Source organism: Dermochelys coriacea, chromosome 13, assembly GCF_009764565.3.
Source record: "Dermochelys coriacea isolate rDerCor1 chromosome 13, rDerCor1.pri.v4, whole genome shotgun sequence".
Taxonomy (NCBI): Eukaryota; Metazoa; Chordata; order Testudines; family Dermochelyidae; genus Dermochelys; species Dermochelys coriacea.
In genome coordinates, this window is record NC_050080.1 from 28,792,864 (window position 1) to 29,004,181 (window position 211,318).

At 46.7% G+C, this 211,318-nt stretch overlaps 2 protein-coding genes and 1 long non-coding RNA gene across 7 annotated transcripts; 2 read left to right on the forward strand and 1 right to left on the reverse strand.

Moving 5' to 3' along the window:
* Nucleotides 1–22,678: 22,678 nt before the first annotated feature.
* LOC119842426 (interleukin-17D-like) lies at nucleotides 22,679–32,803 on the forward strand. Its single transcript, XM_038370545.2, has 3 exons — nucleotides 22,679–22,880; nucleotides 27,670–27,917; nucleotides 28,642–32,803. Exons 1-3 carry the CDS (start codon nucleotides 22,869–22,871, stop codon nucleotides 28,862–28,864), a joined length of 483 nt encoding a protein of 160 aa, XP_038226473.1. The 5' UTR covers nucleotides 22,679–22,868; the 3' UTR covers nucleotides 28,865–32,803.
* A 10,646-nt stretch (nucleotides 32,804–43,449) lies between these two features.
* On the reverse strand, nucleotides 43,450–147,327 carry CBFA2T2 (CBFA2/RUNX1 partner transcriptional co-repressor 2). 5 transcript variants are annotated; one of them, XM_043495685.1, is made up of 12 exons: nucleotides 147,139–147,263; nucleotides 129,282–129,401; nucleotides 70,062–70,205; nucleotides 64,380–64,621; nucleotides 61,565–61,654; nucleotides 60,374–60,555; nucleotides 59,272–59,525; nucleotides 58,469–58,554; nucleotides 55,881–56,076; nucleotides 53,594–53,662; nucleotides 52,483–52,670; nucleotides 43,450–46,784 (listed from the first exon to the last, which is right to left on the reverse strand). In XM_043495685.1, exons 2-12 carry the CDS (start codon nucleotides 129,349–129,351, stop codon nucleotides 46,491–46,493), a joined length of 1,815 nt encoding a protein of 604 aa, XP_043351620.1. In that variant the 5' UTR covers nucleotides 129,352–129,401; nucleotides 147,139–147,263; the 3' UTR covers nucleotides 43,450–46,490. The 5 variants fall into 5 exon arrangements, with proteins under 5 accessions (XP_043351620.1, XP_043351619.1, XP_043351621.1 ...); XM_043495684.1 differs by having other exon boundaries at nucleotides 52,483–52,673; nucleotides 147,139–147,262; XM_043495686.1 differs by lacking the exon at nucleotides 129,282–129,401 and having other exon boundaries at nucleotides 147,139–147,327.
* Nucleotides 147,328–147,345: 18 nt separating this feature from the next.
* On the forward strand, nucleotides 147,346–175,134 carry LOC119842242. Its single transcript, XR_005288690.1, has 4 exons — nucleotides 147,346–147,376; nucleotides 163,151–163,302; nucleotides 167,103–167,232; nucleotides 174,868–175,134. It is a non-coding gene; the product is annotated as an uncharacterized LOC119842242 (long non-coding RNA).
* The last annotated feature ends 36,184 nt before the right edge of the window (nucleotides 175,135–211,318 follow it).

The window sequence follows — 211,318 nt, forward strand, 5'->3', positions numbered from 1 at the left end:
TTCTGTAGCTGCTGCCAGCACTCGGAGTGTTAAACACTAAGTGCTGATGTAGTGTCTAGAGGACATGGGTGCTTTAGGGCAGGCTGGTTGTTGCAGTGCTGGTTCCAGGTGTCCTGGCTCCAGGCATCCTGGCTCCCGCTGCAAAGGACTGACTTGCCACACTGGCCACCCAGTGCTGCTGGAGGCAAACCCAGCCATGCTGAGCCAGGCTGCTGGGGTTAGGCCTCCCTCCTTTACCGAAGGGCACTTGGGAATTGGAGGGGCCATGGTTTAACAGCTCCTCTCTAAGCTGGCACCCCCTAAGGTGCAGGACCCTCCTTCCCGCTGCGCTGTGCTGCCAGCAGGGATTGAGCCCTGCAGTATTGCCTACCTCAAATGTTCAAAAATTATGAGTTGAGGCACCCAAAACTCATGAGATTGGGTTTCAAATCACGAGATCATGTAAACTGAATATGTTCTCTCTATTTGCCTTCTGCTTTGGGAGCCTTTAGGGTCACATTTGAAAGTTTTCTCCACAGCCCCTACAAGGGCTAGAAACTTACTTTTTCTTTAAGAATGAAGGCTGAAATCATAACAGTTCCACTTGACTCCAGGAGCTGGGGCTTTAAGGAAAACAATAATTATCACAAGACTCACGAGCATTGGCAACACTGGCCCAGCAGCAGCCCCTAAGCCTTCAGCCTCCTGGCCCAAAGGCAAACTGAGACGGCAAATCATCAAACAAGGCACTGTTTCCCTAGGGACATGGGTTTAAATCCCATTGACCCTAGGAATGGCCCTAGGTGACACATTGTCTCCTCCCGGGGAACAGCCTGTGGGACCAGTAGCCAATATTTCAGCCGTGTCCTACATCCAGTTCTCCAAGAGCTGCTCTGTCTAACTAGGCCAGTGTCTTCTAGCGCTGCCCCGCTGCCACCCATTCACACAGCCGTTCTGCAGCCAGGCTGGATAACACAAAGCAGGGCAACAGAACGAAGAGCTCTTGAAAAATCCCCACTTGCAGCAAGCAGGGGATCAGTGGCATTGAATTCTCCTGTGTTGCCTCGGCAGCACAAAGCCCAAGGTCGCTGCTGAAATCCAGGCCATGATTCTGAGAACATCCTCAGAATTTAGGGTGACCATATGTCCATTTCGGCCCGAACAATCCCTTTTTTAAAGCCTGTCCCGGCCGTCCCGGTTTTTTCGGCAGAAGTGGTCATTTGTCCCGTTTGCTCTTGCCAACTAGATCAGTGCCGGTAGTTCTGATTCTAGCTTTGGGGGTGTTCAGAATTCCAGACAAACCCGCCGATAGACTGTAACCCTTGGCAGGGACAGACATGCAGTTGCTAAAGAGAATTATTCTCCCACTGACTCACAAGCAATCTCTTTCCCTGACGTCTTCAGCTTCGGTTTATTGATTGTTTTGCAGCTTGTTAACTCCTTTGTTTACAATGAACCCAGTTCCCAATTAGTTCTCGGAACACAATAATGGCTATTGAATCCCAGTTATCTGGCAGACAGAAAAATCAATGGCTCTGTTAAACCAGTTGCCTGCCTTGTTTGATCATACTGTTAGAACGCTCTAACATCTGCAAATCATAGCGTTTTGATATAGAAGCTGTGCAAATCCTACAGCTTATTACTACCGAGCCAATGCAACATTGTGGACCTGGTGGGCAGGAGGATGTATCTTTCCAGAGGGCCAGAACCTGACTGCTTGTGATAACTAAAGCTCGGATAGCACTTTGCATGAGAGCTGAGATCTCAGCCTTGGAGTGCTGGTCACTAGTTAAATTTGGATAATTATATTCTGCTTCCGTAAAATCTCCCTATGGTTTCAAATAGACACTGTGGCCTCGTCTAATCGTACTGTGTGCTGCTGCGTTCCACCCAGAGATAGCTACAGGAGAAGACAGCATGTGTTTCTTTTTGCAGAGCGATTCAAAAGCCACGTTTCTATGTGTGAAATCTCCACAGTAAACCCATCTGCTTTACAAAGTGCCCGTGACCTGGAGGCAGGGAGCAGCTGTAATTTCTGAATTTGCAACATTTCTGCTAATGGGAAAATCTGAGCGCTCCGTTTTCAGCGCGTTCCTTCAAACCCTATTGCCAGGAGTCAGCCAGGCACAGGGCCTGAGTCGCTGGTGCCTTACTGAAGAACCATGCCTTGTTCTCATTTGCACTATGGTCCCTCTACACGGCTCTCGGTGCCGTGCTCTCCCAATTTAAGCCCAGCACCTGAGCTGTGTATGTGAGAGTCAGGCCTGTGTGACACCACTGAAGGGAATGGGCCCAATCTGCAGCTAGGGTAAGTTGAGGCTGCTCCAGTTGACGCTGATGGTGCTACAGCATGGGCCTCGCCTAGCTAAGCTCCTTAGAATGTCCCATTCTTGCTGCCGCTGCTGAGGCCATGTCAGTGAGAGCCAAAATGGAAGTGGCTAGTGGAAACAGGCCACTGCTGGCCGCGCTGTGCTGTCTAGACCTGAGCAGGGTTAGCTGACGCTGTGGTTCCAACGCCAGCTGCAGATCTACACCAGTGCTCCTGCCAAGGTCAGCTGCAGGGGTGGGAAATGTTCCCTGCAGCGTGTAGTGCAGACTGAGCCTTGCAGAATGAAATCCTGCCCCGCTGAGGTCAGTGGCACAGCTCCCGTTGGCACAACTTCTTTCTAGGCAGACATGGCCGGCTGGCTCGGTCAGCAGCGCTCAGTCCCCTTAGAACGAGGCTGAAACGAGGCGCTCGGAGCACATGGAGGGTGCCCTGGCTGGCTGGGTCTGTGTGTGACTCCCAGCTGCTGGCAGTGGGGCTGTCCTCTGGGTTTCCGAACCCCTGACACATTTTAATGACATGCCCTGTGTTTGGGCCCAATCCTGAGACGTGCTGAGCTTCTGTAGACTTGAGTGGAAGTCGACTTCAGTGAGAGAGCCTGCTGCCGCTGATGCCAATGGCCCCTCGATTTCAGTGGGAGCAGGCTCGTGCTAGAACCCCGACGGCACCGTAATTCCCCTTTGCTGGTAGTGGCGAGTGCGTATCAGGATGGAGAAATCACTTACATACCTCCCAGCTTGTGGTGTGGCCATCCCCACAACCAGCCATAGCAGGGCCTCCCCGCTCTCTGGCCCACCCTTGCCCCACACAAGGGTGCCCGTGAGCTCAGCCAGGGGTCTATCAATAGCATGTCCTTGTGACTGACCACACAGCTACTCCTGGCCCCAGCGAGTGGAGAGGGCACAGCAAGGGAACACAGTCCTGCCGAGTCCTCCCCCCCTGTCACTGCTGTGGGCGTGTCACAGCTTGCAGCCAGGGTGTCAGAGTCAGGGAAGTCACATGAGCCAGGGCTGCAGGGCATCTTTGGCACAAGCGGGTGCTGCTGCACTGTCAGAGCCCTGCTGCTGTGCCCCCGAACAACAGAGAAAGATCCGGGAGTGACAGCCAGCCTGAGCACCACGAGGGCAATGTGCCAGCACAGAAGCTGTGTGCAAGGCACTTGGCATGTGTAATCAGAAAGGAAATTCCCTGGGGCTGGTGGCTCCGGGGACTTGCAGTGGGATAGTCAGTGCTTCACATCTAACTGGGCTGGTGGGAGCAGATTGCTGCTCGGGGGCCTCTGTGAATGGAGGCCGGGGTTCAGCTGCTAGTGAACTGGTGCGTGCATCCAAACCCTGCTCCTGCGAGGCACCCTTGGTGACTATCTCAGCTGAGGGCAAGGACTGATGAGCAGAGGAGCCCTTTGCCTTGGTGATGTGGAGCTGCAGATCACACTAGCTCCTCCTGAGTTTAAGCAGGCTCCAGCCGTGACGATGTACGAACGCAGGTGGGCCTGGACCCAAGCCACAGCCTAGCACCCCCAAACTGAAGGGCTGGTCTCTGTCCCAAGCTGGGTCTGGATCTGGACCCTATCTCTGGGCTAGCTCAAACCCCCTGATCCAGACCCGCCCTGAACACAGTGGGTTTGCAATCCACACCTGTTTTCTGCCTTGAACCTACCTCTGTCTGGGAACAGGGGCTGCAACCCTGTCTCTCGGGACAGTGCAACACGCTGCTCTCAGGAGTGGATTTCACATGCTTCTGGATCTTTCCCCTGATGGGGCCAGTGGTCCGGAGGGAAGGGACCTATGGTGGGGAGGCTCTTCACAAATAAGGTGGCATCCCTCTGAGGCAACTGGAGGGCCTTCTCCCCTTTCGAGGTGCTCCTCACCCATCCTGTGATCTCACCACTGACAGTGCACGCAAGGGCAATTTATGAAAGAAAGTACCAAGAAAGGTAGTACCCAGAATGCAGTGCTCTGAAGGCCAACCTCTTCTGAGGGTGAAAAGCTGCACCAGTGGATTGATGGGCTTGGCCCAGCCTGTCAGGAGTCTGATGGCTCAGAGCTCACCTGCCTTGGAGCTCACCCTCTCTGTGGGGCTGGTGGATGGGGCATGACTGCAGGCTTTGTCAGTCACATGGAATTCACCAAGCTACCCTAGCGAAAAGCACAACAGATCACACCTGGGCAGGTTCATCACCCTCGTGACCCAATGGGGCCCTGAAATGGAGGCAGCCATATTCAGAGATTGCTCTGGAGAATGGTGACCCAGGAGTGGAGCTGGGCTCTTGTACTGTGGCCCCAAGGTGGTGCCATGTATGGGATGCTGGGCATGAGGCACGCCACGGTCAGCAATAGCAGGAGCAGGCAAAGCTCAGAGCTCGGCTCGCGAAGGTGCGCTGCAGCCACCAGCCCTCAGCCCTCCAATGGCAGCAGGGCTCTTTGGCAGACGCAGGGCCATCTACTCACCAGGTCTCCCCTGCCTCCCCCAGCTGTCTCAGGGAAGGGCAAGGGGTGCCCCTAGTTTTGCCTGGCTGGTGCACAGGTAGGGAGGGAGCAGGCCGGCCGGCATGCCAGGGCCAAAGGCTGTACTGGCGAAGGGCAGTGCTGACTTTGATCCACAGACGGCAGCACTGAGCAGCCCTAGACCAGACAGACACAATCAGCATCCTGCAGCCCTCACTCCCACGAGTGACCCTCAGTTGCTTGGGGGTATCACAGGCCCGGTACTCGTCCCCGTAACAAGGGGGCTGGGAGAGAGAGAGCTGGCCCCAGACCAGTCCCCACGGTCCAACATCCCCATGCTTTGGAGTAGCCAAACGCTTGGACTCAGCTGCCTACGTTAGCCCTGGCACAGTGCCTTGCTGAGTTCATTTGCTTCAAGAGTAGATCGCTCCCATAGGTGCTGGAACTAGGGGCTCAGGGGGTGTTGCCGCATCCCCTGGCTTGAAGTGATTTCCATCGTATCCACGGTTTACAGTTTGGTTCAATGGCTCTCAGCACACATTGTTCCAGCCCCCCCGACTGGCACTAGCTACCCCCCCTTGTTGGCAGGCTCAGCAGAGCACAGGCCGTGGAGTGTCCCCTCCCGGGGAGGGATAAGGCACACCAGCGGGGCAGTGTGATGGACGCTGGCATGGCCATTGCCCATGCTGGGGACAAAGAGTAGCCCAGGAAGACGGGATGGCTTTGTAGTTAAGGCTGGTGCTTCTAGAGTGCCAGCTTCAAGCCCTGCTTTGCCACAGCCACGCTCCATAGACAAACCATTTAATCCACCTTGTGCCTTAGCTGTGAAATGGGGACAGCACTTCCCGACCTCCATGGGGCACTGTGAGGAGACATATCTCAGAGCTGTGGCAATGAGCTAGCCAAGAACCCGATGCAGAGGGAGGGGGGTCTTCAGGCCCCAGGCCTCTCAACACTTTATAAACCATTAACTTTGGTTTTCTCTGCTCCTGAAACCTTAGATCCTGCTCCCAGTTCAGCTGGTGTCGCTGGGTTCGTGCTGGACTCCCCACTTCCACCTACCACAGCCTCCAGTCCTGCCACAATGCCATGCATTCCCCCTGCATCCGTCTGTTCCTGGCCGGCAGGAGTCCAGTTAGGAGAATATCCTGGACCCAGCTGCTGAGGGGCTGGGCCTAGACCAGAGGGGGGGCGTAATTCAGCGAGTGTCTCCATCACCAGAAAGAAGCCTGGGCCAAAGCCCCAGGATCCAAACATCCCTGGCTTTTGTGAAATTCAGATCCACAGGCTCAGCCCCTGTCTCTGGAAACAAGTTACAGATCCGGGGCATTGAACGTAGCTGGGACTTCAGCGCCTCCTGGTGGGTCTCAGCTGAGTGGGGTTAATGCCAGTGTGGTCAATAGAGATCAAAAGCTCTGCTCTTTAGAGGAGGTGCTGGGTGGCTTGGGTATTAGCCCAGGACTCCTGGGTTCTAAACCCCTTTGTGCCACTGTTGTGTTCTGCCACCTTGGCTGAGTCACTCCTCTGCTCTGCGCCAGTTTCCTTCCCCATGCTTTGTGTGTCTCCGTGGGGCTTGTGCGCGCTCTGGGGCACAGGCTGTCTCGCCCGCTGTGTTTGTGCAGCACCCAGCATGAGGGAGGCCTGATCTCAGATAGGGGGCGCTAGCCCTTATTCAATACAGCTAACGAATCGCAACGCTTCCTCTGCGGAAGAGGAATTTTGGAATGACAATGCACTTCGGGAGAGAAATGCCCAGGAGCTGCATCCCCACTCGGAAAGCCAGGGCTCAGGTTTAGTGCCAAGAACCATGGGCCGGAGGAGTTCCCTCCAGTGCAGCACAGCCAGTGTGGATTCTGGAACGTACATCGATGGAGTCAATAGGGGATGAAGCCTGGACTATATCGCATCTGCAGAAAAAGAACCCAGCCACATCAGATAAACAGGTGTATGCTGCCAGTGCCCCCGGGGCTGTCAGCCCAGAGATAGCTGCCGAGGGGAATAGCTCCTTCCCCTGGCCTCTCACCTTCCCCTCGCTCTATGCTAGACCTCATGTCCATATGTTTCCTTCTCTCAGGATCAGGGCATCAGCATCCTTGGAACTTGAAATCAACCAAGTCCTCAAACTATGCTGTTAAAACTGTCTGTCCCTACTGTGGACTGGATCTTGTGACAGGGAGGGGCGAATAAAGGCACGTTCTAGCATTAGCCCTCACAGCATCTGCATGGTCACACAAGAAACGCAACAGAGATGTCATGACAGGTTCTGAGGCGCCTGGTGGGTATAGGATGCTGTGTGTGCTTGTGGAGAGGGATGTGTGTCGAAGGTACAAGCATGTGCTATGGCAGTGGGGTTTCAGGGTGTGTGTGGGAAGGTTTGTGGGGGGGGGTACATGCATGTTGGGTATATTTGTGTCCAGGTATGTGTGTGGCGTGTGTTTCGGGGGGGAGCTCTCTCCCCCTCCCCTCCTGTACAGGCATACGGGTTGCGTTTGTGTCTCAGACACATGTGCACGTGTTCATGGGGGCACTGGAATTGGGTGGCTATGTGCAGGTATCCAAGGAGAGGGGGAGTGAGGAGGGATCATCTGCATGAAGGGGATTATTGGGAGGTTTATGGGCTGTGCCTCTACATGAGGGCTGGGATTGGGTGAGAAATGCATTTGTCTGTCTTTGGCACTGTCACTGGGTTCAGGTTCTGCTGTCCCTTCGACTCCCAGTTCAGCTAGGCATTTACCTGGGCTTCTTGTCATCAGTGCATGGTGCTGCTGAATTTGTGTAAGCCCTGGGCTGGGGTTTTCTGCTTCAAAGGGGGCAGAATTAGGCCAGCTCTGAAAGCTTCTGAAAATCTCTTCCAGCTACCCTGCCAATGACATTGTCACATGGCTCAGCAGTGCTGGTGTCTCCAGGCCAAAGCTGGTTTGAATCCTGGCTCTCATTTTACATTTCTTCTGGTGTTTCTGACAGGATCCATTTGGAGGCTGTTATTGTTTTTACTTTATATTATATATCAGTTCTGACTTTCAAATCAATCATGGGGGTTCAGCCTGAGCAGAAATTCCTGGTGGGGTGGGGGTTGATTTACAGGAGCATAATCCCCCTCGGTTATGTATCAGAAGGGCCACTAAGAAGATTTTTTAAAATCAAGTGTCCAAACTGATCACTCGGAAGCTTGAGGCAGCATGGCCATAGCTCCCAGCTTGGGAGCTCCCGTAACTCAGGTGCTGACCACTGTGCCAGAAGCCGTGCAGGGGACAGCGGCTAGATCTGGCTCCAGCAGAGAGTCCAATGTTCGAACGGGCAGCTCACGGCAAGTTTGCCCCATGCAAGGCGTGGAGCCTGGAGGCTATGCTGCACTTCCCCAGGTGTTGCCATGCCTGCCTCCCTGTGCCACCTTGGGCTCTCAGCCGGTCAGTGACCTGCCCTCCGGTACTACAGCGGGGCTGGAACAATTTGTATGGTGGGGGTGCTGAGAGCCATTGAACCAAAATGTAAACCCTGGGTAGGATGGAAACCATTTCAAGTCAGGGGATGCGGCAGCAGCCCCAGCACCCCTAGTTCCAGCACCTCTGAGGTACAGAATATGTTGCAGGACTGCAGTTACTGGCTGGCCTGAGTAGGGATATCTTGGCCTATGGCTCTTATTTCTCTTGCGGCAGGCTCCAGACGAAGCCATTCCTTCTGCTCTATGTCTGCTGCTGCTGTCACGGGATGGGACAAAGGAGAAGGGTAAAGTCACTAGACACATGTAGAAGATTTGGGCCTTGCTTGAACCTGACACTCGCCATCTGGAGGCAGCAGTTCAATGATTTGGGATTGACACTCCTGGGGCTCTAGGGGGAACCACTTCAGGGTCCCAAGGCTGCTGAACCAGGTGGATGTGCCCTGGGACACATTTAGCTGATGACAGCGCAACCCCCAGAAAAGTATAGAGAGAGACAGTGACAACCCCTGGAGGGGAAATCACTGAGTATTTAGATTTAGGCAGCAAATAGTTTGGGCTGGGAAAGAATTCCCCAACGTCCCTCCTAAAAAGCACCCGGAGAGCACTCCAGCACACCCCCCTCGCGCACACTGCACCAAGCAGGAATCTCGACACTGCATGTCAGCACGTACCACCTCTACGTGCGGGACAGGTGGGCTCCGCACTAAGGCCTCAACGGAGAGAGTTTGCTGCACTTTAGGTGGCTGTGGAGTGTGGACCAGCACCAGTGCATGTGGAGTGTGGACCAGTTCAGAAAGCTGCGAGGAGAGGCACCAACAGGCTAGGGATTTGTTACCATGGATTTCATACTGCAGCACTGAGACTGGCAGGGCTGCTGTCCATCCTAGGTACCCCCTTGAGAGGGCGGAGGCAGGGCCTTCTCTTCCTACAGCTCTGGAATGCCCTCCCCTTTAAGGCCAGATAGCCAGGAGCGTTCAGCATGCTAAGAGCTGAGCTCTTCTGAAAATCGGGCCCCGATCATGGGTGCCGACCCCCATATTAGCCAGGCCATGGCAGTAGCATCACAGTGCTGGGATGGTTATTGGGTGCTCAGGGTCGGGTGCGGGAGGGTGGGGTGCCCAAGAGGTGGTGCTTGTGTGCATCTTGTCTTAGCTCCCCCTGCGTATTCTGTACTCCCCTTATGATAAACTGTCTCCTAAGCTAACCTTTGTTAAGGTTGTTTCAGATGTTCAGAGCGGTTATTGCTGAGTGGCAAAGGCGTTAGCAATTTGAGTCTTGGCTTTCAAAAAATATTCCTCACAATTGTAGGTGCTGCAGATATTTGTACCTGGCCTGACCTTTTCTGAAGGCCTGTCCTTTTGACTTAGCTACAATACAGGCTGAATCCCTGGTTTCAGTGAGGTTAGGCAGGTTTGAATACGTGAGGATCTAAAGTTGGTTTGGGAGCAAGTCCCCTGTGATCTGGGGCAGGCTGATCTGTGCGCAGTACTCAGAACCTGTTTTTTCCTAAGGTTCTGAGCATGGCAGGTAGCTTATTTTTGCCCTTTGCTTCTTCCAGTCAGTCAAAAAGGTAGGAAATATTTTGCAAATTGTTTTGCAAAAAATGTGTTCCTTTTATTTGTTAAAATGTTGAATTTAGACATTTTCAGACCAGCTCTATAGCTGCTTGAAAAATTATTTATGTTGTGCACACACAAAAAAAGCAAAAAATTTATCCTGTTTTTTATATCCAAAAAAAAATAAATTCAGAAAATTCTGACCTGCTCAACTGCTTTTCAATCCATACCCCTCTGTGTTCAGGGGCTCCAGCTGGGAGAAGAGCTGGGCTTTGTTAAATACTGTCTGAAACGCTGTTCCCAGGAGACTGTGAGCTCAGTTTTGCAGACTCAAGAAAGTGCTGAAGAATATTTAGACTTAGGATGCTTATCCCAGCAGAACCTGAACGGTTAGGGCCAGACTTTCAGATGTGCACAGATGTACATACAAAAATCCCAATTAATTTCTGCACCTTGTTTGCATGTGCAACTAGTGTGACTGTGAGTGCAGTCCCAGTAATGGGGCCTGAGCATCAGGCGTGCATGCTAGACTGAACCAGATGCTAAGTGACTTAGCATGGTCCCGTCACAGAGAGACACAAACAGTTCAAAATGTAAATGTTCCCAAAGTGAAAATGGAAAAATAAAATTCACTCACTTAGGGACCAGTCCTGCCAAATTCATTGTCGTTGGCTGGTTCTGCTGACACAGGAAAGACAGGATCAGTCTGCTGGAAACATCTACCTTTCCCTTGTAGTTTGGAGGCCCAAATGGAAAACCTGCATGAATTTGAAATTTGTAGCATCCCTCCCTCATGGAAAAGGTTTAACACGTTTTTATGAAGGGATTAATCTACTGAAGTGATTTTCAGGGGGACATGGCATTGAGCAGTGGGAACTTTGAGAACTGTGGATGCTTTCATAAATCATGTCAAATGACCATCACAAATGTCTTGAAAAAGTCACAGTAATGACTCTTCTTTAACGTGTGTACAATTATACATTAATTTCATTATCGCATATTTACTTTATATGTTCTCTGCTTGTTGCTTTGTCTATATGTGCAATTTATGATCCTCTCACACAATGTAATTTCTAAAAAAAAATAGCTTATTTCAACATCATCGTTTCCAGGTCTGAAACATGGACAAAAGTGGTTTCATTTTAGCTATAATTTTACAAGATGAATAATGTACTAATGAAAATGAGAACCTATTGAAGAAGGCAGTCGTTTTGTAATAGCCAGTTACAAGCCCCTCTACAGACAGATATTATTAACTGATCAGGATTTAATTCATATAGTATCCAGAAGTGCAAAGAGTACACTTAAACATTGTGCTTGCAATGTCTGTATGCCACATGACAGGTTCTACACAGGTAGTAGCAATGCTGCATATGCTAGCACACTGTATCAGTTATGAAGTCCTAGAGAGAACGGACACAGGTATTATATTGGCTCTGCATTAAAAAGCTGCTAGAGACAATATCAGACAATAATGATACAAATGAGGAAGCGTTAGATGAAAAGCACACAACCCGTACCACGACAACAGTGGTCTATTAATGCAAGGCTCCCTCAATTCCAGAAGGCAGCTTTTGCACAGTGGCAGCTCAGATTCAAACAAAGAAAACGGCACTGCAAAGACAATCACTTGAAACTCCTGCAATGTGCCAAGACATGCTGGAGTAACAATCCTCATGGTAGACTCCCTGCACCTAATCCTGCTGTGGAAAAAGTAAAATGCAACTGGTATCTGATGTTAAGGGTGGCCAACAAGCCACCAACCTGGATCTGTAATGGTGCCCAACCAAGCTATTGAGGTTGAGTTTAAAAAGGTGAATGTTCAGCATGTACCAGGAGGGATGGTTTTTAATGTGATGATTTCATCTGCCATACCAACAGTAACACCTATTGGTTACTGTCCAGTGCTGCCTGCATCACTGACTGAACGGAGTGCAGTTTTCACTAGATGTCTAAGACACTTGACCAAGGTTACAGTGTCCGGACATTTGATGGGACTGTATATTGCAAGGCTAATGAGATTCAGTAGAGGGGCCCAGAGGAATTTCTGAAAACTGTCTTGAGACTGGACGGTGTCCACATAGCAGAGACATTTCTGTCTGAAAGTGGAAAAAAGTATGAATAGAGTGGTCTGGAAGAGAGCCTCATGGAATCTCAGGTAAATGGTAACAACACAGCAAGCAAGCAACTTAAAGGCAAATCATACAATCATGGAGTGAAGGCCCACAAGCTTGTAATGGAGGCTCTGTCCAAACTGTGGTGGCAGGCATTTTGTAAATGGGTACAAGACAAAGAGATTGACTGATGTAGGCCTCACCCAAGGCAAGCTCCAGGAATGTTTAAATTTGGTTAACAAACAATGGTACCACAAGTCTAACAGTAACACTTTCCTAGCTCAGTGATGCCTTCAAGAATGTATAGGCTATATTGCACCTCCCCATCCCATCCCACAGTAGGGCTTGGGCATTCTTCCTCCATCAGCCCCGTTTTGTCACAGTTATTTTAATAAAAGTCAGGGACATGTCAAGGGCTTCTGTGAATTTTTGTTTATTGCCTGTGACCTGTCCCTGACTTTTACTAAAAATAACCGTGACAAAATCTTAACCTTATTCATGAGCAGTTTATGCAAGGAAATCACCCTGTGGTTCGGTCTAGAACTAATCAGCCAAGTCTGGACAGATGTGGCACCTGATCAAACAGTGAACAGTTATAGTAAAGGAAAAGGGGGTATAGTGGGTTTCACTTTGAAACCAGGAACCTTGGCTCAATGGTTGTTCACTGCTCAGAAGCACTCAGCTATCACAACTTCCATGAAGGGCATGTGTGATCTGGTAAACTCACCCGGCAAACATATGGAGGCTGCACCAGGTCGCATGCAGCATGATGTAGGTGATGTAAGTAAGGTTGCTCTCACTGTCATTGACTCCTTTGATTTGAATGCTGACTTGGTAACAGTCTACAATATTGAACCGGTGTTGTTGCACCCGCAGAGATTGCCACTAAGCCTGTTACTGCAAATGACGCAGGAATCAAAGCAATGAAACAGTCTGTGGAAGACAGATTAAATTCAAACACCGCTGGAGTCTTTGATCCCAAGTGCAACATCAAGAGATTTGCATCTCTAAGCAAGATCAAATCAAAAGTTAGTAGTGATATGACAGTGACTGTCCCTGCAGACAGGGAGTCGTTCAGCCATCTTGAAGTGGCTGCATAAACAAGAGAGATTGATCTGAAGGAAGTTTTCACAGATGAGCGTCCCATAGTTCCATATGCTCTAGCATGTTCAGATGGTACCCTGAATAAAACTGCAAAGAGTGAGATATTGCCTTAATTAAAAAAAGAAACAGAGTCAATGCATTAGCTGCCAGCATCCAACATGCCAACAGCTTGGATAGTGGAACGCATGGCTGTTACACAAATAGTCGGGCAAGGAGGTGCAACTAGCTTTGCAGAAATTGCTGAACTGGGCTTCAGAATAGTATGTCAGTCTCTACAGAGTTATGAGAGCTGCGGAAGAATGGATATCTGATTGATATGTCAGAGATGCAAATAAAAGCTTTTGAACATGCATAAAGGCAATCTTCACAAAGCAATTAAGGCAAAATCCATGATCCCAAAGCATCTGTCTCAACACAGAGGAGTACGTTCATTGGAAACTCCAAGAATAAAGCACATCTGGTAACATTTTGTGTCAGATTCATGGTGCAGTATGGCAGATAATTTACTTGGCTCAAATCAGAAACAGATTCGAGGATGGCCTCAGTTGCTCACATGGTCACTTCAGATGGAGTTGTAGATCAAGATCTATTCTCATCACACAAAGAAGCAGATACTTGACTTCTACTTCATGTGGCACATGCTTCACAAGAATACCCTTGGTAGCAGTGTGGGCTCTGGACACTCCCGTAGCAGTCCTCTGTGCACACTTTATTCACAAGTTGGAAACAACTTTGGTTTGAAACTTTGGGTTTCATACTGGTGTGAAAGATAAAGCCAGGTTTATACCAGGCCACACCATAGCAGCTGAACTTGGCCAACAACGATGCAGAATGCTGCCAGCAGCACACACACTGCCTGGGTGTGATTCAGCCAGCAGTCTGGCAAGGGGTGGCAAACCTAAAGCTCTGGAAGCTTATCAGGAAGCATCCGAACACATTTAACAGCCTTGCTAATTTTGGTATTATGATGGATGTGGTGGCTCCTGAACAGCTGAAATCAGTAGAACTTCTGATAACCCTTCTCTATGACCCAACCGCTGACTCAGTGGATGTAAATGGTGTGCGATAGCAGCTTTTCTACCAACAGCCCCGGAGCGAGGCCCTTCCTGCCAGCTTATGATAGTCTTCTGCAACATACCAACACATAAATTACTAGCCCTTTACCTGGGACTAGGCCACGGAGATGGAGCCTCACAGCCCTTCCCCATTTGGAAATGGCTGGTGCCACGACAAGGATGGACACAAATTTCCAGCACTAATGACACAGACACCTGCCCCACAGCACTCCTGGAACCCATTACATGTGGGCGTGCAAAAGCCAAGTGTGAGCGCAGCAGCTGTTGTCCATGACAGAGCATGGCGTGCACACAGACTTGCTCGTGTACTGTGAGTGAGGACTGTTACACTCCTCATACAGTTGCCAGTGTGGATCCAGATGAGTCTGAGACTACAGATGGTTCAGACTTAGACCTGTAGTACATGGCAAATATATTGAAAAAGGCTAGACACATATACTGTCGTATTGCCCATTGCTGAGAGGGAGCCCATTGGCTATTCGTGGTTTGCTAGCACCAGGGATACCTGGCTTCTAGTATAATGAATACATTATTTAAAAGGTATGTCAATGAATAATCTGTGCGTTTATCAATATAAAATGCAAGGTTAGCATTCTTTAAGTAATGAGCTTTAATCATTTGTGTCAAATAAACCATTTGTATGAGAAGAATTTGTTTTTGGTGTTTAAAATAAATTAGTGGTAATTTGTGTCAAAGAAACGTTCTGCACAGCTACAATTTGTGTGTCTTTTTAGACTAAATTGTTTATGGGTCATTTTTTTCTTTTACACTTGTCTTGACAACTTACGTACATGTTTGTGGTCTTTTCGCTTGCACCAAAGGTTGTTCGGACATGGGTCCAAGAACCTATCATAGGCATACCTTGCTACCACATGACACCACTGCGTGCAGCCTGGATAAGTATGTAAGGGACATGTCTATCACGATAATATAGCTGTTGTTTCTGTATGGGGGCGGGTGTGTTACATCACCAAACACTTCCATCCAGGGCCCCCAAACCATTCATTTTTGGAATGTTTACAAAAACTTTGCCCCTGCAGGTAATATTCCCTCCTGCACCCTGCCATCTAACTGTCATGGGTGATTCCTGATTGACAGGGACATGCTGGGACAGCTATGCTACCCATCCACAGCAAGGAGGAAATAGCTGCACCCTACACAGGCCCTCGACTGATCAACCCTCCCCGCCCGTAACTCTGAAGGGTTTGCAGCCTCTCTTCCTCGAGCAGACTGGCCTCTGCTCCAGCCTTCCTTCTCCCCAGCAGGCTTTCCTTAGTGGCCACATTAAACCACAGCCTTACAGCTGGCTAGTAGCTCAGCCAGGAAGGCTCAGATTATAGCCAGGCAGAAAAGCTCTCACTCAAGTCATGCGTCAGTCCAGGGAATCCAAAATGACTGCCTTGGAATAGCCGTGCAGCTGGGCTCTGCAGGGGGAACTGATTCCATAGTCAGCCCTGCTCTCTGACCGTACAGCCACAGGCAAAGGCAACACACAGTCCAGTCCCAGCTCTCTGGGAGCAGGACGGGATGTCAAGACTACTCCCTGCTCCCTCTGCTAATGCTTGGGGCCCAGGGCCCTGCAAGACCCGATAGTAACTCGTTCTCGGGCAGGTCATCGCAGGTGTATCACGTGCACACAGAGGTGCCTGCGTCTGCCACTCACTGTGCGGTATGGCAGACCAGTGCCATATGGGGCATTACAGCCACCTGACCCCTCCTTGATCTGGGACACTGAGGCTGAGCCAACCAGCCAGGGCAGCTGTCCCATTGCAAATGAAGACCTTGCTCAGGGCCCACTGGAAGCTGGCACTGGGCTGTGGGTGATGCTGATGGGCACAGAGCTGGTAGGAGCTCCAGGCAGGGGTGCATTGAATGCAGCCTATTGGGTAGGTGAGGGTAAAGGAAGGAAATGCCGTGTAACCTGGGGAGAAGTGAGTTAACCTGGAGGTTCATTTGTCTGAACATTGACAATGCAGGAGCACTGCCCCTTCTCATGGCCCAGGCTCACCCCCCTGGAGTGCTGCCCCCTGACCAAGTACTATCCCCGTCCTCGTGCACAGCACCCACCCATGGAGCACTGTCCCCTTGGCCCCACTCCACCCCAGAGTGCTGCCCGCTTTCCCATGCATAGCCCCTCCCTAATGTGTGGCTTCTCTCTCCCCCTTTCCTGACACATGGCTTCACCTCCAATTGCCATCCCCTTGCCCCAGGCATGGCACTCCCTTCCCCCTGGAACCCTGTCCTTCCCCCCCACCACATGGCATTCCCCCCACCCCACAGAACATCTGTCCTCTCCACCATGTACAGTTCCCACCCCACCCCTTCCTGGGCATGGCGTTCGCCCCTCCGCCCCTGGCACTGCCCAGGGTCCAAAGGCTGCTTGTGAGATCTCACAGGCGTACAAATCTCTGGGTCAAAAAAGCCACCGTTCCCTGGAAGGCCAGTGGGGAAAGTAGCACAAGGCACATGTTCCCTGGAGCTCTGCTCCTGCTGGACTGTGAGAGACAGGTGGACTAGCCAAAGCCTATTGAATGAGCTTTGAGAGAGTTATCTGTATCTCCGAGGGCTAGGGATTGTGTTCTGGAGGGGAAACAGGTGGTGAAATCACTCGCGGGGTGAGAGGGTAATTGATGCAAATCCATGGGCAGGATAAGTCTGGAGAAGTCTGGCCCCCAGGGGAAATCTCACAGACTGGTTTGACCTGGTGACAGAGGCTTGGCAAACAAAGATGTGAGAACAGTATAATGCAGTGATGGGTAACCTGTGGCCCGCGCCGCTTCCCGCAGCTCCCATTGCCCGGGAACAGCGAACCGCGGCCACTGGGAGCTGCGGGCAGCCGTGCAAATGTAAACAAACTGTCTGGCAGCCCGCCAGCGGATTACCGTGATGGGCAGCGTGTGGCCCATGGGACACAGGTTGCCCACCACTGGTATAAAGTGACCAGCCTGGTGGGGAAGGGAGGAGGTCATGCCCACAAAAACCGACTGACATGTGACTGTGACCTGAGGAACAGGCCCTGAAGTGCTTGGAAACCTGCCAGGCTCTCAAGGTGGAGGATGGGTGACGATGGGGAAGCTGGGCATGCATATGAACTGTGCAGTGTTTTCAGGATCTGTTTTCTCTTTAGTGCCTTTGTTCTGAGTAACCAGGGCTCTGCTGTCCGAAGGTGGCTGGGCCCTGGTGAACCCTGTCACTGCCCTGAGAGACCAGGATGGCAGGTGCCGAACGAAAGTCTGACCTGCAGAGAGAATCAGAGTGAACTGCGGCCTAAATCCACAGTCTAAAGCACGAGTCATGAGACCCCACCCCAAGGAAGTTGACAGCCAGAGGCCTGAGACCCAAAGGGGTGCCCTCCAGGAGGCCAAGAGGTCAGAGGTGCAGTAACCTCTGGATCTGATGGGCATGTCACCCTCACTACAGCCCTAAGCTTGTCTGGGAGCGCTCTGCAAAATCAGCTGCTGTAGTTGCATTTCGAACCCGCCAGGGTGAATTCGCAAAGGAGAGAATACGCTCCCGTCCCCTCCACATGAACTCAGCTCTGCGTGGCGAGACAGGACGGCCCAGGGCGCCGTTGGCAGAGGTGGCTGAGCAGTAAAAGATTCTTGATTTGCAAGCTAAGCAGCTGATTCAAATACAGCACGTTTTTGCTTGCATCTCAAAATGGACACTTAGCCTCAGCCTCCCCAGCTGGGACCACGGAACAGAAACATTCCCAGTCTTCATTTCCTCGCTAACGTATCAGTTCTGACCCTGCATTCAGTGTCATGGAATCTGAGCACTCGGTTTGGGTGGGTGAGTTCTTACCAGTCCAAGGAGTTTTATAATGACACAATGTAAGTCACTTGTGACTTCACAGTGTAAGAGAACCCAGTGAGCTGGTTTTTACATCAGTAGCCTCTTCCCTGGGGGTTTATTTATGCAGATGTATTTAAAATGCACCTGTCCATAGCTGTGTAATTAGTCCACTTAGGCACTGGGCAATCACCACATACATAACACAAACCTGATACGAACAGAGTCATTGGTTCAGAGGGACTTAGCACACACTGCAGCGAGCTCCCTTTGGCTAGCACTTAGACTCCCCCCGCTGGAAAAGCCCTGGCCCTATTGTTGGAGCTAAATGGGGGCCCCCAAGCACACTAGCTGCCCTAGAGCAGTGGTTCTCAACCAGGGGGACATGTACCCCTGGGGATATGCAGAGATGTTCCAGGGGGGTACATCAACTCATCTAGATATTTGCCTAGTTTAACAGGCTACATAAAAAGCACTAGTGAAATCAGTACTAACTAAAATTTCATACAATGACTTGTTTATACTGTTCTATGATCTCTACACTGAAATGTAAGTATAGTGCAATATTTATATTCCAATTGATTTATTCTATAATTACATGGTAAAAATGAAAAAGTAAGCAATTTTTCAGTATCAATGTGTGTATTTTTATGTCTGATTTTGTAAGCAAGTCGTTTTTAAGTAAGGTGAAACTTGGGGGTACGCAAGACAAATCAGACTCCTGAAAGGAGTACAATAGTCTGGAAAGGTTGAGAACCACTGTTGTACAGAGCTTGCAGATCTGGGCAGTTCTGAATCTGTCCACTAGAGGGCAGAGCAGTGCTTTTTATACACAATGTACACACACATGCACCTCTACTTATCACTGCTCTACCTCTAAGCCCTGGTCTACACTAGGAGTTGAGGTCGAATTTAGCTAAATCGTTAAATCGATTTAACCCTGCACCCGTCCACACGATAAAGCCCTTTTTTCGACTTAAAGGGCTCTTAAAATTGATTTCCTTACTCCAACCCGACAAGGGGATTAGCGCTGAAATCAGCCTTGCAGGGTCGAATTGGGGTACTGTGGACACAATTAGACGGTATTGGCCTCCAGGAGCTATCCCAGAGTGCTCCATTGTGACTGTTCTGGACAGCACTCTCAACTCAGATGCACTGGCCAGGTAGACAGGAAAAGGCCCGCGAACTTTTGAATTTCAATTTCCTGTTTGGCCAGAGTGGCAAGCTGCAGGTGACCATGCAGAGCTCATCAGCAGAGGTGACAGAATCGCAAAAGAGCTCCAGCATGGACTGAACGGGAGGTACGGGATCTGATCACTGTATGGGGAGAGGAATCCGTGCTATCAGAACTACGTTCCAGTTTTCGAAATGCCAAAACATTTGTCAAAATCTCCCAGGGCATGAAGGACAGAGGCCATAACAGGGACCCGAAGCAGTGACGCGTGAAACTTACAGAGCTGAGGCAAGCCTACCAGAAAACCAGAGAGGCGAACAGCCGCTCCGGGTCAGAACCCAAAACATGCCGCTTCTATGATGAGCTGCATGCCATTTTAGGGGGTTCAGCCACCACTACCCCAGCCGTGTTGTTTGACTCCTTCAAGGGAGATGGAGGCAACACGGAAGCAGGTTTTGGGGACGGGGAAGATGAGGATGATCAGGGTGTGCTAACTACGGACAGCGCTGCTGCTCCACGGAAGGAAGCATGGAGGGAATACAAGTTAGTCTGACAGCTGCTCCAGTGCCCTGTACAATGCAACTGAAACAAAATGACAAGGATTGATACTCCTTCTGCACAGGTGTAAATGACTCCACAAAGTGTGAGGCAAAGAAGAAACTGGCCCAGTGACTCCCAAGGAATCAACACACTGGCCCAATCTTACCAAGGAATAATCACACTGACACTTTGGTTTGACAGGTGCTCAAAGGAAGCATCTCTCTCATGACAGGTTTGGAGCTCTTTTCCTTCTGCATTGCCTTTCGTTTCTAATCTGCATCGAGCCAAGTCCCTGGGTGTTCCCAGGAGGAAAACCCATCTGCTTGACTGATTTTCATTTAATGGATCCCGAACAAACCATTTCTGACCCAGCATGGGGCGTGTGCTGAGAGGACACATTCACACTATGTGAAAACCTCCAGACTGAAAAAGCTGAGCAGGGCTGGCTAAGTGGACCCCTCGTTTCTGGAAGCAGAAGAACGCCGAGTGGGGTAAAGGGTTAATAGTATTACTTATCTGAGTTACAGAAGCACCTAGGGCAGTGGTTCTCAACCTATTTACCACTGTGGGCCACATATGCAGCTCTCTGGGTATTATGTGGGCCACATCCACACAATATATATACCACTAGTATGGCCCTGAGGATGTCACATGAGCCACAGCTGTGTGCTGATTGGGTCGCAAGCAGCCCATGGGCTGAGAACCACTGAGCTAGAGCCTCCAGTGAGATCAGGGCCCCATAATGTGAAACAGACTCTGCCCCAAAGTTCTCTATAGACAAAGACTAGGCACAAGGAAGCTTTATTCTCCCCACAGTGCAGCAAGGCCAGTGACTTGTCCACGGTGACACAGGATGTTTTGATTAGAACTGGGACTTGAATGAAGATCTCCCGATTCCTAGCCGAGAGCCTGAATGACAAAACTATGTTTCCTCCCTCTTCAGTCCTTCCTTCGAGGCTATGGATTCCCGAGCTATAGCAGTGGTGGCCAAGCACGGCTTTCAGTGTGTGTCCCGCAGCTGGCCTTGCCTTCATTATGCCAGGTGTGTATAGATCGCAGGGCCCAGCCTGACCTGACCAGTGCGGCTGAGCAGGAGCATTGGAGGCTGGAATCTGCCCTTTCCGCAGTCCACGTCTCGGTGCCGAAGACCAGTGAAGTTACAATCTGCTCCATGTAATGCAAACAAGCAAGCTGCAGCCCTCAGGTTCTGGGCAAGGTGCCAGCGCAACCCTCAGTAAAGCATACTTGCCCCTGACCTATCTGCATTTTACAAATGAAGGCCTTGACTACACACCAGAGTGAAGAGTGTCTCGTTGTACAGGTCCAGCACCACCAGTGAGTTGCAGGATAAGTCTACAAAAAGAAAAGGAGTACTTGTGGCACCTTAGAGATAAGTCTACATTGCAAAACACACCCCACAGCAGTGAGTCTCAGAACCAGGGTCCACTGACTCAGGCTCATGCTTCGGGGCTAAAAATAGCTGTGTCGACGCTCCTGCTCGGGCTGGAGCCCAGGCTCTGAGACCTAGCAAGGGTGGGTAAGGGATGGAAATGAGGGAAAACCAAATGAAAAATAAGGGACAACACTTAGCTTTAAGGGAAACACTTCCCTGAGCATAGCATGTATTTTTCTCTCAAGTGCACATTTCTTCAGCTTCAATGTAATGTTTCAAAGGGCCAAGGGACGTCCCTTGAAATAAGGGACAGGTGGCCACCCTAGGGCCTCAGAGCCGGCACGCCAGGCTGAGCAGGAACATCTACACTGCTATTTTAGTGTGAGCCCCACTAGTAGAGTTGCCAGCTTTCTAATCACACAAAACAGAACACCCTTGCCCTGCCCCTGTCCCCAGGCCTACCCTTGCCCCACCCCTTCTCCAGCTGGGGGTGTGGGCTCTGGGGTGGGGCCAGAAATGAGGAGTTCAGGGTGCAGGAGGGGGGCTCTGGGCTAGGGCAGGAGGTTGGGGTGCAGGCTCTGGGGTGGGGCCAGGGATGAGGGGTTCAGAGTGTGGGAGGGGGCTCCAAGCTGAGGCAGGGGGTTGGGGGTCTGGAGGTATGCAGGGTGCAGGCTCTGGGAGGGAGTTTGGGTGCAGGAGGGAGCTGAGGGCTGCGGCAGGGGATTGGGGTGTGGGAGGGGTTGCGGGGAGCGGGAGCGGGTGGCGCTTATCTCGGTGGGCTCCGGAAGTTGTGACATGTCCCTCAGCTCCTATGTATAGGGAAAGCCAGGCACTGCCCCTGAAGCTCCTGGCCAATGGGAGCTGTGGAGCCGACGCTTGGGGTGGGAGCAGCGCACGGAGGTAGGGTAGGGAGCCAGCCCTGCTGTGGGCAGCCAACCAGACTTTTAACGGCCCAGTCAGCAGGGCTGACCGGAGCCGCCAGGGTCCTTTTTCGACCAGGCTTTCTGGTCAAAAACTGGACACCTAGCAACCCTACCCACGAGCCTGAGTCAGCTGACCCAGGCTCTGAGACGTGCTGCTGTGGATTTTATTTGCAAAGTAGACGTACCCTCAGTTCTCCTAGGTACATCCCGAATGGGACGGGGAATTGCTAGGGAGGCCACTTGTCTGATTTTATACCGGACGTTCCCCGTTTTGGCTGGTTTGTTCCCAGACCAGTAATGGGACAAAATCAGCTGTGGTTTTGTCCGGTATCAGACAGGGGGCGCCCTTTGCAAGAGTGCACCGCTCTGCCCCACCAGCGTGACCTCACACTGCATGCGTGTGAAATCATGCTGTCGGGGGCTGAGTCACGCGGGCGGAGGCAGGCCCACGCTGTTCCCAGAAGTGCTGCAATGTCTGAGATTCCAGGAACTCATGAGTGGCCACCTTAGGAATAATTGTACCAGGACAAGCCACCCGTACCAGTATAACCGCATCCCCACTGGGGGCTGTAGCGGTATAATTGCTTTGGTAAAAAAATAAACAAACAAACAACTGAAAGATGCCGCTAACCTACATGGTTATACCAGGACAACAACTGCTTAGACCAGGCCTCACCCTTTGCCCCATGGCATCCGCACACATTCCCCGGCAGTGAGTCACTGAGGAATGGCTGGTTCCAGGTTGCAGTGCCAGGTATCTGCGGAGAGGGAGGCGTGTCGGATGCTTCCCTGTGCAGTGAGAACCTGTTTGAGGGCAGGGTTCCTGAGGGGAAGGACACGGAGAGATTTTCTTCCCAGTCTCCCATTCCAGGCCGGTCCGGCAGCGTCACCTTCAAACAGGCTTGGTGCTCCGGGTCTATTGTTTACCAGCCTCTTTTCTCTCAGAGGGATAGAAGAAACCTTCCCCACTCCCGTGTGAAATCAACTAAGGTGGAAACAAACATGCATCTAAAGGTGAGTAGCTTCAGAGACCTTTGCAAATTATACGGCCATTCCCACGCCCCCTAAAATTCAGCTCCAAAGGGGACGGGGTAAGTGTTTATCAATAAGAGTGTCTCCCCTTCCCACATTTCCACCTTTTCTCCCTCCCCTCTGCTCAGGCTGTGCGTGGCCCCCTTCCCCCAGTCCAGAATTCCCTATTTCTCCCTTCCCCGCAATATCAGGGGCTCTGTCTTTGCCCCCATTCCCCCCTTTCCTCTCACCCCCCCCCTTTCCTCTTTCATCCATTCCAGAGTCCCCAGTTCTCTCCCCTATGGAAGGGGCTCTGTGTGTGTCCCCCTATCTCTCGTATTCTCCTCCGCTCAGTCCTGGGCCCTCCATTCTCTCCCCCATGCCAGAGGCTCTATTAATCATCCAGCCTTAAAAGTGTGCACTGGAGAGTGAAGCTGCCCCTAGGGAAGATCGGAAAGAGGGAAACTCCCCTGACTTTGCAGGCCAGAGCTTTCTCTTTGGGGAATCACTATCGGCAGAGGTCAGGGCCCATGAAGTGAGCATCTGTGTCAGGTAGCAGGTGTAAGCAGGGGAAGGCCCATCAGGCAGTTACTAAAAGTCAGGGTCTGACCCCCTCAGTCATGAGGAGCAGCACTTAGCCCCAGAGCGGCCCACTTACTGTCCTGAGATAGGGTACTACTCAGTGTATGGGAGGGGATCAGAGGCTGGCACTAGGTGGAGACTTACGCCCTTTTATGGTGTTTAGTGCCGACTGTCCCTGCAAAGGGGATAGTTACGTTCTGACCTAAAAATTAAAGGAGTACTTGTGGCACCTAAGAGACTAACAAATTTATTAGAGCATAAGCTTTCGTGAGCTACAGCCCACTTCATCGGATGCAATTGCATCCGATGAAGTGGGCTGTAGCTCACGAAAGCTTATGCTCTAATAAATTTGTTAGTCTCTAAGATGCCACAAATACTCCTTTTCTTTTTGCGAATACAGACTAACACGGCTGCTACTCTGAGTTCTGACCTAAGACAGCCTTGGCCTTTCCCCTGGGATTTTTCGTTCTTCTGCACTTTCTTTCCTCAACTATGGTATCATTTGGCCATTGCTATAGTGCCCTGATCCACCTGTCCAAGAAATGAACGGCAACGAGCAATTCTGCTGCATTTCACCCCAAAGGCGAGGTGGCAGAGGGAGCCCTGTACAGATTTGTGATGCCTTTTGTGATCTGTCAGCATGGAAGATCTCACATTCATTCCGGATATTATCTTTGTGTGCTGAACATCTGTCATGTGTCAGTTTCATCCCAGTTCTGTGACCAGCCCCTGTCCCCCTGGGCTAAGGGAGAGCAGATTGCTGGGTTCCCAGGGGTGGCTGGGTTGCGAACTATTGCTCTGTAATTCTAATGCTAGCAGAGCTCAAACACGACAGGAATGAGACCTGCAGATGTGTGGTTTCGTTTGCAGCTTTTACACCAGCACACACCACTCTCTGTTGCTCACCTGCCTACCTCCGAGTGGAAATAGGCAGTTCACAGGATCAGTATGTATGTGAAAAAGTGCATAGGGTGTGAAACAGAGCACAGAGTAAATGGTGTGGGTGTGAATTAGCACACTGGGTGAAATGTGTGGAGGCGAGTGTACATAGAACAACACAGCAAATGCAAACAATCATTCTTTAAGTTGGGGTTTTCAGAGAGCCCGTATAGAACTCAGTCACCCAACTCCCACTGACATTCAACAGGATTTGGGTGCCTGACTCCCTTAGGCTGCTTTGAAACTTCAGCGTAAACCATTGGCTCCTAGGAACTCTGTCTCCAGAGGGATCCCCTCGCACACAGCTGCTGGATCCTGGCTGTCTCAGCTGGAAAATAAGATCATTAGCGATCAGCTGGTGAAACAATGCAGCCTAGTGACTTAGGAAGTCACCCCCTCCAAAGCAGCAATCACTGCATGGAGCTCGGGCAGCACTATCTTGCTGGTTGCTTGTGTAGTTATGGATGGGGGCTTATGAAAAAACAGTTAAAGTAGCTACCAAACACAAGGGCTGTCTCTCTGGCTCGATGGAGCTGTGCACTGGTGGCAGCTTTGTTTCCTGTGTCCTGCAGTTTTAAATGAGTAGAATAAGCTAACTACTCTGCTGGAGCCAGCTGCCCTTTGCGGGGAGTCATCAGTATGCTGTACTCTGATCTGAAAGGCAGAACTGCTAGCAGTGCATCCCTTCCCCCAGCGTGGCCCAGGGCTCGGTGCAGGTGTGGTGATGGTTACAAGCCAAAATCCTGGCCTGAGCTGTGAGCCCACCACTCCCTAGGCCCCAGAGTGAGGCAGCCAGATATAGTAATGCCCCAGACAGAGGACTCAGCAAATGCTGCACAAACGTGATTCATAAATGAAACGGGTGATCCAGCCCATTACACACCTTCTTAAGCAATGAAATGAGGCCCGAGTGGGCAAAGCCCAGGGGAATTCAGCAGCAGGCGTGTGCAGCCCAGCTGATGAAGTGTGCAAGATCGGAACTCAAGCAGCTCAGTGAATTCAGCCTACGTGACCCCCTGGGCACAGGGAGTGGGGTGGGAAACCTCCCCTGCTAAAGGATGCCAGCTGCTCAGGGCTGGGCTTCTGCAGGCAGGCAGATCTAAGGAAGACCTAGCGCGCTTCTTTCTCAGTGCAGTGGTCACAGAAAGCACTGGCGGGCCCAGCTCAGCTCTGCAGCCATGGATCTCACTGCAAATGCCAGCTGAGAAAACAGCCACATCTTTCTGCGGCAGGGACAAGTGCCAGCTTCAGCATCTGATGACTTGCCCTCAAGGACCAGCCCAGCCAGAGAAGGCTGGGAATTACCAACAGGGCTCTTGTCCTCTCCACAAGCATGTGACTCCTGCTAGTGTCAATGGGCAGCTTGTCCAGAAGAGAACAGAGCCCTGTGGAGATCCTGCACCGAGAGGAAGGACGATGGCATGCAGCTCCTCCCGCAGCTTCCTGAGCAGTGCAGGGACTGGGCCTAATACTCTCTTCATAATACCTTGCTATGCAGAGCCCTGGCACCCGGAGCTCTCAAAGGAGGGCAAGATCAACAGCCCCTGGAAACATGTGGCATGGAAGGCACTTGCCCAAGGTTCCCCAGCAGGCCACTGGCAAAGCCAGGACTAGAATCCACATCTCCTGAGACCTAGTCCTCTCGCTACTAGATCACACTGCTTCTTATTGGAGGGGCAACTTGCAACTAGCCCAGGTAGGGGAGGATGCACGGACCCTCCCTCCCTTTCATCCCCCTACTGCAGCCCTTGAACCACTACAAGTTACATTCTTAATATCCCTTGGGCACTAGCCAAACCAAGCGTTCATTTGCCTACCCCCCCGCCTGTAAAACCTGAAGTGCCCAATCCTGCTCCAATAGATGTCAATGCAAAACTCACATTGGCTTAAACAGAGGGCAGGACTGTACCCAGAGGGCAGGGTTAGAGAAATTGATGCAACTGCCCAGCCAGCTGTAACCTGTTCCCACTCCAGGAAATACACTTTGGACATGCAAATTCCATTCAGAGCCGGAGCAGCCCACTGCACTGCAATAAGGAAATGCCCTGCAGCGACTCTCCCCTGACTGCTATCTGATCTGCTCTCTGGGCCTGTATTAAAGGAGGAAACCCCCTTCTGTGCTCAGGCAAAGGGTCCTCTCTGGAAACTCAGCCCATCCCCCACCCTGCCTTAAAGATTCACTGCTGCTACTCTGAAACAAAAGGCTGAGACACTCATATTTAGCTAAGGAAAATCCCGCTCCTGAGCACAGTTCATCTGCCCCCCTTTATTGCTACTTGTGACATTCGCACTGGAAAGGGCACATTGATCCAGGTGGTGGTGTCGCACGAGCACTCGTACGGCTGATAGTCACCACACACAGTGCCTGGTCCACGTGGGGATCTTTGCCTAACCGCCCCCCTGACACTTGTTTAAGGTTTAAGTAAAACGGGTTCACCCCCCCCCCACTCCCCCAATTACGTTTTATTTTGGTCAGCAGCTTGACGTGGTCCCTGGGGGACCAGAAGCACCTGTCCCCCTTCCTGCGAGGGTTCTCTCCTAGCCAACACTGCCTGGGCCTGTAACTTGCCAAGTCGGGTCAGATCGGCCAGAGCCGTGCAGAGCTTCCGGAGACAAACCTAACACCAGGTGAAACCTGCCTGATTTCATTAGGCAAATGAAATGCCATGAGGCCCATTGGAAAGGTCAGGGAAACTGAAAAAAATCATGGCAGCCAGCCAGCCACCATGAGTTAGCTACTGTGTGTAAAGCCACCCCCATGTCTGCAATGGGGACCGAGCCCAGCGCAGGACTACCCGGCCAGCTGTCAGCGTGGCCCAAGGTTCGGAGCGGGCGCCTCTAGATTCTGCACGGGGCCCGGGCTATTAAATGTGTTTAACAATGATCTGAGAAGGACTACAGGCCACATTAGCGGATGGCAGCGTGAGGGCAAAGAACACCCACTTCTCTCTCTGCCCGGTCAGAAAAGCATGCCCCATCTTAGCAGAGACCTGGCCAAGGCAACCCACTCCTTCCTGCCCCTCCAGGCCTCTTCACTGCAGCTCAGTAGGGGTAACACTTTCAAAAGTGCCTAAGTGGCTTAGGAGCAATACCCCCATTACTTAGGTACTGAACTCACTCAGCACTATGGCCTAGCTCCTCCAAAGCTCCTAAACAGTGAGGAATGGAAAGCTCCTTCAGGCAGTATAATAGACACCTCCTATCTGCTCAGCACCCCAGATCCCTGGGAGCTTCTCCAAGTGAAGTCACTTTCCCCGTGTTTGTTCCACAGGTGGAAGTGGCTGCCCAAATTCTGCTGGGCTTCGCCTTTTGTCAGACGTTCGGTGCCCACATTCCCTGCCGGGAGCCCTCCGATGCAGAGCTGGAATCCATGCTCAGCCGCCTTCTTGCTCCTGGAGTTAGCTTATTGGCTCCAATGGAGGATGTTTTACCTGACCAGGACCAGAAGTCGTGCCCTGTGAATGTCAGCCAGACCTCATCCCGCCTTCAAGACAGGAGCGCCTCCCCGTGGTCATACAGGTAAGTCGCAGACAGAGGAGTGAAGGGCATCTCAGCAAAGGTCACCTCTGGGTTCAGGCACTGCCACAGGGATCCAGAGCTTGGAACCCCCCCCCTTCTCCCTCTCCTCCCCACCCAATCCCCCCATCTCTCTCAGGTGTGGAGCTGCATTTCCTGAGTCAAACTGCATCCTCCTCATCCCCTGGAGATAGCGGATGGCTGGTTCTGCAGGGTTAATTATTACTCTCCTGGGCACTTCTAGAACGTGTCCCTCTTTCGACACATGCCAGGGGCACTCTCCACTCTGCAGTCAGCCACCCCATGGAGAAGGAAACAAACCAACACCTCTAAGCCCCGCCAGCAGCCACGTCCCCCTTGCTGGAGGCTCCACCCAGCAGCAGCTCAGGCTCACAGGGGCATTTTCTTATCTCAGGTAGTTCTGAAAATGGCAGCGGGGATAGAACTGCCATGCACCGCAGGCTCTAAGCTAGTTATGGCTGGTTAGTGACACTGTGGCATTTTGCCCCCTCTCTGTGCCTCAGTTTCCCCTCCTGTGAGCTCAATGTAATGCCGCCCAGCCACCAACAATCAGCTCCTGAATGTTGGTGCAGCACCTCACATGGCAGGTGTGGGAGGAGTAGCATTATTAACCCTTTCCGAACAGCTCAGCGAACCCCTAGCTGGAGTGCATTGGCCAGTGCTCAATTTTATTAGGTGACCTCATTAATCTGCTTTCTTCCAACAGGGTCAACGAAGACCCCCACCGGTACCCCCGGAGGGTGCTGGAAGCCTACTGCCTGTGTGAGGGCTGCCTGGTAGACAGGCAGGAGGACAGGTCTGTGCAGAGTGAGCCCTTTTACCAGGAGGTGCCCGTTCTGCAGAAATCCAGCCAGTGTGAGGCAGGCCAGTACGTTTACCAGCCCAGCCGCCTGCAAGTCGCTCAGTTTTGCATTTGCACGTTCCCTTGAGACAGGCAAAATGCTTTCACCTGTGGCCACCACCCTGCAGCCTGCGTCAGTGCCCCTGCCAACACAACACTGCCACTGTCATTCGGCGGGGGAGCGGAAGGAATGCTGGAGCCTTGTGAACCAGGGCTGGCTAGGGTACTATCCCTGGAGAAAGACAACAGTGATCTCACGGAGACCCACGTAACGGCCAGCACACTCACCATGCCCTCTGCTACTGTCATTCACCAGTGACACACTCTACAGAGGACTTTCCAATGGCCAGTCCCATTGCTAACCTGGTTTCCTCCTTGGGGAGATCTAGGCCACAGCCAGGTGGGACTGGCTGTTTTTCAGCTTTGCCGAGTGCTGCTAAGGCAGAGGGGACCTGCAGCCCATGGAGTTCCCAGGGCAGCTTGCAGCTAACCCCATTTATAATGCAGGCTGAGAGAGGTCCAGCCCACAAGGTGACAGGTCCACGTCAGGATGCTCCATCTTGATCCAGGGAGCGGATGCTCGATCAAGAAGGGGCTTCACATGCTGTGACCTGTCGTCTCTGTGAGCTGCACCTCCACGTTAAACAGAGGAGAACTGCAATCTGCTTTCCTGGAAGGGTGCAGCCCTCGAGCTCTGGGCAGGCTGCCCATGTGGTCCTTGGCCAGGCAATGGTTGAGTGCCCCGTTCATGGTCATACACAGCTTCAGAGAATACAAAGAGCAACCTGCCCCTCATTCGCTTCTCAAGGGTCCTGCAGAGAGGGGAGTTGCTTTGCTGGGATGGACGCGACCAGTGGATTCCACTCAGGATGATACTACGGGATGTGCTTGGTCTGCGGCACTGCTGTCGTCAGAAATGTGTTTGCAGCCTGAGGAGCCAGAGCAGAAGTGGAGCCAATGGGCTAACGCGCGTTAGAAGGTTAGCAACTGCCCAGCCCTTGGGAATGCTCAATTCATAGTCAGGTGCAATCAGACTATGCAGTCCTGCTGCTCTGTCTTTGGAGGCCTCCAGAAGGCAGGAGGGGGAGGCGGCTTCCTCCTACAGCGGGGGTCCATTGAACTGGGCTGCGAGGCAACATTGCACAGGGAGACCGTGTGGCTAATCCTCTCCACTAATAAATGTTACTCACCTTGCCACAGTACCTAGCTGTTGGTGGACACAACAGCTTCCGACTGAGTTTGTACCAGGCTGGCTGTACCCATGCTGTGTGTCTGCACCCACCTGCTCAGTGTTTAGCTAATGCTTCCGCAGCTCACCCTTGCCCAAGGCTGAGGCTGGCAGCAGGCTGGAGTCTGTGTACAGGCTACACCACTCTTCCTTTGCCGTGTGCCCAGGACCTGGCATGGCTAGTGCCACTCACTCCCTGCTTCCTGTCCTGCAGGACATCCCAGAATGCACTGCCCCACATGCTGCTGGCACCGCTCTCTGTGCTTGTCTCCTGCTGCGGCACTATGGGGTAGCTGCCCAGACTCTTGCCAGAATCCGTTTGCACCAGGGTATCGTGGGATCGGGCTGGGTGGGAACTCAGAAAAACAGCTTGGGACTGAAGTGGCTGCGTGTGCACAACTCAGCCATGTTTGTTGTGCCCAAGACGGACAAGAACTGGTTAAAAACCACAGTGGTATTTATGGGACGGACGGGACCTTAACTGCTGGTAACAGGCAGGTTCTCCCAGCAGAGACTCAGTTGGTAATGTGTTGGGAGAGGGGAGCCATTTAGGAGCAATGTGGAGCCCTTCCTGGTTCCCCAGCCAAGCCCTCGTGGAGGTTCATAAACCACCTGGCCAAAGTTTCCTCATTTTTCATGTTCCCAGTGTCCCGGCACTTCTAGGCTCCCGCCCGGGCAGGAGCAGCAGAAGAGGGGAATTACCAGGAGAATCCCAGCCTGGTCCTATTGCAGACCCAAGAAAATGTGTGGGCTCTAATTGCACCAGCAGCTACAAAGCTCGAGACACTGAATCCCCTAGTATGAAGCCTGACCTGCTTTTCATGAGCTTGCTTTCAACTCATCAGTCCTTATTGCCTCACCTCAGATGCAATTTAATGCCATTGTCCTTTTCACCAGGAGGCTGTGGATGGGGATAACCTGGAGATGGGAGACCCTCCATCACCGGAATGTGATTCCTCTAGGTTTGGATGGAAAGAGCCATTCGGGGGAGGTAGTAGTATTGTACCAAACTACTGCAGCGCTTTCATGTGCCATGGGAAGGCATTTTGTGCATGCTGTTAAAGGCTGATCAGCACTGTTGCGGAAGCTCACCGGCCCCTAAAGGCTGCCCTCTACAGAGAGAAGGCTGCTGTCATGCGATACACTCACCGCCTCCTTCTGGTTGCTCGGGGGATTAGCACTTTCCAGGTCCGATGCCCGCTTCTGCCACTGGTTGCATTCCCTGCTGCCTCCCTCTCACTCTCTGAGACTCTGGGTGCTCTCCCTTCGTGGCTTGGCCCTCCAGCCAAGTCACTAGGTGTTTTCCCCCTTCCAGGGTACCGGTCTTTCCGTACAACCTGTCTTCAGCAATCTTCCCATTTACTGCCCAGATGGTGCCACGTCTCCGGGGACGAGAAGGGGAATCCAGGCCCTCCCTCTACTCCAGGTTCCAGTTCTGGGACCCTCTACTCTGCAGCCAAGGTCTGCACCATCTTCCTGAGGCTTTTCCTACACCCTCTGCCCTAGGATTCCTTCCCTCTCGGATATCCAGAGAGCAGCAATAGGTGCTTCACTGCAGCCCCCTTCTGCTACCAGCTTCCTGGCTTTATCCTGCCCCATCTGTTCTTTCTCAGCTGGGCACTGTCATCATTCAGGGGATTAAGTGGGCCACCCAGTTCCCCTCAGCTGGGGCCTTGCTGGTGAATTGGCCCCTTCTCAGCTTCATTAACCCCTTCCAGGCTGGTGTCGGGTGCACACCCCACTCGCTTCCCCAGGGACGATAAAGCAGCAGGTAGCTGGCATGGTAGCAGAACAGTCCCTTGACAAATGCACAGCTTGGTTCACAGATACGGCCACCTCTTTGTACCAAGAGCTTCGTCTCCAAATTGAAAAGACAGTGAGATTCCCCCACCCTTTATAACATGAAGTATGCCGGTCTCTGAGGACCCCAGAAGACCTTTCCTAAGGGGGCGTGCACATTGGTTCAAGCCCAGCAGAGCATTCTGCTTTCTGTCCTGTGTAGCTTGGATGAGGGGAACCAGTTTGGCAGCTTCCGCACACCTTCCTTCCACCTGTTTCACTGCTGCTCCTCACACCCTGCCGTGGTGCCAGCAGCTACGTAGCCATCGGTTAGTGGGAGACTCCCACCTCAGCTCCATTTTGTTGTGCCAACTGGCCACCATGGGTTTGAATATGAGCCCCTAAGCCTCAGGGTGTTTTGTACTGATGCCCAGAAGAAACCCTTCCACCAGCTTCATCAGGATGGGAATCACAGGCTGTGGTGCTGACCACACCCTAGGTGCAGCCCAGTTCCCTCTGGCAACGTGAGTTCCCTGTGCCCGCTGTGTATTGGGGCACAGAAGTTAGGGAAGTGCAAATGCACAGGGCTAACACTGAAGAATCCAGCCCCACATGCCGTTCCCCAGGCCAGAGCCAGCATTAGAACCCAGAACTTCCTGCTGGCTGTCCCAGGGCACTAGGCCACATCTGCCTCCAAGGGGCGACCTCTCCCAGTGTTATACGACACAACACAGGATTGCAAAGGCATGCAGTGCCGTGACTCACTGGGGTTCTTCTGTGAGTCAACGCAGCTGAGAGGCCAGCGTCCTGAGTTACTGTACATCACAACGGAGCAGGTGTGTGGGTGAGTGAATCCAGACAATTCAGCTCACTCCACAGGTGCTGTTAGGTCACAGTCATTCCTCCCCTTGGGGTCAGGTGCAGGCCAGTTCCCTATGGATATTCTCCAGTGCTTTCTCCCTTTGGAGAGCATTCCACAGTCTGACGGATCTCACCACAGCTAATAAAGCCATTCAGCCCTAATTGTTGTTTCCCTTATGGTGAATGATCATTTTCCACAGGGTAAAAATCTCTTCTGTTCCCTGAGCCAACCCCCAGGGGAGGGCAGAGAGCAGCTCCAGGCCCTGGCCTAAATAAACACTATTAACCATCTCACATGGATCCAGTTACCTGCAGGAAGCCCACGGAGCAGAGGAGAGTTTCCTGCTGTCCAGGTCGCCCATGTGGCAGGATGTATTTGATAAAGAGTCACATTATCACCTGTCAGGGTGGTTTTTTCTAGGGCGGCAGGAGGCATTTCCAAAGGGATCCCCTCATCCCTGTAGCTCGCAGTCCCATCCAGGCCAGCCACCTTCTGGGTAAGCCCCCGATCACCCCAGCTCCAAGACTGGCCAGTGGGTTGCAGTGGTGGCACTGGTTTATGGGACTATTGATCTGGGAAGTCCTGTCCCCAGGCCACATTTACCACCCTCCTTGAAATAGAACGGCATCTGACCGGACTCGGCTCCGGGAGTGCTCCAGGGGCCACTCGCACAGCCTGCTCAGAGAGCTCCCAGCTAGCCAGGCAGAATCTGCAAGCAGCAGCCACAAACTGGGGCCAGGGAGCAGAGCGGAGAGGGCCCCCAGTGAGCACCCCCTGCCCACAACCCTCCAGGGTGTAACGTGGGGGCTGGTAGTGAGAGCTTCCTGGACTGCTCCCAGCTCTCAGTATATGATGGGAACCCAGGCAGGGTTCTAGAAAACCAAGAAAAATACCTTGCATTGCTCATAGGAGCACATGGGAAGCCAGGCTCCAGAGCACAGTGCCAGAACCCACCTAAGCAAGGGAGCAGCTGTACTGTGGCCTGCCTGGAGTTCCCAGGTGGGAGCTGTTTAGGGCTGCCCTATCTCCTGCAGACTCAGGGGGTGACAGACCTGCCCCAGGGCCCTGGTCTACTTCTGATCACAATGCCCCCAGGTGGCAGCCATCGCCCTCCATGGATGAGTTATTTGTATTCATTCCCATCAACACCCGCCTCCTGTCCTGTGAAGGACTGAGAGAGGGCAGTCAATTAGCCCTGCTTCCAGCTGCAGTGATGTCAGAGATCATTATCTGAGGTCAGGCCCCGGCATGACAGGGCCAGGCTCAGATGGAATCACTGTATAAATTACAATATTAGCTGCCAATGGTGTGTGACGCTCCCTGGGTGGCTGCTGGGCAGGGTCGACTTTGAAGCTGCTGAGCTGGGGAGCTGGCGAACCCTGAAAGCCAAGCTCAGCTGTCTCAGCAGCTGGGAGCTCCTTCTCTGGTGGACCTCAGCGCTGGTGAAGATGCGATTGATCCACAGAGCAGTAGCTATGGCAGGGGCAGGGGTATGGTGGGCTCACACATCTCACCCTCAGCCTAGCCTGGAAAAGACCAGCTCTCGCTAGCTTTGGCCTACTTGACAGGTGCCCTTAGTGAGCCCTTGGTCAGTGAGACAGGCAGGTACCAGGGGTACTGAAAGAAGTGGGATGCTCTTGGTCAGACCCCGCCAGAGTCTCCAAGAACAGGCAGGGCTCCCAGGTCACCCCCTGACATGCAAGCCTCTTGGATCCAGGACTAGCAGCAGGAGGCATCCTGCCATACCCTCCAGCTCTTTCCCCCAGCGTCGCACCTATCTTGCTCATCTACAATCCCAGGCTCAGTCAGGCTGGGAGATGGCAGACACCATCCTGTTGCCCATCAGGGGGAAGTCTGCGTGGTACTGCCTGAAGAGCTGAACTACTGCCCAGCACCCCAGATACGGCAGGACAGGACACCTCTCACTGCTGGTGTTTATCAGGGTTCATACCAGGCAGCTCAGAGAGGGGCAGTGCCAGCCTCAGGAGAGACTGGCCTGCCAGTCGCTGCTGTGCCAGTCTCAGTGAACCACAGCTGGCTTGCCAGTCACTGCTGTGCCAATCTCAGTGAACCACAGCTGGCCTGCCAGTCGCTGCTGTGAGTGAAGAGGCAGCATGGGAAGTGGTGCAGGCTGGGTGTGCCCTGGGTGATTCCCTAGAGCTAGTTGCATCACCTGTACAGCCACCTTCCTAGCACCCCTCCCATCCCACCAGGGCTGCAGCATGGGGCAGAAGCAATGGAAATGAACGGCTGGGCCGGGGAAAGGAATTCATTAGCACAAAGCCAGGGGCTGCAGCCCTGCCATAAGGCTTCCCAAGGGGAGGGAGGCTTATTACAAGCCCAGGCATTTCCGTGGCTCCAGCTGACCTTGAGATAAACCCACAGGAATCCGTGTGGGAGGCCAGCGGAGCAGGAAGAGGGTTGCAAAAGGCTCCCAGAACATGCTGGCAAGTGAATGGTGCAATGTCTGAGGTCAGAGAGGCCCTGCTGACCCTATGGCCTTCAGCAACGCACAGTGCCGGAGTGGGGCTGCGTTCTCCTAGTTCAGCGGTTCACAAACTGGGGGGCAGGACTACAAAGCGGGTCATGACCCTATTTTAATGAGGTCGCAGAGCTGGCGTTAGACTTGCTGGGGTCCGGGATGCAGCAGTAGTCTGAGCCCCACCACCCAGGGCTGAAGCTGAAGCCCGAGTGTTGTCAGAAGGAGGTCACAGTGCAATGAATTTTGAGAAGCCCTGACCTAGTTAATGGACCCTGCGGCAGAGCCTAGCTGCCTGTCACGTAGGCAGGGGCCATAAACCTGGCCATCTGATACCAGAGTCTGGGAACCTCCAGACTTGCCCCCTGGAGACACAATGAACAAAGGAGTCCCTCGGTGCAACATGCCTAGAGCCTGGTATTAACTGTCAGGCCCTGCCCTCTCGAGAGCAAATTGCGCCCCCGGGAGTTTGTGAGTGTCTGGCCATTCCCAGTGGAGCTGGGCCAGGGGCGGTCTCCATAGATCGTCAAGTTTCATTTCCAGTCTGGTCTGCAGGCTTGTGTTATTCCTGGGCCCGTGCCAGAGGCTCTAGGCCTGGCGAAGGCAGGTGCAGGAGGGGGTGGTGCTGGTGAAGCACTAGGGGGCGCTGTCTTGCACTGAGAGAACAGTGGCATTTCAGTGCAGGGGCCAAACTGAAAAATTCCTTGTAGTTCAAATCAAAACAGATTTGTTTTGGTTCACTTAGAAATGAAATGCAGATTTTGGTGGTTGTTTTTCCGTTCAGTTTGAGTAATTTTCTAGGTGTTTTTCACTCTTTTTGTTTTTAAAAATTAGCCTCATTTCTAACCAGAGACAAAGAGTCCAAATGTTTCCTTTTGAAATATTTCCAAATTGGTTTTTTTCAGGTTTTTTAAGCCAAAGCCACTTGCTGAATCTGAACCGAGCCAGTGACTAGTGTTGCCACCTCCAAAATGCATTTTCCAGCAACTTTATTATATGCTGAAGAGATTGCCCCCACCTGTCTGTCATCCCTTTGAGTCAGTAATAAACCACGGCTCCAGCACTGTGTTCCTGGAGGGCCTCTTGCTCAGCTGAGCCCTAACACTGAGGCCCTGACCCACTGATAGTTATCAGTGAGATCAGGGTACTTTAAGAAAGAATATACGAGTTAACCTCACATTCTAGCCAGGTTCCTTTGGGGATAATTGCACACCCCCAACCTAAAGTGCCCTTGTGTTTTTCATTGCATACCACTATTTTCTTTTCCTGTCCTAAGCCATTGTTGCTGTGACACTGTGTTTCACACGAGAGGCGACTGCATTACAACAGGGGATAACGTGGAAGCTCATTTATACTTTGCAAAGCATCCTTTAGGTTGAGTGCGCCATGGAAATGGAAAACGTTACTTCTATGGTTGTCGGAGATAAGGAAGGGAACAGGCAGACTCGCTAGAGCCATGGCATCGGACAAACAAGGGAAGAAGCGCCGTTCTTCTATTTAACCAGGCTCCTGATCCAGGGATTTGCAGTGATCGGGGAGTGCGGTGCTGCTAAATGGAGGAAAGAAGGAGACACATTTGCTGTCAGGCTTGCCCCATGGGCCTTCACCTCAGCACTGCTGGGCAATAATGCAAATGGGGAAACCCGGGTGCACTTTATGAGCCTATTCTGAGCCCAGCTGGGAGAGGAGGACAGCCTCCAGTGTCAGAGTTATGCATTTAAACATTAACTCCATCCCTGCTGAAGTACCGTGAGGACAGACAAGGGTGAACTGTGAACATTGCCCTGCCTGGCTAAGAATTGCTCACGCCCTAGTTTATTGCCCCATGAGCCCTGCTGTGTTCCCTGTCTGTCTCATCCAGTTCTTAGGTCTTGTCCTCTACACTGTAAGCTCCTTGGGACAGGGGACTGTCCTCTTCTATATTTATGCAGTGCCTGGGACAGCGGGGGACAGCCTGGCTGATCTCTAGTCATACGTACACTATAAACATTAATTAGAAACAACAAAACCCTGATGATGTGAAACTGCAGCTCCATTGAGGGTTAAAGTTTTACCCCAATTCTACATTTGTCTAATCTAGATTGATATTTGTTAGAGTTCAAGAAGCAATACACAACTAATCATTTGTCCCAGGAACTTCCCCTACTTTGCTGTTGGACAATTGCTCATAAACAAATTGCCAAAGTCCTAGAAATAGCCATTATCCAAAAACTATCTGCACATTTCTTCAACCAGTGATTCTTCCTCTGCAGGCCATCTGTGAACAGTTCCATGTGGACATCCAGAATTCCTGTCATGTGGCACTGGTTCTGTTCCCTGAGTGGCTAACATATGTAACAAACCCATATTGTGCCCACATGAAAATTTTACATCCCAATCTCTGCACAGTTTAGAGTTGGTTTGGGTGGATTCTCAAGCAGTGGCACTTTAAGGGGGCGGGGTGTTTGAGCTGGCAAAGCGAAATTCATTCTGTATTCAAACAGTTCTCCACAGCTAATGTCCCCCGCGGTCTCCTGACAGCACGCGGGTTGACGGTGACGCTGTGTGCAGGCAAGTAAAAAGCTCACGCTGACACTAGTCTGACTCGTGAGGAAGTGACAGACTCACACACCTCTCCAATCATCTCTCTCCTTCACTGCTTCAGCAACCCAGGCACCATTGTCACGATTTGTCTAGCAGCCGGTCTCCCCGAGGGGCAGATCACTGGAAGGGCCAAAGGACAAACCGTATACAGCCAACAGACAGCGGAGCCTTCCGGGTTTGGCTGAATAAGCCCCGAGAAACAACTGGGCACTAGCGGCTTCTGAGCCGAGAGGAGGGAAGGAAAGGGCTGAAAATTCGAGGCGGTCACTGTTGATGTTCTTGTCTGCAATCACCTGCACCGTATCAAATGGAAGGAGCACAATTAGAAGGGTGCTCCAAGAGGCCAGAGCAGTGACTTGGCTGCGTTGATTACAGGTACTTTCCAAAATTAAAACTTTCCCTCTGCATAAGCTGCTGTATTGGAGAACTTCAACTCTGCAGGCTTTTACTCTGGAAAGCGGGCAGCCTCATTAAAGCAGAGAGCAGAACGGCTGCTTTGGTGAATGGTGTACGCAACATATACCATTAACAAAGATCTGGGATTACTCAAGAGATGGGCTTGGTAATGAACATGCAGAACTTGTTTGAACCAACTGCCACCCTGGCTCTCGCAACACGTATTACATACATTATTTCTAATGATATATTTGCCTCAGAAACAGCTGGTGGGGCCATCACTGAGCCATAGTCCTAACTGCTTATTATGAACTATTTCTATTTTCTATCTAAGGTGCTGACACGGCGCACCTCGCACATGAGTTATCTCAGGGATGGTCTCTGGCCTGTTATACAAGAGGTCAGGCTAGGGGCCACAGTGGGTGTTTCTGTCCTCATAATCTATGAATCTTTAATGGTTTTATCCCCACAACACCCGCTTGAGGTAGGGAAGTGCAATGACCCTCATTGTACAGATGGAGAACTGAGGCCCAGAAGTCATACACAAAGTCTGTGACAGATCTGAACGCAGGTCTCCCATGTCCACTGCCACCCTAACCGCTGGACTTCCTTACTGCACTGCCTTGATGCCGAGTGGTGCTGTACACACACAACACACCACACACACACACACACACACACACAATCAAAGGCAGTTTCTGCCATAGAGAGCTTACAATCTAAATAGGCAAGAAAGATCAAAGAAGCAATATTCTTCCCATTCTGTCTGTTGGGAAACTAAGGCACAGAGCAGTTAAGTGACTTGCCCTAGGTCACCAGGAAGTTGGCACCTGGGTCAGGAACAGAACCCAGAACTCCTGTACCTCAATCCAGTGCTGAAACCACACGCCCACCCTTTCCCTGCTGGTGGGGCTAAGGCCAACAACAACCTGCAATGGGATTTCTATGGGCCCAGTCAAAAGGAGGTAGGATACAAGCAAGATGAAAGGCAGTTAGAGTCTGAGTACAGCTGCTGCTAGGAAATCTTTACAATAATGGCTAGATCCAGGGATTAAGAAGGTGAGATGGGTGCTGGTCCAATCAGGCCCAGCTCAGGAGCAATTTAGGGCCATATATTCAGAGCTGTGCACAATTGCAGGGCTAGCTAACATGCTTATGCTAATTAGGGACACAAGGTGGGCAAGGTAATGTCTTTTATTGGACCAATGCCTGATGGTGAAAGAGACCAGCTTTCAAGCCACACAAAGCTCTTCTGCAGGTCTGGGTAAGCGAGTGCGCACTTCTGGTCCCAAACGATGTCACACTGGTGGCAGTCTGTGAACTGAACCTAGCAGGCATCACACCAAACCATTACAGCACCTGTCATCCTTGGGGTGTGTCTGGAGAGGCCAAGGACCAACCATGCAAAGGAGACTGAACTGGTGTTTAAGCCCTAGAGGTGGCAGGACTTAGGTATGTTAGGTGGAATAGAGGAAGCCCGTAGGCAGATGAGAATTAAGGTAGGATCCCATGCGAGAACTGGCCAGGTTTGCACCTCTGTAGTTTGACAGGTAGGAAGTCCAGTGTAACTTTCACACTTGTAAGGGCAAATAGAGGAGTGAATTATATTTGCAGTGGGTCAAGAAGTTGCCTGTGGAAATGGATCCAACTCAACCTTTTATTATGCGTTATTCTGCACTGGAGTCTCCAAAGATGTGGATGCTCAGATAGGAGCAGCTGCTGCCGTGTTTCCAGTCCTTCAGCAGGCTCTGTGAAGACGCTGTGACATCAGGCTTGCTACAAAGCTGCACATCTACGGAATCACAGTTATGCCAACTGTCTTTATTGCATGGCAATGAAACATGGGCACTGAGAAAGGCTGAAGAGTGGCTAATTGACATTTTCAATTCTCATAGTCTTTGTCAGCTGCTCTGTATGAAGTGGAAGGACACACTCGGCACTGAGGATATTTGTAGCAGAACCCTGTAACTACCTCCATCAGCACTGGTTTAGTTTTGGCAGTTTTCTTCATATGGACATATTAGGATGGAAGACCAACAAATTACAAGGGTGTTTACCAAGGAATGCTGCTACACGGCCAGTGATCATGTGGTTGCCAAAAGCTTTGGTGTCGTAATAAGTTTGCCAGCAATGAACAAACGGAATATCCAGCCAGACCACTTTCAGGACTTAACTAGGGATCATTCCGGGTGGCAGCATTGGCCAGCAGCCTGCCAGAGGTCCAGCACTGAAGCTCAGTGGAACATAGGCTGGGTACTGATGGTGGGCTTTTTGCAGCTCATAAGATCCCCCTTTGGATGCCAAAGAGTATTCTCTCAGCAACCACGGTGGAGCGGTACCTGCTTCCACCTCCATATGGTGCCGGAGTTCTGGGAACCAGTCGTGTGCCGGAGATCGAGATGCTGGGATCAGGTGGGGCCTGCCCCTAGATGGTGCCAGGTGCCCAACGTACCTTGTTCCCTCCTGCTTCCGGAGCTCGTAGATGCCCCATTGGGCAGGACCAGGAGAGAAAGTCCCTAGCTACCTGAAAAGCCTCTGGGGTCGAAGGTAATATGTCTGCTGGCACCACAATGCAGGCTTCCTGGTGTCGGCAGAGGGTCTCTCACTGGGCTCAATGCCCTACTGTAAAGTCGATGTTGCTGACGCAGGTCTGGGAGTAGAAGAGCGGCCCAGCATGGGTCTCACTAAACTGCATTCTCCCTGCTTGACTCTCTTCCACACTGATGAGCGTTCTCTCCCCATGTGCTGCTTCTAATGCTTCTTCCTCGGAGAGGGAGAACGGTGCCAGGGAAACGCTTTGCACTAATGCTCAAGTACTCGGGGCTGAATCAGAGTGGTTTGGCTCTGAGACAGGTCTGAGCGGCTTGCATGCGGACAGCAGTCAGTCTGATGTTTGGTGCACAGTCTGAAGTCCCGACAGATCTGGCACTTGTGCTTCGTGCGCATTTCGCCCAGGCACTTGAAGCAGCCCAAGTGCGGGTCACCCAGCACAGGCTTGCCACAGGAGGCATAAGGCTTGAAGCCCAGAGCATGCCCGGCCCCTGGGGCAAGGCCCCTTTACGATAGGAACTATTTACACTAACTATACACTACATTATGATAACTGCAAATGTAGAAAAAGTCCAAAAGCCACTAGGAAGAAGCCCTGCCAAACAAGAAGGGGTGATCCAGCAACCTTCATAGGCAGTAAGCAGTAATTGAGATGGTGCGGGGCCGGCAGTGCACCTTATACCAGCGTGTTAAGTGCACAGCTCCAGAGGGTGCTAGAGCCTGCCCAATGGATACTACTAAGGGAAAAATCTCCGGCAACGGTGCATGTGGTACACATACGCCTAGCATGGAATGGTCACGGGCAAGACTCGCCGAAGAACCATTCACAGCAGTAGCCAGTGCCTTTCTGCTGAATGCGTAGAAGAAATGTGGATCACAGACCACATGCCATGGTGAGAGAAGGTATAGCAGGCTGGCCAGAAGTTTCTTGTTGACGAGCAGGCTTATTTGCTCTTTGGACAATTTGGGTTGCCTCACAATTAAAGAGCTAGCAAGAGAATGAGCCTACAGCAGGAACGAGCACTGCACTCATTCTAGAAAACGCAACAGCTTAACATTCAGACTTAATCCAAGAATAGATGCAAATTCACACTTAGAATCTGTGATTAGAGCAAATTATGGTCTAAGGTTTTACCGTTGTGAATAATGCATTAAAATGCATTCCGCCCAGCAGGGTAAAACACTGGCTGCCAAATACAAATGCATGTTTTTCTCCACGTTTAGAATTTAATTTAAACAAATTAGTTGTTGGTAAAAATTGCCCAACAGAGCCCTGGAGGCTGAAATCCTGGGATTATGCAGCATGTAAGAACAGCAGAGACAGCTATCCAAATCTCCAGACTGAACCTCAGCCATGGCTGGAATATGTGCCAAGATGGAGAGCATGCAAAGGTGATGATTGTGGCCTCCCAAATCCTCTCCTGTAATATCAGATAGAGAAGTTATTGTTCACTTCCTGTCCTAAACAGCAGCACACCATCATTAGGTGCGCACTGTTAGATGTGTTCCACTCCAGACACAATCACATTTCAGGAGCGATGTACTCCATATGCAATACAGTCCATGGGGATCAGGTCTTCTGACTGCAAAAAACTGTAATGTAAGGAATTATTTATCTGAAATGTCCCATCACCTTGCAACCACATCCCATTCTGGAATGCAGGTACTTATTGTAATTATTTACAGTAGCTTCTAGACATCCCAACCAACATAAGTGCTCCAGCATGAAAAGCACTGTATGTACACAGGAAGAGACGTTCATTGCCCTCAAGAGTTTATATTCTAAATAGACAAGGCAGTCAACCATGGGAGAAAAGAAGATCTACATAAAAAGCAAAAAAGAGAGTCACAGATTCCAAGGCCAGAAGGGACCATTGTGATCATCTACTGACCTCCTGTATAGCACAGGCCAGAGAACTTCCCCCAAATAATTTCTAGAGCAGATCTTTTAGAAAAACATCCAATCTTGATTTAAAAAGTTATGGAGAATCCACCACACACCGTGGTAAATTGTTCCAATGGTTAACTGGGCTCATCTGGGATTTGAACCCAGGATCCCTTGCACTCAAAGCAAGAATCATATAATATCATAGCAAGAAGCACCTCTTTGCAAAGCTCTCTGCAGCACCTCACTGCAGTCAAAGGTGAGGAACTGAGGATCAGCAAGATGAAGTGACTTGCCAGTCCCTTCTTTTGGGTAACAATGGACCTCCATCCCAGCAGGAATCTGGCATCCTCGCTTTCTGCTAATTACTTAAGAAAATATCAGATTGTGAAACTAAAGCGACTGAAAATGTTATTTGTCCCAGAGAAACCAATTTGTGCCAAGCTGTAAGCAGCAATTTTTCTTCTAAATGTTAGTTGCTCCTCCTCAACACTGAGACTTCAGCAGGTTGAATATGACAGTAAATCTGGGGAGACGGGGGGAAGGAATTTTATATTAGATCACTGGAATTTGGGGCTAGAGAATATCCTTTGCAATAAACATCTTGGCTTGAGTACCAAAATTAAACCACTTAAAAAACCCCCTCTGTGCATGACTCAGGTTGGAATTCTGCATTCGTATTGACTTTGGGGATTCATTTTGGGCTCCATGCATGTGCCAGAAGATTGTCATGGCTGCCTGGTTTCTCAGCTTTGAAGTGGACATATTGCTTTCATTTCTCACAACCCTTATTAGCCATGACTTTTATCATGACTATGAGGCACTGTTCCTACAGAAACCTCAAAGAATCTAAGCCTGTTGCACGTATCATGATAAAATTCTATTCCCTTTGAGAGATGAAGGAGGAATGGTAAGATGAATATAGTCTTTTTATTGACTACTTTGAGTAGAACAAACTAAATACATCTGTAACAGTTTGGGTTCCTTTATACAGTACATTAAATAAGTTATGCATGGGAATTAAGTAACAAATTCCTATTACAGAATTAAATGACAAAAAATATAGAAAACTCATTCAACAAGTCTTCCCATACCAGAATTTCACATTTATCATTCCATGTTTAAAAAAAAATCATTCTAATCATGACTGTTAGTATTTCATTTATTTACATTGGGGTTAATTTTATTTTAATACATAGAGAGCCATTGAAGTTGAATGAAAACTATGGAAGACTGTCTATTTACAAATAATTCCTTAGAGCACTGTATTGCTCTCATCCTTTTTAGGGTCTGATCTTAGTGATTGCCCTTAGGCAAATAACTTCAGTATTGGTAGCTAAATACAGAGGATACTACAAACATTGAGGCAATGTTATTTAGTTAGTGGAGGCAAAGGTTTTCACAGGTTACCACTATACCAAGAGGGTCCTTAATCAAACCTCCCATTGGGTGCATTGACTGAGTAAGGACTGCAGAATCCAGTCCTCTGTTATGAAGGATATTTTCATGAAAATCACGTACTCTGTGGCTTCTCTCTGTTCCTTATCAACCCAGTACAATGCTGATGGGTATGGATCATCACTGGAAAGGTCTGATAGTTTAAGAGAACAGGAGGACTTTGGAGGGATTTCACCCCTGAGATGCTGTTTCTGCAGAAATATCCTGATAGCAGTAGCGAATGAAGGGAACAGAGATGAGAACCTTACACAGAATAGGAATTGTTTGCAAATAGGTTTCCATTATCCAGGAGGCATCAGCTGTTCTCTGAGATTAATACAGATGGTTATGGAACAGCCTCAACCCCAGAGATGGCCCCAGCTCTTGTACTTGAGGCAGGTATACACAGCCATGGAGAAGGACTTCAGACAAGTAAGGAATACTGCCAACAACTATCTCTGCACCTTGCAATCCTGATCTGTTCTTCCTTTAAGAAGCAGAAGAGTCTGTACCAGAGAAGCAGCTCTTTCATCTATCTGCAATCTGTATCTACAGGCCATGACTGAGTCCGGGCTCCAAAGCGTGGTAGTAACCATCTCTCACAGGGCAAAAACTAGAGATTCTTAATATGGAATTTTGGCAATGAGAAGATTTTTGCCTGTGAGCTAAAACTTTTAAGACATGTGAGTTAACCACTTCATTACTGGAGACTGCAGTTTCCAAATTATGCTGCCTAAGGACCACAGCCAGATCAATGAGCTAACCTGCTCTTGTTACCGTGGCATATCAACAACATCCAGTCGACAGCAAGCCCGTTCCCATCGCTAGCCCAAGGAATAGTAAATTACATCTTCATTATCAGCTGCCATTTTAAAAAGTGACCAAATAATTTAGAAATTTTTGCCTTGTTTGGCTCTAATCCAAAGATCACAGAAGAATCAGAGTCTCAAAAACAAAACCTCAGTGAAGGGCCAATACTCTAGCCCTTATTCATGTGCAGCATGAGAAGTCAGTGGGACTCCCAAAGCGAGCATGCTCCGATTCCTGTTGCATTAGCTGCACATATAACAAGCTCTTAAGGGACTCATAAAATAAGTTCTTCTAGGCAAACTCTGTTTCTCTGCATGCACCAAACCAATCCTCCCCTCTGGACCAGATTAGAACATTACCTTCAGGCCCAACCAGCCTACTAATAGCCAGTTCAGCATGCCACAACCCAACTAGATTGCATCCTTCTGAGCAGTTATCTATAGACCGGCTTTAAATGATGGACAAGATGATATACATTGGTTTATAAATGCACTGCTAGTGAATTCTGTCATCTAGAGCAGTGCAACCAGGTGCTTTGATAGGGTTGCCCTTCTCTGCATGGAATATAGGTCTGGAACCAAGAGTTCAGCACACAACAGAGCTCTGGTAATCTCATTTAGGCTTGGATGTTTAAAAAATTGACATTAGTTGCAAAATTCTGAAACTTTTTTTAAAATCGTTGCGCCAACATGCTTGGAAAGAACAGGCTGTAAATGATTCATTGCAATCGTGTGGAGGAGATTCACAGGGTGAAAACAAAGTCAACAAATCTAAAACTAAGAGTTTCCATGCAGTGGAAAAATCTTTCCTGCACAGTGAAGTAACCCAATCCAGCCTGTGGGGCAACAGGCCACAATGAAAGGTCGAGATTTGGTCTGAAATATTCAGCACACAAGGAGAGCGGAGGCTCCTAACCAAGCTGATTGATAAACAATGGACTGTCCAGTTAGAGAACAGGGTTTAAAATGGGCCATATAAAAAAGATCAACTGTTCCCGCTCCGCACGGAGATTTGTTTAGCTTCGCTCCTCAACAGAACACAATTCTCCGCTCCTCCAGGGAATGCCCAACCCCTGCAATCCCCGTGAGTCACTTTGCAGCTCAGACGTGAGGAAAAGCAGACATCTGTAACCAAGAAACTGTTTATTTCTCATTATGCTGGAGAATGAGAAGTTCTCCCGAGGAAAATCAGTTCGGGTGAACAGTTCATTGCAGAGAGTTAGGAAGTACAGAGCCAACTGGGAAGAAGAAAAATATGTATCTGATGAAAGAGGAGGAGCAGCGAGTTGTATGGGGAGGCTGCTTGGGCATCCAGCGGAAAGAACACCACACTTCATCCTTGGATACTGCGTGCTGCTCTCCTGGAGTCTCGTGCATGTCAGCGCAGGACATGGGAACTCCTTCCCAAAGAAGTTCAATTAAAACAAAGAGGAAGAGGCCATAGTCCTGAAGGTCCAAGTGACGTGCTCTCTGGCGCCAAGACTTAAAAGCGAGCAGTGTTGAGGTCCCCTTGGCAAGGCTGGCATGTGGTTCTTAACAACTGCTGATGGATTATAATGAAATGGAAAAAACCTCACAAAGATTAGCTGGAGCATCAGGGCTCTAGAGTAGCCGGTGGACTTTTTACACCTTCTGTGGAACGTAAGTGTATTTTAGGTTTAAAAACAGGAAAAATGTATAAAACCTACTGAACTGAATGGAAAGATTTAGAGTCCATTAGTGTCTATTGTTGTCACGGAAGCTGGGGTAGAGGATCGGGAGGTCGTTGCAGAGGTCTTCTCTAGGGCAGGACTTGGAACCCCATCAGCTGGTTTGGTGGCGGCTGCTGCTGCCAATCGCCCTGATGGCAGGGAAAGCGGCTTGGCCTGGCTGTGTAACCCTTGTCCGCAGATCCGATGATGTCTCTCCCAGTCTTTGTGCTGGCAGAAAGAACCACAGTACCGGGCAATGTTGCATCCGCTGCACGTCTCACTGGCTTTGCGACCGCAGTTCCAACAGCTCTGCAAAACAGAAAACACTTGACTTTAAAATATATTTCCCGAGGACGTTAATATAGTTTGGAGGGCAGCAAGACAGGGCTTACTAGGCATTTGCAGGATTTGCAGGCACTGCTTTGTCCCAGAAAAAATAAATGTAAAAAAAAATCCATCACTTCTAGCCCTTTCACACACATTCTAGCCAGGGAACAGACCATGCCTCTGTGCTAGAATGACAACAACCAGCCAGACTGTACCCAACTGACATTCCACCCCAAGAGCAGGCAACGTCACCTAAGGAAATCAGAGCACAGACGCTGCTACACATTCTTTTCACTTCCTGTTTTAAGCAGCTCTCTTTTACTATCCAAGGGCTCTTCACAGAGATTACAACAACACTCCTATAGACTCAACATTTGCCTGTGACCCTGCTTATCCACACAAGAGATTTCAATGGGCTAATGTGGAAAAGAAAAAGCTAATTTGAAAGCTTATCCACCAGGTGAAACTGTTCCCAGGAGATGAGATTCAATCTGGAAGCTGAGCAAAGCCTCTCTGGACTCTGCAAGATATGTCAGTTGGCGGGTTTACAATCTGTGACTGGTTTGTAAGGAGCACAAGGGCAAAAGCCAAAACTGGGAGCTGTGACTGCAGTTGGTCATAGAAGCAGAACTGGAGGATTAGCTTTCTGCAGCTGGACTTGTGCATTAGCAAAACCATACTGGAAGAGCAACGTCTGCTGTGAAAAACCAGCTTTGCCCAGATTCCACGTGTCCCCCCTTACTCCCACCCTGCAAGACGTATTTCATGAACCACCGCGCTTCTGCAATGCCAACAAAAAGCTGCTAAGAGAGCAGGAAAGGGAAGTAGCCTTGAGAGTTTCTCTGGTGGCATATTGCACGTGAAGCTCGGCAGGATGCATGTTAGCAGCTCTCACAGCTCAGCAGTTCTTCACCAAAAACCATTTGCTCCTGGCAATAATTTACTGGCTTGTAGCAAAGAGCCTAACTCAGTTGATTGGTAGCAGAACTGCTCTAGAGTCAACACACACAGGAGAGAGTCGATCTTCCAGAAGAAGAATGTGGAAAAATACTCCACTGGCATGTAGAAGCCTGAGAAATTGAGTTACAGCTTGAAAGCCACTGACACTCCTGCCTAAAATAGCTTGCTTCCAACCATATTTAATGGATTACAGGAATAATGACACAGCTTTTTAATGTGGTGGCCTAAGAATAATGCACTCCACAGAAGAATCACAGAGGTTAGTGACAAAAAGATCTGCTAGCTGGACAGTCCAGGGTTTTCCTACGGCTCTATGCTCCAATGCGGTTTCAAGAATACAGTTTTAACTGTATCACATGGTGGTGCTTCCACCACTTCCCTTGGGCATCACTCAAACAGATCTCGCTAGCAAAAAGTTTGCCTTGCTATTTAGCCTAAAAATCATTTTTTTTACTTACTTTACTTAATTTTATCTTATAACTTCTGTATCATGTTAACCAATTCCTCCCGCTCCTTGATACCTGCATCCTTCAATGCTTAGTGACTGCTACACCCTGCCCTTAGATGTTTAGCCAAGAAATATATATCTATATTAAATTTTTTTGTCTTCTTTCATAATAATATGTAATAATATATAGCTCCTTTCATCCTGAAGCATGCCTGTGTACCGGGTGGAGCCAGCTGTGTCAGAACCGGACATGCAATACCATCCAATCATGGCTCAGTGATTGGTAGAATTGTGTGACCCTCCATGAAGTAGTGATGGCTTTATTCACTGCAAATTGGACATTACCGAGACATTCCTGGAGGAGGAATCTGAGTTACCTTGTCCAGTTTGGGCTACATCAATATTTTTCAGTGGGACCATGAGGATTTTCTGCATGATCCTAGAATGAGGTGACTGGTGCCATCAGTGAGGCTTGCCTACCTATGGAGAGTTGCCCAAACAGGCCTCTTCCAGGCTGCTAACTCAGTATCCTCACAAACCACATAACCACCACATGCGGAGCCATATTCCATCTACACCAATGAAAGACACCATAATCACAAGAGAGACCAGTGTTTCTATGCTTTGGAATGGGAACTCTTGTTTCTTGATGCCCGAGACCTGATGGGGAGAGCAATGCTATTTTCTCCAAGAAGCTGGTCCAATAAAAGCTATTCATAGAATATCAGGGTTGGAAGGGACCTCAGGAGGTCATCTAGTCCAACCTCCTGCTCAATCCCCAATTTTTGTCCCAGATCCCTAAATGGCCCCCTCATGGATTGAACTCAAAACCTGGGTTTAGCAGGCCAATGCTCAAACCACTGAGCTATCCCTCCCCCCTTACCTTGTCTCTCTCATTCCCTCACAAACTCAGACAGTCATGGTACCACACAAACCCCTCAAAAATGAGAGCAAGGGGGCTATTGCTGATCTCCACAATTCACAGCAAAACAAACTCCATGTGCTCACCATACCCTCTCCCAGAAACTACAGAGCCAAGACAACCAGAAATACCACCACAGCGATGCTCCAGAAATGCAACTGTTCTTGGGCAAACAAGGGTAGGAAAAAACAAAGACAGATCAGTGGACACACATGTTCATTCCAGAGTTTGCAAAGTGCTTTGGGATCCTTTGGAATAACAACAAGAGCTATAGGAACCTTACTTTTATTCATTTGAGCAGTAATATTTCATAACCTTAACAAGTGAGTAAGACAGGAGCACAGCTCCTTTCCTTCTTACTCTCCCAGTACAATGAAGCAGTTTATACTTGCCGCTAGTCTTTCAGACATGACTTTGCAAATGACTGTGTATTCATTAAAAAAAACCTAACAATCAATCCTCTTCATATCACAAACCCACTTCAGTTCTTAAGATGTACAGTTAAGTGCTGGCTTCTAAATTAGCTGTTGCCACTCAAGGAAGATCTAGGAGTCATTGTGAAATAGTTCTCTGAACACTTCAGCTCAAAGAGCAGTAGCAGCCAAAACAGCTTAACAAAATGTTAGGAACTATTAGAAAAGAGATGGAAAATAAGACAGAAAATATAATGCTACTGTATAAAATCCATGGTGTGCTCACACTTTGAATAGTGTGTCTAATTCCAGTCACCCCATCTCAAAAAGAATACAGGGGAACTGGAAAAGGTTCAGAGAAAGGGAACAAAGATGATGAAGGGTATGGAACGGCTTTGACACAAGGAGACAAAAAGATTATAGCTGTTCAGTTTAGAGTTAGGAAAGTGACAAGGAGGAGATGACAAAGGTCTATAAAATCACAAACGGTGTGGAAAAAGTGAATAGAGAAGAGTTATTTACCCTTTCACACAATACAAAAACCAGGAGTCACCTGATGAAATTAACAGCAAATTTAATACTAACAAGAGGAGGAACTTTTTCACACAACACAACACAACACACAATTAATCTGTGGAACTCATTGTCAGGGGATGTTGTGAAGACCAAAAATATAACTGAGTTCAAACAAGAACTAGATAAGCTCATGGAAGGTAGGTATATCAACACCTATTCGCCAAGATGGTCTGAGATGCAACCCCATGCTCAAGGTAACCCTAAACCTCTACCAGAACCCAGGAGGGGAAAACAGGAGAGGATCTCTCTAAAATTGCCACATTCTGTACACTCCCACAGGAGACTGGGCTACATGGACCATTGGTCTGACCCAATACGGCCATTCTGATATTCTTAGGTTAGTGCTGAGAATCTTAAGATTCCTCTTTAAAAAAAAAAAAAAAAAAAAAAAAAGGAAAAGAGAGAGAGAGAGAGAGTGTGTGTGTGTGAGTGAGTGTATCTTTGGGATTTCCCCTTTCCAGTCTTTTTCCTCCATGCGTCACATGCATCTCCTGTTGTTCAGTGTTAAACTAGTTTCCCTGCTCCATTAGCTCCATACAGATGCATACAGAACCCCATGACCTTACTCACCATGCACAACACACTTCAAGGGGCCCACTAAGGAGGGGAAGGACAGGGTTAAGTAAATCAGCATCAGGAGGAAAATGGTGGAATGTCATTTGGCAAGAGCCTGGATGAGACAAGGACAGAAAGAGAAGAGTCCAAGATAACCCCAAAGCTGAGCCACTGAATGATGGGGAGGACAGCAGAGTTGTTGCCAGTGATGGACAGAGACCAGGGAAAATAGTGTTAGCACTATAGTTAAATATTCCCCTACAAGAGATCCAATCTTAATATTGAAGCATTGTGAGAAAAAGAATGGACCAAGCTATTTTCTTTACTTAAGATGAGGGGAATTGAAAAGGCAAATAAACTACATTTCCTCTGTAATAATGTGAAGCTTTATTAATGAAGAAGGTGATAATTCATTTTCATAAAGTCTATCCTTACCTGTCAGTGCCCACTATCTCTGAAGGAATCAAATGTCACTGTCTAGAAAACATCCAAGTACCCTGTTGGGTATATTTTGTGGGTTTTTTGAGTCCTGGAAGGATCAAATTAAAATTTTGCACTGACCTGCTCAAGATTGCTCATGCTCCACTCGGCTTTACGAGTTTTCACAAATGAGAAAAATACTGGGGCTATACATGGAGTGCAGTTCAGTGTTTATCTCAGAAGGAGTCTGTTATGCAGCGTGTGTTTTGTAAGACAACACAAACCCCAATATCCAAGAGGATATTCACCATGCTGGTCTGCACAGACAGATGGACACATGGACACACACTTACAGACTGCTGCATCCGATGATGAAGTGAGTTGTAGCTCATGAAAGCTTATGCTCAAATAAATTTGTTAGTCTCTAAGGTGCCACAAGTCCTCCTTTTCTTTTTGTGAATACAGATTAACACGGCTGTTGCTCTGAAACCAGTCATAATGAGCCATGCAAGTCTCTGAATGCCCATCTGGAATTAAGTGAGGCATCAAGCTAGGATGTTGCCTGTCTTTTGGGTAGCAGTGTGGCCTAGTGGGTAGGGTACTTGGGCTGGGACTCAGGAGATATAGGTTCTAATCATGGCTTTGCCACTAGTCTGCTGAGTGACGATGGACAAGTCACTTCCCCTCTCAGTGCCTTCATTTCTCCATCTGTAAAATGGGGGTAGTGATTAGGGTGACCAGATAGTATGAAAAATCAGGGACTCTTTCTTTCTTTTTTTTTGGGGTGGGGGGAGGGAGGGGGAAATAGTTGCCTATGTAAGACAAAGCCCCTAGTATCAGGGCAGTCCTGATAATATTGGAGCATCTGGTCACCCTAGTAACGATCCTGATCTTTTGTAAAGTGCTTTGAGAACTACAGATGAAAGGCACTAAATAAGAGCTAGGTATTAATTATTATTTTAAAGTCATTAAGAAAAACAAAAGCAAGTTTTTTAAAAAAAAAAAAATCTCTCCAGGGACTGAAACAAAGCCAGTTGCTAAGAGTGGCTGTACTCAGAGGAAAGTGGAACAGAACTGTATTCAACAGCTCTGATTTTCCTCTTGTATTGGGATAAATCTGGTGTAGCTACTGTGGCGATGCTCCGAGTCAGGATCCCCAAATACACTGGCCCCTCAACACTATTTTCACATACACGAGGTAGCCTCTTACACAGGTTTCACAGCATGCCCAATGGAATCATTTCTAAATTGATCCCACTGCCAAAGAAACAAAACAGGAGTTCAGAGCCCAACGCCCACTGCGAACTGGGCACTATATCTCACCCTACAACACTGCCCATTCGTTCTCCCAACCCAGACTGCAGGGATACGGCCATGGGTTCTTACCTCTGTAGACTCTTCCTGCTCATTAATCACTAGGAAGGCATCCTCAGTAGCTTGGCGCTTTGCATCTGCAATGGTTTGTTCCATGCGGGCCCTCTCGGATGCGATCATTTCAAATGCCTTCTGCTCTGCCTCAGCCACAGCTTTCTGCACCTCAGACATGGCCTGGCGCTTCACCTCATTCACGGCTTCTTCTGGAAGAAAACAACAGTCTCATCAACTAGTCTCGCTGGCAAAACAAGCCTCGGACAAAGACAACTGAGTGAGATTGGGAAGAAAAATCCCCCCTGGGCAGCACCATTCAATGTTAGGGTGGATACACTAAAGAGACAACAAGAAGATAAGTGCCAATGAACCTCACCCTTGAGCTGAAGAGATAACCTCTAGGTAGAGAGGGGAGTTCAATCACCACGGGCAAGTCAATCTATGGCCACTCTGCTGAGGCTGATAACAAGGGTGCCTAGTTACTGCCAACTGTCAAGATGCTTACTAGGATAAGCCTACCTACTGGGAACCAGTCTAAATCCACCATCTGGTTCTACACAGTCTTCTGACCAGCCCTGATGCCAACTACTTCTGGTCATTAGCCTATCAGCTCGTAGCCACTGAAAACCAAGAATATTGGAAATCCAGAGTAGGTCAAGAGTAGGCAAAAAAAGGCTAAAAACACCCCGCAGATTGAATGCCCAAGAAATGGAGGGACCCAGATTAATTTAGACGAAATCGTGCTGCGTTACGTTGCAATGGGATTTGTTTCCCCAATGTATTACTCCAAACCTCCACACTCAGCTGTTGGTGCATCAAGTCCACACCTACGTTTTCCCAAGTGCGTCTCCAACTGCTTTCCCCATGTATTTATACTTCTGGGGCCAGGCATGCATTCAATGTGGCACGCAAACTCCCAAACTGCACACACACATCAAATATGTGCTCAGCTCAGGCGCATGCCTCTTTGCAAATCTAGGTCAGCATATAACCAGCAGGCCAGGAAAGGAACCACACATTCAAGATGCTTTTCTACAAAGCTTGACTTTGCATCTGGCCCTGTGTCCCATCTGCATTTATCCCTTAAGCTTGTGGTAACTCTATCAAGTGACCATCTACAAATATTTACCAGCTTTTTTCCATATCTCTTCAGTAACATAGCCCGTCCCGGACCTGCTGCTGAAGTCCCGCTGGGAATCTGTAGAAACAAGGAATGCATTGACAGATCAGCAGTGTCTCCTCTCCTTGAATTATTTTGCTTAAACAGCCATTCCAAGCCCTGCAGGAAAGCTATGAGAGCCTGCAGACAGTGTCTATAAACCTAGCTAAAGCACCAAGGGACCATGATAGGCTTAATAGCTAAAACCCAAGTAAGTGATTTCTGCAGCTCAGACCATTCATCAAATGGCAAGATGATAAATGAACTTTTAATTAGTGTCCTGCATGATTTATTGCACAGTGTAATTCACTTCCATCTTCTGATACTTTATAATCACAGGCTATATTTATAAATATACCTCATCAAACATCTGCTGTGTGCAATGATTGTGAAGATCAATCTATACTAACAATGTATTACATTGAATACAGCACTTTTCATTTTCAAAGATCGCAAAGGCAACTCCCAGACTAAAACTGAAATACAAACTATGCATCTCTTAAAGCTATAGGTGTACAAACACACCCGATACTACACAAACTCAGTGAGATATAATGTGACAGATGCTGGTAAACGGTATCTTTATTTGGCATCACGTGATCTCAGCAATTTAAAATATATTTCCACTGGAAAAGTTTTAGAAATCTAGTAGTATGGCTTTTACACACAATCTTTTCTGGTATGTTTTTTAAAAATATGTTTTTCTAAAGGTTCACACGACTTCAGAAAAATTAAACTAAACTAAGTCAAAGGGTGATGGAAAAGGCAGAAATAGCAGAGTTTGTTATTCCATAGGTTCTTACAAAACTCTGCAATGTATACACCAGCTATTTCACTGACTTGGAGGTTTTTGATCTAACTGCACCCTCTAGCTCAAACACACCGGTATTACAGTCCCTGATATTACAGCCTGTTAAGGGAGAATTCAACAAGATTCCTGCTCTTTTAAGTCATTTTTAACACCTTGGTGCTGTAGCTACCTTCGTCCTGAGCAGCTTTAAAAGGCTGTTCTACTCTGAGAAGCAATGACGTTCAGTGGTACTCCCTGTACTTAACAGATCTGCTCCCTCTGTGTATTCATTACCATCTGCTGACTCCAGTGACTTTTTAATCACTTTGCTGCTCTAGTTAGAATCAACATCGATAAGAAAGAGGGAACTAGGTTCTGTCTCTTTTGTGCCGTCAACAGAATTATTTGCTAAGCTCTGGTTGGTTAAACCTGTAAAAACTCAACTGAAGGCAACAGGGCTGCACAGGTGTCCCTGAGGGAATCATTTGTCCTGCAGAATCTTTATTACGTATGGCAAAGAAATGAATGGATAAGTCCGGCTTGACTCTCAGAGCCCCAGATAAGTCTATAGGGCAGGCAGGTAGAGAAAACAAAAAGCAACCCGCTTTTTTAACTTGTAACTTAAGCACCCGTGATCTGGAATTTGAGTGACACACACAGACGCCCACAGTGCTATTTCTAAGGATAGAGTAGAGCAGACTGTTAAAATGGCATGCCATTAAAGACTGTACTTCCAATATATTAAGAGTGGCCGTTCATAGGATATACCTTCTTCATGGCTTTAAACAGATTGAATGAAAAGGATTTCTTCCTAATGAAAACCTGCTTCTACAACAAAGCCTACAGTTCCTTGGCACTTTCAGAGATATCAGGGTGCCAATTAGTACTGGTTTTATAATTATGGCTGCAACCATTCTGCACTCTATTCTCAGTCCTCTTCCTCCCAAAATGTTTCTAAAGAGAAATTTCTATAGAGAAATTTTAATTTTTGCAAAGTTTGGGGGAAGCTGCTTAAGTCATTTCAGAATTACAGGCAGCTACAAGTTCACCATGCTTCCAATAAAATGTTTTTTAAAAAAGCATTCTCTATTTTTGGGGTGCACCTGAAACTCAACGTCAACTTGGTTTTCAAGTTTCCGATCTATAGGATACTCTCAAAGTAGGGCAAAGGCTAGTCTGGAGAAACCCTTTCAGTCTCAGAGCATACAAACTATGTATTCTTCCTCCAGTCACTCACTGACACGTGTTAAGTTTCAGAGCACTTGATCCAACCTGATGTTGTCATGCAATGTTTCACATTCTGCTGCTTTTAGATCTGACACATCTGATGAACCAAAGGGAACTTTTTTTTAGCCTCTAGGTTTAAGTCTCCCGCAAATCTGGAGGACATTGCTATGGAACCACAGCCTCAAGTGACCCAGTAAGCCGCCCTGTAACTATGTGGCAGCAGTTGGCTCCCTCTCTTACCACTGTTGATGGAGTCAGAACTCCCGGGACTGTGCTGCCTCGAGATGAATTCATTCCCTCCCTTCCTTGACTCTGTGCTCTCACTGCACCGCCTCTTCCAGTAGTTGAGCTCCTCCCGGTCAGCCTCCTGACAGCGCCGCAGAACAGCCATGGAGCGCCTAGTTTTCTCCACCATTTCCATGATGCAATTCAAAGCCTGTTGGGGAGGGAAAGGTGAATTTTCAGAACTGGTTACCGATGCCTGTTTCTTTGACGTTCTCTATAGCAGAGAATGGTTTCTTAGTGGAAGATGCCAAATTGAGAGCGTACTTCCCAACAACAGGCCCAGCCTGCTTATGTAGACCAAAGAACGCAGAATCATTTGAATGCAATGGGAAAGTCAGAGACATTCAAAGTCCCGGTGAAATAAAGCAGAACATTCTCTCAAAAGCTGAGATTTCTCTTCTTAAAGTATTATTCAAATGAGTTCTGCTTTAGCATTATCAGATCCATGACAGCAGGTTCCTATTTGACTCCTTATTCTTTTCTATAAATCTACAGACAAGACCAGGGATCTGCCCCTGTTTGGATCAATTATTGGCATAATTTCAACCACAGGAAGGTACCTGATATGCTCAGAGAGCCAGAAAGAAAGAAATAATATCAGCTACACTCACACAATTATTGTTCAAAATAGCGTTTATTCATTCCCCTGACATTTGGTGGAAAACCCCATTTTGAAACAGTGTGGGACAGAATTAGTGAGAAATTTCTTTTTATTGGTCTGCAGCTATAATCAAGTCACTGATTTATAAAAGTGAAATTTCTTATTGCAACACAATTTTTGTCAATTTCACATCAGCCATGTGAAAGAGGACTGAAATCTGACACACTTAAAATTTCTAAAACTCTTCCTGAAAAGAGAGCATACTGTATTCAAATTTCTATCCAACTCCCATCATCTGGAGCTGCATAGAAAACAGAGGGGAAGGCAGTATGTACCCAGGGATTCTCCATCAGCCAGTTAGATTGACCTTGCCTTAGGGAACAGACAGTTGTCAGCAGGGATCCTAGTTTTCCATTATAACCCCCCCCCAAAAGTTCTCCGATATAAAAAACAAAAATCCATGTTTTTCTGTGATTAAAATAAAACACTGAACTTTAGTCTCCCTAACCCATACATAAGTTATCAGTTGAACACAATGTTTTATTGATATATTTACAATTTTTAAGCAAGTTCAAATAGAGCCATCAATCATTATAATAAAATAAATTAATAGAATTGCTCTCCGGCTTCCCAGCTCTGAAGGCAGTGCCACAGCCAGCAGCTTCACACCACCCCAGCTCCACATCACCCAGAATGCATTCCAGACTCTCCACCCCCTGCCTCCTCCAGTGGGCGTACTCCCAGTTTGAGAGCTTCTGGAATAAGTGACACTGGTACTTTCAGTAAAATTTAGTGAATAAGTAATATGTTTTTATTTTTGTGCAAAATGTAAAAACTAAAGATTCTCTGTAAAAATGCAAATTATGCATTTTTCTGCAACAAACGGATTTCTACAATCGCTGTTGTCAGTAACTAGCCATATCCCAGCTGTGCAGGATTTGGAAATGTTTTGATATCATCTCCCCTCTCACAACACAATTTTATCACAATTATGTTTTATGCAGGGATCAATTTAATAGTTTTCGTTGCCTTCACAGAGTCCTAGAATCCAGGATTAGTATCAGAAGAATGAACAGTACTTTGGGGTAAATTTCCAGCCAGATCTCTGTCCAGCTTCCACTTGTGCACATGCAAAATTACCCCACAATTTTCTCAGCACTTTGCAGATGAAAACACCTTTAAAATGCTAATATTTGTACATACCCTTGAAATAGTCTTGTACCTGTACGTGCATGCAAGTGGTAGCAATGGGTACAATTGGTTTTGCAGGTGCCATGGTTACTAATTGAGGTCATAAACAAATGTAAGGCCTCACAGGCATTTGTGCCTGCAAAGTGCAGGTGTAACCCACATGTGGGTGTATGTTATAGATTCTCCTGTGCCTGACCCACAGAGGGTATGAGTCTGTTACAGACTCAGCTACCGAACTTTTGCTCAAGCTGCAGTAGCTCTGGAGGTCCAATGTTCAATCCCCACAGTGCCAGCCAAGATGACAGCTGTCACAAAGATACAAGTTTGTGCCACTTGTCCATGTCACAATCAGCCCTTCATTTCCAAACAGACCAAAGAAGATAGCTGTGCCCCAGCTTCATTTAACATTGCATTATCAACAGCAGCAAAAAAAGTATTCGTTCTTCTTTAACTAGCAATAGGAATTACCATGTCTTTACATTACACTGCAGTTTCCATGAAAATATATTGCCTCCTGCTTTCCTTATCTGCAGGATGCTCCGTTTTAGCCAAAACCCAGATTATCACAGGACATCAGAGACTTGTTAGGAAAAAATCGGCAGCAGTTTTAAAACATTTTAGTGTGCAGTAAAATAGGCCACTCAGAAAATGCTGATTTGATACCACCTATGACACGGTCATGTAAAATGAAGCAGCTGGTGGTTTGGTTGCTGGGCCCTCAAAGGATTTTATTTTTTTTTAGGTTCCTTACGTGATCGAGATGCTTCCACTCATCAGCCCACTCTCTCTCTGTTAAGCGATGGTCCACAAGCTCATCCTGATAGCCGCCATTTAAACCTGTTATAAAAATTACACCCAAAATTAGGACCAGACAGCATGATTTCTTCCATTAGACTTTACCACACTTTCAAATAGTGGTCTGGTAGCTCCAGCCAGTGGATAACAAATAAGGCTCGTTAAACTGAAAAAAAAGTACGTTTCAATAGTGAAGAGCAGTGGTGTGGAAAAGTGAAAAATCTTGATTTGAACAAGCATTTTTTCCCTTTAATCCCAAATGCACGTACTTCCTATGAAACTGGTCCTTGGGAACATGGCTACACTGCAGCTAGTCACCTGAGTCCAAACCCACCCAGACCTTCTGAGGGTAAGCTTTGGTGGCTAGCCCAAGCTACAATGTAAACACTGCTACTTCAGTGCGCTAGCTTGCGCAGAGCTAAGACAAGTCTGTCTACGAGTGCTGGGAGGCACACTTCCCAGTGCAATACAGGACATATCCTGTACTGTCTACAGCAAGAGGGAGCTCTCAGATGACAGCAGATAGCTCCACTTATACTGTATTCTAAAGAGCTCCTGCAACTGGTTGTTTAGATACAGCTGACCTGCCCCCCACAGGTTCATCTGCCAACAGAAAGCAATTATCCGGCAATGTGCATTTTATTGGCGGATCTCCTCAGTATGCTGCCCAGCTGTGTACTGGACCATTCCATAGGAGCCTTAGTATGACAGATCCGGCAAGATCACGTATGGGACAGAGAAGGGGCCAGGGTTTCTTACCAAGATTGCTATGTCTATCGCGCATATCCCTCTGTTCCAAGAGCTTGTTGGGGTCCCTGTACAGGTGGGAAGTTGCGATGTCTTCCAAGGTGTAGTGCTGGAGTGGAGGTGGGGTTGGATGGAACTGCCCAGCAGGATTCATGAGGGGTAGAGCCAGGGCAGGGCTGTGCCGCGGAGCTGGACTAATGGTGCACACTCTCTTGGCAGGTGGCTCCGATGGGAGCGGGTCTCTCTCAAAACTATTTTCTTCTCTTCTGCAAACAAGCCAAAATAGGTGGATTTCTGTCAGCACTAAGAACATATTCAGAAAGGGAAAGAGATGAACCCAGTTGTACAGAGAGAGAAACAGATTTCAAACCAGGACTCTGAGCAGCAGAACTTAGCAGGAACAAGCTGGGAAGCCAAAACAAATGTATTAAACTTGAAAAAACCCAAAACACAACTACAGGACACACTGCCACGTGCGGGAAGGGGGGAGGAGGAGGGGAAAGAGAAAAGAAGATGTTAATTTAGATTATTTCCAGTTGCTCTTCTCTAAACTCCAGGCACATTCTATGTAATTATACACAAAACTTTATCCAAAATACAATTAGCAAAGCTTAAAACAGACTTCCGAAACACACCCCTCTCTGACCCCCAGTATCTCCTCCAGAACAGCCTTCCGTTCCTTACGCACTCCACACCTCCAGGGAAAGCCTCAGGGAACAGCCACTTCCTGCATTTTAGGCCAGACTGAAGACGTCATACTAGCTTCTAGCCAGCGAGGCACTCTCAGCAGACTCTGCTTGACAGTGTATCAGTGCCTGAAGAAAACCCTGTGAAGCCCAGCGCAGTGTCCTCACAAGCACACCATTCTCTTGGAGTATTTTTATGGAGCCACGTTGGACTCAGCAGTGAGAGCGAATTAGAGGTTTCATTAATTCGGAATGAGAGAGTTTGAACAGGCCACATGGCTTAACACAAGGCAAGAACAACATCTTCCAACAGTATTAGGTTTATATTTTTTTATTTTATAGTTTATTATTAGGTTTCACTTTGACTTCACTGCTCCAGGAACAGGGCCACTACTTAAAAACTGAATTGAACATGCAGTTCCCTTTACCTGTCTGGACTATGTCTCTTCCCATTTCCATTCACCTCCATCAGCAGCTCAGAGGAGTCGGCTGGGGATGTGGTGTTTGTGTTCAGCAGGATGTGCTCATGCTGGGCCAGGTACTGGGAAGGAGTTTGCTTGGCAGCCCGGGCACAGTGCAGCAGCTCCCTCTGCAGCAAGGGAAGGTTGGCCTGGAAAACAGGTTGCACTGCATTGCAGTTTTGGTTTGTAAAGTCTGACAGCAGTGTTGATTCCGTCTGTCTACTTGACTCCAATTATCTGTCAAAATGGCATGACTAGCGTCAATGGTTTAAAATTAATGGGGCCTGTGCTATAGCCTTGCTGTGCACTAAAAAGGCACTTTATGATATTTATATAGGTGACACGTGCTTATGTGAAAAAAATGTTCTCTTGAGAACTAGAGAGGGCCTGAACCAGGTTGCGTTAGGAAACAAAATGTTACACAATAACCTTCCTTGTGATTCCAGCATCTTGACTATTTCAGGGCCTTGCAAATCTGAAAGCAAGACCTGATTAGATCACTGCTGAATTTTGTTCTGTTTTATTTTTCTGACACACAAATAGACATGATAGGCTATTATAGACCTTAATACGCTGTTAGGGCTATCCCAGATTGCTGTATAAACAAACATTTAGAACATATGCTTTATGTTTTTAGTGCATCTCTAATGAAAAGATGACAGCATTCAACATTACATATCAATTACTTATTTGTTTTGGTGGAGTGCATAATTTCTCTGAAACCTCCAACTCCCTTCCCTAAGTATTTGTATTTCCTCTGTTCAACACATGCCCAGCTGGTCTGCTGAAATTAGTTATGGAGTAAACAAGAAATAAACTATGATACTTGGAGTTAAAGAGAATGTGTGGAAAAATGAGATTATGCTAAGAAATATGTCGGGAAATTCAGTCATCACCTTCAGATGCAATCAGCCCAGGGGAAATGGACAATACAGGATCTTTAATGATGTCCATGACAAAGTCACACTTTCCCTCTGAGCTGGTCATATTAGGTCAACATGACTGTATATTCTGGTCCGTCTTCCTGTGACTTTAAGTGTAATTGCTCTGATGAGCTTCCTGTTTACTGGTTCCCAGCAATTTCAGTGCTGCCAAACAACACAGGCTGCTGGGTTCAACATGTGAAACATTAGTGAGACCCTGCAGTTTCACCATCACCTTCAGAAAGGGAATCACAAAGGGACGAAGAGGGAAGTTGGTGGCTTCTTGGAGCTTGCAGTGAAATTCCTCAATTGTCACTGTAGAGTTCTGTAAAAAGAAACAAAATGAAACTCCATCTTCTGCATAGTTTAGTCCTTAAAATAAATTCTGTGTGAAAAAGGAAACCAATGAAACTTGAAGTTAGCCTTTCTATTTGCCATGTGGGATCAATAACATTTGCACGAGATTTTAGTCAGCAGCACCTTATCCCCTAACTGGCCTACCAGTCCATTGCCGCAGAGGATGACTGAAAGACTTTTCAAATCCATAAAACATACTCCACAACCTAAAATACAATAGAAAGTGCTTGAGTTCTGTGGAAGCACCATAGTGATTTCGAACGTGGCTTTTAAAAATTGGTTAGAAACACTAATTCGGTACCAACCCTTTGACTCTGTAGGTAAAAATGCCTGCGTCATGGTTCCTTCCCCACTCTGAACTCTGGAGTACTGACGTGGGGACCTGCATGAAAAACCCACTAAGCTTATTTTTACCAGCTTAGGTTAAAACTTGCCCAAGGTACAAACTATTTTACCTTTTGCCCTTGGGCTTTAGTGCTGCCACCACCAAGCGTCTAATAAATACATAACAGGGAAAGAGCCCGCTTGGAAACGTCTTCCTTCCCCCTCTCCCCCCCCCCATCCTCCCAAACCCTACACCCCCTTTCCTGGGGAAGGCTTGATAAAAATCCTCACCAATTTGCAAAGGTGAACACAGACTCAAACCCTTGGATCTTAACAACAATGAAAAAGCAATCACGTTCTTAAAAGAAGAATTTTAATTGAAGAAAAAGTAAAAGAATCACTTCTGTAAGATCAGGATGGTAAATACCTTACAGGGTAATCAGATTCAAAACATAGAGAATCCCTCTAGGCAAAACCTTAAGTTACAAAAAGACACAAAAACAGGAATATACATTCCATTCAGCACAACTTATTTTATCAGCCATTTAAACAAAACAGAATCTAATGCATATCTAACTAGATTGCTTATTAGCCCTTTACAGGAGTTCTAACCTGTATTCCTGCTCTGGTCCCGGCCAAAACAAAAAACAGACCGAGAGAACCCTTTGTCTGCCCCCCCCCCGTCCAGCTTTGAAAGTATCTTGTCTCCTCATTGGTCATTTTGGTCAGGTGCCAACGAGGTTATCTTTAGCTTCTTAACCCTTTACAGGTGAAAGGGTTTTTTCCTCTGGCCAGGAGGGATCTAAAAGTGGTTAGCTTTCTCTTTATATTATGACAGCCTGCATGCACTATAATTATTTCTAACACTTGCACAAATACAAATCCTAATGCACACACAGGTGTGTATCGACCAAGCCATAGGTTTTGCACCAGCACTGTATCTGAATACTTATGCAGGTGTTAAGAGCATTGAGAGAGTCTGCACAGGTGTTGATAAATTTGATAGTGCATGCAAGTACATGCGCACACGTGAACAAGAAGGACACTGAAAGTTCAGCCTTCATTTCCTAAGGCTAATTTTCAACACTTACGAGAGTTTAGCATTATTTTCATTTGCTCTCCTAGTGTATCTGGATTAAATTATGCGGGGCAGCCCAAACCTGGCATTAAGAGCAAATAGCCATTAATACACATCATGTGTTCTGCTACATATCCTATCAGAAGCATTTTGTGTGACACGAGTCTCTCCGCTCACTGGAGACTTAGAATTTACCTTTTTCTAAAATAGTGCCTGAATCAGTGAATTTACAGCAGCTATCCCTGTACAGTGGTAGCCAGAGGACCCCAAGATTTGCCATAGATCTTTCTCCTTATCTTTAGGAGCATATGCATTCAACCAGTCAGCCACATACTGAACAGTTACAGAAAATATCATGGTGGCCTGTATAGATCATACCTAGCACTTATATCACCACTTTTTCAGAGCACCGCACCAAACGTCAATCCATTCTCACCACAGCCCCATGAAGCAGGGAAACATTATCGGTTTTCCCCCAGGCCATACAACAAGTCAGTGGCAGAGGCTGAACTTGTGTGTTCCTGACTCTCTCTCCCCTCTGCACATTCCTTTAGACCACATTGCCTCGCGCAGCAAGGAAATATTAAGTTTGACCACACTGAAGCCATGACAGTATTTAACAAATGGTGTGTCAAACTGGCATTTCCTTCATTTGGAAGCAGATTAGAGCAAAATTCATCAGCAGCCGGAGTCAGGAAAATTAGGAATTCTTCATGTTCCAGAGGGTTACAACAAGACATGAGCAGCAGACTGTTTATCTAGCAAAAAAATAACATGCACTTCTCAGTTGCAAGGAAGCTCTATCTGCAAGAGAAGGCTGAGGAGAGCATGTTCAGGACCCTTTAGCAGAAGATTTATATCATAGGAAATTACTGTTTTGAAAAAAATCAGACCTGCTACTCTCCTTTCAGTTAGGAAAAAAAACAGAACAGGCCTGTGATTTGTAAGGTAGGATTTTTAGCCCAAGCCCCTCTGAATTTCATGGAGCTTAGTGGCATCCAGCTAGTAGCTGAAGATAAATACAGATGAGAGTCCAACAGCTTATTGAAGCCAAATGAAGATGATGAAAAACAGAAAAGTTATGAGACAGGGTAAACATTATACGAAGTTTAGACTTGCTTGGTAAATAGCTTTCCCATAAGCCACAAATGCATAGTATTGTGCAATATATACACATGTCGGCTGCCAGGTTCCCATCATTAGCAGAGCTCTGGCCCACCAGAAAAGCCCCAATGGCCATTTGATTAGGTAGTCCTGAGCGGCTTCCAGGACTCCATTTGTTAGTGCTTACCACTAGTGCTAGGACAAGGGTCCGGACCTTCTCCCCGATCTCTGGTGAAATGTCATTGCCAAACTGCTGAAGAGTGGTAAGGAAGCGCTTGAGTTTGCTGAGCTGCCGGGCCCCACAGGTTGCTGGGAGTTGCTGATTGGTCAGTGAGGACGAAGATGACGAGGCAGGACCATTGCTGAATCTCTGGGGTGGAGAGGGTGCCCCATTCAGAGTTGGGGGAGAATGGTTAATCCCATTGGGCACTGAAATGCAGAACCAAACCAAAATGTAAGCATAAGTGACCACTGCTGCAACATACTGTAGAAATCCCAAAAGGGGCACACAACAGTTCCATGCTGGTTCGAGAGACTCAGAAAAGAAAACTGACTAGAAACAGAGCATAGCACCCCAGAATTGTAGATTAAAGCAAAAATACCATGTTAAAATGGCCACAATGGGTCTATTTCCTCAACCCCTGTACCTGTTTCTCTAAGTGCTCATGAAAACACAGGACATTTCCTGCTGATGTACTCAAACACAAGGATACAGGCACAGCTTTGTTGAATTGGCATTTATACTCATTATTTTTCAGCACTCTAACCTTTCCATTTCTGGCTCTGTTCCAATACGGAAGTTTAACTATTCAGCCGCTTGTAGACCAGATGTAAAAGTTTGCAGGCCAGATCAGCTGTCCATAGGTTTCTTTTTAAACCTTACGTGCAGCTGTTTTTTAAAATGTTTTTCTCATCTGATTCCGTATTGAAAATTTAGAGCATGGACTTTAATAGACTCCAAAGACCTATCTTAACTTCCAAAGACATGAAATTACTACTAACAATTAGGGGTTAAAAACAAATGCTTTCTAAATATATACCTATGGTTGTGATAGCTCTCGGGAGCTGAGCTTCCTAAAGTTAACAGTGTAAGGCAGAATAGTGTCTCACATGTAGATCAAAGGCTTAGATATGCTTTAACTCACCCAGAAATTATGGCTGCACGCCAGAATTTCTGGGTGACGTTCTCTGGCCGCATTAAATGATTGCAATGGTCCCTTTCTGGCCTTAAAAATTGACAAATTCAAGGTAAATCAATTTTGTTCACTTAGTCCTGAGTCCTGCCAAGCATCGACAGCACAGATGTTTGCACCCACATGCTGTACTGCTGACATCAAGAGGCCTTTGCTGAGGTGTAAAGGTCCATCCAGGCGGATCCCACTGCAGGATCAGGGCCATGCTCTCCCCAGGAAATTTACATCAGCCTCAGTTTTGCAAGTGTCTGGTGTTTTGATCTGATCATGTTGCTGAGCTTGTTATTCTATTTCAACATGCTTTCTGATTAATTAGACTAAGCTGCTGATGTTTAGGGGTTTCAGGAGGGATTTGAAAAATTGTTCAGATCCCGATACAGCTCTTGTGCAATTTGAGGTCCTGTCCTGGAAACTTTAAAGCAGGCATATGATTCAGGCCCTAATGTGATCTAAACCATGAATTGCAGAGTGGAAAAGTACATCATATTCAAAATATATTTTACGTCAATCCACTGTTTCAAAATTACAGCCCCAATTCTGGACTCCTTGCACCCCAACACCCACTATAGTCACTGGGAGTTTCGGTTGAGGAAGTAATACAGGATCAGGACCCAAAGAATAAAAAATATTACAAGTCCTCTTTTAAGGGGCACTGTTTGGAGCAGCACTGCAGAAAGAATTCCCAGGACTATGCTGTCTTTCTGGGATGTTGATGCATGCACATGCATGCAGAGAGGAAACAGAGAGTTGACATGGGTGTTCAAGAAAAACAGATATGACCACTTCATCTTCATTGAAAGAACAGGGAAATCCAGCAATATTGTACCAAATTGGACCATGAGAAACAGCATGGAAAAAATTATTTATAAACTATAGTATTGTGAAAACTATGGTAGGTTAATAAGAATTATATAAATTATTGTGTACTCTTAAAATGAGAGCCTTTCAACTTCAAAAGACTACCCTAGTGAGACCTTTTCAAATGATGGGAAGGATTAGGGCAGTTAAACCGCACAAGGGCTGCTCAAAGATCTGAGGTTATAAAAGCCTCCACACACCTGTCGTGGCAGTGGAGAAGCGGGGAGACAACCAAAGAAGAATAACCAGGTCAGTTACAGATTCACAGGAAAGATAAGGGCAGAAAAAAAAATATCAAGCTTGCTCATGTTAATGAAAGAGGCGAAAGGGCTGCTACAGAGGGAAAGTACTGCTAGATGGAAGATAGGTCCATTAATAAAGGAAGAAGGAATGAAATTAATGACAACATGCTGAGCCTGTTGTTTTAAAAGGTGACCTGCAAAGAAAAATAAAGATGAGCTTTGAGTTTTGTGTGTCATTATTACGGGTAAGGAAGATCTGAATGTTTTTAAAAAATGTATTTTTCTATTTAAAAAAAAAAAAAGTAAAGAAATCTATGGAACATTTAACACTTTCAAAGAAGCCAAACTAGATGACGGGCATTCTATGATATTAGGATGCATGATGAATCCAAGAGAAGTATTTGGGACAGTACTAGAAGACTGGATAAAAGCAAATGTCTTAATGAATTTCAAGGAGGAGTATCCTGGCAATTATTTCCCCATAATTAACATCTATTCATAGTTAAAAAAAATGCAATAACTAACCATTAAATAAAACTACCATAAGTAATAAGCAAGGGACGCAGCATGGCCTACTGGCTAGGACGCTGGAATGGGAGATCCATGTTCTATTCCTAGCCTTGCTATTGACCTGCTGGGTGAAGTCAGACAACTCTTTCCAGCAGGATCTTTTGTCTGCCTGTTCGGTTTAGATGATCAGTTCTTTGGAGCAGATCACTATAGTATATGTACAGAGCCAAGCACAAAGAGGCCTTGACATTGGCTGGGGCCTTTAAGCACTACTGGAATATAAATCATGAGACTAATCCTCACCAAACCTACTTCATTGAAATTATAGTAAAAGCTAAGTTAGCGAATGACCAGACCCCAGTAGGATTTTAGTAAAACATCCGAGACTCTGTGCTTCATAACATTACTTGAAAAATTAATTCAAAATGGTTTAGATAAGACTGAATAACCATAAACTAGGATGCCATAAAAAAAAAAACAATGTATCAAAGATGAGGGCAAGGGAAAGTCTGATGTGGTATCCCAGTGATAAGTATTATGGAATATCTAATTAAGCATTCTGGCAGAGAGGTTAAGTGCTAAGAGAAATCATAGATACACTAAATTGTGAGGTTTCAGAGTAGCAGCCGTGTTAGTCTGTATTCGCAAAAAGAAAAGGAGTACTTGTGGCACCTTAGAGACTAACAAATTTATTTGAGCATAAGCTTTCGTCCAGTGGATGCATCCGATGAAGTGAGCTGTAGCTCACGAAAGCTTATGCTCAAATAAATTTGTTAGTCTCTAAGGTGCCACAAGTACTCCTTTTCTTTTTACTAAATTGTGAGGCGTTGCAAACATCAGTGAGGGGAGTAAAATAATACACAGATAGCTAGAGAGATGAGAAGTATGGGCAGAAAACAGTGAGAATCAACTTTTTTTTTTAAAAATGCACCTAGTGCATCTGGGGAAAGATAATCCTTAACTCAACTATTACATGGAAGGAAGAAAAGTGGAAAGCTGTAATCCTGAGAAAGGCTTTGGGGAGATAGTGAATGGTAAATTGGATACGAGTTTGCAATGTCATAATGGGAGCAAAAAAGTCCAAGTTCCTTTGGACTGCATAAGTGAGGCATGAGGGAGCAGAGTGGGAAATACCCCTCTGTACTGTACTGGTGCTATTACAGGTAGAAGAGTTGTTTCAGAGTAGCAGCCGTGTTAGTCTGTATTCGCAAAAAGAAAAGGAGTACTAGTGGCACCTTAGAGACTAACAAATTTATTAGAGCATAAGCTTTTGTGAGCTACAGCTCACTTCATCGGATGCATTTGGTGGAAAAAACAGAGGAGAGATTTATATACACACACACAGAGAACATGAAACAATGGGTTTATCATACACACTGTAAGGAGAGTGATCACTTAAGATAAGCCATCACCAGCAGCAGGGGGGGGAAAGGAGGAAAACCTTTCATGGTGACAAGCAAGGTAGGCTAATTCCAGCAGTTAACAAGAATATCAGAGGAACAGTGGGGGGTGGGGTGGGGGGAAGAAATACCATGGGGAAATAGTTTTACTTTGTGTAATGACTCATCCATTCCCAGTCTCTATTCAAGACCAAGTTAATTGTATCCAGTTTGCAAATTAATTCCAATTCAGCAGTCTCTCGTTGGAGTCTGTTTTTGAAGCTTTTTTGTTGAAGGATAGCCACTCTTAGGTCTGTGATTGAGCGACCAGAGAGATTGAAGTGTTCTCCAACTGGTTTTTGAATGTTATAATTCTTGATGTCTGATTTGTGTCCATTCATTCTTTTACGTAGAGACTGTCCAGTTTGGCCAATGTACATGGCAGAGGGGCATTGCTGGCACATGATGGCATATATCACATTGGTAGATGCGCAGGTGAACGAGCCTCTGATAGTGTGGCTGATGTGATTAGGCCCTATGATGGTATCCCCTGAATAGATATGTGGACAGAGTTGGCAACGGGCTTTGTTGCAAGGATAGGTTCCTGGGTTAGTGGTTCTGTTGTGTGGTGTGTGGTTGCTGGAGAGTATTTGCTTCAGATTGGGGGGCTGTCTGTAAGCAAGGACTGGCCTGTCTCCCAAGATCTGTGAGAGTGATGGGTCGTCCTTCAGGATAGGTTGTAGATCCTTGATGATGCATTGGAGAGGTTTTAGTTGGGGGCTGAAGGTGATGGCTAGTGGCGTTCTGTTATTTTCTTTGTTGGGCCTGTCCTGTAGTAGGAGACTTCTGGGTACTCTTCTGGCTCTGTCAATCTGTTTTCTTCACTTCAGCAGGTAGGTATTATAGTTGTAGGAATGCATGATAGAGATCTTGTAGGTGTTTGTCTCTGTCTGAGGGGTTGGAGCAAATGCGTTATATCGTAGCGCTTGGCTGTAGACAATGGATCGAGTGGTATGGATCTGGATGAAAGCTAGAGGCATGTAGGTAGGAATAGCGGTCAGTAGGTTCCGATATAGGGGTGGTGTTATGTGACCATCGCTTATATCTCTAGGCATCACACTACCAGAAAGAAAAACTAGAGGGAGTAGTTGGAACAGCAACCAAACAGAGCAGGGGTATGGAGGACTGAATTATGACGAGGAGAGGCAGTGAAAGTCAACCCTTATTGGAAGGGTATAAATAATTGAAATGGAGAGAGATGATTTGGGGTGAATAAGGAGGAGCTATGAGACCTTCCTGGCAGTGAGATACCTCAACCCGTGGACTAATCTCCCAAGGGAAGCAGTGCAAGCGCCAGCACTTGTCTTATTTAAAACTAATCTGAAAAAAGCACTTCTGTATTTGAGTCAATGTACCATAGTGAACAATTTTGCACCAGTAGGGAGAGGCACTGGATAAATTACCTGATAGGATAGCTTCAATCCCCCATCCCAGTTCTTTGCTACCTCTACAGTGCATAACTAACTCTCTATTCTGGGTATCAGCACACAAAAACAGCTGCAATATTGGCAGCAACTTTTAAAAACTGAATGTTTCCCCCATATTGAGATTAAGAGTCTTGTTGAAAATTCAAGGGGAAAAGCAGTTTCCTAACTTCAGATCAGACCCAGGTACAGGCAAGCCTTACATGCCGTAGGAGTGAACGACACTGGCCGGGGTCCGCCTGGGTTCACAGGTGGCAGTGGTGGCATGCTTGGAGGAGAAGATCTCGACTGTATCTTCACTTCCACAGGCGATCCAGGCATCACTGGCACCCTCTTCTCACTAGCAACTGTTAAGAGAAGAAAAAGAGAGTTTAAAGCTCACTGAAGGTCAAAAACACACACACCCCAGCCCCAAACCAAATAATTCCTCTGAACTCACAATGCTGGGGGGGAGAAGGAGCAAGGTGCTCATATACTGCAGTGATGAGGGCGGTGTGAGAACCTGAATAGAATAGGTTAAAACCTCTGCAGGCAGGATACTGATATGGCGCACACTACACTCTGGATTGATCACGCGCGCACACATTCACACACTGTTCCAAGTTTTTTGTATGGTTGTGTGTTAAATCTTTCCAAAAGTAACAAACCTACCTGGCAACGCCGGCCTACTCCTGCCAGCACACTGTACATACATGGGTGGGATTTTGAGAAGCGACTCAAGAGCACAAGTCCCATTGAAAGTCTGTACGATTTATGCTGCTACGTCCCTTAGACACTTTTGAAAATCACACCTATAGAGTACAAGAGCCCAATGAGTTTGAAAGAAGGCAGGTGAAAATGAAAGACTTTCACATCTCCACCCCTCATTAAATCCTGAGGTCAGGCACATAGCTCTGGGGAACCACCATCACACAACACAAGGCAGAGTTACATTCTTTACAAGACGCCTGTGATGCCATCAGGTGGCTGGTGGAAAAAACAAACTCTGGCTTTGACTGGTAAGTAAAGGAGACATTTGTAAAGCTCTTTTGTTTCAGGGTTTGATATTCAGTGCCCCAGCAAGTGTGGGTTTGCAGGTGTCAAATGAACACCTCACTTCTGAGAACAGCATGGGCTGTGCATCCTTGTAGAAATACAGGGCTACCCGAGCACACACAAAAGGAAGGATGTGTGAGCATTCACATAAGTACATCTGAATAGATGAGTACTTACGTGGGCACTGAAAATCAAGACTATAAAATGTATGGATGCACATACAGTACAGTATTCTCCTAAGGATTTGGGTTCTTAAAACTATTAGTTTTTATAAAACATCATCCCACTTCACCTTTAAGGCCATGTCTTCATTGCAAAAAAGGTGGGACAGTTAACTCATTGTTAAATCCTAGTGGAGACATGGCACCATAGTTTTTAATCTCGATATAGCTAGTTGACATCAACCCCAGGTGGAGGGCTCTAGGGTTGAGCTCAACTAGTTACATCAATAAAAACTCTGTTTCTTGTTTCCACTAGGATTTGACATTGAGATAGCTCTCCACTTTCCTGCAGAAAAAAAGACAAAGCCCAAGTGTCTCCAAAGCATGACTGCTTTACTAAGAGCCGATAAACCCGGCAGCATATTATTCAGAGACCATGGATGCTTATTGTTGCTGCTCTGATGACACTGGCATGCAACTCGTCCATAAATGGTGACCCAAAAGGAACAATGTGAGACAATGTGATCCATATCATCACCCTCAACAATGTGCTGACCACTTTCTGCTCCTGAAACTGATGCCTGTTTCATCTGATTAGTTCCCAAACGCATTGTGACGATGTGGTAGCATGCCCTTCCTAAAAACGTTGAAAGATTTCCAGCACATCCATCTGGGCCCTGGCACTTTTTTATTTTTATTTTTTTGGCCAGGGAGGGGGAGGGGAGGGAGCAAGGGAAGGAAGGAACTGACAGTTGTCTTTCACTTCTATGTGTTGTGTGCAGTGCGTGAGAACCCAAAGGGAACCATCGTTGCAGACCACCTGCTTTTTCAGCAAGGTTGCCAAAGGCCTGGAGGAGAGCTTAGCAGTTAGACATGTTTTAACTTTCACCACTTGGCATAAGCTGGAATTCAACACAGCCCACAAGCAATGCACTGAAATGCCTGCAGAAGCGTTGACTGAAAAGTTTGGATTCTTTCTAGTGCAAGACAAAAAAACTCAGCTGCTTGGGTACCTTTATAAACCCATTGTTTCAGGTTCTCTGTGTGTGTGTGTGTGTGTGTGTGTGTGTGTGTGTATATAAATCTCTCCTCTGTTTTTTCCACCAAATGCATCCGATGAAGTGAGCTGTAGCTCACGAAAGCTTATGCTCTAATAAATTTGTTAGTCTCTAAGGTGCCACAAGTACTCCTTTTCTTTTTGCGAATACAGACTAACACAGCTGCTACTCTGAAACCTGTCTTTATAACAGCTGAAACTAATTGCCTTCAATGCCGATTGGCTATGGGCAAAGGAAAAAGCATTCTGGAACTTTGAAAGGTGAGATGGCACATGGGGCATTTCCCTTGTCATGAAGCTGGGCAGTTTTTTGTTTATATATAATGAAGCATTTTCCTGTCTAACAAGCCCACCAAGAGTTCAGAGCATGTTTATGTTAGGAAGGCAGGACAGAAAAATAGCAAATTAGTACTCACAGCTCCTTCACTGCCAAAAAAACAAATCTGACTTCTATCAGCACTACAGAGCAATCTGGAATCCATTCCGCCATGTGCAGCAACAAGAGAATGGTCAATGAGCTTCTGATAGCATAATCTGTATTACTAGTGAGGAATTAAAAAGCAGAAAGGACCCATCTAGACCTCTGGGGCTGATTAGAAACATTAAATAATACTTAGTGCTAGAACAGCACGTCTCATCTTCAAAAGCATTAACCATCAGTAGAGGTAAGAAGCACACACATTTTTACGACCGGAAAAAACTAACAGAGGTGAAGTGACTTTTCTAAAGCCCTGGAAGGAATCAGTTTCCAATTCTGAATTAGAACTCAGAAATTCCTGGCTCCCACACCTGTGTCCAACTACACCTCCCTAGACTGGAGATGGAAGCTATTGAGAGAGACTTAATAAGGAACCGCCCACTGAGAGCTGAGCTTAACTCACTTTAAGTGCTGTATAAATACATAAATACTATATAATGATGTCATTTTTGCAAGTTATCAATCAGCACTAAAGAACACAGTTGTACCAGGGCTTAAACTCTGAATGGAACAATCCTATTTTTAAAAAAAGGAAACTGATTGAATTGAGAGGTTTTTCACTGAATTATAATCACAAAACCTGCTGCTTTGCAGTTTATGGAAACAATCTGTTCTCCTCAGCAAAGATGTTGGTTTGTGAAAGCATAGAAGGAACAACCTGGTGCCAGAACCCTTCTGCACCAAGCACTTGGCACTATCGTCGATGGCCTGAAATCCCTTAGGCAAGTCATAAGAACCTGTTTTTCCTACATACACCAGGCCACAGGTTTCTCCTTTATTCTCCTTGTGGAAAATTATCCTTAAGGTCAGCAAGGTAACAAATGGATCTTCACTCCAACAATCTCCCTCTCTGTGAGATTAGAGAGGTGACATAGGCAGCATGAGCAGAGATGACTATAGAGTAAAACCCCCATACTCAAGCAATTAAGAAAGTCTCTCCATTTCAATGGATTTGGGATCGCTCACAATTAAAAATCAAATAAAATCTGCAGTTCTAAAGTATTTATATAGTAGCAGGTGTGTCTTTTAGTTCAATAAACCCTCTTTCACATCAGTAATTTTCTGTTCAAATCTCAGCTTCCCATCTGCCAAGAAAGCGACCAGAGAGATTATTCAAGACACTGGCCATATACTGTACACTTCTGTATGCAAGTGTTTGTTCACACTTTTACATTAATTCATACTGAATGTGTCCATCTTTCCTGTGTGTTCACTTCCTGCAAATACTCTAGCAAATAAGTTTATTGACAGAAAATTTGGGAGGGGGGAAGAGAACCAACAGCGAATCAGACAAGCATTCCAGAATATTCAGAGAACAAATTTTGAATTTGCAATCCAAAAGTATTCACACCAGAAACGTCATGCTAAGAGTTGCACTCATCTGTTCAGGGAACTGAAACACACCATGGGATCTACAGCATTCAGTCAAAACGGTTCTAACTGTAAACATCCAATACTTTTACTCCATAGTTTGTGAGCTACCCAGCAACTGAAATATGTTTGCACAAATCATTTGAATAAATGCAAACAGTGAGCTAACTCATGGAAATTATAATCGACTGGCAGGATAATTCACAAACAGAAAAGAAGCTACATTTGATAAAGGTCATTCACTGTAAATTGTTCTTCCTGTTCTAGCTTTACAAATTCAATCCAACAAGACAGCTCACATGCAAACATATGCACAGTACCCCTTTCATACTCTGTTTTCTTCACTCCTTTCCTGTGAAACCTATTCCCACAACTGCATACGGGGAACATAACATGAGACATACGATCTCACTAGATCATGGAATGGAACCTTGACTTTGATGATATCTCTTTCCAAACCATTTGCAGGACATATTAAACATACTGTCAAAACACTACCAAGGGCACATTTTTAAAAATAAAGTGTTGTTTGTTTGTTTTAAACAAAGCCCAAGCAGAAATATTGCCATTGTCAGTTATAATGAAAGTTCAATGGAATTCCCACCCCCTCAACCTCCAATAAACAAACCCATGCACTTGTAATAAACTTGCGAAACACTGCATTGCTCTGTGGCAGTGCATAAGAACCTGAAAGCCAAAACTCACAAGAAATCAAGTGGCTTGTTTTCATGGCTCTCCATGAGAGAAATACAAAAAGCAAGCAGCGCTTTTAGATTTCACAAGCTTTCTATTACTGGATTGTGGTGGTTGTAACCCAGATAAGGACATAACTGTCTTCTAAACAATCTGATTTTACATATCCCTTTAATGGGAATAATATGGGTTTTTACTCAGCTTCACACAGAGAAAAATGAGCTAAAATGGAGCAGTGCAGACACTGATGAGGAGGTCAGGTCTCCCATCAAGGGCTGAAGGAACATTGCTTTCTTCTCACACTGAACTGTTTAGGAAGGTTTGATGGTTCATCAATGACAGGATTTTAATTCAGTCTCCAGCTGCTGATCTCCAGTTGTGGTTAGGGAAAAGGGACACCCAGTGGCCGTTCAAACTGAGTGCAAGTCATAGAATTTGCCAGTTATCTGAAATCATGTTGAATAGAATCAAGTGCATGTTTGGAGGCAGGAAGTGGGACATGAGCTCAGTCCAAATGCACATCCAAGTCAGGATGCTTTTCAGCTCCCTGACGTACAAGGCTCATAAGAAGCACCAAACAAGACAACACTGGCAAACTGAAATTCTTCTTCCAAACCTGCCTTTGTTCTTGCAGCCTCCCTTTAAGAAAAGTTTCAGAGTAGCAGCCGTGTTAGTCTGTATTCGCAAAAAGAAAAGGAGTACTTGTGGCACCTTAGAGACTAACAAATTTATTTAACCATAAGCTTTCATGAGCTACAGCTCACTTCATCGGATGCATCTGGTGGTGAAGTGAGCTGTAGCTCACGAAAGCTTATGCTCAAATAAATTTGTTAGTCTCTAAGGTGCCACAAGTACTCCTTTCCTTTAAGGAAAGCAGTTGTATTCGATAGCTTGACTACTCAGAACATCCGTTTAGCATCACTTCCTAAATTGGACATCTTAATCTGTTATACTTCAAACAGGCTTCCTTCCAAAATTCCAGACTAACTTCAATGCTAACTCCTGCTCCTTTACAAAGCTATCAAACTCGCTCTTCCTTGTCTCATGTGGGAACGTTAGCTGACATGGTTTGGTCTGAAGGTGCTGATTGGATCTATTTTAGAAACATTTATGAATTCTGTGTCACTATTTTCCAAACACTGCCTGCAGGACACAGATTGAACATGTTTATAGCACACGGCTTTTGCCATCAAGCTGCCAAACAATACAATTTTATGACGACTTGTGCTGACTTCACATCCAGAGATAGCAAATGTTGGCTGGTTAATGAAGATGCGCTGAATGAACTAGAGAATATTCTTGCCAGTGTCAAGATGAGACGAAAACTATACTGAACTGACCTGAAACAATCTGAAGTGTTACCAGGGAATAAGATTCATTTTGTTTAAAAGAATCCTGGCCATTGACATTCTGTTTTATTCTTTACTTGACAACCATTAGTGTCTCCATCCTCTCAAATGTGATGGAGAAAAGCAACAGGGACACAGGGAGTTTGAAAACCAGATTTTACAATGATTAATCAATACAAATTTCAGCTGATTTCCACGTTATTCAGCTGTAATAGCAAAGCTTGTGATTTTGTATATTGTATGGCCTGGAGGTAGGAAGCCATTTAGTTTGGGGGGTGCGACTAAGGAAGTCCTTGTGGCGAAAATCAATTTCAGTGCATTCTTCTTAGCGTATGCGCAACGTGCCTCAGATGACACGTGACCAGGATTCATCACTGAATTTGGTCCATTGGTTGGATCATTAGCTTCCCCGGCTTGGGCCAGGCACTGACTGGGAGTGTGATATGAATGCTGATCCATGCACTCAAGAGCTTGGATTGATTTTGTGCCCACTCAGGGAACTGCTGACCACAAAGCTGTACTGTATCCTACTGTGATGGGGTATACTCTCTGGCCCTGAGAGGGTAAATCAGGCCCAATTAAACTGTCCAGGCTGCACCTGGAGGAGAAGCCAGGGAGCAGACATTAATTAGACACAAGGCTCAACTGGGCAGGGAAAGGCAGGGCCTATATAAGCCAGGAAGCTGGCAACAGAAAGGGCTGCAGGAAGGCAGGCTGCAGTCACTCCCTGGGAAGAGGGAGGTGTGTTGGGACTGTAGAGGGTAGTTCACAGTTACTCCCTGGTGAACCCAAAGAGGGGGAAAGCCAGGAAGGTAGGAGAAATAGCAAGGGATAGCAGTGCAGGCCTTGGCTAATTGGAGGGCCCCTGAGCTGGAACCCGGAGTAGAGGGTGGGCCCCGGTTCCCCTACCAGCCACTAGAGACATGGCAAATACTAGGCAGAGAAGAATGGACTGTTTGGGACGATTTGGTCTGGGAAAGACTGTTATGCACATCCGTCCCTGCTCCCTGGAAGGGGGAACAATGTTGTTACTTGGCCAGAGGGCTGAGTCACGAAAAGGAGGCTGCAGTTCCTGAAGCAAGTGCGCCTCAGAATGAGAAGACAGTGGGAGAGACCCCGCTGGAGGAGGACACAGTACCTTGCAGAACTAATCCCCAGGATGGCCAACAGAAGGTGACACCAGCGGTGAGTATGCCCTATGACACCCCCCCGCCTCCAACCGCAACATATACTACATGGCACTCCAGTAATTGGTTTGACTAGATTTTCTATGCTAGTTGCATTGCATTTTATTTTGCTCCCTAATGGTTGTCTTAATGTAGCAGACAAAGAATAACAACAGTTAAGAGTAGCACTGCTGATCAACTTCTCATTTAACAAGCACAGGCTAAGTGCTAGTTGAGGATCAAGTCCCACGATGAACAATAAGCTGGAACAGGTTCTGGAGGAAGCTGTCAGACCATCTTTGCCTTCACTCACAAATCAGAGAAGTTCTTCCCTTCAGCTCTCCTGCAACAGCTGAGCATTAAACATGCCCTATTGTGTCCACAATATACACACTTTTTCAACTCAACAGTTTAAACACCAGCCAAGACAGGTTTTCAAGACATTTACTTTCTTTAAGTAAACCTTCCTGCTATTGCACTTAATAAAAGGAGAGTGTTGCTATGATGGGTGACCTCAGAAGAATAGCCAAATTCTACTTACACTGTAAACTATAAAAAGAAAAGTCTGTTTTAATAATCCTTTGCATTCATACAGTTTTGAAAAAGGTAAAAAACACAATCAAAATAGCTAGGTTGCTAGGGTGTGTCTAAAAGTCTCTAAACATTTAATTTCTATCTTAAAGTCTTTGGAAATGAAGAAAGAAACTGAGAACCACAAGAAATAAAGGACTGCAGGACAAAAGCTAGATAAGCAGCTACCATGAGAATTCAAGGTGAGGATAAGAAAAGGTATAGTATGAAATAACCATGGCCAGTGGAGGGACTGGATGACTCCAAAAGGCTGATAGGATAATATCAGGATGTGCGATTTACATGTGTTAATAAAATGCGTTTGTGAATCTGTTAAATAATAACATTAAGCTCCAATATAAAAAAGTTGGCATCCTGGCATATTTGAGGACTGCACAGTCCTGGAGTGGGACAGAAGAAAGCTAAACACGTCCCAATAGACGGAAGTAGTGTTGTTGGGAGAAATGGGAAGTCATCTAGGGAAGAGAAGGTTCAACTAGAAGCAAAGTGGAGCCGATGGTGGGAGCATGCTGTGCCACTGAAGATCACAATGCTAAGCAGTGCTGTTTGGGGGTAGCTGGAGAGAGAGGCTGGATTACTATGAAAGGAATCAGAATGTTGGGATAGGCGCATCCATCACCTTGTCAATACACAATGTGGAATAATCTAGTTTTTAAAAGGTGAACACAAGCAGTTTCCCAGTGAAAAAACTGGCTGCTAGAATTAAGCTAGTAATGGTGGAAGTGGAAGAGTAACTGTTGATCCTGGTACAAAAGCCAGAGCAGTGAGCTTTCAGACAAGTATACAGTGCTGGGAAGAATGGAACAAAGGCTAATATGATACCTAGACAATGCAATTGCCTTTTATTTATTAATAAGATCAAGATTATAAGGCTATTCCAGTTTGTACATGTATTTAATTGATTCAGTGCTGGAAAAGTTAATTCAATTAAGTAAGTACATGCCTCAATCTGAATTTAGACCTGGTCTACACTGAAAGGATCGGCTGACCCAGCTACGTCACTCAGAAGTGGAAAATCCACACCCTGGAGCGACATAGTTAAACCGACCTAACCCCTGGATTAGACAGCAGTAGGTCGACAGAAGAATTCTTACCACCTCTCTGGGAGATGAGTTACCTACCGCAATGGGTTACCTACCTCCCATCCATGTTGCTAGTTTCTACTCTGAAGCACTATAGCAGCACAGCTGCAATTGTGCATCTGTAGTATTTCAAGTGTAGACAAGCCCTTAGTTTGTAGATCCTAACTACAAACCAGCACAGCATCTGTCCTGCAACACACAAACCTGTTTGCTGGGTTCAACCAACTTTGCTATTTAACTGATTTCTGTATTTTGTATTAAAAACAAAACATTTTAGAAGCAGCAAGGCAAGAGAGCATTTCCACGCAAAGTAAATGAATGCTCACAGGTTTGTTTATAGCAAGACCTACCATATATCTAAAGATTCCCTCTCCACCCACTGTTCATCAGAGTTGGAGTGATCAGAGTCAGCCAGGCACTTGCCACCAGATTGGATCCTAAAGTCTGTAAAGCAGCCATATTTTGTTTTTACACGATGCCTTCTGGAGTGAAGGATTCTGCATACATACCCACTGAAATGCAGCTTCTCGAGTGAAAGGGTGGGAGAAGCGCATAACATAGAAGTAGGGAACGGGGACATTTTAGCTGAGACAGCAGGGCAAAACGCTACTCATACAATAATTGCCCAGGGATCATTGATCCCTGCAGAGCAGACAGGACTGTCTTTCATCCTAAAGAGCCACCCTCCCCAAAAAAAGCAAAATGCATGGAACTCACACTTATCTGCCATGTAAGTAAAAAAGATTGAGATGATCCTGCAGGGTCATGAACCTGAAGTTACAATGCATCCGATGAAGTGAGCTGTAGCTCACGAAAGCTTATGCTCAAATAAATTTGTTAGTCTCTAAGGTGCCACAAGTACTCCTTTTCTTTTTGCGAATACTTCAAAGTGGAGGGTCAGACCACTTAAGACATCCCTTTAGGCTGCTTTGTGGACTCTCAGAGTTTAACAGGACAGAACAAGAGTTTTAAGATAAAGCAAAGTTAAGTATTTTAGAACTTTTAGCGTGCTGTAGAACTGTCCAGATAGGATGTTACTGTGCAGCAAGCTAGCCCACTGCAGATTCACCCGCTGGCTTGCCGTGCCCCACATCCCAACTAGACAAGCCCTCAGTTTGAACGCTAGGAGAAACATGGTTCAGAAAAGGAACAAGAGGGAAAGGGAGGGGATAGAGTTAACATCTCTGGGGGCTATTCAGTTGTTAACTAGATCCTGCTGACAATCTACTAGGGATGGTTTAGGATAATTAAAATCAACACTGCCCTGAAGCTGAGGAGCTTATTAGATGTCCATTCCAGCCCAAATGATTCCACGATTAAAAGGACACGTTGCAATTTCCTTGCTTTCCAGGAGATCCTGTTAATTTTAATGCAGCCTAAAAGCTGCATCACTGTAACTTGACCTGGTAATGTAAATAGGGTGGAGTGAAATATAGCTGGTCACCTTCACAGCTTCAGCGAATGTTTATTTTGAATAACGTGCTTATCTGCTCCAAACTGCTCACCATCTGTTTTCAGTCTCCACCAAGCTAATAATTTTCACATTAGGAACTGAGAAATGGGAAGAATTACATTTAAATTTTATTTTTAACATCTTTGCTTTGCTCTTTGAGGTTGTCTTGGCTTGAAGCTGTCAAGGGGAAGAGACATTTATAAAGAGCTTTCCACCTTTGCACAGTGCTTTGAGATACTCAGATGGGAGGAGCTATATGAATGCAAAGCATTTGTGTTATTAGACTACCACCCTGTTCGAATAGCTCAGCAATACATCAGCCTACAGTCCGATACCTGATAGCATCTCCCAAGCTCAAATGAAAATCAGTTTGCCTAGAAAAGAGCAAATCTTTTATCATTTGGCAATATAATTACATAAAAAGGTGGGGAAAGAGGAAAGGATTAGATATACAAAGCACTAATGAGAGCAGCATAAAGACAATGAATAAAAGCAGCCTTAAGGGGAGGGAAATGTGAACTGTATTTTGTTACAAAATACCTAACTGGAGCAGGGAAGAGGAAAAACGTCATAAAACGTACAGGGTAAAAATTTGAGGTTTCCAGGTGGTCTCAAAGTGCTTTCATATATTCTATGGCCAGAAGGAACCATTGTGATCATCTAGACTGAGCTCCTGTATAAAACACAGGCCAGAGAACTTCCCCACAATAATTCCTAGCCAGATCTTTCAGAAAAACACCCAATCTTGATTGAACAATAGTCAGTGATGGAGAATCCACCACAACCCTTGGTAAATTGTTCCAAGGGTTAATTACTCTCACCATTAAAACTTTGCCTTACTTCCAGTCTGAATTTGTCTAGCTTCTTTGCAAAGATGGCAAATGTTGCTACAGTTAAAGAAACTGAGGCATATAGAGGTTGAGTAACATGCTCAAGGTCACACAATAAGTCAGTGGTCAATCTGGGTGAGCCCAGATCTACTGACGCCCAATGCATCCTCCTTTATACACAGACAGTTTTATAAGGAGCTACTATGGGTCCTATTGTGATGGGTGGGTATAAGGTTCCTGCCTGAATACTTCACTGAATATGATCAATCCATTTTGTATTGTATATTTCAGTTTACAAAGCACCAGAGGCTTTGATCCTGCAAGATGCTGTGGGAGTGGAGGGGACTCAGCACCTTCCAGCAGTGCTTAGCACCTTGCAGGACTAAGCCCCTAGAGTTTGGGATAGACATTTCACAAATCAAAAATAAATGCATGCATCTCCATCACCCACACACAGCTGTTTCACTTTCAAGCTCAGTTATGTGGAACTCAGCTATAAGAAATTGAAATAGCAGAATGTGTTATCATTTGCAACCAGTCAAGAAAGCAGTTAATAAGGAAAATAAGATTAATAATTTCTTTTTTTTAAGGCTGATTGCTATCCTTCTCGGTCTTTATCCTTCAATGATTTTATGAAAACCTATTAATGTGTTTGGCAGTATAAAGTTATTCGCATTTGCTCAGTTTTATAGCGATTCTTCCTATTTTGTTGTCACATATTTAACTTCAGCATTATCATTTCAGCTAGATATTGCTTTCCTCCTGCATAAACAGTGCAGTGCCAACCATGACATGCAACTGGCTCAAGATCACATTAAAAGTCTATGGCTCAGTTCTGGTTTCCAGACCCACAACAAATTTAGTGCTTAGGAGATAAAACTGCCACAAAAATGTGGTCCACAACCTAACGACACACGTAGCTTGGGTCAGCTAATTGAGAATATCTAAATACATAGCTAGGATATGCAAGATATCACTTCTCTAATTTCACATGCACAAATGAATCTCCGCCAACAGAGGTTTGCTGATGACTTGTCTTGCATCATAGAAGACTGATTGTCTAAAAAGGTCTGAGGAGCATTACTTAGTATACAGTTTCTTTATGCTCATTCAACAGACTTATTATGGAGCTCGATGGCAAAATAGTTAACGGCTTTGACTTTCACCTGGAGCCCAACTGAAACACATTTAGCAGTCTCAGCCTAGTCCCTAATAGACATGAGGGATCATGGCTGGACACATTGACAGAAACTGGTTGGGTTTTTGATCATTCTACAGCTATGTACCAGTTCTCAATGGGACATGGTTGGGATGGAATCCCTGCAGAATGAAACCCGCATCGTCATCCGTTATATTAAATGGAGGGGTATGCGGTGTGGCGGAGATATTAGCAGTGTGGCCTGGGGGAGGGGGTGGAAGAATTGAAGGGAGTCAGCTTAAGCTAGGGGAAGCAGGTCACATTTTAAACTGTCCTGCTCTCTAAATGCCAAGCTGCCCTGGCAGCAGCAGTTCATGGTTCCGGAGCCCTTATACTCACTTTGTATTGGAAACGCCAAATGAAGAGCTCTTCAATAGTCACCATTTAGATTTTATAATTAAAAGGGCAAGGGCTGCTGCGTCATAAATGGCTGCTGGGCCCAGGGGAAGGGAGAAGGGCTCCAGAACAGTCAGAGACCATTTGTAAAATAAAGGTTAGAAAAAATAATTTCCTCTTGTTCTGCTATGCAGTATTTTCCACAGCAGGACACCTTGCATGACGCTCCACAAGTGTTTTGGAGAAAAATTAGGGTTAGTGAGCCATACTGCCTGCTATGTCAAAGTGTGCATTAGACAGCTACTGGGGCCCTTCTCCCTCAGCTGTAGGCATGTGGCTTTTGGCCTTCCGTCACACAATGAAATTGAAGTGAAGATCGAGAGGAATCATAGAATCATAGAATATCAGGGTTGGAAGGGACCCCAGAAGGTCATCTAGTCCAACCCCCTGCTCAAAGCAGGACCAAGTCCCAGTTAAATCATCCCAGCCAGGGCTTTGTCAAGCCTGACCTTAAAAACCTCTAAGGAAGGAGATTCTACCACCTCCCTAGGTAACGCATTCCAGTGTTTCACCACCCTCTTAGTGAAAAAGTTTTTCCTAATATCCAATCTAAACCTCCCCCATTGCAACTTGAGACCATTACTCCTCGTTCTGTCATCTGCTACCATTGAGAACAGTCTAGAGCCATCCTCTTTGAAACCCCCTTTCAGGTAGTTGAAAGCAGCTATCAAATCCCCCCTCATTCTTCTCTTCTGCAGACTAAACAATCCCAGCTCCCTCAGCCTCTCCTCATAAGTCATGTGCTCTAGACCCCTAATCATTTTCGTTGCCCTTCGTTGCACTCTTTCCAATTTATCCACATCCTTCCTGTAGTGTGGGGCCCAAAACTGGACACAGTACTCCAGATGAGGCCTCACCAGTGTCGAATAGAGGGGAACGATCACGTCCCTCGATCTGCTCGCTATGCCCCTACTTATACATCCCAAAATGCCATTGGCCTTCTTGGCAACAAGGGCACACTGCTGAGTCATATCCAGCTTCTCGTCCACTGTCACCCCTAGGTCCTTTTCCGCAGAACTGCTGCCGAGCCATTCGGTCCCTAGTCTGTAGCGGTGCATTGGATTCTTCCATCCTAAGTGCAGGACCCTGCATTTATCCTTATTGAACCTCATTAGATTTCTTTTGGCCCAATCCTCCAATTTGTCTAGGTCCTTCTGTATCCTATCCCTCCCCTCCAGCGTATCTACCACTCCTCCCAGTTTAGTATCATCCGCAAATTTGCTGAGAGTGCAATCCACACCATCCTCCAGATCATTTATGAAGATATTGAACAAAACGGGCCCCAGGACCGACCCCTGGGGCACTCCACTTGACACCGGCTGCCAACTAGACATGGAGCCATTGATCACTAAATGCAACCTAATGCACACCCTGATAAACGTTTCTGTTATGAAAATATGCCCTGTAGGCACAACTTACACTGAGAAATGCAAGAATAAAGTTAGTGCAGTTGTTCCCTCAGGAGTCCATCTTTCTCCTTTCTGAATTGTTGAAAGTAGCCAATAAATCTGTCTAGACTTTGTGCCTGGCGTTCTGCAGTGACAGAATGATGAAATACCTCTGAACCCCTTCTCCAGAGGAATTTGATTCCTTCCACAAAAAGCAAAATCCCATTCACCATCACGATCTAGCTGTCCAATATTGTAACCAGAAATATAATGCCCAGACCTTGGATGGCCAACCATGGTCAAGTGAAGCAAAAGATCCTCGCTAATTAGCTGAATTAGTTATAAACATTTTGGTAACATTTTGTTTATTACTGCACATAGGGGTACAAAATAAGTTGAAAATCCATTTCTAATGTAACAGTTATTTAATCCTCTGCAATATTTATTCACTAGGTTAACAGCATTTCGAATGAAAAATTACAGCTGCTAAACATTTTTAATGGATACCAAAATAACATATTCAGAGTTCTTAAAAATTTCTTCTTGCTTTATTGCTCTCCAAATAGTCTTACTGTAATTTAAACTATTTGAGTGCAATAATGATGGCTGGAACTAACCTTCCAGATGTGGACATCTGTCTTGTATTTGCCTTACTGGCGAAAACATGAGGAAGATTAATGACTTCAAGTCCAACGGAGATCAGACATAACAAGTAAAGCTGGGAAACAACCTAAGAACACTAAGAGCAGCAGTTTCTATTGTTGAGCCTTCACCCAACATTGAATCAAAGATGATTTCAGGGTAATTTCCCTGCATGTATGTGTGAAGTGAATGCACATAAAAACGGTACATGGAAAACAGAATACAGTGGTAACATTTACATGAAATATTGTGTACAGTAGAAGCAAAAACTTAATATGAATATTAAAATTATGATAATCACCCTACTTATGGTCTATACACACCTTCAGTGTATGTGCTAGTTTGAGATGTGTAGAGGAAGCCTGATTATCCCTCTTTAAAAAAAATGCCGTTAAGCTTCCAAATGTTCTGAAATTATTCGCTGCATAATCCAGCAAATGCGTTTCTACTACGTTACAAATGTAGAAACTCTCCCTTGAGATCCTTAGCGTGATAAATATGGAGACAGTGCACAGGCGATGCCAGTCAGAGACACTTTGGGAAAAGAATTCCTGCGAAATATTACCATCCAAGTCTCTGCTGCACCTACTGTTACATTCCTTAAATCTCTGCCAAGGTGCTTTTTTTTTTTTTTTTTTTTTTTTAAAAAAAGAGTATGGGCCAGATTTACAACGGTATTTACAACATATTTAGGCACCTTAAATACCTACGTAAATCCAGCCCTACTTTAAATACTATGTAATGTGGACAAAATCTGTTCATTTAGGCCCCATTTCAGCAAGGTACTTAAGCACATGAGTAGTCCCCTTGATTTCAATGGGAAACCTGCTGGCTCTGTGTGGTCCTGAGTAAGTCACAACCGTTCAGGCTCCTAGTACCCTGGAGTTATTCTCTGGTTTTGGAGGTACTAATTTAAAAAAGAAGGACAGTTACCTTTTCCGTAACTGGTGTTCTTCAAGATGTGTTGCTCATGTCTATGCCACAATAGGTGTGCGTGCTCGCCACGTGCACCAGCACCGGAAGTTTTTCCCTAGCAGTACACGTCGGGGGGCGATCCTGCAACCCCTGGAGTGGCACCTGCCTGGCCCGGTATAAGGGGAGCTGTGGGCTCCCCCCACTCTCAGTTCCTTCTTGCCAGACAACTCCGACAGAGGGGAAGGAGGGTGGGATGTGGAATAGACATGAGCAACACATCTCGAAGAACACCAGTTATGGAAAAAATAACTGTCTTTTCTTCTTCGAGTGATTGCTCATGTGTATTCCACAGTTGGTGATTCCAAGCTATATCTGTTGGAGGTGGGTAGGAGTTCACAAGTTCCCAGGACGGAGGACAGCCCTGCTGAACCTGGCATCATCCCTGGTTAGGGAGACGATTGCATAGCGCGAGGTTAACGTGTGAACTGAAGACCACGTGGTGGCCCTACAGATGTCCTGAATGGGGACATGGGCCACGAAGGCAGCCGATGAGGCCTGCGCCCAAGTCGAGTGTGCCCTCACAATGGGTGGCGGGGGAACACCCGCCAGCTCATAACAGGTACGGATGCACGAAGTGATCCGACTGGAAAGCCGCTGAGTGGAAATCGGCTGGCCCCTCATGCGCTTGGCTGAGGCGACGAACAGTTGCGAGGACTTTCTGAACAGCTTGGTCCGCTCGAGGTAGAAAGCCAGAGCCCGTCACACATCGAGCATGTGGAGATGGCGCTCCTCACTGGACGCCCAGGGCTTGGAGCAGAGGACCAGTGGAAAAATGTCCTGACCCATGTGGTAAGCAGAGACCACCTTCGGGAGGAATGCGGGGTGTGGGAGGAGCGGGACCTTATCTTTATGAAAAAACTTGTACGGCGGCTCGGAGGTCAGGGCCCTGAGCTCCAAGACTTGCCCGGCCGACATGACTGCAACCAGGAAGACCACCTTCCACGAGAGGTGAAACCAAGAGCGTGTGGCCAGTGGTTCAAAAGAGGGCCCCGTGAGATGAGCCAACACCAGGTTCAAGTCCCACTGCGGGACCGGCGGGGTCTAGAATATGGGAAAAGATGGTCGAACCCCTTGAGAAACTGACCAGTCATAGCATGGGAAAATACAGTGTGCCCCTGCACTAGTGGATGGAAGGCCGATATGGCTGCCAGGTGTACCCTGACTGATGAAGACGCCTGGCCCTGGGCTCTCAGGTGGAGGAGGTAGTCAAGAATAAGCTGGATTGGGGCGGTCACGGGAGAGACACCGTGGTCCACTGCCAATCTAGAAAAATGGGACCACTTTGCCAAATAAGTACGGCGAGTGGAGGGTGTCTACTTTCAAGGAGGACGCGCTGAACATGTTCTGAGCATGTCCTCTCCTCTCTGCCTAACCACTGAGCAGCTACGCCGTGAGGTAAAGAGCTGCTAGGTTGGGATGGAGGAGGCGGCCCTGGTCCTGAGAGAGCAGTTCCGGGCGGAGCAGCAACGGCCACGGCAGAGCTACCACCAGGTCCGTGAGGGTCCCGTACCAATCTTGCCTGGGCCACGCCGGGGCAATCAGGATGGCCTGAGCCCTGTCCGTCTTTATCTTCTCCAGGACCCTGCTGATTAGAGGGAACAGGGGAAAGGCGTAGAGAAGCCGGCTTGATCAGGACAGGATAAAGGCATCAGAGATAGCGTCCCTCCCTAGGCCCCCCCAGAGCAGAACTGGGGACATTGCTAGCTCTGCCGAGTCATGAATAGGTCCACCTGGGGAGTTCCCCACCTTCGGAAGAGCCGGTAGGCCACTTCCGGATGGAGGGATCACTCGTGTTGCGAGGAAAAGTCCCTGCTCAAGCGATCTGCTCTCTCATTCCGGGCATCCGGTAGGTAGAAGGCCTTCAGTGGATGTCGTGGGCTATACAGAAGTCCCACAGCCCGAGGGCTTTGCGGCAGAGGATTGGGCCCCACCTTGCCTGATATAGAACATTGGGGCCACGTTGTCCATGAGGACCCTGACTACCTTGCCCTCCAGGTGCGAGCAGAAGGCCATACACGCCAGCTGCACCGCTCTGAGTTTTTTGATGTTTATATGTAGGGTCAGGTCTTGGGCCAACCACAGGCCTTCGGTCTGAAAGTTCCCCACATGGGCTCTCCGACGCGTCCGACGCCAGCTCCAACAACGGGGCCCTGTCCCTGAACGGGACCCCTTGGAGCATGTTGTTTGGGGTGGACCACCACCATAGGGAGGTGATCACAGAGTCCGGCACGGTGAAGACCTTGTCCATCCTGTCCATTGCCTGGGAGAACTTCAAGGCCAACCAGAGTTAGAGGGGCCTCATCCTGAATCTGCTGTGATGGACCACTTACGTGCATGCTGACACGTGACCCAAGAGCTTCAGGCAAACCCTGGCTGTTGTCACCGGGAACTTTGAAACTGAGTCGATGAGACCTTTCAGGGTCTCAAATCTGTCTGGCGGGAGAGAGGCTGCAGCTGACGCTGCGTCCAGGAGTGTCCCGATAAACTCTATGCGTTGGACCGGGACTAACGTGGATTTGGTGCTGTTTACGATCAGCCCCAAGGCGGTGCACGTGGACAGTAGGAGCGCCACGTGATCCCTCACCTGTGACCGGGAGGTGCCCTTGACAAGCCAATTGTCCAGATAGGGAAAAATCTGGACCCCCCACCGCTGTCTGAGGTAGGCCGCTACTATCATCATGCATTTCGTAAACACCTTGGGGAAAGTGGACAGACCAAATGGGAGGATGGTGAATTGGTAGTGATTCTGTCCCACCTTGAAATGGAGAAAGAGCCTGTGCCCCTCGAGTATGTGGATGTGGAAGTACGTGACTTGCAGATTGAAGGCAGCATACCAGTCCTCGGCATCCAGGGAGGGGATGATGGAGGCCAGGGAAACCATGCGGAACTTGAGTTTCACCATGTACTGGTTCAGACCTCGCAGGTCCAGGATGGGTCTGAGCCCCCCTTTGGCCTTCGGGATAAGGAAGTATCGGGAGTAATACCCCTTACCCATGAACTCCTCGGGCACCGCCTCTACTGCTCCTAGTCCTAGGAGCTGCCCCACCTCCTGCTCAAGCAGAGCCTCGTGCGAAGGGTCCCCCAATAGGGATGGGGGCAGGGAGTGGTTGGGCTGGGGAGGAAGTAAACTGGAGGGTGTAACCCTGGGAGCTGGTGTTGAGGACCCATCAGTCCAAGGTTAGCCGCGACCATTCCAGAAGGAAAGCACACAACCGGTTGGAGAAGAGGAGCTTTATTGAGGGTGGATCCCTGGTGAGGACTCGCAGGGTGCCCCGAGCGGCCCATCAAAAGCACCTTTTCCCTGCCTGCTTGCCCTTAGAGGAACCAGGCTGGGGGGCCGGCCAAGACTGCTTCTGAGGGCATCTCTTATAGTCCCGCTGTTTCTTGTGGGCGGCCTCATACTTTGGGAGGGCTGCCTGGGTGGGAGTCTGCTGCAGCTTGAATTTAGGTCTTGCCGGAGTCGGTACATGTAGGCCCAGAGCGTAGAGGGTCGTGCAGGAGTCTTACATGCCGTGCAGCCTTATATCTGTCTCCTCCACAAACAGAGCTTTCCCATCAAACGGGAGATCCTGCATGGAGGACTGTGCCTCGCTGGAAAGCCCACAGAGCAGGAGCCATGACGCCCGTCTCATGGACACCACGGAAGCCATGGATTGTGCGGCCGTACCCGCAGCATCCAATGCTACCTGCAGTGACGCCCTAGCAGCTGCTGCTCTCTCCTCCACTAGCACCTTGAACTCCTTTCTATTGTGCTTCTGGAGGGAGTTCTTAAACTTGTGCAGGGAGCCCCACAGATTGAATTCATACCGGCCCAGGAGAGCCTGATGATTTGCCACTGGCAACTGGAAGCTCTAACACCAATACATTTTCCTTCCGAAAGAGTCCAGTCTCAGAGTCTTTATTCTTTGGGATTGGGGCTGGTTGACCCTGCCATTCCCTGTGTTGACCGACTCGACCATCAGGGAGTTGGGCGCCAGGTGGGTATACAAGTCCTCATGCCCCTTGGTGGGTACAAAGTACTTGTGTTCTGCCTTCTTAGAGATAGGGGCCAACGAGGCTGGTGTCTGTCACAGGGCATTTGAAATTTTAGCCACCCCTTCATGGAGAGGCAAGGCCACCCTACCCGGTGCCAACAAGGACAGCACGTTAAACAGGGAGTCTGAGGGCTCCTCCATCTCTTCTGCCTGGAGGTGGAGGCTTGCTGCCACTCTCTTTAAGAGTTCTTGATGATCCCTGAAGTCGTCCTGCGGGGCGGAGGGGGGCAGGGCTGCAATCGCCTCCTCCGGGCGGGGCGAGGAGCTGGTGCGGTGCTCTGGGTATCGGCCGGCACCAGAGGGTCCACCACCTGATCGGTCTCCAGGAACGGTGCAGAGGATGCACGTCCCACCGACTCCTTCGTTTCGTGTCTGGAGAGGGAGGCCGATGGTGCTTTTGAAGCTCCGGCCACCAAGCGAGCCCCGACCAGGGGCTGCGCCGGAGGCCACGGAGCCCACTGGTACCATTGGGCCGGCCACGACGCTTGGTGCCACTGCACCTGCTGTGCAACCGGCGGGGCCAGCTGTTCGGCGGGGCCAGGCTGGCCTGGCCCATCAAAGGATGGCTATGAATGGAGGCCGGGCTGGCATATGATCTGCTGCTGCCTCTGGATGGGAAGGAGCAGCGGTGCCGGGATCGACGTCAACCACGGGACCGCGATCTCGACGTGGAGGACCAGTACCAACGGTAGCAATACTTTGCGAACGACCTCGACGGGCGGACACGTGACGGCAAGATGCTGGCGATTGACGCCTGGGGCTGCAGTGTCTTGGCGGAGACTCTGAGCGGGAACGGCGTCAACAACCATGCCATGACCAGCTGCGGTACCCCCTCCAAGATGAGGAACGTTGGCAGTGCCTGTGCGGTCCCGTCGATAATCGCTCCTTGAGGATGAGCAGTGCCGAGAGTCCCAGCTGGACGGAACCCAGCCAGACAGTCTGGTCAGCGTCGAGGGTGATCCACCTGGACTCTGTCCCGAGCGGTCGCTGGGCGATGAACAGTGTTGGGAACGTTCCCTAGACCAAGCCAGAGACGACTGCAGAAATCCCAGCAGCGGATTGCCTCTGGAGAGTGGGGCCAACATCGGTGGCGCTCCTAGCACCAGCATAGACATAACGTCCCAGGCTGCCTGGAAGGCTTCAGGCATGGAAGGTATCCGAACATCCAGAGACGCCTGTTCCGAAGGGGCCAAGCTACTCCGCTCAATGTGAGTTGGAGGCCTGGAACCCAGTGAGAAGCGAGGATCGCCCGACATTGGTTAGCCTCTGTCCCAGATTTCCCTCGGTGCTGCTGCAAAGAGGGAGTCTTCCTGGCCCTCTTGATATGCCCCGTGAACGGGGAGTAGTGCCAACTGGTCGATGGCATCAGAGGGTCGCTGCGTACCAACGCCGCGGTGCCAGGTACCAGTTTGGAGTGGCATGCTGGAGTCGGGGTCAATGCCTAATGTCCCTTTCTCTTTTGGTCCGAGGCTTAAATGACTTGCAAATCTTGCACCTTTCGCTGATATGGGTTTCTCCCAAACAGCGCAAACACTGCATGCGGGTCACTTCTTGGCATAGAACGCCTACAGGAGCCGCACAACCTAAACCTTGGGTGCGGGGTATGCCCCGGCCTGGGCTCGCTGACTAACTCAACTAACTAAACAGCTAACTAACTACAGTTACTAACAAAGAATGAACTAACAGGACTGGGGATCGAGCTACAGCAAAGCTGGAGCAGAGTAGTTCCGACACACCTTCACTGGCGGGCAAAAAGGAACTGAGGGTGCGGGAAGTGCGCAGATCCCCTTATACCGCGCCAGGCAGGCACCACTCCAGGAGTCCGGGGGGGGGTGCTCCCCCCCTACAGATACTGCTAGGGGAAAAACTTCTGGCACTGGTGCATGTGGCGAACACGCACACCTATTGTGAAACACACATGAGCAATCCCTCGAAGAACTTGAAGTGAGCTGTAGCTCACGAAAGCTTATGCTCTAATAAATTTGTTAGTCTCTAAGGTGCCACAAGTACTCCTTTTCTGTTTTCTATTTAGTAACTGAGTTTCTGAAACCAAAAAAAATGGTAAGTTGCTCACTAGCTTTAACCAGCTTTTATCTTGAGTGCCTTTTCCAGAGAATATCACCTGTTAAACTGCATACTATTATCTTGCTTGTTTGTTTGTAAGACTAATGAGGGAAGAGCTCAGGAGCATGACAAATTGTTTTTAAAAATGACAGATTCAGAAGCCACGTCTGACTTTTTTTCAAATTTCCAGTCATCACAACTTCATAAGAGCTGAATTTAAACAAAATTAATGTAAGGATTTGCTGAGGTGCCAGTAAGGACATTACATTTGTCGTATCAAAAAGCCAAAGGTTAGGTGGAAGGACATGCAGCTGTTTACTGCTTCCTTAAGAATGACTATTTCTGTGGGAGATTTTTTTGCCCTGCTTGCAGTTAAAGCAGTGTATAAAGCAATAACTTTAGTTTCTCTAAAGGTAGTTTTCTGTAGTAGATCATGGCTTTGGTGAAAAACTCTAGCTTTTTCGCAGCGTTTTCTACCTTTGCAATGGTTTTTGGGGAGAGTATCTGGTGTTTATTTTTATTTAGCATTCTTTCATTCCTGTTAAAAGCTTGACATCTTGAAGTCTGATCTTTTCCCTTTTAATAAACATCCTCACCTCTCTCCCGCTTCCGTGATGAAGGGCAAGCTCCATTCTGTTAACTTCTTTATTGCTGTAGCAACAACAGTAAAGTTGCCAGCGCAGTGTTGGGAACAGCATTTCATCCTGCAGGTCTAGTCCCAATTAGCTCTGAAGCAGCCGCGAACATGTGGTGTTCTTAAAAGTCAGGAAAAGGGCCTCATCCAAAGCAGAGTGCAGTTGGGATTTTTTCCATTGACTTCAGTGGGCTTTGGATCAGGCTCATAGTAAAGATCAAAACAAAGATTGCAAAGGAGGATCAGGGCCTGCTGGTGCAGACCTGTGTGCCTATGGGGAGTCCACTAAAGTCAGTGGGACTCTGGGCAGTTGCAGAGGTTGCTGCTAGTGAATCATGTTGCAGGACTGGGGCCATGGTAATGATGTTTCCTTTTAGTTTCTTAATCACACTAGCACGTTTGCAATAAAACAATATTTAGAAGCTAGTGGGCATTCCTGGTGAGGCTACATGCTTAGAGTAGGTCAGCTTTCAAGTCTAAACGGCTAAAATATGTTTAATGGGGAATATTCCTGAAGGACACTGATTTTTGCACTGCTTTTCTGCAGTTTATCATGCAAGAGACTTAAGCTGTGGAGATATTTTTAAAAGGTAACAAACCAAAGTGTAACAAGTGGCGCAATTGAAAACAAACAAAACCCCTTAAAAATCCCAAATGAGCACCAAATTGGGCTCCATTTAACCCAGTCTGAAACACTTTCTTCCCAGTCTCATCCACCTTTCAGATTTTTTTTGTCATTCTTTATCTGACTAGTTCAGTGATGGGAGGCTTTGAAAAGCATTTCTGTGACACCGGGAATAGTGACCTTGTGGTGCATTCATTATGTTTATAATCGACTGAGTTGAAGAGAATTCACCACTGCACAATGCAATCACTGCCACAACGCTGCATCAATACTTACCAAAGACGCACCCACTCTCCTCTGTACAGAGCTGCAGCTAAAAGCAAGGACGAACATCTGCAGGTCAACCTCTTCCTGGATTTTTCCATGGAAGCAAAATGTCTTTTACAAATACCCAGCTAACCCCAGCCCTAACTGGCTCTGCAGAGAGTATAAAACTCACACATTTGTCAAACCAATTTCCACCTGGCACCGTGGACTTCTTTCTGTAGTGCTTGACTCGAAGCCTGCTCCCCTGGTGGCTGCAGAACTTTATGATGGGGTGTTCTTAGCTATCAGACTACTGAGTTGCTCACCATTCATGTTCGTCAGCCATTGTTTTATTCCCTAGTTCTTGAATGTGGCAGGAAAAAGAAGCTGTGAGGAATGGAGGGAATTTTTCCAGCCACAGTGTCCTTTCTCAACTCTAGTTTTATAAGAGCTGATATAGACTATAGAGACAAAGCCCCACGCCAGCAGATGCTGCTCCAGTTCAGAACAGAGAACATTAGCTCTTTGCTCCAGGGCCACTGTGGTTTATTTAACAGCACAAATAGTTATGCAGCCTGGGTTTCCCTCTGATTGTTGCCTCATCCCAACCTCTGGATGGTATCTGTACACATCAGGGAGCAGAAGTATCTAGGGAGTTTCCCTCATGTAATCTGCCTGTCTGCACCAGAGGGCCCCAGGCAGGGATGGAGTAAGGTCAAGGAGGGGAAAGGATGTCTCTCCATGGCATCTTTCTTGGAGTGAGGAGTTGCAGAGAGGAGCTGCTGAGGGGAACCCGGAGAGAGAGAAGCTGCACAAGCCAGCTTTAGCAGGACCAGGCTTTGCTCAACCCTGTAGCACTGGAAGGATGATCCCGCCTGGACTGCAGACAACTCTGCAAAGAAACTTGAGCACCAGACGGCCTGTGAACCTGAGGGGTGTGGCCCCACAAGAGGAACCTATTTCTAAATTGAAGGAGGAAGGCCATTCTAGACCCACTGTTCCCCATAATGCATGTGTGGTACAGTTAGTGACCCTGGGGCTTGTGCATATGCCTCAGAAAGCATTGCAAATTTTCCTTTCAAGAACTTTTACTGTTCTCAGAAATTAAGTGTAAAATGAAGCCAGTGACAGCAGAAGATATGGCTGGAAGTCAGAACATCTGGCTCCTACGCCTGGCCCCAACATTGCCTTGCAGACCTGCTGTGTGACTTTGGGCAAGTCACCACACCTGTTTCCTCATCTGTGAAACGGAGTTAATAAAGTATCTAGCTCAGGTATGTGCATGAAAGAGGCCCAATTCTTCAATGTTTATAAAGCATTTTGAGGTATTCAGATGATTTGCCAGATCATCGGGGGTTCTCCCCTAAGAATGTCCTGCACTTCTAGACCATTCAACTCTACGCGCCCTTACCTTAAAAGCCCCATCTGATCTCAGCTGTGTTCATGTCACATAGAGATGATTCTCAGGCAGCCAGTACCCACGTAGGGCTTTATATATAACTCTGAATTTCACTCAACAGGCACAGGAGCTGGCACAGCCATGAGGTACTCCCAGCTGCTGATACAGCGAGTCATAGTTCTGCACAAGCTGCGCCTTCCAGGTGGCCCCAAGCAAAGCATTTTGCAATAACAGTCTAGAGGTCACCAAGGTGTGGATAATTGTGGTAAGGTCCACATCTGAGAGAAACTCTCATACCAGATACAAAGAGACTTTTTTGGCCCCGATGCCCCCAAGAGAATCCAGGAGTAGCTCAAGAGTTCAAAAGCAAATCCAAACTACAAACTTCCTTCACAAAAAGTGGATAAAAACCCCATTAGTAATGAAACCAGGCACTCTTGACCCCCATATCATAGCCTTCAGGTGATTCTTCCTAGCCTGCCAGCAGCACATCCATTTTGCCATAGCTAGATTTTTCCATCTCCCAGCTGTGGCCAAATTCTTAGTCCTTGAACCATCCAGGTTGGACGAAAGACAAATTAGAGCTGCATGTATGGTTTTACATACTGCAGAGTGTTATTGTCTGATCTCAGCAATAGACACAATCATCCTTGGAAACGAAAGAAGGTAAAAAATATAAGACAAGAGGAAAACAACCTGAGAATTATTAGAAAAGAAAATATTTCCTCTTTAAGAGCAGATGCAGCAAATTCATCATATAAGCCCTCTAGCAAACCACCTAAAGGATTGAAAGAAGAAACTTTAACGTCAGTAGAAAACGTGGAAAGGATATTAGAAATTAGAGTATTCAAACAAAAATTTTAAAATCCCTGCTGCTAGGTAGAACCCAAGCAGTCATTATCAACTAAGCTGAAAAAATTGCTGAAAAGCAGCCAGACCTCAGGCAAGTCTGGATTATCTCCAACAAGGAAGATGTCTGAGTGCACAGATCCCCGAGGACAAACAAGGTTATGAGGGATGGGTCCTAACAGATCTGGTGACAAAAGACACAAGTGTATCCAATGAGTGTCAATCACCAAAACAGGTAACCCAGGAACAAGTAGCAAACAGACTGCAGATAAAATAGTGTCAAATGTACGGCTGGAAAATGTCCCCATCAACAGCCCAAGTGTCATGAATAATTACTAAACAGCGTGGTGAATAACACTGTCTTAATCATTAATAATTAAATAAAAAGAGGAGCTGGGAGCATTGACAAGAAAAATCAGTTAGTTACCTAAACACAGAAGATGAATAAATATAGGACCATCTAGAGGATGCCTACTAGTAAGCTGGAACCAAGTGTGCCACCCCAGAAGTACACTATTATCAAAACTCTCAGATAACAAGCACAGAAGCACTGAACAGGTCAGGTTTCATTAAATCAGAGCACTGACAGTCCAGGAACTGATAAGTCATAACTGCTGGCTTGGATGAAAAAAACAGGTACAAGCCAAGATCAGGTTTGCCAAACAAGAACCAGCAGAGTCACACCACTAACACAAAAGAGAATTAACAACAAAAGAATGACCAGGACAAAATGAACAAACCACCATATGAATTGTCCCCAGGAATGAAAATTTATATTGAAGTTTTCTCAAAACAGAAGGCAGAGTCCAACAGGCAATCCTATTTCCCTGAATGTAGGATGAAGTCCAGGAAAAAAGGAGGTTATTCACCCAGTGCAGTAATTGTAGTTCTTCGAAATGCATCCTGATGGGTATTCCATTTCAGGAACATGCAACCCCTCCCAGCCACACCCCCCACATGCACTTTCAATAGCAGATTTTCATTAGCAGTGTCTGTTCAGCCCATGCATGCACCATTGATATCCTCATGCCCCATGCTGCCACTATATCAGGCTGCACAGTTGAACTGCCATCAGTTCCGTCTCCACTGCTGAGTCTCAGAAGGAAACTCCAAAAGCAGAGGGGAAGGAGGGTGAGTAATGGAGGACCCATAGTGACACACCTCTCGAAGAACTAGTTACTGCACAGAGTGAGTAACCTCTCTTTCTTCTTCAAGTAGCACCCTATTGGTGCTCCACGTCAGGGTGTCCCCATCAGGAGGGGGGGAGCTTCAGAGTTGAGTCCATTACAGAGGAAAGAACTGCATTGCCAATTGCCGCATCCGATCTGGAGGCATCATCGTCTAAAGGTTAGTGTCTGGAGAAGGCACATACCGAAGGCCATGTAGCAGCTCTGCAAATCTCAGCATCAGGGGCATTTTTTAAGTAGAGCCACAGGTGTACACTGTGATCTCACAGAGCGAGCTGACACGTCAGCAGCAGGGGATGTTGACCGCACTGTAACAAGCTACAATAGATCCAGAAATCCATTTTGATAACCTCTGGGTAGAAATAGCAGAGCCTTCTGATCTGTCTGCAGATGGAACAAACCGTGTAGGGGATTTATGAAATTATTTAATCCTATGTAGACAGAAAGATAACACCCTTCTGACATCTAGAGTATGGAGTGCAGTCTACATGCTGGACTTGGTAGTTTCTGAAAGAAAACTACCAGGTAAATGATCAGATTCAGATGAAACTTAGAAGACACTTTAGAAAGGAACCAGGGATGCAGATAAAGGGAAACCTTATCCTTGTAAAAAATGGAAACAAGGGTCCACCATTTAAATGCCAATCTCTCTGACTCTGCAGGCTGAGCTAATAGCCACTAGGAAGGCTGTTGTTCACAGATAAATTCAATAAAGAGCAGGTCACTATCAGTTCAAAGGGAGTTTTCATGAGACTTTTAAGAACCACATTAAGGTCCCAAACAGGGGTAGGGACTTGCACTGGTGGAAAGAAATTTTCCAGGACTTTCATGAACCTAGCAGTTACATCAAACAGGGAGAACCCCTCAACAGTGGTATGAAATGCTGTTACGGCTGCCAGAGGAATCTTGAGAGAATTAAGTGACAGCCATATTTTCTTTAGCTGCAACAGATATTCCAGAATGAGCTGAAGTGGGGCAGACTGTGGGACAGTGTCTTGGAGTTCACACCAGTGACTAAATCTTCTTCACTTCTAAAAGTAAGTATTTCTAGTAGAAACTTTCCTACTATTTAAGAATAAGTCTGCAGAATAGGAAGACTGTAGACCTGCAAACCATCGAGGAGCCACACCTTGAGGAAAAGAACACTTAAATTGGGATGTACCAATTAACCGGCATCCTGAGAGAGGATTTGAGAAGTGACTGGAAGATTTATCGGTGGACAAAGAGCTAAGTGCAACAGATAAGGAAACCACGCTTGCCTCGACCACGTTGGGGTTATGAGAATGATTCTGCTCCTGGCTGATTTTGTTCAACACTCTGAGGATCAAAGGCTTTGGGGGAAAAAGCATAAAACAGCTTCCCGGTCCAAGGGAGTAGGAAGGTGAACTGGGACCTAAACCGCCCCTTGAACGAAATTGTTGGCCTTTTTAGTTTGTAGCTGATGCAAAGAGGTCCACTTCTGTAGTCTTGGAGAAAATACCTGCTGAGAGCATTGGCAGTAAAACAGTTTGTCTGCCTGGAAGATACATTGCTCCTATGCAATGTTTTATGCACCAGTTCCATAACCTTATCACTTCAATGCAGAAAGAAAGGAGGGTCTCAGTCTTTCCTGCCAATTGATATAGAACATGCAAGCCACACTGTCAGTCATGACCCTGATGGATCTAGCTCTAGTGATGGGGTAGTAGGTCTTTCCTACCTCTAGTATCCACAATTTCCTATAAGGTCAAGGCATCAAAATCCAGCACCATCTAAGAGGCATATTAGTGTCCCTCACATCATAACCAATTGTGGCTTTGCTGTTGTAACCATTAATCACATTCCATTTGTGCTACTTTTCTTAGCCCCACACTTGCTACCCTGTCAATTTACCCATATATCCAAGGTAGACTAATCTAGTCATAATTCATGTTACTTCTCTTTGGAGAGAGTGCCTTGCACTCTCTGGGCCTCATAATTGCTGCCTACCTAATATTCCTAGATGGGAGGGAATTATCCAGGGGCAGCCACTGGATGCTTTAAGTTCATTTAGTGCTGTGTAAGTGATGCAAAGTGAACTTGGCAGCCCAGAGAATCTGGTTTAGAGTATTTTAACGCATGTTAAGCTGCTATGGTAGCTTCATGAATATAGTTTGCCAACACAATGAATAGCATTGGTCACTGCATTTGTTTTTAAAAACTGGAAGTGCCTCGTCTACAATGTAGCATAATTAACAGATGCCATTCCACCTCACAAGTCACTGGAATGGTGTTATGCACTTAAATACACCAGCCCTGACCAGCGCCCAAGGTCCAGCAAAGGAAGGTTCCAGCTTTAGCATTAGAGACATCGGAATCAGAAAGTGTGTTTTAAAAAAAGTAAAAGCCAAGTGAGTTTCAAATGACATTTCCTTCTCCAGCCACAGCGCAGCAGTGGCTATAGATTTCCTCTCAGCAGAGGCAGAATCCGATCTGTGTGTGATCAGAGTGAGACTTTCCACAATCAAGTAAGTGCAGAGTGCCTTTCAATTACATTCACCAGGCCATTACACAAATTAGATTTGCACATGAGATAGTAACTAAAAGGACAAGAAAGAGACCCTAAAGAAAAATAGATTAATAAGCTCATGAATTATGCTGACTGCTGGTACTTTGGATAGAGATGGAGAGTTCTCTTGATATTCACAGTGGGGTTACATTTGAAGGTAACATTCTTTAGATTTTGTTTTTTGTGTAGTATGTGTATTTTAAAAGACTTGAGTCTAAGTGTGGTACAGAATTACAAGCCATGCAAACAGGCATTACTTCACTCAATCCATCTCCACTAAAACACAGCCACCTCTGTGGGGGGTACCCCTTCAAGTTTAGTTTCTTTCTTGCAACACACTTGACATTGGCTTAAGGTATTACTTTTCAAAAGGAACTTGAACGGATTCTAACTACTTGATTTTACTCCTTTTACACAAAGACCCATCCCAGCTCAGACTGAACAAGCCACAGATTCTGTTCCTTCTTGTGCCTATCAACAAAATTATTATATTCCAATGAGTTACATCTGTGCAAACTTACTGAAGGGACTGCACAAGTGCCATTGAGGGCATAAATTAGAAGACAACGGGCTTGCTTGGGTGTCATTGAAGAGATCATTTAACCCGCAGCAGCAGCTTTATTACTGGTGATTGTGTGCAAAGTGGAGATAACCCAGCTCAACTCTCAAAACTTAGGCCTTGTTTACACTGCCACTATACAGCGCTGAAACTTTCTCACTCAAGGGTGTGAAAACACACACCCCTGAGTGATGCATGTTTCAGCGCTATAAAGTAGCAGTGTAGACAATGCACCAGCGCTGGTAGCTGGGCTCCCAGCATTGATAGCTACTCCCCTCGTGAGACTACACGGCAGCGCTTTAACATTGGTTGTGAAGACATACCCCCAGACTATACTTGCGAATCTTGCCAACTGAGAACACTTTCTCTAGAAACTATTGAGATAACACAGTGCCCTCCTGATGCTATTTTCAGCAACACTCTTCAGAGAGGAACCACATTTCATGCATACTACACATTAAGTATTAAGCACATTGATGTGGCACCTTTTTGGTGACTAAGCATGGATTTTGATTCTAGAAGCTTTGATGCTGGAGCACAAACTGTGGGAGTGGGAGGGAGGGGGGCCAGAGGGGAGGAGGAAAGAATCATATTAGCTCAATCTCTGATAACTATGCCATGTGCTGTGATTTTACACGAAACAGACTCGAGTAAGGTGTCACAGTATTATTAGTTTATATACTGGCAAGACAAGTGAGAACTCATTACAAGCTACATTCAAGCCCAACAAGTTAATTTTCTAGGCCAGGGACCAACTCATAAATGGACATCAAGGCCACTGCCCCAATTCTGGACACTTTCAGTCCTTTGTGCCTCGTGCTGATTTAGGGATTACTTTGCCACTTTTCCATTCCCTTAAATGCAAAGTTCACGTAGCAAAACAGTTGCCTGATTGCCTTCCTCCTTCCCCTACATTACTAATTAATCTCTTTTCAGAAGTTGTGAAAATTCTTTCCATGTGAAGTCTTTGATAACAGCTTTTTACAATACAATACATTTAAAAAAAAAAAAAGTCAGGGTGTTACTATTTCCTGATCCGCACACTTCCCCCTGAAGAGGTGATCTATTTTATTAATGACAGGAATTAGTAATTTTTAGAAAACAAAGATGCTGCTCCAACCTTCTCATCCCAAGGACCTTAAACCAGTTATTTTTTATAGGGGAGTGAAAGACAATGACCTGGGTAGGGTCCCTGTGAGGGGGGGAAAAGAAAAAAAAAGACACCTTAGTTATATTGGTGAAAGACAGGGGAGATTGCTAAATGCATATAAGATTAAGCAGCATCACAGCAGCAGAATCAGAAGGTTATACCAACAGCAGGGAAAAGGTCACTGGAATAATCCCCAGCTCATCTGCTGCTGAGAAGAACCTGCGGGTTTCAGGACAGTGACATTAGGTAAAGCAGCTTCTTTTGAAAGAGTGATACTGTAGGTAGGCTCCTTCCATATTACAGGCACTTTCAGTAAACACCATATGGTCTGATCATTTAATTGGGGAGAAGAAACCCCTTAAATTTGGGATTTGACTTTGTAGGTTTAATGCAAGTCTGAAGAAAGCCACTGGGGATATTCTGAAAGGCCATTTTACTAGCCTTACATGTTTCCGACACGTTTTCTCATCTCCAATTTATCTACACAGATCGGATCTTCCCTTGCAAAGCATCTACTACTGTCAAACTCTAAAGAAGCTGCCCTATCGTAAATGCAAAACCAATTGTGTACAGCACTGAAATGCTCGGACTGCATTCCTATCTTTCAGAGACAGACATCTTCATCGTACAATTTTTGAGGCCATGGATTAGACAGCAAATCTCAAATGACAGGTTTCAGAGTAGCAGCCGTGTTAGTCTGTATTCACAAAAAGAAAAAAAAAATGCATCCGATGAAGTGAGCTGTAGCTCACGAAAGCTTATGCTCCAATAAATTTGTTAGTCTCTAAGGTGCCACAAGTACTCCTTTTCTTTTTGCAAATCTCAAATGAATCCAAGGAAGAATCTGCGACAAACAAAGCTGTCAGAGATATCTTCTGGAAGCTCATGGTCCATTTCCTATCCTTTTAAGGAACTGTACTTCTCAGCTCATCTGCCGATGCTAGAATGGCCCTCGAGAAGCCGGTACGAGTGATAAATGTCTTAAAGACCGACTCTGAGGCCTCAATTTCATCAGATGATTCTATTCTCTTAGCTGTTGGTTCCTTGGGCAGAAATCACCCCTTCCATAGGGATCACTGTAGCATTGATCACAGATAGAATTCTGAAGGCAGATGCTGCAGTAGTAACTAATTCTCTCATTTTTTTAATCAAAAAGAACAGTCTATCTAGCCCCTTTACCTTACCTGGACATTATCCTACTGCTTTGATAAGATCATCCAGCAACTGACTGAGGGGAATGCAAATCTCCTTGGATTTGGAAAGAAAGCACTCTGGTGACTTGGCCAGCCCTACTACTCTGTTCTGGATCCTCTGCCCATGGAGGCTGGATCCCAAACATAGGCAGGAACTTGTTGAACCTCGCCTCAAACAAATGGGGGCAAGGGGTATAGTCTATTCAGAGCTCCCTCCTCCTGATCAGATCTGGACAGCTTTCCTATTTCTTGAGAGGAGAAGATGGAAGGTTATGAAGCTCTATGACCTTTCTCAGAACAATGTTTGGATTCTTTTGATTTGTGTTAATGGGAGCCCTCCTTGACTTCCAGTTTCTCTTTACCAATGAGTGCATCATTGATTCAAACAGAGGAGTTTCACTTTAGACAAGCATTTTAGGGGCTCTAAGGCAATCAGTTCAGTCTTGGAGGCCATTTGTTCTAGTGGAAACCAGAGAAGGCTGGCTAGTTTCCTCCCATATGTGAATATTTAAGTGCTCTGACAGAGACCCACAGGTATCCACTGCAGGGGAAGGCTGAGGAGTGATAGCAAGTTGCAATAGCTGAAAATAAGGGCTTGTGGGGTAGGATGTCACATACATTGCTGCAGGGGTGCTGGAACAATTTGTATAGTGGGGATGCTGAGAGCCATTGAACCAATCTGTAAACTTTGTACATAATGGAAACCACTTCAAGCCCGGGGGGGAGGGGAGGTGCAGCACCCCCAGCACCCATGCATTGCTGCCACCCGAGAGAGTGCGCGCTTCTTCATTACCTCCTGGGGAATGTGTAGTTGACTGTAACGGAGAGAGGGGCCTAGAATTTAAACTAAGGTGGAAGGGCTGGAGCAGCCCACTTGCCCCTGGCAGGAGACTTGAAACCCTAAAGGGAGAGTTGATGCCACGAGGCTGCCCCTCTGCAAAGCCCACTAGAGAAAGCAGAGGCCCCAGTGGAGAACTGCTTTGCAACCCTCCCCCACTGCAGCTGCTGCTGGGAACTGAGGTGTTGGCTGCACGAACTCCTGACCTGCCAAAGGCACCACTGCTGCTTGCTGTTATACTGCTAAATCTCTTGAGAAGAGCTGGGGAGCAGAAAAGTGTCTGAGCTGGGTGGCTGCTCCTACAGCTAGAAACTTGTCTGGCCTGAACACCAACTGTGGGGTTGGACCTCTTTCTCATAAAGCACCACAGAGATAACTACCTGCTGCAGCCCCTGCATGCCAGAGCTGTTCCATCTCAACCCTGCCCAGCCCTCTTCCCTTGCTTCACCATTTTGCCCATTCTGACAAGGAGGCAGGGGAGGGAAACAACAGCCACAGTGCCCCAGAAAGCTCAGCTCCCACTGAATTTAGTTCCACTGTCAGAATTTGGTAGGGGGCCAAGCTGAGGATAAAGTTAATTTATCTTAAAAAAATAAAATAAAGGAAAACTGGTTGAAAGACTCGAATCTGCTGCTTGGGCTTCTTTGGAGGCAGAGAATGCTGGTTAATTCTCCTGAGGGGCAATCTCTAGCCCCTGCACCACAAAGGTCTGACCTCCATCCAGTTGTTTAGGCTGCTGGACACCACTGGGGAATAAAACCAGGAATCCCAACACCCCTATGAGGTAGAGAAGTCTTATCAGCATTTTATAGAATAGGTAAATACACCACTTGACAGTTTTCCCAAAGTCATAAGCAAGTCAGTGGCAGAGCCAGGAATAGAATACAGGAGTCCCAGCTCCCAGTCAGCTGTTAACCACTAGCCCACTCTGTTACCTTAATACAGAGGCAGAATACGTGTTCAATATACAAATTGCCCAATTTTCATAAGTGGTCAACTAAATGGCATAACAAGCATTTTGGTGCACACAGGTTAAGTGGCAGCTAAGTGCCACTGTGTGTGTGAAAATGCAAGATTTGTATATGTGATTTAGACAAGCTCTTTTGAAAATTGGTCTCATAACATATAATGGCTGGGGTTTACATGAGCCCAATAGGCTTTCTCCTTCAGTCAGCACTACATGGAAAGTGCATCCGTGTTTGAGCCATTCAATGACTGGTGTCAATCTTTCCCACAGCAGTCTGCTACCCAAGGTGCAGGGGCGTGTATGTGACAGCTCCACCACTCAGTGCTCTGGAGAACAGGGCAACTGAAATTAGTTGGTCACACAAAAGTAACCTCTTCAGAACCCAGTGAATTACAATGCCACAGTTCAAGTGGATTTATTTCCATCTGGAAAACTACTATAAGTACATTGGAAATCTTGCATTATCCTTTCATCCAGTTCTCTATGAAAGTAGTTTCCTAATCCTTGTTCTAAGTATAAAAGTTGCTTTGTCCCACATGGAATTATAGCACTGGCCATGGTTATCTGTACTGACGCTGCTCTACATAATGACAGGTTTCAGAGTAGCAGCCGTGTTAGTCTGTATTCGCAAAAAGAAAAGGAGTACTTGTGGCACCTTAGAGACTAACAAATTTATTAGAGCATAAGCTTTCGTGAGCTACAGCTCACTTGCATCCGATGAAGTGAGCTGTAGCTCACGAAAGCTTATGCTCTAATAAATTTGTTAGTCTCTAAGGTGCCACAAGTACTCCTTTTCTTTTTGACACTGCTCGAGTTTCCTTAATGCCTTTCAAGGTTCAGTTCTACTCTAAAAAGGGACAACGTAAACCAAAAAAATTACCCTTTTATTCCATACATCTGCTCCCTCGCAGTTTTACTGGCTGACTTTAGTGACAACAAAAGTTTTTGGTTTGATTCCTATTAATTCTGCAAGGTCAACACAGCTATGGGAGGAAACGTGAGAGAGTTTGATTCTCATCTGGTTCAAGTATCATAATAAATGGGATAGTTGCATAACAGGGCTGTCCAGGTGTAATAGAGAAAGGTTTTTTGCGGGTGATGATGATGCACAAGCCCGAAAGAATGCCATTTGATTTCAGATCCTAGGCTGAGGTGCAGTGCTGACAGAAATGTGTTTTACCCCTTTATAATCTAAGCACATTTAATCTGGAGTCACAAGGAGAAACCGGGAGCTCCAAAGTGTTATTTTTACAGTAAAAACACACTTTAAATGGTTTAGATTTAAAACAAAATCAAAACACACCATTCTTGAGATGTGTTATATTAATATTAAAAAACGAGGAGTGCTCTGCTCCTAGCAACTATATCATCCACATTTTTTAAATAAGCGTCTCCACTGCCCCTCCCTTCGTCTGTCTAAACTTATGAAGTTAATAATCAACTTGTAAAAATAGCAGCATCTATTCTCTTGTGGTTCACTGAACTGTGATTTGCTCATCTGGTTCATAGGTATGGCACAACAGGATATAAAAGATGATGGCTAAATAGTTTCCATTAAAGATCATCCAAAAAATAGCAGAATTTTCCTGTTAGCAAGACGCCTCATCTCTGGATATTTCAAAGATTTAATTTACTGCCCGTCAGTCCTTGGTTATTTCACTTTTACAAGGGAGGAGAGGGAGGAAGGAAGAGAATTTGGGGGAGGGGGGAGAGATAATTAGCTTCACTTGTAAAATGTTAGTCACCATCCTAATACTGAGTAGAACGTGGAGCCTATTGGGGGGTCTAATAGATTTCAGGGTATTGTTCTTTGTGAGTAATAAAGTGCAGGGGGGGTGGGGGGAAGGGAAATCAGTAAGTGGATATTACTTCTTACCACAACCCCATATGGAAGTAATCAAGCGCAAGGGTGGCAGCTGGAGCCAATAACAGTCACCTGCAGTTGAGGGACATGGGGGTTTCGGATGGGTTTTTAATGCTAATTTTCTTCAGAAACAATGAGCTAGAAAAAGCAGAGTAACAGACGAGGCTGGATGAATAGAGACCAGCCAGAACAATAGCTGCACCTGGTGTTAAGAGCAAAGGAACAGAGCTGGCACGCGTCAACAGCATAGGGCACATCTGTTACCCTCACAATAACCTCCCCCCCATCCTCCCTTCCCGCTCCTCCAGCATGGTAAGTAATACGAGGTCTTTAAACATTCACAGCTTGCAGCACAGCAACAGGTTTGAGTTCTTTCAAAGCAGCAGCATTCTCTGCACACTTCCTTTCCCTCCTCATTTAGATTTAGTTAAATAACAGACAGCTGTCAATACCTGGATGGCTATTTAAGTTCCATGGTCAGACTGGAAGAAAGTCATCTGATCTGTGGGCCAACTGATAGATTTTTGGCTTTTTGTCATGCAGCTTTCATGGCACTGAAAAGTAACAGTGGACGTTTAAAAGTTCCAGCCACTAACAATGTTCTTCTATCCGAAAGTCCACCAACCTGATCATGAATTGCATTAGGGACACTGCCACAACCAAGAAAGGAGGAAATGCTGCCTCTGAGCAGGGGACTCGGGACAATGAAACTCATTAAGCCTTGTTTTAAAAACTCAGGGTAGGTTTTAAAGTGCCACTGCCCAAAGCTGTTAAGAATAATGTTAATTACTTGGTTTGTAAAGTGCTATAAGAATACAATGAGTTAAGACTCTTAATACTGAGCGGATGATGACAGTTTTACACATGTGGAAATCCAGTTTATGGGGGGAAAAGTCTACAGCCTGTGTATACGGGTCAGACTAGAAGTTCACAATGCTTCTGTCTGGCCTTAGAGTCTATGCAACTGAGGCACAAAGAAATTAGACGCCCCTGGTCACGCAGAAAATCTCTAGCAGATCCAAGAATGGAACCCAAGTCCGACTCCTAGTTCCATACTTTAAGTACAAGACCTTCACTTCCTTGTACTTCAAGGCCCCTGTTATCAAATGTAAGCAGAAATATGGGTATTTTCTGATTCACTTCAGGAGCCACCTCCAAATCTTTGTAAAAGTGAAATAAGTAAAAGAACATCTCAGAAGTAAAGTCTAATTAGCCTTTGTGAAGGGTACAACATGGCTTTCCCAATGACCACTGTCAAATTTTTGTTAGAACACAATTTTATACCTAATCTCTGAAAAACAATGGAGTATGTAAATGTTAGCTAGACATTAAGTTTGGTCAAGGAAGGTTTACCATCTAATTCAGAGAGAGGATGGAAAAGTCAGCTCTTCTAGCATGTAAAAAAAGAGTAGGTGACACTAAGTGACTCTCTCTTCAGTTCAAATTTAAAAACACAATGTTATCTAATGCTGCCCATAAGCCTTTTAACAAATATCTCCCTCCACACATTTCACAGAAATCCCTTCATATTCTGTTGCATTATATTCAGCAATCTAGTAATATAATGGGAACTGTGTCTGGGTACCAATCAAATTAGAGATTCTTTCTCCAAATCATAAAAACTATAAATGGGAAAGCCAATAAGCCATTTAGTCCTCCCCATACCAAATCAGGGTTGTAAACCATGGTATTTTCTACTAAGAGTAACTAAACATGGCATTGGGAGTTTCCATGTTTACAATCCCAATTACTTACACAAAACGCTGAATCTGGAACTGCCAGCCTTGCAAACTTAACCTGGAATCCAGAAGTAAAGCACTGTTCTTTCCTTCTTGTGCATTACCATCATGACTAAAAAGTTCTGCAGGCCAAATTATGCCTTCAATTACATGTGAGCAACCCCTTTGCCTTCAAGTGGTTATGCAAAGGTGTAACCAATTGGGACTTGGTAGACAATTATGTTGATGAAGCCCTAGAAGAAATCAAATCCAGATCTCTCTTAGGGTATGTCTACACTGCAATTAGACACCCGCAGCTGGCCAGTGCCAGATGACTCGGGCTCGCAGGGCTCAAGCTAAGGGGCTATTTAATTGCAGTATAGACAATTGGGCTCAAGTTGCAGCCTGAGTTCTGGGACTCTCCCACCTCACAGGGTCTTAGAGCCTGTGCTCCAGCCTGAGCATCTACGCCACAATTAAACAGCCCCCTCAGCCTGAGCCCCGCAAACCCAAGTCAGCTGGCACAGGTTTTTAATTGCAGTGTAGACATAATCTCAGTGATGATGGCGCTGTAGGCCTATGAAAACTGACACTGTAAAATTAGAGCCCCATCTAAAACCCACTGAAATAGATGGGAGTTTTTCACCGACTTCAATGGGCACTGGATCAGGCCCTCAGCACTATTAGCAGACACAATTCAAATACACCAAGCAGGTATGTGAAGCAAGCAGATAACACTTTTCCATAATCACTATTCATAGTAAAATTGCACTTGTATTTGTATTTTCCAGTTTTAAATGACCCATATGATGGTACTTCCATCATTCCTCTAGGAAGACTATTCCAGTCTAGGAATACTCCTCAGATTAAGAATTTATTTCTGTAGTCAATTTAAGATTCTCTGTGCTCTAATTAATCTTTTACTCTTAGCAATACCCCACTGGCCCACTCTGAGCAATTCCTCTCCCTTTCTGTGGTTATAGCCTTCTAGTACTCGGTTTTGGTTATATTTCCCTTAGTCATCATCCAATCATGCTACACATGCTTAGTTCTCTTAACCTTCTCCCTCAAATCAGCCCTTCAAGATCCTTAATTTTGCATCATTTTCCGATTTCAGCTCCAATTTGCTGATGTCTTTCAGTGTAGAGGTGTTCAGAAAAAACAGAGCTACCATTGATTCCAACAGGACTGTGTGTAAGATCAAAAGCTTCTCTCTCTCATCAAGAGAAGTTGGTCCACTAAAAGATATTATACCTCACCGACCTTTTCTCTCTAATATCCTGGGACTAACATGGCTACACCACCACTGCTTCCAAATTAACTAAATGTGAGCTAGTGTGGCAGAATTAGTCCTTAGCAGTTATGGAAATAATGAGGTGATGCTTCTTCTTGAGGGTGGCAGAATGCGAGCTCCTAAGTGGACTAATTCAAAGTCATGAACTTTCACTTCTTTTGAACAGCTAAATAATTTGAAAAAATCCTATTTTATCCATGCACTCTCCCATTCCTGACAGGTTTCAGAGTAGCAGCCGTGTTAGTCTGTATTCGCAAAAAGTAAAGGAGTACTTGTGGCACCTTAGAGACTAACAAATTTATTAGAGCATAAGCTTTCGTGAGCTACAGCTCACTTCATCGATGCATCCGATGAAGTGAGCTGTAGCTCACGAAAGCTTATGCTCTAATAAATTTGTTAGTCTCTAAGGTGCCACAAGTACTCCTTTTCTTTCTCCCATTCCTATATATCTATAATGATTATCCATATAATTCTGGAGGTGTTAAACAAAAAAAACCATAGCTAGATGTTACCCGTTCTAAGCACTTTTTCCCCCAAATGTTCCCTGAACATCCTGCAGTATTGTTCTAATCTCTTCTTCTCTTCCTCAGGACTCAGTCTTCTGCAGAACTCGAACATGAATTTGGCAGGCTAGTTGTTTAAAATAAAGACTAATAGCCCAATTGTGCAGTCCAAACATGGGCAAAACTCCTGATCACTTATCTGGGAGTTTGACTGCAGGATCAAGTCTTAAATGGAGTAAAGTCATTTCAATGAGTAACAGCATTAACTCTGGCAAATTCTGCAGGTCTTCAATACCATCATAGCTGAAGCTACCCAACTATACCAGAAATAGCACACACACTGATGCAAATAGAACCTAACACGAAACTTCACTGTTAGGAATTTGCACATGCTTGTATGGTTTGTGACATTTTTCCTTCATTCTGGCATGTTCTGGGATGTTAATTTGCACAGCATTGCCCAGTATGCTTTCACAGCTACTTCCTAGGTGTTGGAAATCAAGAGACAAACAGCAAGGTTTAGTCACTTTCATCAGCCAAGGTGTTGGCTTGCAAAGCATACGGAAACAGCCTACACCCAGTGAATGTTTGCAAACTCAAGAGAAAGAATTATTTAAGATGGTAAGAGTGCCTAAGTAAGAATAATGAAATGAGACTAAGAATAGGGACATTTAGCCTGACCAGCAGGATAAACTTGCTGCCAGCGAGCTCTATCAGGCTGTGGAACATTTCTCCCAAGGGAAGCCCTGACACTTGACAGGTTTAAAACTAGCTTGGACAAAGCACTAGTAAGTGTACAATAGGGAATAGTCCTGCACTGGCAGGGAGATGTAGTAGATAACCCAACAAATATTTTCCATCTATGATTCTGCAGCAAGATTTCCCACCCTCACTTTTAGCCGTTAGAACTTTAGTGTGGATTCTGGTATATTTGGTGCAACTGGGCAGCATTTCATGGATGAGCATAAGGGGAACACAATGGATTATAAATGCAGCAGCTCTGGAGTTTAGTGATGAAAAAGAGAGCCAATAATTTTTAGTGGAATACACAAACATTCAGCCCCAGTGCCAATAGCTCACATGGTGTTCAATGGTATAATTTTTACAGGAGTATGCCCTGAGGAATCAGAGGAACATTTTTAAAATTGCTGAACCTTCACAAAAAAAAAGAAAAACAAAAAGCAGGTTTAAGATGTATATGCAAGATTGGGAATTCCAGTAGAAAAAGATGGAATTCAACGTACAGTAGCCTTGCAATATAAATTTTACAGCAAAGAGAGATATTACTACATCACAAAACTGAACTGAGATATTTAAATGTTGGTAGCATCAATAGCTGCTTTTGAGAGTATAAAGACAAAAAGGTAGCATTCTCACGCACAATGCAGAGAAAAAATGTGTGTGTGTGGGGGGGGGGAGAAGCATTAAAATTAAGAACATTTGGGAGCTGATGGAGGAGACATAACCTTATAAATTTACTCCTATATTATAAATCTCAGTTTATAAAATATTATTTTGAAAAACTGAGAATAAAGCTTGCCACAACGAAAAACACATTACATTAAAAAATCCTCCCACTTTTCCATTTCCCATTAGACAAGGAAATGCTCAATGCTAGCCTTCTACCCAGGAAAACCAAACCCTTCTATCGCAACGTAAAGGACAGAAAGCTCTAACACAGTTCTCCTTAGAAAAATAGTTTACTATTTTTTTAGCTGCATAATCCACGCACCAAATCAGCTCATCTATTGAAGTTTTTACCAGCAGAACCACTGCAGTCTAAACGAGATGGTTAGAGAGGGGAGGGCGACATTGCAAAGCACTGCATATGTAAGGGTTCACATACACAGATATACACCCTCTCACACGATCTGAGCTCAAGGTTCAACTGATCCACAGAACAGAAGAATTTTTCTGCTCTTAAAAATTAGCACACAGCAAAACAGCATAACAAAAAACAAACAAAAAAAAAAAACACAGATAAACCTCTTAACATTTTTTTTAAATCAAATTTAAAAATATTGCTTACCCGAAATATCCAGGTTACAACAATCCAGCTGCTGTAGAATTCACCTAATTTCTTCGACATAAATAAAATGCTCTTCTTTTTTTGCTTTTAATCTTTGAGCACAGCCTCAGACCAGCCTTCCTTCTTTCATTAGCTGGACATGTGTCAGCTCTCTCACATCTGCGATTTCTCACTGACTAGAGCCGCCTGTCCGATCCCAGGGAAACACAGATGGATCCCAGATGGGAAGGTCCAGCCAAACAGACCAGCTCTTTACCTCGCCAGAATACCCAGATATAGACACACACCCTCCCTTCTTTCTCTCTCTCTCTCTCTCTCTCTCTCTGTTACCAGGGCTCCTTGCCAGCTGATGTCACTAAGCACACACCTACCAGTGACTCTCAGCCACTTTGACATTAACTTGTTAAATACCCATTATTTGTTTATGGCTGACAATAACATTGATACTGCGCTACAACAATCCATGCTAGCTCCCCGTGAAGAGGAGCGTCAAAGGATGAGACTATTGGACGTTCAACTGGACTGACTCTTCCAAAATCCTTTATGCCTTCATGCTTACACAGCTCTTGTTTGTAGAGAATGCCTGTTGTAAATTACTCTCCTAGGCAGCCTGTAGTGCTGAAGAGAGCCTTAATTTTAGCACTCAGTTTTAAAAACTGGATTTGGATAAGCTGTTTGGTAAACAAATTAATTTTCTGAAGGTTTCCTAGTGCACGTAAATCTTTCATGTAAACTGCCTTCAAATTTCAGTCCCAGTTTGCAAAATTGCAAAGCTGGCATGTGTTAACAATTAGAAGCAATAAGAAGATACTATTCTGATGGTGCAAGGATCTCAAACCAGGGTTGGAAAACTCAGAGGAAGAGCGATTAAATACGTAACATACTAATCACAGAGGAGGTGAACTGTTAAAGAAACACATGCCTTATTGTTTAATGATATGTATAGTGGATTCATGGGATAAATTTTTTTTTAGCAGTCACCGAGGAAGCTCATAGAAGAAAGCGACTGGACACAACCAACTTGGAGTGTTTCCGTAAAGTATTTTGGGCTGGTCTACATTAGAAAATTAGATTGACCCAGCTACGTTGCTCAGAGATGTGAAAAATCCACACCCCAAACTAACCTAACCCCCCAGTGTAGACAGCACTTGTTCAAAGGAAGAATTCTTCTGTTTACCTAGCCATTGCCTCTCAGGGAGTAGATTTACTACAGTGACAGGGAACCCCACTCATAACTGCAGTACAGCTGTGCCTGTCTACCGTTAAGCATAAGCATAGCCTTAGACATGGTAACTCTGCAACACGTAAGCACCTCTGCTAGGATTCTCACTTTGCTGTAGCCACTCACCAACATACACCTTGGACACTTCAGCCGGCAGCAACTACAATGACCACATTGCACCAGTGCTTCACAAATGGAGCCAGATGCTGGGAACTAGGGGTTGCACAGTTCACTTCCACAGCCAGTGCTCCACATACAAGGGCCCCTGCTTGAGTTCCACACTGCTTCAGCTCCTTGAAGGAGGAAAGAGGTGACCGCTCCACCACACTGCCTCTGGGGACTTCCTTGAGCTGTTGAGGTTCAAACATGTAACATGGCCCTTTTAAAAATCCTGTGGGCAACACTGAAGTTTCCCATCTATTTGTCTGAAAGCTAGAAAAACTCAACAAAACTCCCAACACCTAATGACCATGTAAAGCCCAACATTGCCAAGACCAAATGCTGACTTAAAAAAGGAGGAAATCCTGATTAAGATGTGATTCTCTGAAGATCTTTGGCACAAGAATGGCAGAGGTGGCTGATGATGGATGGTAGATAGTTATTCAGCTTTCCTGAGAATTTTACTGCATGATTCTAGCACAATGATATCTAAGGGCCAATTGTGCAACGGGACTACTCCAAGCAGAGAGCACTATGCATGATAATAAATACTTTCAGGAACAGGCCCCAGGCTACTGGAACTTATACAGAAATTGAATAGCCTCAGACAATTAGAACCCAGGGATGCTGGCCAATTACTGACCCAAAACTGGTAAGGGTGGTTCTCAGTTATTAAATTTCCAGTGCTTTGTTTGGTTACTGGTTCTCAGAAACCCACAGCCCCAGGCTCACAAGAGACATGGCCACTTCAGTGTCTCATCTCCCTCTTCATCCCCAATTTGCCCTGTTTCTCATCATTCCCAAGTCAAGAACCCCTCATTTCTCTTGGGAGGGTGGAATAGAAGGGGATAGGGAGGGAGAGGAGGAGCTTTTAAAGTAAAGATTAAAACAGTGCTCTGTGGGAGTGGGATCTAGTCCTTCCTAAGCAGCAAGGGTGGGGTTAGAAGCACTGAGGGAAAGAACTCCAGTCACTTGAGCGTGCCCCCTACCAACTCAGTAATAACAGCACCCTGGACTCACACATGCTTCTGTCTTCAGCTTTGGAGTTTCAGCCTACAGAGCCACAATCAGGATTTACAGGACCCAACATGTGTGCCATCCTTCCTTTTCGGCAGCACTCTGTCACAGCATGCTAATGGGGTGTCTGCTCACAAAGGAGAATTTCCTCCTAAATAACATATGAAGTCATTCAATCACAAGGCTTCACACCTCTTAAAACTTAGTTGGTGGGGATTGTTTTCTATATTTAATCAAAAAAAAAAAAAAAAAAAAAAGGTCTATTCAAATATCCCCAAAGCCTCTATTTATTTGTGCTCTACAGTCAGTCAACCAGCCAGCAGAGGGGGCACTAGTTTCAGCCTATTCTCAGATCTCTATGTTCCATGAAGTGACAACCAAGATGTCAGTGCATCAATAAGAAAGTTAGCTATAACAAAATGATGTTAAAATTTCAGTTTCCTTGAGAAGAAAGGGTTCAAATGGAAATTAATAAACCTAAGTATCCCTTTACAATAGTTTCCCTTTGCACGAGATTTCACTTTCAACTATGCTTGTTATTAGTATAGTACATCTGAATGACGTGATTCATTCTAACGCCTAGGGGAGGGTATCACTTGGAGAGCTGACACATTTAACCTTTCTGCCCCAAAGAAATTGAATCAGAGTTTACATTTGCAATGGAGTACCCGTGGCACCTTAGAGACTAACAAATTTATTAGAGCATAAGCTTTCGTGAGCTACAGCTCACTTCATCGGATGCATTGAAGTGAGCTGTAGCTCACGAAAGCTTATGCTCTAATAAATTTGTTAGTCTCTAAGGTGCCACGGGTACTCCTTTTCTTTTTGCGAATACAGACTAACACGGCTGCTACTCTGAAACCTACATTTGCAATCAGTCCCCTACAGCTATGCAACTGTTCTGTAAATAGTTTACGTGGGGGAGATTAAAGCAGGTGAAGTACTGATCTGTTCACGAGATGTTTCATTTGAAAAAGTTAGGATTTTGGATGTGTTTACCATCTTTTACAAAGCATATGCAAAATACTGAGGCTCTCAATATTTCACAAAACAAGACAAAAAAAGTGCATCTTAGTTATGCAGACACAAACAAGTTTAAAAAAGATAAAAAACCCAAACTTTAAAACTTAAGAACTATTTTCCTCATGTTTTGGCCTGCAGTCCCAAACACCGCCAGGGGAAAAGTCAATTTGCAACAGCTGCGGACAGCTAATTCAGTCAAAGGACTAAACAACACAATTAGGGAAACCGGGAAAATATTAATGCAACAGTTTCACAAAAACTGTTAAATATTGTTTTATTATTGTTGTGGTGCAAATGTATTCCCCCAAATTCAGAGGCCCTAGGGGCATCTCACCATCCTTATACAGTCAGAAGCATGACTGTATAAGAATGGCACCTAACTCAACAGATCTGCTCTGTGGTTCAGATTCATATCTTTGTTTTGTGACAAAAAAAGTTTTTCCTTTAACTCCCGGTAGCTAGCCCAGCTCTAAGAGAGAGAACTGAATTTTTTTTTTTTTTTGCTTTGTCAACTAGGTTCCCTCTGCAAAATCCCTTGTTATTGATCACAGTGCATAATCCAAAGAACCCATCTCAGTTTCCAGAACTCAAGTCCCATACAGCTAGGATATAACATTAAAAGAAACAGGCCAGACTATTGTCAGCTACTGCTAAGGAGTACAGATTAAAGGGGGGGTGGGGAGGCGGAGAATACAAAAAGGTGGCATAGAGCTTGCTCTTGATTTCCACCCAATTCTGCTATACATACAGCTAGTTCCCAAGTATAAATTAGAACAGGCATAGACTGCTTTAACTCTGGCTGCAAACAGCCCCAAGGGGCCAAAACTGCAGTCAGGAACAGATACAGCACAAGAAAGTCCCAGCCACATCATCTTTCCTCTAGTCCACCCCATAGGGTGAGGGTGTAGCAGAGGAGGCTCTATGACAGTAGAAGTCCCCCATGTGGTGGGATGATCCTCCCAGGGCCAAATATACCAGCTCTACAATCAGATTCCCCACATGTTGCAGTGTAATATGGACACACTGCCCAGGTGGATCTGGTCAAACCTCTTTTTTCTTGTAACATGAGCAAAGTCGCTCAAGTCATTTGGATACAAATATGAAGCCTCACAGTGCCATTTTAAGAGAGCCACTTTTCAGAGTATAACCATGGGCAACTAAGATATCCACGCCTTGAGGTGTGTGATTGGGACCGCATCCATACTCTGTGCAAAGAGGCACATTGCAGTATACACAAGTTTTTCAAATCCTTGTTGTATTAGTGGATTTGATTGGATGTGTCATACCAGTGTTATTAAAATGACAGAAAGCTACTCTGATAGCAAGGGCACTTCATGATACCACCCCATCAATGGCAGAAAGCTTCTGAGGAGCCATCAGAAGAAAACTACTTTGTCAACAGGCATGAATTGTTGAGGATTCCCCCCAAACAACTTATTCTTAGGTATTTTTAAAGAAAAAACAAAACAAAACCCCAATGGCCTACAAAATTTTATTTCAAGTGGTTATCTGCAAGAATGCCTTTGAGAGCACTAACTTTTGTTGTAGCAGTCAATTGTCACTCAGCGGCAAAACAAATCTTTCCCTTCATTTTCACAACCCTGAAAATAGTTTTTAAGTGGAGAAAAATCAGAGACATCAAGGACGTTAAAAGCAGTTTACAGATATATTAATTCAGTGTTACAGAGCTATTAGGAAAATTTGCCTACCTTTTACCAAATTTAAAGAGAATTAAAATGTTACTTTACTTTCCTGTGTCAAAACAAGAGAAGAGACATACCCACTTCTCATCAAGGTGAACAGAAATGCAGTGCACTGAGTAGCCCTCATAGGGTCTGTCTACACAGCAACTAGACACCCATGGCTGGCCCATGCCAGCTGACTCAGGCTCGTTGGACTCAAGCTGTGGGGCTGTTTCATTGCTGTGCAGACCTCCGAGTTTGGGATGGAGCCTGGGCTCTAGGACCCTGTGAGGTGGGAGGGTCCCAGAGCTCAGGCTGCAGCCCAAACCAGGAAGCCTACACTGCAACAAAACTGCCCTTCAGCCCAAGCCCTGGGAACCCAAGTCAGCTGTCACAGGCCAGCCACAGGTTTTTATTTGCAGTGTAGACATACCCATTGTGACAGAAAGAGGCATCACTGTAATAAAGAAAAATATGCACTTATATGGATGTTTTTTAATCTGTAGCTATCAATCACTTTACAGAGTGAACCTTGATTAGGGGCCTCCTCCAAAGCCTGCTGAAGTCAACAGGAGTCTTTCCATTGACTTCCATGAGCTTTGGATCAAGTCTTACGTGACTTGCCCATGATCACATAGCCCATCAATGCAACCTATCTCCAAACCCCCTGCTCAGTATTCCATTCACTAGACCAAAAGGGAATGGCTTTGTATCCTTTATTTTTCTTTACAGAGGAAGGTATTTCATAATAAGTTATCGGTGACTTCTTACTACAAAAGGTCAGCAACTGAGAAACAAAGCAAATCCTTCAACTATGGTGGTATTTCTCTGGAACAGGTCTCTTGAATCAAATTTTCTGCTAAGCTAACCATCCACTCCCTGCGCCTTTGCCAGCAGAAGGAAAAAAAAATGTAAAGACAAGACCTACCAACAAGAAAAAATAAACCATGTAAATTGACAGACATCAAGCAGGATCCCTAGTTAAAACAGGCAACTAGCTAGCTTGCTCTGACAGCAGCCATCGCTAAGGATTCTGCAACCCAGATGTTGATACTGTGCGCGGACACTACCATGGAAAGAACTAATATTGCATGCAGCAGCTAGGAAAATTGCTCTCCCTGTCTCTGTGCATTAATCTGGTTCTACTTTCTTCACATGGGAATGTTCCATGGAAAGAACTATGAAAACAAAGCTTGAACACTGCAGACTATTGATGTATGCTGCTAGCTGTGGTTTCTGGGAAAGCAGGGAAATCTGGAGAATTTTTCCAGTTTCCAGTGGAATTTTTATGCCTATCACAGTCCATTTCCCCGGCAAACAGAGAAAATCTGAACGTGCTTTAACTTCTACTAAATTCCTCACATATTTCATGATGCACCGTGGCTTTATTTTTTGCTTTCTGGGCTCCTATCTTGGAAAGACACCTCACATTTATTCATGGCAACCATGGAAAGTATTTACCGTTCTAAGCTCCCCACTTTCCACTGCATAGAAAAGAAATCCAAAAGTACCAGAGCAGCCAAAGTCATTTGTCAGGGTAAATGGAAACTGTAAATTCATGCTAAATGGAATGTGATGGAAACCAATTGGAATCCTTCTCCTCTTCTAGTCTCCAAGTTTGGCAGGAAAGTCAAACGTTTGGTTGCCCCTTTTATTCCTTATATGAAAGCCACTAGACCCAGGAAGGGACAGCAGACTTGGATGCTTTTGAAGGTTCAGGGGAAGCTCACTGCCTATTGCTGTCTGGGGGGAAATGTGGATAATGCGCATTCAAGTTCGCAAGAGTGCTGCACGGAAGCCATCCTCTCAGGTGCACTGACTGGAGATTAGATCTCTTGGTGTGCAGTAAATTCAGTACACTTAAATATACCTGTTTCAACAAGTTCATTGTTTAAACCAGCACATGGCCGATTCTGTTAGCAGGCTTGTCTACCATAACAGGCTGGCCACCTGTTGGTACCAGTGCAATTAATGTTGATTATTTACATGGACTAAGCAGTCAGGGTTTTACCATTTGGTTTTACTATGTCAGGAGTGACCAAATTAACTGACCCTCCGAGCCACATAAGACAATATTCAGAAGTTCGAGAGACAGGGTTGCACCTGTCGGGGCTTCAGCTGTGGAAGCCCAAAGCCCTGGCAGGTGTGCCCTGTGGAGCTGAAGCCTTGATACCGCTCTCCCCGCTGGGCAGAAACCCCTATCCCACCACCCCGCTGCAAGTTCCCAAGCTCTCACCACCCCACCCCCCGCAGTCTGGTAAGTGGGGAATATACACCTTAAAGTATATTATACACACATATACCCAGAATGAGGTGATGTCAGCTTATTTCAAAGTTTGAACTGGGGATGCAAGGAATTTCATTTAACAGCAAGGTGGGCTAAGAAGTGAGTTGGAAATGAAAGTTCAAGAGCAATGAATTAAGCAGACAGACACTTACTACAATGCAGTCTACTGAATTTGTACAGATAATGTTTTCCACATGAGAAAAATGGAAGGAAAGGTTACCTGTTCATTGTTGCCACTCGACCTCACAAGTGAAGAAAAAAATACCTGAGAATTCTGTATCCTTTCCAACAAAAAGGAACTTTTTCTAAATCTAACACCCCTGCCCTGACCAGAAATCCAAGTCCCTGTAGCCGTCACGGGTATTTAAACTAAACACTGAAATATGGAAAATATGAGTAATCCTATTTGGAAAGAGTAAAACCCAGCCTGCAGAGGATTAAATTTAAACAGTTAGTTCAATAGCTCAGTAACAACAATATTTTCCAAATGGCAGAATGAAAAGATACAAGATTCTGGATTCATTCAACTTCAGGTGTTCATTAAAAAGATATATATCCTCATAACTCCAATTTCTGCAATTCTTATCTTTCTTAACTAGTCATCTCAGTCAGGATGATTAGGAATATTTACCAGCTTTGGAATGTAACTGGTTGAAATCTTTTTCTGGCAAACTCAATCACCACACTCAGTCACTACAAAAACCCTGCAGCATTACTCTCTTATAAACCACACTGAAAATCTTTGACATTTTGGGCTATGTATTTAAAGGGCTTCAATCGTTGTGTCCCTTCGTGCCCACAAATCCTGTCTCACAGGTTGAAATGACTGTGCATTCATATTTAGAGAGTTTTGAAAGCCTGTTTCCATGTTCAGTCACATCACTCTTCTTTTGCACATCCTTGGGATACCCAGGACTTGTTAGCAACATCCCTCAATTCACTTTGAACCCCGCCCCAAACAATTATTCAAACCTTAGCTCCTCCCCCCCCCCCCCCCACACACACAAGAGAGGAAGATGTAGGAAAATAGTAGCTGAGACTGTTAAAAATCTTCTGAAGCAGGAACTTTCAATGCTGTGATTTGCTGAATTCTCTCTTGTTGTAGGAATAACATTCACAATAAAATGAATGTGCTGGATCCCAAACACCTCAAGTATGCTGTGAAACATACTGTCCCACAGAGGCAGTTTACTTCCCGGTATTGTACATCCCTCTATCATTACTTTATTCCTTAAAGGCTGATACTTTTCCCAACCGAGCCAATAGCTTGTTTTGTTTCTTTGTCATCACATCTCTATCTTAATAGAGGTTTTTAACCCCTCAACATGGGTTTCTATTTCTTATTCACAAGCATTACACAGAAATAATATTGTTGGTTTTCCTTTTGAAATTGCACTAAAAAAAACCCCAAAATGTTAGTTGAATAATATCTGCTTATCAAGTGGCTGCTTCCCCATGTACCTTACTACCTCTGCATGATTATAGTGCCTAAATATGTTATGGTACTGGAGAGGCACAGAAGGAAATCATAGAAATGTAGGGCTGGAAGGGACCTCAATAGGTCATCTAGTCCCGGTTTGCTTTCATGGCAGACTACAGCAGTCACTAACCCGATAACTTGAGTTTTAAAACCCAAGTTTCTAACCCAAACCACAACCTCCCTTTAAAAGACTATTTTGCAGTGCACCCAGAAGATATAAAATTGTGACAAACACTGCACTGCAAACCACCAACTAATGGATTTGAAGTAGCACTTTCCAATGAAGTAATATAAATAAGAATGCCGATTGTTGCCAAACTTTTGTTAGTTTTGCAGATGTAATGCTGAATGGAATTCTCTCACGCCCCTCCCTGATCAAAGACAAAAAATAAAGGGTGACTTAACTTTCGGTTTTGTTTTTATCTAAATGTGAACTTTTTCCTCCCAAAGGCAATCTTTGGCAGCCTGCTCTTGTTGTCAATTGGGCCTCTGGATCATTAGCCTCATAACAAATGGTGGCAGTTGGAAAAGAGACAGACCTTTTGTGCCTGCAGTGGTATTCCAAGCTCTCAGCTCTTGGCTCCATGAAGTCTGATTTAGCAGCACTGCTGGGAGCTATTAGTTTACGAAAGAACCAGCACGCCCACCCAAGCACAGTAGACTGCAAGGGGCTCCTCTTACACTGATGCCATGTGCCTTTCATTCTGCCTGGAGGAGTTTGAAAGATTGTGGTTTCACTTAGTACAGGAAGCCAATCAAAAACCAGAATGGCCAGGGGAGAAGAGTGGAGTCAGACAAAGAATGGTCGGATTTCAGCCATGCTGTGGCGTTGGAACATGTAAAGATATTAGTTGATGCACAACTTTTTGGAAGTGTTTATCCTCCCACCAACTCGTAAGTTTTAAGATTGTAAATTCCAGCATCTCCCTTTCATTTGCTCTTCCCTTCACTCTGCCCTTCACTCCTAATTTTCCTTCCTTCTTGGTGTCTCTCCTGCATATTTTCAGCATCTGTTCTCTTTCCTTCCTTTGCCATCCTGTTTCTCTCCTTTGTGAAATTCTTCTCTTCCTTCCCGAAGTTCCATCATCCCTGCAAATTCTACCCTCAACTCCCCAGCTATTCCTTAGACATACAGAACCCCATCAATCACTTGTCCCCAAAATAAACTCATTCTACTCCTTTCATCCCCGACACATTTACGCCAAGTTCAGCTACCTCCTCATACCCTTCATTCCCTGCCTCAAACACTCATTGCATCTCCAAAAGCATACACCTCAATCAATAAACCAAAGGAGGGAGGGAGGGACCCATGTGGCTGTTCCTCTGCAGCCTGCCAGCCCAGTCAGCTGGGATCTTTGTCTGGGGGAGCACGGAGGAGGAGTGGGAGAAGGAAGGAACTGGGGAGAAGTATGGCTGACTGCTTGCTTGTTCAAATATCCCCATTACTGACAGGCAGCGGCAACCCTCATCATTGCTCCTTCTCAGACAGTGTTGGGCTGCGCCATGAAGAGTCAATAGCTTTTAGGCAGCATTGCTTGGGATAGTGATGCAGCAGCAGCCACGGTACTATGGCTCAGAGCAAAAACTGGCAGCTCCCTAAGTACAAAAGGCCAATTTTTAAAGGTATTTAGGAACCTAAAGATGCAGATAAGCACTTAGTGGGATCTTCAAGAGCAACTACTTGTATCTTGGCAGTCAGCCCAGGTCCAGTCTGGCTCTCACTACCCAGTAGCTTAGTGTTTGGGTTGCAAATACAGCAAAGAATAGTTTTTCACACAACACACAGTCAACCTGTGGAACTCCTTGCCAGAGGATGTTGTGAAGGCCAAGACTAACAGGATTCAAAAAAGAACTAGATAAGTTCATGGAGGATAGGTCCATCAATGGCTATTAGCCAGGATGGGCAGGGATGGTGTTCCTAGCCTCTGTTTGCCAGAAGCTAGGAAAGGGCGACAAGGGATGGATCACTTGATGATTATCTGTTCTGTTAATTCCCTCTGGGGCATCTGGCATTGGCCACTGCTGAAAGAAAGGATACTGGGCTAGATAGACCTTTGGTCTGACCCAGTATGGTCGTTCTTATGTTTTAAATCCTGCCCAGCAAAGTTATTTTTTCCTCATTTTGCACTGTTTTAAGGAGGCAATGTGGTCTAGTGGAAAGCGCACCGGACTGGGATTTGTGAGACCTGGGTTCTCCTCCCAGCTCTGACACTGACCTGCTGGCTGACCTTGAGCAAGTCACTGTGTCACTCTGTGCCTCTTTTTCCCCATCTGTAAAATGGCAATAATGACACTGACGTCCTTTGTCAAGCACTTTGCGATCTGCTAAATAAAAATGTGATACTATTATTATATAATGAACAAATTTACCTCAGGACAAAATTTATGCCAAGTCTAGGGACCTAAAGTTAGGCTCCAAAATCCATACTAAGGAAACTAAAGAAAAGGTTGACTCATTTTACAAAGATGCCCCAAGCAGCAGCAGCCCTTCATCTTGCTCAGTACCTTCTGAAAATTGGGCCACTTAAATCTGTAAATCCCTAAATATGGATTTAGGAGCCCAACTTCCAGGCCAACATGTTTGAAAATCTTTACCTTCATCTTTTGTCACAAATGAGGCTTTCTTCCAGCACCATGAAGTATGTGATGAGACGGTTCACGATTACAAGTTTCCAGGAACAATGTTAGCATTCCTACAAGTTTAGTGAGAAGTGCTTCTCCTAAGGGAGCTCTTGGATTGCTATGCTGAGCAAAAATAGTCTAAGCTCTTTTAAAATTCACAGACAAAAAATTATGATGGGACTGAGGGTCACCTGAAGAAGAAGAAAAGGAGTACCCGTGGCACCTTAGAGACTAACAAATTTATTAGAGCATAAGCTTTCGTGAGCTACAAGCTGTAGCTCACGAAAGCTTATGCTCTAATAAATTTGTTAGTCTCTAAGGTGCCACGGGTACTCCTTTTCTTTTTGCGAATACAGACTAACACGGCTGCTACTCTGAAACCTGAAGAAGAAGAAGAGCTCTGTGTAAGACAGCAAGCTTGTCTCTCACCCCAAACAGAAGTTGGTCCAATAAAAGATATTACCTCCCCCACCTTTGTCTCTAGAATTTAATAAACAATTCTGTTGAGGATACACAAGAAAGATATCAACTCCAGCTCGCTCCCTGTGCTGGCTCAGCAGGGTGAACAGGAGGAAAAAGCAGAAAAAAACTGTTTTAGTCACTAAAGTGAGCAGATATGACTGAATACTCACACAAGGGCAGATCTGCTATGTAGCATGGGGCCATTTTTATACAGACAACTTTTCAGAGTAAAACTGCAACTTAAGTTAACACCTTAAATACAGTAGCATTACTCGCTGTGAATTTATTTCATTGGACAAACATATTATGCAGTGTAATTTCCCTTACATGTTGTGTTAGGTCTCAAAAACTAATATTAAGCCAGTGCCACAGGAGAAACATCTGAAATCAAGTGTATGCTGACAGAACACACCAACCCACCTTCCATTACAAACTTAAGAACTACACCAATGCTAACTATCAGTAGCTACCTAGAAAGCATGGGTCCAGTTCAAATAGGGAAGTGCAGTGAGCATCAGCAAAACTCCAATCCTGGCACTTTTCAGTGTAAATCTGTGTGTTTTGGCTTTGTTTATTCCTGACAGAGGATTAAAATGACCTGTCTATTTTAGGGTTTTATACTGCTGCCCACCACCATTGTAGCTTAGCGCCTAGCCACATCAAATAAATAGTGATGTCCCTAGTGGAGTTATCAATAAATACAAAGAAATAAATCATACTCAAAGCTTTCAAAAGTTACTTTTCCATCAAAAATACCTCACTAATGGAAAATACCCCACTGCCATGAATATGTCCATCATAGAAATGCATGTTTTCTAATTAAAAGCATAGGGTTTTATTCTCAACACCACAATGTAGAACTAATTAGTAATGTACCTTATCATCATAATACAGGTGACTAGACTCATCAGCCCCTTTATTTTTTTAAAGACGTCCAAATGGCTTGCTCCCACCCAGCACTGCTTGACTGAAAGCTTCCTACAGCAATGTAAATACAGTGCTCAAGAGGGTGCATTTGACAAATAAGCTAAAAAAATAAATTAATCATGAACTATCAGGTAACTTCAAATAAGTGACAACTGTGCTGAATATTTCAAAGACAAAAACCTGCAGTTTTCATATTTTCTATTCAGTTGGATTCCCCTTGGATTAAATTATTGGCTCCTGATCCTACAAAGATTTATGTACATGCTTAATTTCTACCACTGAGAACAGTCCTTTTGATGTCAAGTGTTTAAACTGTAAACACTTCAAGACAGGGACTGACTTATAGTTACCTGTTTGCATAGTGCCTCATCCAGTGGGGCTCAGACCACGGCCTGCAGGTACTACTGCAATACCAATAAATAATAAATGTATACGTACAAGCCTTTAAGAGGACCATTCAAAGAGTAAAAAGAAAAGGAGTACTTGTGGCAAATTAGAGACTAACAAATTTATTAGAGCATAAGCTTTCGTGAGCTACAGCTCACTTCAAATGCATCTGACGAAGTGAGCTGTAGCTCACGAAAGCTTATGCTCTAATAAATTTGTAAGTCTCTAAGGTGCCACAAGTACTCCTTTTCTTTTTGCGAATACAGACTAACACGGCTGCTACTCTGAAACCATTCAAAGAGTAGAATTTTCATTTACATTACAAAAACATCTGCTGAATTACAACATCACACTACTGTAGATCAGAGAACTTCTACAGAGGCTTTATGTTTAAACAGTTTGTCAAAAGTTTGTGCAAGGATTCAAGTTAATCAGGGTTTGCCTACAATATAGTTCCATGGAAGATTCCAACAGGCCAATTCACACAAAAAACAATTTTAAAAATGCAATTAATTTAAATAAAACAGAATTGATCTCAAGGGAGACAGCAAAAAAAGTCAATTCTAAAGTACAACATTCTCAGTAACATGCAGGGTTTGGCATTAAGAGTCCTGTGAAGTAGGCATATCTACCCAAAGTTCAGTGACCCACAAACGGTTTTTGTAATGGCTGGTTTGATTTGACAGCTTTGCTGCCCAGAGAGAACAAACACATCTGAAACATACATTATTTTTTGTTCATTTTGTTAATTCTGTGTCCAGCCAACACCTATGCTAAGGTGAAGCTGTGTTTAATTGCACGTGATTCCACTTGGGGTTCATTTTACTCATGTAAAATAGCACATTAGATGTCTTCTTAACTTTTACCAGCTGTGTTTTGCTGACTACCCTGAGCATCTCCACCTGTTTCCTCAGATGGTGCAGCTGCAGTTAAAGGCAAACACCTGGCCTTTCACATCCATGCCTTGTGCTTTAAAAGTAGATTAGAGTTACAACAGCTCCCTACAGTACTGACCTCATTAAGGCCATATCAGCATTTTGACTGTGAATCCTACTTGGTCACTTAAAATGTTGGCCATTTCAAACACCACTGATTTGAAATTTGGCACACAGATTTTTATATTGAACAAGGGTCACTTACATTTGCTAAGCTTTTGATTGACAGTTCAGCAAAAACAATGAAGTCCTCGGAGTCTCATGTGGTCGTTTTTTTGCCAACCCTAAACCATAATTTTTTTAAAAATGCAAATTTCACACAAATGTCAGGTATCAAGATCCATTAATCATCAATAAGAAAATGTTTCTTAATGGCCCACATATTAAGTTTGAAAGTCAGACAAAAAATATTCTTGACCTGGACAGCTGTTAAGTGTCAGGCCCACTGTCCCAGGGAGAATGAGCATAGAGGAGAGGAAACAGGTTGAAACTCAGTCCAGATGAAAGTGGGTTGATGCTGGAAGCAACTGGAAGATACAGCAAGCATATTTTCACTATATTTGATCAAGGGTGAGACGCTATCAATTGTAATGCATGAGAGTAATCTGGGGGCTGGGTTAGTACACAAAATGATCATACAGCATTAATGTCCAGGAAGGCATTTTACCACCTGCACCTGGCTAGATAATTGTAAATGCTTCTTTTGGATGTGGATCTGGCCACTGTTATCCTTGTCTTTGTCACCTCAGAATTGCTACCTGGGGTTAACACTTTAAATCAATCCAGAAATTTAAGATAGGCAGGCTGCTGCTTTCTGCACTATTAAGTTATGCTTTCAGGTGACAGTGTATGACACCTGTGCTTCATGATCTGCACTGGCTGCCTGTTGGTTTTCAGACTTTAGATGAAGTGTTGGTTTTGATCAATAAAGCCCTAAATGGCTCTTTCCTCCATCTGTACTGATGCACACAATCAGCAGAAGCATACCAGCTGGACCCCAATAACTTAAAAGAGATGAGTCTGGCATTAGAGCATTCTCCAAAGAGGACCTCAGTTCTGGAAAAAGCTCCCCCATGTCTAAAATAGCCCAGGATTGCTAGCCTTCAGCGCACATTGCAAGACACATGCTACAAAACAGGGTGGGTTTGTGGGAATAGATGTGCAGAAGGGAAGGGAGTTTTGGTGATGTACATTTTTATTTGTTTTTGTAATTTATGGCAGAGGCACCTAGAGCCTTACATATGCTCTATTTTATTTGTTTATAAATCTAGAGAAAATGTCAAAGGCATGTCCATTGTAACAAAGGAGTACTTCCATTTTTCATATGTTGGCCAATTAAGCCTGTGTACAAATTTGTCCTGCAGCTTGGATAATAAAGTAGTTCAAAAAGGACCTAAAGAGTCCAAATTCTTATTACAACTAAGATACTGTGCAATTAATCTGATTGCCACATGTATTGATACTTCTACCTTCACCACCACCATGACCACTCCCCGTAAGTTTCCATGGAAGCAAATGGGATGTTCATACTGCGACTGCAGACACGGCAAAGAATGGTGAAAAGACACTGTAGCTGTAGCTCACGAAAGCTTATGCTCAAATAAATTTGTTAGTCTCTAAGGTGCCACAAGTACTCCTTTTCTTTTTTTGCAAATACAGACTAACACGGCTGCTACTCTGAAACCTGTACTCATATATACAGGGGTGAGTTCTCTCAGCCTGCCCAACCCAAATGTGGAAAAGATGATCTGAAGGGCATTTCCCAAGTGAGATGAACCTTTACTAGAATTTAAGTTTTATGAAACTGGATCAGATGCAATAAATTTACATTAGAAGTGGGATAAAGTTTTGCAGTGGCCAATGCTATGTTTGGGTGTAACAAGGACAGCCATGATAATCTGAGCATCATTGAGAGCATCATTTCAAAAGAAGCTTGAGGGGTCACCATACAGAAGATCTTTATGCAAATGAAAGCTTTTTGCCTGACTGATTTGCTTGGTGTCATGTCTAGAAAAACTCTGAACTCTTTCTCTAAGGTTTAGATTAAAAAAAAAGTGATTAGTGAGGCCAGAAGGAACCTCTGAGACAGGACTCTTGAATGATAAGAATTGCTGGAGATGCCGTTTGCAAAGACAACCCACAAATCTGTCCCATGGGTCCAAAAGTCAAACATAATTGAACTGACACTTATAAAAGCTCCTCTCATCTCGAGTCACTTTTCCAAAACTCTGCACTGCTCAGCCTCCTGGATACTAAAAGCTCTCCCTTACCTCAGCCAATTTACAATGGCTGTCTGTAGCCTAGAGGATTTTAACATGAAAATGGAAGAGTGCTGCTTGCCCAACCCACGTGGAATGGATAATCTCAACTAGATAATCCTGTTTTAATGAAGAAACAGCAGAGCATTTCATGAAGTGCAGAGATTTTCATGGAAGACCTGCAAGACCTCTCCTTTATGGACCTTTCTCATTAAGGCTGCAATACAAACCTCCAAAGTGTATTTTGTATAAGACTATTACGAGTTGTGTAATGAATCACAGGGCTACGGGTACATGATTCTCTTCTCTGTACACAAAATATTTTGAAACCTGCAAAACCACAAGCAGTGCAAACTTCCCTTGCATCCTCCACCACAAAAAAAACCCCACAACACAAGCATACCACTCTTCCATCAATATGCCTCACCTCTTACTTGGAGAGGCTCACTTCTAGGAGCCTGAGAGCCCGGTCTCCATGGTCTATTTAATCCCTGGCATCTCTAGTGAGTCTACCAAAAAGGGACCAACTGTGATATGGACACCTGTCTGCTAGGAATGGACTGAAACCAACAACTCATTTCACACAGGCCAACGAACAGCTGTCAGATGGTAATAACCATGTCAATGCCAACCTGGGCTGCAGTCGATCTAGAAATGAACTGCTCCATAAACTGCTAAGCAATCTAGCCTCTGTAAGCTTTAATATCACTGCAATCTGTTGCATTTAAAAACCAGAGATTTCAAACAAATTTAACATTGTAACCTAGGTATTGATCCCCGGAGCTATATTCAATGCATCTAAATCCTCAATTATATATGTGTATTTTAAAAACCCTTTGTTCTTATAACAAGAACACTAAAGCAGACCACACTGAAGCAACAGTTCACAATGGTTTCAGCACAGTCTCTCCTTCCCTCAAATGTAAACACACAACTAGTGAGAATAAACAGTGATTTTCTGGACTGACAGAACTAGCAGTGTTGGGGGGATAATTCCTGTGCTGTATCAGTGACTGGAATTACCAAGGCTTTGCCAGCAGCTTAATGATATGGAAACTCATGTTCCCAATGCCAGGATGCGTTTGCTGGGGTATAAATTACTTGGATGCCCTGCATATTGTACTGCTGTGTTACAAAACAGGTGCAAAAAGCACTGATGCACCCCCATTTGTGGATGGTGCAGTCATCCTTGTAAATGTAGCCAGTTGGAAAGGAGTTCTGGTCTGCAGATTCAAACCACTGGCATGCTAAGCTTATGCAGACAGAAAGGCAATTCCATATTCTAATCATCCCAGCCACTGTTTACTTCCAACAAAGTTACCCCATAATGGAGGACTGCAGTTATTGATAAGTAGGCTACTTCTAAAAAAGAAACAAACGGTATATTATATATTCCCCTCCACAGATCCACACTCACCTTCCAGCCATTGCTGCTTTCCTGAGCCACAGTACCCAAACAGGAGGCAGGTGTTTACACTGAGGCACATGACCCCAAGCTAGTTTAACTGTTTTTTAATGGTTCCTGGTCCAAGCACCTCTGAAAGTGAGAATGTAACAGTTTCATGAAGGTGGTGGAATTTCCAAGCACATTGTGGAATACAAACTAGACAGTTAACCAGCTTAAAGAACAAAGGCTGGGCCATTGGTGTCGGAAGGTCAACAGATCTCCCAGATAAAGTAATCTGAACCGCAAACACCCCGCGGGTGGTAGGAGCTCAAAAGAATTTCTGGCTAAAATTTGCTACTTTAAATCATTACATTAAGAAGGACTTGATTTAAGTAAAAAGAAAAGGAGTACTTGTGGCACCTTAGAGACTAACAAATTTATTAGAGCATAAGCTTTCGTGAGCTACAGCTCACTTCATCGGATGATCCGATGAAGTGAGCTGTAGCTCACGAAAGCTTATGCTCTAATAAATTTGTTAGTCTCTAAGGTGCCACAAGTACTCCTTTTCTTTTTGCGAATACAGACTAACACGGCTGCTACTCTGAAACCTTTGATTTAAGTAAGATGTTCTTTAAAACAAAGAAAAGAAAATGGAGATAAGACTTTCATCCAACTTGGGCTAAGCTGGAATGAAGACGGTTCTGCTATTTGAGGCAAATCTTGATATTAATTCTATTTTGTTCTGCAACTGGATACAGTATTCCTCTTTGCTTCCTGCCTAAACTGGTAGGTAGTGTTGTGTGCTGTGAAACAATTACTGTAGTTAACCCCAGAGGTGGCTGCATTTCAAATAGAGTGGTGGGTGCAGAAGAGTTTCCTGGACAAGATTTTACACTCTTTAGGATCCTTTTGGATGAAAAGATGCTCTATAAAACAATCCTTATTGTTTGCTCCAACACCCACGCAACTTGTCTGTACAAAGCAGTTAATGCTGCCTGAACCTGCCATCATCTCAACACTAAAACTGGCAAATGGAGGGTGGCACATGCTGAATGTGTTAGTCTGTGTGTCAGAATAGCATGTGGCAGCCCCAGGCAGAAGCAGCTTTGGTACAAAGAGGTTCGGCTTGATCTAATATTGTTTGTTGAATTGATGCCTCTGCAACCCCCCTCCACCCCAAACTAATTAATAGTTAGTTGTGACAATGATCATGTTTCCACTGGAAGTGTTTGATACATACATAAAATACACCTTTACTGACTTTGTACTATCATTAGGTGTCTTCAGAATTATTACAATTATCAGGAGAAAGAAAGGTTACATTTACATAAACAAATCAGTAGTTGTATTGTATTTGCCTTTGGATCATAAACAGGACTTAATGGATTTTATCACAGCTAAGGAAGTTGCTTGAGGAGTAGATGGAAGTTACAGAAGGAAAAGTATTGCTGAGTGTGCTGCAACCACCTACCAATTTCTCCTAAACACTCAGCACTCTGAAATATCTGAAGGCACAAAAACAAATTCCTTCTCAGGGCTAAGCACCTAAAATCCCCCTCTGAGCTCTTGCCTTTTAGTTAGCATGCATGGAACATTTCACAGCTGAAAATTAAATGGCCAAAATATTGAGCCTTAAGATATCAATTTTGTAATGGAAATGACAATTGACAATAAGGGTGCCATTGGGCACCTCAGTAATACCATTGTTTCCTCTTAGCTGGAAGCAGGTCCCTAACACAGAGTTAGTTATTTAACTGTCAGTGATAAATTAAAGATAATATTACAGCCATGATTTTGTCCCTATCAGCTTCTTCAAACCATATGCCAAGTCCAAAGCCACGCTGAGATACTGCATCTCAGTCTGCAACATCCTGTCCACTACACGCAACTTCCATTTCAATAACACCAAACAAAGATGATAGTCTAAATAAGAGCGGTTTATAGTTAACGCCAATGTGAGAGCCTGAGACTGCTTCCCACACAAGTTCACGAGTCAAACCTTACTAGATTCACCAGACCCAAGAGAAAAGAGCTAGAGATAACAAATCTAACATGAAAAATTATCACCAACAAGAGCAATCTCGATCTCACAGAGTACCGGGATCAAGAACAAAGCAAGGTCCTGCAGGGCTACAGAAAGCCAGCCAGATAAAAGTGCATTCCAATTTACCCTTCCTCATAACATACAGGAAAAGAAAACTAGCCACCCTGTAGGTCTGTCTCCTCACCAGGTTGTGCTAGAGGTGACAGCACAAGGGCTGCTTCTCTTTCCAAAACTTTCTCCTCAGAGCTTCCCCTACCTTCATGAAGACAAACATTTTAGAGACTTAAAATTAATGTCAGACTAAAAACCCTTTAAACTGTTTTGTCCAAGTATTTCCAAAGCTTTTCTGACACAGGAACAGAGGACAAACCCTGCATCCATTGATTCAGCTCGTCTCGCAGGGCTCAAAAGACCCAAACCTTCTCTCTTCCCTTCTCCTGCTGTGTTGAAGTCCATGAAAAGAAAAGGAGTACTTGTGGCACCTTAGAGACTAACAAATTTATTAGAGCATAAGCTTTCGTGAGCTACAGCTCACTTCATCGGATGCATTATGAAGTGAGCTGTAGCTCACGAAAGCTTATGCTCTAATAAATTTGTTAGTCTCTAAGGTGCCACAAGTACTCCTTTTCTTTTTGCGAATACAGACTAACACGGCTGCTACTCTGAAACCTGTGAAGTCCATGGGCCCTGTTGTGTTCTTATTGTTATGTAAAACAGGCCCGTTTCTCCTGGGGCCTGCTCAGATCTCACTTGTAAACAGAGCCTGCTGAATGAATAGATGTTCAGTTTACAAAAGATCCTTTGCTTAAAGCAAATTTGCCTCTCAACACATGGCCAAACTCTCACACAATAAATTAACTATTTGGCAGCCACCAAACCTTTGCTGGAGCCAAACCAATTAGGACTTTAATGTGATCCCAATTTCCTATTTCTGAGACAGGGTGGAACCGGGGAGAGGGAGAGAGGTGTGTGTAAAGTAAGTCCCCTCTTAGTTTATAAATCTTTGCCAATCATCCCAGATAAACCTGTCATCCACAGCTCTAAGATCTGCATCACACTAACCTTCTCGAATGGAGGGCTATGGGAAATCGCACATGGTATTCAGTGTGTCTGACTTCCAACATGTGTTTTTCATACTTTGGCAATTCAATCATTTAAAAAATATTTACTGAGCTTTGTCTTTAATTAGAAAAACATGTCCACAGATAAGACAAGCATAGCACAAGTTATTGTTTCTGAGCTAGAAATGCTAGACATCGGAGTGATGTCACAAAATAAACCCAGTCCCCTGCCTGAGTATGGCCCATCAGGGAGCCAACCACCTTGAACACTTTTTCCCCTCCTTAACAAAAACCCTATAAAAGAAAAGGAGTACTAATACAGACTAACATGGCTGCTACTCAAAAACCCTATAGAGTCCCGAATATCCAACAGTTTCTTGGTCCCCAACAAAGCTATGGGTAAGGGAGAGGGAAGACCCTGGCTGCAGACTTGAAAGGCTGCTGGCCGGATTCCTTGAACAGAGGAGCCAGGACGGTGGTGGAAATCCTGGGAGCCATTGGGCTCCATGGTGTCTTAGCATTCAGAATCCGCTAACGCACCCCACGCCCTGGCTCTTGGGCTTCTCACACGTAAGCACACACACACACACACACACATTTACTCAGACATCGCTTTATTGAAACTCCCTATATCTGGAGCCACAACTGCTTTAGATAACAAGAAGTTCTAGATAAGCGTATCGGAAAATCTAGTTTTCAGTGTAACCACAGAGACTACTGAAGATTTGGTACCAAGAAACAGCCATCGGAGTACATTCTCCTTGCAAGGCCCATGTAACCTTCATTAGCTCCAAGGAGGTATGGCCTCAGGGAAAGAAGAGCCCACATGGCTTTTAAGCATCTCTATCTTTAAACAGCATCTAATCAAGATGCTGATATCTCTGAAGAATTTTGGCAACAAGAGTCTGTGGGCTTGGAGTCCCAAATCTAGGAAATATGTATTGTTTCTTAAGTTATGTCTTAATACCAAATAACATACGATATGGGTCACTGAACAGCTTAAGAAATACGGTAAGGGCAGGCATTGCGCTCACTGCTGTTGGAACAAGTTCTATGGAAAACCCACAGCTTCTCCAAGGCTGCAATGCAGGAATCCAGCATTTTGTATCCGACAGGCCTGTGTACGAGCCTGGGCCCAGACCCTAGAAGGTGGGACTGGAGTTCTGCAAGCTCAGTGTGCTAGCCACACCTCACCCTTAGTCTTGCAGCAGCTCTGCCCCTGAAAATTATACAGCCTGCTCTGAGGTTGGTGAGAGGAGGGATCAGGGCCCCTTTGGTAATTCCCTAAAGATCTGGCATGGGGAGGAAGGCCAGTTGACAATGCCCAGAAGATGACCTAAGGAGAGAAAAAGCCACCAGTTGCCTCCCAAGACTCCTGTAAAGTGTCCACCGTTCAGTGAGGTGCTCTATAAATACTTGTCATTACTATCACGATGGAGGGATGCTGTTATAGCAGCAATAGGAATAGCAATAAATGCTTCATGTGGCTCATTACAGGGAATCACATGGTGTGGGGAGCAGCTCTCCCAATGGCACTTTCTTCACAGGATCACTCTCCTTCCCATCAGAAGAGTTTCAAAGCCCTGAGATCAGTCTCTTCCCCCCCACCTCAACAACCAGGAGGTCCCACAACAGAGATGGCAACAGTTTGGGCAGGGTTGGGGAGAGGAGAAGCAGGCTGCAAAAAGTGTCACGTTATGATGTTGTCCATTGTCCATCTAGGAGCGTAGATCATTCCAGCATGTCCTGCTCAGCATCCCAGGCCCTGCAACTGCTGTCCATGGGGGGACAGCGGGGTGAGATCCACCTCAAGATCTGCACCTAGACGTTACAGTAATGAGTGCATTAGAAATGGCTGGGCAAATGCATACAAGAGCTACATTAGCCCAAGGTGATATATTTGGAGGCACTTGCTATTACAACAGAGTCCCCAGATACCAGAAGGAGAAGAGGAGACATTAGAGACAGCAGAACTGGCCCTTTATTGGGTTTTTTTATTGATTTACTTTAATGAAGACCAGCTTAGATGGTCTTTAAAAGCGGCAGCAGTGTTCATCTACAGCACTATTTTAAATTAATGGAACATCAGGTACATACCTGCTTTAGACAATTCCTTCTGAGATGATCCACAGAAAAAGGGCTAATATCAACATTTTAAATTGTCAGTTAGTTCTGAAACCTGGCACCACCCCAATTAGATGATTTTTTGGGTGGAATGAGATGTTTCAAACAGTGTTACTATGTCACTGATCAGTTTCAGTCATGCCAGCAGCACACGGTTTAAAGCATCCTTACAACCAGAAAGGTGACGGCTATTTTCAAATGAAGTCTCAAATCTTCCAGAATTCTGTACATTCAAGGGAAAAGCTAGACTCTGAGCCCTCAAAGGATGCAGGGTTCTCTGCCCACTGATCTCATGTCTCTGCTTATAACTTAAAGGCTGTTTTATAGAACAAAGTTCAGCTGAAGGATAACTCATTACTTGTAAAAAGAAACGGAGTACTTGTGGCACCTTAGAGACTAACAAATTTATTTGAGCATAAGCTTTCGTGAGCTCGTGTAGCTTATACTCAAATAAATTTGTTAGTCTCTAAGGTGCCACAAGTACTCAGTTTCTTTTTGCGGATACAGACTAACACGGCTGCTACTCTGAAACCTGTCATTACTTGCAGCAGTTAGGGCTTCTCTTTCCAGAAGGATGGGCTTTTTGTTGAGGAGAAGGAAGGGGAATTTTAGCACTAATGAAAGGTGCAGGCTTAACAACCCTGGAGACTAAAGTTTATTGAGACAACAGAACAGACATCAGATGGTATATTCCCTGTTGAATTAGACAGGCTTCAGGTGTGGGGAAGAGAAGACAGACATAGAGACAATTTTCTGCCACTGACTTTCTTTCATTGATACTCTCCACAGGGGGCAAGGAGAAGCCTTGGAAAAATAGTTTCAAACTGCCTGGAAGAGTTTCAGGTGAATCAGTTATCTGGGTTGAGACACTGAATCCATAACTTCCCGTACCAGAGGACTCGTGGTGCCTGATTCCCTTCTCACTTACATCAGTTTTATGCCATGCTAATGCCACAGATGGACTCATTCCTGATTTGCACCAATAGAAGTGAAAGCGGAGGCCTTTCTTTAAAAAAAAAAAAAAAAATAGATGCTTAGTGTAAAAATTGAGCTAGTTGTGAGACTTGGTTAATATATGATGAAATTCTTAATAATGGTCTCAAGTTCAGTGACTTTTCATTTCAACATTGCTCTGAAGCAAATCGGTTCATGAGTTCTACCTCACGTACGTGCTGTTTTTCATCCAGTGCTCGGAAAATTCGCACACCATATTCAAGAAAATGCTTCTCTTGTTCAGCCAGTTCAAAAGATTCAGGGCCCACTTCTGATCTTACCTACTCTGGTGTAAAGGAAGAGTAACTCTACTAAAGCCAATGAATTTACCCCCAGGGTAAAAGCAAAGTCAAGTCCCTAAAAGAGCTGTCCTCACTCTCATACCAGAAAGAGACATGCAAGTGAAGTATGCTAGTATCTGTTTTAAAATAATCTGGAATGTTCCCAATTTCAAACACCCATGATCACCTGCATTCCCACTTCTATTCTGAGCCATCAGCTTCATAGAGAACATTTAAGGATTCCCCCACAGTACTTTATCAATGCAGCCAGTAAATTTGTTCATTAATGTAATGAAAACATTAGCCAATAACCAAGTCAATGTATATATTTGGCATTACTGACATTATATCCCCACTCCTGCTGACTTGCTTCTTCTAAATATCAAAGACAAAATGCAAACGTGTCCTCGGACAGACACTATGCTTCACTGTGCAGTAAATGTTGGCATCAAGCTCCTAAGTGTTCAGCTGCTGCCCATATGGTTAACAATAACTGGCATCCACACCATTTTTTTGCCTGCTTTTTAGCTACTTACATGGCCTCCATCATCATAATATCTGAGCACCTCACAAACATTGGTACTTTTATCCTAACAGAACCCCTGAGATGTAGGGGAGCATTCCTCTGCCCATTTTACGGATGAGGAATCAAGGCACAAAGAGGCAAAGGGTATGTCCAAACAGCAGACCAGAGATGTAACTGCAGCTTGTGTAGACTTAGCTTAGCTCAGGAGTCGGCAACCTATGGCACGTGTGCCAAAAATGGCATGCGAGCCGATTTTTAATGACACGCTGCTGCCTGCCAGGCCAGCAGCAGGCTGAACGGAGCCGGCGGTCAGGACCCCGGCAGGCAGCAGTGTGCCATTAAAAATCCTGCCCACCCCGGCCCGCTCTTCTCCGCCGTGCCCCTGCCCCCGCCCCCCCCCAGGGCAGGGTGAAGAAGCTTGGTTCTGCTGGCTGCTGCTGCAGGGCAGGCAAGTTCCCCCTCCCCCGCCTCTTCCCCGAGAGTGCAGAGGTCCTGCCCCTCCTCCTCTCCCTCCCTGCCACCCATCAGCTGATGGCCCTTGCAAGGGATGGGGAGAAGCAGAGCTGCAGGGCACTTGCTGCTGCTCCGGGGAGTTGGCGGAGAAGAGGTAGGGACGGGGCTGTGGGGGTGGAATCAGGGCATATCCCCTCCAGCCCCCTACCGTGAGCCACTCTGGGCAGGGGGCTAGGAGCATCCCCATGACCCTAGCCCACACCCCCAGCCGTCTGCCCTGACCCCTGCACCTCCCCATACACCCCCCCGGCCCCAGCCCTGACTCCAGCACCCCCCACTTCCCATGCCCTGACTCTTGCACCCCACACATTCCCTCCCCCACCCCAAGCACCAAACGGGAGCTCCTGCACTACCACCCCCCCACATTCCCACCTGCACCCCTCGCACCAAATGGTAGCTGCCCAGGTAAGCACTCCACACCCAAACCTCCTGCCCCAACCCTGAGCCCCCTCCCTCATTCTAGCTCCTGGCCAGACCCTACACCCCAACCCCCAGCCTGCTCCTTCACCCCAGACCTGTGCTCAGTGCACTCCCACCCTCAGCTTAGTGCAGAGAGAGAGAGAGAGAGAGAGAGAGAATGGGCTAGAACCAGGGAGAAGGTAGGTACCCACTCTGTGTGGGCTGGGCCAGGATCCCAGACCAGCAGCGGGCTAAGCGGGGCCGGCAGCCGGGACCCTGGCTGGCAGGAGCCGGCAGATGGAACCCCAGACTGGCAGCGAGCTGAACCTCTCAGCCCTCTGCCAGTCTGAGCTCCCGGCCTCTGGCCCTGCTCAGCCTGCTGCCGTTCTGGGGTTCTGGCTGCCAGCCCCTTGCCACCGGGGTCCCGGCAACAAACCTGCTCAGCCCGCTGCCAGCCTAAGAGAACGGAACCCCAGGCCGGCAATGGGCTGAGCAGGCCGGCGGCGTAAGATCAGCATTTTAATTTAATTTTAAATGAAGCTTCTTAAACATTTTGAAAACCTTGTTTACTTTACATACGACGATAGTTTACTTATATAATATATAGACTTATAGAGAGAGACGTTTAAAAAACGTTAAAATGTATTACTGGCACACGAAATCTTAAATTAAAGTGAATAAATGAAGACGCAGCACACCACCTCTGAAAGGTTGCCGACCCCTGATCTAGAATATCATTGCTAGGTCTAGTAACAACAGCAGTGTAGCAGCGACAGCAGCATGGGCTAATCTCCTGAGTACAACCCTGCCCAGGATACTGGGTACAAACTTGAATGGCTGCAGGCCATGCTACCACCGGTTGTGCTGCTGCAACTTTACTGCTATTTTCAGAGTAGCAGCCGTGTTAGTCTGTATTCGCAAAAAGAAAAGGAGTACTTGTGGCACCTTAGAGACTAACAAATTTATTTGAGCATAAGCTTTCGTGAGTTACAGCTCACTTCATCGGATGCATTCTGCTATTGTTACTAGAACTAGCTGTGATCTCCTGATTGCAGTGTAGCCTAGACTACCCAAAAGGCTCTGATCTAGTCAAGCATTTAAGCATGCACCCATTGACTTCAACATGGCTACTCTCATGCTTGAAGTTACATATATGCTTCAATGTTTTGCTGAATCAAAGCCTGATTTCAATGGGCGTTAGGTGTCTATATACCTTTGAGGATCCAAGTCTAAGTGACTTACCAAGGTCACACAGAAAATTTGTAGCAGAGGCAGGAGTTGAACACGGTCTCCAGAGTCCCACTCTAGTGCATTAACCACAGGACCATCCTTCCCCCCCCCCCGAATGGCTTTTCTGAGTAGGGTATTAAGATATTGTTTTTTCACCTCATGCTTGGTCCTGCACCAATATGCATTCTTGTCAATGCCTGCACCACTGATTGCAAAGTCATTCTGCACCACAAACAGGTCACCATGGGACTTTTTGCAAGTTATTTTTGCAAGACACATCCAAGCTGAAGAATACTCTTTCATAGCCTGCGAATGTGAGACATGTAATTACATGGTCTAACTCATGTTATTATAACGTGACTGCTCTACTAGAGTTTACTTCTCTCAGCAGCCACCAGGGCAATATTTCCACCAAATGCATCCGATGAAGTGAGCTGTAGCTCACGAAAGCTTATGCTCAAATAAATTTGTTAGTCTCTAAGGTGCCACAAGTACTCCTTTTCTTTTTGCGAATACAGACTAACACGGCTGCTACTCTGAAACAGGGCAATATGGTGTTTTCAGTGTGCACGGTTTGACACAAAAATATTTTTAACTGGGTTGATTGCATAATATCCTCACTCCCACCACATCCCAGTACATTTTTCCACCACCCCACAAGGATTTATCCATCATCTGTAGTTTCCTTCATTTGGTAATTTCTTCAGTAACCAGGCATGTAGCTTTTCTGGCTGTTTCTACATTACTGCTGGCATCTGTCTTTAGGCAGATTCCCTTTCAAGCCAGCACATTTCATTTTAAAATGCTCTCTCATTTTCTTTGAACTTCAGGATCCACTTTCACTGGTTGCCTTGCTTCATTGAACTCAACTTGTCAACAGACACACTCAGGATACAGTTTAACTGATCTTAGCCAACACCAATCCTATTCCACCGTTACACAAAGGCATCACAATGTGATCTCTCTCTCTTCCTGCATTATACGACTCAGCCCACTGCTGCTTGAAATCAATTCTGAACACACAGGTTTATCCACAAATTAACAAAGTGCTGCACATGTAAAAAAAGATGAGAAGAATGAACAGGAGTCTATTACTGCTATATACACACACTAACCATCTATTCCACTCCTTGGCAGCAGTAATGTACTTCCTTGCAGCCCTGCCAACTTTACAGCTTTCAAAGAAAAGGACTGCAACTCTTCCTAGGAGACCTCCTGTTTCGGTAAAGTTAGTTAAAATGGAGCTCAAGTTAATCACCTTCATATCCCCAATGGAGCACTCCGTAGGCTGTTATATAGTAGCACTGGAGTGTTCTGTTACACACATACATGCACACAATTCTGTTTCTAGTTCATCTGGTTGTATGTCTGATAGGAAGGACACATGTAAACATGCCAGTTAGTAGGTTTGCTAGGATTTTGCAGTGAAGAACTATTACTGTCAGAAAGCAAAACATTCTGACCTTCCAATTTGATCTGCAATCCAGTTCTATTCTTTCTGTTCAATTCATTTTACACAGATATACGGTTGCTTTACCAGCCCAGAGAGACTTAAAACACATTTGTGCTCTACAACAGAGAATACTTTGTCATGGAGTATTTACAAACTATAGAACAATACCAAGTTGCTATAGGTCAAAAATGTTGCTTTATGGGGACAATTACCACTTTTCAGTGTAAAATATCATTTAATACAGGGTTAAAGCAAATACCCTGAACAGCTTAAGATCAAGTAGTTTCAGGTTTTAACCTTCCCTCTAAACTCATGCAGTGTAATGAAGATGAGTGGGCTAGTAGAGATAGGTGCAGTCTAGTGATCCCAGTACAGGACACTACTCTGATACTGACTTCCTCTGCAGCCAGGCACTGATGACAACCTTTGCCTCTATTTTCCCATCTGTGAAAAGGGAAGGATTTAATATGGGGATATACCTATCTCATAGAACTGGAAGGGACCTTGAAAGGTCATTGAGTCCAGTCCCCTGCCTTCACAGAATGACCCAGTACTGTCCCTTATTTTTGCCCCAGATGCCTACATGGCCCCCTCAAGGATTGAACTCACAACCCTGGGTTTAGCAGGCCAATACTCAAACCACTGAGCTATCCCTCCCCCCCAAAGTAATTCACAAGAGGGTTGTAAAGGATTAGTTAATACTTACTGAGTTTTGAAAATGGGAAGTACTTCATAAGAGGCTTGCGTACACTAGGAAGTTTTGCCACTTTACCTATACCAGTATAGTTAAAGCAGTACAACAGTACTAGCATGGACAGAGTTATACCAGTGTAAAAGTGTTTATATCAGTATAGCTTATTTTGGCTCAGAAGTGGTATTCTGGTATAATGGTCAAAAAAAATCACCCTCCCAACCAACATAATTATAGTGGTCCTTTTCTAGTCTAGACAGCCCTGAGCATTTGACAGCTTCATCCACACACGGATGCATGTTTAGTCATATTATTTTTAAATGAAGTTAATATGACATTGCACAATTTCTTGGAGCAATAGATCTACCTGAATTGCAGAAAAACTTACATTTGTTATGAAAACAATTTCCCAGACAAAAATTGTACAATCCTCAGGTATCCATAAAACATTTCCCTTCAGAAAGAACTTAAAAGGTTTAGCTCAAAATTAAGAACACACTTTTGTAAGTTCCAAAAGCAAGTAGAGAGAATCAAGCTTTTTAAGACGAGCGGGCCCAATCCTGCACCCAATTCCTTCTGGGTGAACCCACATGTCTATAAAAAATCCTCACTTAAGTCAGTAACTCCACATGCGTGTAATGGTCTCCTGCACCTGCCCAATAGCTAGACTGAACCCAGAATGATTAGCATGTTATCTTAACAACATTCAAAAAATCATTGTCTCACAAGGGGTAAAATGACAGGTTTCAGAATATACCCCAGTGCAAAATGCCAGCACACAGCCTATATAACAATTAAACCCTTGCATTTGCTCACTGCCCAGAGGTGAATTTTACCCTATGGGCCCAGTCCTGCTCTCACTGAAGTAAACAGAAATCTTGCCATTGATTTCAATGGGAGCAAGAATTGGCCCCAAAACTCCTGGGATATCTGAACTGCAGACTTCCTTTCTCCAGGCCAGACTAACTGTCATCGATTGCAACCACCACGACAAAAAGAGGCCCATTCCAAACCCGCACTCGCTCCCTCAGATCTCTCTCAAAAATGCTGCTTTGGAGATGAACATTTCTCATGTTAGTCTGAGCCAAGAAGCAATTTCTTTTAAAGTTTCCACAAAACTGAATGCACTGTTTGAAGTTTTTGGTGGTGTTTTTTTAAAATATCCTTTGAAGGAAAAAAATTAAGACTCTGGGTCTTTCAAGTTTTCCACAGATTTAACCTGCAATAAGGGCAATAGAATTTGATATTTTTTAAGAGATTTGGTGCACAAATAGAAGTTAGATGAGATCAATGACAGAACAGAAGAACAGTGGCCAGGGTGAGGGAGAAAGTGGGTTTGTACATCTGGAGGGGCAGTGGCAGAGATGTTTAGCAAAAGCATTCACAGCTGCCACCACCTAGTTTCCAATACATCTTGATCACACCTAATGCTAAGGTACATCGACTCCAGAGAAACGGTGTGTCCCCCATCCCACATCGACATCTTGACCTGCTCAGGCTTGAGACCAATATCTACTCCCATAACACAATCTCCCAGACCCTGTTGAAGCAGGCAGCCATGCAGTAAATGCACTTCCTTCCCCATCTCCCTACAAAAATAAACAAACTGTGAATGCAGTCAGGAGTAACATTAATTTACACACTCATTTTCAGCTGCCGTTCCTTCTCATCAAAGCAAGCACCAGCTACCCAGCCAGTGTGGTTATCAAGGGCAAACCAGGGGGGCTGACTCTAAACCAGCCCAAGGGGAGAAAGAATCTAGATCACCCTTCCCACCATGGAGAACTGTACGTTGGAAGCAGCCCTTAAAGCTCTGCACCAACAGCAGGTCATTCCCTAGAAACCCCCGAGGTAGAGAGAGGGCAGGTATTTACTAGATAGTTCTTAAACATCGATTCACTGCTCCAGATCCCCGTGGAAGGGGCAGGGGCAAGAAGTGGGCCCCGGGTAGGCAAGACAGGGGGATGGGGATCAGAAGTGATGAGGGGAGTAGGGGACAGGCAGGAGATGGGAACCCAGAGGGAAGGGGAATGCTGGTGAGGAGACAGGGAAGGTGGTGGGGATGGAACACAGAATGGGGATGCGGGTGAGGGATCAGGGGAAGGGAGGCAGAGCATGAAAAGAAATAGGTGGGTGAGGGCACAAGGATCCGGGGTAAGGGTTCAGAGAGATCAGGAATGGGGAAATGTTGTGAGGGGCTCGAGGCCCTGGGATAGGATATGGCTAGGGGATGGGTGAGGGGCTCTGAGCAGGATATGGCACGGGGATGGGTGAGGGGGGCTCAGCGATCGGGGCCAGGATATGGCTAGGGGATGGGTGAGGGGCTCAGGGATCGGGGACATGGAGGCAGGGATCAGGGAACTAGGGGCAGGGCGGGGGATGGGTGAGGGGCTCAGGGATCAGAGCCCTGGGGGCAGGATATGGCACGGGGATGGGTGAGGGGGGCTCAGCGATCGGGGCCAGGATATGGCACGGGGATGGGGGAGGGGCTCAGGGATCAGAGCCCTGGGGGCAGGATATGGGGCGGGGATGGGTGAGGGGGGCTCAGCGATCGGGGCCAGGATATGGCTAGGGGATGGGTGAGGGGCTCAGGGATCGGGGACATGGGGGCAGGGATCAGGGAACTAGGGGCAGGGCGGGGGGGGATGGGTGAGGGGCTCCGAGCAGGATATGGCACGGGGGTGGGTGAGGGGCTCAGGGATCAGAGCCCTGGGGGCAGGATATGGCACGGGGATGGGTGAGGGGGGCTCAGGGATCGGGGACATGGGGGCAGGGATCAGGGAACTAGGGGCAGGGCGGGGGATGGGTAAGGGGGGCTCAGCGATCGGGGCCAGGATATGGCACGGGGATGGGTGAGGGGCTCAGGGATCGGGGACATGGGGGCAGGGATCAGGGAACGAGGGGCAGGGCGGGGGATGGGTGAGGGGCTCAGGGATCGGGGACATGGGGGCAGGGATCAGGGAACTAGGGGCAGGGCGGGGGGGGATGGGTGAGGGGCTCCGAGCAGGATATGGCACGGGGGTGGGTGAGGGGCTCAGGGATCAGAGCCCTGGGGGCAGGATATGGCACGGGGATGGGTGAGGGGGGCTCAGGGATCGGGGACATGGGGGCAGGGATCAGGGAACGAGGGGCAGGGCGGGGGATGGGTGAGGGGGGCTCAGGGATCGGGGACATGGGGGCAGGGATCAGGGAACGAGGGGCAGGGCGGGGGATGGGTGAGGAGGGCTCAGGGATCGGGGACATGGGGGCAGGGATCAGGGAACTAGGGGCAGGGCGGGGGATGGGTGAGGGGCTCAGCGATCGGGGACATGGGGCAGGGATCAGGGAACGAGGGGCAAGGCGGGGGATGGGTGAGGGGGGCTCAGGGATCGGGGACATGGGGGCAGGGATCAGGGAACGAGGGGCAGGGCGGGGGATGGGTGAGGGGGGCTCAGGGATCGGGGACATGGGGGCAGGGATCAGGGAACGAGGGGCAGGGCGGGGGATGGGTGAGGGGGGCTCAGCGATCGGGGACATGGGGCAGGGATCAGGGAACGAGGGGCAGGGCGGGGGATGGGTGAGGGGGGCTCAGGGATCGGGGACATGGGGGCAGGGATCAGGGAACGAGGGGCAAGGCGGGGGATGGGTGAGGGGGGCTCAGGGATCGGGGACATGGGGGCAGGGATCAGGGAACGAGGGGCAGGGCGGGGGATGGGTGAGGGGGGCTCAGGGATCGGGGACATGGGGGCAGGGATCAGGGAACTAGGGGCAAGGCGGGGGATGGGTGAGGGGGGCTCAGGGATCGGGGACATGGGGGCAGGGATCAGGGAACGAGGGGCAGGGCGGGGGATGGGTGAGGGGGGCTCAGGGATCGGGGACATGGGGGCAGGGATCAGGGAACGAGGGGCAGGGCGGGGGATGGGTGAGGAGGGCTCAGGGATCGGGGACATGGGGGCAGGGATCAGGGAACTAGGGGCAGGGCGGGGGATGGGTGAGGGGCTCAGCGATCGGGGACATGGGGCAGGGATCAGGGAACGAGGGGCAAGGCGGGGGATGGGTGAGGGGGGCTCAGGGATCGGGGACATGGGGGCAGGGATCAGGGAACGAGGGGCAAGGCGGGGGATGGGTGAGGGGGGCTCAGGGATCGGGGACATGGGGGCAGGGATCAGGGAACTAGGGGCAAGGCGGGGGATGGATGAGGGGGGCTCAGGGATCGGGGACATGGGGGCAGGGATCAGGGAACGAGGGGCAAGGCGGGGGATGGGTGAGGGGGGCTCAGGGATCGGGGACATGGGGGCAGGGATCAGGGAACGAGGGGCAAGGCGGGGGATGGGTGAGGGGGGCTCAGGGATCGGGGACATGGGGGCAGGGATCAGGGAACGAGGGGCAAGGCGGGGGATGGGTGAGGGGGGCTCAGGGATCGGGGACATGGGGGCAGGGATCAGGGAACTAGGGGCAAGGCGGGGGATGGGTGAGGGGGGCTCAGGGATCGGGGACATGGGGCAGGGATCAGGGAACGAGGGGCAAGGCGGGGGATGGGTGAGGGGGGCTCAGGGATCGGGGACATGGGGCAGGGATCAGGGAACGAGGGGCAAGGCGGGGGATGGGTGAGGGGGGCTCAGGGATCGGGGACATGGGGGCAGGGATCAGGGAACGAGGGGCAAGGCGGGGGATGGGTGAGGGGGGCTCAGGGATCGGGGACATGGGGGCAGGGATCAGGGAACGAGGGGCAGGGCGGGGGATGGGTGAGGGGGGCTCAGGGATCGGGGACATGGGGGCAGGGATCAGGGAACTAGGGGCAAGGCGGGGGATGGGTGAGGGGCTCAGGGATCGGGGACATGGGGGCAGGGATCAGGGAACGAGGGGCAGGGCGGGGGATGGGTGAGGGGGGCTCAGGGATCGGGGACATGGGGGCAGGGATCAGGGAACTAGGGGCAAGGCGGGGGATGGGTGAGGGGCTCAGGGATCGGGGACATGGGGGCAGGGATCAGGGAACGAGGGGCAAGGCGGGGGATGGGTGAGGGGGGCTCAGGGATCGGGGACATGGGGGCAGGGATCAGGGAACGAGGGGCAGGGCGGGGGATGGGTGAGGGGGGCTCAGGGATCGGGGACATGGGGGCAGGGATCAGGGAACGAGGGGCAAGGCGGGGGATGGGTGAGGGGGGCTCAGGGATCGGGGACATGGGGGCAGGGATCAGGGAACGAGGGGCAGGGCGGGGGATGGGTGAGGGGGGCTCAGGGATCGGGGACATGGGGGCAGGGATCAGGGAACGAGGGGCAGGGCGGGGGATGGGTGAGGGGCTCAGCGATCGGGGACATGGGGCAGGGATCAGGGAACGAGGGGCAAGGCGGGGGATGGGTGAGGGGGGCTCAGGGATCGGGGACATGGGGGCAGGGATCAGGGAACTAGGGGCAGGGCGGGGGGGGATGGGTGAGGGGCTCCGAGCAGGATATGGCACGGGGGTGGGTGAGGGGCTCAGGGATCAGAGCCCTGGGGGCAGGATATGGCACGGGGATGGGTGAGGGGGGCTCAGGGATCGGGGACATGGGGGCAGGGATCAGGGAACTAGGGGCAGGGCGGGGGATGGGTAAGGGGGGCTCAGCGATCGGGGCCAGGATATGGCACGGGGATGGGTGAGGGGCTCAGGGATCGGGGACATGGGGGCAGGGATCAGGGAACGAGGGGCAGGGCGGGGGATGGGTGAGGGGCTCAGGGATCGGGGACATGGGGGCAGGGATCAGGGAACTAGGGGCAGGGCGGGGGGGGATGGGTGAGGGGCTCCGAGCAGGATATGGCACGGGGGTGGGTGAGGGGCTCAGGGATCAGAGCCCTGGGGGCAGGATATGGCACGGGGATGGGTGAGGGGGGCTCAGGGATCGGGGACATGGGGGCAGGGATCAGGGAACGAGGGGCAGGGCGGGGGATGGGTGAGGGGGGCTCAGGGATCGGGGACATGGGGGCAGGGATCAGGGAACGAGGGGCAGGGCGGGGGATGGGTGAGGAGGGCTCAGGGATCGGGGACATGGGGGCAGGGATCAGGGAACTAGGGGCAGGGCGGGGGATGGGTGAGGGGCTCAGCGATCGGGGACATGGGGCAGGGATCAGGGAACGAGGGGCAAGGCGGGGGATGGGTGAGGGGGGCTCAGGGATCGGGGACATGGGGGCAGGGATCAGGGAACGAGGGGCAAGGCGGGGGATGGGTGAGGGGGGCTCAGGGATCGGGGACATGGGGGCAGGGATCAGGGAACGAGGGGCAGGGCGGGGGATGGGTGAGGGGGGCTCAGGGATCGGGGACATGGGGGCAGGGATCAGGGAACGAGGGGCAGGGCGGGGGATGGGTGAGGGGCTCAGGGATCGGGGACATGGGGGCAGGGATCAGGGAACGAGGGGCAGGGCGGGGGATGGGTGAGGGGGGCTCAGGGATCGGAGCCCGGGGGCAGGGCGGTGGGATACGGATGGGGCAGGGATAGGAGCGATGGGGGCAGGGGTGACGGGGACAGGGCGGCGGGACACGACCGCGCGGTGGGAGAGGGGGTCGGGGGACGCTGGCGGGCGGGGGGGGAGGGAGGGCAGGGGGGAAGGCGGCTCTTACACTGGAAGGCTCCCGGGATCCCCACCATGGCCGGACCGTTCTTTGTTCCGGCTGCGAGGCGGGCGGCGCCGGACCCCGGGACAGGACGGGACAGGACGCTGGCGGCTACTACAGGCAGCCAGCGCCGCGCTGGACAGGCCCCGCCCCCCGGAGCCCCGCCCCCCGCTCGGCGCGCTTACGTCAGCGCGCCCTGATTGGGCAGCGTGGGGGAGCCGTTTGGCTGTGAGCGGCGGCCGGGGTTTGTATGGGGCGCGCGATGGGGCATGGCCCGGGTGGGGTGAGCTCTGTGTGGGATGGTTGCTGGGCCCCAGTCAGCGCGAGCCCACTGCCGTGTCCCCCCTTTTCCTGCGTGTGCCCAGTCACAGCCGATCCCTTGCGGACTCACGACACTTACGTTCCTCACCCCCGAGAGCGTCTTTGCCCCGAATTTCCACTTCCTGTCCCAAAACACAGAGCTGCTAGAACTGTTTAAAAAAACCAAAACCAAAACCAGGCTTTTTTTTTTATTAAGGGAAAAGAAATTCCCGCTTTGCTCCCTTCCCTCACTCACGCTTCCCTTGGGTTTTTACATAGCTCCTTCCAACGCCGGTCTATTTTAAAAATCCCCCCCCCCCCCCGGACAGAAACCAGGCCTGGACAAGTTTATCTCGGAAGGCGACTGTATTAGAAAGAAGAAAAGGAGGACTTGTGGCACCTTAGAGACTAACAAATTTATTAGAGCATAAGCTTTCGTGAGCTACAGCTCACTTCATTGGATGCTAACCGCATTCGGAAATGCGTCCGATGAAGTGAGCTGTAGCTCACGAAAGCTTATGCTCTAATAAATTTGTTAGTCTCTAAGGTGCCACAAGTCCTCCTTTTCTTTTTGCGAATACAGACTAACACGGCTGCTACTCTGAAACCTCTCCTTACAGTGTGTATGATAAAACCCATTGTTTCATGTTCTCTGTGTGTGTATATAAATCTCCCCACTGTATTTTCCACCAAATGCATCCGATGAAGTGAGCTGTAGCTCACGAAAGCTTATGCTCAAATAAATTTGTTAGTCTCTAAGGTGCCACAAGTACTCCTTTTCTTTTTGCGAATACAGACTAACACGGCTGCTACTCTGAAACCTGTATTAGAAAGCTATGAGTAAGGAAAAACAGGGACTTAGAGTGGAAAGACTTGGCAGCCTTAGCTCTGAGTACTGCTAGGGCTCCAGCTATCGTAACAGGTATTAACCCTTTAGAAATAATTTTAAATCGTGCATAAAGCTAATCTTTGTAAAATCGTGTTGTTACTAATGTTTGCCTCCTTTATCCACCTGCTATGCACTGTCATAAACCAAGACCAAGGTCTTTAGGGCAGGAACCGTCATTTTACTACCTGGTTTTATAGCGTCTGCAACCATGAAGCCCCAATCCCCTGGGCTACTGCATTACAAACAATAATAATCAATGCAACGGTAAACATCTGCTGTTAATATTTAAAAAGGAAAATGCAACAGTTGAGACTCCATTTATAACATTAAAATGTGATTCTCCTTTGCAACATGACATGGTTCTGTGTTTTGTTATTGTATCAGTGATTCCAAATGAAATGTGCTCATTTTACAAATAAAAAAAAAATCTAACTGCCAGCAGTAAGGATGCATCCTAAAAGTCAAGTTGGGCTCTTTATTTCTCATGCATTCTAACAGGTAGTCTGCAGATGAAATTCTGTCCCCAATTATAATTGCATAATACTATTGACTTCAATTTACCTCCAGTTACACCTGTTCTGCTCTTATGCACATGTACAATTCCATTGCAGGCTGAGCAACTGAATTTGGTATTGTGACTGGAATGGAGTTAATAATTCCATTCAGACTACACAAGTGGGAATCGAATCGGACTCACTTTTTTACCTGTTTTAGCTCTGTAGTGCTAACAGTAGCAAAAAGTGGGTGGGGGGAGGATAGAACTGTGATTACACAAGGAGTAGAACTGTTGTGTAAATCATGTTTTATTTGATCACTTTTCGAAGCAAAATGACACATCGCTGTATTATTCATTGTTTGTATTACCATAACACCTAGGAGTCCTAATCATGGATCAGAACCCCATTGTACATATTTAAGCTTGGCATTTTTATTTTTTGGTAATAATTTGGACAGGTAATATTGATGTTTATTTTTAAACATGTTTCTAAATTTGTATCTATTTAAATCTTCAGAGTTGCAGGAAATTATGGGTGGGGGTGACAATTATCTAATCACAATAGACATTGAGATTCAAAAGTTAAAGCTTTATAAAGTTAAAACACAAATTGTCAAAATATATGAAGTAAATATCCTTACATCAACAAATCAGATCTGTTTTACTATTCATTCACTAGTCCATTTGTAACCAGTTTAATTCAAAAATTGAAATCACTGAATTTTGACTCTAATAAGTTCTCAAGCAGCATTTTTCTTACTTTGCATATATGTAAATTTTGATTAATATCAATGGAACTATTTTTGTGAGTTTTTTGTGCACAGTGAAATTGATGTTTACTTACATTTACTGATAAAAGTCTAATCCTTCCAAGCCTATACATATTTAATGCTTTCTATTCCAATTTGTTTTATTAAATCTATAAATGAATAAACTATAAAATGTGCAGGTTGTGAAACATGGACAAGCTCTCTATTACTAATGCTAGGTCACCATATAGTAAAAGCCTCAGATTAGATTTTGACCTCCAGTCACATTTCCTTTTCCTCTGTAACCTCTGATTACTTCAAGACAAGCAGCCTTTGCTTTAGCTGCCTTTAGCTGCCTCACGGATCTTTTGACCCCTTGTATGAATCTTCACAAAGAGGCTAGAATTCTGCTTTTCAGACTCCCGTTCCAATTCTTCTTTAATGTTTAGAGTAGTTTCTTAGTAGTCTCATTCTTTTTAAAGTGATTTTTTCTTTCATTTTCCATGAGCTTTGATAAACATCTATTCTGCCTCTTTAGATGCAATTGATTCATGTTCTTTCTTCCCATTTACTTTGTTCTTCCTTTAGTTTAGATTTATGCTGGCAAGATTTGTTATTTCCGCGAGCCATCAAGTCTAAGCCTTTGTGATAGCAGCTTCTGTGTGGTTGGCAATACTTCTGGTATTTTCTTACCTATTCTTTTTCACACTTCCTTAACTTTTTCCCTGTGGCCCTTTTATGTGCATTTTGATATTTACATTTTTGTTGTTGCACTATCCTCTGCTTCTCACCATTCCTGTATGCCTGCACTCACCTCCTGCATCCTCAAGAGGGTTGCCTCCATCATTAATGTTACAGCTTCCAGAAATGGACTAAATGCTTTACATAACATAGACTCTGTTTTGAAGACTTTCCTGTCTCATTTTAGACATGGTACAGTGCATGGGATAGGAGTAGCAAACAGGGAGGGAATGGGGTAAGGGAGAAGTGAGGGTTACTAATGATTACTTAGTGGGTATGTGCATAGCTTCGTGGTTCAGCTGAGTTCTATATGTAATCGTTGTTTCTGCCTCACTTTTTGTAGGCCTCGTAGAAGAAGTAGGACTTGAGAGATTTGAATGAAGTGAGTGTAGTGGCTTGTTGGACCAGAGTTAGGAAGTCATTCGATCCACAGCACAGGAAAAGGCACAGACAGTTGTAGACATGGATAACCAAGCATTGTTAATAGTAAAATAAGAGAGTATATAGTTAATAGTAAAATAAAACTGGGAGAGTTTTATGTGGCTAATGAGAACATCCACAGTTACAGAAGACAGGATAAACATTTAGAAAGGATGTAAACTCACATGAAAACCAACCAGTGGGGTAGGAGGGTAGAAAAATGTTGATGGGTATCATATTCCATAGTAATGGGTTTTGTACCATCCTTTAAGCATCTGGTACTTGCTAATGTTGGATACAGGATGCCAGATGACATAAAAATTGGGGGAGTGGTAAATAACAAACAGGACAGGTCATTGATTCAAGGGGATCTGGATGACTCGGTAAGCTGTGTGCAGGCAAAGTAAAGCATTTTAATCCGGCTATATGTATACCTCTAGGAACAAAGCATGGAGGCCATGCTTCCAGGATGGGGACTCTATCCTGGGAAGCAAGAGGGTACAACTGAAAAAGATGGGGGGTCATGGTGAATAATCAGCTGTGCTATGTTGTGGCCAAAGGGGCTAATGCAATCCTTAGCTGCATAGAAGGGAATCTTGAGGAGGAGCAGAGAAGTTAATTTACCTCTGTATTTGGCACTGATGCAACCAGTGCTGGAATAGTGTGACCAGTTCTGATGTCCATAATTGATAAATTGGAGAGAGGGTTCAGAGAAGAGCCACAAGACTGATTACAGCAGGGGTAGTCAGTTATTTTTTATCAAGGTCCAAATTTCTTGGTCAAGGTCTAGTCAATGTCCAGACTCCAGAGAAAATAAATCCAAACATAATAATCATCATGATAATAAGTAAATAAAAAGATTTTGGTGTCTGTTCAAAAGCATCTGGTGGCAGGGATTTCCCTACACCCCCCATGAATTTCCCCAACGTGTGCCCCCGCCCCTGGTTTTATGCAGTGTTGCCAATTTAGTGATTGTTTGAAAATTTGAATTGAACTTGAAACATTAATACTTTAAAAGCATATGCGGTATATGATAAAATACATGTATCTAAAAAAGTATAATAGATTTGAAAAGTATGAACATAGACTAGCTTTCTTATACAGCTGTTGTTTTTTATGGCAATGTCATAAATGCATTCATTTTGGTGATGTTGGCTCACCTAATAATTTCAAATTACGATTTGTAAGCAAAGTCTAAATGAGCTCTCCCTGACAGCTAATGATGAGCTAGGGGGTTGGGGTGGGGAAAGCTTCAGGACCAGATTGTATTTACATTCACACCTAATCTACCTAGGTATCCAGCAAACAGAGCTGTGTTACCCAAGTAACTTTTGCTTTTTGGCAGGGGTTCGGTTACAAATCACTTGAATGGGGGGGGGGGTAATGAAATTTTGTTATTCTTATTGTATGAGTAAAGAGCAGTAGAACTGTACTTAGCCTGTGCTGATTGAGGGCATCAAGAGAGAGGGTGGGGACAGGTGTTTTGCTTGATGGTCTGCCTGAGACACAAGTACTATTTGACCTGCCCCTCTCTGCTCTTTAAAGACAGAGCTGATTAGGCTCCATAAATAGTCTTTTGTTTTGTTAAGTGACCACTACAGTTGAAATCACTGATAATCAGGTCTAAGTGCTTAGACCTGCTGTGGGGACAGTGTTTCTGTGGAAGAGATGGCCCAGTCTGCACTAGCAGTGAGGTTCCCCCACTGATAGCTCAGCTGAAATCACTGAGAGCTGGGTGGAACCTCAAGAGACCAACTTGCAGAGGTCACAGTGGCAGGTGGCAGCAGAAGGTGATGACGCAGGGCCATTGACAATAGATTGATGGAGTGAACGGTGGCACAACAAACAACAGTGGCCAGAGCAAACAGTGAGCAGCTGGAGGAATGAGCAAGGTGCCTTCTTGCCCTCCACCTGGGAGGTGAACTCATGTGAAAGCACCTCTGAACTCTGAGTCTCCACTGACCAAGGACAACACTGGTGAGAGTTAATGAGTCTGTTAAGAATGCTGGGGGCACAACACAGTTCATGCGAACACACATGGCTGTGGTATCATACTTTCTATTTAAGCAAGAGATGCCACAGACTACAAACTGGAGACCAACGTTAAGTGCATTGTCACTTGTTTATCCTGAAGTTGAACACTGGTTCCAAACAAGACCAGCAAATGTTCACTGTCTTTCTGCAAGAAACACAACTGACTGGCTAGAAGCATGTGGGGCAACAGTGAAAGACTCAACAGTTGAAAAAGTGAAGAACTCTCTCACCACATTCAAAACATTTGCATACATGGCTGATGAATGCACCGATGCAAATGGGCATCAAGTATTAAGTCATTGTGTACATTAACTTGGTGTCAGGGGTAGGCCAGTAGATGCATTTCTAATTGTTCAAGTTATACAAGATACATCGACTTCATCTGTGACAACCCACATCTTAGAAGAGTTAAATGCTTGTCAACTGGACCCCAAACAGATGGCAGCTTGTGCATTTGATGGAGCTGCAAACTTCTCTGGAAGACATGGTGGAGTACAAGCTTTGCTCAGAGAAAAGTGTAACCCTAATTTCTCCTATACACACTGCAGAGGCCATCTACTCCAACTATCACTAGTATGAGCTGCAGAATCTTCAAAAGACATTTAAAAAGCTATAAATTTAATGTCTTCATTATATTCTTTTTTTCAGCAAGAGTCCAAAAAGACTGAATATCTTGGAAAATATAGAAGATACACTGGGACTGAAGTTCAAATTAGTCCAACCTGGGAAAACCCGCTGGCTTTCTCATGAGCGATCCTTGACTGTTGTCTTAAAATTACTCCAGCCGTTATTACTGGCTTTGGAAAGTATCTACCAAAATAGGATGGATCCATGCGGTGAGGCTGGTGGATTACTTTTGCTCCTACGTTCAGAGAAGACTATTGCCATTCTCTCTCGTGTAAGTCTACTGTTGAAACCACTTGGGTCATTAAACAATGCCATTCAGGCATCTGCTACAACAGTAGTAGATCTTTGCCCAGTAATAGAAGGTACATTTGGATCAATCAGAGAGCTATCCATTGAAAAAGTACTGGAAGAAGCAAAGACTTCAGTCCAGAAATAGACTAATGAAGGCATTTGTATTAAATCCTTAAGTGAAGAGGACAAGAAGTGTTTGTTAAGACAACTGAAAAAGTACACAGACTTGATTCTTAAAAATCTTCAACTGCGACTTCTAGATTCTACTCAACCTCTACGTAGCTTTTACAGATGCCTGTCCTATAAAACACCGACTGTTGAGTGGAGTGAGGCACTATCAGCAACAGGGCTGCCATGTGCTCAGGACAGAATAGAGAATTTGAACACAGAGTGGAATATCATACGACAAATGAATGAAGATTTGACTTCAACTTCTTTTTTATCATCACTAGTGGCTCGACCTGATCTTTGTGTTCTGTTTCCTGGGATGAAAGAAGTAGGAATTCATCTCTTGCTACTCCCAGTCACAACAGCTACAGTTGAGCGTTCTTTTTTATCATTGAATAGAATTTTGTGTTCTGAAAGAAGTTGCTTTCTCCCTGATCATGTGAGTGAACTAATGAGCATATCAACGGAAGGAATGGAAGTACCGGAAACATGAGAAGCCACCAAAGATGAACGCACTGCATTCAAGAAGTTCATTAACAGAATTGTGCAAAATTATAACAAACCAAGAAGGATGTAGATGTAGTGCTTCATAGAAGGCTTGAGTAGCCAACTTTAATTTGTGTGATGATTTTAAAACACAAGTTAAATCTAATAAAATGGTCATGAAACATTTTTCAGTTTTTACTATGGTGCCATACAGCCCCCCCTTCACCCTCATGGTCTCACCCCTCATCGGCCCTTCCCCTGTAAATTAAAAAAAAAAAAAATTCAATTCCTGGGGAAAACACTGTCTGGTGATCTGGATTCGGCCCATAGTCTGCCTATTAACTACCCCTTGAATAAAGGGTTGGAAATGGTCCTTATAGCGATAGACTCAAGGAGCTTGATCCATTTAGCTTACCAAAGAGAAAGTTAAGGACTGATTTGATTACAGTCTATAAGTACCTACATGAGGAACAAATATTGGATAATGGGCTCTTCAATCTAGCAGAGAAAGGTATAACACAGTCCAGTGGCTGCAAGCTGAAGCTAGACAAATTCTAACTGGAAATAAGGTGTACATTTTTAACAGTGAGAATAATTAATCATTGGAACAATTTACTGAGGGTTGTGGTGGATCACTGACTATTTTAAAAATCAAGATTAGATTTTTTTTTTTCCTAAAAGATCTGCTCTGAGAATTATTTCGTGAAAGGTCTCTGGCCTGTGTTATTCAGGAGATCAGACTACATGCTCACAATGGTCCTTTCTGGCCTCAGAACCTATGAATCTAGATGGACCTTTGATCTAATCTGGGAAGGCATTCCCTGTGTTTCTGCGGTAAGGGGCTGAGTTCTGCAGGGCCTTGAAAATAAGGAGAAATGCAAATGTCCTGGTTGAGAAATGGGGACCAACGGGGGCTCTGTAATAAGGTGGATCTGGGCATGAAGCAGTTACACCCTCTTGGCCCTCAAACAACTGCTCAGCCAACATGTGGACCCTCCGTTTGCTCCACCATGGCCCTAGCTCCTCTAGGATATTATTCAGCTCCTATAACAAGGCAGGTTTCAGAGTACCAGCCGTGTTAGTCTGTATTTCCAAAAAAGAAAAGGAATACTTGTGGCACCTTAGAGACTAACAAATTTCTTTGAGCATAAGCTTTCGTGAGCTACAGCTCACTTCATCGATGAGCTGTAGCTCACAAAAGCTTATGCTCAAATAAATTTGTTAGTCTCTAAGGTGCCACAAGTACTCCTTTTCTTTTTGCGAATACAGACTAACACAGCTGCTACTCTGAAACCTGTCATTATACACACACAGAGAACATGAAACAATGGGGTTTATCATACACACTGTAAGGAGAGTGATCACTTAAGATGAGCTATTACCAGCAGGAGTAGTTCTCTACTTTGAGTCATGACTGGGATGGGCAACCATCAGTTGCATGTACTTGAAATCAGTTGGCTGTTCTTGAGTGCATTTCAGTACTGATATAATCTTGAGCTTCTTTGTTCAACTCCAGAACTAACTAGTTGCTGTCTTAGGGCTTGTCTACATGGGCAATTTAATACACAGCTTTTTTATGCATGTGAGGTAACGTGCAATACACAAGCTGCACTAATAGTGCACATGGGATGCCTTTCCCTCTTTCAGTGTACCCATGGCAGTGGCTTGTTGCATACTAAGCATTTGGCATTCTTGGAGGGTATTCCATTGTCTTTTGCTTTGCTGCTGAGAAATGTGCATTCAGGGATTTTTCTCGCTGTGCTTTGTGGGATGCATAGCAGAAGCCAGGTGAGTCCAAATTTTTAAAAAATGCCATGTTTCTGCCACCTTGGCCGCATGCTTCCTTTCTGGGCTGGGCAGCACCATTTCTGTCAGCCAGCATAGACCCAACAATGCTCTTCGCAGCTATGCTGGCAGCCACAACGACACAGAGGCTGCTTGGGCTGTATTTCAGCACTCAAAACCAGATGAATTCAGATTTGGACTCCACCCGCTGCACCACCGAGCAGATGATGTAGCAGCAGCTCCTCCAGCAGCAGAAAGAGCTTGAGTGGCAGAGGAAGTGGGATGAGGACAAGGAAGAGAAGGAGGATGCTGAGCAACTGATAGTACAGGAATAGCTCCTGGAGGAGCTTCATGCTGTGCAGCACCATTTCTGGGCTCAGGAATCCAGCCTGGAGCCAGGGGAAGGGATCATTCTGCAGACTTGGGATGATCAGCAGTGGTGAGGGAATTTCAGCATGCTGAAGGCATCCTTTCTTGAGGTCTGTGCTAACCTAACCCTGGAGCTGCAGCATATGTGGTGCCCCACACCCATTGAGAAGTGGGTCATCATTGCCGTCTGAATGTTGGTCACTCTGAGTGCTACCAGTCCATAGTCAACCAGTTTCGTGGAGGAGGAGATTGGTTGTTGGGGCCCTTCTCCTGCAGGTGTGTGATGCCCCAGTAAAGGCATTGTTGCACCATGTTATAAAACTTGATAAAGCCCAGGAGATCACTGATGGCTTTGCACACATGGGGTTCCTAAACTCTTCTGGGGCAACTGATGGGAACCCATGTGCCTATTATTTGTTTCCCCAGCAGGGCTCAGAATTTATAGACAGAAAGGGGTATTTCTCCAAGGGGCTTCCAGGGCTGCTTGGCCACTGTGGCAGGTTTACAGACATAAATGGTGAGTGGCCTGGAAGGTCCACGATGCTAGGATCTCTCAGAACTCCTCTCTGTTACCTTAATGGAGAAAGGACTGTTTTGCCCCAGGATCACTATGTACATTAATGGTGGGACACTGCTCCAGTTATCCTGGGAGACCCAGCTTATCCTCTGCTTCCCTGGTTAATGAAGCCGTTCACAGGCCGATGGGACAGAAGGAAGACACTGTTTAACTATTGCCTCAGAAGCTGCAGAATGACAGCGGAGTCGAAAGGAAGGTTGCGCTGTTTGCGGAATAGGTTGGAAACAGCAGGAAAAAAAAGGTGCCAAAGATTATAGCAGCATGTTGTATTTTGCATAATATTTGTGAGTGACTGAGAAGTCCTTAACTGTGGGTGGGAGGCTGAGAAGCAGAGACTTACTCTGTGCTTTCAGCATCCAGCAGTGTGTCCCACAGAAAATGGAAACAGCCAGGGCAATATTGCTAGCGATGTCTATTGCTCTTGTTTTGACTCTCAGGCCTGAAATTGTGCAGCTGTACATCCAGCTGTTAAATCGGGGGAGGGAGTGGGGGAGGACTGTGATCAGTTCAGTGCTGTTTATGGGTAGTGAACATGTAACATTGTGAAATCTTTATTTTACCTTGTGTCTTTGCCTAACCCTATGAATTATTTCAAACGTAACAATTTTCTGTGTAAAATGTATTGTCGACTCCTTATGTTTTCAAGGTTATTATTATTATTATTTATTAATAAACAGCAATGTATTATGTAACAAACCAATAAACCTGTACCTGAATCGATAATGAAACAACAGTTTTTTTTATTATTAAACAACAATCTTATCTAGCAACTGCAAAGAAACCTTTAATGAAACAGGGAAGAACACAGGGGGAGGGGATTAATGTCACCAGCAAGTATGCTTGCCTCTGCCGGTTCTTGTTCATAAACCGTTCTGGTGTTGGGTGATGAGGCTCAAAGTTCCCCAGGGGGCTAGAAGGCTCAAAAAAGCCAGGCTTCCAAGCACAGCTGTTCTTATTTCCTTGAGCTAGGGTCTGGGAAGGAAGTGGCCCCTGGGAGCATTGCTGCAGAGTACAGTGGGGAGGAGCTGCTGCTGTTTCCAGTAGCTAGTATTGTCCAGGGGCTGCATAACATGGCTGGGTGTTGGTTTGCACTGCATTGCCTACTGCCCTAATAGTACCATGCGTCGCAGCAGGGCCTTGTGGCTGTGTATTGCCTCCAGGAGCCGCCTCTTCATCTCCCAGTCTTTTTCGTTACTGTCTTTATGCCACGGCAATGCTGTCCTTGGCCACTGTCTCTGGAGACCTCCCTGTTGGTTTCCCTCTGCATACTCCAGTACTGCCTCCACCTCTGTGCTGCTTTCTGGGGTTTATGGGACTCAGCACTGAGGGCCATGAACATGTCAACACGCGTCAGGTTGGCCGGTCACTCGGCTGTTGCTAGAGGCCCTGTTCTAGAGCGTCTGGCTGCAGCAGGGGCTGTGACTGTGTGAGCGCAAAAACCCCACAAGTGATTATTGTTCATATTTCAGAGAGGCTTTGACAGCCACTTCAATACACATTTCTGCCTGTCCTTCCCTGGGAAGAATCCCAGTCTCAGGGAGCCTCTGAGATGGTAAGCGGTGTGTGTGCGAGGAGGGCTGCGTTGGGATTTTGTCAGTTGTATGTGCCATTTGGCTTGGCCATTTGGCCGTGAAAACAAAGGTGGTGGTAGTGAGGTAGGAAGTTTTCAGGTCCGGCTTTGCAGTTTTGCTATGCCTTGGAGAGTCTTCTATGATGTCAGGGGGTTAGTGGGTGATATCTGGGAGAAAGCTGGGTAATAACGCCTTCTACATACCTTTAAGCTGTCCTGCCCTTTTATGATGTTATACTGAGGCAGGTGACTGGGAGGCAAAAAATGGCCTTATTCAAAAAAGGCAAAGGGCAGAGCAGCAAGGTTCTCTGTCAAGTTATTCACCAAGACAGTCCCCCTAGAAATGCTGAGTGGAAAGGAGTTTTGAATGACTGTGCAGCTATTCTGCATAATGTCCGGACAAATATAGAGCAATTTTTCAGGCTTAGTTTCTGCTTTATCACCCCTGCAGACATGATGAAAATGAAGAGAAGAACAGATAGGGTTCTGCAAAGACAGACGCATAAAGCTGCAGGGAAGAAGGCTTGTAGTCTCGCTCCATGAGGGAAGGGAAGAACCACCCACCCCGCAAAAGAGTTTACCTTGCAGGCCTCAGAGAGAGGGGTCTGACTAGGAAGGCTGGAGAATGAAAAGTTTGGGGAAGCACGGTAGGAAGTAGTCCAGGGGCAAGAGCAGTAAGGTAGGTATAACCACAGACCTTAACTGCTTGCTGTAGGGCTTTGGACGGAACCCAAAGCAGAAGGCGGGCCTGGGTTCCCCTACCATCCACTGCATAGTGGAATTGCTGGGGCAGTGAATGAGACGACTGCCTGAGTCACTGCAGGAATGATGTAGTCAAGGCAGTGGATATGAGGACGGCCTGATGCTGGTACAGAGGGACTTCGAAAGAGTCCCCCAGAAGGGCAAATCACAGGGTAACATGGCCGAAGGGCCAAGTCATGAAGCAGTTGCATTGTGACTCCATGAGTGGGAGGAGAGCTGCACTTTGGAAGACCGGAAAGGGAGTGCTGAACTGGGCAGAGTGAAGCCCCAGGATTGCCAGAAGGAGGTGCCAACTCAGTGATGAGTAGAACACACTGTGACAGCCTGACTTAACAAAATAAACTAACTTCCATATGCCACAGCTCATCCGGGGATAGTTCTCTGGGATAAAATTCAGAAAAGGACTTTAAATGTTAGGGTGTCTTGAAAAAAATGTATCTGGAATTCATTTTAATCTTGTTTGGCTCATACAGTCTCCAGAATGGCTTGGGCTAGAAACTCCCTTTTTGCTTTGAGTTGTTGGCCTTTCTGAAGAGAGGTGTCTTTTTGTAGCTTTGAGGAACTTTGTAGGGGAGTTACTTGGGTATAATATAAAAAGAGCTTTATAATATAATAGATCCAATACTGCAAGGAGCTCAGAAAAGTCTTCCATAATCAGATGCTATTTTTAATACCAGTTGGGGGACTGACGAATTGAACAGGGAGCACAAGGGGAGGAGGAGTTTGGGAGAGACGGGCTCCCCAGCCCATTTGTTGTAGAATCCCATGCTTTGCTTTGCTGTGGTTGGATCTGCACTAGTTTGCGTACAGCTGGATGTGTTTGGCAGACAGGTTTCAGTTTGTGTTTGCTACCTACACTAACTGTAGCCAGATGCCTTCAGAACAGGAGGCACACTAGACATCCCACCACCATCATCCTTCAAATACAAAAGGCCGATTGTCCATTGTCTAAGTTAGATGGCCAGTTCACCTGTAGGAAAGGCAGACAGTGTCCTCTCTGGAGCAGTGCTGCTCAGATCATTGAAAACATGGTCTGATTGCAACATTCATGCTCTTGAACAGCGCAGGAGAAAAAAATGGGCTCTTCACCAGATGTGACTGCAACTAATGGTTCAGTTCCTGTTATATTAAAGGAAAATTTCTGGACAGCCCTTACCTCAGTGGTTCTCAAACTTTTGTACTGGTGACCCCTTTCACACAGCAAGCCTCTGCGTGCGACCCCCTCTCCCCCTTTGTAAATTAAAACTACACACATGCAGTTAGACTTTTTGTTTATATTTAACGCTATTATAAAAGCTGGAGGCAAAGCAAGGTTTGGGTTGGGGGAGGCTGAGAGCTTGTGACCTCCCATGTAATAACCTCGTGACCTCCTGAAGGGTCACACTTCCCAGTTTGAGAACCCCTACCTTACCTTAAAGAATTTGCAGTAAATCTCACTTTTTCATATAATTGGCCATTTCTTAGACAGAGATCCTCTCATGGACTCACCTGTCCTCCCAATTCTGGTTCCATACCTTCCCTACACAACAGCAGAGTTTCTTCACATGAAAAAGTCCTGTCACTTGGGACAGTTTTAAAGGAAGACAATAAAAATTAACTCCCTTTGAACATAGTCATGTGGCAGTCTAGTCTTATCTCAGTGATGGTTTCCTCTTCCTGAATGCTGGATTTAACATTTATTTTCAAGACCAAACCTCCCTTTGTAGCCTGTATCCCCTCGCCTCTCCTCCCCCCAAAACCCTCTCAGTGCTTTTTATCTCTCTCCAGGTTACTTTGCAATTTAGTTCTGTCTTACTGAGTGTTTTCTACCACTTCAATTTCAGTGTCATCTGCAGACTTGATTGTGGTTGAGTTTACGCTAATGGGACCAGAGAGATGTGGTCCAGAGTGCTGACAAGGACTTGGGTTTTGCATTTAGCTGGTTGCAAAAGACTCTGAAAACCCTGAAAGAGTCATGGACTTGACTCCAGCTTCCAGGGAGCATCCCTGCTTGAACATTGACAGATGCTGCACCAATGTTACGGAAGCAGCTCTACTGACCATCTGGAAATGCTCCACAGACCAGTTAGAAAACTACCAAAGCTGAGGCAGACTGAGTTTCCCAAAAGAGTGCTATCTGGCCTTGGAGTCCTCCATATGCCACAGCACTCAAATGGTGCAGCAACAGCTGTGCTGGCAATTTCTGCTGCTGGTGCTCCTCACAGGGTTAATGGTATTTCATTCTTCTCTGTGCAGCCTGACCTTGTAGCATGGCGCCTGTTTTAGAAGGCATGCATGTGCTGGAAAGGAAGGACAAGAAGAGGGCTGCAAAAGCTAAACAGATTAGTGAAATACCAATGTTATTTTCATTAGAAAGTAATGGAAAGTCTTTGGGACAAGCCCCGTCACTTCCTGTGTATGGACAGCTCCTAGCACAGTGGGTCCCTGAGCTCAGTTGGCAGCTCTAGACGCTGCTGGAATAATCAAGATCCCCACTAAAAAGAGGACCTGGAAGAAGTTGAACCATTCCCCAACACCACCATCACCAAAATGCAGCAGAAAGTACTCCAGAAACCCAGGCTTCTGCAATGTCTCTATCCCATTTATTGTCTCTAACCGGTTATTTTCCAAACAGATAGGAAGGTTTTATCTCCCCTTTGCTCTTTCTTTATCTTTGCTGATACATCTACAGCAAAATATCTTTCTAGTCCCTTCCTCTTAAACTGCTTCTAGTGCTACCCTAAGATAAAGCAGTGCCACTCACGCATCAGAACCATTAGAGCTTGTTTCCTGTTCTATATTTCCAGAGGTAAAATGGATCAAAGGGGTAATCCTACAGAGGAGGGAAATGGAGTTGAAGTGTATTACTATCGGTTTAGGGTACATATATCTGACTTTGGCTTCTCCCTATAAAAGCATTAAGTCAGTAGGCTTGGGCCCCATGACACAATAAACTGCGTGACACAAATAACGTCACATTTTTGACACAGTTGTCCACCAGCATGCAGCTTGGGGATTCTATTTGGTTTTTACACTGACAAGGAGACATGAGCTGGAGTCTGGCTACTGGACATTTATACTGGATTAGTTATTGTGGCACGTGAGATGGGTTGTGGGGGACTTGTGTTTGGGGATCTGCAACTCAGAGCTCTCTGAGAAGAGGAGCAGAGGCTGAGTCCATCAATCCTACAGAAGACAGACACCATTGTCACGAACTAGAATCCTGAAGGGAACGTCTGTGAGACAGAGAAATGCTGGATGAGCCGGTCTGTCCGGAGGCCCATGCAATGCTGTGTGGGTGTGGATGGAGTGAGCTTGTGTCCTCCATAGTTTAGACTAGGGAAAAGTGCAGTTCAGTTCTGAAAAGCATCATGGGTTTTCCATGTCTGTTCTCTTTCAGAGGCTTTCCATAGAGTTTAAGGCTGGAAGGGACCATTAGAATTTAGTCTGACCTCCTCTATAACACAGACCATTCAGTTTCACCCAGACACCCCTATCCTGAGCCCAATGACTTTAGTTAGACTAACACATTTCAGTCCTCAAGAGACTAAACTGTTGTGTCCACAGACAAAGAACAGGTGAGAACATGGTGCCGGCAAAGCCTGAGGTCTTTACAATGGCAGGGAATTGTTTAGATGAGATGCCCACAGGATCCTAGCAAGCACACCAAACTCTGCTTCAAAGGAACTGAGCGTCCCTCCCAGCCAAAGTGGCCTGGGCGTATTGAACGTACTCTCTTTACAGGTTAAAAGTGTGCTTTTTTTCTATCTGCCAGCCCTGTCGACACTTTGGGATCTCCAAGTCAAGCTGGGTTCAATCCTTCTCGTGCACCCCAGGAATAATAATAAAAATTGCACCCTCAGTGACAGCTGGGCAACGCCAGTGCCTTCTGTACAAAGTGTGACACCCTCATACGGTGGAGTGCTGGTAAGAGGCTGAACTATATTTTCTTGCTCCAGCCACTCTAGTTGCTATATAAATCTTAATAATAGAGTGTGCCTGTATGTTTCTTTGGAGACTTGTAGAAATGTTTCTATATGATTTTATTTTTGTCAGCAATCTACCTTCCCTCCTCCTAGCGACTTGGAACAGATGTGCTCACCTAGCACTGAAAGAAACAAATAGCACAGCAGGACTCCCCAATTCGCAGTGGGAGTGGTAACAACCCTTTCACCCCAGCACTTATGTGACATTTTGTGTCAACAGAGATCAGTTCCTCCCCTTTTGCCTCTTGGCTCTCCCCAGAGAGCAATCATTCACCCAATAACCCACTTGCCTTGAGTGATAGGATTATGAATCCTTTTGCAAACCCCATACCAAACCATGAGTGTCTTGCAGCTTGCCGTGTTGAGTGTAGTAGTCAAGTACAGTAGCCTGTGTAACAGTCGCCCATGGGGGTTAATTGCCACCTTAGCCCAGTCCAATAAATGGAGCAGTTTTTATTTGCTGCACTACAAAAAAAATGACCTCTTTCTGTGCCTATGTATTTATGTTCTGTGTGCAACTGAGCTGCGCCCGTCTGTTCCCCTGAAGTATTCTAGTATATGTCCTTCTGTTCTATACATTTTAAATAGCTGCATAAATTAGGGACATTTATGGGTACATGGAATTGGGCCCTATCTTCATTTTTATAATTAAAATTGCTGTTCTTAAAATACACTTTGGGGTATAAAATGCTGTATTCTGTGAGTGTTGTTTGCATAAATACACAGACAACAGGGGCAGCATATTAGTCAAGTTGCAAAGTCTAGCACTCAGAAGTTAGGAAATGCTGAAATTAAGGTTGCCTGTCAAGCTTATGGGTATGTATTGTGGTATGTTGTTTAATGACATGATCATATTCTATTTTTTCCACTAGACCTCTGTGTTATTCAGTGCACACAGAAAGACAGTACACACTGAATAAGCAGCTATTACATTATTATGTTTCTCCTCCTTGTTCAATGGATGGCACCAGGCCTTATTTATTACATACTATTCAAAGCCTGCTCTGAAGACAATTATTAATGGCCTTGTCAAGCTGCCTGTATTGTGAGTACCAGCCTTAGGGTAGACTGTTAAGAACAAGGGTCCATACCCTAAATTGGTTATGATGAGTTCTATACATAAATTTCACCCCCCAATTATTAAGTATGAATTCCTCAGGTACTATAACAGCCTTAGCATGGAGTTACAGACAGTCCCGTTGGATTTTCTGTCTTGCCACCCAGATAAACCTCCTGTATGATAGATGGTCCCTTACACCGAGAATCACAGCAATAGTGAGATTAATCTCAGTCCCAAAGGACCAGTCACTTATCCTAGGTCAACCACACCTTACATCTAACATCAAAGCCCATGCTTGTAGCCAATCTTATAATAAAATATATACAGATTTATTAATAGGAAAAGGAAACAAGAGTTATGTATAAGGTTAAAGCAGGTGAGCCTAAGAGAGATACCCAAATGAGTTACAAAGTTCAAAAGGTAATACAAGTTTTTATAATAAGCAAGCTCTATATGTCCTTTAGGGCTAAACAGCTGGGGATCTCTTGCTTATGTCTAGAAAACCTTGCCCTCCAGAGTCCAAGCCACATAGAGACACAGTTACTTCTTGTGAGGGGTTGTTATCCCCCTCCTGCCATCTGTGTTGAGTTGCAAACTCAGCTGACGGGAGGAATCCACTTGCATGACTTTTCTTCATGGGGGCGAAGGGGGGAGAGCAGAGCAACAAAGTCTTTTGTCCTCTTTAACGCTCCACAATAGTATGTCTGGTGTTGCTTGATCTTCCCTGTGGGGCAGGATGTAGCACCTTTGATTGCAGATTGACACTGGCACTATTTAATGTCTCCATCCTGACTGGTGATTTACCTAGTTACAGAGGCTTCCAATACCAATGCTCAAATATTACCTTACAATATGGGATATGGATGGTATAAGCAAGACTAATGGTGGCAGCAACTCACAAGATTTCAATAAAATCTAAACACATTCTTATAATCCCCATACCTGTTTTAACAACACTAACACTCAGGTGAGCCAGACTGGTTCTAGCTATGTGTTTGTCACTGTTCAGTTGAGTCCTGGGGACCTTGACATGAGCTCGCTCGCACGTTGTTTGCCAGTGTCACAGTCCTCATGGGCTTTTCTGTGGTGCTCATCATTATAGTATCTGAGTGCTTCCCAAACATTAACGAATTTATCTACACAGCTTCCCTTTGAGATGACAGGGTGGTATTATCTCCATTTATCTCAGATGGGAAACTGAGACACTGCAAGATTAAAGTCAAAAGAATCCATTAATTTTGGGTGCCCAATTTGAGACCCCTAGAACCTGATTTTTCAGAGTACTGGGCATTCTATAGGAATTAGTATGTTCAATGCACGGCTCTCATTGACTTCAGTTGCAGCTGTGAGTGCTCAGCACTTCTGTAAATCAGACTGCAGGATCTCAAGTCAGGCACCCTGAAAATGAAGAAAGCCTAATTAGCGACCACTTGGTCAGATCAAATCTGGCCAGAGGTTTTGGGGAAATAAAAATATTAATACATTTTGGATCAATAAAAAAGTTTCTGAATTTTAAGAAGATGAGTTTCCCCATGCGCTGTGTGCGACCTCTGCACTATGGCTTCCCCACATGCCAGACGCTCCGACTCTGGAGCACCCACACAAAAAAACTAGTGGGTGTTTAGCACCCACCGGCAGCCAGCTCTCCTCTGCCCCCCAGTGCCTCCCATCCACCAGCGGCCCCACCGATCAACTCTTCCTCCTCCCTCCCAGCATCTCTCGCCCACTGCGATCAGCTGTTCCGCGGCGTGCAGGAGGCATTGGTGGGGAAGGGTAGGAGCAGGGACAGGGTGCACTTGGGGGAGGGAGTGGAATGGAGCGGGGGTCAGAAAAGGCGGGGCAGGGGTGGGAAGAGGCGGGGTGTGGGTGGGGGCTTGGGTGAAGGGGATGGGGCCTGGGGCAGAACGGGAGTTGAGCACCCATGGGGCCTGGAGGAAGCAGGCACCTGTGCCATGTGCTGTGTGCAACTTCTGCACTACAGCTTCCTCCAGCAGTGTGGGTGACTTCAGCACTGCAGCTTCCCCGCACAGTGTGTGTGATCTCTGTGCTACGGCTTCCCCGTGCAGTATGTGCCATCTCAGCTTCCCTGCACAGTATGGACCACCACAGCACTGCAGCTTCCCTGCGCAGTATGGACCACCACAGCACTGCAGCTTCCCTGTGCAGTATGGACCACCATAGCACTGCAGCTTCCCCTGCAGTGAATGCTTCCTCAGTGCTGCTGCTAAACCTAATCCCATCTGGCTTTTTGTTGCTACTCAAAGAGCCAGTGGCACTGGAAGGGCTTTGTGACTAGGGGATTGTCTTCACGTACAGTGCTACAGCGGCACAGCTGCACTGGTGCAGCGCTTTAGTGAAGATGCTATTACACCAATGGGAGAGCTTCTCCCTTCGGTGTAGTTAATCCACTTCCCCGAGAGGCGATATCTATGTCAACAGGAGAAGCTCTCTGTCAGCATAGTGCTGTCTGCACGGGGGGTTACGGTCAGTAGAACTCTGTTGCTCAGGGGTGTGGATTTTTCACACCCCTGAGCAACATTATACCCAAGTAATTCTGTAGTGTAGACTTGGCCTAAGGAAATGCTCTGGCCAGTATGTGACTAGAAAAGCTATAAGGGAAAATCTACCCCGAGTCCTGACTTCTCACTGAGTATGTACGTTTCTTTCTCTACCCTTTGCAGGGGTGAAGAAACCTTCTGAAACCAGAATGGATCTCAGGGAAAAGTGGAGACGCCATTTGTTGCTCCTGGATTACAGCATGGCTGAGCTACAGCAAAAGGGGTGGAAGAAAAGCGTCATGGAAGAGTGCTCGTAAGTAAAAGCGATTTTGCTCTTAACGTTCCCGTGACCATTCGTTGCAGCTCTCGCTGGAAAGATTCCTGACTGGTGCATCTAAACTGCAATCAATTGTGCATTACTTTCTAACAGGAGAAGAGGACTTGCTTACTTTGTAAAGTGCTTTGAGATCCTCTGATTAAAGGCACTGTATGACCCTCATCCCACAAGTAGCTGAGTTAAGTCAATGGGAGCTGAAACAAGTGCTCATACCTCATAGGATGAGGCCCCATAAGTGGAAAGTAGTACCAGTGGGGTTTAAGCAACAACCAGCAAGGAGGAGGACTCCCTGGGGTATAATAACCAGCTGAAAAGACCGAAAGATGTTCATTCCCTCTGGGGGACCTGGCATTGGCCACTGCTGGAAGACAGGATACTGAGCTACATGGACCTTTGGTCTGACCCAGTATGGCCGTTCTTATGTTCTTATATCTTGGTTGCCAAAAGAGGCTTGAGATGGTCATTAACCCCTAGGAAATCCTGTTACTCCAAGTTGTTCCCCTTCCCCTTGTTTTTAGTTTATTTTTGTTAGGGATGGGTTGTCGCTCGCTGTGCTGGGCCTCAGCTCTCCATCCATTGAAGAGCAAGGCTTATCCTGCCATCACTTGTGCTTGGTGTGCATGAGTGGTATTTACATTGGCCACTATGATGCCAAGACCCCTCTGGGGGCATAGATGATGGAGAGGACTGTCAGTAACAGTCATGGACTGGAAGGAATCTGCATTCGTGTTCAGACTGAAATGTTGGATTACTTCTGGAGCTGGCACTTTAAACAGAGGAGTTTATGATGTATTTTCCTGTCAGGCCTGCATGATGAAAGACCCTGTTGCTAGTGAAAGACCCTGTGATTTGAGTACACTATTTCCTCTCCTTTAGATGGCATCATGCTAAATGTTTGGGGCTGCTAGACACGTAGGAATGGCCACAATGAAACAGATCATTGGTCTGTCTGCTCTGGCATCTTGGTTCTGTCTCGTCTTGCGTCAGAGAAAGACCCCGTCGTGATGTTGTGCAACATTACACCCTTACAGGGAATAGAATGACTTCCTGGACCTGACTGGTGATCAGCCCATGCTTGAGGCATGAGATCCCTTCTCATTTTGTATCTCAGCAAGTGGTGTAGGTTATTAGATCCTTTGCCATTTAAGTCTCTTTCTTTCTCTGGAACTTGGCTCTCTCTCTAGACCTCAGGCAAGCTAGCTGAGGCTTTTTATTAGTGCTAAGGAGATTAGCTCCCATTGTTCATCCTAATGCAGAAACGCAAGCTGAGCCTCCGAGGTCAGACTAATAGCAAAGGCTGAAGCCGTTGGGCTGTGCCTGTACTCAGAAGTCATCCCTGTGCCACCTGGATACCGAGCAGGTGGGGTGGAACGGGGGCAGGTGGTCTCCAGTATGAATCTGGGCCCAAAAACAACACACAAATCTTCAACAGTCACACGTCTGTGATAATAAGAAAACTCCAACGTGTAGACATACAGCTCTGAAGCAAATGAGTCTGCTGCTCCCCAAACCATCCAATGGTTTAGTTTCGATGTGGCACTAATCTGTCTCAGTGGCTAGCCTAACAGACTGCCTGCCATCTGCCATAGGCACAACATGCAGCGTTAAATAAATATTAAACGTGCGATAACAGCATGTGACAATGAGCAAAAGGCGATGACTTAAAGCTATATGAGACTTGTTACGTAAACAGCATCCTGAAGTGAGTATTTGTTTTTTAAAGTAAACGGATATTTGGGGCATCTGATGATCTTTCTGCCTAGCAGATGCCAGGAACAACAGCTCTGTACTGGGGTGAATTTCCTTGATGGCCCAAGGGAGCGTAAATTCCTGCCGTTCTCCAGACTGGGGTTCAGAGACAGTTTCTTTCTTTGCAAACTGATAAATTCTCAGCCATCGGATTAATCTCTGCTCACAGACTGTGCGTGGGGGAGCAGCTCTAAAGTCTCAGCCAGTGAGCAAAGATTAAAGTGATAGATGGGCCTGCAGGCCTATGAGTCAGAATTATTCATAGAAAAGCCCCATCCTCAGACCACTTGTGTTGTCATTCGAGTGGCAGAAGCTTTTTAATCTTAACTGCTGTGGGAAGGGAGACCAGAGGCTCAGACTTGGAATAGACAGGCTATTTGGGAGGCAGTATGGCCTAGTGGATAGAGTGTTGGCCTGGAACTTAGGATACCTGGATTCTATTCCTAGCTCAACTGCTGGGTGATCCTGGGCAAGTCACTGCCTTCCTCTCTGCCTCAGTTTCCCCATCAGTAAACTGAAGGTAATGATACTGCCCTCATTTGTATAACTCCCTCAGATCTACTGACGATAAGAGCTAGACCCATTATTAATACTATCCAGTTGTGCTATATTGCAATGCGTGCTGGATATCCATCAGTGCTATGTTGTCCATCCGTGGTATCCAGTGAGGGTGGAACTCCTGTGGCCGGAGTGTGTGCAGGGGCTTGCTGTGAGGGGCCGAGCTGCTGTAGCAAGTAGGCCTTGTCTAGGCTAGGATTTAGAAAGTGTTAGCTAACTCGGGTTAGCAGCCGAGCGTAAACAAGGCGGTGTGCCTTTAACATGACAAGTGAAAGCCTGGGGGGGGAGCTTAGCAGCTCTCAGAAACCTGCCTGCCATTTCTGCTGCTTTGGCCGAAATGTTTATTTAAAGCTATTTCCCTGTGAGGAACAGGCCAGGGTAAGAAAAGGTGAGAGGGGAGCATTAAGCTGCTCTCTGACAGAGGAGGCCAGAATGAATAAGGAAACAGGCGTTTGCAGAGAGCACCCTGTCTGCATGTCACTCATCTCCTCTGGCCAGGCAAGGGGCTGTGGGAGTCTGTCTGTCCTCAAAAAGAAAAGGAGTACTTGTGGCACCTTAGAGACTAACACATTTATTAGAGAATAAGCTTTCGTGAGCTACAGCTCACTTCATTGGATGCATCAAATGCATCAAATGCATCCAATGAAGTGAGTGTAGCTCACGAAAGCTTATGCTCTAATAAATTTGTTAGTCTCTAAGGTGCCACAAGTACTCCTTTTCTTTTTGCGAATACAGACTAACACAGCTGCTACTCTGAAACCTGTCTGTCCTCAGGCAATCAGAAAGGCGAAAAACCAGAAGGAGAACATCAATCCGGACAGGCCCCTGGGATTGCCGTGAACACACGCACTGGCACAGTGATCCCCACACTCTGCTATGGCAGGGTTTGAAATAGCAGTGACAGGGGCACTGTGTCCTTTTGAATACTCCCCCCCACCCCCATTCTCATCTTCATCAGGGGATCCGGTTCTTCCCTGCAGCTCCACCCTGCCCAGTCCTGGAGGTAGCTATCCTGCCTGGCACTCTGAGGTTCTTCTCTCTCCTGGCCAATTCCCAGCCCTCCTCCACCTCCTTTCGAGTTGTCTCCTGTGCCCTCTGCTCCTGTCCCCTTCTCCAGTAGCCCCACTCCCTTCCTGCCTCACTCCCTTCCTTTCCTCCATCTTCGCTCTTTGCCTCATGCAATGTGCCACCCCTTCCTGCTTACCCCACTCCCTTCTCCCTCCTTTGCCCCTCCCCCATACCAGAACATTTTAGGGCCCTTCAGGCCTTCCCTTCACACTTCTGCCCACTGTGCATGGTCTTGCTTATTGTGCTCCCCTGCTGCTGGTCAACCTCCCCTCTGACCAGCCGTCACTGTGCCCCCCAGTGAGCCTGCAGCAGGTGGGCAGTGTGGGGAGGGGTGGGGCCTGCAGTACTGGAGTAGCATGTGTGATGCTGACCCGTGGCAGGCACGATTTGTGAGAGTTAGTGGAGTGCTACTGGGGAGTTCAGGCCATGGGAACCTGTTTTGCCCTCCCTGGCTGGGATGCCACCAAGCACCAACATATTGGTTGTATTGTTTTCTCTACTTGTTGAGGAATAGGTGTGGCCTGAGCTCTGGCCTAGGCGCCAGGACCCCCCGAGTTCAAATCCAACCTCTGCTAGTGACTCTCTAGCTTTGGCCAAGGCACATAACATCTCCTCCTCACTTTCCTCAGTGGTGAAATGCGTATAACACTTCCTCACCTAACAGGTACATTGTGAGAGTTCCTTAGTTCATGTTTGTAAAGTGCCTTGAAGATATAAAGGCCAGTAAATGCTAAGTATTAAGACCAAATTCCTGCAATGCATTGGGACAATTGTGCAGTACTTTTGGGGGGTGGAGGGAAGGGATTTGAACACTGAAAGTCCTTGACGTGTTTATACTAAATAATAGAACAGTAGATGCTGTTCTAGTCAGATAAATTCAAGTCTAATCCTTTCTCAAATCTTGCTAAGTTATTTTCCCCATTAACCTGCAGCAGTGAATTCCACAGGTTAATTTTATGCTATTATTCATTATTTGTATTCCATTAATGTTTAGAGGCTCTGGCCAAGATCAGGGCCCCACTGTTTTAGATACTGCACAGACACTTAGCAAGAGACAGCTGCTGCCCCACAGAGCTTGTACTCTAAATGGACAGGACAGACAGAGGAGTGGGCAGGAGAAAGGGACTATTAATATTTGGGTAAAAAAATATGTCAAGATGCTGCTGTAAGGAACAATCCTGCAGGGATGCAGAGATGGAAAGAAGTTAAGTCACAGTCATAGTGCATCCCTGCAGAATTGTTCCTTAAAGCCATCATCTTGAGAAGTCTGTCCCCATGACCCAAATAAAGGGGCTTTCATAACCTTCAGGGAGAGCTATTTTCCCAATCTATTCCACTTCACTGCTAGGAAACATTCGTCATAATCAACCTACATTTTCCTTTACCTAATTCCAGCCATTGCTCCTAACTGTATCTCCTTAGCTCACTTCCTCCTTGGTGTTCTGCCCACTACCCTGAGCCATCCTTTAGCCATAACATCCTGGTTTAGCTGTAAAAGCCCTTTTCCACTCTTCAGCCAGCTCCGTCCATCAGTGACCAAAGGCCTCATCTACATTAGTTTCCCCCCCTAAAATTTCTCAGTTGCTACCAGCCAGGCAGGTTCACCTGCAATAGCGATGGTTGGAAAGCTAGTATGGACAAGGCATGGAAGGCCACTGTAGATTGAACTGCTGTTTAATTTAGGGCTTTTTTACACTACAGACATGCCAGTGGCATAGTTATAACATTGCAGCTGTGCTGCTGTAGTGCCATGGTGTAGAAACGTGCTACAGCGATGGAAGGGTGTTTTCTGTCACTGCAGTTAATAATCCACCCCTTTGAGAAGCGGTAGTTAGGTCGATGGAACACTTAGGGGGTTAGGTTGGCTTAACTGCATCTCTCTATCCCTGAGCAAAGTAGCTAAGTCGACCTAAGTTTTAGGTGTAGATCAGGCCTTAGATGAGCTCCAGGCGGAGAAAGACTGGCACGTTATCAGCACTAGCATTTCTAGCATTGCCGTTAGCTCTGGAGCTGCTGGTGCTAGAACTGCTGGGAAAGTTTTGGTAGAAAAGGCTAATGTAGCACCAGCCCAAGAAAATGAAGCCTTCCTTCGTCTGTCTTTCAACTTGCCAAGTGTGTCCCGATGGAATAGCATGGAACTGGCAACCATAGAAATAGACCCCTCCCTGCCCACTTCCCCAGACTAGCTCCCATCATGCAATTCAGGACTCCTACATGTGTCTCATTCTTTCTTTATTGGAAAGAATTTTCTCACCCCCTGGTCAAGTTTCCTGACCAATCAGAACACGCTGGTGCTGGTCTGGGACTCCAGGCTTTACCAAGCAGATTCCGGCGTGTAATTGGCAATTTTCAACTCTCAGCGTCAGATTCTCAGGGTTCTTTTTTTTTAAGTTAAAGAAAGAGAGAACAGGACAAAAGAATTTTGTGATTAAATTAAGCATCAAACACAGCGGCGGTGGGGCACAGAGCAGGGCATGGTGGTCCCAGGAAAAGTCTGCCTCTCGGTGGAATAATATAATTGGCATCATTCCAGGGACTGGCATCACATGATGCTTAATCCATTGATACAGGACATAGTGATCTCATGACTAACCTCCTCCTCTGACAGAAGCCCTGCCCTCCCTCCTCCTCCCTCCTGTTTGCCCTTGGCCGCTGGGCTGCCACCTGCTCTCTCAATCCCACCACACAGCTGCCGGCTTAGAATAACAAATTAACACCCACTTTCAGAGGCCATTCCCTACTAGACATGACAAAGTAAACCCATTAACCCAAGCCACTGTGTCGCCTGGGAGGAAATGCAAGGCAGCCAGGCGGTGGGCAGACTCAATTGCTTACTGTAAAAAGGCACATGGCAGCCTGGAGCTGTTTACCTAGGTCAGCAGTGTAAAGAGACAAATGCCGAAGAGAAGAATGATATACACCCATATCCCTTAACAAGGAGCAGGATGGGCACAGGTCTGTTGGGAACGTGTCCCTTCTACCTGAGCTAAAGCCAACCCTCTAGTTAGTTCTGCTCTGATAAGGATGTTCAGCTGGTAAAACAATGGTGCTCTCCATGGGTTACTGCACTGGATTGTGCTACTGAGCTCGCAACACCTCAGGATCCACCCCTGGCTGGAGAGGTTGATGCTGTGAGGTCTCTGGCTGGGGATTGTCTGGCCAGACAAACTGGGAAACTTGTCGCAGTGGAAGGAAGTGCCCATGTTTTCTGTGAAGCCCTTTTGGCCTCCATTGTGCTAAAAGGAAGGACATCTTGTCTCTGGCTATCTCTACACTACCACTTACGTCGGTGTAAGTTATGTCCCTCAGGGGTGTGAATAAGCCACCCCCGAGTGACAGTTACACTAACCTAAGCGCTGGTGTGGACAGCGCTATGAGCTTCTCCTGCTGCCATAGTTACCACTGCTCGCTGGCGGTGGGATAGTTAAGTGGACAGGAGAGCTCTCTCCCATCAGCGACACTAGAGAGCTTACAACGGCGCAGCTGCATCGGTACAGCTGTAAGCTCTCTGAGTGTAGCCATAACCTCTAACTAATCTGGACAAGAACTAGGGGACTGTGAAAGAAGCCAAAAGGCAGCATTTTGCCAAGGGGGAGAAAGGAAATGCCTCACTGGGCAGCTGATGGAAAAACTTCCTGCCACAGGAAATCAGCAGGTTGCAGAGTTGGGAATGCTGGAATTGCCACATCAGCTCAGACCATCTAGTCTGTCCTTTAGTGGACCCTTCTGTGCTCCAGAATTACCTGTTTCAAGAGCCAACCAGTAAAGGTGCTGAGAAAACTGCTTCTCGAAACCTTTAGAGAGACACTAGGTGTTTACATGTGTGACTGCAACATAAGCAAGTACCTAGGAAGGCAGACAAAGAAATTGCAGGGTTTGTTGTCTGTCACGCTAGAGTAACTTCTTTCCACCTTGTCATTAAAGAGCCAAGGGGCTGCTCCAAAACTAAGCTTGTTAGTGGCATCCATGGTGAGCCTGATATTTTTTATCTTCCCTAGTAAAATCAACAAGCAAAGGAATATCTGCCTGAAAATTGGTAGGTGACATCTATGGAGGAGGTAGAATGGATGCCTTCTGACTTCTAAGGAAATAGGACAGTGGTTTCTGATTTATGACACTTTAAAAACAGAGGGTTTGCCAGAATCCAAAACAGTTTCTAACTTGTTTATGTTTGTTTGTCTGTCTGTCTGTCTGTCTGTTTGTTTGTTTGTTTGTTTGTTTGTTTGTCTGAGAAAGGAAACAGCTCAAATTTTGTCTCCTGGATCCATGAAGTCAAGCTTTAGTCACAGGACAAAAAACTTCATTATTAAGACTTTCATTTTCAGTGTTATTAGCATAATAAATATTAACATCATCAGGAGCTGGAAGTTTATCTTTGTGCCACATCTGCCTGCAGAGACAGAGCATGGAGACAGAAACACCCCAGGTGTCTTACAGAGCCAGAGGCTGGATTCACAACCTCTAGCATTCAAATACAGTGAGTCAGGCCGCAAAATTCACAAAACTGGCTTCAAAATCATGAGATTTTAAAAAATATGAATGCAGGTTCTTATATTTGCTGTCTGGTTGCTGAGCCTTGTAGGGTTTGTGCTTTGAGCTTTTTGCAACAACCACTAGGCTTAGAAACTGCCTTTTTAAAAAAAAAAAAAAAAAAAAAAGTGAAGCTGAGATTCTCACATTATCACAGTACTCCAGGAGCAGGGGCTTTAAGAAAAACATCAGTGTGAGAGCGAGCAATACTGTTGAGGTGAAGGAGTGGAGCGGCACGGAGGGGGAATGCATCCCCTTCCCCCACTCTGCACACATTCTGAGGATGCCCCACTTCTGCAGCCTTAGGAGCTCTGTGGAGAGATGGGCAGGAGGTCTCTAGCACTCCTCACACTAAGGTAATTGTGGGCGGCTTGCCCTCTCCTCCTGCATCCCCTGCAGGGGCCCAACAGTCTTCGGTTCTGTAAAGCAATTCCCTCCCTGCTCTCCCTCCCCGCAGTCTAAGGCTTTCTCTACTGGAGCAAACCCCCGTGTGGACCCTCTTCTCTTAGAGCCAAACCAATGTAATTCCTCTGGAAACTGGTATGAGCATGTTGCTGTTTAAATAGGTGTAATGTCTGTGTAGACAAAACGTTGGGTCTTACTTAAGTGCCTCATCAGCATTGGACAAGCCTCACAGGAGACTGATGAGCCTTTGCAAGATCCCATAAGAGCTTCTCCAGTGTGGTTTTCTGATGTTCCCAGGCTGTTGCTCGTACGGGAGAGTTAAGGTTATCCAGGTGCCTCGACTGTGAATCCCGCATTTTCACAGGGACATTTTTGAGTTAAACATTTGATTTCTTGTTAATTTAACTTTAACTCTAGCTTCCTGGCTTTTTTTTAAATGGTTATTTTTTGCTAAATGCAGTGTTCTTGTACAGAGTCTCAACTTTAAACCACGGGGACTCACTCTCCAGCTGAACACAGAGTGTTGTCTGGTAAGACCCCTGCACAGTTGACCAGATAATTACACCACTGCATATCTCCCACCATTCAAGTGGCTAATGTGGGACAGGTTCTGTCCTGGAAGGGGATGGGGGAGTTCTGGATGTGTGGGTTGGGTACTGCCCCCAAGGGATGGGAAGCTCAGGGAGAGGGAGTTGCAGAATGAGCCTGTGCCACACTCACCCTGTAGCGATGGCTTCTACAGCTCCTTTCCTATGGGACTAGCTGGGCCAAATTTGCATGAGTGGTGCTGCAACCCTGTGTGCAAGGGGCCAGGTCACAGTGCCTGTAGCAGGGAGCTGAGCCCAGCCAGGGACAGGAGCTGCTTCAACTGGGATATGTTGGGGTCACAGCAGGACAGTCCTGTGAAACTTGAGGCTCGTGGGAGGTCTGCTGATGTCAGACTGGACACTGCACTGACCAGCCCCAATGCCCACACAGCCGGGCAGTTCTACAACTTCAGTTCCCTAATTGTTAACTTTTCAGGTAAATAATTTTCAACAGTAAAAGCAAGGGGGCACCCAGTTTGTGTGGAACGTCAGAATCTTTGGGCCTAACATTCATGATGTCCATCCCTAGGGAGGTATAGGGCACAGTATTGGGGTGCCAGAGCTCAACAGTAACCCCAGCACGTGCAGCTAACCCCCAAAGCAAACAAATAGTGGGGTCATGCCTTTTATGATGCCTGCATGACAAGGCCTGGAAGAGGTTGGTTTTTATTCCATTTTTTTCTGCTTCCTACATCAGATATTCAGGTCTTGTCTACCCTGTTATTCCTGGAGAACTCTCTGGGTGATGGGAGAATTAGCATGATTGTGACTTCAAAAGGATCAGGGAAATGAAACCCGGTGAACTGAGAGGGAAGCAATCTCTAGTCAAGCTGTTTAAAACTCTTTTTGTTTTGGTAACTCAAATGCCAAACAAATAGTTGGAAAGAAAGCGGTCTTTGCTAAAGACTAAACACCCTCTCCCCCTTTCAGTTAAAGGCTGAGAAAGGTCCTAATGGAGTTCTCTGGATCATAGAATCATAGAATATCAGGGTTGGAAGGGACCCCAGAAGGTCATCTAGTCCAACCCCCTGCTCAAAGCAGGACCAAGTCCCAGTTAAATCATCCCAGCCAGGGCTTTGTCAAGCCTGACCTTAAAAACCTCTAAGGAAGGAGATTCTACCACCTCCCTAGGTAACGCATTCCAGTGTTTCACCACCCTCTTAGTGAAAAAGTTTTTCCTAATATCCAATCTAAACCTCCCCCATTGCAACTTGAGACCATTACTCCTCGTTCTGTCATCTGCTACCATTGAGAACAGTCTAGAGCCATCCTCTTTGAAACCCCCTTTCAGGTAGTTGAAAGCAGCTATCAAATCCCCCCTCATTCTTCTCTTCTGCAGACTAAACAATCCCAGCTCCCTCAGCCTCTCCTCATAAGTCATGTGCTCTAGACCCCTAATCATTTTCGTTGCCCTTCGTTGTACTCTTTCCAATTTATCCACATCCTTCCTGTAGTGTGGGGCCCAAAACTGGACACAGTACTCCAGATGAGGCCTCACCAGTGTCGAATAGAGGGGAACGATCACGTCCCTCGATCTGCTCGCTATGCCCCTACTTATACATCCCAAAATGCCATTGGCCTTCTTGGCAACAAGGGCACACTGCTGACTCATATCCAGCTTCTCGTCCACTGTCACCCCTAGGTCCTTTTCCGCAGAACTGCTGCCGAGCCATTCGGTCCCTAGTCTGTAGCGGTGCATTGGATTCTTCCATCCTAAGTGCAGGACCCTGCACTTATCCTTATTGAACCTCATTAGATTTCTTTTGGCCCAATCCTCCAATTTGTCTAGGTCCTTCTGTATCCTATCCCTCCCCTCCAGCGTATCTACCACTCCTCCCAGTTTAGTATCATCCGCAAATTTGCTGAGAGTGCAATCCACACCATCCTCCAGATCATTTATGAAGATATTGAACAAAACGGGCCCCAGGACCGACCCCTGGGGCACTCCACTTGACACCGGCTGCCAACTAGACATGGAGCCATTGATCACTACCCGTTGAGCCCGACAATCTAGCCAGCTTTCTACCCACCTTATAGTGCATTCATCCAGCCCATACTTCCTTAACTTGCTGACAAGAATGCTGTGGGAGACCGTGTCAAAAGCTTTGCTAAAGTCAAGAAACAATACATCCACTGCTTTCCCTTCATCCACAGAACCAGTAATCTCATCATAAAAGGCGATTAGATTAGTCAGGCATGACCTTCCCTTGGTGAATCCATGCTGACTGTTCCTGATCACTTTCCTCTCCTCTAAGTGCTTCAGGATTGATTCTTTGAGGACCTGCTCCATGATTTTTCCAGGGACTGAGGTGAGGCTGACCGGCCTGTAGTTCCCAGGATCCTCCTTCTTCCCTTTTTTAAAGATGGGCACTACATTAGCCTTTTTCCAGTCATCCGGGACTTCCCCCGTTCGCCACGAGTTTTCAAAGATAATGGCCAAGGGCTCTGCAATCACAGCCGCCAATTCCTTCAGCACTCTCGGATGCAATTCGTCCGGCCCCATGGACTTGTGCACGTCCAGCTTTTCTAAATACTCCCTAACCACCTCTATCTCTACAGAGGGCTGGCCATCTCTTCCCCATTTTGTGTTGCCCAGCACAGCAGTCTGGGAGCTGACCTTGTTAGTGAAAACAGAAGCAAAAAAAAGCATTGAGTACATTAGCTTTTTCCACATCCTCTGTCACTAGCTTGCCTCCCTCATTCAGTAAGGGGCCCACACTTTCCTTGGCTTTCTTCTTGTTGCCAACATACCTGAAGAAACCCTTCTTGTTACTCTTGACATCTCTTGCTAGCTGCAGCTCCAGGTGCGATTTGGCCCTCCTGATATCTTTCCTACATGCCCGAGCAATATTTTTATACTCTTCCCTGGTCATATGTCCAACCTTCCACTTCTTGTAAGCTTCTTTTTTATGTTTAAGATCCGCTAGGATTTCACCATTAAGCCAAGCTGGTCGCCTGCCATATTTACTATTCTTTCGACTCATCGGGATGGTTTGTCCCTGTAACCTCAACAGGGATTCCTTGAAATACAGCCAGCACTCCTGGACTCCCTTCCCTTTCATGTTAGTCCCCCAGGGGATCCTGGCCATCTGTTCCCTGAGGGAGTCAAAGTCTGCTTTCCTGAAGTCCAGGGTCCGTATCCTGCTGCTTACCTTTCTTCCCTGCGTCAGGATCCTTAACTCAACCAACTCATGGTCACTGCCTCCCAGATTCCCATCCACTTTTGCTTCCCCCACTAATTCTACCCGGTTTGTGAGCAGCAGGTCAAGAAAAGCGCTCCCCCTAGTTGGCTCCCCTAGCACTTGCACCAGGAAATTGTCCCCTACGCTTTCCAAAAACTTCCTGGATTGTCTATGCACCGCTGTATTGCTCTCCCAGCAGATATCAGGAAAATTAAAGTCACCCATGAGAATCAGGGCATGCGATCTAGTAGCTTCCGTGAGTTGCCGGAAGAAAGCCTCATCCACCTCATCCCCCTGGTCCGGTGGTCTATAGCAGACTCCCACCATGACATCACTCTTGTTGCACACACTTCTAAACTTAATCCAGAGACACTCAGGTTTTTCCACAGTTTCGTACCGGAGCTCTGAGCAGTCATACTGCTCCCTTACATACAGTGCTACTCCCCCACCTTTTCTGCCCTGCCTGTCCTTCCTGAACAGTTTATAACCATCCATGACTGTACTCCAGTCATGTGAGTTATCCCACCAAGTCTCTGTTATTCCAATCACGTCATAATTCCTTGACATCACCAGGACCTCCAGTTCTCCCTGCTTGTTTCCAAGGCTTTGTGCATTTGTATATAAACACTTGAGATAACCTGTTGATCGCCCCTCATTCCCAGTATGAGGCAGGAGCCCTCCCCTCTCAGACATTCCTGCCTGTGCTTCCTCCCGGTATCCCGCTTTCCCAGGTTTTCCAAAGAGAGCTCCAGCACAAACAAGGAAGCTGAAATGTCACCTTCTGGATATTTTTGCAGTGGGGAAAAAAACCAGAAAAAGAAACTTGTGGGGTAGGGAAAAGTACCCTTCTGAGCCACTCTTCTACAAGAGCACAAAGCCAGGTCTTTGCCACCTGCAGCTCACCTTTGTGCAAACACACACTCCCTTTATAGGATATGGATGCCACAGTGGGAGTGCAACAATTTCACAAGCGCCAGGCATTGCCCTGGGGTTTATGGCTGCTAGGATACAAATGCCTATAGTCATTTTTCATAGCTTTCATTTTTACAGATGGATTCTGTAGTGAGACACTGGAGCACATTATTATTATTAAATGGTTATATTTGGGTGGCCCTTAAAGGTTCCAGCTGGGATGAGAGCCTCATTGTGCAGGGTGCTGTACAAACTAAGACAAGAGACTATCCCTGCCTGTGATGGGGTATTCGCCCCACACCAGCCCTGATAGGGTTAATGAAGGCCTGAGAGGCCAGTTAGGCCATTTGGCATCACCGGAAAGAGGGAGGGACGTGGTGAGTTGAGAATGAAGCCTGGCTGGGGAGAGGCTGGGCCAGCAGCACTATAAAGCCAAGAGACTGAAAGCAGGAGGGGGCTTGGGGTGCAGATAAGAACATGTTGTTGATGCTGTATAGGCCTCTAATAAGAACAGTTATAGACTGTGGCTGCCAAGTCTTCTAAATCAACATTTAAATAATTAGAGCCGACCCACGCCCAAACTCTGCCAATCACATGTGGTCCGAGCATTGCGACACTTGTGTGTGCTGCAGGTAGCGACCAGAGAAAAGCCTATAAACTAAAGGATGAAATTGTTAGATTTAACCTTTTGGGCTAAGGTTAGTGGAGATAGTGGAGATCAGAGTACTACACAAATATACGAGGGCGGTGGGGATTAAGTAGACAAGATGTAACTGGGCGCTGCACATGCTCCCACATGCTAACGGCATCAAAAGGTAGGTAAAAGACCTGATTGAAAAGAAAGGACTGGAAGAAATGAAAATCTGTTGTCACGGGAAATCAAACGATAGTTGGAATTATATGATAAACAAAGGGAGGAAAAGGACCATTAAATATGACAACTAAGATTTATGAGTTTATACATGGCAAATGGGCCAGCATTACCAGATCTATACTGACGGCTCTAGAGATGACAAAACAGGTAAAGTGAGAATGGCCTTTTGCATCCCTGCATTTGGAATTAAGAGATCTATAAGACTATCCAACGTTGTGGCCATTATGACCACTGAGTTGATGGGCATACTGTTGGCACTGACTTGGATAAGGGGTACACGCCCAACTATGATTGCTATCCTATCTGACTCTTTATGGGCTAAAATGGTAATCAGAAAGGGAGTCTGGGAAAGCAGGAGTGACTTAATCAACTAAATATTGTTTGGAACGACAGGGCCAGTGCAATTAGGCATACACGTAGCAATAGTGCGGCTTCCGGCGCATGTCAGGATACTGGGCAATGAAATGGCAGATAGAGTAGTGAAAAATGCCTTAAAAAAATGAGGAGATTGGCATAAAGATCCCTCTGAGGAAATTGGGCTTTGAAAGTTTGGTTAAGGGAGAACTTAAGAAATGGCACAAACTAGGGACCAAACTAGAAAAAAGGATGATGATGAAATATGTCCTAAAGTTGAGGATTATGGCATACTTAATAGCTATGATAGAAGCAAGGTAGCTATCTTTAGAGTGCTAGCAGTCACTGTGACCTGAATGGTGATTTATATTGACTAAACAAGCACAAAGACAGGTTGTGCGACATATGCAAAGTCCAAGAAACCATGGAGCATCTGCTGTGGCAATACAGGAAGAATGGCACAGAAGGAAAGATTCTTGATGAAGAACTGAGATGCCTGAAGGTGAAAGAACACACTCTGAAGGGACTGGGGAGAGTACTGGGAAGCAGGGCAGCATAAAAACGCTGTTTTAAGGATACACGACTGGATGAGAGGAGATTGATTTTTGCGTATGTGAAAACTAGGGTAGGTGGTGGGTGGTCAGAGTTATTCATGCTGAGGCTGTTGTGCCATAAAGCAACAGGAAAAGAAAGAAAGAAAGAAAGAAAGAAAGAAAGAAAGAAAGAAAGAAAGAAAGAAAGAAAGAAAGAAGGGGCTGCAGGGGAAGGAGTCTGCAGCTGCTGTCTGAGAAGAGCGAGGCCTCCAGGAACAAGGAGGAAGTGCAGGGAGAGAGTAAGCCCTGGGATATTGTCCTGGCGTAAGGGGGCTGGCAAGAGGCTAGGAGAGATGAGGTAGCCATGGGGAGTAGAGGAGGCTCCAGTGGTAAACCCGGAACCAGGAGAGAGAAGATAGGAAAGCTTGGTAGGAAGGAGTCCAGGGAAACAGCGACAGGGATGGGGACTGAGGACCTGGATTGCCGGTTATAGGGTTCCTGGGCTGGAACCTGGTGTTGGGGATGGGATGAGTTCCCTTGCCAGATACTGATATAGGGACTCAGAGCCTGGAGAGGGGCTGAATGCTGTCTGGCAACAGCATTTGGGCAATTGTCCTGTTGGCCTTTGTAACCCTGGAAGGGGTGGACTAAACCATGACCTGGCACAGTGCTCAATCATCAGCATGGGGCGCCGGACACAGCGAGAGCTACGTTCCCTGACCTAGCCACAAGGAAGCACAGTAGCAGTGAGTGGCAGCCTGGGTACACTGCCCTGAAGGGCTGACGAGCTAAAGACACAAGGGCAGAGGACGTGGATACAGAACACTGGCAAATGAACTGGGGAGGAACTGGCCCAGCTCTGCTGCTCCCAAAGGTTGTACTGCTGGGTTTGTTATTTGAAACTGGGGCTAGAGGAAGGTGGTCGGAAAGGACAGAAGGGTAAGGGACAGTCGCCGCTGGTCTCACCTCACTGTGGTCCTCAGGCTGGGTGAGGAAGGAGGGGTTGCGACAGGACAAGGTGGTGGCTGTTTGGATTACATCAGAGAGCATTCTCCAAGTGGGGGGAAGCACGGAGGGTGTATGGAAGAAGCTGACTGGTGGGAGGCAAAGGCTGGGAATGCTGATGGTATTGGTGTCACAAGAGGTTACGTGCTCAGCTAGCTCGGGTGAGGCTGGGGGCCGGGGCCTCTGGGCCTATTGCAATACAATAATAAATAGTCACAACAGACAGTACCTAATAAGCAATACTCATGCTCTCAGAGTTGTGTCTATAGTAGGGCTGTATCATAATTCTTTTATATATATATAAAAGAAGTATGGCTGTCATTGTTACCTTCCTCAGTGAGTATTGCTTATTAGGTACTGTCTGTTGTGACTATTTATTATTGTATTGCAGCAGGCCCAGAGGCCCCGGCCGCATTGTGCTAGGCATTGTACAAATATATATATATATAAAAGAGCAAATTAGGGTCCAGGCGGGCTGCCCTGCTATAGACATCATCGTATTTATCTATCTATCTATGTTCCGGAGTTCATAGCATTCTGTGCAGCAATTGCCTTGTATGATCGTATGGCCAGAGATAGCCCACGTCTGCTCTGGGACGCTGCTGTCGTACTCCAAAAGCTCCGTCTGTCCCTGGGAGCAGCTGCCTGCAGATGGCTCCGTTGCCCCTAACGCCACAGCAGACAGCAGGGCTGCAGAAGGCCCTCTCGCAAGCTCTGTGGCTCATGATGGATGAAAGGGCAGAGAGGATCAAGTCTGTGCCTGACCCGTGTGACTCTGGGAGCGCAGTCACCTGCTCAACCATTCATGCCGGGTGACCCTCCGAAAGCGGAAGGGAGGGGGGTTATGCCCACTTTCATTTCTTCAGCAAAACCTGTCATTCATCCTCCTTCTCCCCCAGGCTATTCTGTATTCATGTCTGCTCTAGCTTCTAAAGCGCTGCTGCAGCTCCAGAGCCGTTCTCCTTTCAAAAGATATACAGAGGAACCAAAGAAGCAGAGTCTTGTGCTCCACGGACGAGAGATGCCCTGCGAAATGCCGATTGTTGTTACTGACTGGAGATTCGTATACACCCAGCAGTGGGTCCAAAACTAGCAAAACTCGCCACTGGTTATTTTAAAAACAATTTTACCATACTGCAGTCCCTGGGCCAACAGAGTTTCCTAGTCAAGGGGGCAGCTCTGGTTCTGTAACACCAGGCACTGCTTTCAGAATGTTCTGTATATACACTACGGACCCTCAAGTGCTTTAACAGCTTGCATTAACCTACCAGCTAACCCTAAAGTATTGGAGTTGCATCTTCAGAAGCCATTCTGCTAGTGTAATCCACACGCCTCTTGGGTGAGGGTTCTGTTCCATCTAGTGGCACCCAGACCACTTAAAGAGAGGGATAAAATGAGTCTGCTCTACAGCCTTAGCTAACAGCCAGTTGGCTTTTAGCTCATGCTGTAGAGACTCATGCACTAAACTCCAAAAGTCCCCGGTTCGATCATGCCTGCCGCCGACCGGGGTCTGTCGGCCTTACATTAGGACCACAAGTGGGCTCATAAAGGGGCTGGTCTCTAGCTGCTGGGAAGGGGGCAGTGAGGATGGGTCTCAGAACTGAGTCCTGGCAGCTAGTCCTCAGCAGAGGCTTCATATACTTATTGTTAGGGTAAAATCAGTCACCCTCCTCCTTGCCACAGATTTCTGGTTCTGAGGGTTTGTTAAGCCCCCTGCTGCCCTGTGAAACAGGCAAAGACTCTAAGTGCCTCTACACTGCAACAAAAAAAATGCATTGCACCAAGTCTCATCGCCTAGATCAACTGGCTCAAGCTTGTGGGGCTTGGGTTGCAGGGCTATAAAATTGCAGTGTAGATGTTTAGGCTGAGGCTGGAACCTGGATTCTGAGCCCTCTCCATCCCCGCCCGGAGGGTTACAGAGCCCAGCTTCCAGCCCAAATGTCTACACTGCAATTTTTAGCCTCGTGAGTCTGAGCCCCACAAGCCCAAGTCAGCTGAGCTGGGCCAGCTGCGTCTGTGGCTTTTATTGCAGTTTACAGGTGAGGAAACTGAGGCACAGAGGTGGTGAGTTGCTCAGACAGCTACTTCGTAAGTAAGTGGCAAAGCCAGGACTATAGCCTGGGAGTCCTAGGTCCCCGTCTGTCGCTCTATCCTGCAGCTCGTAAGGCAGGAGTGCCTGCCCCTCTCCAATGCCAGCAACAGAGGTTCACCAGCATAAGAACAACATAGTGCCTTAAGCCTTCAGATTCACAGTCACCTCCAAGCCTGGGGAGGGAAAGATCAACAGCAGCCCTGCTCCAGTGTCGCAAACCTCAGTGCTACCTGGGCACCAAGTGCCTGCTGCCAGAGCCTTCAGCTTCCCCCACCAGGGTCCACAGTGCTGTGAAGCAGAGCCAGGGCAAACATAGAACCAGCGGAGTTTGGAGTGACGTGAGCTACCCCTTGGTCAGCCAGTGAAAACCTCCACTCCTGAATTCCTCAGCCTGCTCCACAGGAACCCTCCGCCCGCCCAGCGAATAACAGCTGCACCTAGCTCTTTTCATCAGCAGTCCTCAAAGTGCTCTACACAGCAAGTCGATATCACAACGCCTATTTTCTGGGTAGGGAAACTAGGGCACAGAGAAGGTAAGTGACTTGCCAGAGGTCACCCATCAGCAGAGCCAGGACCAAAACCCTGAATGCCCCTGCTGTTCTCTAGCCACTAGGTTGCACTGCCTGCTGGTTCCAGGGCCTTGTCTCTAACGTCTGCACCGGTGAGTCATTGCGACTTGCCCTTTGGTATCGTTTGACAGCATTTTGCTAATCTGTCTGCCACCTCAGCCGCTACAGCCTGTGTGCCCTGGAAGCCATACCTTCCTGTCTCTCTTGGGAATACACCAACCAGCTGCTTTCATCTCAGGTAGCCCATTGTCTGGGCTGTGGCTGCCACCATGCAATGGACATTGCTAGAAAGCCCGGGTGAGAACTGGGTGCTGGACTGGATTGAGAGTCAACTAAACTGAATAGGGCAGCCCTTTAGACAAATATCCTGACCCTTTCCAACCGCCTCCCACAAAACACACGAGCCCAGGCCACCCCCGGAAAGACACACACTTGCAGGGAGACAGAAAAGGAGGCTGTTTTAACCCATCCTCAGCCGTTCTGAGCATGCCCTGTATCAAAACAATCAAGCACTGCCTTCTAGATGGGGGTCTCAGTGCACTTTACAAGCATCCGGGAATGAAGTCCCACAGCACCCCTGCTGACTGGTCAGTATTGTCCTCCCACTGTATAGGTGGGGAAATGAAGCAAAGTGACTTGCCCCAGGTCACAGAGTCAATGGCAGAGCTAGAACCGGGTTCCCTTGATCACAAATGCATCGGTCCCCTGAGTTAACACTAATGAGCGATTGAGAGGTAAAGGCAAGCTTCGGAGTGCCTGGCCCCTGCAGGGCTGGGTGGTGGAGAAGGCACAAGGACCCTTCTTTCCATTGTATCCTCCCCTCATCCTGCCCTGGTGCTGCACATGGCCCATACACTATCAGTCTGTGCACCCAGGGAGCACCAACGGAGCGCATGTTTATGGGTACGTCTACATGTCAGGCTGGAGACGTAAACTCCAGCTCGAGGAAACATTCCCGCACTAGCGCTGATGGATGCCATGCCAAAAATAGAGGGCACCCACGGTGGCGCAAGCCGTGGGAGGGGCTGGCTACTCAAATCCATGCCTAGTGTCTCGGATGGGTACGTACTCAAGGTGGCTAGCTTCCGACCTATGGGAAGCACTTTCCTAGAAAGTTCCCTCTGGCATGTGGCCAGATAATAACAAAGGGCCTTTGGATTATGTACTGCATGTCCTGCGACCCTTCAAGCTTAGATGCTGAAAACAATGTAAACCTGGCTCTGCAAAGGGAAAATGTAACATTTCGTTCATCAGGGCGTCTTCCCCTTCAGTGCCAGGCTGGCTGAGCTTAAAATTAGATCTGTCCAAGCTACCAGTTGTGTTTGGCTTTGCAGGTGTGTGTGTGTGACACAACATGTGTCCATTGTCCATGTTGCCTGTCTTCCTCCATTCTTGGAGCAAACAGAAAATTGAAACATGCAGAATCTTCATCTCTCTGGGTGCTTTGGAGAGCAGATTTCTTGTATATTACAATATTCTGCCTGCAAAGAATTGCAGAGCCCTGGATTTGTGACATTGCTGAAATGTTCTCTCTGTTTCCACCCTCCTTTTTGAGGGTCCGGGGAAGGGAGGAGTGTGCCTGTGTCTGTGTGCGTGTATGTGTTTGTTTCATTTTAGTTATAATTTTTAGAAACAAGAACATTCACTAAAAAAGAAAAGCCAAACAACTGGCAAAAAATAGCGCTCAGTGAGCAGTCCTCAGTCTCAGTAACCCTTTGATATTCCCCCTGCCACCCCATTCAGCTGATCTGACAAACCTCTGCTTTATTAGGAGAGTAAAAAAGGGCAAAACACATCAGGAGATGCACTTGAAAGACTTACAGATCTTGTGTCTGTGAGCTGTGAGCTGCTGAGGGTCCCCAACTTCCACTGAAGTCAATGGGAAGGTGCTGAGGGCACGCAGCATCCATTATATCAAGTATGGCCTGCAGTAAAGCCTTAGCGATCCCACACTCAAAGCTGTGTGAGTGAACCCCCTATTCCCCCCGAGTCCTCCACAGGGTATGTGTCTGTGTGTGGGTCAGGAGGTAGAGCAGTAGAATTCTGTGTAAATAACCTCCCTCCCCACTTTTCAATATCAAATCAATAGTAATTTACTTATCTAGAGATTATTTTTACAAGCCTCAGGAAGCCAGTTACGTCCAGCTGCATTGTTAGGGTAAGTTACAACTTCCCGAGGTCCTTGAATAGATCCCAACACATGTTTAAGCACAAGAGCAGCTCTCCTTACATCAGCTTGGGAAAGATGGAAAAGTCTCCAGTCTGACACCAGCTTCTTGTGGTTTCTGCAACAAAACAGATCCTGCTCAGAAATGGGGCTGACTCCATGGCTGTTCCAGCCATTTCCTATTGGGCCTCTGGACCAGACATGCTGTCTGCCACAAACTAGACAAACGGGTACTGCAGCTCCCCTCTGTCGCTTGACAGGGTCCAGCTTCACAGCCCAGGGGGGTCTCAGGCTGTCACCTGCACAGAATAGCCATGCTGCTGCTGTGGATGTAGGAGATCACTGTCCTCTGGAGGCCGTACAATCGTAAAGTCTCATTTGGGTTCTGTTAATTTTTTTCAAATGTTCTTGAGAGACACCAGTTACAGATTCTGGCATTATTAGAGACAGAGTTACAGATTCTGTTTATCAGAATGTATACCGGCTAGCTCTTGGGGAAATGCTTATTGTCAGCTGTGATGCATTTCCTTGCTGAGTTTATCATCACTAAAGTCTGTTCTCTTTCTCACAGGCCTCTGTGTGTGTGTGTGTGTGTGTGTGTGTGTATGTACTGTGACATTCCCCTCTGGTGTTATCTGGACTGGTGATCTGCTAGGTGACTCCAATCCTTGATTCTGGGAGCCAGCCTTACCCTGCTCTGCTGTGAGAACCCCCACTCCTGGGCTGTTCACGCACAGCCTCTGGCATGTAAGTTGCTCCTTGGATTGTGCAACCGAATGACACTAGCCAATATCTCTGGTCCCAGACACAACCCTAGGAACCTCCATCTTGCAGTGTCCAGTTATGCCTGCTGGACGCTGCAAGCTTATATGAGTTCATCAATTTAACAAAGAAAATGATATGTACCAGGCTTGTTATCCCAAGGGGAGTCTCTGACACACTTCAAACCAAATGCACTGTTTCAGGTAGAATAAACAAAAGATGTATTAACTACAAAGATAAATTTTAAGTGATTATAAGTCAAAGCATAACAAGTCAGATTTGGTCAAATTAAATAAAAGCAAAACACATTCTCAGCTGATTTTAACACTTTTAGTTCCCTCACAATTTCTCACCACAGGCTGGCTGGTTGCTCTTCGGCCAGGCTCTCCCCTTTGATCAGCACCTCCCTAGTCGAGGCAAGTCCTAAAGAATCACTCTTTGATGCAGTTGCTGCTTACTAGTTATACCAATGCCATTAAATAAATAATTGCATGGTGCCCAGAGTCAGATGAACATTACCTCATCGCAGTCCCAAACTGACCAAAGGAAGGGGGGGTGAGTCACTTGAGAGTCCAACAGATCCTTTTGTTGCTGCCTAGGCCAGTGTCCTTTGTTCCTGTGAGGCTGGGCTGGGTTTATCCCATACATGCCTTGATGAGGTGTGAACTGCCCCTCTGCTCTTAGAGAGTTTTTGCCTGGGCTTATTTTAAACCACGAGGATACATTTTCAACCTCATAACTATATACATGAAATTATAACCTATAACATTACTGTAACCACAATTAATATCACATCACTATAACAACAAAGCTCAGTGCATCATGAGCCTTCCGAAGACACCCGATATGACAAACTTTGCATTGGATACCACATAATCATATTATAAGGATGAACATGGGGGTGTAGGGTGTCCCCCCGAGGTACAGAACGTCACATATACACACACACACATAGACAGGGAACAGACTTTAGGGGTGACAAACTCAGCAAGGAAATGCATCAAAGCTGACAATAAGCTTTTATATATATATTTGCGCCAGTGTAGGTACACTGGTACAAACCTCAGTGCACTCTAATTGCACCAGTGTAAGTTGAAGCTTGCACCGGTATGAGCTATGGAGTAAGATAAGGTCCCACCCTAGACCACTTCCTGAGTAACTGCACTTGCAAAAGGCCCATTGTGCAGTGTGTCTACATTAGGTATTCGCATCTGGGGGGAGGGATAGCTCAGTGGTTTGAGCATTGGCCTACTAAACCCAGGGTTGTGAATTAAAGCCTTGATGGGGCCATTTAGGGATCTGGGGAAAATTGCAGATTGGTCCTGCTTTGAGCAGGGGGGGTTGGACTAGATGACCTCCTGAGGTCCCTTCCATCCCTGATATTCTATGATCTGTGTCACTACATCAAAGTAGGCACATTGATGCAAATTTCCCTAGTCGAGGCAAGTCCTTAAGAATCACTCTTTGGTGCAGCTGCTGCTTACTGGTTATACCAATGCCATCAAATAAATCATTGCATAGTGCCCAAACATTACATCTTCCAAACTAATATCCTCTGTCTCTAAACACATACAAGTTTTATTTTCCTTGAGTAGTTTTGAATTAGTCTAAAATTCACACGACTAAATTAGTGCTAAATTAGGCTAGCTGGGGCCTGAGGGTAGGGTAGGTTTTCCTTCAAAAAGAACTCCTATGAGGACCTGAGGCTTGGGAGTAAATTGCCTGTACATCATCTTCCTTGGGGTCTATTCTGTCAGCAGGAGAAGTCCCAGAAATAGGGGCCTAAAGGAACAGGCGGTATATAGTCCTTCCTTCCCTCCTTCGCTGAAAGATCTACCAGGTTTTAACATAATGCAGGGTCACTGCATTCACTTTTTGTGTGCCAGGTGGGTGGGGAGATCTCTTGGTTCCACTCGGAAACGTGATCCAGTAAAAATGCCAGCATGGGCTTTCATGTTTATTTTCTCTCTGTGACTCCAGCTCAGTGTATACATAAAAAGCTTCCTTCATTCTAACCACCCCTGCAAAATCAGTCTGGGTTCAGAATCAAGGAGGGCACTTGAGGCTGGATGTTCAAAAGGAGTTGGGACCTAAGTCCCTATTTTAAGCACCTAAGTCCCGGTTTTGGCTCCACTGCGATGCACAGAACTCCTGCCTCAGCCCTGTGGGCACCTAAACTCACTCAGCACCGAACTTTTTAGGATACAAGCTCCCTTTGTGCCTATGCTTCTGCCCTTGGTCATATGCACGGCAGCCTCCCTCCAGGGAGGAAGGAATCAGGAGGGAGGTCTGTAGGCTGAAGGGTAGGGTCCTGCCTGCTTTGGCCTGCACTCTTGTATTAGTTTCTCTCTTTCAGGAGCACTAAATTCACTCATGAATTTAGCCCCACATAAAGACTGAAACGAGTCATTAGTTTGGGAAGCTCATGCCAATTTTTTGGTTAGTCACACAGGAAGATTCTAAATGCCAAGGAAAAATAGCTTGAGTAATGTAAGAACATCAGGACATAAAAACAGACAGACTAGGTCAGACCAGTGGTCCCTCTAGCTCAGTATCCTGTCTTCTGACAGTGCCAGGGCCAGATGCTTCAGAGGGAATAAACCACAGAAAATTTTTCAGTGATCCATACCTTGTCATCAGGTCCCTGCTTCTGGCTGTCAGAGGCGTAGGGACATGCAGAGCAAGGGGTTGCTAACCTGACTATCTTGGCGAATAGCCATTGATGGACCCATCCTCCAGGAACTTATCCAAGTCTTTTTTGAACCCAGTTATAGTTTTAGCCTTCATAACATCCCCTGGCAACACGTTCCACAGGTTGACTGTGTGTTGTGTGAAGAAGTACTTCCTTTTGTTTGTTTTAAACCTACTGCCTAATAATTTCATTGGATGACCCTGATTCTTGTGTTATGGGAAGGGGAAAATCGCACTTCCTTATTGACTTTTTCCACAGCATTCATTATTTTATAGACCTCCGTCATATCCCCCCCTTAGTCGTCTCTTTTCCAAGTTGAACACTTTCAGTCTTTTTAATCTCTCCTCATACAGAAACTTTCTCAAACCCCCAATCATTTTGATTGCCCTCCTCTGTACCTTTTCCAATTCCAATATATCTTTTTTGAGAAGGGGGGACCAGAACTGCACACGGTATTCATGCAGTAGGCCTACCATAGATTTATATAGTGGCATTATGATATTTACTGCATTATCATCTATCATGGTTCCTAACATTCTGTTAGCTTTTTTGCCTGCCACTGCACATGGAGCAGATGTTTTCAGAGAACTATCCACAATGGCTTCAAGATCTATTTCTTGAGTGGTAACAGCTAATTTAAACCCCATCATGTATAGTTGGGATTATGTTTTCCAATGTGTATTACTTTGCATTTATCTACACTGAATTTCATTTACTATTTTCTTGTCTACTCACCTAGTTTTGTGAGGTCTCTTTATAACTCTTCTCAGTTTGCTTTGAACTTAACTATCTTGAGTAATTTTGTAGTGTGCAGACTTTGCCACCTCATTGTTTACCCCTTTTTGCAGACGATAAAGGAATTTGTTGAACAGCACTGGGCCCAGTACAGATCCCTGGGGGATCCTGCTATTCACCCCATCCATTCTGAAAACTCACCATTTACTTCTGCCCGTTCCAATCTTTTAACCAGTTACCAATGCATGAGAGGACCTTCCCTGTTATCCCATGACAGCTTACTTTGCGTAAGAGAATTTGGTTAAGGACCTTGTCAAAGGCTTTCTGAAAATCTAAGTACACTATATCCGCTGGATCACCCTTGTCCACATGTTTGTTGATGCCCTCTAAGAATTCTAGTAGATTGGTGAGGCACGATTTCCCTTTACAAAAGCCATGTTGACTCTTCCCCAACAAATCATGTTCATTTATGTGTCAGAAAATTCTGTTCTTTATAATAGTTTCAACCAATCTGCCTGGTACTGAAGTTAGGTTTACTGGCCTATAATTGCTGGGACCACCTCTGGAGCCTTCTTTAAAAATCAGTGTTGCATTAGCTATTTTACAATCATCTTGTACAGAGGCTGATTTAAGCAATAGGTTACATACGATAGTTAGTAGTTCTTCAATTTCATATTTGAGTTCCTTTAGCATTATAACCCAATTGGTGTTTATTAGCTTTACATGTCGGAGATCAGGAGGTGATTCAGGTGCATGCAGCAGAACACTAGCAGGGCCAGCTTCCTGTCTTCCTGCTGAAACACTTCAAAAATGGTGTTCTGGGCCAAGGTACTCAAAGCACCACAGGTCCGGCAGGAGTACTCTGAGAAAAACGAGGCTTACACACAGCTCTGAGTTATTGGCTTTACTGAAGGTTTAGTGACCCACCCGCAATGGGGACTTCAAGCGTTGCAGTCACAAAGGCGGGGAACCCAGCACACCGGAGCTCTGCCTGAGACAGAGTCCAGTGGAGGGGCAGACAGTCAGCGTTAATAAGCATTACACAAAAACAGCTCATGAATATAGAATTAGATACTTCCCAAAGGGGGGCTTTCCGCTACCTGGCGAAGGGCCATGCAAAGCAGCTGTGTCCTTCAGTAACTATCTATGTACTTCCCAACCTGGCGAAGGGCCATGCAAAACAGCTGTGTCCTTCAGTAACTATCTATGTCCTATAGTAACCTCTCGGCTCAAGAAAGCGGAAATTCTAGCTAGGCCGTAACAAAGTCTTCCGCAGTCCCTTACAAATGGAAACATGGAAATGGCAGGTGCTGGCACCACTGGCAAAGAAGAGACACTACCCTCACTTTGATCCTGCTGTTAGGATGACCATGCTGGTGCTAGGAAGCCATTCTTACCAAGAATATACTGATCAAAATATATGGCAAAAAACTTTTTAATGGGGTCCAGGTGTGGCCTCCAAATTGACCTGCCCCCAAAGAATTCATGTTGCTGTACAGATTTCCCCACAGTATGGGGCAAAGTCTCAGGAAATTGATTTTGTTTTTCTAAGTTGGGCTCACTCCAAGGAATTATCACAACTTGCTTTGCACGTCAGATAACTGCTCGTGTAAGTGGCTAATTGTTGTTTTGTGTTCGAGCTTAAAGAGAGAGAGACACACATGATAGTGCAACGTTCTGGCTTTATTCCTTCCTCCACATACTCTGTTTTCTCCCATCAAGCACTTCCTGCAAGCAGAGTTCTCTAAGTACCTATACATATTGGCACTGTGACAATGCACCTTTTCCATCATGTCAAGGCTCAGAGTTTCTCCCTCTGGTATTGAGGAGACTGGGGGCAAATCTGTCCCACTCCAGAGGTTTAATACTTCACGCTCATTTAGTCACAGTATTTACAGGGGAGGCCTCAGGGTTGGCCTGAGGGCTTCTATAAATAAAATTACCAAAAAATTACCAAAAAAATTACATTTCCTAACTCCCACTGACGTACTGCCTCTTCTTATGCTGGCTACCAATCGCTAGGCACCCTCTCTAACCCACAGGGCCCAGCTATGCAGGAACCTAGGCCCCCTCCCCAAACAGACAAACACCAAATTTCCCCTTCTAGAGAAAAACAGCTCTTCACCTAAGAGAAGCCTTTTCCCCTTGCTGCACACAACCCTTCTGCAGCTCACTTCTCATCCCTCCTCTCTCAGCCCTCTCTCCGGAAGAGGTGTTTAAAGGTCACCAGCTGCCCTTAATTAGACTCAGCTGTCCATAATTAACCTGAGGTAAGCTCTGTCAGTTCACGGGGAAAAGGGCTTTAATCATTCTAAGGCTAATATACCTGCCTTCAGTCACCTTCCCAGAGCTGCCAGGTGTGACTGTCACAGCACATATTACAGTGCACCCTACTGGGAAGCTACTTATTGTAGAATCCCTTTTGTCACATTTATCTGATAGCCAAACGAAAACGGAATCCCACAACCTTACAACCTGAACATTCTGTTATACCCCGTCAAGTCAGATATACCACTTAACACACCAACTCCTTTTAAAAAAACTAACTAGAATGAACTTGCTTGGGAGCTAAGGTATTTTCCTCTGGGTTTAGGAGGGTTGTTCTTTTATGCCTTCTTATTGGACAAAGTCTAGTATATACCTTGTGCGCAATTTGATGTTGTAGAGAGTGTGAGTCTTTCTTGCAGCGACAGAAGACTGCTTGGCGCTTGGTTTTCGTGGGTGGTGAGTGTTTTGTGTGTCTGGTCCAAAACCTATGGGTCGCTTATTGGCTTATGTTCCTTCCATGTCCTGCTGATCAAGTCTCATCAGAGGGCAAGATTTCACCATCCTCCACATGCATGGTTTTGACTTGTGTTCATAAGGGGTGAATGTATTCGTACTTTTGGTGAAATATATGCCCCCTCACTGCTACATGATATGAATGAAGATTTCTCTCTTCAATATACGTAGCTTGCTTCCTAGGGCATGATTTGTCTTGAGGAACCACTTTGATCCTGAAAGGGTCTCCCAGTTGTAGTGCTGGGAAGTCATTAGCTTGTCGGTCATAATAGGTTGTGGCCTTTACTTGTCTCTCTCGCTTTTTGTCTGTTACTCCTTCAAGTGCTGCTGAGTGGAGTAATCCTGCGGCTGTAGGCACCAAGGGATGTGTGCATTTAGATATCAAGCTTTGTACTAGGCTGCTATTAAGGCCTCCTGTAGGAGTGTTTCTCCATTCTCCATTCTGCCTTCTATTTACCTTGCTCTTTGCGAGCTATCTTTAATAGAGCCTTAACAATGTTACCCGCCAGCTCAGCTTTGCCATTTGACTGGCTGTGGTATGAAGGTGATGGGCTCTGACTGAATTCCTATTCCCAAGTAAATTGCACAAACTCAATGCAAGTAAACAGAGGTCTGTTGTCTTAGCAGTGCCAAACCCAATGTGGCATTGCTTTCTCTGTGATGGTCACTGCTGTTGTGTCTCATTCAGATAGTTCCCAGAAGTCTGTCGGCAACAATCATTTGTGCGGTTTGCAGTGACAAGGTCCATTCCTGCTCTGCTTCAAGGTCTGGTGGGAATAGTGAATATTTTCATTGTCTCTTTCTGTTGCTTGGCCTGCTTTTCCGCACGTGTATCACGACTCACCAGGTCTCAGATATCCTTGTCATGTTTGGTCAGGATGTGATGTCTCTGCCTTTCCAGATACAAACGGCTGCGATGGATTCATAAGAGAATTTCTGTACTCAGTGATCAGGGTGTTATGTACCAATGGTCTTTACATGTGATCCTATCTCAGATGCTCAGCTTGTCTCTATAGGACCGGTATTCTCGAGAGGTAGGTGGGACTTCTTCTCTGGTGTCTGGCCATCCTGACAGTATGATGGATGTGAGCACTTGTCAATCTTTGCCTTGTTTGACTTGTTCTCAGATTCTTTCCAGCCCCTGCCTTGAAACTGCCACATAACTGGCTTGGGTGTTGCTTTCTATGTCTTTCTCTGGTACTTGTATTTCTAGCAGGGTGAAGGTCTCATATTCTTGTTCAGCTACTGTATTTTCATGCTGCAAGGTTACTCTGGATAAGAACTCAGCTACATATATCTCACTCCCTTTCTTGTCATAGACATCTAAGCTGTAGTGTTGCAGTTTCAGTAGCATGAGCTGAAGGTGTTTTGGGGCTGCTAGCAGTGGCTTTTAAAAAATGCTGTCTGATGATTTATGATCACTTTCTACTCTCTGTCATTACTATTTGATTAGTTAGAACCTCCCCACTGGGCTATAACAAGTCAGAGTCTCTTTTGTCTTGAAACCTTCACAGTGAAATGGTTGTTGAAATCACGATGTGTCCACAAAACATTTCAGTTTTGATTAAATGGCATTTTTTGACCGAACAAAGTTTTGCTGAAAATATTTTGACCGGCTCTGAAAGTAACAATGATGGCTATCTGTGCAGAGGATTGCCCAGTTTGCATGCACGCTCAAGGTAATTGCACATGCAAAATGAGGCATGCAGTTGACCATGCAACTTAAAAAAAACTGTCTTGATTTGAACACAAAAAGTTTTGATTAAGCAATTAATTTTTACACAAATAGATGCATGCACACGTGCATACACACAGCCATGTGCACATAGTACTGTCAGCTTCTTGATGGAAAAGAAAAATGTCAGGATTGTTACTATTGTTTAATTAGAACAGCTTCCCATCATTCTCTGCTCCCGTCCTGAGCATCCAGTACAGACATTCAAGTGCAACTTGGAAAGATCTGAAAAATCTATATCAAGAAAAAATCTTTTCTTGATCACCCAAACTCTACATCCCTCTTTTTCTCATTCATCATTTATAGGAACATTTCTAAAGGGAACATCAGGATCTTGCTGTCCCATGTGTTTGTCTTCTCCTGCTGCTCATTGTCCAGCTAAAACCAAAATCCTTTATCTATGATATCACAATCGGATACTGTGGAAACAATTATGTTGTCACAAACAGAGTATTAGCCATTCAGGTCCGGTAAAAGCAACCAAAATAGTTTAGCTTTTAAATAGGAAAGGTTATGATGTCATGAAGGGGCCTAGCAACTCAGAAAGGGGAAGAGTATTACTGATAATGCAGGTTTCAGAGTGGCAGCCGTGTTAGTCTGTATCCGCAAAAAGAAAAGGAGTACTTGTGGCACCTTAGAGACTAACAAATTTATTAGAGCATAAGCTTTCATGAGCTACAGCTCACTTCATCGGAAAGCTTATGCTCAAATAAATTTATTAGTCTCTAAGGTGCCACAAGTACTCCTTTTCTTTTTACTGATAATGCAGTATGACATGTCTGCAGAATCCAAAGCTGGGGTCAATGGGCATCAGTGGCTCTTCATGCCAGGCTAGAATTGTCCTTCTGAACTGTCCATCCAGCCACGATCTTCTCTTTTCCTTTGAATCCTGCTGCAGAAGGTTCAAGACCTGCATTTCCTGCCGCAGAGCTGTGGAAATGCCTTTGTTATCAAATTGGGTCCAGATGTGAGTAATCCACAAATATATGTAGATTCCAGATTTGTTTTGGAAGCAACTTCCCTGGAAGATGTGTCAGAATCAGACTTTCCAGGCTGGCTGTTTCTGGCGCTGGAGCAGGGCTACATCGCTGTGTGGGTGTATTTGGGCGGGGGGAGGGTGCTCTGCCTTTTAGGGTAACTCTCAGAGACCTGAGTCAGCTGAAGAAAATGCACGGAGCCCGTTGCTAGTCGCAGACAAAATCCCAGCAAAACCACGGCTCCAGATTGTTCTCAACTGTGGGATTCTGAGCAGAAGCAATTCACAAAGCAAGGACACTCCTACACAATGAAATTACCACGTGGCTGATACTTGGCTGTTATTTCAGATGCTCTTGCTTACCACTCTTCCTGACACCCTTCTCCAGGATCCTGCAGGGATACCTTACTGCTGTGGGCAGCACTGGCCTGGGAACAGAATCAAAAGTCTCGCTAGTCCAAAGAAACATCTTTGTTTCCGTACAGGCTTTCTCTTTCGACAGCTAGGATCCACCAGGCCTGTGAATGTGTCCTTTTACAAAGGTTTATTTTTGAAGCTCCTTTGCTTATAAATCTCTTTAAAACCAGTGGGCTACCTCCAGAGAGCCCAAGTGCATTTCCAACAACAAAACTTACCTCCAGCTAAATAAATCAAACAGACTGGGCTCAAATCTTATTTACAGTAAGGCTCGTAGTAGAAAGGAGGACTTAAAATAGGAGTAAATTATATTCACGGTCACTTAACAGCCCCTTTAAACTGCTTTTTATGCCCAACTGGAAGGCCCCTTTTCATTGCCAGTCTGATGCTAAGAGGCCCTGCAAAAATGAGAGTCTGCCCCATTTGCTGCATTTTCAGGCCTTGAGAATAACCAATTTAAATGGATGCAAAGGGCTTAGTAAATTTGTTGGATTCAAACGCTCTTAGTTTCCAAAGGTGGGGTTTCGGCTGCGTTGCGGTGTCTGAGCTGCAGCCCACCCTCGGGGCTGTGTAGCAGCAGTAGCAGGGCTGGAGGCCCGCTACCTGACTCCTCCAGCACCTCACAGAGTGCCGCGGGGGCGGGGTGCGCAGCTTGCAGCGGCCACTGCTGTGCCTCTGGCAGTGTGCAAAGTGCACTCCTCCCTGCTGGGCTGACGCTGCTGCAGAAGGGCCATCACCTGCCCTCATCCTTTCCCCTTGGGGAGTCCAGCAGGGACACTCCCTGGCCTCATCCCCAGACAGCAAAGGGACTAGGCTTTTGGCAAACCCCTCTGCAGGGCCCAGGGACTGCACTGCCCAGTCTGAAAAGGGGTCCAAAAAAGAGTGTGTGTGTGGGGGGTGTCAATCATTTCCTATAGAAATGAATGGCAGGTTTCAGAGTAGCAGCCGTGTTAGTCTGTATTCGCAAAAAAGAAAAGGAGGACTTCTGGCACCTTAGAGACTAACAAATTTATTTGAGCATAAGCATTCGTGAGCTACAGCTCATTTCATCGGAGAATGTGACATCACTTCTGCCTCTCACCCTGTCCCCACTTCTGCCCGTCCCCCTGCCCCACTTGTGCCCATCCTCTCACCCCTGCTTCTGCCCATTCCCTGCCCCACTTCTGCCTGTTCTCCCTGCCCCACTTCTGCCTGACCTCCCACTAGGATTGCCAGGTGTCCAGTTTTCGACCAGAACACCCGGTCGAAAAGAGACCTTGATGGCTCTGGTCAGCACTGCTGACCGGGCCATTAAAAGTCCAGTGAGCAGCGCAGCGGGGCTAAGGCAGGCTCCCTACCTGCTGTAGCTCTGCACAGCTCCCAGAAGCTGCGGTATGTCCACGCTCTGGCTTCTAGGTGTAGGGCCAGCCAGGGGGCTCCGCACGCTGCCCCCACCCCAAGCACCAGCTCTGCAGCTCCCATTGGCTGGGAACTGCGGCCAATAGGAGCTGTGGGGCGGCGCCTGTGGACGGAGCAGTGTGTAGAGTCGCCTGGCTGCGCTTCTTCATAGGAACCAGAGGGGTGACATGCTGCTGCTTCTGGGAGCTACCTGCGATAAGCGCCGCCTGGAGCCTGCACCCCTGACCTCCTCCTGCACCCCAACCCTCTGCCCCATCCCTGATCCCCCTCCCGTGCCCCTTCCTGCTGCAGCCCTGATCCCTAACCCATCCTCCAAACCCCTTGGCCCCAGCCCGGAGCACCCTCCTACAGCCCAAACCTCTCATTGCCAGCCCCACCCCAGAGTCTGCACCCCCAGCCAGAGCTCTCACCCCCTCCCAAACACCAGCTCTCTGCCCCAGCCCAGTGAAAATGAGTGAGGATGTGGAGGGGTGGGGACGGGGCAAGGGTGTTAGATTTTGTGCGAGTAGAAAGTTAGCAACCCTACCTCCCACCTGGCTTCTATCTGAACCCCCTCACCCCCGGCTTCTGCCCTTCCCCCTGCCCCGGCTTCTGCCCGTCCCCCTGCCCTGGCTTCTGCCCGTCCCCTACCTCCCATCACTTCTGCCACCCCCATCTGCCCTGCTGCAGCTCCAGGGGCGGTTCTCCCCCTGCTCACGGGGTGCTGCTCAGGTTGGCCTGTGTGACCCATGGGGGCTCAGTTCTAGGCAAAGACCCCAGGACGATTGATTATAATGTGGCAGGCAGTGCTGCTCTGGCTGCAGTAAGTAATGGTGCTGTGAGGCTACCACGGGCTCCATGCCAGCTGCCTGCCTGCTGTGGAACCGGTTCTGATGCTGAACAACCCCGGTCACAAGGGTGCAATTGAACTCAGCGAGGCAGCATAGTCTAGTGAGCTGCGCAGGGAAGGGAGAGCCAGCGACTCCAGTGTTCTCCTCCAAGCTCTCCTGCTGGGCCCTCAGCCGAACTGTTTATGGCCTGGGCCTCAGAGGGGCTGAGCAGCCACAGCTTTGTGGAAGCCACGGGAGCTCGTCTCCTTGGAAAATCCGCTCCCGGCGGCTGCGCCCCCAGCTGTGACATGGGGAGCCCCTCCCCAGGAGGGGCGAAGAATCGTCAGTGTCTGGAAAGCAATGCCGCTGCACAAGTGTGGAAACGCAGCAGAAGCATGTGCCACGCTCCAGCCGCTGGTGGCCCAACCATCCCTTGTTGCTGTAGATAGGGGGTCACTTATGGTTGTGTGTGTGGGGGGGGAAAAGGAGGCCCAGCAGAAAACACCAAGGCCGGCTCTGAAGTGAGGTGAATTAAATGGACGATTCCTTAAGGAAAGGAGCGTGGTGGCAGCGCACATTCCTCCGGGGACAGCCGCGCAGCGTGGCAAGGGCCTAGCTAGCCTCATAACGCCATGTTAAGTGGCGATTGTAAATCTATCTCTGCCTCGGCAGGGAGATCACTATGAACTTTGATCGAGTCGCTAGCAAAGTGGGGCGGGCTGAGACAAACGTCTCTCTCGGTCTCAGGCTGGCTGACAATTGACAGGGCCCTTTGAAGGGGGCCATTGCAGAATGCCGGGGAGGTTAATATTATTATCACCGAGGGCACAGGGTCTCTAACAGACACGGGATTGTTGACCAGATGGGGAGACGTGTCTGTTTAATCATGTGATCTAGGGCCTATTAATCACTACAAAGAAGGTGCCCCTTGTAGCAGCTGGCCACAAGGCAGAGGTTAAAGAGACACGTGTCGGGGCAAAGCACTAGAGTGGGGGGACGGCTTTGGGCTTTGTCTCAAGGGTCATTTTCCATCTGACTCGAGAGCAGGTGGGGCCGGAGCTGAATCACACTACTCTGCTTACACCTAGGGACGCAGGCAAGGGGCAGGGGCGAGCGGATTCAATCTAACCCCTGAAAAGGGGAGCAGACAGCCTCTGGGGGCACAGGATCATCTGGGAAATCCCATTCAGTGCAGAGGCTGCCTGTGCGGTTTTTGCAGATAATGAATAATTTTTGGTGAAAAGACCAAATCCTTCCCATTGTGCAAACAGGCACCGTCGGTGTGCAGCCGCGGCTGGCCAGCACCCTGGGACACAAACGCCGTTAAATAACGGTCACACGCATAATGCAGGGCACAGGCAGGCTCCCCCCAGGGTGGGAGCTGTGGGGGCAGGGAGGAGAAGGATGTTTGAGATGGGGGCATTAGACTCTGCTGTTCTCCTTCAAGCTCATGGCAAAATTAGGTACAATTCAGTGAGGTTTTTAAGGAAACAAATGAATAAACTCCAGCCAGGCATGTTGGGAAACCCACCATTGATGGGCCGGGACCGTAGTTCTGCACTGAGAGTGCCTAGCACCACAGAGTCCTGGACCATGACTGCCGTTCACGGGCACTATGGTAATATGAACAGGAATTACCAGTAGACTGTGGCTTTGCCACATGTCCTGAGCAACGGGCAGCATGCTGTTGCAGAAGTGGACCGGGCCTCCAAGTCCGATCGGGTTCCTGGCTCTCCCCTAGCTCTAGGAGGGGGTAACTGGCTCCAGACCTGTCCCGGGCACAGATTAGTTCCCTGGCATGCCAGTACTGCTGCACTATGGGCACACTGAATGTGCAGAGACTGACTCAGTCAAGTGGATGCCCCTGCCCACCCAACCCCACAGAAGTTGCGAGTGCAGAGGAATAAGGAGGCACCTTAAATACCTTGACTCCCCTGCATGTGTGCGCAGGATGGGCTGCAATCTAGCCCTAAACAACTACAGCAGGTTGAATGCTCTAGACATCAGGTTTCAAGGACATTTGCTACAGTTCCAACCAGCTCTTTGGTTTGGCCCTTTAGAGTCCCATTTCATTAATGTTCCCTCCTGGCCAGGTTCTGTTTGCACAAATACTTTGCGCCCAGATGTGTAGGTGAGTAAGGTGGGCCACCGGAGTGGGTTGAAAATCTTCCAGCAGAACGATTATCTGTTGGAAAATGCTGATTTGATGGAATCGAAATGTTCTGTGGGAACATGTTGACTCCATCAAAACTTTGAAGGAAGCAAGTCTAGCTGACTGGCTCCAGTGGCTGCTCGCTTGCTGGCTTCCAGCTGCCCTGAATTTTTTTGAAATTTTCCATTTTATTTCATCCCAGAAGGGATTTTTTTTTGAAGATTCCATGTTTGTGGAAAATGTCACCATGCCAACTCTTCATTCCAGCATGGGATGAACACACTAAACAGTGTCGTCAAATTTTCCACAGAGCAGAAGCTCTGGTTCCTGCACAGCTCTCCTGTTCGTTGTTCCTCATTTGTAGTTCTCTTGTCCAAATAATTTCAGTCATCCAGTCAGGGAACAGAAACAATACCATGTGATTCAGGTGGCCAGTCACATGCCACAGATTGCTAGTGGCTAACAGGAAGCTTTAGACACATTGGAGATTGAAAATCGCTTGTCCAAGGCGTTTGGCCAATATTCATGTTTAACTAATAGGTTTGCAGAAGTCAGGATTGATTGGTGAGCAGGAAAAAGACTAAGTTAATTGGCTAATCTAGTCATAACAAATAGTTTGACAAGCGTGAACAACAACCTCTTGTTTATTATAGACCCTTTCATACAGGAAGATCCCCAAACACTTTACAAACACTATCAGTGGAGTTACAAACTACATGTAGGAATCCCTTTGCATAGGAGTGAAGTGCCTCTGGGTGGGGTACACATTCTGTTCGACAGCTCAGTCCTACACTAAATGGCGGCTCAGGCCAGGCAGTGGAGGATACTGTAGTCAATTCAGGGGAATTTAGGGAGGTTAAAATGGAATTTAGCTAGGACCGTGGGGTTAGCATCCCTGGTGCTGTGGGATTCTTACTGGCCGCAAGTAGCCAGAGCCTTAATTTTCTGTCTCCTCTTCAGCAGCACAAGTGTCTCCTAATTCAACATTATAGGCAAGAAAAGAAACCTGGGTTTTCAGCCTGTAATTGAATTAAATGAGCCAAACATAAGATTTGAGGACTCAAACTGCTGCATGGCAGAAAATCCAAGGTGATGTTATTAGTCTGTGAATGTTCACCTTTAAAATAGTAATTTGGCCCTACACTGAGCAATTTACATTCTCAAGAGGGAGAGCTGCGAAGTTAACCCTGCCCTTATGTTGTACGTTCTCCAGAACTAAACCTCATGGCGTTGCTTGTACTTGGTTAGCAGAGTTGGGCCCAGCTGTATCAAAGCCCAAGGCAGAGCCCTGGCTGTACAACCCCAGGCACCATAGGGGATTGTCACAGCACTGCATGGACTGAACTGGTCCTGGGTTTTCATGTAGCTTCTCTGTGCCATGTGAATTCTATTCATATCAAACAATGAGATAATCACTGTGATTTGGGGAAAAGACTAGGGAGTTGTGCTGGTCCTGGATGGGATTTAGCAAGCCGAAGGGCACAGTAAAACACCTGATTAGATAGGACCAAAAGGCTATCTTTGATTGTGTGTTTTTTATGAGGCTTGAAGGGTAGATGGTGCTGTCTTCAGGCTGTGCCCAGCCAGGCTCCCTGGGAAGATATGGGCCTGGTTCAGTGCTCACTTCTTCCGATGTAGGTTCACAGTGCCACAGCTCTGTGCTGGGAGGTGCCTATTCCTTGTTTCTGTGAAAGCAGCACATGTAACAGGACCCAACTGGCTATCATTTCAGAGAGCTGGCTTAGGCCTTTCCCCCTTCACAGCTTCCACATCAAAGGCCAGACTTTCCAACTGCCTCCTCTGCACTTTTGGGCCTGCCCACTTCTCCACACGCACACACACATGGGGGCGGATGTGCACTTGCCTACAGAACTCTTTGGACACATGGCCCTATGTCGTGCTTAGGGCATGGTGGGTTTCCCATCCCATGAAACATTCTGAGTTATTCTGGGGTCTCTCTCTCATTTTGAGCAGAAAGCGTTGTCAAAATCGACTCTTTCCCACACACAGTTTTGGTTTGAAAGAATCGGCATTTTCTAGCCAAGAACCATTCTGCTGACAAATTCCCAAACAGCTCTAGTGCCGAGCTCCCTCCTGTAGTGAATGCTCTCAGGGAATGGCAGTATAGATCTGGAACTCCTAATGCAACAGAGTCTGCTCACCAGGTCATCCAGCAGACGTGCATCAATGCTGAAGCCATTGCCCACAAGCCTTAGGCCATCCATGACCTCATGAGCAATGAGGCTTTAGACTCATGCCTCCACTGCCAGCCCTGAAGCTGAGAGTGGTGCTGGCAGAGGGTTCTGTCCTGGATGACATAAATCTTTCCCCTTCTCCTTAAATTTGCTCCATACAAGGAATGGGTAGCACCGTGCCCCTGGGTGCATTGTAGGCCACAGCGATTGACGCTAGGACCACTGGCCTAGGTCTCTAGTGCCTGGGCTAGGGTTACAGAGGACTAGCTGGAGCCTTCTGAGACAGACCTCTCTGACTGCCATCTCTTTGGGAGGGTGTGGCCTTGGTGGGTGCTTCCCAATTAAAGGGACAGTGTCCCAAGTCAGTATAAGACTGACTCCGTGATGAAGCCAAGCAGCACGGCTAAAAATCGCAGGATGGCGTTAACTTAAAAACTCTTGTCTTAAGCTTATTTCCAGGAGCTGCAAACAATCATCTTAAGGAACAGAACACAGACCTCAGCCTCATTAACTATTGAACAGCTCACATGTTCCTGCCAGTACATGCTGCTGTTAAGCCCAAGGTGCATCTTTGTAAAGAATGTTCTTCAGGCCTCCCATAAAATTCTCCTGCCTAGGTGGCTGTTGTTGACATCCAGTGTGATGAAGGTTATGTTTCCTGGTGATCTAGTTCAGACTCTAGGAGATTTGCATCAACTCTCAAACACCTGGAACATGGAATCCTCCAGCTTTTGTGGTCCCTCTCCTGACTGTCCTTCACATCTCACAGCCCAATGAGGAACTGACCATATTCCCAGAGGAAATTGGAGATAGTTGAATAAAGGGTTTTTGAAAGTTGGAGGCCAAGATCTTCCTCCATGGGTCTGCTGCTGCCGCTTTGTCCCTGGGGCTTGGTGCTGATGCAGCCTTGTATTAGAACAGATTAGTGGACTTGGGAAGAAAAGGCAGTCATATTTGTACAAGCTCCACCCACTTGGCATGCCCGATATTCATAGTGCGCTGAGCAGACATTCAAAACATGGCCACATGTGGTGTCTGGACTCCTTGGCTCCTCAGTCGTGGCTCCCCCTCACTGGGTTCACATACACCCTTGGGCTCTGCAGTTCTCCTTAATGGGGCTCAAATACCATGTGTGGCCTTGCTAAACTTCTTGGACTTGCCTCCTCTTTGATTGGGGGAAAGAAATAAGTGGTAGAGTCTCTCAAGGCCCACCCACTCATGCTAGCAAAATGAGCAGTCAGGCAGAAAAGTTTGTGCAGTTTGTGTTTCTCTAATGTGATACTTCCTCCCCTATCTTATATGCTTTGAATCAGCAGTGAACTAGTTAACAATGTCACCATTTCAATTGCCGTCACTGGTCATCTCACTGAAATGAATAAGGCAGTTCACATCTCTCAGAGCTACTGTTTCGCCGTCTGCAGACTCAGGCAGGTGTCATGGTGTCGGTGGCACCAACGTCACACTTTCAGGGTTTTCTCTGCAACCACAAAGGCTAGACAACTGAGCTTCTGGAGAATGAGATTGCAATTTAAAAGAGGTGATGGTGTGCTGTGCCACTACATGACACCCCAATTTGAACTCTGGGGTGACATTTTTTAAAAAAATTATCCTTTGGCTGCGTTTATCAGTTTCATGACTCCTGCCAAGGCTCAATTCTTACCCATCATAGCACAAATAAGCGATTTTTTAGAAACAAATGCCTACAAATACACTTAGGATTGTTTGCAGTTCCCTGCCCACAGCAAAACAATGGCATTGAAGGGACCTGCCAAAGGAAAGGCAAACCAGCTGCTCCTGGTCTTTAACTTTGTACCACTCATCCCCACAGTAGCTGAGTCATGGGCAGAGGTCATGTTTGCATCTGTGTCTGGAAAATGCCCATGCTGCAGCAACAGATAAGCAATGCTGGGAGAGGGGAGAGCACCAGTAATGCTGCAGGATGGGCCTGAGCTGGGAGAGCAGAACGAGGGAGATTGGGAGACAACATTGTGATCCATAAGGTGGAGCTCACAACTAGGAGGAGCCAGCCCAGATCTACTCTGTACTGGCAGGGAGCAGGAGCCTTGGAACAGAAGCTGGGAACCAGCGAGCTAGAACACAGCAGAGTAAGGAATGGGAGCTCGGCCTGCAGCAGCATAAGGAAATTAGCACTGGGGATTTGGGAGAGTAAAAATATCAGGGTCAGTTGGTGCCTGGCCCCTGAGTAGGCACACAAGGTGACACTGAGGGCAGAAGGGGATACCAGATTGCATCTCCAGTCTTGGTCCTTGCACTCACTGGAGCTGTGAGACAGGGCCGCACCCACTGTGCAGGCCCCAGTTTGCTGCACTCCAAATAGCGATAACAACAGCTGCATTCCTGGGACAACATGGTCCCCAAAGACAGCCAGTGCCTAATGTAGCAATGGAGCCGGCAGGGAGTAATGAGCAGGCGTCATGAAATCCACCAGTGCCGGGCTGCTCAGAGACCAGAGGTTCACAGACTGCACTAGAAGGGGAAAACGGGAAGCTGCCAATTAAGAGTACAAAAGAATCAGGCCAGGCTCGCAGGGAAAAGATAAGTAGGCGCCTTCTGCTCTTGCTGTTGTGACGTGGCTCTTTAGCTCTGGAGGTCCCTGGTCCAAGCCTGTAGCTAGGGCCTGTAACAGCTCTTGTCTTCTGGGGATTGGCACAGAGGGAAACCTGTACACACACCGACTCATGAGGTACACTTGTACCTGCAAAGTCAATGGAGCTGCACGGCTTTAAATAAGAACAGAATGTGGCCCAAAGGCAGCAGAAAGCCAGAATGTGTTCTACTAGGCAGAGGGGATCTGCAAGCCTTTCATGCTGTAACAGCAGGGAGGAGAGAAGTAGGTCCACTAAGAAGTGTGAAGGGGGCTGACATGAATATGACTCCAAAATGGCTGAGACTGACCTCTTACAAGGAGGGGGAAAGTATGTCCAACTGGGGTTTAAAGAAACCCCAGTAGAAATAGCTCCTTTTGCAGAGCAGGAGTAATGTGAACATGTATAAATCACCTAGTGTGCATGATACGCATCACAAATTGTTATTAAGTGAATTGGCTAAGAAACTTACCGTACCACTGGCAATGGTTCCTGGACAGCCATGGAGAACTGTGGCTGTACTGGGAGAACAGAGAAATACAAGTGTGTCGTGCTGCTGAATTTCAAAGCAGGAAAAAAAACTGATCCCAGTAATGACCGTTTCATAGGTTGGGCTTTTCAAAGGAGTCGAACTTAGTTAGGTACTCAGATCCTGGGGAATTTCAGTAGGAGTGGCCACCCAATTCCTTTGAAAATTTTGGCTCAGATTTCTGTCTGTAACATAAAACAATGGAACAAATACCAGGAGAAAAATAAAATCACTAGCTGGCTAAAGGATTATGACTCCCTGAGCAGTGAGTGGTCTGGGTTGATAAGGAATATATCCTACCAGTAGACATTTGACAGCTTTGCTTGATAATATTGCAAAATAAGCAGATGAAGGGGATGCGACAGATGTAATTGATTTGAATTTCAGCAAAGCATTTGATATTGTGCAATGAAGTGTTTCTTGAAAAACAATTCAGAGGGGCTTGGATAAGAATACTCCTGTAGACTGAAAAATAATGAGAAGAGCTAAACTAATGGCAATGCGAATGAGCATCAAAAGAGTTGGGGTTTGGGGAAGGGAAGGGAAGTATGCCTAGTGGGGTACAGCAAGGATTCGTGTTGGGTCTGGTCATGTTGAGCATCCTCATTAACGAGGAGGAAGTGAAGAGCGTGTTAGAACTTCTCAGATGATATTAAATTGGAAAGAGAGGCAACCACTTGTGAGGACAGAGAGCATCCAAAGGGATCGGGAAAATGAAAACTGATGTATCAGGGGAGATACAAGTTGAGACATGCCTATTTGGTGGCAGGAAGAAATCTGGGCAGCATAGAGCTGGAAGAGACCTAGGGGGAGAGTGGGAGTTTGCCAAGTGAGACTGCGGCAAAAAGGGCTAGTTGACTTGTGTGCTTCATCGGCAGAAACATCCCCCCACAGAGCAGCACAACCGACTAGGAAGGTGAGTGTGCATGGCTACCATTGCGCAGGCTAGCACAGTCACTGCCAGTGCAAATTAGCCAGGGGCATTTTTACATCCTGACAGAGTGTGTGGTGCTGGAAATCTGAGAAACAGCTTGGGGAAACCTTTTGCAGTTTTCAAACCAGCTCAATCAACAGTTGAGAGTCAGGCAGGGAGGGAATGGGACCTACTGGTACAGCAGATGCCTGCAAGTCGGGGCTCCTGGGTTCTGGTCCTAACGCTGGGTCAAGCCCCTCAGTGCTACAGCTTTCCCACCTGTAAAATGGGTGCCCCTTGCTCACAGGGTGGGGTGGAGTGCGATCAAGCATGGTGTACGTTTAATGTAGTCAGCGCAGAGACACACACATTGGAGAATTTGACACAATTCCAGCCCATCTCCCTGATGGGCCCAACTCCAACTCTGGATGCAGGAACCCCTGATCAAGGGATTGTTTCTGTAGCTTATGAAAGCTTATGCTCTAATAAATTTGTTAGTCTCTAAGGTGCCACAAGTACTCCTTTTCTTTTTGCGAATACAGACTAACACGGCTGCTACTCTGATTTCTGACTTGAGAGCCTGAGTGCGAGTGTTTTCTCTGTAGGGATGTCCTCCTAGCTGAGACCAGCTCCTCGTGGCTGGGCCAAGGCAGGTTCTTTAGGGCTCACCCATTAGAGCTGCTGCCTGCAATGCACCAGTTTCCCCATGTTCTCGGCTCCCCAGTGCATGGCACACTCCTTGTGGGCACATCCATCGCTGGCCCCCAGAAGGGGACTCTGCTTGTTGGAGCCCACGCTGCAATCTGTTCTCTATTGGGCACGGATTCCTCTGAGCAGACTCTGCTCAGCATTTGCAGGAGATGCCCAGCATCCTGCAGATGGCCCCGACTCCCAGGGTAACAAACACTCCGACGCCAGCGCCAGGCCTTCTGCTCACCACAGAACAGCTCTTTGCTGGCACCTGCTGTCAGCTTTTAATTATGCATTTGCCTTTCCGTAGTACATCAATAATAAATACATGTAGCTGGATTGTCCTTTGACTGCTAACACAGAGAGAGCAAGTGCAGGATTCCTGGAGCATCTGTCATCTGGCAGGACATCTTTTGGACATTGCCAGAAGTTATATGGGCCAGACGTTTTGTTTAACTTTAAAGTTGTAGGACTCATCCTTTGGCTTGCTGTGGCAGGGCGGCGGGGTGGTTTGTGATAGTCCATCCGGAACACTTTAGTGGCTGCTTTACTGCAATAAATGTCAGCAGTCATCTCCCAAGAGCAACCCTACAATAACAAACCACTGCGTGTACCCCCGTACCCAGGAGCAATCCTACAATAACAAACCAACGTGCAGAGCTCAGTCCACACATATTTTTTATTGCTTCAGGCTCTGGCTGATACGTCTCCTGAAATACAAATTCAGGGACAACTGCCCTGCTCATTCCCCTTGCCCCGGGCTCAGAGACTTATGGTAGATCTTATTAGATTCCATATTGCTTCTGCCCAGGTTGTGCCAATGGCTTGCCCCATCTACACTTGCACAAAAGCCATCTCAGACAGATCCTGGCTCCAGCACGCTTGGGCATCTTGAGACTGCATCAGTGCAAAGAGCCCCAAAGGGGTAAGCTGGTTCTGAGCAAAAGGAAATGGATCAGAACCAGGATCCAAGCCAACCAGGGCATAACAACCAGGCCTACTCATTTAATCACCTAGATGAAAATTCCATGTGAAGTCAAAGTGGTTCTAGCCCATGACAAATCCCAGCTCGCTGGTTGGCTGCTGTTGAGGGTAATTATGCCTAACAGACTGCCCCCCGTGCCCCCCCCCCCGACATAGGAAGTGCGCTTGTCTGAAAGGAGAACACGCCAGCTAAAAGTGTGTAATTAGCTTTATAAACAAATCCAAACAGACATTAGCCAAGGCTGTATGCTGCAGAGGTCTGAACAGCGGAGTGAGGATGTGCTGCGTTGCCACTTCTGTTTCAAGGCTTTGCATAGCTATTTAATGGAGTTTTTCATGCATTTATCACTGCAGCATCTGGGCCCATGGCATAAATCAGACTCCACATAAAACACACACAAGGAGACAACGGGCAGCCAGATGCCCCCTCCTGTATCCACACCAGCGACCCAGAATAAACACGTGCTCCAGCACCTGTTTGACCATGCTCTGAAATACCAGAAACCTGGGTTTTTGCTCCCTCTGAGTGGATACTGAGTTTGAGAGGGGGAGGGGGCTCCATCAGCCAATGGTTCCTGCTCTCACTACCCAGAATCTGGGGGGGAGGTTTTCAGTCGGGCTAGAGGAGAAGGAAGCTGCTGCTCAAGGGGAGCGAGGGGATTGGATTCTGGCCCAAGGTAAGATGGGTCTCATGACCATAGCTCTGGAGAGGAAGGTGCAGAGGTCACTGATGGAGAGGAGAGAGCAGGGTCTGCTTGGGGGTTGGGTCTAAGAGGGATTTGGAGGAGGAGAAAAGGGTGCATAGCAGATTGGACAGGGAGAGCGCTCCAGTGCTGAGGGCAGCATGGCAGAAGGCCTGGAGCTACACATGGGAGAGGAGTCACGGGGACAGCCTGGAAAGAGGTTAGGGAATAGGGCAGGAACTTGGAAGCATGGCCTTGTAGATCCTGCTAGGTCAGGATGAGGAGCTTGAATCTTATGCAGTAACAGACACATGATGCTCAAGGGACTTCTCACTTGCCGTGGGCACCAGGTGGGGCAACTCTGCCCAGCCGTGAAGACAGCCCTGATGTGCCAGGCTACCAGAGTACCCCCACTTGCTG

Coding starts and splice junctions, on each gene's coding strand:
- LOC119842426 (XM_038370545.2), top strand. Junction 27,918..28,641: donor GCCTCCCCGTGGTCATACAG/GTAAGTCGCAGA, acceptor TTCTTCCAACAG/GGTCAACGAAGACCCCCACC.
- CBFA2T2 (XM_043495684.1), bottom strand. CDS start 129,351: ATGTGCCTCAGTGTAAACACCTGCCTCCTGTTTGGGTACTGTGGCTCA. Junction 60,556..61,564: donor TTGTGATTCCCTTTCTGAAG/GTGATGGTGAAA, acceptor CCTGTTTTCCAG/GCCAACCTTCCCTTGCTGCA. Junction 56,077..58,468: donor AGTGGAAGCATCTCGATCAC/GTAAGGAACCTA, acceptor CCTCCCCAACAG/GCTTTGAATTGCATCATGGA.